Below are 240,151 nucleotides of genomic sequence, written 5' to 3' on the forward strand. Positions count from 1 at the left end.
CATATACACACGGATAACGACTAGTTTGTTCTGAGTTCTAGAGGTCATCCAAATGGGAGGACTCGATGTAAGAGTCAATAGCTTTGGTGACCAGAACTCGTTCTTTTCCACTATTCAGAAAGACAGTAACAAAGAAAAACTAGTCAGAGAGGCAAGGCCCACCACCACCTGTCCAGAGGAACACTGCTGAGCTAGAGAAGAAGCCTTCATTCCGTTTATCCATAAAATATGCTAAGAGAAGCCTTGAAGATAAGCAGATTTATTCCTCCTTTCCCAGACTACATTAAGTAAGATACAGTCCAAAGATTGAATTTCTGTTTGGGGAGTTCTTTTTCTCCTAGTGTGACTGGCAGCATGGACTACTTTCCGATTTCTCTTCCATACACACAGCCTTTCTCCCCCACTCAGCTAAGGCGCTCTACATGGGAACGGGACAAGTGCTGCTCGTGGCTCCCTAGCTCCAGCACCATGCTTGGTAGCTCCGCCCTCTGCTTCCTCAGGGGAAGTGTATATGCACACATGCACACACACATACACACAGATACACACACATGAACACACACATACACACATGCACATGCATACACACACATAAACACAGATATGCATACATGAACACACACATATACACATATACACATACACATGTGTGCACACACACATACACACATGCACCCACACATACATGTGCACACACACACACACACACACACATATATATACACACACATACACACATGCACGCACACATATACACATGCACACACACACGTTACATATGCATGCACACAGTCCTGGCAGTGAAGGTGTGTATGCCCAAAGCCTGGGCCACACTTCTAGACCACTTTTTAGGAGTGAGGTCTGCAGCTGTGTCTCACAAAGGACAACAGTGCTGTGCATTCAGCCCCTGTGTGGAACATACAGCACTCAGCAGAGAGCGGCAGGAGGTTCCTGTGTTCAGGGCCTCAGGTTGGGATCAGAGACCAGACCTAAGCCCCAGTCATGTTCTCCAGGAAAATTTAAAATGGCAGTCCAGGTTGCCCCTTCTTGGGTGCTGCAAAGGTCAAAACACCATGTTTAGTTTGTGGTTTGCCCTGGAAACAGGGGCTCCGTCATATTCAGACACAATGCTGTGTTATAACCCTCTTGTTTCAGAGGGACTGAAATGTGTTTTTCCAGGCAAAGTACAGCCCTCATTTCAAAGGGAAAAAGAGAGAGTTCATCCTGGAGTCAAGTATGAATAACAATGGCCCAGAGGTGTGAACTCATGTTGCTCCAGGAAACACGTTACTCTATGGAAGCGGCTACATGAGATTTTTTTCTAGAATAGACAAAGTTGGAAGCCAAGCTATCAATGACATTAGTGGAGACAATAGGGAGGTGGGTTACAGGTATGCTAATGTCTGCCAAGAACACATCCTAAAAGTTGTGCCTGGGGCCAGGAAAGTGGACTTAAGCAATGCTTTCACCTCAGCCTTCTGATTAGCTAGGATTACAAGTGTCTGTCACTACACCTGGCTTAGAACATGTGATCAATACCCTCAAGAATCAAAGCAAAGAGAAAAATTTGTACATATTTGTCACATCAACCCCAGTAGAATCTGTGTGACAAATTCCACAGACAGAGGCAAAAACTTCAAAAGGAGGAGGCCTCCTGGAACCGGTTGTGGAACTCTTGCCCTGAATAAAACATTGAGCCGTAGTTCTCATGGCAACTTATCTGTTTTTCTTTTATTCCTTTTCTTATTTATGGCATGTTCCTGATAGCCTAGGCCAAGATCGTAAGCAAGAAAAATGGGTAAGAAACCATCCTTTGAGATGGTGTCACTAACATGACCTTGCCTCCAGAGAAACCAACGCCTCACTTTATAAATCATTTACAAAGTTACATAATAGTATCATGATAGATTAAAAACTTTCCCAACGCCGGGCGGTGGTGGCGCACGCCTTTAATCCCAGCACTTGGGAGGCAGAGGCAGGCGGATTTCTGAGTTTGAGGCCAGCCTGGTCTACAGAGTGAGTTCCAGGACAGCCAGGGCTACACAGAGAAACCCTGTCTCAAAAAAACCAAAAAAAAAAAAAAAAAAAAAAAAAAAAAAAAAACCTTTCCCAACAATAAAATTTCTTATGATTACATGTGTGTCATCAGAGATGGGCTTTGGTATATGGTAAAGAAAGCCTTAAATAAAAAGAATTAAAATAGTTTAAATTTATGCGTGGAAGATTTATTAAAAAATCAGGTATTAGATGTTATATAATAGTTGATCATAAAGATTTATTAGGGGCTGGAGAGATGGCTCAGAGATTGAGAGCGTTGACTGCTCTTCCAGAGGTCCTGAGTTCAATTCCCAGCAACCACATGGTGGCTCACAACCATCTGGAATGGGATCTGATGCCCTCTTCTGGTGTGTCTGAAGACAGCTACAGTGTATTCACATAATACATAAATAAATAAATCTTAAAAAAAAAAGATTTATTAGTCTGCTCTTGGAGATCTTGGATGACTACCCCACTGAATAATTCTTTCAGAGTTATAACATTTTTGTTTTTATTTTTGTTGTTGTTGTTTGTTTTTCGAGACAGGGTTTTTCTCTGTACAGCCCTGACTGTCCTGGAACTCACTCTGTAGACCAGGCTGGCCTCGAACTCAGAAATCCGTCTGCCTCTGCCTCCCAAGGGCTGTGATTAAAGGCGTGCACCACCACCGCCCGGCTCCAGTTGTAACATTTAAATGATTTCTATTGTGCCAAATAATAATGATGTTACCTGTTCTATTTGTGATTTATTGAATACATCTCTTCAGAGCTGATATGCTTGGATGATCTTTGTGCTTTACTATGCCAAATGATAATGATTGCTTTCCTAAATACATCTTCTAAGAGTTGTAATCTTTGTTTTTTCTATGTATTTCTCAACTCTTGCTTGAGAGCTACAAAATAAACTCAGATTTAAACTGCCTCTGTGTTTGTTTCTGTTTGTCACTGCCGAATTCTTGCCCACCTAGCCTTCAAGGACCCTCGTCCCAAGGACCCCTACACCCTGGTCATATATTCATGAAAAAAAATAGAACTGGGTGCTGAGAAGAAAGACTATTTAGAAAATATAAAGAACTCATGAAAATTAAGAATATGATTGTGGAGGTTTCAGATATAGCTTAGTTGGCAGAATGGCGGCCTATCAGACATGAAGGCCTAGGTTCAATCCTCAACACTGAATAAGCTGGGGGGAGGGTAGTGTCACATGCCTGCAATCCCATAACTCAGGAAGGGAAGGTGGGACAATCAGGAGTTCAAGATTATCCTTGGCTACATAGTGAGTTCAAGGTCAGCCTGGGCTACATGAGATCCTCTCTCTTTGTCTCATCTCTCTCTCTCTCTCATCTATCTCTATACACATATATATACATATATATATGTGTATATATATACATATATACACATATATATATGTATGTAGAGAGACATACACACACACACATATATATATATATATGTAGAGACATACACACATGATCAAAGAAGTTCAATATATATATGTATGTACACAATATATCTTAAAATGTTTATATATGTAATCCTAGAAAAATACATATGTATATATGCACATGAGCATAGAAAATAGAACTGGAAAATAAGATTGAGAAAATCTTTATTAAATTTATTTATTGAGAGAGAGGGCAAGGACATGCTTGTGGAGGTCAGAGGACCATGGAAGATGCTGCTTACTGGCTCATGGCTTGTTCACCCTGCTTTCTTTAGAACTCAGAACCACCTGCCTAGAGTGTCACTGCCCATAGTAGGTAGGCGGATCTCTGTGAGTTCTGTGAGTTCAAGGCCATCCTGGTCTACAGCGAGAGTTCCAGGACAGAGAAATTCTGTCTTGGGAAAACAAAAACAAACAAACAAACAAAAACAAAAAACAAAAAACAAAAAAAAAAGAAAGAAAGAAAAGAAAAAAGAAAAAAAAGGATGTTCAGATACAAGACGTGCGCTTCATGCTTGTCTACAGGAATCTCAGAATCTTGATTCAGGGACCTTAGAAATGTATAGAGAGAAAGGACCAGGATGAGAACTGTGGCTCCAGCAAAATACAAAGCTCAGAGACACAGGACTCCGCCATAGTACAGGTCCTCAGCAGAAAATGTGTTCCATTCTCAGGAGCCATTTGAGGGTGTGCTTCTCCAAAAAGAGGGGGAAACTGGGAAAGAGGAAGTGGAAACTTCACTGTAGGGATTCCAGGGAAGCAGAGACAGTGTCGGGACACCAGTGGAGGGGGCAGTGGGTGCCGCACTTAGAAGTCTGTTATAATCTGATGGCGTGTCTGATATAGGGGAAGGCCTTTGGGGGAGATCTGAGCATTTGGTGGTGTTTAAGTTATTTATTTCATAAAGGTGAGCAAACGTAAAATAAAAGCATTTAGTAGCTCCAGGAGGACCAAGCCGAGGAGAGGAAACTAGCGGCTTCACGTAGAGGGAGGCTCTGCGTCACCTCGCATTGCTGTCTAAGGCGCGTGCTGACGCTGTGGGTCAGGAAGTAGCAATAAGAGTGTCCTTTAGGAACAAGGAAGTGAAACAAACAAAACATGGGCAGAGTTGAACTTCGGCCTCTGGAGAAGGGGAAGAGGGCAACTCCTGTGGGTTTTTTGAGCCTTGCCAGCTATGGGGCTTCTCAAACTGTGGCTCAGACCATCCTAAAAGTCACTATGTAGCCCAGACTGGCCTCAAACGTTAGGCAATCCTCCTGCTTCAGCATCCCAAGCATTGTGGTTACAGGCATTACACAGTCAGGCCTGGATGAAAGGATGGAACTTGATCTGAACCTGTGCCTCAGGCTCAATTCATCTTTGTAGTCCCCAGAGTTACAGTGCCCACTTCTTAAGATGGTAAATAAGGAAATAGATTTTACTAATTTCAGTCTATGCACACTAGAATGGGGACTTCATGTTGCCTGCCTCTCACCTGGGTACTTACGACCACAGGACAGGACAGGTCCAGCCTCACCTCCAGTGAGCCCCTTCTCGCTCTCCTGCTAGCCTTCCATGCTTGTGTGGAAGCTTTCTTTTGTGATGAGAAAGCCACAGCCTGGGGCAGGGGGTCCTTTGTGGGGTGGGAGGTGGGATGTCTGGGTAGAGCATGAGTCTGGCTACTTGTCACAGCTGCCACTTTTCCAGTCCTACCTCTGTGGGTGGAGGTTAGGAGAAGGCACAGGACCAACAGGGACTTTCTGGGTAAAGCCTGTCTGACCTCCTCTGTGTCTGGGGTCCGTCTGTGGCATAGGAGGGCTCCAGTGTAGCTCTCAAGAAATGGGCACAGTAGGGATCCAGGTACTGAGGGTTCAACACTATGTCCCAAGGTCATGTAGCATCTGGGGTGCGTAAGGTAACCTCTGGGCGTCTTGGGTCTGACCAGCATGGTCTGGGGGTTCTCATGGGTGGGAATAGAGACCAAGGTGTAAGACAGAAGAATATAAGGGAAAGGAAGTGGTCAGGCTGTGCTGGAAACTAGGTGGTGCCCATCTGGACCCAGTGCCAGGCCTGGAGGGGCAGGTGACTGTGGGACTTTGTGGGTGAGCCCCACATTTATTTCCACTAGGCAGACCTACCTTGGCAGGGCCTGGGGCAGGTCTAGGGCAAGGGTAGGAGGCAGTCCTCAAGTCTCCTGGACCAGGCTTATTTATTTCCCCTTTTCCTCCCACCACTGGTTTTGGAGGACATCTTATTGTCACATGAGCCACTTTTCATCCCATGTCTCAGTGTCCAGTGTTGACTGGAGAAAGGCTGGCTTCCCCTCCTGACACAGGCTTCGGTGATTGGTGTGGGCCTTTCGGGAGATAATGGGAAACCACATGCTGTTGAAGGCCACAGCTTCCCTTCCCAAGCCTGTGGTCTTCTCCTTCCAGACCCCCTTATTGTCCTGGAGGTTATGTGGATGAAAGAGGGCAGGAAGAGACAGGAGGTGAGGCGGTGGGGAGGGTGGAGGGCAGAGGGCAGAGCAGCCTGTGTGTACAAACACCGCCTCTATCACACCACCAAGGCCGGAAGTGGGTCCCAGAATAGAACAGGCCGCTTTCAAGTTCCAAATCGGGCTCCGTGGGCTGAAAGCATGTTTGGGTGTAAAAATAGAAGTACATGTGAGGCCAGGGTCTGCCACCCACGGGGCTTGTGTTTTTAAATAGAATTTTCTATTAAGGTTGGTTTGACGTGTTCTTGATTGAAAACTGAGCCAAATAAACTTTTCAGTTGGCAAAGCCAGAGCCAAGCTGGGTTTTATCACCAAAGCCAGGCAGCCATGTGCAGGTCTGTGAAAGGGTCCTGGGATGCTCTGTCTTCCACCTGGCTGTAGCTCTGGCTCCATCCTCCACTGTCCTCCAATACGATGTCTTCTCCAAGAAAGCTCTTCCAGGTCTGGTCCAGCTTGGTCCTGCTATCCTCAGGAAGCCTCCTCTCACTTCATCAGCTCATACCTAGCTGTCCAGGAAGTCTGGCCTGGCCTGGCATGAGCGGTAGCAGAGAAGCTTGGCCAGATGCTCACAGGCTGGACCAGCTGAGCAAGACTGGTGGAGTCCTACCCTACAGGGTGTTGTGAAAGCTGAAAGGGACAACTGGGTGGTGCATGACACAGGAGCCTGGAAAGATCCTATGATCCAAGCTTGCATGGTAAATACCTTTACACATCAGCTGGCTCTGCCAGAGTGCATGTAGGACTGGCACAGTGGAAGAAAGCAAGCCTGTAGGAACCATGGCTTGGTGTATGGCCCAGACCTGTATTGGACCCTGTGCATACCCCATCTACAGCCTGGCATGTAGAAATCCCTTCAGCTTCTCTTTATTCCCTACCCTCTGCTTCTCCCTCTGCCTTGATTCTGACTCATATCAGCAAAGAAGAAAACTTTCTGTCTCCCTTTGAGCAAATCCAGTGTGAGAGAACCACAGAACCTGCCTCACTAGGGGAAGACCTAGAACCCAAGAAGGTAAGCTGTTAGGCCAGTCTCCCAACAGAGGACCCAGCCTTGTTCTCAGCCTGCCAGATGACTACATCTGCCAGATGTTTGAGGCCACCCCCCTCCCCCCCACCTCTTTGCAGTTTGTTTCCAGCCTGAGCTAAATCGTCCACAAGGTTTCCAGGCGTTAACCATCCCTTCCCTGCCCACCCCCAATGCTTTGCTCTATGGATTTCCCTGCTGTCCTCCATATGAGTGGCTGGTTGCCTTCAGCTTTGGTCCAACCCAGAAACAGGCCTGCCAAGGGAAAGCAGGCTTACCATGAGGCCATTCTTGGGAATAGAAACAAGAAGGTGGCTTATTGTTTCCTCACACGGAGGAGCCTGGCTGGGAAGGCGGTTTCTCTCCCTGAAAACACTACCTGTTGACTTTGTATTTTCCTTCGCCAGCCAGGTATTAAGCATCTGCTTTTTTCCAGGAAGTGGATGAGCCCTGAGGCAAACAAGGTCTTGCTCTAGTAAGATGGCATTCTAAAGGGAGTCTGGATGTGTCAAATGTTGGGGTTCAAAGGACAGGGGAAGAGGAAGGACTATGAGGGTGGACACACACGCACACGCACGCGCACACACACAACTTTGTGGAGCTGGTTCTCTCCTTCCACCTTTACACGGGTTCTAGAGATCAAAGTAAAGTTGTCAAGCTTGCATGGTGAATACCTTTACTCATCAAAACATCTCTCAACGTGTGGGTCGAGACCCCTTGGGGTTGTAAAATGACCCTTTCATAGGGATAGCCTAAAACCATTGGAAAACACGCATATGTAAATTATGGTTCTTGATAGAAGCAAAATTACAGTTATGAAATAGCAGGGAAAATAATTTGATGGTTGGGGTCACCACAACATGAGGAACTGTGTTAAAGGGTCACAGCATTAGGAAGGTGGAGAAGCGCTGCTCTACCCCCAAGCAAACAGTGAGGCTGAGAACAAACAGGGGGAAGGAAGTGAAGGGATGGGTCTGTGCAAGTATCTGGAGAAAAAGCGAACTAGGAAGAAATTGCAGAATGAAAGACTCTGAGATGGGGGCATGCCTGGAACATTGGAGGAGCAAGGGGACAGTGTGACCACTCAGAGTGGGAGCAGTGAACAGAGGTCCCAGGAGGGCTGGTGGGGTTGGGCAGGCTTGGGCTCATCTATGGATAAGGTCTTTGCTCTGGGGAGATGACAGGCTATGGGAAATTCTGAGGAGAAATCATAAGAGAGTCCCTAGTGAGGAGCAGGCCAAGGGAAGGAGCAAGCTGATGGTTGCCAAAGGTAGTGGACTGGGCATGGGCCATAGGACCTCCAGATAGACAGAAGTGCAGACAGGATTGGGAAGGGAGACTAGGGAATAAAAATGACCCTTGAGCTTTTGATTTGTTTTGTTTTGGTTTGGTTTTTCGAGACAGGGTTTCTCTATGTAGCCCTGGCTGTCCTGGAACTCATTCTGTAGACCAGGCTGGCCTCGAACTCGGAAATCCACCTGCCTCTGCCTCCCAAGTACTGGGATTAAAGGCGTGCACCACCACTGCCTGGCGCCCTCGAGCTTTTCAAAGGGAGAAAGAGGTTCTGGGATGAGGGGACACAGGGAGAGCTGCTAAGGGGGCCTCAGGTGGCCAGGAAGAAGATGGCCTGGCAACTTTACTTGCACAGGAGGACTGGCTCACTACACATGTGCTTTGCAGAGATCTGCTTTCCCCTCTTTGTGCCTACTTAGGAGGTTTTGCATTCCTTCTGCTTGCCTGAAGCATGGGCTCTGTCCTGCACATCCTTTCTGTCTTTTCAGCTCCAGTTGGGAGCTCTGGGTGCCCAGGACCTCGACCTCACCACAGCTACATTTCAGGGGATGGTAGTCTCTAGTTCCTTCCATCTTCTCTGAATGTGATATGTGGAAGCCAGCCCTGCCTATGCCTTCAGTCAGGTTCCTGCAGGTGGCACCAATGTCTGACTTTGCTCTACTTCCCTCTCGGTCTCTGTCCCTCCCTCAGCTTTGGAGACAAGAGATGCAAAGTGACATGATAGTATCTGTGTTTATTTTCTATTAGCCATAAGGATCAGGATTTGCCTTGAATCATTTCAGGGTCCGCAGGGCCCTTGATGGGGCCATGCATTTGATTAACTGGACTTGACACCAGGGATAAATGTGTCTAACCCTGTCAAACCCTGAGCCAAGTCCCAGGAGTAGGGCAGCTGTGTGAGGTGCTGATGGGGCTGACAGTGGACAGAGGAGGGGCTGAAAGTGTAGGATTCTGGGCCAAACACCCTAGTGCTCTGCACCTGGCACTCTCTACAGGAGAAGATGGAGCAGCCTGGGCAGGCAGAGGGTCACAGACAACTTAGGTACACAGAGGTGATATCTGGGCAGCCAGACATGGGGATATGATGGGTACCTCAGAGGGTAGGCATCTCAGCCAGTCAGCACCTGTCTCCTTAGCCTCTGGGATCCATGAGAGCTAAACTGTGTGCAAGTGGTGTTGCCCTGGGGCTAGAGACAGGAATAACGAGTGTGTCAGCCCTGAGGGCTGAAGGGCTAGGATTCTGAGCGTGCTCCCTGCTCCTCTCTCTGCTGCTTTACCAGTGGAAAACCCAGTGCCCTGTTGGCTGAAGCTTCTCCCACGTATTATACTGCCTCCTTTCCCAAGCCACAGGTTTTCTGGTCTTTTCCTAGTGGGCACCAGTCTCTCTCTATGTGGGCTCAATGCTTGGCCATACTAATTTCCTGGCCTACACCCAGTTAAACTCTCTGCCTGCAGGGGTGCCTCACATCAAAGAGCTAAATCAAATTGCTAAGCATGGGTCCTTTGGCCCTGGGCAGCCCTGGAACAGATGTGAACAGGGACATGAGCAACACTTGTGCGGCTACAGTCTAGATATCCGGAGTCCCTCCAGTAGCTCAGCATGAGTGACTCCTACTCAGCCCCTCCAGCCTCAGCCTGGTCTGGAGCATACATGGGAGCCCCTATCTCTGCAGCAGCTGGGCACCTCCCACCCAGGTAGCTCCCTCTAGAACCTGTGCTTTCTTAGCTCAGTTTCTTAGGTTTAGAACCTGGAAGTCCCCATGGGGATAATTCCCTCTGAAAATTCCACTCTTGTAAAGTTCTACTAGCCTGGTTCTACTCCAGGCTCACATCCCTGCCTGGCCCCAGGGCTCTCTTAGGAAGCCATCTCCTCCTAAGAAGTCACCCCTCCCCAGGTCACTGCCCCTGGCATGTGGTCCCCCAGGCCTACAGATGGGCTTAGCCAAAGGCTTAAATGGCTGTGCACAGGAAGCCTTGAGTTCTTGGCAACCCAGTGCTAGCCATGAATTTTCAGCCCTTGTTTTATAGGCAATAGTTCCTTTAGATGTAGCTGAAAACTCTCCAGAGGTTCCCAGAAAACCCTTCTTGACTGTGAGGGGTTAGTGACCAGGTGACCAGGTGCCCTTACCTGGTGCCTAGATTCTAATCAGCCCCATCTAGCACAGCAGACACGTGCCGGTACCCCAGAGAGAAACCAGACATTTTCTCCATGGAGGCCACTGGATCTAAGGTGTGTGTGTGTGTGTGCCTGTGTGTGTTGTACACGTACACACCAGAGAGAGAGAGAGAGAGCGACAGAGAGCGAGAGAGAGAGCGAGAGAGAGACTCTGTTCACTCAGACACCTGCCTATGTCTAGTGAGCACCTATTGCTTGCTGGTTACAAACCCTACACCTTTAGCCCACCAACCAATCTCTGACCAACTAGAAAAGGTGTGTTAGTTAAGCTGCCAGAGCAGGAAAGAGAACGGTTGGAGAAGAGCCAGGCCAGGGGTGGGGTAGACTGGCAGTGCGAGGGCGGGGCCTGAATATTGGAGGCGGGGCCTGCGCCGGAGTCCCTGGCTGCTGGCCCCGCTGGCTGCAAAGCGGAGCAACGGAGCAGGGATCCGCCTCTCGGACGCAGGGTCCGTGGACTGGGAACCAGCGGGTAAGGCAAAGCTGGGTTTCTGGACGGGTCGTGGACATGCCCAGCACAGTCCTGTCTCAGAGACCTGCCTGGGTCCCTTGAACCTGTGTTCCGCTGTGAGGTGGGAGTGGGGTTCCCAGGGCGGACGGCGGCAGTCCGGGCTCAGGGCTGGGCGTTGAGCATAGGAGATAGGGCTGTGTTTCGAATGTGTCCTGTGTCCCTCCGGTCCCTCCGGCTCCTCTGGCACCCGTTGCTAGGCCCAGGTTACAAGGCTCATCTAGCGGGACCTCCAAACATTTGAGAGGTGAATTGGCTTCCATTCCCTCCAAACTTTTCTTCCTTCAGAGGCTCCATGAAGTTTAAGAGAAAAGCCACCTGTTGGTGCTGATTCACACTGACGCGTGAATGACTGACTGGGTGTGGGGAGTTTGGAGATTTTTTGAGGAGGAGTGAGTCGCTGAGAATTTAGAAGACTGTTCAGAGAGTTGTAGGTTAGCGGACATGTGGGGTTCCACCTCCACCCTTCTGTGGCTCTGTGCTTTGGCTGTTAATAGGTTGAGAACCCTGTTGGAGCCGACTCCCTCTGCCACCTCCCATGACCCTGCACAGCTCCTGCTTTCTCTCTGCCTTTCTGTTTGCTCATTCCTTGACACTGGTAGTTCTGTGCCTCCTAGTCAGGTGACTCTAAATAGAACTCCTGAGAACCGAACACCCAGCCCCCCCCCCCTTGCTGGGCACAGTGTGGGACCTGGGGGCTGGTTTACTACTTGTGACTATTAAGGATGCTAAATCCCACCTGAAGGGGCTCTGGAAGTATCACCTGCTGGATCAACGGTGAGATGCACAGAACTGTCTCACAACAGAACGGGTCCAAGAGTTAGTTGCTGGGCTGGGAGCAAGAACATAGACTCAAGCCAACTCTGTGTGACCTAGGTGAGTGTTGTGTCCACTGGCTTCGGTCCCTCCGGACCACTGTGTTCTCTCCCTGGCCGGGAAGCCCAGCCTAGGGCCCCAGATTTAGCTCTCCACTCCTGGGGCCTGGGAGGGCTCCAAGGAGTTGGAAACCACAGGTCTGCCCACCTCCTCTGCCTCTTTGGGACCTGGCTCTGCCTTCTGGGTGGAGACATAGCCTGGCAGAGGGTGCAAACTAAAAGGATAGACAAAATCTGATGGGTAAATTCATCTGTCAGGAGAGGAGCATGAAGGGAGCCTAGCCTTTCGGGGAAGTCCCACTCAGGAGGCTGGGCTAGGAAAGACAGGAGGAAGGACGACAGACTCCAGGTCTGCCTTGGCCCTTCCTTTTCACACGGATAGAGGAAGTGGGGTGCTAAGTCAGCCCCCAGTGTCCTTTTGTCCCCATATGGATGCATGTGCATATGTAGGCCTACAGAAATCCAAGAGGTCCAGAGAATCAAAATGACCTGCTTTGGTTATAGAAGGGCAGACAGAAGAGCATAAACTCAGGCTGGGGGCTTGGGTTCAAATCCAACTACATGATATTCATAAGGTGTTTCCTCCTGCCAAGCCTCCATTACATCTGTAACATGAGGGTTAGCAAACACTTTCTACCCAAGGGTGGTTATGAGTGCCCACAGTCTGCCAGTGCTGAGTAGCTGATACTCAGATGCTGGGGGTGCTTCCTCTGTGTGTGTCCTGGTCAGACAGGGACAACAGGCCATTTTGTCTTATGGTTGGGGTGGGGCAAGGCCAGGCCTGGAGAGGCCTGGGGCATAGGGCCGGCTTCCAGGTTCCTGCCTGCATGGGTCCTGTGGGCAGACACCTGTGTCCACAAAGACTGATCATTGTGAGTTCTATCCTCAAAGCTCCATTGTGGGGACCAAGGGTCAGACCTTACCCTGCCATCATCCGGCTGGTTCATGTCCTTCCAGGTTCCCTGGGCACAGACATGTCTGGATCTTTTATAACCCTGCTTGGCAGAGGAAGTGGGCAGCCTGGGCAGAGAAGATGGGGAACTTAGAGCCTGGGAAAAGCAAGATTTATGGGAAAGGGACTCTCTGAGCTGGTATGAAACTGTTAGGTAGGGACAGACAGACAGACCAGGGAGGATGGCAAATCATTGATTGAAATACCCTTTGTATGCCAGATGTGGTGAAAGCGTGGAGAAGTCTGGAGAGTGAGAAAGAGGGCTCTTTGAACCTGAGTCCTCCTCAGAGAGTAGAGCGCCCAGTAGGCCTCTGGAGCCCTCCAATAGTGCTATTTGGGCTTTCAAGGGCTGGAGAGGGTCCCACGTGGGGGTGCCTAGGAGCTGTGGGACTTCCACCCACTTGCCACCCCCCCCACTGCCTTCAGCCCAGGGAAAGGCTGCTGCCTCCTGCCATGATTCAGGGTCCTGAGCCTCCCAGGCAAATTATACTTCTTTTTTAAAAATGATTTATTCATTTTATGTACATTGGTGATTTGCCTGGATGTCTGTGTGAGGGTGTCAGCTCCCCTGGAACTGGAGTTGCAGAGTTGTGAGCTCTCACGTGGGTGCCAGGGATTGAACCCGAGTCCTCTGGAAGAGCAGCCGGTGCTCTTAACTGCTGAGCCCCAAATTATACTTCTTGACTCACTTTTTCTGTTCTGTAAAGCAAAATGCAGGTGTAGGGCCACATGGGGGGACTTGTGCTTAGTGTCAGTGCCCCACCCCCACCCATGAACTCCAGGAAAGGTAGGAATAAAACAGAAAGCAGCTGAACTTCGGGATGGGGGCATCACGGGTACCCAGATGCTGTTCCCTCTGCTCTTTTTCTTCTTCCCCAGCGCTGACTGGTTCTAGCACCAAGTCATTGGACTCCCTGTTGCTCCATGAAGTAATTGCTGCCCCAGGATTTAGGGACAACTCCTTGGTCCATGTGAGCTGGCCATAGAGGTTCCAGATATACCAGACTGATTTTTGCTAGCTGACTTCCCGAACAGCATTGGCTTGATCACTTTGCACAGTCACCCAGGGAGGTCAGTAGGCCTCACGGGCAAACAGGCATCCTTATTGCATACACTCTCATGCCCTACAGCCAAACTCTGATTCTGAGAACTGCTGTGTCTTCCCTCTGAATCATGCTTACTGCACACCCGCTGGCCATAGTAGAATGGCCTGCAGCCAAACGCCCTTTGCTTTAGGCAGCTGAGTAAGGTGCAGGGTGTCTGCCTGCTTGAGCCTGCAGAAGGGGGTGTGGTTCTTGGCCTGGGACTGCCAGGTTGGTAATATGCATGCCATGACCAGAGCTGAGCTCTCTCATGGCCCAGGGCTAACCAGCTCAGGCTGGTTTCCGGGGGTTCTGAGAGCGGAGGCTGACCAGAAAAGGCACAGAGCTTGTCACAAGAACCAAGACAAAGCCACAGTCCCGGGCTTTGTCCAATTTGAGGTTTTGGGCTTCAGCACCTTCCCTGTGAAATGGAATCAGATCGGGATTAGCTAATGGGGTTTAAATGATATTTAAGTGACAACTCCCTCAGACTACAAGCACCTGCAGGTGAGAGGCATTCACTTGAGATACCTCTCAAGGCAGTATTCTCAGTTGTATTTTTTTTTTTTTTTGGTGGGTTTTTCGAGACAGGGTTTCTCTGTGTAGCCCTGGCTGTCCTGGAACTCACTCTGTAGACCAGGCTGGCCTCGAACTCAGAAATCCACCTGCCTCTGCCTCCCAAGTGCTGGGATTAAAGGTGTGTGCCACCACCGCCTGGCAAGGCAGTATTCTCAGGCCTGAGCTGGAGATTCCTGCTCTTGTCCCTGAACAGACAATATGTCTATTTGGGGGGTTTTTATGGCCTGGTCCTCAGGGCATTATAATCTGTTCTGTGGTATCAAAAGAACACCTGCCCCCGTACCCTGAGCTTCCCCTATGGCCCTGCCCACCTTGCTAGGGCAGGTAAGGAAATGGCCAAGCACTTTCAGCTGCTTACTCCTAACCAGGATGGGAAGAGGCCAGGGCTGGTCTGGGGCCTAGAATGCTGGGGTGGGTTTTAGCTTTACTTCAGAGATTTGAAAGCCTAGAACAGCACTCACAGTTGACTTGGGAGCTGGATGGGGAGCTAAGGATTGCCACTCCACCGAATGCCATGCATCTATGACACTGGCAGACTCCATTTCAGTAAGATGCTTATCTGGACAAGCGCCCATTCCATGCATGCTGTGTGTACCAGGCCCAAAGCCAAACCTGGACCATAGGAGTGGCCAGGCCCACAGGCACGAGGGTAAGGATTGCTGGCCAATGCTGTAACTCAGTGTCGGTCCCATCCGACAACACTCTCTGAGGAGGAATTTGTTAAAGACATAATGATCTTGCTTAGTGGTCAGGGGGCCCTCCTTAGCTGCCTGTACTCCGCCCTACTCCCGAGCTGTGGGCCTCTTCTTAGCTCAGTATACACAGCGACATATGTGCCCACCCCTCTGCTCAGGCACTCATGCAGCCTTGCAAATGTTGGCCTTCAGTAAGAGCTACAGGGCTCCCTGAGTAGGGAGGTTCCTGCAGACTGGGTGGGTTGGGCACCACTGGCAGTGGTAGTGGAGGACTCTGCCAGGCTTTGAAGTTGGTTTGACACTTTCCTCTCCACTGTGCACCGGAGACAAACATGGCCTGTCATCCTGGAACTGTGCTGCCTGGGTTGGCAGTTTCCATTCAGACAACAGTGGGTTGTCGCGCTGGGGCCTCTCTTGAAGTTCTCTAGGTTTCTGTCACAGCCCCTCCCATCTGCCACCCGGCAGCGGGCACCCAGCCTCTCCTGAGCCCAGTCTCATTGGCTTCAGCAAGCAGGACAGGTAGGGAGACAGGGAATTCTTTTCTGGTAGGAAAAATAGTTGGCATATGTAGCCTGCCCTAAACTGAAATAGTGCTTTTCTCTATGACTGTTCCTCTTGAAAGACAAACATTGATACTTACCTGGCAGGGAGATACCATGGTTACCTCAAAGGTGGTTTTCCCAGGGCGAGGTTTATCTTTCAGATGCACTGTCACCTGCAACTTCCTCAAATGGGAGAAGCTTGACTGCATAATTTATGGTAGTGGGGGACTGTGTTCATGCTCTTCCCTTGAAAGAAAGAGCTGGGCAGTGGTGGTGCACGCCTTTAATCCCAGCACTTGGGAGGCAGAGGCAGGCAGATTTCTGAGTTCGAGGCCAGAACTCATTCTACAGAGTGAATTCCAGTACATCCAGGGCTACACAGAGAAAACAAAAAAACAAAACAAAAACAAACAAAAAAAAATACAAAGAAAAGAAAGAAAAAAGGAAAAGGAAGAAAATCCACACTGAGGACAACATTGGGGTCAACCTTGTCTCCCCTAAGCTGCCTACCAGAAGGTTCTTAGGTGTTGAGCCCCAAGAGCTGGCACCTGTAAGAGATCCCAGCAGAAGGTGAGATTTACAAGCATTAGGGGAGTGGGGTAGGTTGGCATCTGGAAAAGCTAGCCCGGAGTGCAGAGTAGGCAGATTCGAGGAGTATACCTTAGGGACACAGAGCGAGGCACTGAGCGGGGGAGGTACAGCAGAAACAGCACTGACCCTGGATGCTTCTCCTCCTGTTTGAATCCCAGAAGTGGAGCCCCTTCCTGGAAGAGTTAGGTGGCTGACACTTACCTTCCCCCTGACAACCAGGCAAATGGTGTGGAGGCCTGGTCGTGGCAGGCAGATCAGTGGCCAGCTGCATGGGTCTGACCGTGGCAGAGGAAGGAGGGATCAAGTCCCCTGATGCCATTTTGTTCTGTTGTCAGAAGCCTCTAGGTACACAGAAATGGTGGCCTGGGGCTGGGTCGGTGCAGCTGGCTCCTATAGACCATGCCATGTGAACTGGACACTTTATCCACCCTCTCTGTAAAAGGGCAGACATAGAAGGTCTAGCCTCATCACACATACACATACGTGATGGTGAGGGGGAAGCCAGCCCACGGCTAGCATTAGGATATATAGTGGTAACTCAGTGGAAACTGGATCTACGCAGGGCCTGAGGACTTCCATATTTGGAGTCAGGCTCTCTAGAGTTCCCCACTGACCAGAGCTAAGGGCACAAAGAGTTAGGCCTCAGCCTGAAGCTGGAGTTGCCACTATCTCTGACCTGCACCCACTTGTCTCAGCTCTTTGTGTTGTACCTCGGGCTGGACCCCCCTTCCCTGTGAATTCCTGCCCAAACTTCCTCTTGCTTGTCTGTTCAATTCTACCAGTAGGGTTCCAGGAGGGTGAGCACGCTGCCCCCAGGGAACCCATTTCAGCTTCTGAGCCTAGCACATGCCAGGGCTGGGACTTCTGCTCCAGGGAGCTACTGCCCCAGGATGGAACCCTAGGGCAGGAGCCTTCTAGAATAACTGCCTTCTGGACTTCTCTAAACTGAGCCCCAGCCCTTTCAGACCCAAGGCTGTAGTTGCTCAGGAAGGTGGGGCCTGGCCCTGGTTTTGCCAGTTATGGAGTCTGCTGTTGGGTCCACCGCACATGAAGTAGGAGATGAGGTCAACACTGAGTTCCCCAGCTCACTGCTCAGTTTCAGGAAAGTTCGATCTCTGATAACTACCTTCCTATTTTCTCAAAAAAAATATGACAAGGAGGGTGAAGTGCTGTGGTTCATGGTGGCTGTGCCCATTCCGGAGACAGGAAGTTGTCTAGGAAGGAAGAGTGTTGAGAAAAGACATTCCCCTGCCCCCATCTCTGGGCTCTGCCTCAGACACCCCTTCCACAATCAGGGTACTTCCCACTGGGCATCATGGGAGCAACTGTTTTGGGGCTCGGGTCTGGAGAAATAGGAAGAGATTCACAGGCCTTAGCCTACTTAAGATACCCAAGAACGGTAAACAAGGTACCATGTGGAGTGGAGGCAGGAAAAGATTGCTGGTCAAAGGCAGGGAGAAAGGAATGTTCCTGGCCAGTGTGGGTCCTGTGAGGACTGAGGTTGTGTTCTGTGATTTGTGTGTGTGTGTGTGTGTGTATGATTTTGTGTGTGTATGTTTTCGTACAGGGGACTTCATGTGCACATATGTCAGGCAGTGAGTAGTGGTGCATGCCTTTAATCCCAGCACTTGGGAGGTAGAGGCAGGCAGATCTATGAGTTTGAGGTTAGCCTGATCTACCGAGTGAGTTTCAGAACATTCAGGGCTTCTCAGAAAAACCTGGTTTCAAAAAACTAACCTACCAACCAACTAGAACATTTATTTCATGTACATATATATATATATATATATATATATATATATATATATATATATATACACACGTAGAAGACCAAGGTTGATGTTGGGTATCTTCCTCAATTGTTTTTCACTGTATTTTTGAAGTAGGGTTTCTCACTGAACCTGGAACTGGTAAGAATTTGGGTAAATTGGCTAGTTAACAGGGCTCACTAATTCTCCTGTCTCTGTCCACCCTCCAGTACCGGAATTACGGACATACACTGCCTTACCCGGTTTATGTGGTTGATTGGGGATCGGAACTCACGTCCTCCTGCTTGTGTGGTAAGTGCCTTACTGTCCTTTGGTTTCTGTTTTTAAGGATCACTCGGAGCTGGGCATGATGGTACATACCTCTAGTCCTAGCCCTTGGAAGGGAGAAGCAGGCAGATGACCACAAGCCTGAGATCAATCTGGTTTACATAGCAAGTTGTAGGTTAACTGAGGCTACACAGTAAGATCCTGTCTCAGAAGACTGAAAAGGAAAAAAATAAAAGCTCACTTTGGGGTCTGGAGACCATCTTGGTACCCCCACCCTGCAGCAGTATGCCCTGAAGAAGTCAGTGAGGAGAAGGTATTAAAAAACAGACCTATGGAGGCCTATAGAGGGGTTGGGGTGAGGATGTCAAGCAACTAGAGAGGGTTAAAGCTCTACAAAGGAACCCACAGTTAGGGAACGAAGCTAGAAAGATAGGGTCTAACGGTTCTGGCTCAGTGTCGCCCCTTCTCCATACAGCCTAAGTCTCTCTGCTGGGGGTCTCTTTGCCGCTGCTGATGGCTGTATCTCTGGAGGGAGGAGCCAGCCTTGTTATCCTGAGGCTGTGTCTGCTGTGCTGACAGAGCTGTGCTACAGCCCTTGTGGACAGTCTGTAGCCAGAAAGAGAGGCTGACTCTAGAAGCATAGACCTGGGCTCTGCTGACCACCAGAAGAAACATTACCTGTGGGAGTCTCCAAGGGGTAGGTAACTAGGCCAGGCTCTGCCACGCTAGGCATGGGAACAGGGAGTCTGTGCAGACAGGAAAGCACAGGATTTGGGTTAACATAGATCTGAGGCTGTGGTGGTCAAGGCCTCTGAAGGAGGGCTGGACTCGGAGAACCAGACTCAGGGAACAATGGCCATTTGAGGCCTGCCATCTTCAGAAGCCTCCCTGCACCTGCTGCCTGAGGGCCTTAAGGATATTGTCACACAGTGTGACCATGGGGCACCCGACTGGAAGGCTAGGAGTAAGTTTGTGTGTACTAATGGCACCAGGTGGTCAGGGAACAGTGTGAGAACGGCCCAGGATGTCATAGTAGTAGATGAAGGCCTTGAACCCTGAGTCTGAGTCCAATCACTTTTAAAAGCAGCCTTGTACTGTGGCTGAGGTAAGCTGTCTCAAAGCAGGAGGCAAGGTACAAGAGGCCTGGCCTTGGAAAGGAAACAGGGCTAGGCCACTGGATGGGTAGAGAGAAGATTCTCCCCTTCCCCCTGACTGGCCTCTTCTGGCTGTCAAACACTAGACCAAACTTCTGAAAGAAGGCCAGGCCCTGGACCTCTTTCCTCTCCACAAGGGCCCATGGCCAGACCCTTGTCCTCACTGGGCCTCCAAACAATGGGGTAGTGTGAGGGTGCCTGGGAATGTTCAGGTCAGCTGGGCACCCTGTGGGACCATGCTGAAGGGTGAGGACAGGAGCCAGCAATAGGCCGTGAGTCATGATGTCCACCACCAGGACTTTGAGGCCCTGGGTTCCCAGCTGAAGAGGAACAACCAGTTCTCAGTTCCGCAAGCCAGGGTCTGGCCTGCACCTCCTTCCTGATTTTGGTACCTCTCCACAGTTCTTCCTGTGTGTCCCCTAATTCCTTCCCCCTGGTCTGTCTTTTTCTCTCCCTCACTGTCCAGCCTGAGACTTAGACCTGGCCAAAGCAGTTCTCAACAGCCTCTTGCCTACTGAGGCCCCAGCAGAAGGCCCAGACCATCACCTGTGCTACCTTTGATGGCCTGTGGTTGACCCCAAGGAGAGCCCAATGAAAGGGCAAGGTGTTGCATAAAAGGAGACCTAAACATTTATTTTATTTATTTATATTTTTGGGTTTTTTTTTTTTTTTTTTTTTTTTTTTTTGAGACAGGGTTTCTCTGTGTAGCCCTGGCTGTCCTGGAACTCACTCTGTAGACCAGGCTGGCCTTGAACTCAGAAATCCACCTGCCTCTGCCTAACTCAGAAATCTGCCTGCCTCTGCCTAAACATTTATTAAGTATGCTGCAGAGATGCAGACTATTGTCTAAAGTTCACAACCATCTGGGCAACATAGCAAGACCTTGCATCACAAAAGGGGGCTTGGAGGTATACCTGAGTGGTAGAACACTTGCCTGGTGTGTGTGTGCATGTGTGTGTGTCTGTATATGTGTTTGTGTGTGTAACCACACTACTATAGAGAACAGATAACAAAAACGTAAGGAATAAAAGATGACAAAATCCAAAAGACTAAGGGATAAAATAAACCCAGAGAATAAAAATTAAACATCAATTTGGACCAGCATAAAAATAGTAATATTTGGGAGTGGGAAAGGGGAGAGAGTCAATGGATTACCACAGACCTGAGGGTAACATGGCAGGTGGGTAAAGGGTCAGGTCAGCTGACTCAACCTGAGTGGGCCCTACCTTTGGCAGGGTGGACAGGGGTCAGGGCATTCACAGGACACCATGGAGTAAAGAGGGGCTAAGAATGAAGGCCAGGCTTGGTGACTCTGGACCCTGGAGCTCATTGGGGTGAAGTGTTGGAAAGTGCCCAGGCTGAGTAGATCCAGGAAGCTTGATTTTGTGTGGCTCAAGGAAGCCAACATGATGTGAAAAATCCCTAAGTGTTGAGTCATAGAGGATGGAGCAGCCCAGGCCACTAACAGCCACAGGGATCAGGGCTGGTGTCTCTAGAGTGCCCTGGGAGACCCCAGCAGATAGCTATAGTGGAATGTCTGGTATGGTGGCTCTGGGCCAGCACTAGGACACTTTAGGCTCTTACTCAGTGTGCCAAGACTGACCCTTGACCTCTGCCCATGGCTCTGGCATAGAACAATGGGGGTAGATCTCTGTTTTCCTCACTTTATCCCCACCCTCCCCCACCAGCATGAACTTCATGGCCACATACAATATCCCCAATGTGTTCCCTCAGTGTCACTGTGTCCTGGTGCTGGGATCCAAGTTCAGCAGGGTGCCCTCATCCCAAGGATTCTGGCACCAATTCTAAGCCCAGTGCCTGTGACAAAGTCTTTGTGAGTCGTTTAGTTTGGTCCTTAGAGTACCGTTCTCAGGAAGAGAAGTGGCCTGCCTCGGTGCGAGGCAGTGCGAGGGGACAAAGTTGGGACTGGAACATAGATCTGCTTTGTGCCTAGGCCCAGGTGCTTAGACTCTGTCTGCTTCAGCTGAGTACTGTGCCCCATAGCACTTCTGTCTAAAGGTGTGTGTGCCTTCTCCTGTTCTGACTCCAAGGCCTTTGTACAAGCTTTCCTCTATCTGAAGTGCTGTATGTAATCCTCTGGCTTGGCTAGCTCACATGAAACATTGCTTCCCAATGCTGGTTGATGTGTCACCATGTCTGGTGGAATGGATGTCACAAGGATGTGAGTCAGAGGTGGCCACTTCCACAGATTATTAATAGGCAGCCCCAGAAAGAGGATGATGCCAGCTTGGATCCTGGGCTTCAAGTTGTGGGATTTGCCCATAGAGAGCAAAGCTCTGACCTTCTCCCTTCTCAAAGTACCACTGAGTGTGAGGGATGGGGCCTTCAGCTCTTCAGAATCACTTGTCTGCTTCACTGCAGACTGTGGTGAGGCGGGCACCCCTTCCTCTGTCCTGAACCCCAATGGCTCCTTGGACTTCACAGTTTTTGAGGAACAATCTGAGGCCTGGGGGTCTGCTTCTTTGCCAGAGTCTTCTGGTGTGAACATCTGGCCCCTAACCTCCCTCCTAGAGCCCTACAGAGACTGGGACCCAGCACTGTTGTCTTCATAGAGGGTGGACTTTCTGCCTTTGGGGGATACAACTGTCTTTTCACGGATGGGCCCCAAGGCTGCTCTGACTTAATAGGAAATGTCTTCTAGGACCCTGGGGATGTGAGACTACCTCAGTGACTCCATGGAAATGACAGAATATTAGCTTTGGCACAGGTGACTGTGAGGTACCAAGTGCGTAGCCTTGGCACACAGAGAGATTCCTTGGTCCCTCTGGTCCAGCTGGAGGCAGGATCCTCTCTAGATTCCTGACTCCATGTCTTGGCTGCATCCTGTGCCTATGATGTAGGTGTCTCCAGAAAGCGAGTGGATGGGAACTCTATCTTCTCAGCTGCTGGATGTTGGAGAGGTAGTGCAGGCTGGACCTGCGAAAGCTCTGCCCTTGACTACATTCTTTGTACAACCAGGGCTCAACTCTGACCTCAGAGGACACTGTTCCACAGTTATTAGCAGATTTTTGCCCCTGACTATATTCCTACAGACTTCAGAGGGTCCGGAGAAGCTCAGGAGCAAGGTGTGAGTGTCCCAGCAGTTTGCTGCCCTTGCTTTATCAACACAGATACTGTGAGGAAAAGCTCACTCTGGGAAGGCTCAGTGCTGGCTCCAGAGTGCATAGCTTCAAGGACATTCTTCATGTAAACAGAACCCCCTTTTCCTCCTAGGATGTGTCTAGAACAGTGGTTCTCAACCTTCCTACTGCTGTGACCCTTAAATACAGTTCCTCATGTTGTGGTGACCCCCAACCATAAAATTATTTTCATTGCTACTTCATAACTATAATTTTGCTATTGTTATGAATCATAATGTAATTATCTTATATGCAGGATATCTGACAGGTGGCCACTGTAAAAGGGTCACTTGATCCCCCAAAGGGGTTGCAGCTCACAGTTGAGAACCACTGGTCAAGATGGTTTCATTTGGCAAGAGAACACCTTGAATTGAGTGCCATGAGGTACTGGGGTACCAGATACTGAGATATAGATAACGCCTATAAGAAGAATCTGTTGCCTACTGGACACTGCAGGCACATACCAGGACATACAGGGGACAGACTTAGAGAGTCCCTGTACCCAAGAGCTGATGCTGGGGGAGAATCCAGGTAACAGCATTGAAGGGAGGGATACAAAGGGAGCCAGACTCTGTGAGGGGCTGGAAAGTGTCCTTCAGAAGGGACAGTGGTCTGTACATGGGGCCTTGGAAAGCAGGGAGCATAGAATTAATTCTGCTTTGTGGAGCTAGAACACATTCTGGTGTGTTTGGATCAAATGCTGACACTGTGGGAATGCAGTTCAGCCAAAGGTTGTGGGGATGACGGATCGATGGAACATCTTACCAGACCTTTGGAAGTGTAACGGGAAAGTGTTACCTGATGTCAAACAAGAGAATTTCCAAAGCATTCTCTGACACTTCCTCCATTTTCAGTGTGACTGAGAAAGGTTTTGCCAGTGGAAGCCTAGTATCCTGGAATAAGCCAATCGCCCTGCCAGATGGCCCACACGGGAGCTGTGGGATCTACTCTTCAGATGAGAAAACTGAGGCTGAGAGTGCGTTACAAGTCTGGGGATGGGGAAACCAAGGCTGAACCCAATGAATCTGTTGTCTAACCACTGAACTAATATGTTCACAGAGGTCACTCGGGTGGAGAGATGCTCATTAGGTGGGAACTCAGAATGGAGTGCCAATCTTAGGGGGCAGCTCCAAGTGTTTAGTACAAGGTCTGGATCGTTGGAGTGCCTAGGCTACCTGCGTCGGGTGGGGAAGTAGTGGACTCCTCTGAGTCAAGCTGGGCAGGACCATGAAAGATGCAGGCTGCAGTTGTGGGTGAGGTGCCAGGAACTTGGGGGTGGACCTGGTCTAATACGTCAGCACTCTAGACTAAAGATTTTTTTTTCTCAAGCAGTTAAAAGGTGGAAATTTGTCAGTGTTTGTGATGAACTGAAGTGTGAATCCTGAACCGCCTCTGCTGGCTTGTGGTTTGGGGCAGGAGAGCAGCCTGCAGCAGCCAACACACCAGCCAGCATGCATTTCCCGGAGATTTTGCCAGTCTCATTCTCCCCAGCCCCACCCACCCCTTACCATATTGAGGTTGGTTGTCTTCATCATGGAACCCTTCCCCAGGCATCCTCCTTGAAGTCAGTGTGCTGCCCCCTCCTGGCTAGAGCAGACTCTGCACCAAATGTGGGGGTCTCCTGAAGTCCTGGAACTCATCATCCCCAGCTTGTCCTCAGCACAGGAGACATGTCACCACCCAGATCAGGCACACTTATTAGGAACAATGATGATACTAGATCTAGGAAAGGAAGGACCTGGTCAGACATCCCAGGACACAAAGACATTATGAGCTTCCTTTGTGCTGTGTTTTGTGGTAGCAACCTAGCACCCTGGCTCAGTCTTGCAGCTGGTATCACCCAGTCAATATTCTAGAGCATCACTGAGCCTTGTCTACAGCCAAGGACAACATGGACATCAAGTCTATGAAAGACTCTTGTGTTCATCAGTTTGGTTCTGAGTCACACAATCTGGACTCAGGGATGTCCTGGTTATAGCCACACTAGAGATGCAGCCTGTGTATGGCCTGAGCCCACCTTCTAGCTTTCTGTCATCCATCTCTTGAGCCCCTGGGGATTTAGTGGGACGCAGGTCAGTAAAGAGTGCTAGTGTCACATTTGGTGACATTGGTGGGAGGGTTGATCTGCTGATGTGATTCCAGAGAAAGGGCAAGGTTGTAGGTAGTTCTAGCCTCAAAGGAAGTGACTTTCAGTTTCAAAATGTAGGTGTTGGGAATGGCCAGGCCCTGGAGCAGGAAACAGTGGTCTCGCCACATCCCTTCAGCCGAAGAGCTGGTTTAGCCTTTGCTGCGTTGTTGAAACAGCTTGATTGAGCCAAAAAAAGAACAAGCTCAGGGGATGAGATAGACACCAACAATTTTGGTGGATTTGAAGCGGGTATGGCATCCCATGCATAGGATTCATGAGAGGCTTCCACAGGGGCGCGGCATCCACAGGGACGTGGCTTCTACAGGGATGCAGCTTCCAGGGAAGCCAGCTTAGGCGCAGCCCTTTGAGATACAGCATTGCCGAGCTAGCCTCTCCTTGATAGGACATATCAGGGTGTAGGTCAGATCAAAATAGAAGGCAGCTGGGGGATCCCATCAAGAACTTGGGTGAAGCTCCATTTAGGACCACTTCCTGGGGCAACACTAATGGAGTCCAGTATCTTAGAGAGCTGAAGACAACAGAAGCTTACCCCCTCACATTTCAGGCACTCACAGGTCCAAAGCCAAGGGAGAGGCAGGGCTGCATTTCTTCCTTCCTTCCTTTCTTTCTTTCTTTCTTTCTTTCTTTCTTTCTTTCTTTCTTCCTTTCCTTCCTTCCTTCCTTCCTTCCTTCCTGCTTGCTTGCTTGCTTGCTTGCTTGCTTTCTTGCCTGCCTGACTTCCTTCCTTCCTTCCTTCTTCCTTCCCTCCCTCTTTCTTTCTTTCCTTCCTTCCTTCCTTCCTTCCTTCCTTCCTTCCTTCCTCCCTTCTATCTCAAATGCTGTCTCCACTCCCAGTTCCCCCCTCACAGAGGCCCTCCCTCCATCCCCCTCCCCTTCTCTTCTGAGAGAGTGGGGCCCCCCTGGTTATCTCCCAACCTTGGTGCATCAAGTCTCTGCAGGGTTAGGCGCATCCTCTCCCACCACAGCCAGACAAGGCAGCCCTGTGTGCCAGGGGCCTCAAGGCTGGTAGAGGGAGCCTTCCTGGTTTGCTGCGGCTCCTGGTGTTGTGAGGCCTCACTCTAGTCTCTTGTCTTTACATGGGTTCCTGTGCCATCCTTTTTGAAAAGGCAGGTCTCGCTGTGTAACCCTGGCTGCCTCAAACTCACAGAGACTCACCTGTCTCTGCCTCCCAAGTGCTAGACAGAAGGCATGAGCTACCATGCCCAGCTCCAGTGTCATCTTAAGGCAGGTTTGTCATTGGCCAATCCAAGATGGGAACCTTAAATTACATGTAAGACCCTCTTCCAACCTAGGTTATGTTTACAGGTTACAGATGTAACCTGTCATTTAGACCACTGTACCATATGAGTCATACCTTGCCCTCCAGACTACCCACTCCATCGCCCAGGACAGACTTCCTGGGAATCCTGCAACACATCCTCATTGTGCAGTGGCAGAATGGGGCTTGGGAAGGGGAGGAGAGGGCTCCAGACCAGGGAGGGTCAGATGGATGGGCCTTAGACTGACTGACAGGGAAATGGACATAAATCCTTGTAGGAGTGGCTGATAAGAAACATCTTATTGCTGGGCAGTAGTGGTGCATGCCTTTAATCCCAGCACTTGGGAGGCAGAGGCAGGCAGATTTCTGAGTTCGAGGCCAGCCTGGTCTACAGAGTGAGTTCCAGGACAGCCAGGGCTACACAGAGAAACCCTGTCTTGAAAAACCAAAAAAAAAAAAAAAAAAAAAAAAAAAAAAAAAAAAATCTTATTTTGAGAGGTTGAGGTTGCCCATTGGTGGTGCTCGTACCCTTCCCAGGGCTTAGCATCCATCCATTTCAAGCCTTGAATATTCTTCTCCTTGCCTTTGGCACACTCAATGCCTGGGCTGTGCAGACAGGTGGTCAGCAGATACTAGAGTGGGTACAGGGGTCCTGAGTGCTGGAAGTGGGTTCCAATGGAATACCACTGATCCCTGGCTGGGGGTCATGTCTGTGCTGTCCTCCAAATCTCACTAGAGAACTGATGTCAGCAGGGCCAGCCTCTTCTCAGGCTTGAGGTACCAGGACAGGGCCAGCACTGTGTGCCCTTTAGAGAGTGTTAGGTATTTGTCTCACTCCTGAGCAGGCTGAGGCATGACAGGACCTGAGTGAAAGAAAGTTCTTTGTTGTTTTAATTCTTATTAACCCTGGGCCCTGCTTAGCTTTGCTGGCCTTCTCTTACCTTCTCTGGTAAGTGTCTTGAGTCTGGCTTGATTGGGATGAGGGTCCCCAAGTTTGGGAACTTAAAGCACCAGTCCAGGGTAGGAGGATAGAGTGGAAGTCAAGGCAGCCCAGTGCTGGTAAGGATGGGTTCACCCCAGCCACATACGTATGTCCTCCTGCTTGGATTCTGGTGTTACCTCACATTACAGTACAAGGTAAAGGTGGTGGAATGACTGTTTGTTCATTACCTGGGGAGATGAGAAGGTCCATGGAGAAATTGAGGCCTACAGATGTCACAGAGCTCAGGACTCCTAGAGGCTGGGCTTAGGGGAGGGTCCAACACTTGTCTGCCTCTTGCAGAGAATCCTTTGTTGGGGCTCTGACTCCCCTTTAGACTTACAGGTTAGGGCCTGAGGTTGGAGACCTGGGTGGGGTGGTCAGGGCGGGTGTGGCTCACTTCGACTTTTATTGCATTTAGGAGTGTGGGGACAAGTGTGGGGCATGCCTCTGCCTCAGGTTGTATCTAGCCTTTCATTCGTCTGGTAAGGGATAACATATCTTTAGAGGGCTGGCTGGCTCCTTGTCTCCTACTGAGATTCAATAATCTCTGTCCCTAGTCTCCTCAGACCTTGGCTTCTCATTGCTTGAGGAGTCCTCTGAGCTCTCCCATGCTGTTCACCCTGAGCCCTTCCTAGTGTGACTCCTTCAGTCTATTTCTGTTCTAGAAATCAGACCTAGGGCTCTCCTCCAGGAAACCTCCCTGGGCCTCACAGGTCCTCTGGAGCCACAGCTCCTGGATGCTCTGTGCTGTCTGAAAACTGCCTCACTGGTTTGTACTAATTGCTGCATGCTTCAGGGCTCCTTTAACTCAACCCTGCTGGAAAGGAGGACAGTGAGAAGGGCCTGTATTCCCACATCCTAGTCACACCTTGCCCCCAGCTTTCTGCAGCAGGCAGACACTTTCCTCAGAGGGTAGAGCCTAGTGGCTTAGGGAGGCTGGGGGTGGGTGCCCACACTAAGGAGGCCCAGACAGCAAAGCTGAAGCTTTCTGCTCTCTAGGAGATAGCCAGTGCTCTTTAGCTCATTGGCTGCCTTGATGGCCTGGAGATCTTGGCTGCAGAGCTGAGGCTGCAGATGTTGGGAAGACAGGCGCTCCTTTATCAGCAAGCTGCCCTTTTTGAGTGGTTGACACAATTCTATGCCTGCGAATGGTTAGGTACTTGCACAACCAGTCATGGGGTTGGTACTCAGGGTCACTGAGTGAGAGCCATAGACAGAGAGGTGAATCCACGGAGTCAGGGAGGAGGGTGCTCTCATAAAACCTCTTGGGCAAAGTAGAGACTCTACAACTCTCGGGAACCCCGTAGTTTCTGAGCTCAGTCCTGCCTTGAGGTTGGCCCTCAGTCTCAGAAACCCCCCTCTCTATACACCTCCTCCTCTCCTGGGACTGGGGCTCAGACAAGGAGAAGCAGAGGTACACAGTGGCCAGGGTTGGAACTCCTGCTTCCCCACTTACTGGTTTCCAGGATAGAGCAGGTAAAGAAGCTGACTCCTGGGAGCAGAAATGTCTGGGAGGGGCTTACTCTAAGTAAGCCACTGGTCAGGAACCCTGTGACAACAGCAGTGTTCTTGTCTACAAGGGTGTGTGGACAGAAAGACTGCTTTCCAGAAAGCTTGATGTTAGCTGAGCTGAGGTGGAGAAGTGACTCAAAGATTCCTTGTAGGGAGAGACTAATGTCTGGGCCCAAGCTCCTTCCTAGTCTCTCAGTTTCTTGGTGTTAAAGGGCACAGAAATACCCATCTTGAAAGTCACAGGTACTAGGTGCAAGGCACAGCTCTGAGTATGTACCTTGTAGGGAAGAACCTGTTGGTAAGATATCAGCACTGTCTTCCTCAGGCCAGACATCCTAGTCTCTGAGGGGCTTCATGATAGTATAAAGTGGCCTTGAGACTCTGGCCAAGAGTTCTACAGGAAGCTATCTCTGTAGGCACACAGCTGGCCTCAGAACTGAATAAACTCAGGGGCCAAAACCCAGCAGGCTGGTGAAATATTGCCCTGGGCCCCAGGTGGCTTTTAGGACCTTGCTGTGAGGAAGTCAGAAAAAAACAAAAAAAAAAAAAAACAAAAGAAAAAAAAAAAAAAAACAAACAAACGCCTTCTCCTTGGGACTGCCCAGTAACAGGAAGTCCCAAACAGGGAGGAAACCTTGTTGGCCCCAGCTTCCCCCACCCCCTGAAGCCCTCGGAGCTGCTCTGCAGGCTAGATAGTGCTGGGAGCACCAGGGACCTTGAGGATCTCATGCTTGGGGGATGCAAATTGCAATCCCTACCCATAGCAACTGGGCTGAACAGCCTTTCTGGACTCAAGAACACCTGTCCCCAGGAGGTCACAGGAAGTTGTGCCATGTGTTGGGTCAGTGCCATGAGGTAAGTTGAACAGCTGGATTTGGGGTTCTGGAGGTGGCAATGGCCTAGCCACCGCAGGACTTGTGGTGGTGGTGGGGGAAGTGGGAGGGAAGATCATAGGGGATATTTGGATTCAGTCCTGTGAGAAGCAATAAACTCCAAGGAGACTGGCCTCTGTCAACTTAGCCCCTAAATCTGAATGGTCCAAACAGAGCCCAGAGAAGAAACTGGCCATTAAAACACTCTTAAGACTCCATTATATGTCACCTAACAGCAGCTGTGGGCAGGTGGAAGGCAGCTTGCCAGAGTAGAAGGCCAGGCCTATGAACCCTTCCTATTATAAGCCCTGTCTGGGGTGGTCTTGGTGTTAGGTTCTGTGTCTACACATGGTGTGTGTGTGTGTGTGTGTGTGTGTGTGTGTGTGTATGTGTGTTTGAGAGGGCTTGAGAAGTCTTGGCTGCCGTATGAGAGTACTGTGCTCTAGGTCCTGACATAAAGTGGATAATCCCAAGGTCTCAGAAACCTGAAGGTAGGGGGGCTGTCCTTGTGCAGTTGACAGTACTGTAGCCCCTGTGGCTACCCCCAGCCCCCCAAGTTATCTGGTATGGCTGATCATTGAGCTTTTCTAGAAATTTGGTTTTGATTCTCTAACAGAGAAAGATTCTGGGAAGAGGAAGGAAGAAAGAGAAACTGAGAGGGAAGAGCTTGTGAGGCAGTGTGAGCTGGGGCAGCCCCAGGGGCGAGGCAGTGGGCCTGGTGGGGAGAGTGCTCTGACTTATTGGGTGAGTCACTTTGGATGAGTCGTCGGCTTTCTTGACCCCGCATATCTTCATTGGTGAGATGGTCTGCTTTGGATTATTATATAATCTGACAGGTTCGTACTTGTCAAGCAAGGCTATAAGGGATTCATTTTAGGAAATATTCCTGCTATTAATATGCTTTCCCTGTTATTACTTAAACATATGTAACAGTCACTAAGCAATAGCACACCCCTTTGGAGCAGATCTCTGCAGATCCATGAAGATGTACTGTCTAGTAGTGATGCTATATAGACAAATAGATGACTTCTTAAGTCTTAATGATGATCCTACAAGAATCCCTAAAATTATATCAATGATTATAAAGATCTTTTATAGTGGGACTGCTATAAGGTGTTTTTCTGATTGTCAATACTGCAATGAGAACTCTGCCAATCTCCCAAGTGTCACCAGTTAATTGCTCTTAGATAGTGACCAGACTTTCTCCTACTCAGAGCACATTCCAAGAGGTTATAAAACAATTAACCAAAGGTCATAAAAAGGGAACTAAGGATTTATTATAGATGCTAGAAAGAAGATAAAATATTGCCTGGGTTTATCTATACAAAACTTCACTAATAACTTAGTTATGGTTTTAAACCTTCAGTTAACCTGTGGAGCTGAGACGGGTGATGGATGTTTAGCCAGATAATTACTCCTAATAGACATGCATGTAAACTGTCTCTGTTGTAAACTTCTATTTTAATTTATGATTTGATTTTCAGTGTGAACTTGTGATGAACTTTGTAACATGTGATCATGTATTCTGAAAGATATATAAATACTGAAGACAAAGAGATAGAGAAGATTATTTTCCTTTTCCCCTCCTGGAAGAATTTTTCCCTTACTAGAATTTTTTCCCTTTCCCACCTAGACAAGTTTTTCCCTTTCCTCTGCTTAGGATCTTTTCTCGTTTGCTCTTAGATAGCTTTCAGAGGAAACTTTTTACAACTTAGTAATAAATGCTGTAATCATTTTTCTAAGTGTACCGTTTTTATTCCTGTGACTCCAGATTAGCAGGCAGAAAGTTAGGGCCGCACAGTTCCTGCTGAGATAGTACAAAGGCTATTTACTTAACCCTTTGCTGTCTGAGGAAGAGGTGCTAAGTGCCAGAAACTGCAGTTTCTGGCCTCAGAGGATCACAGAAGGCAGGTCAGCTACAGTAGCATAGTAACTTAGATAAGTAAACTTTTATTATACAGCAACCCTAAATATCTTGTAAGACCAAGTCTTATCCCCCTCGGATGCTCTTCCTTCTCTGCTGCCTCAAGAAAGAAGACTCCCCATGCTGGGGCTGGCCCCTGGCATATTATGATGGTGATGTGGGTTGGTCCCTGAAGAGGTAGAGTCTGGCCTATGGGGAGTGCCCAGTGCAAGTCCTGAGCCCTTCTGAACCTCAGTGTCTTAGCCTGTAAATCGCAAAGTCAAGCACTGAGTTCATGCCCCCTGTCAAGGCTAGTGAGCAGTCAGGTAGTGGGCTGGGTTAGGCCAGCTTCTAGGGACCATTCATGAAGGCTCTTAGACTGTAGGTGTGTCTTTGTGTGCATATGTGTGAATATCTAGGTGACTTGCATATATGTATGGTATGAATGTGTCTATTAACATACATGTGTGAGCAAGCACATGTGTAAGTATATGTGAGTGTGAACACATGAGTGTATGTATGCCTTTTAAAAATAAGTCATTTAAAATTGACTGGGGTGAAGGATGTACACAAAAGCAGAGAGACTTGACTTGGAGAGTGTGTGGCAGGCATCCAGCCTTCCAGGTATTCATGCAAGCACATACATAAACAGGTGCAAGTGCATGTCCACGTATGTCTACACAAATGATTGCATACCTTCTACATGGTCTCATGGGCTCTAGCTACAACCACTGACTTACACATATGCAAAGCCATGGTGTGGGGCTGGGAGAGGCCTGCAGCTACAAGCAAAAGGCTCCATGAAGCACAATGAACCTGGCAAGTGAGTCCTGACCCTGTTGCCCCAGCCTCCTACCTAGGGAGAGGATTTGTTGCTAGGTTATCAGAGGACTGGGCTCTTCCATGCTCTCCTCTGCTGATAGAGACTCAGTGGAAGCTGAGGGCCAAGTGGGGTTTGCACTTATGTCTCCATACTCTCCCTCAAAACTCATCCATCGTGGCTCAGTCCACCGAGGCTGCTGTTCCTACAGAGAAGGGGACTGAGCAGCCACATCTCATGAACTGTCAGTTCCCAGGTATGGATGAGTTGTGCTATTGGGTCCCTGGGGCCGGGGTGGTGCTGTGGGTACTAAGGTGGCCGGCCTGGTCAGTGAGTGGCTAAGGGTCTTCATTCTGTCCACAGGCAAGCCAGGAGGTTTTTAATTTCTCTCCAGCTTTCCCAGGCAGGGTGGTGCTGGAGTCTGTAGGCTCTCCAGAAACTCTATCACAGCACGGTAGTCACCCTCAAGTGGCACACCCTTTTTCTGCTCCTAGCCTGGATTGGCATTGGGTTCCTGAGCAGGGTCACCTGGTGTCAGGCAGGGCTTATCTGGAGAGGGGCTATGATTCCAATTCTGTCTCTGAAGTGTGAACGAAAAATCCTGTGAGAGATGAAGTAGAATATTATCACTTGACTCTCATGACACCCTCTCCAACAGGATTGTCCGTTGGCCACCTATGAGCTTTCTTTCTGCCCACAGGAGGGTGGTAGCTAGGCCATCTCCTGATGGCCACTGAGTTGAAACAAGATGGAACTGAAACTGCTTTACTCCTGCACTTGACCCCACCCAAGTAGGACCAGGAGGAGATAGGCAACATCTTTCCTTGCAGCAGCTCCAGACATAGCAGAGCAGGGCTCTGTTTCAGCTTCTTTCTGAAACCCTCAGTCCAACTACCCACCAGGAGCAACGGTCTATTTTACTTGGAGCATCCTGGATCCCCATTCTGTGCTGGGCCTGAAAGCTAAGTTTGGAGAATAATGATAGCCTACTATGGCTGGTGTCAGGTGGAAGGAAGGCTGTGTCACTAGCCCCAGACTTGGGACATAGGACCTTCTGACAGTCATGGGCAACCACTCGGAGGAGGGAATGCTGAATCTCATCTGTTCCCAGACTTGTTGCTAGTACATCCTTCCACCTTGCAAAACATATTTATTATTCCTGATAATTTTTTACTTCCTTAGAATTTATGCTACATAAAGTCATCTAATCATTGATTAGGGTTTTGTTGTTGGTGGTGGTTGTTTTCTTATCTTGACACTTGATTTGTGTCTGTGCAGCAAATGTAAGTAGTGCTTGTGGAGGCCAGAAGAGGGCATCGAATCCCCTGGAACTGGAGCTGCAAACAGATGCGAGCTTCCCTGTGGGTGCTGGATTCTCTGCAAAAGCAGTCAGGCTCCTAACCACGGATCTGCCTGTCCAGCTCAACATTCAATTTCGTTTTATTATATAGTTACATTAACCACACTTTCCATATAGAAAATGTTGAAAATGTTGAAGAGAAGCAATGGGATCAGACATCCTTACTCCGTTCCTGCCTTTCAGGAAACTGAAAGTGTTCAGTCTTTTACCTCCAGCCATAAGAGCTGTAGGTTTTTCTTAGACACCTTTGTTACGTTTAGAACATTCTCTTCTTTTTCTTTAGATTTATTTATCTATTTATTTTATGTATGTGAGTACACTATTGCTGTCTTCAGACACACCAGAAGAGGGCATCGGATCCCATTACAGATGGTTGTGAGCCACCCTGTGGTTGCTGGGAATTGAACTCAGGACCTCTGGAAGAACAGTGCTTTTAACCACTGAGCCATCTCTCCAGCCCTGTTTCTAGTTTTTTTATTATGAAGATTTAGATAACAGCAAGTTCTTTTTTTTTTTTTATCTTTTCAGATGATCCTGTAGTATTATTCTTTATCAATATGGTGTGTTATAATAATTGTATTCAACTATTAAAGCAACCTTGAATTGCTGGGATAAATCCCCCTTGTTCGTGTTGTAGAATATTTTTTCATGTGGTGTTGGATTCAGTTTGGTAGCATCTTGTGGAGAATGTTTATGCCTGTGTGCAGAAGGGGGTTTGGGGCTGCGGATATGGCTCCGTTGCTAGATTCCTGTCTAGTTTCAATCCTCAACACTACCTAAGCCAAGCATGGTCACCTAGCATTTAGGATGTGGAAACTGAGAAATCAGAAGTTCAAGGTCATCCTCAGCTACCTAGCTAGTTTAAGGCCAGCCTGAGCTACATAAGATTCTGTCATAAAAGAGAAACACAAACAAACAAACAAACAAAAAACCTCAGAGACTTATTGTGCTGTAGCTTTCATGCCTTGTGATCTGGGCTTTGGTATTGGGGTGATACTGGTCTCATGGCTTTGCTCTTATATTTTCTGGGCAAGTTTGTATATGGTTAGTGTTCTTGGAATCTAATATTTAAAGGCTAAATTACTTTAGTTGCAACACCAGGCAGTGGAAACAACCTGGACTAAGGTAAATTCTTATGGCCTTGGGTTAGTAGCGTCTATGCACAGACAGAGACCCAGAAGGTAGGGGCAGAGCAAAGCACATAAAAAAGGTTGAAAGTAGGGATAGGACTGACTTAGGAAGTTCTAGAATGTTGCCAGGTGTGATAGTGTAGAGCAGCCATACCAGTACTTGGGAGGCCGAGCCAAGGCTATGGGAGGATCCCAAGGTAGAGGAAGGCCAGGGCTGCAGAGTGACCCTCTTTAACAACCCCCCTCCCCTGCCCCAGGCAGGATTGTGTCCATGGCATTTAGCATAAAGATGTGGTGTGTTGGGCTGGAAGGTGAGGAAGGGAAATTGGTAGAGGCAGTGGAAGTGGGGAGGGTCTATAGTGCAGGGTGGCTGGAAGAAGGCAGCTTAGCGTTCTGGGTAAGATGACAGGTGATCTTTCAGAAACCAATGCACTAGGCAGCAGGACTCTTGGAGTGAGAAAGCTGTAGGAACTTCAAGGCTACACATAGTGGGAAGGGACCTGGAGAGCTTGCCTAATATAGAGGCTTGGACACCAGGGAGAAGAGCCTAGAATGGACAGCTGGGTGGGAATGATGCCTGAGGAACATACCAGAGCTCCTCTGAAGGGCAAGTGTGCTCCCTTCTGTCACAGATAGTCCACCCTGGGGCAGCCTGTATTGTGATGGGAGATGGAGGAGGAAGGATGCCTAGAAGGTCAACAGGGCTTTAGCAGCCTTAGGCAGCCAGGAACACTCTTCTGGGACTGGTACCCAAAGGAGACCAAATAGGTGAGAGCTGCCAAGGGCTGGACCTCTGAGTCCTTGAAGGAATTCTGTCCCGAGGGAGACCTATAGAGTGAACACTGGCAAGGTGACATGATGGGGTACTAGCAGAGGATATAGGGTGCCATAAAAGTTCATATCCAAGGTATAAACTGGGTGGTGAGATCCACAGGCGGGGACGTCGGGATCCTCGGGTGTTGGGAATATGAGCGGGACTTCCTCGTTTGCATCGGTAGCTTCCTTGTTTGTCTAGCTGGCTCTTGATTCTGGACTATATAGGTACAAGTTTCCAAGTTTCCGCTTATTGTAGCCCACCACCCTCAGTGCAGTGGGTGGAGAAACTGACGTGCGGAGGGGCGGGTCCGCTTCCTCACCTGGCCCCTAGCCCTTACTCCGCCACCCGCGAGGGGAGGAGCCAGTGGCCGCTCCGGCCTGGGGCTCTACTAGCTATGGCGGGCTCTGGGTCGCGGCCACGGAGCTGGGGCTGGCGAGAGACAGGCTCCAGGGACGAGGCTGTGTCCAGTGGGCCCAGCTCGGTACCATGTCGCTGCTCACAGGGGAGGCGGGCGCTGGCCGCCCCCCGGAAGCCGGCTGTGCCCGCCGCGTGGACACCGTGAGTACTGATCCTGTAGCTTGGGATCTGGGGCCCCGGACCTGGGTTTGAGCACCCACGCTTGAGACTCCCACTTCTCAGACCTGGTCCTCCAGTCTCTGCACCACGACCGGGGACCTCAGGTCCCTGGAGCCCTAGGCGCTATCAGGCATCTACCCAGAACAAAGGCGAGCATGGGCCAGCCAGAGTTGGCTGACGGGGCTCCAAGCCTGGCGCTCTGTCTGTCCATCCATCTGCTAGCACCCCCCACCCCATGGGCGTGGGAGTGGGCATCCTCCTCGCACCCCACTGCTGTGCTCGGACCCGCATTTCCCCTTGGCGCTGCATGGGGGTGTGGTCGCGCCATTGTTCCAAACCTCCGCCTGTGGATCAGTCTCCCTGACCTTGCTCCTGCTGGCCCGGACCATGGACCAAGTGCATTTGAGATTTGAGTGTTAATGTGTTAATGGATTCTCTCTCTCTCTCTCTCTCTCTCTCTCTCTCTCTCTCTCTCTCTCTCTCTTCTCTGTTTCTGTCTCTTCCCCCCCCCCCCCGTGTGTGTGTGTGTGTGTGTGTGTGTGTGTGTGTGTGTGTGTGTGTGTTTTGGAGTAGCCAACGGAACTTAATTAATTCTCTAACACATATTTGGTGAAGTGCGCCTGGCCGTTGACAAGAGCTTGATTGATTTCCATCTTTTTTCCTTTCATTTTCTGATGCAGTAGATTTCCCCGACTTCTGAATACTGAGCTTTCAGGCTTGGGCCACCTCGGGCCTGGAGGGTTTTCTGTATGTGTTTTTGGAGGCTAGCACTGTAGTAATAGGAATCCCAGCAGCTTGCCCTTCTGGATCTGGCCCTCGCTTTCCCACCTTGTTGAGAACAGGCCACTGACCTTGCCCTCAGCAGCTCCTCAGGGGTCCAAAGAGGGACCTGATGGGGTGAGTGGGGACACCAACAGAATGGTGCCAGTTTAGAGGGCAATTGTGACTGGTACTTGGGGTTCCTCACAGGAAGGAGCCTCTGAACCCTATACCCTGGGCTGATAATGTGGACACTAGCAAACCTGCCAGATGGTCCTCATGGCACTGATGACAAGGGTGTGTGGATTTACCCTGTGCTCCCAATTTATAGCCCTAATAACTGAGGCTGGAGTTCTTCCAGAAAGCCAAACTAGGTAGGAGCCCAAATCATTAAACCTCGGAAGTGGGGGCTCTTGGCTTGCGTTTTCCCTACTACCTGACTTCAGGGCTTCAAAGGGGGGATAGAAGAAGTTACTGAGGAAGGGTGGACATCTCAGGACTTTCCTTACTTTCTCTCCATGGAAGGTCAGACCTGGTGGATAAGGTGCCCATTGCCTGCCTCAGTGCTATTGAACAGCCATTTTCAAGGTGGTGATCCCAGTGCCCCCTCCTCTGGGGAGCCACCCCTGACTTCCTATCTAAGATAAGCACCATGTGAGCTTCCCTGGCATTGGAACCTTGGGTAGCTATGGCGTAAGGCCTTGTGTACCCAGGATAGGGTTTTCTGAGTTCAGTCATTACTGCCCCAGCCTTTCTGGGGCCATGAACTCAGTGAACTCATGATGATAAAAGGACTTGTGCTCAACATTCTGGAGTCAGGTGTGTGGCCAAGAGGACTGGGAACAGACCATGTAGCACTGTCAAACCCCAGAGTCCCACTCAGAAGCCTGGAGACTTAAGAGTCCTCCTCCATTGACCTTCTAGATCTTGGCCATATCTTCCCAGGATCCCCTACCAAGCTGTTCCCTGCTGCCTACCCCAGCTGAGTCCTGTCTCTTTTGCTTCCATTGCAGCTTCATGGCGGCTGAGGAAATGCACTGGCCTGTCCCCATGAAGGCCATTGGTGCCCAGAATTTGTTGACCATGCCTGGTGGTGTGACCAAGGCTGGTTACCTGCATAAGAAGGGTGGCACCCAGCTGCAGCTGCTCAAATGTGAGTCACTGGGTCATGGGAATTTCAAAGGGAGGACATGGTTCTGCTTCTCCACTGCTCTAATGGGTCTCCTGAGATTTCTTTTCCTTTTCTGGCAGCTGGCACACCTGATGAGTAAGTCCACCTTACACAGGACCTTGTCACAGGATCCGACATAGCATAGCTAGGCAAAGCTAGGGTGAACATTTGGTGCACGGCACTGACCAGCTAGTCATGAGTGCTTCAGTCTGCAGCCAAGGCTGGAGCACCTCAGCGAGGCCCGATAGATCTGGTTCCTCAGTGCTGTTCTTGCCTTGTATGTGACTTGTGGGTGAGTTGGTGAGTCACGTGACACAGAATGATCCCGTATGCCAGGTCAGGAGCCAGCTGAGTGAGTGTCAGGATGCTGAAGACAAAGAGTACTAGAGCCTTGCCCAGCTCTCTGATCAGCCATGGATACTCCATGCTTTGGCCCCTGTGATGCCCTCTGTCAGGGACTCCCTGCCCCCGTGTTACCTAGCTGAGATGCTCCAGCGGACTGTTACACGGTGTGCATATCAATGTATAGACAGTCTCCAAGGAAGAACCATAAATAACCTTTCCCCTGGGTTAGGAGGAGCTGTTCTGGGCAGGAACAGTAGAGCCTGAGAAGATCTCCACCTTGGTGGCTCTCGTCAACTGGCTCTGGGTGCCGAAGCTCTGCTCTCCTTACCCTGTCAGGTCCTCACCTCCCCAATAACCCTATTGCTTCAAGCAAGGCTCCCATGGCCTCCTTAGGCCTCTGGTCCAGGCACCCTTTCTTATTGTCCCTTGAGGCCTTAACCTACCCCTTTTCTTTGGGTGGTCAGGCCTTCCCTGGGGTGGTGCCCCAAACTTGGGCAGTGAGCCAAGTGATTTGTTTATATTCGACCCCAAAGAAAGTCCAAGGAAGGGGCAGCATACCAGCTCAGCTTCCTGCTCTACCGTTCTGTAGTCTCAGTGGTCTGGTTCCAAGTTGCCCAGGGCCTCTGGAGACAGCTCCAGAGCAGAGCTGACTGGTGGCTTTGTGGCTCACCTCTGAATTGTCCCCAGGGCCCCTCCGCTTTGTGATCATCCACAGGCGTTGCATTTACTACTTCAAGAGCAGCACATCTGCCTCTCCGCAGGGCGCCTTCTCACTGAGCGGCTACAACAGGTGAGTGTCCATCCTGTGTGCTCACCAACCTCCCACCCTACACCACAGAGCCAATCTCTGGCTGTCTGAAATGGCCTTCATCTGCTTGCTGGCTATTTTTCTACCTACCCTGGCCTTTGCTGAGGGCAGGGGGTGGAGCAATATGTGTGGGGTGAGGCCTTTACTAGGAGCTTCTTGGGGGTTCAGGTACCAAGGGCCTGGGTGGCTTGCTTTGCAGTGTTCCCGTAAATTCTGTGTTTAGCCTCTGATCCTGCTCTTCGTTCACCACACCCCCTTTTCAGGGAGCCCAGAGTCCATCCATCCCAGGCAATCCTAAACTTGGGTTCTTCATGGACTTTCTGGCTCTAGGATCTTCCCAGGCTCCAGTTCAGTTCCCTGCTACATTGGTATAGGCTGGGATCCAGCTAGACAGAATCCATGAACTGCCTCAAGGGCTTCTAGACTAATGGGCAGGTGTAACCTGAGCTAATGCCTACATGTTGGCCTATCTTGAGTCCTTATGGCTTTGGGGGGCTGTAGGATACCCAGGCTCTTTGCCTTGTAGCATTAGACTGAGCCTTTCATCACCCCATAAAGGCTCAACCCATCCTGCTCATTCTAGAGTTGCCCTGGGCCTCTTCTTCCCCCTGACTATAGCCTGGATGAGCCAGTCTTGCCAAAGGCACTAGCTAAGCAAAGCTCTCTCCCTAGTCACTTTCCCCAGACTGGTAGCCCTGCTGCTGTGCCAGCCAACCCATGAACTTAACCCTTGACAGATGTGACTGTACCCTAAGGATTGTCCACCCCATTTGATGGGGTAAGCCTGAGAGGCCCTGGCCAGGACCTGTGATGAGCCAGGCAGATACCCTGGCTCAGGTGCCCAGCCAGCAGGACTCCCCTAGGTAGACTGATGTCCAGGAAAGCCCTGCATCAGGGGCAGGCCACAGAGCAAGAGGCCGTCCAGGGCCGTATGTGCAAAGCCGGGGAGTGGTGTCTCTTTGATGAATGACTCTGATGGGCGAGGAGAGTAATGGGACCTTGTCTCTGAGCCCTGTACTCTGTTCTCATGGGAAGTCCTTACAGACCCAGCACCTTCCTGAGCTCACTCTCTGCTATCTCCCTGAAGCATCTAGGTATTCTACTGAGCGTGTAAGCAGGCAGAGACTGTCTGCATCTGCCTGTATTCCCCAGGGCATGATGCTGAGTGCTAGGATCAATTCATGAGTGGGCTTTGTAGTGAGAATTCTGGAATTTTGGTTTCTTTAAAAAAATACAAGCACAGATCTATTGTAAGACTATGTTTTTGCCTTAATCCCAGGTATGGGGATACGGGGCTGCTTTGCATCACTGATTATGGTTTGCCTTGTGCTCTAGCAGAGGCATGGTTTTGCCAGCTGCAGATAGTTTCTGCAATTGTGTGACGTTTGGAATTCTGGCAATTTCTCAGAGGGTATATAAATGCTAAGTCCCTGAGAGGTGGGGTTCATGGTTGTTGGTCATTCAGGGGGGTTGCTTGCAATTTTAGTAGTTTTGCTCAAAGAAGAAACATGAAGAAAGAAATTAAATTCAGACTTATCCTCCACCCCTTCCCTCTACAGTTCTTTCTTTCCTGTCTAGTGATAGTGGGTAAAAAGGGGGGTGGGGGGAATAAAGGGTGGGAAAAGAAGAACCTACTAAGTAGCAAAAGTCCAGCCACAGGGGTAGATAAACCCATTTCTTGAGAGGACAAGCCGGTGACTTCTGGCAATGTGCCCTCAGAGTGATGCGAGCAGCTGAGGAGACCACGTCCAACAATGTCTTCCCATTCAAGATCATTCACATCAGCAAGAAGCACCGCACGTGGTTCTTCTCAGCCTCCTCTGAGGATGAGCGCAAGGTGACCGGCAGGTAGCAGGGCCCCAGGAGCTGGGCAGGACTTGGCTGAAGTGCCACACTGATCACCAGGTTCTGACTTCCCATGAGCTCTAGACAGGAGGCTGGGATCCCGAAGAGAAAGACTTGGTTGAGATACCTGGGCAGCCAGGTGGATTAGGCCCACGGCTTGGTGCCTGTACACACCATGAGACTCTGCCGGCAGGATATAGCCTGAAGTGGGCTGAGGGGCAGCTGCAGCCCAGGAGGATGATTCCGTGTCTGAGCCACACAATCTATGCTGGACCTAGCCAGCTAGGTTTCTCTCCTTGGACCTACTGTAAAGAGCTAGACAGTGAGGGGAAGAGGCTGGAGTGGGACCCCATTCTGGACAACATCATACTTACTATGGCTGTTCCTGACCCACAGAGCTGGATGGCCTTGCTCCGCAGGGAAATTGGCCATTTCCATGAGAAGAAGGAACTACCTCTAGACACCAGGTAAGCCAAGGGTTGTGATGGGTGGGTGGTAGCCCTGAGGACTTCTTGGCTCTTAGGGCTCCCTTCTAGTCCCTGGGGACTAGGCTTATAATCACTTTCATAAAGGTTTTTCTGGAGGTGCCAGGCAAGCTTCATGTGTGCAGAAGCACACACTGCTTACGTAATCACGTACAAGTGTGCATGCAGCATCTCTGTTCTTGTCTGTCTTCCAGCTCTGTCTCTGTCTCAATCCCTTGTACTTATTTGTAACTCCTATGTGGGGCTCATATGTGCCCATTCCTTCCCCTACTATGGAGGCTCAGCATTTATAGCTCAGAGTTTTGGATTCTTAGTTCCCTGGTGTCGACTTTATCCCTGGGGGAGTGTAGTATTCCTGGTCTCAGCATCCTCACCCATGAGATGGCCCAGCAAACAGCAGTGGCTCTTTAGGGAGCATTAGTCAATCCTATTGTAGTCAGTGAAACTGAGATCCAGAGAGGGCTGGGCACTCTCAAGGACCTGCCCCGAGGTCCTGGACTGGATCCAGAACTCCTGGCCATTGGGTTGGACAAGACATAGACATGTGGACCCAGTTCTAACACATCAAGCCTGTCAGGGTGGCTAAAACCACAGTGGGGACAAGGAGGTGGCACCCATAGGTGGTCCCAAGCCTCCAGTCCCTATGTTTGTCCATGTATATACACATCCAAATGTCTCTCTGTATATGACCTTTGTATCCCTTTGTCTATACGCATGTGAGAGATTATCTTTGTGTCTCTTTATGTTCTTATCTGCGTATGGCTGTGGTGTTGGGAGTGTTCCCCCATGTTCACAAGGGGAACACCTACCAGCCTAGGACTCATTGCTTGTTCCTTGCTCTGTGTTTCAGCGACTCTAGCTCAGACACGGACAGCTTCTATGGTGCAGTTGAGCGACCTATAGATATCAGCTTGTCTTCATATCCCACAGACAATGAAGGTAAGACCACCTCTGTACCTGTCATACTGTCATATGTCCTGCTAATAGTGAGCCTGCGTGGGCTGCCCAGGAGAGAAATGCACGTTTGGCCTTGCTCCCTGCCCTGTCCTCTGGCAGAGTGATGTCGCTTCTCTGCCTCTGACCTCTAGCGGTGTGAGTTCAGGTTTCAGATCCTACCTCCTTGTCCTCAACCCCCTTCCTCCTGGGTGCCCTATTCCCATGAGTGGAGCAAAGTGCCGTGGGCCATGCCACCTGCTCTGCACACAGGGGTCTGGGCTGTGTTGTGTCTCATCTTCCATTTACTACATGTAGATTATGAACATGAAGATGAAGACGACTCGTACTTGGAGCCTGATTCCCCAGGACCCGTGAAGCTTGAGGGTAGGTAGGGTAGCTGGGGTCTCCTTGGTGAGTAGAGACCAGAGACTGAGACTAAGAATAGAGCCTCTCCTAGGCTGGTGGGTCATTATTGTTTGATTGGGTCTCTTTGTAGCAATGGCTATCCTGAATCTTTCCCGACTGGGCCGTCTTCAAACTCAGATCTGCTTGGCTGTCCCTCCTGAGTGTAGAATTAAACATGTACCACCACACCTCGCAGGTTGTGGGTCTTGCTCTGTGTGGACTCAGTTTCCTTGCTATGATCCAAGTATTCAGAGGCTCAGGGCTGGTTGGCTTTAACTTATTTGCTCCTGCTGCCTCCCGAGTTGACCTTGTGTGGATGGAGGGTCAGGATAGAGGGGTGGTCCTGGAGGCTGACAGAAAACGAAGGGACACTGGGAGGTGGGTTGTTTGAGGCAGATCTATTGCCCATGGCAACAAGTTCTCGGTGGATCATAGCTGTAGGCTAGGTTGTCACCTCTGGCTCACTGTTCACTGCGTCCCCTGAGGCACACGGTCTCCAGAGCAGATGATCGAGTGACAGGGAAGGATAGGGCTGGGGAGGAAGGCCATGTCTCTGTCCTTCACCTCCTGACACCTTGTCCTTTCTCTGCTTCCTCCACTTAGAACACTCCAGCTTCGTCTTGTCTGTCATTATGTCTTGGGATGATCACTCATTTCTATTTTCTGTCCCTCGCTGACCTAACCTTCCACCTTTTGTCTGACTAGTTGAAGTGTTAGTGTCCTTGTTCCCTGCCTTCGGGCCAGCTCTGCTGATGCTCCTTCAGTGCCCAGACTGTCGGCTCCTGTCTCCTGCTCTCACACTTAGTCTTCAACTTGATTAGCCAGCTCCAGAGAGTGGAAAAGCGAAGTCTCTGTCCTTGGGCTGTAGGTAGACACATTCAGGGTACCTGAAGCCTTCATTGAATGCTCTCCGCCACTCTTCCTCCTACCCTCTAGACAGACATCCCCCACTCCTCACTGGCCTCATTGCTCCAGGTGCCTGGAGTTCTGGCCCTTCTTGCTCTTCTGTCTGCTGTGTCTCCTCTTGAGAGACATCCCCATCCTCCCTGTGACTGAGGGACCCCCAGGCCTCAAGTCTCATTCCTCTCATGCCATTTCCACTTGTCCTGATGGTCCATATGACATCTGGGCTGGATGTCACCCACCCCATGCCTTTTGCTCGTTATAAACACAGGCCTTTATCTTCATCCTGGTGGTTCTGGCCCATACTGCTCACCTCTGTTGTGCAGAATTCACCCTTCCTCTTGCTCAGGTGAAGGGCCGAGAATCCCAGTTCTGCTTACTTGTACCTGTGGGAGGCTTGAAAGCTCTTCATGGAACATCTGGGCTATAGAAACCTTACATGGACTCTCTTCAGGAGTATGGATGGGAGGGCCTGAGAGCAGTGCTGGCTTGGGTCCAGGGAAAGCTGGATGGTGGCTAGATATTGGGCGTTAGGTAGGGCAAGGGTCAGACATGAAGGATGCATACTGAATGAGCTGCTGCTGGCAGCTGAAGGTATGGCCACGAGAAGTGCATACCTGCTGCCTGTTGCTACTATAGGATGGTGGTGGTCCAGCCTCTATGTGATGTCAACTTGCTTTTGTTTTTTGTTCTGCAGATGCCCTGACCTATCCACCAGCCTACCCACCACCCCCTGTGCCTGTACCTCGGAAGCCAGCCTTCTCTGACTTGCCCCGTGCCCACTCTTTCACCTCCAAAAGCCCAAGCCCCTTACTGCCACCCCCACCTCCTAAGCGTGGCCTTCCAGACACTGGCCCTGCCCCTGAGGATGCTAAGAAGGACCCGTTGGGCCTGAGGAGAGTAGAGCCTGGCCTCAGGGTGCCTGCTACCCCTCGGAGGATGAGTGATCCCCCGATGGGCAATGTGCCCACTGTGCCCAACCTCCGGAAACATCCTTGCTTCCGAGACAGTGTGAGTCCCGGCCCAGAACCCTGGACCCCTGGCCATGGGACAAGCTCTATCTCCAGCTCTACCACCATGGCCATTGCCACCTCTAAGAACTGTGACAAACTCAAGTCATTCCACCTGTCTCCCCGAGGGCCACCCACATCTGAGCCCCCACCTGTGCCTGCCAATAAGCCAAAGTTCCTGAAGATAGCTGAAGAAGCTTCCCCGAGGGAGGCAGCCAAGTCTGGACCTGTGCCGCCTGCGGCCCCCAGGCCTCCCGTGCAAAAGATGCCCATGCCTGAGGCTACCGTCCGGCCTGCAGTGCTGCCTAGACCAGAGAACACACCTCTTCCCCACCTCCAGTGAGTCTGGCTTGGGTAATGCCTCTGCTTGGCAGCAAATAAGTTCCCTCAACCCAGTCTGTTCTCTATTCAGTATCCCTTACATTCTGAGAAGCAGTCGGTACAAGGTGGGAAGTATTTCCTCACCCCTCCAGTCTCCCTGGCTGATTCAGTCTTGTCCATCCTGATGTAGGTTTGTATCTCAGGCCATGTGTGGCTTCCTTTAATTCTCCCTAAAGGCCTGGAGACTAGGCTCAAGAGGACTACCTGCTTCTTGTGCAGTGGGCTGGGCTTTTACCAGAGGTATCCTTTGTTGTCAGATTGCATTGTTCAGCCTCCCCCAGTGTGTTCACCTCCTTGTAGCTTTAAGAGAGCTGTGACTTTGCCAGAGTCTCACAGACAATCAACAGTAGATCTTGGGCCCAGGCAGTGCCCAGTGCATTTGTTCACTATATGATAATACCTGAGTTGAGGTGGCCAGCACCCCTGCTTACCAATATTAATGGCAGCCCTGATTTTGTAGTTGGGCATTCAGGACTAAGATTACTCTCCCGCCTCCACTGGGCAGTGTGCAAGGGTCTCAGAGCTTTGCAGTTATAGCTACAGAGGACAGAGAAAGCTGGAACCAAGGTTCCAATGAGTCATGTATGGAGGGGAGGAAGGGGTAACCTATCTATGTCTGAGAGTGCTAATATTCTTGTCTTCCTCTTTATTGCTCCAGGCGATCCCCCCCTGATGGACAGAGTTTCAGGGGCTTCTCCTTTGAAAAGGCCCGTCAGCCCTCACAGGCTGACACTGGCGAGGAGGACTCAGATGAGGACTATGAGAAGGCAAGACTGAGTGGAGGGCCCGGGTCCAACAGTCAGCAAGTGGGCAGACATGGGAGGGCTGTGGGCCCGGGGACCCTCACTGGCTATCCTGAACACAGAGCTCCATAACTGGGTTTGAGGGGGTGGAACACCATGCAGAGCACCTGATGCAGGTGGCAGCTGGTTAGGGGAACGGTGATGTGTGCAGGAGTCACTCATACTTTGACAGTGACACCGTTGTTCTCTTTCAGGTTCCGCTGCCTAACTCAGTGTTTGTCAACACTACAGAGTCCTGCGAGGTGGAAAGGTTCGTGCTAAGTGCTTCTTGTGCTCGCTGTGACAGTGTGAGGTCTCTTGTCCCCCTTGCTTACTTGGTGTTGGGCAAGCCCTGGGGCCTTTGCACAGCAGGAAATGATAGCAGTGGGCCAGCATTGGCTTTTATTCTCATAAGCCCCTCTAGTTTTATCTCCGCTATTACAACTGAAAACCAAGAGTGGGCAGAGAGCCCAGTAGTGGAGTAGGGCTAGCAGGTATGTCTTCTGAAGGCTGTCTCGGGGGGGGTTTGCCCACCAACATGGCTGTTTTATTTTAGGTTGTTCAAAGCTGCGAACCCCCGTGGAGAGCCTCAGGATGGGCTGTACTGCATTCGGAACTCCTCTACCAAGTCAGGGAAGGTAGGACAGCTGCTGAAGGACAGCTGTGCCACCAGAGCCTTCTGTCCTCTTACTTGGCACCTTCACTGAATTCTTGCTTTGGGGTCCTTGCCCAGCAGCACATTCTCTCTCTGTTCTCAGAACTCAGTGATTGCTGTAAATCGGGAGTGAATATGGCTGCCTTCACTGGAGCCATAGAGTGTGAATTAGGATAGGGTTTGTGTGGAGGGGGAGGGAGGCCATGTTTGCAGTGGAAGTAGCAAGAGGGTGAGTATTCGTTAACACAGTACCTCACCTACCTCACTCATGTGAGAGATGGTTCCCACTACTTAGCTCTCTCAGGGGCTCTCTAAGGGCAGAGAGATGACCTCTAGGGTGGGGGCCTATCTCTGTACAGGCGATTGTAGCTGGAATGTAGCTTATGTTACCCCTGAGAGCTACAGCATCTAGCCTGGAATTGCTGCTACCTTCTTTAGGTTTTGCTGGCTAGTATTACAGCCTCTTCTAAGCCTCCGGTCCCATATTTTCCTTCTTATAGGTCTTGGTCGTGTGGGATGAATCTTCTAACAAAGTGAGGAATTATCGTATCTTTGAGAAGGTGAGAAACTGGGCCCTACTCTGAGGGTTGTATAGGGACACTGGCTTCAAGGCTTACCAAGAGACAAGTGAGTCCCCCTGACAGAATTTGGCAGTGGGAAACTGGATTGGTCCCTCCATAACATCAGCCTTCCCCTGTCTTTTGCCCTCCATCTCTTCTCCATGGCCTCAGCCTTCATCCTCTCCTAACCTTGCTTTGTTCATTAGCTTACTCTAGAAGTACTGGGTAGCTTTCTTTGGCCCTTGGTTTTATTTACAGATTTTGCCCTGAGAGCAGTTCTCACTTTGGACCCTTGAGACTAATGAGAGGGTACTGACAGGAGATCTCAAGAACATAGGCCTGATGTGTGTGGACAGACAGGGAGGGACATGGGCAGCTGGGAGCAAGCCTGACTATCCGTGCCATCATTACTACTGACCTTCCCCTTTGAGAAGCTGGGGGATAGCTGGGCAGTGGTGGCTCACGCCTTTAATCCCAGCACTTGGGAGGCAGAGGCAGGTGGATTTCTGAGTTTGAGGCCAACCTGGTCTACAGAGTGAGTTCCAGGACAGCCAGGGCTACACAGAGAAACCCTGTCTTGGAAAAAAAAAAAAAAAGAAAGAAAAAGAAAAAGCTGGGGGAAGAAGTGAGGGGATCTAGGCTTGAGATGGTGGGGTAGTCAGTCCCTGCTGAGCCTGCTTCCTTTCTTCCTGCAGGATTCTAAGTTCTACCTGGAAGGTGAGATTCTGTTTGGAAGTGTGGGCAGCATGGTGGAGCACTACCACACCCATGTGCTGCCCAGCCATCAGAGCCTGTTGCTACGGCACCCATATGGCTATGCTGGGCCTAGGTGACATCCATTTTACATAGCTGTTGGATGGAAGCAGCCATGGAGCCACAGCCCTGCCACATAGATGGAGACCGGCTTGCATGAGACGAACAGGAGTGGGCTTGACATTAGGCCTCTTCGACATGACACCTAGCCTCAGTGAGAAGGCTGGGTTCCAGGCTGGAGCAGGCCACAACTACTAAAGGACTGGTTGGATGACCTGGCCCATCCAGCCGCTCCATGACCCACCTCTCAAGAACCCAGGTCTGGTGACTAAGTGCTGCCTGGGCTTTGATGGCACAGAGTGGCCCTATAACATACCCACTCTGTAGTGGGCTGGGACCAAGCGAGGCTGGGTTAGTTGAATGGGTCTTAAGCTTTGTCCTAGAACCCATAGGAATGCTAAGACATAGGAATGCTCAAGGAGGGGCCATTGCCTCTCAATAAATCAGAGATGACCTTTGTCTCAATGACCAGGGTTTGATTGGCACAGAGCGGGCTCTACTGAGTACCACCAATGTCCAGGTAGAGAGCTACTGAGAGCAGTTCTAATGGGTGGTCTTTAGTCTTCCAGGGCACAGGCTGCTGAGTGAACCAACTTGGAGACATAGCTAAATAGTAGATCAGAATCCACCTGGACCTGTCAGTCTTGGCTGGAACCTGAACTTGAAGGTCCCAGTTAGCAGTTATTGAGCAGCTATGTGACTAGCCTGGTGCTGCAGCTGGTTGCTGGCTGTGAGCAACTCCTAGTCCAGCTTGACCAAGCTTAGTCTAGAGCAGGTCAATGAGTACAGGTGCGGCTGGAGGTGCTGTGTTCTGGGAAGCTTCCTGAAGGATCCAGGAGCTTGGAATCCAGTCGAGAGAGGGGTCAGGGGGAGGTTCCAGGTTCCAGTAAGACTTCTTACAGAAGGGCTAGCTAGAGTGAAGTGGGATAGGCCAAGGATGGGTGGGGACAGTGGCATCCATGTACCCCCCAAGTAGTTTGGGTGATCCCAATTGGTCCAGGTCACACCCTGGCATAGCCATCTAGACTGGGCTTTTTCTGTGAAAATAAATGCATTTGGAGGTCAGGGCAGCCAGAGACCTTGGCTCCATCTGCCTTCATTGCACTTTATGTTGGAGAAGGAGGTTGTTTTTTCATTTTTATTTTATTATGTGTGTGAGTGTCTTGACTGCATGTATGTCTGTGTATCATGTGTATGTACCTGGTGCCCAGGGGCAACAGAGGAGGGTGCAGATCTCCTGGGACTGGAGTTATGAATGGTTGCAAGCTGCCACGTGGATGCTGGGAATTGTATCAGGGTCCTCTGGAAAGAGCAGCCAGAGCTCTTTAACTGCTGAGCCATCTCTCCAGCCCTAGAGGAGAGGTGTTTACATAGAACCCAAAGCAAGAACTGGACTTGTGCTTAATAGCCAGGGACTGCTGTCTAGTAACAGGAGCTTTTGTTTGGGATGCCCCCCCCCCCAACTCCTGTATTTTAGAAGCTTCAAATTTGTGAATGTGGGAGGTTATGTCCCCCAGGCAACATAGGGTGCAGTGAATGACAGACATTGGACTCCAGTGGCCATCTGCTTCATGGAACTAGTCTCTCTCTGCAGATGTTTCCTTCCAGCCTACCAGGGGAGAGGGATCAGGATGCCATGGTCAAGTTTAGGGTATATGGAACTGGTGGTATTTTGAACAATCCCTCAAGGGGCAATCAATTTTTCCTCCCTTTCTAGACTCAACCAGGGACTGGGGTCATGGAAATGGCCCAGTGTCCATTTCTGTAAAATATATAAAACAGAAGTGTTTGATCCTGTGCCCAGGAGTCTGCTGAGTGTGCACTGTGCTGCAGAACCTGCTTTGGAGACCAGCTTAGTGACTAATGTGTTTCAAGCCCAGGGCTAGAAGATTTAGGGATTATTTAGGTCAGAGTCCTGTGATGGAGCCTTCAGGCTGACTAAACAGTTGACTAAACTGTGGGTGTCCAAGGCCCACCTAGGGGCTTCATACAGCCTTGTCTCGTCTCTTGTACCAGGACCAGCCGGCACAGCTGGCCACTTCTTTGAACTGACTCAAGTCCAGGGCCTTATTTGCAAGATTGTGTACAGGAGTGATGGTAGAGTCCAGCCCTTGATCCTACAGCATGAAAGAGGAATTCATAGTGTGGTGGTTACTATGTATTGAACACTTCAGGCATTTGTGACCCATTTTTAAGTGAGAGACCTGAGAAGCCTGAGTTTGAGTCTCAGCTTTGCTACTTACTGTTATGTGAATCCATCACTGCTTTACTGCTCTGAGTGGAAACTATGACTCCTACCTGGCTCCCACACTCCACTAATCATTGGAGGTGTCTGGTCAGCTCTACTTACCTCCCATAGCTCCCAGCTGCCCTCATTCACTCCAAGAGCCATAGCTCTGGGGGAGCAAATTTGCCTTCTGCATCCCAGTGTGTGAGACAGGGTTTGGGGGTGGGCAACAGGAGCTCCAGGTCCTGCCCTAGAGGTAAACTTAAACCCTTCTTTCTACTATGAGAGAAACTGAAGCCCAGAGAGGGTTCCCTAACTTGTCTGCCATTATGATGTGTTCATAGATGGCTTCTGTTTGGAGTTTGAGGAAAGGAGGTAGCATGGGAACCATCCTTAAGTCAAGGCCCAGGGAGGAACAGTTTTATGTTTCCTCATCTGAAAATGTGGAGAGCCTTGCTGCTCTCTGAGATTGTTTTCCTTTTTTGAGATTTTTATTGGTAAACGGGTAGAATTCATTTATTGTTTACACAGCTAGAGACGGAACCCCAGAGTCTTGCTAACGTTAGGGGTGAGTGCTCAATTGCTGAGCTGTAGCCCCAGTCCAGCAGTTACAGACTTATACAAGTGCCAGTTGCTCCCACTCTGGGTCATGTTTCTGGGTGTGCCCCTTATCAACTGGACCTCCCAGATCCAGCTTCATCCCCAACACAGGCCAACCTAGTAGAGAAGAGGCTTTGATGAGGACCCTGGGAGGATTCTGAGACAATGCCAGGGCCTACAGAGCAGATCTAGGACCTGAACCAAATCCAGTGTCTGGGAGCAGGGAAGGAGAACAACACAGATCTGATCCTCACTGCACCCCTTGGACACATCCTGCAAGGGTCTACCTGCATCTTCTGTTCCCTCCACCTTCTCTAAGAAAAGGAAATCCCCTTTTCTTGGAGAAGGGGCCATAGGGGCAGCGGCCTCTGGAAGTGCCTCAACACCGAACCATGAAAGTATGTGCAGGTGGTGACCCCCTTCAACCCACTTTCCTGTCTCTCCCTGAAGGGAGACTGGAGAGGCAGGGCAGACCTCTGACTCATCTACTCTTCTACACAGGCACTCAGCTTCCTGACAGCTGTCCTTGCTCTGCCTGAAAGCTGTATCCCTCACATATTCTGAGCTGCTCTGAGCTCAGACAACTCTTTTCTTTCTTCATTTCCTGTGAAATAAAACACACAGAAATGTAAATATAAATGTGCAATGTGGCAAACTGCAAAGGGTGTCTGTGATGGCTGAGGGGCAGTACCTAACCCACAGGCACTCCTTGTCACAGCCTCCCCTCCTCAGCCCTGGCTTTGGGGAATCTCATGTTCTTTTAATCATCACCACCCAGTTCTTCACCCGTCCTAGCACTTCCCTGTTTTTGTGTTTTGTAGCAACAGAATCACACAGATGCAATCTTTGGCTCAGTATCAGATTTGCTCGTATTGCCACACATAGCTAACTTTGTTCAAGTTCATTGTTGAAACAGTTCCATTGTATGACTGTATTGCTGCTGACAGAGCCAGTTCACTGTAGATGGAAGTCTGATAAGTTTCCATTTGGGGACAATTACAGATAGTGCTGCTAGCAGCCATCTTACCCACAATGCATCATTTCTCTAGGGCCTTTTGCTGCCTTCCAAGAATGCTGCTTAAGAATGCAGTTTAGAGAACCCCTTGGCTCTGTACCCTTGCAGTGCTTGAGGCTGCCAGAGATTTTATTTTTGCCAGTCTGGGGCTTCTTTTATTTTTTGCTGTGTGAGGGTTTTGCTTGCATGTGGGTCTGCACTGTATGTGTGCCTGGTGCTCACAGAGCTGTACTGGATCCCCTGGAACTACATTTTAAATGGTTGTGAGCCATCATGTAGCTGCTGAAATCAAATGTGGGTCCTCTGGAAGAGCAGTCATAGTCTTACCATTGGGATGCCTCTCTAGCCCCTGGAGATAGGGTGGTGTTAAGTCAGGCTGGCCTCTGACTGACTGTGCAGACAAAGCTGCCCTTGAACTTGTTGGTGTATCTCTTTCCTGTGCCTCACGAGTACTGGGATTACAGGAGTGCACCACTAAACCTGGCTGTTCTTTTTCTATTCTTTTAGACTGAGCAATTTTTCTTTTAAAGATTTATTTATTTTATGTGTATGAGTATACTGTTGCTGTCTTCAGATATACCAGAAGAGGGCATCAGATCCCATTACAGATGGTTGTGAGTCACCATGTGGTTGCTGGGAATTGAACTCAGGACCTCTGGAAGAGCAGTCAGTGCTCTTAATCGCTGAGCCATCTCTCCAGCCCTAGACTGAGCAATTTTTTAAAAAGATTGTATTTATTTTATATATATGAGTGAGTACACTGTAACTGTCTTCAGATACACCAGAAGAGGGCATCAGATCCCATTATAGATAGTTGTGAGGCACCATGTGGTTGTAGGGAATTGAACTCATGACCTCTGAAAGAACAGTCAGTGCTCTTAACCACTGAGACATCTCTCCAGACCAGCAATTTTTAAAGAGTCATTCTATTTCCCCCTTATCCTAGTTAGAATGTATCTCATCTAATTCTAGAGTTAATATGCTTTTCTTCTTCCTAGAGATCACAAAATCCTCACTGGACCTTAATTCATTCATTTGATATCTTTTATGATATATTATTCATTCTCTCTCTCTCTCTCTCTCTCTCTCTCTCTCTCTCTCTCTCTCTCTCTCTCTGAAGTCAGAGGTCAATTTTGGGTGTTGGTCTTTGCCTCCTTTCATGGTCTCAGTCTCTGATTCTGACTCTGTCTCTGTCTTGGTCTTTTTTGATTTGTTTTATGTGTATAGCCTTTTTTGTCTGACCAAAAGAGGCTGTGAGATCCTCTGGGATCGGTGTGCCTGGGAATTGACCCAGACTCTCCTGTAATAGCAACAATTCTTTTTTTATATTGGATATTTTATTTATTTACAATACAGATGTTATCCCCTTTTCCCATTTCCCCTCCCTAGAACCCCCTATCCTATACCCCCTCTTCTTTTATGCTTTTATACCATTTTGATTACATGCATGTAATAAGGTCAGTTCTAGGTTGAGGGTCTAGCAATACAATAGATGCAAATAGTCGAGGAACAAGCAATACAATAAACACAAATAGTCAAAAAGCAAGGCATGAAATCCAGTTATGTGAACACTTCCATGATCACTGTTTAAAGGCTTATCAGGATGACTGAAGTACCTGAGCCTACTTCCCTATCCTAGCCCAAGGTCATTTTCATGTCTGAAGCCTACTTTCTTGTTCTAGTCTAACATTTAGAATGCTGTCTGAAATTACTTCTTTGTTCTGGCCTAATATTTAGATTCCTGCCTGAGATTACTTCTTTGTTGTAGCCTACAATTTAGACTCCTACCTGAAATTACTTCTTTGCTTTAGTCTAATGTCAGATTCTTGCTTGAAGCTTACTACCTTGTCCTTGGTCAATGTCAATTCCTGTCAAGCAGCCCCTTTCCTTGTCCTTGGCCCATGTTAGATTCTTGCCAAGCAGCCTCAAAGGCTCTCCACCTCTCCCCCTTTTTTATTTTGTTAACAAGACTGAGTCTGTCTTAGGATGTTCTGACAAGAATGCCTTCCTTATCCGTCATGGATTATGCATTATCAAAGGCAATGCATTTCTGTCTTAGGTTGGTAAGGCTCTGTGCAGAATCTTACCTGTCCTTGGCTTGCCAGCCTGTTAATTTAATAACTTTGTCTGGGGGTCCATTTTCAGGTTTAAGCCATGTACTTTGACTGCCAACATGTTGATGTTGTTAAAGATAAGCTTTAACATGATGGGCATGGATAAAAGTATACCCAGGACAAGAAGGGCTAGCCTGATCAAGCTATATATGCCGTTCCTGAGGTTCAAAATGGAAATACTGAGCTCAGGCCATGGATAATTTTATCTGGATTATCTGCAGCATCAAAGGTCAACAGAGCAGCATTCTTTAAATTCATAATCTCATTATGCAAAGTTAACACACCCAGAGAGGTGTTAGGATTATGCCAAATATCCTACAGGTGTCTTTATACTTTTCTCTAATTATAATGACAATCATTGTGAATTTCAAAAGTAGCACTACTCCAATAATAGACTGGATCTGGACTTTGTCAGGAACATATTTGGAAGCTAGCTGTAGGGACAGGATTTGAATTTCAAACAAGGGTTAGTGCATGTTTTAAGGCTCTTTTAATTGTCAAACTAAAATTGGTTTTGTCTCTTCTACAGCATTTATTGTAAGTTGCATTGACTATATAATTTCCAACTATGTTAGTGTGTTGAAACCTGGCATGTTTGTTACGGGGGTCTATTATCCAGCTTTTGTCTCACTACCCTGAGTATTAGAATACTTTGATTCTCTGAAAAAAAGCTTGAAAGTGCTGGAAGAAGTGAGTTAGGCTTTAAGTAGAAGCAAGGGGTAGCAGGCTTGATTATTGCTGGTATAACAGCTTTAATTCCATTAATTGCTAGCACCTCTGCTTCTGCAATAGCATTGACACAAGGAGTTAAGACAACTTATTTTTGTTAACCATCTAGCAAAAAATGTTACTAATGTATTGAGTATATAAAAGGATTTATATAGGTATCTGGAACAACAACTGATACTCTATAACCCATTCAAATTATCTGAAGGAGGTTTAGGGTTCAAGAGTTTGGAGCCATCCCAAGTGTCATGACAAATAGCAACAATTCTAAGCCATTTCTCTAGCCTGAGGCAGGGTTTCTTGTTTGCTGCCACATATACTGGACTGTGAGCTTCAGGAGATGTTCCTCACTCTGGTTCTAGTCTTGCTGCAGGAACACTTGGATTACAGTTGCATGCTGCTGTGCCTTCCTTTACATGGATTCTGGAGATTTGAACTCATGTCCTCCTGTAGCCATAAGTAATATCCAATATCTCTTCTCTACCTATTCTATGTTCCTTTTATGGAGTGGCATTTGGTTTCTTCTAATTTTCTTCTAATCAGTTCATTCCTCTGCTTTTCTTTTTTCCCCCTTTCCTTCTCCCTCTCGCTCCAACCCAAAGTTATTTATTTATTTATTTATTTACTTATTATATGTAAGTACCCTGTAGCTGTCTTCAGACACCTCATAAGAGGGCATAAGATCTCATTATGAATGGTTGCGAGCCACCATGTGGTTGCTGGGATTTGAACTCATGACCTCCGGAAAAGCAGTCAGTGCTCTTAACCGCTGAACCATCTCACCAGCTTTTCTTGAGCATGTTGCTCAACTTGCCTGTTTATTGTTAATTCCCATGGGAATAAAAAGCACTGTCTTCCTTCCCCCCAGTTGCCTATAGGTTGAGAATGTAGCAGAGTAGTGGAGGAGCATTTGCTTAGCACGGGGGAAGCCCATGTTTAATTCTTAGTGCTGGGGGTGGGTGGGTTGTGGAGAATGTTCTTATGGCAGATAGTTCTGCTAGTATACATTGTATATGTTACATAGCTGTTAGTCCTATTTACAAAAATGAGGGGCTGGTGAGCTGTCTCAGTAGGTAAAGGCATTTGCTGCCAAGCCTATTGAACAGAATTTGATCCCTGGAACCCACATCGTGGAAGGAGAGAACTGACTTTTGCAAATTGCTCTATGACCACATACACATGCTAGGCCGTGTGTGTGTGTGTGTGTGTGTGTGTGTGTGTAGACACACAATCATTAAATGTACATTAAAAAACAAAAACAGGTGCATCAGGTATATGTGCACAAGCCTTTAATCCCAACACTCAGGAGTTAGAGGTAGGTGGATCTCTGAGTTCAAGGCCATCCTGGTCTACAGAGCAAGTTTCAGAATCACCAGGCTACACAGTTATTCCAGCCAATTTGGTTACTATTTTCAGTGATTACCAATTTACTTACATGGGTTCCAAGTGATTAGGTAGCAGTCGGCTTCAACTTTATTAGGTTCCCTAGTAGACATGACCTCTTTGGTAATCAGGACCTCTAGACCTAAGAAAACTTAATGGAGCAGAATTTCCCAAGTGGGTCACTGGGAATTACAGTTACCGGGAGAGCTTTTAAAAACGTTTTTGGTCCAGAGTGCACAGCTTACTGGAAAAAAGCATTTTGTCTCCAGGTCTGTGCTGCATCTGAATCTTGTGCAGTTATTTTATTACACCAGTGAAATGACTTCTGCAATATGTGACAGAACGGTGTCACGTGCCAACTGTCACAATACCTTTGCATAAAAACCTTTGATACTAGGCAGGTATACCATGGTTCCATTCCAGCAAATCAGACATTTTCCAAGTTATTTCAAAGATTTTAATTTAAGGTTTTTTTTCTTCCTTCCTTTTTTTCTCTTTCTTCCTCTTTCTTTCTTTCTTTCTTTCTTTCTTTCTTTCTTTCTTCCCTCCTTCCTTCCTTCCTTCCTTCCTTCCTTTCTTTTTTGAGATAGGGTCACAGTGTGTAGCTTTGGCTGGCCTGAAACTCTCTATGTAGACAAGGCCAGCTTCAGACTTAGAGAGATCTTGCCTACCTCTGCCTCCAGAGTGCTGGAATTGAAGGCATGTGCCACCACACCCAGCAAGAATTATTTTATTTTTAAAGTATGTACATACATGTGTATCTACATGTGGATCTGTGCACATTTGAGTGCAGGTGTCCATGGAGTGCAGAGGAGTGTGTTGGATCTTCTGTTGCTGGACTTATAGGCAGTTCTAAACTGTCTGACATGGGGTCTAGAAATCAAATTTGGTCTTCTGCAAGGGCACTATGTTCTCTTAACTGCTGATGAATCTCTCTAGCCCCCGTTTTGTAAATTTTTGAATTATAGCACTTGCTTAAGTACTGAAGGAAGAAAAAGCAAACACATACCCAAATATGTAGTAATCCTTGTCAGCTCTGCCTTCCAGGAAGAAGGACTCCAGTATAATCATCTTGTCTCCAAGGGTAGGTTGGTTTGCCAAGGGATTCAGTTATAGTTTTTAATGTTTACAGGTTGGAAATCTGGTAGCATCAATTCATGGGTCAGCCTCTGTTAAAAGGAGTGCTTACAGGGCTGGAGAGAAGGCTCAACAGTTAAGAACACTTGATGGATTTCTATAGGATTGAAGTTCTTTTTCTGGCACCCACGTTGGGTGGCTCATAACTACCTTAACTCCAGCTCTCGATGATCCAACAGTCTTTTCCAACTTCCACTGGCACCAGTATATACATGGTACACAAATGGATACAGACACATGCACATAAGTAAAAATGATACAAAGTAAATCTTTGGGGCTGCAAAACAGCTCAGAGGTTACAAGCACTTGTTGTACTCACAGAGGACCCAGGCCCAGTTCCCAAAACCCACATGGTGGCTCACAACTATGTGTAACTCCAGTTCTAGGGGAACCAGTGCCACCTTCTGACCTCCAAGGGCTCCAGCCATATACATGATGGTCAATGTGTAATACACAGCTCTTCATCTGGTCTGGTTGGGTATGGTGGCACATGCCTTTAATCCCAGGATTTGGGAGGCAAAGGCAGGCAGATCTCTGTGAGTTCAAGGCCAGTGTTGTGTACATAGTGAGTTCCAGGAAAGCCAGGGCTACACAGTGAAACTCTGTCTACAAACAAACCAAACATCTTCATCCTTTTGTTAACTCCCATAAGCTTATCCCCATGCCTCTTCCTCAGACCAGTTCATTTTCTAACTTCTAGAGAGCCACTTTCAGGCTCCTGACTTATTAGCTGAGCCATTTACTACTGCCCCTGAGTCTAACCCACATTCTTTCCCACATAGTGGGAATGGTTAAACTCACTGCTTGAAACTTTGCCTCTGGGATAATATCTCACCATTATGTTCCACTGGAACTGCTGCGGGGGCACACAACAGTGCTAGGCTCCTTTCAGCTCACCAACAAACCAAGACAAATTTCTTTTTCTTCAGCCATCATTGTTGCAACAGGGGCCCAGACCTTAGTAGGCCCCAAGACCTTAACACAACTGACTCCATGATGGAAGTTCTATTCAGGATGTAAAACTCAGGAGTACATGGCACCACCTGTTAAAAACCGAAAACAAAGACTCAATCCATCAAAATCTGTAGGGCTGGGAAAGTCTCTAAATGTACTAACTAACCTTGCCTTTTGGCTTTTCTGGTTTTGCTTCTGGCTAATTGTTTTTGTTAACTGAAGTATGTCAACCCTGCTTAAAATCACCCTAAAAAAGGCTCAGTGCTACTTGAGATCCCCAGCACCCAGTGTAGTTGCCAGCCAGCCATTAGACTTTCTCTTGGCTTAGACCCATGTCCAAGCAGTCTTGTCTGGTGATACCCACAAGATTGTGACATGCAGAACCCTCATATGTAGTACACATACACACGGACTAGGAGACATCGGGTCTAGGTCAGTGCCTCTGGATCGGGTTGAACCCACTTCAGGATTCAGCAGCATTTAGAAGTAACTTAACCGTTTCCCTTTTCCTTTTTGTGAATGTGTCTGAATGTGATATATGTATGTGGAGTATGCACATGTATGTGTACAGATGTGCAGAGGCCAGGCCATCAGGTGTTTATCAGTCTTTGCCTTTATTCCCTTGAGGCAGGGTCTCTCCCTGACCCTAGAGCTAGTGTGGCAGCTCCCAGGCCCCAGTAATCCCCATCTCCACCCTCAATAGTGTTACAGGGGTGCATGGTCATGCCCTGCTTTTTACGAGTGCTGGGGACTGAAACTCAGGCCCTCATGCTTGAGCAACAAGTGCCCTTACATACTGAGCTGTCTCCCCTACTTGAGCTCCTTGAATTTCTGACTTTGACTCATTAAATATTTCTGCCCTCTCACCCCCACCTCCATTTTCTGGGACTCCAATGGCACGTATATCAGGCCTATGGAGTCCTACAGCTCCCTGTATGCTGTTCAGTTTTCCCCAGTTTCTTCACGCTGTGCATTTGCCCCGTGCCTTCAAGCTAAAAAATCTCTTCTTTTGCTGACTAATTGTCTCCTAATCCCATTCAGTGTTTTGTCATCTCAGACATTGTGGATTTCCAACTATACATGTCTGATTTATATTTCATTTTTATATCTGCATGTACAGACAGGTTTCAATCACCTACCCCTCTTTTTTTCCCTTCAGAAAGCCTTCACTGGCATCCCTTACAGGTCAGACTTGTTGCTGGGTGCTGAGGAAACTGAAGTGATGGAAGAGACTTGAGGCTTTGTCAGAAAAGTCATCTGAGAACAGTCAACATGTAGGGCAAATGTTCTGAGGACAGAGGGTACTGACTGGAATCCACAACCTCTCTGACCCTTATGGCGTCAAAGTCAGAGCTTCTGCTGTGAGGAAAGGCTTGGATACCACACTTCTGTCACTTGCCAGGCTCGAGGCTTCAACCTTCAATGGTTTGAAGGAAACAGGGAGCTGGACCCCTTTGTTTCCTTTGGATCTTTTAGGATTCAGATGACAGGGGAGACAGTACTGATTTGGTTCCTTAGGTTAGTTTACCAGGCCACTGCCAGGTGGACTGGTTTTGCCAAGGCCTCACCCAGCCTCATTCCTAGACTCTGAAGAGGCCTTGGTGTTTGTTAATCCACTCTCATCCGGCGGGCCTTTCCTGTCTGTGGAGCTTTATCTGAGCACACAGACGTCGCAGTCCCGACTCCACCCTGATTGACAGCTCAGTCTCCAAACTGCCTAAAGATCTCGCTTGCAGCGCACCTAGACCAGGTCCGTTTGCAGTCAGTTTGCGGGTCTGACAGTCTCAGTGGGAGAACTAGCGTTCCTGTTAGCAGGTGCACCAGCCCGCCGTCCTGTAGGCTGCAGCGACCAAAGCAACCGCTAATCTCACGGTGACGCGGCCTTCAGCCCGAGGCCAGAGTCTACCCTTCTCTCCACCTCCCAGGACCCGCCCTTCTCCGGGCCGGCCCCTTACTTAAGATTGACCAATAATAGAGAGTAATGCTGGACGGCGATAGGGCGTTCAGACCAATGGGGCTGCGCATTGTTGGACCGCAGCGCCGCAGGCCGCACCCAGCTTGGCGGCGGGGGCGAGTAGTGGGGTGAGGGTTGAGGGCGGGAGAGGACGAGGGCTGCAGCAGGCGGCGGGGGTGCGCGGCAGCCAGGGGGCGGAGCCCAGCGCGAGCCGCAGGCGAGTCGGCGGCCGCACTCGGACCCGGGAAGCTGTGCGCTTTCCCCGATTCTTCGCGGAGGTGAGGCCCGGGAGCGCAGCGAGGTCTCCGGGCCCGCAGCGGGTGTAGAGTAGGGGCGTCGGTGCTGGGCGGGTAGGGCAGGGCTGGGCTGGGCTGGGCAGGGCCGGGGGCCTCTGGGGCGCCTCCACTGCGCTGAGGAGGGCGCGGCGAGGTCGCTGCGGCGCGGGGTGCCCGGGGTTTAGGTGCTTGCCTCCGAGTGCGGGGGCGAGGACACTGCATCGTCGCTTCCCAGGATGGCCCGGACTGATGCGTGGTTCTCTGTGGAAGTGGCCGCTCGGTTCTAGCTGGCCAGTGGGCCTCTGGGTCCTCCCGGGTCAGCATTGTGGTAGTGCTGGCTGCATGCGCTGGTCACTGCAGAGATTGTGGAAAGGTGCATCTGGGTTTCATTTGTCGGCTCTTTTAAAAACTGACACCTTCTGCCCCAGGAGAAAAAACCCAGCTCTGTCCACGGATGGTAGTAATGAGGTGGTTGTGGAACTTCCTGGAGATAGGGCTTGCCTTTCCTCTCTGTTTTTTCGTTCAGACCTCTTCCTAAAACACTTCGTTTTTGTAACTCAGTTCCTGGTTCAAGGTATTTGGTAGATGAGCTGTGTTTGTTTTGTGCACACCCATCTTGAAATAAATATTTTGGCTCACCTGAAACTGCTGTTGTTTTGACCATGATTTTAGGCCCAACATTGTTAAACCCCAAAGACCAAGAACAGAGCTAAAAGCTGTCTGTATGCATAACTGCTCAGTAATTCCAGAGAGATTTTGTGTTGGTCAAAAGTGGATTGAAATCTCAATCGAGATAGGAACTAGATCACGGATCTGCTGTGTCTCCTTTGCGAAACGCCTGCAAACAAGCGGAGAGTCCTGGGTGGATTCAACAGGCTCCAGAGAGGAAAGGAAGGACATGTCAGGTCGGGGGTGAGTTTTATGAGGGTGGGATTCTAAAAATTGCAGTCTTTAATTAAAGCCAGTGATGTATAAATCTCATCTTAATTATAAAAATTTGATATACTTGTTTAATTCTGAGGATGGGTAAAGTTGTGTATGATTCACCCTGCAAGACAGTATCTTACTCTACGGCCCAGAATGGTCTGGAACTGAAATTTTCGGCCTCTGCCCCCTTAGTTATAGAATTACCTTGAGGATTGATACCACACCCTGATAGTAAGGTTGTTTTTTGAGGAAGTGTGAATGGTGTTGACATTCAAAACAGCTTTTCAGGGTTTAGATGTGGTTTGCAGAGATGCAGGTGGTGTGGTTAATTTACTAATGTGTGTGTAGGTTAGTGAGAGTCAGCAAATGAAGTGAATCTCAATTCTAATCGTTCGGCAAACTGGGAGAGCATCCTAAGATCTGTTTATGCAGACTATTCGAATTTTTACTTAACTCTTGGTATTATTTGATACTGTTGTTCAATTTTGTTGCTTACACACACACCTCAAAACCATTCATTTCATGTAATTATAAATTGAATCAGGAAATTAAATACTGAAATACTTCAAAAGGTACTGTGCTGGCTGGGTTTATAATGTTAGCTTGAAGTAGTCGAGAGTACTTTGAGAAGGAACCTCAACTGAGAAAATGTCCCTACCAGACTGGCCAGGGGCAAGCCTGTGGTGCACTTTTTTGACTGATGATTGATGGTGGGAGCTCATGGTGTAGGTGGCGCCCTTGCTGGGCAGGTGGTCTGGGTGCTACAGGAGAGCAGGCTGAGCAAGCCAGTAAGCAGCAGTCCAGAGTTCCTGCCTTGAGTTCCTGCCCTTACTTCCTCTGGATAATGGACTGTAAGCTATAAGATGAAATAAACCCTTTCCTCCCCAAGCTGAGTTCGTGTTTTATTACAGTGATAGAAACCCTAACTAGGACAAGTCCCCAGGTATTTTTTACTGCATGAGGCTGTTTGTATTGATTTCTCTCTTTTCCTTCCTCTCTCCTGTGTTGAATAAACTCTTCCATATACGCAATTTGCATTTGAGAGAGTAGCCTTAAACAAGTTATTATTTATGCATTCAATCTCAACTATTGCTAGCTGGATATCTATAAAATGTGTTAATTCTACCTTTAATATACATTATGTACTTCTAGACATCCAGAAAGACTAGAAGTTCCAAAAAAAGGAATTAAGTTTTTACTGTATATGCATTAATGTTGAATAAACTACATACACAAAAATGGTTATATCTGAAACTGCTTTAATCATTGTTAGAACTAAAACTTACTAAGGGCAAAAACCAAGGCAACGGGGCTGGAGTGGCACCTTAGTTAATAGAGTGCTTGCCTTGCATGCATAAGACTCTGGGTTCAATCTTTTGGCGCCAGATAAGCCAGGTGTGGTGGTACAAGTACCTGGGAGGTGAATGCAAGAGGGTCAGGTCATCCTTCACTATATATTGAGTTTGAGGCCAGCCTGGACTGTATGATATTCTTTCCTCAGCAAAAATGAAACAAACAAACAACTACAATAAGAATTGAGTCTTACGCCGGGCAGTGGTGGTGCACTCCCAGCACTAGGGAGGTAGAGGCAGGTGGATTTCTGAGTTCGAGGTCAGCCTGGTCTATAGAGTGAGTTCCAGGACAGCCTGGGCTACACAGAGAAACCCTGTCTTGAAACAAACAAACAAACAAACAAAAACAAAAAACCCTCCCAAAACCCAAACAAACAAAAAAAGAATTGAGTCTTACATAAGGTGTGGTTACTTAACAGATTAAATATTCCAATGTCTTTTTAGTTTGGTCAGAATCCTGTTTCTTCAAGTAGGAATTTAGCATGATTTTAAACTTTAATAGAACTGTTTAATAGTTAATGTTTGTTCAGCCCTTCCACAATTAGGAATCATGTGGAAAGTAAAAGAAAGTGGGTTTAGTTCAGTTTGCTCGATCTTTATTTTTTCAGAAGTACAGTTTAAACCGGTTGATACGAGTAGCCTGGAGTATATTGATAACTCGTTCCTCTCAATTGTAAAGGGGAAAAAAACATGGTCACTGTTACTTGGAGCTTAGAAGTGTTGGGCATATTCAGATTTGGCTTCACAGGAGTCTGTGCTGCTTAGCAGGGAAAAAGTACATCTTGAATATAGGACTGGAGTCTATAGGCCAGCTATCTTGTGTTTTTAAAAAAGACACTGGGGCTGTAGAGTTAGCTCAGTGGTTAAGGAAAGCACTTTCTATTCTTGCAGAGGATCTAGCATCAGGTCCTGTCACTCACATGGTGCCTCAAAACCATCTAACTCCTGTTCCAGAGGATCCAGGGCCCTCTTCTGAACCTCCTCACACACCTGCATACATGTGGTATACATGCATGGAGGCAAAACACTGACATAAAACAAATCTAGGGGAAAAAACTAAGATGGGTTCCTGGGGCTGGAGAGATGGTGACTCAGCAAAGAAGAACACTTGTTCTTTGTTTGGTTTCAAGACAAGAGTGTCTCCATGTATCCCTGGCTGTCCTGAAACTCTGTCTGTAGACCAGTCTGCCTCAAACTCCGAGATCTACCTGCCTCTGCCTCTGTGTGCCAAGATTAAAGATGTGTGCCACTGCTCAGCTCTGGTGCTTGCTCTTACAGAGGAGCTGGGTTGGGTTCCCAGCACCTTCATTGGGTGTCTTAGAGTTTGTAATGCCATGATAAAACACCATGACCATGTACAACTTGGAGAGGGAAGGGCTTATTTTGCTTACAGCTCCACTTCACAGCCTATAGGAAAAAGTCAGGGCAGGAACTCAAGCAAGGCAGGAGCCTAGAGGTAAGCACTGGAGCCAGCAAAGTGCTCCACACCAACCAGCCTTCTACCACGGAAACGCACTGGGCCTGCCCACAGGCTCGGTTGGTGGGGCATTTTCTTAATTGTGCTTTCTTTTTTCCAAATGATTCCAGCCTGTGTCAAGTTGACATAAAATTAATCTGCACAATGGGTGGACCACATTACTCCAGTACCAGGAGTTACTACAATGTTTTTGGCTTCCTTAGGCACTTGTGCACATTTTACACACACACACACACACACACACACACACACACACACACACACACACACACGCGCACACACACACATATATAAATAAATTAAAAAAACACATCTCAGGTTAGATGTGGTGGTCCATGTGTTTTATCTTGGCACTTGGGAGACAGGCATGCAGATCTCTTGGGGCCAGCCTTGTCCACACAATAAATTCAAGGCCAGCCAATGCTACATAGTCGGATTATCTCAAAACCAAAAGTCATCCTTAAAAAATTGTCCTGAGGGGACTGAAGAGATGGCTCCGATGTGCCCTGGCTGCTCCAGGTTCACTTCCCAGCACCTACATGGCAGCTCACTGGAGTTACAGCTGTTTGTAACTTCAATTCTAGGGGATCCAACCCCCTCACACAGACACAGTAGGACATTAAAAAGGGGGGAGGGGCGAGGATCTGAGTGGCAACAGGACTCAGGAGGCAGAGGCAGGCAGATCTTTGAGTTCCAGGCCACCCTGTTCAAGGGAGTTCTGGGACAGCAGGGATACACACAGAAACCCTGTCTCAAAAATGACCCCCCCCCCACAAAAAAACCCCCCAAAACCAAAAAAAAAAAAAAAAAAAAAAAAAAAACAAGGAATAAAACGTTAATGGGAGTGCTGTGTTGTGTTTTGTGTTTAGGCTTGGTCTTGCTGTGTAGCCCTGGTTGTCCTGTAAATTAGAGCTGGTCCTGCTGCTGCCCACTGAGTGCTGGGATTAAAGGCACACTCAGCTGGCACACTCTTTATAACAGTAAAATCCTGGAAATAGTCATCCGTATGGCAGTGAGTGTATCTGTAAGGTGGGTGCCTTGAAGTTGTTAAATAGAAGGGAAATGCTACTGAGCATAAACATTTTCTAGATACAGTAAATGGAAAGAGACAAGGTATCATGCGTAACTGTTTACTTCTTTGTGTGTATGTGTGCACCTGTATTTGTTTGCATACTTTCAGTGATAGTAGTGTTCCTTTATTGTTCCCCCTCCTGCTCTTTTTTTTTTTTTTTTTTTCCTGAGACACAGTTCTCAGGGCACCACGAACTTGGCTGGTTTTTTCTAGTTCCCTGGTTTTTTCTAGTTCCCTGGTTTTGTCTAGTTCCCTGGTTTTGTCTAGTTCACTGGTTTTGGCTTATGTAGCCCGCCAGTGGGCCCATGGTGCTTGCTGTCTTTGCCCCGACTCAGTGCTGTAGTTACAGGTCAGTACCATTGAGCCTGGCTTTTATGTAAGTTCTAGAGACTCAAATCTCACATGTGCCATGCACGTACTTCAGTTACCTTGTATCTCTGTCTTTGACACTTAAGACATAGACTTATTCTGTTTACATGATGACACTATGCTCATTTTGCAGATGAAGAAGTACAGGCCTGCAGAGATGGGGCTAAGGTTATATAACTAGTAGGTTGTGGTCTCAATGAGAATGGCCTTTGTAACTTTTATATTTGAACACTTGGTTCTCAATTGGTGTTTGTCTGGGAAGGAGTAGGAGGTGTGGCCCTGTTGGAGGAGGTGTCTCACTGGGGGCAGACTTGAGGTTTCTAAAACCTCCTCCTAATCCCACTGTGCTGTTTCCTTCTACTTGCTGGAGGTGTGAGCTCTCAGCTGTTAGCTGCCATGCCTTTGTTCTACCATAATGTATTCTAGCCCTCTAAAGTCAGAGCCCAGTTAGAGGCTTTCTTGTATGAATTGCCTTGGTCTGCTGTTTTATCACAGCTATAGAAAAGTAAGTAAAACATTGGGGAACTGGGATCTGAACACAGGTGATCTGACTCCAGGGCCAGACACTAGACATATGTCCAACACATTGGAAAAATTTTAAATTGGGGCTGGAGAGATAGCTCAGCAGTTAAGATCATTGACTGCTCTTTCAGAGGTCCTGAGTTCAATTCCCAGCAACCACATGGTGGCTCACGACCATCTGTAATGGGATCTGATGCCCTCTTTTGGTCTCTGAAGACAGCTACAATGTACTCATATAAATAAATCTTGTAAAAAATTAATTTGACTCTTAAAAACATTTTATTTAATTTTTATACACTGTATTTTGATCATATTCTTTTTCCTCTCCCAACAGAAATGGAATTCTTTTCTGTACCAGTGATGACAGATTTTGGAAATACAAACAAGCCAGGGTGCACTAGAGTTCACTCAAATTTGTTCATTTACAGATAAATGGCTGATCTCTAGTTGACTCACCCCTGTTGTTTTCAAAAACCACACCTTTGAATGTTGCTCATTTAGGGGTTGAGTTGAAATGAAAATCTTAGGGAATCTTGGTGTTCCATGTGCTGATTCAGACAGAATCAGTTTACCTAAAATACAAAAAAGCAGAAATAGCATGAGTATATAGTAGAATGTTATTTCTAAGGGCTGGGCATATAGCTCAGTGGTAGCCACAGTGTGAACATGGGCTCAGTCCTTGGCACTGTCTCTCCACCAACAACAATAGCAGCAACAACTTAAAATATTTTGAAGACACAGTTTCAGATAACCTAGGTTGGTCTCAAATTTGCAGTATAGCCAAGGATGACCTTGAGTGTCTGATCTTCCTGCCTTCACTTCAGTTGTGTACTACCACACCTGGTATTAAGAATGGTGTTTGGTGCTGGGAACTGTACACAAAGGGCTCTCCCACTGAACTAAATCCCTAACCCACAAGTGAAATTTTTAGCATGCTACTTCCTTAGTGGTAGAATAATGAACACATTTGCCAATCATAAGTTATGCAGTGTTTACACCAGACACCGCTAGATATTTTATACTTTTTATTATTCTTCTTGTTATTAATACTACTTTTTTCATTTTAAAGAAGACATTTATTTTAGCTTACAGTTCTGGTTTAGGCTTGAGAAATCACATCTGGTAATGGTCTTTCTACTGGCAGAGCCCCAAGGCAGGGCAGTGCAGGGCAGAGGCAATTTGAAGTGGGAGACACCCTAGAAGTGTGTTTTGAGCAGAGCAGATGGCGTCTGTGTTGGGTTTCTCAGCAGGAAGCTAGCCACCTCTCCAGAGCAGCTAAGTTGCAAGGGAATCCTCCATGACTGTGCTAAAGGACTGTCTTTTTGACAAATGCCTAGGAATGCAGTTGTGTTGAAGGAGAGAAGGCCGATGACTCACCAGTTCTGATCTGCCTGATGATAGCCGTTCTATCTGTGTAGTCCCGAGATAGAGTCAGGCATCACCCGAGGAAAGAGAAGGAAGTCTTTGTGTGGTCTATCTGTCTGTTTTTGGAACACCATTTCAGTTTGGAGCCCAAGCTGTCCTTGAATTCCTAGTCTTCCTTCTTCCTTGGGCTGGCATTGTAGGCACGAGCCACCATGTCAGCTACAGTGCTATTTCTCATAGCCCAGCAGTCTTAGAAGAGGGCTGTTTAAATTGGGCACAAAAGATGATAAGCGTTCCAGGGTTGGACAGCTGTAGAGGTGAAGCAGTTAAGGGCCCACTGCTGGGAGTGCGAGGTCACGTGCTTCATGGACCGATGGAGGGGAGAGAAGAAACCGAGTCACCTCTGTGAGGAGGAGGGATCATTGCCTTTATATAACTGGTGCACATATTCATCAAGTCTGTGGCTTAAAGGGGAAGGTTTAAAATTGGAGGCAATAGAGGAAAGGCAGATAAAATGTGTTATCAGAAATAATGCCTTAAAACGTTGGCAGAGCGTTTTATTTTCTGTGTGCCTAGGATGCAGTGGCGACTTTCTTTTTTGTTTCTTTGTTTTGATGATGTCTCACTGTGCAGTTCACGTTAGCTTGAAATTCACTAGGTTGCCCAGCTAACCTCAGTCTGACCATTCTGCTTCAGCCTCCTAATGATGGGATTACACATGTGAAAAAACCCTGCCTGGTAATATCTTTGTTTTAAAAGCATACTATTCTTTGGAGGTGGGTGTACTTGTGGGGTCAGAGGCTTTGTGGGGTTCGTTCTCTCCTGTCTTTACACGGGTTTGAGGGATCAAACAGGGATCACTAGGGTTTTGTGCCATGTGCTTGACCCATCTGTTGAGTCACCTTGCTGACCTAGTAACTTTTTTTTTGTTTTTTGTTTTTCGAGACAGGGTTTCTCTGTGTAGCCCTGGCTGTCCTGGACCTCACTTTGTAGACCAGGCTGGCCTCGAACTCAGAAATCCACCTGCCTCTGCCTCCCAAGTGCTGGGATTAAAGGCGTACGCTACCACTGCCCGGCGTAACTTTCTTTTAAAAGAAAGATGAAAAAGATGTACAAAAGTTGGGTTTGGTGATGTAGGCTGTAATCTCAGCTTCTCTAGAGGCAGAGGCAGGAGGATCAAAATTTAAAATCTGCCTTGTCTATTGGGGGTGGGGTGGGGATGGGATTTAAAGCTAGCATGGGCAGATTGGTGAGAACCTGTTTCAAAAAGAAAAGTCCAAAAAGGTAAGGCTGAGTGAGTGGGTGTTGCTCACATGTGTGAGGCTCTAGGTTAGTCTCCAGTGTGACAGAGGAAGAGTTTTTTGCCAATGTGAATAAGCAAAATGGCAAACTATTAACTTAATGGAAAAGTGAAATTATAGGTGATACTCAGGGGTAGTGGCTGTATTAGTTGAACCTCCCCCCCAAACCTCCCAAAACCAAACTAAACAGTTTCTCTTGTAGTCCTGGCTGTCCTGGAACTTGCTCTGTAGACCAGGCTGGCCTCGAACTCAGTGCTGCAATTGCCTGCCAAAAGATTGCCAAGATTAAAGGCGTGCACCACCACACCCCAGCTTGTTTTGTTTTCAAAGTTGGTTTCAGAGAGTATCACTATGTAGCTTTGACAGGGCCGAGCATTCAGGCTGGCCTGGAACTCATACAGATGGACCTGCCCTGGCCTCATGCATGCTGAGATTAAAGGCTTGTGCCACCACCCTGGTCCTTTTGATCTTAAAACTTTATTCTTTGACAATTTCATACAAGTAAACAGTACAACTTGATTATATGCACCCCAGTTTCTTCTCCCACACCTTCAAGAAACCACAGCCTCCTTCCTCCCACTCTCCCCAGGCACCTCCAACACGGCCCCTCTCTTCATTTCCCCTCAGGTTTTGTAAATAACCTATGGAGCCCTGCTGGCTGGAATGCTGGCTGATCTTGCTGGCTTGGTCTCATGGAGGTTATCACAGCTGCAGTGAGTTCATGGTGCCTTGCCCGTGCCTCATTCCACTGACAGCATTTCCCAGCACTTCTCCTCAGCCTACTGGCTATTACAGTCTGCAGTGTTCCCTGATGTGAAGTGGAGTTGATAATAGATGTCCTGCTTAGGGCTGAGCACTCATTCAGTAGACACTTACAGTGAGTGCTTACACTTTGTATTAACTGCTGACCACTGCAAAGAAAAGCTTCTGTGGCCAACGTAGAGGACAACTTTAAATGTCTGTGTATAAGCATAAATATTTAGAAGGCAGTTTGACAACATGTTTAACAAACAACAGTAATAGGTTCCTCCCTTGGACCTGTGACTTCTTAATCACTGGGCTTTTGAACAATTTTATAGTACCAGGTATGAGTTTCTTCCTATGGATTAGGCCTCATATCCAATCCAAAAGCCATTGGTTACCCCCATAGCATTTATGCCACAATGTTGTACCAATGGGCTTATCTTATTGGCAGGTTGGTATTGTAGCCGGTAGGGTGGGTTGAAGGGATGCCATTGATGTCTTGTCTTTTCCAATAGCCTGCATATCATCTTTTGATATGATGATAAGGTGAAAGGTTGCCAGGGAGGAAGAAAGTTTCAGGTCCTTTCTAGCTTGATTTCTTTTATATCTTGTATCCAAAGTGTACCTTCAGCAATACCTCCATCTTACTGTATGGTTCTGTTGGGCAGCCAAGAGCAATGACAGTAGGCTGCGTTGTTACAGGGAACTGGGGCCTCCATGACCAAAAACTTATAAGGAGGTATCCTACACTTAGTTCTTTTTCTCTCTATTTCTGTCTTTCTTTGACAAGATCTCACTGTGTGTCTCTGCCTGGTCTGGAACTTGATTTGTAAATCTGGCTGTCCTTGATCTTAAGGAGATCTGCATGCCTCTGCCCCCTTAATACTGGGATTAAAAACACATGCCACCACATCTGGCTTTATTTTCTTTCTTTTTTTTTTCTCTTCCTTCTCCTCCTCTTCCTCCTCCTCCTCCTCCTCCTCCTCCTCCTCCTCCTCCTTCTTCTTCTTCTCTCTCTCTCTCTCTCTCTCTTCTGGGACTGGGAATTGAGCCCAGGGTCTTGAGCTATTTATTTTTAAATTTATAGGAATAAATACATCAAGATCTCAAGAGATAGAAAAAAGTAGAAAAAAATAAATGAAAGATTGAGCCTAGGGCCTTGTAACTTAAAAAAAAATTATAGAGCTACATATGTTTATTTGGTCTTCTCTCCTTAGTTAAACCTCCTCTAAGCCCTCATAGATACACCCAGAGTGTTATAGGTGACTCTAAACCCAGTCAGGCCGACAAGGAATATCAACTGCGGAGCAGGAGAACTTGGCTTGTACTCCCTGCTTCCTTGGCAGCATGTGTGATCCAGAAAGAAAGTGGTTTTATACGTAACCCCAACCTACTTTTTGGTTTGGAACATTCTTGTGTGACAAATGTTTCCTGTATCAGAAGGCTTGCCCTTCTTAATGTGCTGCTGGTGCTTCAGTTTAGGCAGCTCTGGAGCTGCTGGAGAAGGCAAGGCCCCAGAGCTGGGATTTTCAAGAGTGGCCACACTTTGAAAGGTCTTGATGTGCTCTTTTACCCTCTTAGAAAGTGCTTTCCATGTTTATTGACTGGCTAAACTATGTGGAGTTTTCAGGAATGAATCAGATGGAGCTGATTTAGGGATTTCAGGTATCTTTCAATGGAAGTCTAGAGCTTAGTTAATACATAGGACAAGGAAGTCTGACCAAAGGAAGGAGTTTAAGATATCTGTTGTAATTGTTATGTTGGCCAGTGAACAGAATTTATTGTTAGTACAGTAATAGTTTGTTGCAAATTTCATGTTGAGTTTTCAACAGTCTCTTGGTATTTTTGTCATCCTCCCTTTTATTTGGAAAAACTGAGATGCAAATAGTGAGCTTGCCCAAAGAGGTGTGTCTCATATGTATCGGCCAAGAACTTTTGTTTTGTGTTTTGATACAGGGTCTCACTGTATTATCAGGACCTCTTTGGAATTCTTTATGTAGTTCAGTTTGGCCTTAAACTTAATTTGTCCTGTGCCAGCCCTCTTATATACTGGGGCTATGTGTATGTGTCACTGTCCTAAGATTTGAACCTTGGTGATACCTAACTTTACATTCCATTTATGCCTCATCTGTTTCAGCAGGTGGAAGACTTGATAACTGTTCGCTCATATACTATTTATAGAATGTTTGATTACAGGTAGAGAATAGTTGGGACCTACTTGCAATAATCCAGCAGATCCTTGATAGAAGTTACAGAGAGAAGAGGGTGACAGAGTGTTGTGTAGGTTAGTGAATGTCCTGGTTCTTTCTATTTATTTATTTATTTATTTATTTATTTTATTTTTATATTTTTTATATTTTATTTTATTTACATTTCAATGTCCTGGTTCTTGTCACTCTGTGTATCTGCCTGCTCTATGGTGCAATAGTTTGTATGTGTGTATATAAGCATATGAATTCCAGTGTGTGTGTGTGTTTGCACACAGATGTGGAGGCCAGGGTGGACTCCCAGTCTTCCTCGGTTGCTTTCTGCCTTATTTTTTGAGACGGGTTCTCTCAACCTAGAGCTCACCAGTTCGGACAGCAAGTCCCATGGATCCACCTTTCTGCACTCACAGCTGTGGTTATAGATGTGCCCTGCTCCTGGCTTTTACATGGGTGCTGGGCACCAAACTCAGGACCTCATGCTTGTATAACAAGCACTTTACTGACTGAGCTGTCTTACCAGCCCCTGTAGTACAGTTTTGTATATGCTATTTTAGCAGCAAATTACTGGCTACACCCTGTATATGATCATTTAAAGATTTATTTTATTTTTGAGGTAGGATCTTAGTCTGTAACCTAAGCAGGCCTAGAACTGTTTGAATCTTCCTACCTTAGCCTCCCAGGTGTCACCTCATTTGGGTTTAAGATCACTTATTATGTAATATTTTCATAATTATCAAACATCCCTATATAGAGAATCAAATATAATTGACTACTAATTGTACATTATATATAATGGGGCTATGTAGGCATATCCTGTGTTTGAATTGTATGTGGCTCTTGGGACATGTTTGACAGGTTAGACTGAATCCCTAGCCTTCTGTATCCCCCGTCACAAATTCTTACTTTAGGCTAGTGCTGTTGTTCCCCTGATGTGTTTTAAAAGCCTTCAGAATGATTCCCTTTGTCAAATCTGTTTAGACTTCTTTATGGTAATGTGTATAGTCAGCCCCAGCTTTCTGACTTAGCTGGGTCTTCTGCAGTTTTGTGGGCTCACTGTAGTGCCCTGTGTACTTAGTTGTGGTACCTGTTAAGTCTAGAAGCATCCTTTTCTTATTTCCTTTCCTCTGGGAGTTATTATACATGCTCTTGTCTCCAAACCTAGTCAGCTAGAGACAGATAAAGCTGCTTTTGTTGCACATACTGGCTTTGGTGATTGACGTAACTCTTTGAAACATAAAACCCAGTTACAAGGATATACAAAGCCCAGTTTCACACACAGATTTGTCCACTTGCAGTCTGGACTTCCTGTTTACATGGTAAACTGAAATTTGGAACTTGCTTGTTAGTGTATGACCATCTGTCCCCAGTGCCTTTTGAATTATGTGTCAGGTTGTGATTGAAAGACTTGAAACAGTGACTTTTCTCAGTCAGATGCTCCTGGAATCCAAACAGAATTTGACTGACATTGTCAGTCCAGAATGCTAGACCAGGAGGTGTATGTGTCCTTTAATATATACTTATTAAGGCTTTGTTATTGATTGTCCTATGAGTAAGTAAGACAGGGAGGTCAGACACACCAGTTTCTTGCATTCTAGTGAGGGTAATAGTGCATTTTTGACTTGTTACTAATAGTTAACTTCCCCACTTACTGGGGTGGGGGTTGTTACTAGAGGTTGAATTTAGGGTTTTGCTTTACCACTGAGCTTTTAACATCCCCACCCCCCCACCCCTGCCTAAAGAATTTATTTTGGAGACAATAAATGCCTTGTGATGTTGCTAGAGCTGATCTTAAAGTCTTTATCCTTCTGTGTCAGTCTTCCAAATGATGGGATTATGTTGAGGCCTGCGCTGCCTTATGTTGGGCGCCAAAATGTTGCGGCCTGAGCTACCCCATGTTTGGGGGCCAAAATGTCGAGACCGCTCTATCAATGTTGGAACCTGCACTACCAAAAGCCTTGGGGGCTAAATTGTTAGAGCCCGCACTGCCCCAAGCTGCTCCAGTCAGCAAGAGAGAGAGTGAGGACTGACTCGAAGAACTGAGACCAGACAGAGTGTGACTCAATCCCGTTTATTCTTCAGTCTCTCTTCTTCTCTCCAAGTCCCTAGTTCCTAGTCCCAAGTTCTAATTCTCTGTCTGAAGAGAGCAATGGTGTACTCATATACATAAAATAAAGAAATAAATCTAAAAAAAAAAAAAAGAAAAAGAAAAAAAAGTCAGGAAAATAGGGACATATAGAACTGGAGAGACAGCTTATTGGCTAAGAACATGTACTGTTCCCAGTTGGATTCCCAGCATCCATCTGTCACTCTAGCTCATTGGTTCTACCTTCCTAATGCTGTGATTCTTTAATACAGTTCCTCATGCTGTGGTGACCCTAATCATAAAATAATTTTTGTTGCTATTTCATGACTGTAATTTGCTACTGTTATGAACCGTAATGTAAATGTCTATGTTTTCTATTGGTCTTAGGTGACCCCTGTGAAGGGGGACCATTTGGAGTTCTACCCCAAAATGAGGATCCACAGGTTGAGAACCACTATGTCTATAGGTCCAAGAGATCTACTGCCTCTGGCGTCTGTTGGCACCTGCAGTTCTGTGCATACATCCCTGCCACCCATGGATTTGTTGTTGTTTTGAGACAGTGTTTCTCTGTACAGCTCTGACTGTCCTCTAATTAACTCACTCTGTAGACTAGGCTGGCCTGGAACTCAGAGGATCTGCCTGCCTCTGTCTCCTGAGTGCTAGGATTAAAGGTGTATGCCACCACTGCCTGGCTGGAATTTATGAAAATTTAAAGAAAATGGGTCAGGTGTAGTGACAAATACCTGTAATGCCAGTACTCAGGAGTCTGCAGCAGAAGGATGGAGAGTTTGATGCAAGCCTTGGCCGTGGAGTGAGATGATCTCAAACCAATCACAACAGGGTAGAGAAAAGGGAAGCCGGTAGGGCACAGGGGTACACACCTGTTATCCTTGTGAGTACTGGAGAGGCTGAGGTAGGATTTAGCAAGAGTTTGAAGTCAGGCTGGGCAACACATAGAGGCCTTACTAAAAGACATTTTTAAAAAGCTGGCCTTGGTGGCCTAAGTCTTTAATCTCAGTGCTGGGAAGGGAGAGGCAAGCAGGGTTTTGTGAGTTCCAGGCCATCTTGGTCTGGTCTGGTTTCCATAGTGAGTTCCAGCTAGGACTCTATTTGAGACAAATTTCTGCCTTCCTCAGTTGCTTTCTGCCTTACTTTTTGAGACAGGTTCTCTCAACCTAGAGCTCACCTGTCTCAAGTAGAAAAGATACTGCACCATACCATAAGATAAGTGTGATATAATAAACTGTGGGGAGACGAGATTGGAAGACTGCAGAGTTCTGTTTTGAGTTAAGTACGGCGTGAATGGACATCCAAGTGGGTTATTATTATTATTGTTACATATGTGAGTTAGATGTTAAAAGTTTAGTAGTCCATTGGCATACATAGATGGGATTTTATTTTATTTTTTTAAGTTCTGAAACACACTTTAATGGCTTTGTAATACTTAAAAGTGTTGGTAATTAAGCCCTGTTTCCAGATATTTTTATTTCTTGGGTCTGGGCTAATTTCTTTCTTTTCTGTTTTAGAAAGCTCTTTGGTTTTTAACACTCTCCCCATGCCTGCCTCTCTCTCTCTCTCTCTCTCTCTCTCTCTCTCTCTCTCTCTCTGTGTGTGTGTGTGTGTGTGTGTGTGTTCATGTTCAAGAGCTGTGGCCAGAGTTACAGGCTTTTGTTGGCAGACAGCTTATTATGATAGATTGGATCTGAGCATTGGTCAAGCATCCCTAACCACTAAACCATCTTTCTAGCCTGTCTTAGGGGTTTTATTGCTGTGATGAAACACCATGATCAAATCAGTTGTGGAGGAAAGGGTTTATTTGGCTTATGCTTCCATATCACTGGGCAGGAACTGATGCAGAGGCCATGTAGGGTTGCTCTTACGGGCTTGCTTCTCTTTACTTTCTCAGCTTGCTTTCTTATAGAACCCAGGACCACCAACCCAGGGATGGCACCACCCACAGTGGGCTGGGCTCTCCTCCATCCGTAACTAAGAAAATGCCCCACAGGCTTGTCTGGAACCCGGTCTTATGGATGTTACTTGTTTTTTCATTGAGGTTCCTTCCTCTCAGATAACTTTTGCTGGGTCAAGTTGACATAAGATGATTCAGTACACAGCCTATCTCTCTGGTTTTTTTGTTTTGTTTTGTTTTTTAAGATCTATTTTATCTATGTGAGTACACTGGTGCTGTCTTCAGACACACCAGAGGAGAAGAGGGCATCAGATCCCTTTACAGATGGTTGCTGGGAATTGAGCTCAGAACCTCTGGAAGAGCAGTGCTCTTAACCTCTGAGCTATGCCTCCAAGTCCCTCTCTGATTCTTTAAAAACATGATATTTTAGTTTTTTGAAATAATCTCTTGCAGTATAGTCCTTGGAATTAGTATGTATCCCAGTCTCAGACTCTACCCTTTTGTGGTGCAGGAGATTAAGCCCTGAAGGAGATGTGACTTGTAATCACATTGGGGAGCAGCCTCCTCCAGAATTCTCTCTGATCCTTGCTGTGATAGCGTTCCCAGTGCTTGTATCCCCAAGGCAGAGCCCACAGTCAGAGTTTATAGCAGATGAGTAAGAGAAAGCAGAAGGCCACCCTCCAGAGTGGAGGGCAGAAGAGCCCAAGGGCAGTGGCACCCCTACCCCCAAGACCTCTGGGGTTTAGTTTTGAAAGCCTTTCCCATCAATTCTTTGGTCTAGCCTTTCTACCCCTGAGGTGGCCCAGGGTGGTCTCTTTCCTGGAATAAGCAAAGGCTTTCTTAGAAGCCATCCTCATTCATAGTACTGTCTTAAATGTAAGAATATGTTCCAAGGTGGGACGACTGTTCATCAAGTTGAGGTTTACTAGGGCAGAAGGCAGCAGTGCTTTGCCTGTTCTTTAAAGCTAGCCTTATGGGAGACGGCTTGGTTGTTTTTTCAGAGCTGCTTTCTTCCTCTTACATGGTAAGGTTGCCTGCCTCATCCTGTAGCTACAAGTTCTCTTATTTATATCTCCAGCATTTGGGGCACCTTGCTGTTTTAACCCTAACAATCCTACCCTCCAGCATTAATTTTCTATGTAGAACACAACAAGATGCTTAACTCTTTTACCACAATGAAGATGTTTTAATGTAAAGGAAATGTATCATTCTGAAAAGTGATAGTGTACTTGACTAGTACATTGTCTACTGTGGAACAAATTAGTGCTCATGGGACTATTGTTTGTCTGTCTGCCTAGAGGCTGTTCTGAACACAGGCCACCTGGCCATGGTCCCAGTCGCCCAAGTCTGTGAGGCTTTCCCCTCGGTACTGCCAGACCCATACAGAACATTCAGTTTCTAAATCTCTGAGTTACTCCCTGATCATCTACCTGCCTGGCTTCCTTTCTGGAAGATGCACTCCCTATTTTGGAGATTGAACCCTAGGCCTTGTGCATTGTAGTCCCTGTGTTGTCCAACCGCCCCCTCCCTCCCCCTGATCCTTAAGATAAACTCAGTGAAGGCAGAAGTGCTTTGGTTTGTTCAGTCCTGCTGCCCAAACACCCACACAGCTGGTCAGAGCCTAGTTCACAGTGGTGCCATACAGTTCCTTAGCAAGTTTTTTGCAACTGAGAGGATGTGTCTGTGAGAAAGCTGGCTTAGCTTTTGGTTCTACTTAAGTCACATCTAAGAAGTGGCACAGGATCTGTCTCTTCTCTGGGACCTGATTGTAGGACCTTCCAGAGTTGGATCTTGTCTGTTGCAGTGGTACCATTTTGGGTGAGTTTTTTGTTTGTTTGCTTGGTTTGTTTTTTTGAGGCAGGGTTTCTCTCTGTGTGTAGCCCTGATTGTCCTGGAATTTTCTTTGTAGACCAGGCTGGCCTCAAACTCGGAGATTTGTCTGCTTCTGTCTCCTGAGTGCTGGGATTAAAGGTGTGTGCACCACCACCTATTGACCCTATTGTTTGTTTATTTTAGACTGGGTCTCACTTTGAAACCCTAGCTTTCTGGCCTGGAAGTCATTGTGTAGATCAGACTGGCCTCAAACTTGGGCACTCTGTCTCTCAAGTGGTGGGTTTACAGGTATGTGCTACCATGTCAATTCAGGTTTTTTACTTTTAAAGTGAAGAGACAGATTTAATTAGTGTCTTCTGTAACAGAAAACTTACTCTTTTTTCTGTTTCCCATGCTGAGAACCATACCTAGGACAGTTTGCCTGCTAGGTAAACACTCTGTCACTGAGCTACACCCCTGGGTTACATTTACAGTGAACAAAAGTTTACTGACTGATGGTTTGGGAAGAAGGTGTGAGCATCTGGTGAGGACTGTCTTTTAATCATTTCTTGTTGACAGGCTGTTGAAGGGTGGGCATAGAGAAAAGGGAAACGGATTTGTTTTTTATGTTTGAATCCACTCCACTAGTCACAAGTAAGGGGTCCGTACAGTCTAATAACCTACCTTAGGCTGTACCTCCCAGGACTGTTGAAGATTGTCTCCAATAGGTAATTTTGGAAAGATACCCAGCATAGCAGTCTACTGAGGTCTTTGCAGCATTGAGTCTTAGGATACTTATGCCTCCTGACCTGCTGTTTGCTAATGCTTTAGTTTAAGCTTACTGCACGACTTTTATTTAGCACCTCCTACATACTAGACAATGCAAGCTCACTCTTAGGCTTAGGAGTGTGTGAATGCAGCCTATCTGTCCTGATCAGGAAGATGGGCTGTGCTCAGTACCTGTGACCTTCAATGCTAGCCGTGGCAAATGCCCTCACCTTGGCTGAAACCTTGCCTTGTATTCCTTGACACCAGCGTCTTCATTACTTTTTTATTGCTGTGACTAAACACCATTACTGAGACAACTTATAAAAGAAACATTTAATTTGGGAGTTCATGATTCCAGAGGGTTAGAGGGCCTTTCTGGTGGGGAGCATGGCAACAGGCATTCAGGCATGCCCTTCCTCCAGCAACACACCGTGTCCTTTCCCAGACAGTTCCAACAACCTGGGGCCAGGTATTCAAATAAGAACCCGTGGAGGTCATTTCTAGTCAGGCCACCGTAGTCCGAGTGGAGGTGAGTCCTGTGTGTTCTTACATGGAGCAGTCCTTGTAGCTGGAACTCCACTGCTTTTGGCAAGATGGAGATAATCGCTGCTAAGTGGGGCTAATATAGATTCAGAAAATACTCACGTTTTAGGTGGGGCTTTTGTGGCACACCTTTATCTCAGTACTTGGGTAGTGGATGCAGGAGGATCTCCTGTGTGATCAAGGCCAGTTCATCTTTACATGGCAAGACCCAGGACAGCCATGGCTACAGTGTGAGGTTCTCTTAAAACAAACAAACAATAACAAAAAACCAAAACAAACTCAAATAGTTTTTAATCAAGCAGTGTAGATTTAGAGAGAGAATGCATTAATAGTTGTTCAAATACAAGTGGAGACATTTTGAACGGACACCAGGAAGGGCCATATTTTGTTCGGTATATTCTCAATTTAAAAATTCACCTAATGGAGTATATTTAGTTTAGGACAATACACAGTTTTTGTTTATTTTGCTTTTTGTTGTGTTTTGTTTTTTTTTGTTTTTTTGAAACAGGGTCTCACTATGTAGCCATCGCTATCCTGGAACTTGCTCTGTAGACCAGGCAGGCCTCAAAGTTGACGATATCCTGCTTCTGCCTCCCAAGCACTGGGGCTAAAGGCGTACACCACTGCCCATAGTCTCTTACGAGTATATTTTATTATCTGTGAAATCAGGTTAAGGCCACCCTGCTAAAACACCTCAGTCACAGACTATATTTTTAGTGCCTGTATTTTATTGTCTAAGTGGTATTTTATTTTTAGATTATTTTTGTAAATTAACTTTAAGATGTATATCTACTATATATATATAATTGTCCCCCACGCTCAACTCCATACTCCTCTATGGTTTTCAGTTTCTTGTCAATTTTCTCATTTATTTATGCAAATATAAGTGAGCTTTTACTGACCCCTCACAAAAACTGTATACTGTTTTCTGTATCTACTTTTCTCATTTAACAGTATATCCTTATTTTGTGAAGATACCTGTACATTGGCAGTTACTTGGTAGCATAAAGACATAAACCTCTACTAGTCTATGTGGTGGCTTTTTAAAGAGCATACTTTTGACAATTTTACTTAGGCTTGTGTTTGCGATTTTACATGCTTCCTGCCTAGATCAGAAGAGGAACCATAGCTCTGTCCTCAGGCTCCAGAGCCAGCCGAGCCGCACACGCTGCCTTTGCGTGTGCAGAATAGTGATCCATTCTCTCAACATTCAATTTTGTGCTGTTCTCAATCCTTCAAGTCCTGGCTTTTACTTCAGAGCTTTCTTTTGTCTTAGTCTTCACAACCAGTTACTTCACAGCTAGGAACATTCAGACCATTGACTCTGGGGTTGGGCCTTACCTGTAATCTTGCCAGACTTCCCTACTTAGCCCTTCCTTCAAAAAAATAATTAAAAGAACAGACTAGATTATTACTTAGCAACCTTCCGTCATGGGATGCCCTACAGAGAGAGTCTGGGGCTGGGGTGCAGTTCAACAGCAGAGGATTGGCTTGTTACCCTGTGGTGCTTGATTCCCAGCACCAAAAGGGAAGGAAAAAAGGCAGAGCAAATTTTGTTTCAGGAAACAGTAAAATTTGAAAGATTTTTATAATTTTAGCAAAAAGTAAAACTATTACAGTAGTTGAAAAAGCCTGGTGTGGTAGGGTGGGCCTTTTATCCTGCACTTTGGAGAGAGTGACAGACAGATCTCTTGAGTTTGAGGCCAGACTGATTTACACTGAGTTCCAGGCCAGCCAGAGCTACATGATGAAAACCTGTCTTCAAAAAAAAGCCAGGAGTGTCGGCACAAGTCTTTAATCCCAGCGCTAGCACTCAGGTGGAGCTCTGTGAGGTGAAGCCTGGTCCACAGAGAGAGTTCCAGGTCAGCCAGTGCTACGCAGAGAAACCCTGCCTTACTCCCATCCCCAGTTACAGTAGCTGAACAGTAAGTCTAGTGGAGAAGCCAAAATAGAAAAGGCATTTAGCACTGTTGGAGTATAATGTTAAGTTCGGTTTTTTCTTTTTCCTCTAATATTTAAAAAAAAAACAAAAAACAAAAAAAACGTATGTGACTGTGTACCTGATTCCATGCTGGTGCCAGAGGCATGCGATCCTCTAGCTCTGGAGTTAGCAGTAGTGTGAGCCTCCCACATGTGCTGGGAAACGAGGACACTCTGTGCTCCTTCCTGCAGGACTCATCTCCAGTCCATCAACTTGTGGTTTCTTTTTCCTTTTCTGAGGTGTGGGGAGTGTGTTGAACAGTGTCTGGCCTCAGTTCACCATCATCTTGCTTCAACTTCTGAGTGCTGAGGTTACAGGGGTGCATCACCATGCTTGGTGTTTCAGCCTTTGCCTACCTGGAACCCATCATGGTGCTTGGCTCAGAGGATGAGACTGGGTACAGTGGCTGGTGACAAAGCTCATTAGACACTGTGTCTAAACTTCTCCCATATTTTCTTAGAGTATGGACTACTGTCGTCTTTGTAGAATTACCTTTTCTGTTTCTTCCCCTCCTTCCCTTCTTTATTATTTTTATTTTTTAACTAAGTAGTTCAGGTTGGCCTTGAACTCTTGATCCTTTTGGCTCAGTTACTGGAATGTGTGGAATTTCTTAAAAACTTTTGTTTTAGAACAAGGGGGGGGGGGCTCTTCTGGTGTGTCCCAAGATAGCTACAGTATATTCATATAAATAAAATAAATAAATCTTTTTAAAAAAAGGAAAATTGGCTTTGGAGTTTGGGGGGTTTAGGGGTGAGGATTATGTTTCTGTCTTACTTCTATCCTATGCACAGGCTTTTAGCATCATTCAGACCTGTAGGCTAAGAGTCTGTCAGCTACCAGAAGGCAGTGTGGTGAGGGGGGAGGAGTGATAACCTCCATACCAAGCCTGATTGTCACAGTTTTTGGTTTTTTACTTAACTACATTTTCAGTTGCAAGCGAGTAGCTGGAATCTCAGTAACACATTGCAGAATTGGTTGATGTTGAGCAATATAATTATATACAAAAAATAAAATGTAGAAATTTTAAGCTGGGAAGCCATTAATTCATTTATTATAAGGGAGCAACAGGGCCTGCACAAGCACTCAGTTCTTGGAATGTATTGCTTTTATTTTTAATTTGTGTTTTGGGGGTCCTTTTTCTTACTTAAGCTTTCTTGAAATAGGATCGTGAGCAGTGTGAATTGTTGTGAGGAGAGAACGCTGAAGCCAGACCACCTGAGTTTAGACAACCCTATCTGCTTACCAACCTTGTGCAGGGAAGAATGAGTTCATACATGTAAAATTTATCAGTGTGTGGTACATGGTTAGCAGTGTTAACCTTGAAGGATCTTTTGATCAGTTTTCATCAGTAAGAGACTATCTAGGAATAAGGGATAGAAACGATCCAGTCAGATTAATAAAAGGCTTTATTGAACTCAGGTCCCTAGCAGCCTCGGGCTTTTAAGAACCTCTAGTGAGTCTTTCTTTCTTTCTTTCTTTCTTTCTTTCTTTCTTTCTTTCTTTCTTTCTTTCTTGTAATGGAGAATTGCATTGCTAGACAAAGGATAAGAAAGCTTGAGAGATTGTAGCTTATCATTTTATTTGGGGGAAGAGTATATCAATTTGGGCTTGATCACTTCAGTAGATGATAGGGATTCCCTTTTATTGATTGGCAGCATCCCTTTTTAGCAAAACCTCTCCATGTTTTTGTGTTTGTCAGAGTCATAAGTTTGCCCAGGTCTTCTGAGCTGAGCCGTCCGAGGTTCTAGGTGGATTCTCACCATGTTGCACTATTCCAGCCCTTTGCCTGGGTAGTGTCAGTCCCGACTCCTCCAAGTTTGTTCAAAATCTTGACATCCATTCCAGCAGAGGCCCCACCTTCCAGTTGATTATGTCTTAAGATGCAACTGTATTTTGAATGCAGAGGAGCCCTCATAGAACCCTTTTCCAAGAAAAGTTTGCTGTGGGCTAGAGAGATGGTGTCTTGGTTAAGAGCACATAACTCAGGTTCTGTTCCCAGCACCCATATCATGGCTCACAACCATCTGTAACTCCAGTTCTAGAAATGGGGATCTGGAGCCTCTTCTGACCTCCATGGGCATCAGGACACACACATGGCACACACATGGTGCACACGTAGACTTGTAGACAAAAAACCACATATACATAAAGTAATTCAAGGCAGGGTTTCTCTCTGTAGCCTTGGCTGTCTTGGAACTTGCTTTGTAGACCAGGCTGGCCTCAAACTTATATAGAGATCTATCTGCCTATGCCTTCCAAGTGCTGGGATTAAAGGTGTGAACCACTACCTTCTGGCCAAAATAAGTAAATCTTAAAAACAACAACAACAACAAAAACCCAGCGTTGTCTTTTGTATCAGCATTCACTGAAGAACAAAGTCTTGTTTTGTTTTCTTTTTCTCTTTTTGAGACAGAGTTTCTCTGTGTGGCCCTGGCTGTCCTGGAACTTGCTTGGTAGATCAAGCTGGCCTTGAACTCAGAGATCCACCTGCCTTTGCTGGGATTCAAAGTGTGAGCCACCACTGCCTGGCCAAGAACAAAGTCTTAATTGAGGCCTTGGTGTATGTGAAATGCTTTCCTAGGGTTCATTTAAATATGAGCTGGAAATGTATTTTCTGTTCTTCCCTAGGCCATAGACTTGGGCAGCAAGCTTTTTTTACAGAGACTCTGGCCCTATCTGAAAGTTGCTTCGAGGGAAGTAAGAATAACAAGCTTTGGCTACAGGAGGCCTTGAGCCAGGCACACAGTGCAGGGAACATTTGAGTTGATTCTTGGAGTTGACTGAGCCCTGAAATGTTTACAAGGGAGAGAAGAGTCCGTCTGTTTCATGAATATTTCATGGAGGATGTGAGTAGTAGCACATGACTGTAATCTCAGTATTTGGGATATGGTGATGGAAAGATGGTGAGTTTGAGGCCAGCCTGGATTACAGAGCAAAACCCTGCTTCAGAAAACCAAAACAACAAAGTGCATTTAGCACTTGCTGGGTGCTTGACAGCTTGTTTTCAACATAGAATCTGAGCGAACAGCAGTCAGCCACTCTACTCTTCTTCCTCTTCTTCCTCCTCTTCTTCCTCTTTCTCCTCTTCCTCCTCCTCCTGCAGCACTCTCTGCCTGCCAGTCCACAGGATGCCACAATTTCCATCATGATACCAAGAATGTTTTATCTATCTCCTCATTTGCATCTTTTGTTTCCATGTACCGTACTTACAACATGGTATGCAGCAGCAGTGGAAATATTTAAATCTTTGGAGTTAAATAGAAATGGGGAGATTGAGCTGGTGAGATGGTCGGCCAGTAAGGCACGTACTACCAAACTGATGACCTGAGTTTGATTCCCAGGACCCACATGGTAGAAGGAGAAGATGGACTCCCACATGTTCTCCTTTGAACTCTGACCTTGCTGTGGTATAAACACACACACACATTTAAAAAATGAATTTATGGTATTTCCTATATCTTTATGTTCATATTTTAAGAGTTCACATCTGCATTTACATGTGAAGAAAAAACGATGGATGTTTAGTGTTTAAATCAAGAATTACTAAAATAATAAAATGTGAGGGGTTGGTGAGATGATTTGGTGAGTAAGAGTTCTTACTGCCAAACCTGATGACTTCAGTTTGATCTTCAGAACTCATGTGTGGAGAGAGAACTGTGTTAAGTTGGTCTCTGACCTGCGCTCATGCTGCATCCATGACATAACATGTTGAAAGCACATAGTACTGCCAGGGATGCTGGTTCATTCCTGCAATCCCAGCACCTGGAAGATGGTGGCAGAAGGATTGCCACAAGCTCGAGGATAGCTTGAGTTTCAGCGTTGAGATCCTGTAATAAACAGACATAACACAATACAGTATTATCATTTTCTTTTTTCCTATTAATTTAGAAATTGTACCTTTTATTTTTCAATGAATAATGTTATTTGTTTGTTTGGCTTTTGAGAGAGGATCTCACTATATAGTTCTGCCTAGTCTTGAACTTGTCTCAGCCTTTCTATTGCTAGGATTACAGGCATGAGACACCATGATAGGAAATCAGTACGTTTTAAACAAGCGCTTTGATACTGTGTAACTCTGACAGGTATATAATTTTTCTCTCTGTCTCTTGTTCTCTTTCTCCCCCCTCCCTCCCTCCCTCTTTCTCCCTTTTTTCCTCCTACCTTCATCCCTTGTGTGTGTGTGTGTGTGTGTGTGTGTGTGTGTGTGTGTGTATGTGTGTGTGTGTAGTTCATTAGGCAAATTGTGGAAATCCGTGTGCTTCTTTTGCCATGTGGATTTTGGGGATCAAATTCAGGTTGTCAGACTTAGTGGCAAACATTTACCTGCTGAACCATCTTGCTAGCCAAGAGCATTTTTTTCTATGATTGATATTAACCTAAATTTTTTATGCTTATTTATAGATGTTACTTGAACTTTAATCTGCTGGCCCCACCTTACAGGACTCCCAGCTCCCAGAGATTACTTTATTTGATTTGTATGAGTGTTTTCCTGTTTGTATATAGATGCACTATATACAAGTCCGGTGCCCTTGGAAATCAGAAGAGGGCACTGGATCTCCTGCAGCTGAATTTAATGGATGGTTTTGAGCCACAATATCAATGCTAGGAACTGAACTTGGATCCTCTATAAGAGCAGCAAGTGCTCTTAACAACTAAGCCAGCTCTCCAGTCCTAAGACCCTTTACTAAAAATATTTTATTTTTTTATATGTGTGATTACGTACCACATATGTCCAGTGCTTTTGGAGGCCAGAAAAGAGAGTCAGATATCCTATAACTAGAATTACACATGGTTGTGAGTTGCCATATGTGTGTTGGGAACCAAACTTGGGTACTGTGGAGAGCAGCCAGTACTTCAAACTATCTAGTCAGTCATCTTTCCAGCCCACAGCAAGTACTCTAGCACCAAGACTTTAAAAACAATTATTAAGCCTTTGAGAATTTCATCAAATCTATTTTGATTTTATTTACCCCTATTATGTATGCCTCCTCTCACTCCTCCTGTACCCATCCCTTCTGCCTCAGCTTAGGTCTTTGTGGTTTGTTTTTGTTTTTAATAACCTACTGGATCGCCTTTGTCCTGCTCACACGTTCCTGGGTGTGGGCCATCCACTGCATTCCTTCAGGTTGTCCTCTCAATTCTTTATGCTCTGCCCTTCTCCCAATGGATATTTTTTAAAGTTTTACTTTATTTTTTGATTTAAAAAAAAAAAAAAAAGGCAGATAATGCCTCAAGAAGGACATAGGAGGCTGACCTCTGGCCTCCATATGCTTTGCCCACACACGTGTGCCCCTCCTCCATATGCACATACACAAAATTAAGAATAGGAGAAAACCCAACTCTGTGGTTTTTTACCCTGTTTACTGCTGTAGCTGGCAGTGGGCCCTGGGAGGATAGAGCCGATAAATGAGGCAGACTAGTCTCATGAAATATCAAATAGACCTTTATTTAGAGTATTGGACAGTTTATCCACTGAGGGTAAGAGAAGTCATATCAGTAAAGTCTACAATCACAAGGGCAAGTTGCATGAGGCAGAAATGGTTTTTCATAGAAGCATAGAAACAACTGATAGTCATCAATCGTAATGCACAATCTGAAGTAAACTTCTGTCTACTCACTACACCTGGGAGGGGCATGAAAGCACATTCCAAGAACAGTTCCTTGTTTTTGAAGAAACTAAGGTCACCTATTCTTGTCTTGGTTTCTTGGAGATTTCTCACAAATCCTCAGAAATCTCACATGACTCCATTCTTCCCTGTACTAACACTACCCTAACTTTTTTTTTTTTTTTTTTTTTTTAATTTTTTAGACAGGGTGGCCACTGTGGTTGCTGGACATTGTAGAAAAGGCCAGCCATCCTAATGCCCTATGATTGTTTTCCCTGGAGGAGGACAGCAGAGTGCTCTGTCCAGTGCCGATGAAGCCTTGGAGGCCCAAGGATATTTTTTAGGATCTAAAAGCATCTAACAGGAGAATGAGAGATCCTTATGTTTTGATAAAGAACCACAGAACATAATATTTTTTTGCAGACATTTATCTATTGTTTGACTTTAAAATTATATGTACTTTTGCTGGATGGTGGTGTTGTTGCATACCTTTTATCTCAGCACTGGCGAGGCAGAGGCAGTAGGATTGCTGTGAGTTTGAAGTCACCCTGAATTATAGAGTGAGACCTAGTCTTTAACAACACAAAAGTAGGATCCACAAAATGTCTCAGTAGGTGAAGGTGATGGCTGTGAACACAAAGATCTGAAGTACTGGTGATCTGGAGCCCTTAACAGAAGGAGAAAACTGTCTTCAGAAGTTTTCTTCTACCATGTATGCTTCATGTGTGCACACTCATTCATATGATATCATTGCTAAGGTCAGTACCAGACCGATTAAGTCTGCAGTAGTTGAAGGCCAGTCTTCTCATCTGTGACCTTCCCATCTTTCTCTTTTGAAACTCGCTTGTGGTTGTGTGAATGTGCTTGGGCGCCTGGGAAGGTCAGAAGAGGGCGCTGACACTAGTAACTGGTTTTCAGCTGCATAGTGTGGGTGCTGGGAACAAATCTTGGATACATGGGAAGAGTCACGAGTTCTCTCTACCTGCTGAGCTGTCTCAACCCTCAACTTCCTGTCTCTGTGTCTCGTGGGCTTGCTATGGCTGCACTTGTTATCTTTGTCATGTATGGTACAGTTCAGAGAGTTTAGGAACAAAACAAAGCTCTGAGCTACATTGCTTTGGTTTGAATCTGAGTCCTGATGTTTTTCCAGCTGAATAGATTTTTGTTTGTTTTTAGACAGGGTCTCATGTAGTCTAGACTGGCTTGGAACTCATTAGATAGCCTGTGATGACTCTGAATCCTTGATCCTCCTCTTTTACGTTTCAAGCACACTTGGGGGTCAGAGGCAAGTGGATCTGTGTGAGTTTGAGACCAGCCTGGTCTACAGAGTTGAGTTCCAGGACATCTAGGGCTACGTGGAGGAACCCTGTTTCCGGGGGGAAAATAGAGCTGGGATTTTAGACATGAATTATCGTAGCCAGATGTTTTCTTGTCTTTAAAAATGAGGAAATGTGCTGGAGTGGATGTGGTGATGCAGTTTGAATCCCTGTACTCCAGAGGCAAACCTGGTCTACATAGTGAGTTCCAGAACAGCAGGGACATGTAGAAACACTGTTTCAAAAAACAGACACACACAAACAGACCAAAACAAAGCCAAAAAAAAAAAAAAAAAAAACCCCAAAAAACAAACAAAACAAAAACAAGGTTTTGCTTTAACACTTTCAAATGTATGATAAATTATCATATGGTCAAGTTTAGAGTTCTTAATTCATTTTGGATTTGTCAGAGGACATAATAGCATTGTTAGATTGTTCTTCTATGCACTAATAAACAAACAATGGCTAGAACAAAATACAGCATTGATTAGTGGAGGGAGGGGAAGGATTGACTAGTCATGTGCTTCTGAACCATAAAGGAGTCAGCATATCTCCACATAGAAGCATGTATTTCTAAAGTTGATGTCCTCATAATGAAATCCTAATGGGCATTGATTTGAACACAAAAATGTCTTTTATTTTCATTCTGTAGGACTCTAGGAAAATTGTGCAATGAATGGTGACACGCGGGCCGCAGTGGTGACCTCACCACCTCCAACCACAGCCCCTCACAAGGAGAGGTACTTTGACAGAGTCGATGAGAACAATCCAGAATATTTGCGGGAGAGGAACATGGCACCAGACCTTCGTCAGGACTTCAATATGATGGAGCAGAAGAAGAGGGTGTCTATGATTCTACAAAGTCCTGTAAGAAAAGCATTTGTTTAGAACGAATTTGGCCAGTTTCCTTGTGATTCCTGAGCTATGGGCCTGTTGTTTGAATGGCACAGTCAGTTCTCATTACACAGCCTGTCAGTGTTCATGTTTATAGAAATTTGTTGAAAAATTCTGTTTTGTTGTGCTAGCAGACATAAATAGAGGATTTGAGAATTACAGAGGATATTTACTTCTGCTTTGAACTGTCTTCACTATTTGTCCAAAGTGTTTTTATAAGCACTTGTAAATTGTAATTGTACATTGTAACAATGTAAAATCCACTGTTTTCTTTAAAATACAGGTCAAGCATCCCTATTTCAAAAATCCAAGACAACTATTTTAAGTGTCACCATATTCATTAAAACATTTGGATTTGAGATGTTTGTGTGATCAACTGATAATGCCTGTGCACGTACTCCAAAATCTGAAATAATTGTCATTCCCTCCTGAATCTTTTGAATAAGGAACACTCATTGTGGCCTTCACTTGCTCTTAGTCATAGCTAAGTTAGTAAATCGTACTTGGTTTGTTGCAGTCATCACTGTGGGCCATAGTTGTACCTACCAAGTGTCGTCTAGATGACACACAATTAAAGTAGCCCTGTCCTGCAGCTTCTTCCTGTTGATTATGTTACCCTTATTGTGCTGCAATCTTTACCCTTCCTTCCTTCCTTGTAATCTGGTTTTGCTTTGTCCTGTTAGTATTTTTGGAAGGTGTCATTGACTTTTGAAAATGACAGTGTCTTGTATGCTGTGAGGACATACGGATTTGAACGGAAGACTTACAGTAAGCAAGGCTTGTGAGGGAGGTCTCGAGTAGTTTGAATTTGACTATATTGCTATCAAGGTATAACGAGAAAGTGCTCAGCTTTGTAGAGAACTTGCTGAATATAAAGGACACGTGTAGACATTCCAGTTGAAGGCAGTAAATGATTAAACACAGTCATGTGCTGTGCTAAAAGTGGAGTGCTGGAACTGAGTGTGGCTCTGGTCAGAAGAGGTCTCTCTGAGGAGGGTGTGTTAGCCTGACTCCGTAGTATGAGGGACCTGGCCATGTAGGTATGAAGAACAGAAACTTTCCAGCTTGAGAAGCAGGCTTAGGTGAATTCTTGGGGTAGGGGTGTGCTTGGGGAGACTTGAAGAGACAAAAGTTAGTGTGATTGGTGGCACAGAGGGAGGACTGTTCACATGGATTCTGGAAGGCTGTGTGGGTTGAAATAGGAACTTGACTTGTTCTGGAGATTGCTGACAGGGGACAGACAGAATTCAAGTTTAAGGAGGTGATTCTAGCTTCAGTACATAGTAGCCATCTTCCAAATGGAAGAGAGTAAGAACTGTGATTACGTTCAGGGTGGAAAGAGAGAGACTTGTTAGAGAGTCACTTACAAGGTAGAATGATGGAGGGATAGAGGAAGTGAGGAGGAGAAGGAGCTGGGAGAACACAAGAACCTGAGTGACTGACTAGAGGTAGAGGGAGACTGAATTCAGCACACCTAGTGTGTGCAAGACTGTGCCTGGCTCTGAGGGAGACTCTAAATTCAGCAGACCTAGTGTGCGCAGGACTGTGCCTGGCTCTGAGGGTATAAGGGGCAGAGAGTATGATGCTTCCTCACAAGGTATTTAGACCACAGAGAGCACTGGAGTATTGCTAGTCCAGTGTGAGCTCTAGAACAGAACAAGGAAGGACAGTAGAGAAGGCAGTAAAGCCATGTACAACCTAGGTTTCATTAAAAGGGTGCACTCATTGTGTCTCCTTCATCTTGACAATACTTTGGAAATTGTGGGGGTTTGAATGAGAATGTCCCCCCACAGCTTAGGTATTCAAATACTTGACCTCCAGTTGGTGGCTTTGTTTTCAGAGGTTGTAGAGCCTTTCTGGAGGAGGAACATCACTGTGAGCAGGCTGTGAGAGTAGTATTGTACCACTTCCAGTTTGTTCTCTCGGCTTCATGCTCATGGCTAAAGACGTGAGATACCAGCTCCCCGCTCCTGCTGCCATGCCTGCTTGCTGCAGCCTCCCTACCATGATGGACTTTTGGAACCATAGCCAAAAATAAACTCTTCTATAATTCCCTTTTGGTCATGGTGTTTTATCACAGTAACAGAAAATTCACTAATATAGTAACTAATAATATCAGGTGCTAACAATGAGGGAAACTTGTTGCAGCCCGTACTGTCCGGCTTTGTGGGCCAAAATGTTGTGGCCTGCTCTGCCCCACGTTGGGCGCCACAATGTTGTGGCCTTTACTCTTTGGGGTCCACTGTGTTGCGGCCCGTACTCTGCCTCAACGCTTTTGGGGCTAAGTGCTCTGGTCAAGATAGAGAGTGGGGCTCTTGGTGCAGGAGATGCAAAGAATGGAGACAAGACAGGGTGTGATCAGTTCTCTTACCAAGTCTCTTTTATTGAAGGGAATTCTGAGATATTTATACACTTTTGCCACGTGCCTTGTAGGCTCGTGGATACCACGTGCCTTACAGGTGTTGATAGGACATAAGCCTTACAGGCGTATATAACATAGATAGCACGTGCACCACAATGCCTTGCAGGCATAGATAGCACGTGCGACTTATAAACATGTATGGCCTAGATAACACATAGACAGCACGTGAATCACATGCCTTGTAGGCGTGGCTACCACATGCGCCTTACAGCTAGAGACAATAAACAACACAAAATATGTGAGATATCAGAGTGTACTTCAACTGTTGTAGGCCATTAAAAACCAAATCTCATATCAAGATATATGGTTCCAGATGGCTACAAAGATAATCTAGCCGCTTTCTGCTAAAAGTCGGCTCCCAACAGAAACTGAGGGCTCTCTGTTCTGTCTTTTTAACTTTTTTTTTATCCTTTTACATCTGGAACTACCATAGTCTCTAAAGTTTTTTTTTTTTAACATAGGCTTGTGTTATGTGAAAAGTATGTACTGACATCGTGTAGGTCTGTTCCTTTGGAGTATTGGTGGCCAGAGTAGTCCCACAGTGATGGCATAGAGCGGGGTATGCCACAGAACCAATGCAGTGGTAGGAATGTTACTGTATTACTTACTTTTCTTGTTGCCATGACCAAGTACCTGGCAAAAAAATCTTACAAGAGAAAGAGAATTTATTTTGACTTTCAGAGGGTTTGTTCCTAGTTACTTGGCTCCGTATTCTTAGACAGAATATCATTGTGGCAAGGATGTAATAAAGGCAGGTCTTAACTTTTCGATGAATACAAAGCTTAGAAGAAGTAGAGAGTAGGGAGAGGGAAGAGAGGGGAAAGAGGGAGAGGAGAGAAGAGACAACCCCACCCCAGCATGGTTGCTAATGCCTTTAATCCTAGTATTCAGAAACAGAGTCTGACAGATCTCTGTGAGTTCAGGCCAGCCAGGGATGCACAAGAGAAGCCCTGTAGGGTCCTTCCAGCTGTTTGACTGAATAGGTGATTCCTGTATAGCCATTGTGGGTCCATGATGAGCATCCTGGGCCAGAATCCTGGGGGAGCCCAACAGTGAGTAAATGTATGTGAAGGTGTTGGACTTTGACTGTTTCTTGCTCATGCTGTAGACTATGACCAAGAGCAAGGTCCACGGTCCTGTGTGGATTCTATAAAGGCCTTTGGATTTGACGAGGAAGGGAATGGTATTGTCAGGGTGGACATGTTGACATACTGGATGAGCACGTGGCAGAAGTGAAGATGCTGGTGGCAGGCATGAGGGCAGCAGTAGTTGTATCAAGTGTAAACAGCTTGTGTGGTATGTGTTGAATGGGTGGGGATATTCCCATAACCTGAGCCTGTGTCTTGCCCAGTGTGAGAGTCTAGGTGGCAAAAGAAGCTTCCTAGGCTTCTTCCTCTGTGTAGCCCTGGCTGTCCTGGAACTCACTCTGTATACCAGGCTGACCTCAAACTCACAGCAGTCCGTCTGCCTCTGCCCCCTGTGTCCTGGGATTAAAGGTGTGCATCACCCTGCCCAGCACAAGGCTTCGCAGCGTGGCACCTTGCCCATCTGGTCTCTTCTGGATGATGTTTGCTATTAGCTTTCACTAATAAACGGGGGCAGGGAAAATCAAGTTAGTCAGGTTGATGTGAAGGGGAACTTGAGGTCAGAGGCCATGAGCTTGCAGACAGGGTAGCGTGTTGATGTGGGCTGGCTTTCATGCCTTCTTTTACCTTTGTAACACAGTAGCAGAAGGGAAGAAAAGTAGTATTTGAGTCACTAGGGTTTTGCCACTTGAATGGTAGAATTGGAAAAATGATTACTGTGAATCTAAGCTTAATGAAGGACACCAGGGTATAGAGAAGGTGAGGAGGAATGGTGGGGAATGTTAGAATCACAGTGGGGTAGAGGAAAGGGTGATGTGGAAACTAGAAGGGGCCAGTCGGAGAGTCCGTTTGTGGCTTTGAGTAGGTCCAGAGCGTGACTGCAGAAGTGAGAGGCAGGGTGATGGAGAACACAGGAGAAAGGTCTAGCTGAGAGAGGTTGGAGTGGAGATGTTGAACCATCAGGATTTGTTACCACAGTAGCACGTAAGAGCCTTGGGCAGTGACTGCCGGCTGGAAGTAAAACCCAGGTCAGCATGGAAGCATTTCGAGGCCCTCACTCATCACTAGGCTAGCTCTGTGCCTGCCATCCATATTGCACATAAATGTTGCCTGCAATGCTGAAAGTATGAGACCCTCATAACCTGCTCTCTCCTTGCTCACTGAGTCCTTGAGTTCCTTGATGGTATGGATTGTCTTACCTGTGTCAGAGTCTTCAGTGCCTAACACAGGATCTAATGGTAGCACATTTGAGTTGGATTTCCCATAGATATGTATGCATACTTGGAAAACATTGAAATGTATTGTTTGACTTTTCAGACTGAGGATTCATGAGGACAGGAAGCCTTTTAAACTGAATGTCTAAGTTATTATTAAGCATATTATTATGTTCAACTTTTTTTTTTAAAGTAGGCCCTTTATGGAGCCCAGGCTGGGTGTGAGCATGCAGCCATGGCGACCAGTACCCCATGATGCTCAGTGGAAGGCAGCTTACTTAGTCTTTGTGCATGTGTTTTTATGTGTGTCTTCCTGCATTGCATACTGAAAACAGATCCGTAGCTGTCAATTCTTGTTTTCACCTGAGATATCATTTATAATTATTGGAAAAAAGATTTCTTTTAAGCTATTTGATCAGTTATAACAGTTTGAGGGAAGTTAAAAATACTTGAACTAGGTGTGGTGGTATACACCTATAATCTCAGTATTCAAAAGTCAAAGCCAGAGGATAACTGTAAATTCAAGGCCTGGTCTACATAGAGAGTTCAGGCCACTGGTGGCTAGGTAGCTGGTTTCCAAAACACCAAAACCATAACAACATAGAAAGATCTGTCCTATTACAATAATAACTTCATGTTAAAATCGTTATCTACTGCATGCTTTTGCCTAATTTAGGATTATTTTATTAAAGATAGAGGGTTTCTTCTTCTTTTTTTTTTTTTTAATGCTTTAATTGACAGAGTCTCACTATGTAGCTCAAGGTGGCCTTGAACCTGCAATCTTCCTGCTTCAGCCCCCCCAGATGTTAGGACTACAGGAATGTTGTCATGCCCATCCTTTTTCTACCTAAAGAAAATTGTTTTCTGTAGGGTCTCCTGTAGTGGAGGCTGCTTTTGAACTTGTTCTGCAGCTGTGTAGCTTATGATACCCTCGAGCTGATCCCTTTAGAGGATAACAGGTGTGCACGGCCATGGAGTTCTTTACTACTTTAACAGAACGATTTCCTATTCTGAAGAAAATATAAAAAAGTACAAATTAGAATATAAAAGTTATCAGTAGCCTTGTTCCTGAGAATTATAATTATCATTTGATGTACTTTTAATCTTTTTATAGTTTAGATTTTAATTTTTTCTTATAAAAACTGACTATATTACCTTTTTACTCAAAAAAACATATCAAGAAAAATTTTATGCCATTTAATTTTAAGATTTTCCTGTTAGCCGGGTGGTGGTGGCTCACGCCTTTAATCCCAGCACTTGGGAGGCAGAGGCAGGTGCATTTCTGAGTTTGAGGCCAGCCTGGTCTACAGAGTGAGCTCCAGGACAGCCAGGGCTAGACAGAGAAACCCTGTCTCAAAAAACCAAAAAAAAAAAAAAAAAAAAAAAAAGATTTTCCTGTTAAATGCATCTGTAGGATTCCAAGTATGTTGAATCAGTTTTTTAATTTCTGAAATGTAGCCTACTTTTTAATCTGTGATGTTGAGATTAATTACCTTATGAATAAGTTTTAAATGCATTTTTATATTCTCTTAAAATTGATTTCCAGTATTTGAATCCTGTTCTAAGTTTTAAGCTTTTATTTTGTTAAATTACTTATAAAAAGGAATAAATCAGTTCATACTCTCAGAAGTAAAATGTTCAGACCACTGTTTGCTGCTCTGGCACCGGATGACAGCAAACATTTATCTGATAGTTCTACACTCACTCTAATAAAATAATGACACTCCCAATGGAAAGTGTGTGATGTTTTAATATGCATTGTAGGCCTTCTGTGAAGAGCTGGAGTCCATGATACAAGAGCAGTTTAAGAAGGGGAAGAACCCCACAGGCCTGCTGGCATTGCAGCAGATTGCAGACTTCATGACAGCGAGTGTACCTAATGTCTACCCGGCAGCTCCACAAGGAGGGATGGCTGCCCTGAACATGAGTGAGTAGTTCTTGGCTTTGTCTGTGGTCTGTAACTTTCCAGATAAAATTCTGAAGCTTTCTCATGGGAGCCACATGAGTATGTGAGTATGCACTGGACATGTACAGAATTGAGGGTTTTGTTTTTTTTGGGAGGATGACCAGGAGAGGTTGAGACAGAGTTTCTCTGTATAGCCCTGGCTGTCCTGGAACTTTATTTGTAGGGCAGAGATCTGCCTGCTTCTGCAAGTGCTGGGATTAAAGGCGTGCGCCATCACCACCTGGGAAATAAGACTATAGAGTGAATGTTTGGAAGGTACCAAACAGTAATCAAGGAAGAATCATCCGTTCTATGCATTTTCTTTTATTTGATTTCCCAGAAGTCCGTTACCAGTTATGATTCCTGTTGCTTGTGCCTCATTTTTATCCATGTATTCACTATAGTCCACTTCCCTTCCACAAATCCTCGAGCCCACTTTTCATGTACTGATCCGTATGCCACATGTCTGAGGCCTGATCAGAACACTGATATTCTGTGCCATGTTGTGGCACATGTCACACATGTGGCCTACTTCACTGTCCTTGAATACCATGTACCAATTGCTCCTGACCTCCTCAATGAAGTAACTGAACAGTCAGAGAGCTTTCAAGGACCAAACTGCTGGCTCTTTCAGATTCATGTCTCACATGCTGATGAAATACCTGTGAGACAGCTTTTCAAAATATGGCTTCGGTTTTTCTTACAGTTTAGTCTTTAGGCTTTTCCTGACATTCAGCACCCAACAGCCCCCAGCCAGATGCTGTACTTTTTCTTTTAATCTATTCTTTACTGCATCTCACAAATTTCACTATGTTTTTGTTTCCTATTTTTGAACTATATATTAATGCCAGAGAGAACATTGTCTTTCTGTCATTGAAATTTCTGAAATTTTATGGTCTAATATGGAAAATAAATAGGACTGTGGTAATTGATTTACAGTTGACAAATACAAAAAATAAAATACTAATAAAAATTATAAAAAAGTTAGACTTTTTTCTTTATTTTAGGTCTTGGTATGGTTACTCCTGTGAATGACCTTAGAGGATCTGATTCCATTGCATATGACAAAGGGGAGAAGTTACTGCGGTGTAAACTGGCAGCATTTTACAGACTGGCAGATCTCTTTGGGTGGTCTCAGCTTATCTACAATCATATCACAGTGAGTACTCCAGACTCATAACTGAGTGGTGCAACTTAGTCCACGCTGTGACCTGGCCTGCCGGTTAATCAACCAGGTCTGCAAGAGAGAGGGGGGATGGAGGGGCACGAGACGTGAAGAATGGAGCCAAGACAAAGTTTTCTGATCAAGGCTCGTTTATTGAGAGGCAATTGTGGATATATAAACACAAGCAGGAGAATGCAGCTAGAGACACTTTACTACAAGTGCCTTGCAGCTGGGGACACTAAACAACAAGTCCAGGGGATATGTCTGGGAAAAACAAGATGTTTATCAGGGTGTACTCAGCTGTTGTAGGCTGTTTGCAAAAATATCATGCTACAAAAACAAGTCTCTTGTCAAGGTGGAAAAGTATCAACCTGCAAATAGATGGCTCAAGATGGCTACAAAGATGACAGCCACTTTCTGCAAGGAGTTGGCTCCCAATAGTTTGGGGTGAGGGATGTCTTAAGTGTCTAGCGCCATCTTTTCTTACATAGTTTAATAGATCTTACAACACCCTCTCTTTGCATTCCTTGCTGCAGAACACAAGAATTGACACGTGTGGGTTAAGTTTTGAGAGTAGTTTTTAAAAACATCTTTCTAACCTTATTAATGAGTGTTTACCAAATGATAAGCAATTCCTAAAAATTCATTTATGACTTAAAAATCTAAAAACAGTATTTCTTCCTGACTCTGGTCAGAGCCCTCTGCCTGTGTGTGGTTTTTCAGTTTCTCCAGTTTTGTTCCATTCCCAGCATTATCAGGGCCTCTCTGTCTTCCCCTCATTTTTGTAACAGATGTTCCTGGCTGTCTGATTTCTCTGTGCTAACCCATTGTTCCAGCTCAGGCTGTGTGAGGGAACAGCTCGAGCCCTGCCTTGTGCACGGGTCCTCCCTTTTTCTAACCAATCAGTCCATTCTTCACCTTCTCCTTTGTCTAGCTTGCTTTCATGACCCATTATTTCAGTAATGCTCTTTGCTGGGTTTATGCTAGCAGAATTCAGTCCCTGAAACCCACATGGTGGAGAGAGAGCGAGAGCGAGAGCGAGAGCAAGAGAGAGAGAGAGAGAATAAATTTGTGCAGATTGTTCTCTCACCTTCACACAGGTGCTGTGGTACATGCCCACATTTCACCAATGAATGAATGAGTGAATGTAAAAAAATGAAATTCCAAATCGTCCTTGACTGAATGCTGGTGTGAGCTACATGTGACCCTGTCTCAATAAACAAATACATGCATCTGGCCTTTCTTTGAGTAATCACTTTCATCATTTCACAGAAAATTAAGGGCACTCTTGTTGTCTCTGGCCACACTTCTGTTCACCTGTAAATCCATTGCCTTCCTCCTTCTAGGCTCTTAAGGCACTGACAGCTTGCTTTCTCTTTCCTTTTTCTCTGAACTTCTTTTTCTTTGGCTTTCAAGCTTGTTTCAATTTCTTCTTGGTTCCTCCTCCCTACCCCACCTGGATTTTAAGAACTTTACTTTTTGTTTGTCTTTGTTTTCTGAGACAGGGTTTCTCTGTGTGGAGCCTTGGCTGTCCTGGAACTCACTTTGTAGACCAGGCTGGCCTCAAACTCAGAGAGCTGCCTGCCTCTGCCTCCTGAGTGCTGTGATTAAAGGTGGGTGCCACCATGTAAATATAAATATAAATATAAAAGCTTCATTATTTTAGAACGTTTATTTGTGTGTCTGTCTGTCTGTCTTCTGGTGTACGTGCAGATGCTCGAAGAGGCCCAGAGGATTGTGTTGGATCCCTTGAAACCAGAGTGTTAGGGGTGTAAGCCACTCTGTTGTTCTGGTGCTGAACTTGGATCTCCTTGGAAGAGAAAACAGCACTCTTGACCGCTGAGCATCTCTTCAGCCTCCACTTGGACCACTTTTTGAGGCTGATTTTTAACTCAGTATGTGACCCAGACTGACTCCAACTTGACAATACTGAGGTGTAACCCCCCCCCCCCACACACACACACACAGGGTTTCTCTGTGTATCCCTGGCTGTCCTGGAACTACTCTGTAGACCAGGCTGACCTCGAACTCAGAAATCTGCCTGCCTCTGCCTCCCTAGTGCTGGGATTAAAGGCGTGCACCACCACTGCCCAGCGACAATACTGAGTTTTTAAAAGATCATTATAATTCCTGCTTATTATAATAAGTATACCTTCTGTAGGTGTTACAAGGTCTAGAGAAAAATCCATAATCATGCTAGTATTGCTATTTGTTTTGAGGTAGCAAGTGTTAGCAGCTGCTTAAGCCTTTTTTTCACATCCATGTGTGGAGGTTTCCACATGCGAGCTTATAAGGAGTGCTTATTTCAGCTCTCTTCTGGGCTCAGAGGAATGTGAAACCTGAAGTTGTGGTCTATGCTTTCCTGGTTAGCAGTGTGGTGTGATCCTTACTGCAGATGCCAGGTTGCCTTCTTTTTGTCTGCTCATTCTATCACTGTTAAAATGCAGTCTTGTGTAGAGTGTTATCCTGCCCTGTTTCCATGTAGCAGTGACTGATATCCATCTGTGCACAGTCTAATGGCATAGTTGTCACAGGAGTACCAGCTCTATAAGCAGAGCTGCTTTGTGCTCCCTCTTGTGGGCCTGGGACCAGGAACAGTGTCTGGCACTGTGTAGGTATGCCCTAAACTATTAAATGGTGACCAGCCCTGGCTGAACTGAAATTACTTTAGGAAAATTGTGAAAAAGAACTCAGTAGAAACCTTTGGTAGCTGAACGGTAGGTTCAGTTAGTTTAGTTCATTTGCCACTGACCATCTGCTGGCCTTTTCAGCTAACTGGACTGGACAGAAAGCTCAGATGGAGACTTAATGCTAATTGATTCTAGGCAGATGTTACAGCTGTAATAGGAATAGGAGAAGTGGTGCCTGGCTCCAACAGTAGCTTGTTTGTGTGTTTCTGAGATGCTGTGTATAACTCGCTCTGTTGTGAATGCTATTTTAGTGACTTTGACTTAAATTTATAAGCCTCTCTCCTCTCCCTTGTAATTTGTTTGGCATTGACAGAATTAAAATGCCAGTTAAAAGTTTACTGTTCTGCCTATGAGTCATCTGCTTAGTTATTAAAACAGTTAAAAAAAACTCAAGTTACCAAAAAGATTTTATTTTATGAACTGAAGTCAGGGAGTCTTTGGAGAAGAAGCCATCCTCCCCTTTTGTTTTTTTAAATTTTAGAGTATTTTGGTTTTGTTGTAAAGATTTTTGACATTTATTTGTTTTATCATTAGATACCATCATACCATCCAGATATTATTTTATAGATATTTAACAGGAAAGCAATATTAACAGTATTGGTGCAAAAATAAGTGCTAAGAGTCATTTTGTCCTTACTCTGGAAGAGGGTCAGGGATTTTCTGCTAAGGGGATTTTATAGTGCTGACAGGTGTTAGAGGCTTGGAGAGGACAGATCAACTGAGATCTTTAAAGTTGTATCAGATTTAGAGACGCCTCGGAGACGGGAAAGGACAAACCAGGTGGCCCAGCTGGGGTACTGGGCTGAGGATCCTTTCTTGGGGATTCTTAGCTGGTGCGCAGGCCTTCTGTCCTGTGTTAAGTCTTAGCATCTGTACAGTGTCACAGGTAATTGTCTCAGCTCCAGTCTAGACTCCATGGAATGCTAAGCTCTGAGGTGATAGTCTGGCCAGTGCGTTGTGTATGGGGGATGTAGTACCCCTTCCTCCTGAGTGCTGTGTTGTGCTTGGGTTTTAGGAGTGGCTGAGGGTCTGAGGCTGTCCATCCTCATTACAGAGAAGGATGGCAAACAAGGGTACTGACAGAGACCACTCCTGAAGAAATCTGCTCTGAAATGCCCTTCTTTCATTTGATGTCTGAATTCTGTGTGTAATACCTTTTACTTTAGACTAAGAATTGGATATTTTAAGTGTTTTCTATTAAAACATGTAAATAAGCTTACAATTAGAATTGTATATTGTTGTCTTTTGAGAAAGGATTGCACTTTATAGCTCTGGCTGACTTGGAGCTTGCTGTATAGGTCAGGCTGCCCTCAGGAAAAAAAAGAAAAAAGGTGGAAAATCAATATAAAATGAACAAAATACAAGAAAAATAACTTTATAGAAAAATAAACTACTTTATAACATGAAAAATTGTCCAACTATCAGTAACCAGGAAATTAAATCTCCCCATTGTCTCCTCTCCTCCCTTCTTCCTTTCCCTTTCACTTCCTCTACTGTACCCAAGCTTAGCTGATGCTATGGGGTTTGTTAGTGCAGCAAATGCTTATGTCTAATCTGTGAGGACTTTTCTCTTTTTTTTAGACAAGAGTCTTGCCTAGGGGCTCCTGGACTCAGGTTCATACTAGTTTAGCTTCTCAAGTGCTGGGATCACAGCATGCTTCAGCATGTCTACCTTGTAGAGAGCACTTAAGTCTACCCAAAAACCAGTTCTTATGAAAATGAGGTCGGTCTCTCTCTCTCTCTCTCTCTCTCTCTCTCTCTCTCTCCCTCAAACTGGGGAAGATCTCTTCTTTTTACTGGTATATTCCTGCTGTTTTGGTATATGCTGTATATATTTTATCTTTCTTTGCTGAAAGAATTGGAGAGAGAGAGACAGAGACAGAGACACACACACACACCCAGACCAGAGGGTGATGACATTTTTTTTGTATTGGGACTTTCAAAACTACATCAGACATTGAGGAAAGATTGTGTTCATTTGTGAATGTTATTATTTTCCCATTGTCCTCCAGGTTTGTGTATTAACAAAATCTAATTGGAAACTTTTATTTATTATTTATTTTATGTGTATGCGTGTGTGTCTGCTTGTCTGTGTATATACCACATGTGTGAATGTATCCACAGATTCTGAACTGGGGTTGGATCCCCTGGAACTGGAGTTAGAGGTTGTTAGGAACTGCCTGATATGCATTCTGGGAAGCAGACCTAGGTCCTCTGTAAGAGCATCAAGTGCTTTTAATTTTTGATCTGTTTCTCTAGCTCCTTGTAAAATGTAGAGATGCTTGTCTCATTCTTCTGCTTCTGAGGTTTGGCACCATTTTGCCATTAGACCGGTGGCCTCAGAATAGCCTTACAATGACCTGTCAGAGGTTGAATGTGAACTGGATTATTTGGCTTGTTTCCTATAAAGTTGGTTTTCATTGTGACCAGTATATATCTGATAAGTTAAATTGCTGTACAGTAAGTGTTCAGTCATCCTAGCTCTGTGATAGACTGTATGCCTTAGTTCCTACCTAGTTATTTTTTACCTGTGAGTTTGTGTCCTGTAAGTGACACAGGTAATTTTTACCTCTGTAAAACTACTTCTGTGCTGACTCGGGCATTTTCCCGTAGACCAGAGTGAACTCTGAGCAGGAACACTTCCTCATCGTACCTTTTGGACTTCTCTACAGTGAAGTGACTGCATCCAGCTTGGTGAGAATAACCTTTTCTTTGGCATCATGTTTATAACGATTCTATTAGATCTTTAAGTGCCCTCACGTCTGGCTGCAGACCCTAACTGAACATACACAGTATGGTTAGTTTAGGAGGAACTTTTAAAAGAAGTTATAGACACTTTTTTTTTTTTTTTGGCTTTCAGTGTTTTCTAGTCTTCTTGATATTTAAAGGTTTGCTTTTTTATTTGCAGGTTAAGGTCAATTTACAAGGAGATATAGTAGATCGTGGAAGCACGAACCTAGGAGTAAATCAGGCTGGCTTCACATTGCATTCTGCAATTTATGCTGCGCGACCAGATGCCAAGTGTATTGTGCACATTCACACACCAGCAGGGGCTGCGGTGAGTGCACCACTCCAGCGAGCTTTGTAGGTCTGGTTTTGTTTATTTATTTGTTTTTTCAAAACAGGGTCTCACTATGTATCTTTGGCTATCCTGGAACTCACTATGTAGACCAGGCTGGCTTCATATCCAGAGATCTGGCTGCCTCTCCCTCACAAATACTGGGACTAAAGGCATATGCCATGTATGCCCAGCTTTCTTTGTAAGTTTTAAAGCTCTGATTTGCCCTTGCTTGTTGTAGCAAGTTAATAAGTCTAAATTGTTATGTATTTTATATATACATGCGTGTACACACACACACACACACACACACACACACACACACTGTTTAAAGCTGGTGAGATGGTTCAGCAGGTAAGAATGTTTACTTCTCAAGCAAAGAAACTTTAATTCAGGTACCTAGGATCCGAAGAAAAACGTATGTGGTTGCATGCATGCCTGTAACCCCATCTCTGTGACAGGCAGAGACAGGAAGATCACTAGGTCTGGATGGCTACCAGCTCAGCTCTAGGTTTAGTGAAAGACACTGTCTCAAGGGAATGAGGTGGAGAGCAGTAGAACAGGACACTTGATGTTCTCCTTTGGTGCAGTGCTTGTACAGGGACTTACCCCACCTCTACTTTCATAAACATCAGAGACAGTCATGTACAGAAGTAAAAAAAAAAAAAAACAAAAAAACTTCCCAACTGTTTGACTTTTCTATTTTAAAAATCTTTTTTCCTTCCTGTGAGAATATGTTGCTGGGGATAGCACTAAGCCTGCATCATTTTAACCCTGAGCTGCCCTTGGCCTCTAGTTTGACTTACTTTTCCCTCTTCCTAGCCTGCCTGCCTCCCTCCCTTCTTCTGTCTGTCAGTTTGTCTGTCTGTCCATCTGTCCCTCCCTCATCCCCCCTTCCTTTCCTTTTAAAAGATAGACCATTGCTATGTAGCCTGGCTGGCCTGGAACTGTATAGCTACTTGTAGCAATTCTTTTGTCTCAGCCAACTGGGACAAGGTCTCCTAATGTAGTCTAAGCTGTCATTGAACATGTGATGATTTTCCTGCCTCAGCCTCCCAGTGTGAGGAATACAAGTCTGTACCATTGCAGCTGAATATATGTTTCTTTTATTTTTATGTTTTCCTTGTCTTGTTTTTTTTTAAACAGGGTCCCACTGTGTAGCCCTAGCTATCCTTGAACTCTATAGCTCAGGATGAGTTATAGGTAACTCATAGACCAGGATGGCCCTGATCTCACAGAGATTCATTCACGTGCTTTGGCCTCTAGAGTACTAGGACTAAAGCATGTACCACCATCTCAGCTTAAATAAATGTTAAAAATTAGCATATTCTGTAACAAATTAGAGGGAATTTTAGGAAGCATAAAAGCTGGGTAAATGTTGGTTTATTTGTTTATAATACTGAGGATTGAAGCTCAGGCCTTAAGCAGCTTTTTGAACTTGTGATCACTCTGACCTAGTCTGTGAGTAGCTGGGATGACAGACAGGCCTGCCCCACCAGGCCTAGCTATTTAGAATGCATTTTTTTTTTTTTTTTGAGACTTAACTTTACTTTAAAACTTTAAAAAATGTTTTACTTAAAAACATTATTATATTGCTGGGTATAGTGGCACATACCTTTAATCCCAGTACTCAAAGAAATAGCAGCCAGATCTCTGTGAGTTTAAGGCCAGCCTGGTCTACGTAGTGAGCTTCAGGACAGCCAGAACTACATAGTCTTAAAAAAGCCAAAACCAAACCAAAGCAGCAACACTTTACTATATTTATTTAAATAAATATAGAGGAATTATAAGTATGTAATTGTCCATTTGTAATAAATTACTTTGTTCAGATATTTTTCTCTTATCTATAGCCAAAAATAAAACGTAAATAAAACCTTAGCATTTGAAACTTTTTCCTTTGAGACACAGTCTTCAAAGGGCCTGTTGTGTGTTCCTCTTCATGTAACCCATGACTCGCTGCATTAATAGGCACTGGCTGGCACAGCATGTGTAATCTCTGGAAAATCCCAGTCATGCTTTTTCTCCCAGGTTCTCCTAGCTGCTGTCTGGGCCCTGGAATTGATGGTTATATCCAAGTTTACGAGTTCATTTACTTCTAACAAGAAGATGAAGTTAAACATATATCAGTGCCATTTTATTTCTGTGAGGAACGCTTTGCGTGTCTTGAGTTGCTGTTTAACTTTTCTTTGTCGTGGTACAACTTGGTGTCCAGGTCTCTGCAATGAAGTGTGGACTCTTGCCTATTTCCCCGGAGGCACTTTCCCTTGGCGATGTTGCTTATCATGACTATCATGGCATTCTGGTTGATGAAGAGGAAAAAATTTTGATTCAGAAAAATCTGGGCCCTAAAAGCAAGGTCAGTAGCGTCTTGTGGAATTTCAGCTGTGGAGCCTAGAGTGATGAGTCTCAGAGCCTTGGTCCACAGAGCTTCCTTGCTTTCCCTTAGGTTCTCATTCTGCGGAATCATGGGCTCGTGTCAGTCGGAGAGAGCGTGGAGGAGGCCTTCTATTACATTCATAACCTTGTAGTTGCATGTGAGATCCAGGTAGGCCATTCCATTTAGCTAATCCTTTATTTGGGTGTTTCTGGGGTTCACGTGGATTTTCTAATACTTGTCTTGCAAGAGTGAAGTTTATGAGCAATCCTTTAGCTATGGTGAGCTCATGATTTGGAACTTACAAAAGATTGCTGGGATTTTAATTTCTAATTTTTCATACATACATGTACACATCACTTATGGAATATTGGTGTGTGCTATAGCTTTATGTATATTCTACATATATGTTGCTGCATTTGACCTTCACTATCCTTTTGAAAAAGCTAGAGCAGAAACCTAGAGGATTTTTGCCTCTCAGTGTCAATATTTCTCATACTGCTCTACTCGGCCTCCAGTTCCTGCTGCCCCAACCATTCAGTCCTGACATTTGTCAGGTAATAAGGAAACATTCCCATTTTTTACTACTGTCCATATTTTGTCATTGTAAAGAAAATCTCTGAAAATGACTTTATAATTTCTAAAAATGCTCCACGTGTCTTACTGCTTTCTGTAGAGGGTTGTGCTGTTCAGTGTCTTTGTGGTCATCTGCTTCTCTTGATCTCTGTGGAACCAAGCCATATTGTTTGCTTGTTTTTAAAAAGGTTCGAACTCTGGCAAGTGCTGGAGGACCAGACAACTTAGTTCTGCTGGATCCTGGGAAGTACAAAGCGAAATCCCGTTCTCCAGGGACTCCAGCAGGGGAAGGTTCTGGATCACCCCCCAAGTGGCAGATTGGGGAGCAGGAATTTGAAGCTCTTATGCGGATGCTGGATAATCTGGTGAGAACGTTGCTCACTGTTGTTCTAAAGCTCAGATGTTTTTCATAGCAGTCAAAATGGCTGTCTTCATGTGAATCTGAATGCCACCATCCTAAAAAGTCTTGAAGAATTACCAGTTTATAGTTAGGCTAAACCATAATAAAATATGACATAAAGATGCTTTCTAGAAACAAATTTGTCGTATAGCTGTGGATGACAGTGAACTCTTGAACCTACTGTCTGTCTGTAGCTCTCAGGTGCTGGAATTGAAGGGTATATAGCACCATGTCTGGTTTATGCTGGGCTAGGGCTGGAGCTCAGGGCTTACATGTTAGCTGATCATTCTAACTGAGCCACATTCTAAGTTTTATTCTTTTTTTTTCTAAGAATTTATTTTAAAGTGTGTGTGTGTGTGTTTGGGAGTTTGTGTGAGGGCAGTGCCCACAGAGTCCACAAGAGGGTAGACTGAGATCCGCTGTAGCTGGAGTTAGAGGCAGTTGTGACCTTCCCACCTTGGGTACTGGGAACTAAACTTGGGTCCTGCAAGAGCTGTGAGTGCCCTTAACTACTGAGCAATGTCTCTAGCCCTCTGATCCATCTTTAAATACAATTGTGTCTTTGGACCTAGTGGGAACTAAGAATGCAGCGTGGACAACTTATCAATGTGGGAAGTCAGCACAGGATGGTGGGCAGCTCCAGGCATAACAAGAGCAGAACCCATGGAGGAGTGCTGCACTAGCTTGCACCCTCTGGCTTGCTCAGGGATCCTTCTTCTACAACCCAGGCCCAACTACCTAGACATAGCACCTCCCACAACCAGCTGGGCCTGCCTACATCAGTCAACAATTAAAAGATGTCTCCAAGTTGACAGCTGAAGCTAATGACACCACCTCAGCCTTCCAAAGCAGCTCTCTACTGTGCTGCTTGTGGGAATATGTGTAGAGTACCTCTGTCACAGGGTATAGCCTCTGAACGGATGGATATGGCCGGCATAGTCCCATGCGTCTTGTGTGATGAACTGCAGTGAGGGACTCATTCTGAGTTTGAGACCATTAGATAAGTTAGGAAACATTTGTCTGACACATGATGCTACCTTGTGCTTTTTCAAATAACTTTTTTTGAAGAGGGGCAGCCTATATGCTGTGGTGTATATGTGGAAGTCAAAGGACAGCCTGCAGGAGACAGTTTTTTCCTTCTACCACATGGGTTCCGGGGATTGAACTCAGATTATCAGGTTTGTTAGCTAGCATCTTCATGGCTGAGCCATCTTGGTGGCCTTCTATGTTATGTAGCAAAATAGAGTCAGCTTAATGATTTGAAACAGCACTTCATTATTTTCTTGGGTCAGCACTCCAGATACCAATGAAGTCTGATGGATGCAATCAGAGAATTAGCTAGGATAGGCTTCTCATCAGAAAGTTCAGCTGGGGGATGATCCACTTCCAGAGAATATTTCTCTATAGCTGCAGTATTCATGGTAGCTTGCTTTTTCAGAGCTAGCAGTGTGATGGAGACCCATAAAATAGGCACTACTGTTTTTGTGTAATCCATGCTTGTCACCTATAGCAAATGCCAAGGCCTACAAGCAAGTTTGGAAGTTCCACCTATGCCACAAAGGGGTGGGTAGTTAGAAGTGATGGGGACCCAGAGTCTTCTGTGCAATCTGTTTTCCTCAACTTTTGGGTGCTAAGTATTAGATGGGTGAAATAAGGAAGTCACCAACTGTCTCTGAGGAAGTTAGCAAACAGGTTGGTGCAGCAGAAGTGTGGATTATGTGGGGCACGTCTTTCAAAGTATAGCAGATGATCACAAGCTCAAGCTGAAGACTGAATTCAAATGTGTTCAAACACCTGAGAACCAGTTCTTGAAATTCTCTGGGCTCTCTCTCTCTCTCTCTCTCTCTCTCTCTCTCTCTCTCTCTCTCTCTGTGTGTTTGTGGAAACCAACAACTTTAGGTCTCTCTCTCTCTCTGTCTCTCTCTCTCTGTTTCTCTCTCTCTGTCTCTCTCTCTGTCTCTCTCTCTCTCTCTCTGAATGAATAATAGTTTCTTATCATATACCCAAAGTGAATTTGTTTTGAGATCTGGAGTGTGGACTGCTTTTCCCTCTTTGAATCCTAGGGTTATAGAACTGGCTACCCTTATCGATACCCTGCTCTGAGAGAGAGATCTAAAAAGTACAGCGATGTGGAAGTCCCTGCCAGTGTCACAGGCCACTCCTTTGCTAGTGATGGTGATTCGGGCACTTGCTCTCCGCTCAGACACAGTTTTCAGAAGCAACAGCGAGAGAAGACAAGATGGCTGAACTCTGGCCGGGGTGATGACGCTTCTGAGGAGGGGCAGAACGGAAGCAGTCCCAAGTCGAAGACTAAGGTGTGGACGAACATTACACACGATCACGTGAAACCCTTGCTGCAGTCTCTCTCGTCCGGTGTCTGCGTGCCAAGCTGTATTACCAACTGCTTGGTCTGTGCCTACCTTACTGTTCATAGTTAGATGACGTAGAGCGAGTTGGGCAGCTGGGGCTTCGGAGGCTTTGGGGCCTTCCCTTTCCTGACCTCACTAACGAGCATGCCTGTGTGACTTGCTTCTTTTTGAGCCAAAATCTACTTTATGTCTTACTAAATTCCCAGGTAATACTGTCTTCTTGAAACTGCTTAAGATACAAAGTACCTCTTTAGTAATTCCAGCTAACCCAGCTCTACACATAGCAGAAGTACTAAAGAACTTACATGCATTAACCTAAAACAGGGTCTCGCCTTTAACTCAGCATCTGTCTGAGGAACCTTACAGTTCATTTATGAAAAAGTACTCATGGCATAAACCTTATTCTTTAGTGTTGCAAACTCGACAGAGTGCATTTGTCCTGTTACCAAAACCGCTTTGTCTCTGGTATCTTCTTACGCAGTTTTCTTCCTATGGTTTTCTGGCCTGTTCTTTACTGACCTTTGTCCTCGTTCAGCATTGTTGCCTGTCCTCTGTCCCACAGCCTCCGAATGCTTATGCCAACTGCCCTCTGCATGGACTGTTGCATGTGAGTAGACGGCCAAGGTGGCGAGTCTTTTGACTCCTGCTGGGTGTGGCATGACCCAAGTGCAGCGCAGGCCATCTGCAGGCACCAGCGACAAGACTCAGCCAGGGGTGCTGGGTTAAGTACAGTTGCTGCTCAGGGTTCTCATGTGCTCTGAGACATGCTGGATGCCCGGTGCTGAATCATTCCTCTGAGGATGGAGGGGCCATAATTTTGTGTAGGCTAGCTAGGACAGTCTGCCCAGAGACTGAGCTGATATGTAGCAAAATCCTATTGCCATGGTCCCTAGTGAAGGGACACTGCATGACAAGCTCAGGCAGGGACAAGCAGACAGGAGAATGGTCTCCTTGTAAACGTGCTTTCACTTTAAACACTTAAAAGAGAAAAAGGTTTTGTCTTCTCCAGGTGGTTCTGGTATGGTGAGAAGCCTCCATGCTTCTAAGCAGCTGTGCCACGGGGTCAGGAGCCTGAGTGGCTGTGGCTGGCCTCAGGGCTCAGCTGTGGGACTTTCCTTCTCTCTCATCCTACCCTCCGTTTTCTTTATTTAACTTGCTTGTAAAATGGAGTGTACCTTACAAACAAAACCTCTGTTTGCTGATGCTGTGAGCACTCTGCACTGCCTGGAGCCTTTGCACTGTGCACCTGCAGCAGCAGCTGTGAGCGCTGGAGCTTAACTTGAAAAGTCATATATTTAGTCAAAGTGTACCTCAAAGGGCCTGGTCAACATATGTCTATGTTTCTTACTGTTCTGGAGTAACACAAGTTGTGTGCAGGGTGCCCAGGTTGGTATATTTTAATTTACAATAATTGCTCTTTTCAAATGTGTTCAAGCTTCTGAGTGGCTGTTTTAATGTTTTTACTAAAATTATTTTTACTAAAATGCTGGAGTTATTTTGTCTCAGAAGATGAGCACCAGTGAGTACCCGCGGCTCCACGCCCATTCCACACTCCTTTGCAGTGGCTAAGCATTTAATGGTTTTGTTGCTTTCTTTAAACTCTATGATTTATGGCTTTTTTATTGCCTCTCAAAAATATTCTGAAAGGCATAACACTTGCAAGATGGCTTGTTTTACACTTCAGTGTCTGCTCATGCTTAAGTATTAGAATTGGCTAAAAAATCTCATATTTTATTGGAGAGCCAAAAGCAATAATGAATAAAAAGTAGAGCATGTGGGCAGTGTGCACTGACATCTAAAACAGCCTTCGGAGACTCGTGAAGTGCTTTAAGTTCGTTTGGGATATTTTGTAACACTTAAAAGTATTAAGTTATATAAAATATTTGACATCACCAAAATCTTCTACTAGGTAGCAACTGTATTGGTGCTAATACAGTACTTTTCTTGGGTTGGAATAGTCTATACTTGGTACATTCTGATGCTATCATTTATTTGAATGTAAAACTTTGGTGATGCCCACTCTTGCCTCACAGTGCAGACTTTGCCTACCCTAGGGTAGGAGCATCACATTGCTTCTCATGATTGTCATCCCACGCTTCCAGTTGGCTTTGGTGTTGGGTGACTCTCAGGGCGGTGAACCAATGGTCTCTGAGGGGGCCACATCTGGCAGGTCCCTGGGTTATAAGACCCAGCTGAGTAGTCAGCCTTTTTGCTCCAGACCTTGAGTGAGCTCTCTTAATGGCCCTTTTCTGTCAGTCATGATTCTGATTCCTATCACTTGCTGTTTTTTTTTTTTTTTTTTTTTTTTTAAATGGCCACATCACACTCCTATGGCGACTCTACTGGGTGACCCAGGAAATGTGGTCATTGGTTCCGTCCTGTGATGTTCAGTGCATGATCAGACGTGAGGTCATTTGAACAGATTGGATGCTGTGGTATCATTTACTGTTGTCATTATCCTGACTTTTCACATATTCTTGATATTCCAGTGGACTAAAGAGGATGGACATAGAACTTCCACCTCTGCTGTCCCTAACCTGTTTGTTCCATTGAACACTAACCCAAAAGAGGTCCAGGAGATGAGGAACAAGGTGTGTATTGCTGTCTGCACTTGGTGGGGGTGTGGGTATAGAGTTGGGAGGGGTGCTCTGTGCTATGGGGTAGAGTGTGCATGGTCTAGCACAGTTGTCTTTTCATAGTGGTGCTTCTGCTTATAGTTTGGGGTCCCACTGTTTCTTAAACTTCTCAACTAGCAGTTCTGAAGTGTGGAAACTGCAGAGCCTGATCTTAACAGGGACAGACAGCAGCCCTTGCCTTTCAGGGTTCGTTCGTTCATTCATTCATTCATTCATTCATTCATTCTGTGAGCTGTGTTTGATGTGTTAGACCAGGAGATGCATCAGCATTCACAGCATCACTGACAGAGGAGTGCATTGCAAAGATTTCCCACCAACTTACTGAGTTCAGTACCTTGTAAGAGCCATGAACAGTCGAGTAGTCCGGCCCATTATGCGTGTAGTTCATCACCCTCTGTGCAGTTAGGCAGTACCCTAAAGTAGGTGTGTCCTAGCCATCTTCCAACATGGGCCTAGACAGAAGTGTAGTTTGTACATGGCCAGGGTCTTAAGTGTGTAAACAGCAGGACTGGAAGCTGGTCACAGCTTACATTCTCTGTACTGCTCACGTGCCCTTTCTCTCCCTATCCTCAGATTCGAGAGCAGAACTTACAGGACATTAAGACGGCAGGACCTCAGTCCCAGGTTTTATGTGGTGTGATGATGGACAGAAGCCTCGTTCAGGTAAGAGAACATAGTGTCTCTGACATTAGTGGGTGGTGACTAAGACCAAAATGATGTTGTAAGGTGAGTATTCTAGGCCAGTGGGTGTCTTTGTTTAAAATCACGATAATACAGCCGCTTAATACATGAGTTACAGACCACATACAAGCATGCTGAGGGTGTATCCACCCGTCTAGCCGGGCTCCTTAGAGTGCATGCATACTTGAGGGCTCACGTGCCTCTGCTTTGAAACGGGGTTCCCTGGTATCCTCTGGGTACTGCGTAAATGCCAGGAGGCGGGTGGCTATGGACCTTTGTTTTGGTGTATACTCATGTCTGCAACAAAGTGCTGCTTGGGATGCAGAGTGGGTGGGTGTGAGCTTGTAAATGTGGTCTATCCACATTTACACGAGTTTCTGTAAATCAACTTACATAGAGTGGCACACTGACACTAATTGTGTAAGTGGCTATCTCTGAGATCAAGATGCCATCCGATGCTTTCAGTCTCACTGCAGGAGTAGATGATTGTTGCTGCTTTTTTTTTTTTTTTTTTTTTTTAATTGGCCAGTTCTGGTCTTGGTTTCATATCTAATGTCTGCACGTACCACTGTCTTCAGCCTTACCGTTGACAACTGCCCCTGCTGCATGCTTTTAGCTGGCTTTATCCTGTCTTCTTGGTTGATATTTTTAAGGCTGGGCCTGGTGTGCTCTGATGACTCAGTTTACTGTTGCAGGACGCACCCCTCTCTGACTGTACGGAAACTATCGAAGGGCTCGAGCTTACTGAGCAGACCTTTAGTCCCGCTAAATCTGTCTCTTTTAGAAAGGTACTCACTGCCCTGTCCTTACCTACCTATTGGTCCGCAGTGCTCTTTTCCCTTCCCTCCCCCAACTAGCTCCCCTCTACTGCACTGTCTTAGTTAATGAAGCAGCCTGACAAGGGCCTTTGAGTCCTCTTAGATTGTAGAGGTATGCTCTGCCCATTGTCTTTTTTTAAAACAGTTTCCAGCATTCTAAGTTTTTACTTGAAATGGCTCACTGGAGCCGCGTGGCGCATTTCTGCAGTTTGAGTGTGAACTTGGTCAGTGCTTGCCTTTGGCTTTCACAGTTACCTATCATAGGTTGCCAGTTGCAATTGGCATGTCTGGGCTCTGTTGGCAGTGGCAGCTTTTATGGTGACCCGCCCTCACTTGTTCACCTGTGATTGGAAGCCAGTTGGAAGCCAGTTAAAGATTGCCTTTCAGATGTATGAGAAATAACACATGGCTGGCTGTGTTAACCCTTATAAATTAGATGCATTTATTTTTAACGTTAAATAAAACCTGGCTGAGGTATGAGCATGGGGTTCAAGGCCTTCCTGGTTTGTAGAGGGAGATTTGACTCAACAAACAAAGGAGTAAGGTGGAGTGGCACAGCCAGCAATCCAGGGCTCACAGTGAGGCCCTTTCTCAAAAAATAAAATAAGATAAATAAGTAAATAAATTTTAAAAAATGTAAAACAAAAGTGGCTAGTGCATGATTCAGAGCTTGAAGTTGGGTGTTTCCAGGCTCATTTCACTCTACACACTTGCTGTGAAATTCACGCATTGTTTTAAAGCTGTTCTGATTGCCAGAGAATTAGATACTGAGTTCCTAAGTTCCTGTCTGGAGTCATTCTTGGTAACATTATTTTACATATTTATGTATTAAATGAGTCTTGTCTTCCCATTTTTATGTTAATTTCTACCTACCTTTTTAAGGAATTTGTCAGCGAACAGGGGAAGAGATGCTCTTTACCCTCCAGCCTGCCTTTTCTGTTGGTACTTTTGGCCATTCGTCATGTAATCTTCTAACTTAATAACAGTCTTTATCTGCTGTATGTGGAGTTGTATCTGGCCCGCACACCCCATATGTTAGCCTGTGGTCTGATTGTCCTGCTGTGCAGGCTGCCCCAGAGTCACAACTGCTGCCATGTTTTTTGGGTCTTGTGCATTTCATAGGTTCTGACTTGGCAATTTGGAAAGCATCAGGGTAGCCAACTTCAGTAGAGGATACATTTTGGGCTGCTTCTTCATCTGATGGTAGCTTTGTAGCTTTATTTTCTGTTGCTAGACCTATTGAGACGTGGGCAGGTCACCTGGGTACTTCAGGGTATGTCTGCACAGTCTGCACAGGTTCATGTGTGTACCCAGTAGGACACATTGCCAGCCAACCCTAGCTGCCTTATTTGTGCTGGGGAGCATCTTGAGATGTGGGTGTAACACAGGGCCTCTTAGGACAGATAGGCAGACTTCCACTCAGCTACACACCTAGCTTGTATGAAAGTTATTACTCGCCGGGCGGTGGTGGCGCACCCCTTTAATCCCAGCACTTGGGAGGCAGAGGCAGGCGGATTTCTGAGTTTGAGGCCAGCCTGGTCTACAGAGTGAGTTCCAGGACAGCCAAGGCTATATAGAGAAACCCTGTCTGGGGGTAGGGGGGGGGGGAGGGAAGAAAGTTATTACTCCAGCTTCTAAGTTTCCTTATTAGTTACTTGTCTTGTTGCTGCAACAAAATATCTGACAAAAGTAGCTTCAGAAAGGAAGGCTTTGGTTGGCTCAGAGTGTAGAATGGCTGCTGTATCCTAAATACTCCCTCCCAGTGAGGCAGGCACAGGGACACTTGCATCTCTTGAGGTTCTTAGAGTTTTGAGACTTGGGAATTTGTGGGGTTTGGGGGAAGAAATTGCTTAGCCTTGGACTTTCCCTCTTTGCTGGTGGCTGCTTTCCCTTGGTGGAGGAGATACTGGAGCCTTTTCCACGTGAGTTTTGCATAGTCCAATGTTGAGGCTGTAAAAATCTGGGTCACCTTCTGGATTTTAATGCAAGTGTATTAAGGGGTAGAGACAAAGGTATTAACAGTGTATTGACATCTTCCCAGGGAAGGAATCTGCAGTTCAGTCTGTATTGTGAGTTTTTCTGTGTCTTCAGGTACTTCACTCTGGCTTGCTCTTCATGCTGTGTGGCAGAAATACCAAGGGGAGTAAGCCTAGTTCTTGGGGCCTCTGACCTTATGAGTACCTAGTGTGTTCATCACCTAGCACTATGAAAGTCAGAGCTGAGTGTCTGTCATTGTCTGTTTCTCTTTCTCTCTCTAGCTCATCAACAGTTTAATTAAGAGGGTTTTTTTTTTTTAAATATACATTGGCAGCTGCAAGGAGGGGAGAGGGAGAACGCTATGCCTTTAAGTTAAGATGGAACAGAAATAGCTTGTTAGAAAAAGAGAAAGCACTTCTAGGAGTGGAAGTGGGTGAGTGAAGAGCCTAAAAACCTCACCTCAAGTCTTTACAGATGAACACCTGCTGTTCTGAGGTCTGGTTCCTAACCCAGGTGTGCACACAGTTTTTGTTTCAGTCAGAGGCCTTAATCAGGCACAGAAATAGCTACTCGGTCTCTGTATTGCTTCCTGTTGGGCAGCCAGGAGTATGATGATACCAAGCTTTCATGATCTTGCCTTCTTAGTCCTGGCTGCTGTACTCGGTGAGGTCTGACTCGGTCCGAGGCTGCCTGACATGTGTTTACATTTGCTCTTTTCAACACTTTGACTGGTGGAAGGTCTTGCTATGTGCTTCTTAAGGGCCAGTTGATCTAGCATGGGGACTTTGTTTGTTTTTTCCCTAGGATGTCAGAACATGGGGTAGAGGCTTTGTTGTCTCAGTGACAGCAGATTCTTGCTGTCCTTTGATTACATGAACTTCAACATGCTTCTCACGCCTGATCCCACTCTCATTTTGTTGTGAGCAGTGGTGGCCAGCACACTGCTGTGTTTACAGAATGCTGTTGCATGGAGCGTCTTGCTAATTGGATGTTTTTTTGTGGATATTGTTCTGAGTGTGGCCTTTGGACAAGAAAGGACTTGTTTCAACCAGCCTTAGCAAGTGACATTTCAGATTCTTTTCTGTCTTACAGTGGCTGAGCTACTTATAAATGAAAAGCCAGTTAGTCATTCTTAGGCCAGACCTGAGGGAGGGTTCTTCATGAATCTCCAGGCTCTTCAGCAGAGCTGCCTATTCAGCATGCTTGCCCTTCTTTCCTGGAGGGTAGGGGGGGATGGTCTTTGTCACCATTTACACATGGAGTACTCTCAATACTTTGTCTCCTATTCAACCCAGACACACCAGCTTCTCCAGCCAGTGCCTGAAGAGTAGTTACTGGTGTGGGTTGACTTTTCCTAGGAACCAGTACTGCTGACACTGATACCTCTGGTGTTCATCCCTTGCCAGTGTGTGATCTGAGGCTCCAGGCCTACCATCCAGATGCTTTGGGGTTCCTTGTTTCAAAAGCTGTCATTTAATCATGTGCATGTTTGTGTTTTCTGGGTTGTGTTCTCAAGTACTTGAGGCCACTTTCCTCCCTGGCTGTGGGATGGGGCAGGCTGCCCTCTGGTTCCCACTGTGGTCATAGATCTTTCAGTCTGTTGTGTTTGGCAGGAGAGAGCTGCCTTAGTGCTTTGCTTTCTTTTTTTGTGTCATACATTCTCAGTTTCCTGATTTATCAGGCAATCCTGCTGTTGTGGGATCTTTTGTTACTTCTGAATGCTGTGGGTTAAGTTTAGGAACAGGTTGTAATGAAGGACAGAAAACTTGTTGAGCCTCAATAACCTAAACTAATCTTAGGACAGGCACAGTGGTACAAGCCTTTAATCCCAACACTCAGGAGGCAGAGGCAGGTAGATCTCTGTGAGTTTGAGGCTAGCCTGGTCTACAGAGTGAGCTCCAGAACAGCCAGATCTACATAGTGAAACCCAGTCTCCCAAAAAATAAAACACAACAAAAGAATGTAAGCAAATCTCCATACACTCTGTTCTGGTTGTTGTAGAGTAACATTTTCTGAAGTCACATGGGAATGAGTTGCTTAGTGTAGTACCAAGGCATAGTCCTTCGCCATTCCTGTCTACAGAGGGCAGAGGAGGCTGCTCCTCCAGGGTGTATGTGCTCCTGACTCTGTCTGTACCTCAGTCGGTACCTTTGCTTTTGAAATCTGCCTTGGCCATGGGCCCTGGCAGTGTAGTCCTGGAATGTCTGTGCACTCCTGAAAAAGGCCTCTCCACCCTCTGCTGCTGTCAGCTCAGGAAAAGGGAGGCCCCACTGGGCCAAGTGGTACAGTCTTATGTCTGTGTGCTCCTGAAAAGCCCCTTTCTCCCCCCTGCCTGATGTATTCCTGGGAGGAGGGAGGTCCCACCAGGCCTGGCTTGTGCATACCAAATCTCTTTGGTCTACAGGGGGAGCTGGTGACAGCCTCCAAAGCCATCATTGAGAAGGAATACCAGCCCCATGTAATTGTGAGCACCACAGGTCCCAACCCCTTCAACACGCTCACAGACCGGGAACTAGAGGAGTACCGCCGAGAGGTGGAGCGGAAGCAGAAGGGCTCTGAAGGTGAGTGCTCATGAGCTCTAGCTGTAGGGCAGCCTCCCAAAGCAGGAGAAAGTGTCTAGAAGCTTCTCTGTGTGAGGAAAGTCTTGTACATGAAGCACGAGTCTCGATTGGTTAAGACCTGAGCAGTATACCCTCATGGACCTACTCTAGTCTTTGGGCTGCGAGGAAAGAATTTCAAAGTTAAACACACTGGGAGTGGTGCTTGTCCTGATGGGCTTGTGCAGTGCATACCCCACAGCGGTGGGTCCCAGACACATGTGTACACACCATCACAACACAGGGTAGAGGGGTTCCACTGGAGATGGGCCTCTGCTCTTCCAGGAGTTGCAGTGAAGAGCGAGTTAGAGGACTCAGCTCCAAGACTGTCCCTCCACCTTGGCTCTGTGCAGGGCTGGTCGTGTCTGTCCATTTGACATTATCAATTTGGATTAGTTACTAAGAAAGACCTCTTAAATATTATGTTTAAGCAATACTTACTTTTTATTCATGCAGTATTTCTGCCAGCATTTCCCTGAGAAGAGGCCTCCTGATTCATTGATTCATGGTGCAGGGGCAGGCACCATTCAGATGCTGCACATGCAGACATCTGAGCTCATTCTTAAGTTCCTGGGCAATGGGCTGGTTCCCAGTTGCTGGAGAAGAGAGCCTGCAGCCAGGAGGAGTGACTACTATGGAAGCAGGGTGTACATGTCAAAGTCTGGGATTGAGCCAGGGTCTGTGAGTTTTCAGGTCTCAGAATTGAGGGTTTTGGTTGGATCATGGTCTGCGTGCAGATGAAAGTCTTTATTACAATGGTTCTCATAACCTGGGCCTTCTAGGCATAGTCTTTTCCTCCATAACCCTGTCCTGTACCCCTAGGCTGTAGATTAGAAGGTTGGGGATGCCCCATCCAGGGGTGGTCATAGGGTGTGTGTTAGTGGACTGACTGTTCTGGCATGTTCCAGACCATGTCAAGAACAGTGCTGTCTGCTGCCATGGCCCTTTTTCCAACTCTTTTGATAACATTGGTCATGATTCTGTCAAAAGTTACAGAGCAGTTTTATAATAAATGGAAACAGATAATGCTAAGTGTCAGAACTTGACAGAACAAGGACCTCCGACTCTGAAAACCAGACCCTAACCTTTGAGAACTAACAGCAGCAGGCCTATAGGTTGTGGGGCAGCCTTAATGTGGGCCACGTTACCCTGCTCAGCACACACTGGGAACCATTTACTGGTACTAGGAGGAACCTGGAGAGAGAGGCTGTGTTCATGAACATTCATGACAGTGTCCTGAGAGCCACGAGCTGAGCTACACCGAGTCCTTTGTACTGAATACCAAGTGTGTTTCTTAGCTGTCCTTCTAGGCACAGCCTTGCAGACAGTTAGCACAGAGCTATAGGGTACCTGGGCTATAGGGTACCAAATGATGACAGTCTCACTTGATCCATCTTAACCTTATTTGGTCTTGTTTTAGATTAGTACTGTATTGTGTAGTTGCTGAAGAAATGTGAGTTATGTGAAAAGTAGTTCCTCAGTTTTTCAGCTTATGCTGGCAGCAGTGGGAGTGCCATAGGAGCACACACCCACCCACCCAGACCTTGCTTGCACTTCTTGGAAGAGGGGTGGAGCCTGCTGGAGGAGGGTAAAGCTAGGACTGTCTTGAGGAGTTAGCTATTCCCATTGTTTTCTCAGGAGGGCATCAGTAGCTTTTGTCCTGGAAGGCCAGGACAGCTGCTCAGCTGTCAGAGGTGAGTTTGTGTCAGAGACCCTGATGAGCTTAGAAGAGTGGTTAGCGTTCAAAGTAAGCACACATAATTGGTGGGAAATGTTTTATATAAGAAACTAAAATCCTAAATAATTCTAGTGTGACTTCCTGATTGACAGTGTGTAGGTATTGTTTTGTAGCCAGAAGGGCTTCTCACTCACAGACCTGGCCATCGTAGGTAACCTTCTATGAGGGAAGAATTTTATATGAAAGGTGGAGATTTGAAAAAATTGATAATAATTGATATATATTTTCCTTAAATGAGAAGTAAACATGGGGTTTTCTGGATCTGGGCCCCCAGTTTCCTATATTTTTCCTTTGGTCTTCATCAGTCTAGTTTACTTTAGAAAATTAAAGTGATGCTGGAGTTGACAAGTCTGAATTACTTGCAGGTGTCTGGGGTGACCCAGCACTCAGGCTGCACAAACTCGATGAGTTCGGTTCCCCAGAGTCTGTGTGAAAGCCAGATACAGTAGCACAAGCATCTGTAGTCCCAGGAAGTACACAGCAGCACACAGCAAAGATGAGACCTTGCCTCAGAGGCTGTGGAAAGTGAGGACTGATGACTGGGTCATCCTCTGACCTCCACAGATACACTGTATTTACTTGTATGTACACATATAACAGATTATTTGTGGGAAACATTTTATATAAGAAACTAAAACCCTACAGAATGCTAGTGTGATTTCCTGGTCACCCAGAGCAGCTGGTGTTTGTATCCAGAGGACCTTCTCACTCATAGAGGACATGGCCAATAGTCAGTCACATGACAGCCCTGACTGGAAGATTCTCTTTGAATAATTAGAATTGTTTTATTTGTATGTGTATGAATGTAGGTATACACATGCCATGGTGGGTACGTGGAGGTCAGAGAACAACTCGTGGGATATATGTGTTCCCAGGTGTTAATTCAGGTTGTCAGGCTGTGTGTCACTTGCTTTTTACCTGCTAAGCCATCTTTCTGTCCTGAAGCTTGTCTTTATAATAAGGGTAGAAGTTAGCCAGCTGTAGTGGCTCATGCCTCTGCTCTGAGCACTTAAGAGGTTGAAGTACAGTAGCTGCTTATCGAGGCCACAACTGGTAGTATTTTGAAATTCAGTCAGTACCTTAGTTGTGTGGATAAGAGCAGACCCCAGGCTGGGGCCCACCTTGCTTTCTGAGGTGCATCCTGGGTATCTCTGCAGCCTGAAAGGGGCTGGCAGGTGGGTTGCTCTGCTGCTAAGGAGGGGGTAGCTCCTTATGTTCTCAGCCTCCATGCCTTAGACTCACTTGATTTACATCTGTAGAGAACCTGGATGAGACAAGAGAGCAGAAAGAGAAGAGTCCTCCAGACCAGTCAGCTGTTCCCAACACTCCGCCCACTACTCCTGTCAAGCTTGAAGAAGGTGAGTCCTGTGGTGAGGCATACCTGTGGCTACCCTGGTGTGGTGAAGGGTTGCATGGCCTGTGTGCACTGGCAATGGAATGTGGCTATCATTCCATGAACATGGATGAAGAAGTGTGCATTTCCACAAAGCCAGTGCCGCACAAAGGTCTGGAAACCAGCTGTTTCTCCGGTACCTGCTCTGTCCGGGACAGCCTGAGTCAAGATAGTTTGAGCTGTTGTGAGTGGGGGAGGGCACTCTTCGGGGATGTTGCCCACCATCTTGTCATGTCAGTTTTGCCCTTTGCCTGCATACTCCCAGCATTGACCAGAGTCCATTGACACCTCCGTGTCTTCAGTTGTGTGAGGGCTGCAGGATTCTAGGCCTGCTGCACTAATCAACTCTCTGAGAGTGCTGTATGTGTCCCCTCTGCCTCTCAGGCCACCGCATGTATGTGTTGTGTGGTCCGACACGTGACACGTTTGTCCCTTAGTCTCCCATGTGTGTCTGTGTCTCCTGGCTCCCCTCACCCCAGTCTGTGGTCTATAAGACTGGCTTGGCCTTTCTTCTTATGTAACCCAATGGCTGTGATTGAATGCATAGATTCTCTACTTGTGCTTTCTTTCTTGTGGCTGCCTTACAGCAGGAGACGGATGTGCTAAAGAGTACCTGTTACCCTAGTAAGTACCGCCTGCCTCTGCTCTAACCAGGTGCTTGCGCTGTGCCTTGCTTTCCTGCTTCTCTGTTGCTTATGTTTTCTGTATATCCAAATAAAAACACAAGACCTCATTAATATGACCAGTCTTTCAGTGACTTGCTTGGTTACTAGAATGCTGAAGGGTGGCGTCAGCTTCCCAGGATACTCCTGGCCCCTGTCACAGTGCTGCTCAGCATACACTGGGCCTCAGAATACTCAACTTCTGAGCGTATTTCTTGATTGCTTAGTGGGATGCCTTTGCCATAAAGGGTCAGGAGTAGATGCAAACTGGGTTCTGACAGGGTGGATTCTGCTAACTGGTATTTATGGAGGCTTGTTTGAACCTGTGCTTAATTTGGGATTGACATCTTAATGGGCTGGAGTGATAGTTGGTCTGCAGTGAGCTTGGCAGAGGGGGCCCTAGTGCTAGGGTGTACGGAGCCTATGGGCTTGCAGTCTTCTCCTTCCCAGTTATCCTGGGTCAGAGCATAACTATCAGGTGCTCTCTAGGGGCATCTCCAGCCTCCCGAGCTTAAGCACTCAGGCTTGAGGCTTGGAACCTTCAGTGGCCAGGCTGCTCCTAACCCATGCTTAGCTCAGCTGCTCTTGGTCCTAATCTTTGGCTTGATTTTTAAGTACTAAATGGTTTGGTGCTGCCTAACATGCCAATTGCTTATAATTTTTACCTACTAAATATCTACAATACTGGTGTCCCCTGCTCAGTGTAGAAATGTGTTGTGCCCTAGATGGAAACCTGCCTTCACTCTGTTACATTTGCTCTTTATGTTCAGCTGTTCGAATTGTGAGGGCATCCTGTCTTACAGTTCATTTCATAGCTAACCATAGTTTGATATGATTGCATAAGGGACCTCATAGTTGACTCCTGGTTTTCTGCTGGCTGCCATGGGGGAGACCCAATGTTGTAGAACCGGATTTAGACTTAATTTCTGGATACCAGCAAACCTTTTTTCATTGTCCAGTAGAGTAACATGTCCTGATGTGGTCTTTTTGCAGAAGTGGCAGGCTATAGCTCTGGCTCCTGTCTATCTGTTCTTCATAAGAAGGTACTAGAACCTCTCTGAGATTGAGTCTACATTTCATATTGTGCTACATCCAGCTGTAAAGTAGAATAGACCATGTGTCAAGTGTTTAATCTGGGGACTACCTAGAAACTACCAGAGGTTGGCAGCTCTGGCCTGTGCTCTTATTTCCAGCTGTTCTGTCCAAATTTTAACTCATCTCTCTCATGGTCACCCATCAGACCTTCCCCAGGAGCCGAGATCCAGGGATGACAGTGATGCCACCACCTTCAAGCCGACTCCCTCTGACCTCTCCCCTGATGAGCCTTCAGAAGCACTTGCCTTCCCAACAGTGGAGGAGGAAGCCCATGCTTCCCCAGACCCTACTCAGCCCCTTGCTGAGGCTGACCCTGAGCCAGCCTCAGCCTCAGCTCCCGGAGCTGAAGAGGTAGCCTCCCCTGCCACTGAGGAGGGGTCTCCCATGGACCCTGGCAGCGATGGGTCTCCAGGCAAGTCCCCATCCAAAAAGAAGAAGAAGTTTCGCACCCCGTCCTTCCTGAAGAAGAGCAAGAAGAAGAGTGACTCCTGAAGGCCCACTCTGCATACTGTCATGTCTAAAGGCCTGGCTCTGCCAGGATTCCCTCTTTTTGTCTTGTGTTCTGTCCTCTTGTGTAATGGAATGCAAAAAGCCAAGACCTCCATGTAACTAGAGCCCCCTCCCATGTATGGTCGGCCCCTGCACCAGTGCTAACCCAGTGTGTGCTCAGCCCCCCTACCCTGGGCCTTGGGTTCTGTGGGGAGTTGGGCTTAGCCTGCACCTGTGAGTTGTGCCCCCCTGCAGGAGGGGGACACTGAATCCTGGTCCTGGCTGGAAGGCATTGGAGGCTTCTGCCAGCTCTGGTTACAGCGTCACCCTCCTGAGCCTTGCCTCTCACTCTTCTTTCTGTCGTGAATATCGAATTGTCTGCTCAGTTTCCCTCCACCCTGTGGAGTCTCAGGTGGCTGATTTGGACTCGGCTTTTGCTGGCATCCTCTGGTGATGTCAGTTATCCCCATACACAGGTATCCACATACCCCAGCCATGGACTGAGAAAACACTCTTATGTCCATCAGCGGCCTAGGGCACTATGGCTGCCTTAAAGAAATGGGTTAAGCCTGCTGCCCGAGCAGTGAGCAACCCTTTGTATACCCAGCACAATGCTATGCATGGTCTAACTGGTGACCCCATGACCAAAACCACATTCAGGCGCTCATAGTTGGATCTTACTGGGGTCTTGGATTCCCATCTGAGGGAACAGATACCAGGAGGGGGAAGAGTCCTTTCTAAAACTTTCTTTCAGCAGGTTTGTGATTTAGCTTCCATTTAACTGTGAATTTGAAAAGGCCACTTTCTGCGTTAGTTTTTGTAGAGCCTGCAACAGACTGCAGCAGAACACTCTTGACTTGTGTGGGGAGGTTTTGTAGGAACAGGGACCTTAACTGAGTCTGACGATGCCCTGGTTTTGGTAAGCGGTAACTCATGGTAGAAGCCAGCCTTGGAGGTACCATCTAGTGTTGTGCATCATCCATGGAGCCCATGACCTCCTTGATCCACCCTTTATGAATTTTTACTTAACTTTCATCCCTGGAAAAGGGCTTGAAACTGCTTAGTGGGAAACGCTGAGTGTCAGGTAGAATCCTCATGGGGCCTGTTCCAGGAGCTGCCACTGCCAGCCTGACTGGAGTGAGGAAGCCTGCTGGGGCCCTAGATACCCCGGCTGGGGCTGGACCTCTGTAGAGCAGGTGCTCGGGTGTGGACAGAGCCCTTGTCCTCCTCCAAGCTGCACTGCTAGTCTCACTAGTCACCACGGTGGCCTGAGCTCTCACCTGGTCCCAAGTTCCCTCATCTGGACTCTTCCTCGTCCTTCCTTATGGCCCTTCCTTTATCCCACATATGCAATGACTCTTCTCACTTTTGTAGTCTAATTCTTTGTATTACACATGAACTATCGTTGCATATATGGACAGACTTGGAGGACAGGTCCTGTGTGTCCTTTCCTCATTGTAACAGGTTTTACTCACAAATAAAAGTCTTTAAGCAGTTTCCTTGTCTAAGGTTGGGAAACAGTGTTTTATGCCTTTGTTCCCTTAGTTTATTTAGCTGTGCATATGTCTGCACGTGTGTAGGCATGTATGTCTGTATGTTGTGTGCGTGTCTAGGCATGTATGTCTACATGTTGTGTGCATGGGTATCAGAGGAAAACCTGAGCAGTGTGTTCTCTACTGTGCTTTCTGGGGATCAACTTCAGGTCATTAGGCTTGGTGGCAGGTGCCCTCCTCGTCTGCTAGGCCACCTTACTGGCCCTAAAATAGGGCTTCTGAAGTGTCTGATCTGTGTTAGGAACTGAGAGCCTTTTTTAAGTTTTGTTTGTTGAGGCAGGGTTTCACTGTGTAGCCCTGGCTGTCCTGCGTCTGCCTCCTGAGTGCTGTGGTCAAACACATATGCCACCACCACCTGCCTTTTTAAGGTTTATTTTTCATTTATGTTTACTTATTTATATTATGTTTTTTCTGTATGCATGTCTGTATGAGGGTGCCAGATCCTCTGCAACTGGAGTTACAGACATTGTGAGCTGCCATGTAGATTCTGGGAATTGAACCCCGGTTCTCTGGAAAAGCAGCCAGTGCTCTTAACTGCTGAGCCATCTCTCCAGCCCAAGTTTTTAATTCTTGGTCAGATGTCACCAATAGCTATGAGCTACTGGGGTCTCTTGTACCTTATACTTACAGCTGCCTTTTCTGGAGCAGAATGGCCTGTCATGAAATTTGGGTTTGGCAGCATTCTATCACTGATGGGGGAGAAGCCTGGGAACCTCACCCCTCCTATCAGAAGTTAAGGTTGGGGCTAGAGGTGAAGAGCACTGACTTTTCTTCCTGAAGTCCTGAGTTCAATTCCCAGCAACCACATGGTGGCTCACAACCATCTGTAATGGGATCTGATGCCTTCTTCCGGTGTGTCTGAGGAGAGTGACAGTGTACTCACCTTAAAAAAACCAAGTTACGGTTGCTGTTAAAGCTGCTGTGGAGGGGGTCATTCCCTATAGTGATGTGGCCCATGCTCCAGTAAATACCCCACATCATACTCACACTAATCAAATTCCAGTGGGCCACCATATAAAGAGGGGAGGGGGTTGTTAGAAAGTGGTTCAGTGGGGTAGTTATATTATCATAGGACATTTAGGTGGGGCCGTGGTGGCACACGCCTTTAATCCCAGAACTTGGGAGGCAGAGGAAGGCGGATTTCTGAGTTTGAGGCCAGCCTGGTCTACAGAGTGAGTTCCAGGACAGCCAGGGCTACACAGAGAAGCCCTGTCTTAAAAAATAAAAATAAACAAACCCAAAACCCAAAAAATAAAACAAAAAAAAAAAAAAAAAAAAAAAAAAAAAAAAACCCCAAAACATTTAGTATGCAATTGTCAAAGAATAGTAAGACCAAAAAAAAAAAAAAGAGGCACTTGGTACAAAATAGCTGCTTTATTTGGTCATTCAGAAGAATGAGAGATAAAAAAAAATCAGAAGCCTAAAAGGCTTTGGAGTAAGAAAAGGGTATAGCTGCCCAGGCTTCCTACTGGGTTACCATCCTGAGAGGAGGGGCATGGTGAGCCTCCCTGGCCCAAGGAAGGAGTGTGCAAGGAGTGGAGTGGTCTGGGCCCAGGTTCCCCCTTGGCAGCCGGACAGCTGGGGTTGGGTGTGGCAGCTCAGCTACTTCTCCTTGGAAGTCTGTGCTGGATGCCTCAGCCTTTGCAGGAGTAAGAAGGGGAGCAGAAAGAGTGCGGAGCACACAGTGAAGCAGACCTGGGCCCCAGTCAGCCAGTACACTGTGGAGAGAGGTGTAAACACCCAGGCTTACAGTCCTGTTCCTGCCCCGACCAACCGAGCAGAGCAGGCAGTTGGGGAAGGCTGCAGGAAGGACTCAGAAAATGGTCAGTGCTAGGTAGCCTGTAGCACTTACCTGAGGCGGCCACCATGGGCCCCACCGCCCTACCTAGGGCGCCTAGGCTCCGCAGTATGCCCATGATTGTGCCTTTCTGCCCTGGAGAACCTGAAGGGGGAAGACTTGTCAGATGCGTATTGGCTTTCTCATACCCTGAGTAGCCTTTTGGGGAGGGCTCTCACCATAACTGGAGACCATGGTGGACAGACCAGGCACTACAACAGCAGCAGCTGGTGGGAGAGTATTGGGAGGCACCAGTTAGCCCAGATGAGGCATGAGGATGTCTACACCAGCCCTGGCAGAGCCCACTCACCGAAGGAGTAGAGCATCAGTCCCAAGCCCAACATAGGTAGTGAGTGCCCCCAGCCAATTAAGAGGAAGGCTGGTACCAGCAACAGCATTGCCTAGGGAAAACAGAAATCTCAGGACTGCGTTTCCAGCCTGCCAGGGGTCAGAGTACCATCTGTCTTCACCGTGGTGGAAGTAAGTCCCTTACCCGTTTTACAGCTGCAGCTTCCTTGCCAGGGCTGATCCGCCGGGCGTAGGTGCCCTGTATGGTGGCCATGGTGAGGCCGATGAAGAAAAACATCTTGCCCTGCTGCAGGCTAGGAGGTGGAGGGTGAGTACCCAGCCCCTAGGCCACCAACTGCCTGGGGGATGGGCAAGGCCAGCCAGAATGCTGGAAGGGGTACCACAAAGGCTTCCTGGACCTGGGGTCTGAGAACCTTGAAGCAGAGGCTCTCTAAGATGGAGACCTACCTGCTGAATTGGAAGCGCTGGTGTGCAAGGAAGCTCAGTGTGTACTCCAGGCCTGAGAACAGGAAAAGGTAGAGGAAGTAGACGAGGCCCAAACGGCGTAAGTTTCTGAGTCCTGCAAGTCAACACAGACCACAGGTTGATCCTTGTTCACGCTGGGTAGTCAAGACTTGAGAGTTCAGTAAGGGGTAAGGCTCCTTACTGTCCTCTGCAGGTGGATCCTGACTGTGAGCGACAGCTGCAAAACGAAGCAGGGCCAGGGGGCTGAGCAGGTTGGCAGCAGTGTGGAAGCCCAGGGTGACAGAAGATGCCTGTGGGAAGAAGTGAAGGCTGGTCAGGAGGCTGGGAGCACATAGCCTGGCAGCTGAAGGACCAGGACCTGTGAGGCAGTAGGGGCCAAGATCCAGGAAACCCAGGTGGTGCTGTGATGCCAGCAGTTTGAGAGCAGGCCAGTCTCCCCTGACAGTGGTACAAATAAGAAAGGAAACCCCTGCATACCCACAGGAGCCCTCACCCCTTCCTGGACCTGGGCCTACCCGTTTTTCCTGCGGTAGTGTCTCTGGCAAGAAGCAGAAGATGAACAACATGTCGAAGACAGCAAAGAGTAGGCTGATCCAGGGCACCATTTCCACAGACAGGAATGCTCCGAGCATAGGACCCAGAGTAAAGGCCAGGGAGAAGGCTACCCCAATAACTGCCTAGGGAAAAGACAACTTGAGCTAGGCACGGAGTCTGAAGCCCATCAGTCCCTGTCCCCTGGGTCTGTTCACTCACCATGCCTTGGCTGCGGGTTGGAGGTGAGCCTAGGTCAGCGACAATGGCCGTGGAGATGTTAACGTTCCCCTTGCTGATGCCTCCTATCACTCTGGAGGCCAAGAAGGCCGCAAAGCTCCGAGAGGTAGCCCACACCGCATAGGAGATGGCCAAACCTGTCTGCCAATGGGTGGAGGCCAAGTGGCAGAATCGGTCACTTGAGGCCAGGAAGCACCCAGAGTAAGGCAGGTGAACATACAATAACCCTCAGACCCAGGCCACTTGTGTCCCTGTGCCTTCCTTAGGTGTATTTAGCTTGGTGTAACACCAGGGGCCAGAAGGTCCCTCTAGAAGGGATGAGAGCCCACTGTTGGCCGGGGAACCCCACAACTGCATTCTCCTCTCTCTGCCTGTTAACAGCTGGGTCCAGAGGCTTACCAAGGACAACATCATAACTGGGCGCCTCCCCAGGTAATCAGAAGCAGCTCCTGTGAGTGGTGCAGAGAAGAACTGCAGGAGGGAGAAGGCTGAGCCGATGAGACCTGAGAGACAGAGAACAGTCCTAGAGTATACACCGCACTTAGCTCTATACTCACAGGACATCGACTGAAGCTCAGGTGGCCTCAGTTAAAAAACAAAACAAACAACAAACAAAACAGACCTGCCAGTTAAGAGGCAGGACCCAGGGAGGAGAGGATGATTGACCAAGAACCTAGGCGGAACTAGTTCTCCAAGAAAAGGCTGTGGGTCCCTGCATGGCACATAGCGACATACCTCCGAACAGGACGCTGTTGTACCTCTTCTCCGCTGGCATCCCGATGGATGTGGCAAACCAGTCTACCCCACGCTGCCAGGATCCATAGAGAGGGTCCTGATAACAAGGAAAGCAACTGCAGCTGGATGAATCGGTGATAGGCTAGGCAAGGGGTGCGCTCCCGCCTTGGGGGAGGGGCTCACTTTTTCGCGGCCGTGACTCTCAAGCAGCCCAGGCAGCAGAGGCAGCAACAGTGTGAACGCCAGAAGGTCGAGTAGCAGGCCAAGGAAGATCACGATGATCACGCGGCGCTCGGAAGCGGGCTGAGGCCGAATAGGCGGACGAGGCGTACAGCCTGCATCCCCTGCCCATCCCATGGTGGAAGCTCCGATCCTGCTGGGGAAGGAGGGTGTGGTGAAGACACCCCCGTTTACCTTCCACTTGAAAACTGAATTTCCAGAATCTTGCCAGACATAATGTAAGTGCTTCCAATGCAGTCCTGGCACACCCTTCAAGGCCCGACTCCCTTACCCACCTAGGGCAGCAGTAAGATCAGGGCCGCAGCGGTTAGGGCGCCCCCTGTTGTGAAGCGGGTAATGGGGAGAAGATGGTGGGAAAGCCCGGTTGGGGAGTCGCAGGCGCCCAGAGCAATCCTGTTCCTGTACCGCTTTGGCCTCCTCAGGCGATATCCAAACCTTTGCTTCTTACCCACCCACCTGGGACCTGTGCACGTGTGCCGTGGCTCCTGGCGGGGACAAACGGGTAGATGGACAGGGAAGTTCCCTGGATAGCGGCCACACCCCGGAGGCTTCGGAGCAGGCACCTCCTCTTCCGGGAGGCCCGGCTGTGGCGGGAACTGGGCTTGGAGCTCCCAGCAGCCAAGTGTAGAGGAGGCTTGCGGGCCTCCAGATACAATAGAAGCAAGCAGTGAAGTTCTGAAGAGCTAAGTGTATCTAAGAGACTGCCCGTCTGCGCAGTTCAGTCTCCTTGGTACTTATGTATCTTTCTTTTGAGTCAAGGTCTCACGTAGCCACGGTTGACCTTGAATTCCTGATCCTCCTACTTAAGCTTACTTTAAACCATGGACTTGGGCATGGAGATGGACACCTCCAATACCAGCATTCGTTGGTGAAGATAGAAAGAACAGGATTCAAAGTCATCCTCTTCAACTCCGGAGTTTGAGAACAGCCAGAGCGGTGCACGTGAGACACTGTCTCCAAAACCCCAAACAGAAAGACTCGTCTTTTAGATAAAACTCTACAGTCCTTTCCCTTCAATGCTGTTAACCTCTTCAAGCAATACCGAACACATCAGCTCTTTCGCAGAGGACACACTACCCGGATGCACTCTTGGGTGATGAGCTCTTCTAACTGGATTTTTCCCCTTCTAATGACACAAATCTGACGACAAAATGGAGGCTCTCTATATGCTTTTTTTTTTTTTGGCATGTCCTCCTCATAGACTAAACAGTAAGTTCAGTTTATGCCCAGTATCAGATTTGGCCACTCTGCTTCTTGCTCCAGTTAGGCATGTAGGTGGCGGAGCTGGGAGTTAGGCATGTAGAGGGTGGCTAATTTAAACATGGAGGAAGCTGGGACTGGAAGGTAGCCATAGCCAGGCACCAACCAGCCTAGCTGGTGAGTCAGGCCCAGGCCACTCTAGGTTTGGGTTCATGCAGCCTGTCCCTAAAGAATCCTAGGGAGAAGTGATAAGGTGAACACTTTGGTAGATGTAGCCCCTGTAAGCCAAGCCTAATGCCCCTCCAGTGTTGTTGACCAGCTCATTCTGAGCTCCAGGGCACCCACAGCCATTCATTTTGTGCTCCAACAATGGCTTCACTACATCCAAAATCAAATTCCTAATCAGCACCACCAACCCTTGCACAAGATCTCATACCTCAGAAGCCATAGCAGGTGACAAGGACTCAGCTGGACATAAGGATTCAGTCATGTGTGATAAATGATCTGAGAAGTGTGTGGGAAGGTGACTTCATTGTAAAAACGTTATATAGTGTACTTACCCAAACTGTGACAGCTTGTTTTATGGGACAACTGCCTAAAGTGTCCTGTGCTGTGGCTCTCATCCAACAGTGCAGGGCTTAGGACATCCGAGCATGTTTCTGAGCTTGCTTTATCACTGGAGGACATTATTTTTAAACAGATGCTGAGTATGGCAGGGGAGATGGGACCCCACACTCCATAATGCCCCTCCAGGACCCTTCATTACAACACACAACACACCCTTGCTACATTTACAAAACAATTTATTTTTTGAACTTTTTCCTCTTCAGAGCCTTCCATTCACCTTCCTGTGTGGCCAGGCTATTAAAAAGCTGTTTTACCTTGCGCTTTCTTTCTGCATCCCTAAAAAGAAAAAAAAAAAAAGCAAGTGTTAATTTTGCATCAGTTTTCAGGGTATTTTGCCTTTCTTCTGTTTGAACACTGACAATTCAGAACCATAAACGCATGGCTCAACTCTCAGTCCTGCAAAGGCTGCCAAATATCGGTCACCATGCTTTCTGGTGCTGAGAGAAACCAGCAGCATAAGAGCGTCACACCATAGTGGAGACCTAGTCCCACACACAGTTCCTCCTCACCGTTCCATGATCTCTGACAGCTGCATCCTGGCCAGGAACTGATTGTCCTTTCGGATCTCACGGACGGCACCTTTAAATTCCCGCTTGTGTTTGTGGATTAGTCTTTTCCTTTCCTGTTCTTCCTTACTGCTGCCTTGTTTCCGTCCAAACTCAAGCCTAAAGAGAGTCAAAAAGGCTACAGAGGTGAGCTGACTGCCAAGTGCAGTGTCTCCTGTCACAGGGTGCAAGCAGATGCATTGCCCTCCTCCAGCCCACTCAGTCCTGGCCTCCTCAGGGCACCCAGCACTCACACTTTGACTAGCCGGGGGGTGAATTGCTTCAGTGGGACAGGCTTGCTCTTCTCACAGATCAGTGGCCGGCAGAGCTGCTTCTGGCTTTCCATTTCTGACAGTATGCTTCGAGACAGCTCCTGAGCAACACGTAAAGGCATAGATAGTTAAGAGGCCCTACTTGCCGCTGCCTATGCTACAGCCACTGGGCTGTCAGGTACAGTTTGGCTGAGCTGCCATCCTCTATATAGGGAACACACACAATAAGGACTCCTTAAAAACTGAGGTGGGCTAGTGAGATGGCTCAGCAGATAAAACCTCCTGCCACCAACCCTGAGTTCAATCTCTAGAAATTAAATTTCAAAGGCACTGGCCTCTGATCTCCATACATATGTCAATGCATACACACCCCACCCACCCAGTGAGAAAGCTGTAACTGTGAGAGCTTGTCTCCAGAGAGTAGCCTACAGCCTTTCTGCAGGGACACACTGGCAAGGCACCATCAGCCCAATTCTGATTAAAGTACACAGGACTGCCTTCCCAGCCTACTGGACCCGCAGTGTGTGGAGGCAGTTGTCAGAGCAACAGGACGATGTGAGGCAGAACCACACAGCTAGGGTGCATCTCTCTAAGGCCTTGGCTTCCAGATATCCCTGGAGGCGTCTAGGGAAGCTGGTAGAAGCCAGCTCACAGAGGGTGGTCTCATCCTTTTCCCTCACTCAGATGTGTTCAGGAACCCAATGTGCTTGCCTCCCTGCACCCATTGTATAGTCTTGGTCCATCTAAATGTCATTTGAGAACTCAGAAATCACAAACTCCATAACCCTAACTGGCTAGTCTAAATCTGTAGGACCAGAGATCTCTTAAAAAAAAAAAAAAAAAAAAGGGACAAACCCAGTCATGTCCACAATGATGCAGTTTGAGGAGGTGCTAGCAACTCAGTATAGTCAAGGGATGGCTTGCTCTAGACTTGGGGGACTCAGCAATCAGGAAAGCCAGGGTCTGTCTTCAAGTGGCACAGAGACGAGGGTGTAATGTGTACAGGAAGGTCAGCACTATGGGCAGATAGCACCTAAAGCTCTGGGCAGGGGACAGGAAAGAGCAGCTGTGAACATCACCAAAACTGAGGGAAAGCCCATGAGAAGCCCAGAGTGCAGGCCAAGGGAAGGTTACTCTGGCCCACACTGTAGCTGAGCTTCTGTCTTTTATTGTGAATGGAGATACCACTGGGGGTAGGGTACGGAGAAGACAACATGCCTTTTTCTTCAAGGAACCTGAGCTTGTATGTGGATAATTGGTGATGAGGGTGGCGTCGATTGAAGGCAGAGGACAGGAGACCAGTCATGAACAAGGGGCACAAGACAGTGAGGGGGGAGGGGTAAGGACACCTAGATGGGATGGAAGCAGGTGCAGGCATGGAAAGGCTGCTGACCACCACATGCTATAGCACAAAAACCTTGTTAGACACATGGGGGCTCCAAGGACCAAGGGAGGGTGTTCCTCAGGGCATCTTGTCACTTTATAGGATGGATAGATCACCCTCAGAACTGTGGGGTAAGGTGCTTTGGATGGCCTTGAACAAAAGTGGGGCTAGGAAACTTAGTGTAATTTTATTTTCCCTTTGTGCTTATGAGATTGTAGGCGGTTCTGGTAGAGACTTCCCAGTAATACCTTTAAGCTGCAACTCCAATGACAAAAACACTAAGCTGGGGCCAGGTCCTCAATGGTCTCGGACAGGGCAAAGAGCCTAGTTACCAGTAGGCCTCACCTGAAGTTCTTGGGGGAGGCTACAGCCTGCAAGACGCTCTGCCAGGAGGGTTTGGTGGGGGCTGATGATGGCATGGAAAGACGGCAGTCCACTGTACATGAGCACACAGTGCTTTAGCAGGCTCAAACACGAGGCTACACATGACAGCCTACAAGGGCGAAGGACAATGAAACAGACTTAGCTCATCCTATTTCAGTAGTTCTGTATAAACCCATAATGTTGGCAAAATGAAAAATCTCACCCCCCTGCTCGGAAAATCTAAGTGGAATCACATCAGCAGAAAGGCTAAATGGCTCATTATGGCAGTCTAGGAAATACTGGTGCCCAGACCAGGAGGCACAAGAAATGCAACAATACTTTTAAATGGGGACTCAGTCGCAGTTCCCAATCAAATAGGTATCCTTCGAAAATAATGCCGAACATGTTAGGATGTTTATTCTAGATATCCCTGGGGTGTCACACATACCTGGTGTGATTCGCTTCAGTAGCTGTCAGGGTGTTCAGTCTACTTGCCCAGTGCAAGGGGAGGCTTCCTCTCTGCCACGTGGTCACATCTGCTTTGTTAGAGACTACCAGCAATTCCGAGTTCTTCCCAAGTGCTCTAAAAGGGTGCACCAGAGTGGAACCTGAATCCCAAGCATGACAGGGCAGAAAGGACCCGGATGTTACTGGCTTAGAAGGCCTGCTCTGTAGTAGCTCAGCCTTTAAAAGTTGTCTGTGCACCAAGCTGGCGGGTCTTGCTAGATACCCGTGAACTCATTCCAACTACCTGAATAAGTGTACAAAGGATACCTGTACTAGGTAGTGGTGGCTCACACCTTTACTGCCAGCATTCAGGAGGCAAAGGCACGTGGATCTCTGAGTCCGAGGCCAGCCAGGCTTAGAGTGAGTTTCAGGACAGCCAGGGTTACACAGAGAAACTGTACCTTGAAAAACCAAAACCAACCCAACCAACCAATCAACCAAATAAGTAAGTAAGTAAGTAGACAGGCTACCTGTGGGGAAAGGTCCAGCCAGGATGGAAAAAGCAATGTGCCCAACTTAAATTTGAAGCCTGCTAGCAACACACTTCCTATGGCCTTATTCAGGTCACACACATGGTTTAAGCACTTAGGTCATGACCAAGACAGCCTTATCCTTGCAGGGATGTCATGCCAGCACCCTTACAGATACATGAACTAGATAGAGAGAAAGCAAAAACGGATTCCAAAACTAAAATAGAGTGAGGAGCAGCCAGAGTGCTGGAGAGCGGGTGGCAGAGTTCACCAGAGGTCTGAGCAAGCCGAGAGGATGAACAAGAACAAGACGGAAGTACCAGTTAATGATGGAAGACGATGAACATGCTGGGGCAGAGGTCAGGCATGGTTAAATGGTAGTGGCTGGGGACACGAGGGGCAAGTGGATGGTCAGCTTGTTTCAGTCTCCTACTAGGCCCTGGAACCTCTTTCTTGACTGCACTATGGTACCTGCACTTTCTACTGCAGAATTCTTTCCAGGGAACTATACAGTAAAGACAGAATTGGGAGTGGTGGTGCACGCCTGCGGTTTCAGCTATGTAGGAGGCTGAGGCAGGAAATCATTTGAGTCTAGGGATTTGAGACCTGCCTAGGAAAAAGACACTGTATTATTACTGTTGTTGCTATTATGAAATAGGGTTTCTCTGTGTAGCCCTGGCTGCCCTAGAACTCACTCTGTAGACAAGGTTGGCCTTGGACCCAGAGATCCACCTGCCTGTGCCTCCCAAGTGCTGGGACTAAAGGCACACCTGACTGAGACTGGATCTTAATAATAAAGGTGTGGGGGGTCAGGGGCTCAATTCTTATTAACCTTCCTCCCTAAAAGGGTGAAAGAGGAAGGTAAGATTAATTTTCATATGTATTTAGTCCCGAACACTTAAAGTTCCAGTCCTTGAAATCTGCTGCAATACTTTACATGGCTTTGGCATCAGCCCTGGAGAGATGAATACCTAAGGGTGAGGTTGGTATGCAGTGTGTGTGCATGCATACACACCGAGTCAGAGAAACACAGTTGCTTCCTGGATTGCAGACTTTAGAGTCTTTTTCATTGTTTTCTCAACTTTCCAGAATGCGTATGTAAATATTAAAAAGCAAAAGCTCTAATGCATATTTACAAGTCTTGATAATCAACTCACCTTGGCTCTTCGTGTTTGGAGTTGCTGTATAAAGAATCCCAAGAAGAAAATTGAGAAGCTCGGGGATGAATCTCCGAGACAGAGACACATACTCCAGGAATACGCAGCACACAAACAGGCCCTTTATCACATCCTGTAGGGACAGGACTGGGCACTGGGAAGGAACCACAGAAAGTTACTGCTCTGGAACCTTGTTCTAGAATATTAGACTGGGCAGACAACTAGCACCCCACTGAGGATCACAGGAAGCCCTGCATTCTGATAAAGAGGCTTACTGATTATGAAGGATACGTAATCATGGGGCATGGTAAGCAGTGTGTCAATACAGGAGAAGGACAGTCTGAACACACGCCTTTCGCAGACTTGGTAACTACTACTACTTGAAAGCTTGTTTTGGAGTCATGCTCCTCATATAATTTTGCACCGTTGAGTCAAGCCTCCCACTCCAGCTCTCTAGCCTGCTCTATCTGGAATAACAGCTCACACAGAGAGCTCTGGAATGGGATGATGAGGCTGCTGTCTGGCCCTGGAACTCCTGATCCCCACAGGCTCTCATAAGCCCTTTAAGATGACCAATTTTATGCTAAATCTTAATGGTCAGTAACTATGGACTTATTTTTTGTTACTTTGAGACAGGCTTTCTATACAGTTCAAGCTTGAACTGCTGGATTCATGTGATCCTGTATCACTTGTAATTGAGACTACAGATTATGAGATGTGGGTATGACTCCACCCACCTCTGGAAGACAGGACCTACCTTAGTCAGCACCTGGCTCATACAGACCAGGGCAGGGGTCACAACGGGATGCCAGAAATCGGAGGTTGGAAATAACAGCCCAGTGATTTTCAAATAAATGAGCTGGAAAGGAAGGATTACAATACAAATTAAAGGGAAAATGATGTTTAAATAGGTCCCATAGCACAACTGGTCTTAAAAGTCCTGGTGAGATAAAGCAGGCATGGACAAGCCACCATGACTCATGCTTGGTCAGGGCCTCCCTCAATACCTCCCAGGACACAGCAGCATTCCCATGCTTTCCCACACAGAGCCGGGCTCATTTGGAATGTCCAGACGGGTGGGTTTGTTCTGCCTTGTGGAAACGATTTCAACCCTCACCTCTACCCTGAAGAACTGGGGCTTCAGGGTAACAAAGCCAGGGACATGCTTGCCTCAGTGGACACCACGGGATAGCCTGTGTCTGCCTGTCTCAGCAGCCAATACCTGTAGTTCTACCCCAAGCACATGTGAAAGCAGGAAGAGCCAAAGGTAGCAGGGAACGCTCCAGTGCACCCAGGGCTTTGCCAGTTTGACCAAGCACACTTAGAAGCCAGCAGGCACACACTAAGAGAGCTCACTCCCTTCTGGTCAGGCAGGGACTCTATCACTGTAGAATGACTAGATCCCATCTCAATTTGGGGTTGGGGGTAAGGAGAGCCTTGCTAGCTCCACGGCTTGGCAAGCTTCTTGCACACCACAGCTTCATAGCATAGTAGCAGCAGAACCACAGTATGAGCTATACAGCTACTACTGTACTGGCAGCCGTGTCTCAGCACAACAGGCTCATGTAAAGATCAGTGTATCACAAACACTCATATAAGCTTATCTGAGGTATCTGAGCAGCTATAATTATAATTAATACCCTCCAACCAGAGAGATGCTGAGAGAGGATGAAGAACCCACACATGACCATGAAAGGACTTGGAACTTAATTAATGCCCTCCTACCCCAAATGTCTACAACAGCACTCAACAGCCCTGGCTCAAGTAGGCAAGTTTGTAAGAAGTGAGCTGGGGAGGGTCAAGACCCACCTAATTAGTACGCTCGCCATCTTTTAGCATGCATGTAAAAACAGTAACAAAAATGTAAGCACCTGTGAGTCACTGCTGACTCATTTCAACACAAACACGAGAAAATGAAGCAGCCAGCACTTCTGAGAGGTCTTCAAAAGTACTAAATTCAGTCAAAGATAAAGCACGAGAGTCTGACAAAATTGTTAAAATCTTGGAGACTTAAATATTTCTCAACATTTTAAAGAAAAGAATGCAGGCTGGAATCATTCTGCAGAAAGTGGTTTTGTTTGTCTTAAACTCTCTCTACCATTATGATCTGACAAAGCCCTATGTAGACACAAGCCAGAGTTCTCCTATATATCCATCATTAAGAACGGACACTCACAGGCTGGACCTAGGCCTCCCGCACATATGTAGCAGATGTGCAGCTTGGGCTTCATGTGGGTCCCAAACAACTGGAGTGTTGGCTATCCCAAAAGCTGCTGCCTGTATGTGGGGTACGTTCTTCTAGCTGGGCTGCCTTGTCTGGCCTCAGTGGGAGAGGAAGCACCTAGCCTCCCAGAGACATGAAGTGCCAGGGTCAGGGGATACTCAGGGCGGCCCCTATGTGCTCAGAGAAGAGGAGGGGGTTATGGGAGGCAGCAAGCAGTATAAAGTGAGTAAAAACAAACAAACAAACAAATAAATAAGGAGAAAAGAATGAAAACTACATGCTACTCTCATATCATGTTGCAGCTCTTTCAGATCATTTTGGAAGGTCTAGCTTCAAGCTGGTCACCTTTCAACATGACACTGTCATCTACAAATGTATCCAGCCACATTCATGGGAAATATGGGACACATGGGCTCACAGGCTGGACACGTAAGGGACAGCGAACCTCTCAAAGCCATGAGCATGGTATGCAATGCCAACCATTCTGTATAACTAATAAAATAAACTTGGTTTCCAGTGGATGCAAAGAGATGATCTGTGAACCTTGTCTCTGCTTACCACATCCAACCCTGGAAATGCTGCTCGGCCTTTGGTCTCTATCATGTCTTCCATCTCGTGCATGGCATCTCGGAGAACAAATCTTATGGAGTCACTTGCAGATTCAGGAAACATCTGGCAGAGATTATATAAGTGCCTGTTAATAAAAACATAATAGAGATGGCTTTAGATAACACAAGCAAACAACCCAAACAACAAAGCTCCAATCTACATCCCAGGACAGTTGCTGACTCAGCAAGGAAGAACAGGTAGACTGCAGATGGATATCCATCTTTGTTTTGTGGGTACTGAACCCCATCTCATGCATAGTAGGGAGCACTCTACTGTTGAAATGAGGCCAGCCTGAAAAGTCTACTTTTCTTACTGATGGCTGACCTTTCTGGTGGTTCAGGTGACATTTCAAGTAGCACTTTATAATAATATATATGTTTTTGCCATTTTCTAAAGCCCTGGTCATAGTGTTTAAGTGGTGGCAGTATGTGCGGTCCCACGGCTGCTTATAAAATCAATACTGTTGGGAGCATAGTCTACGTGTCAACCACAGAACTTCAAATATGAACTTATTCCTCCTCACAAACACTGTGTAAGAGCATCCATCTTTGTGCACACGCAGGTGACACACAGGCTAGTTATGCAGTACAGAAGTGGCTAGAGAGTGTCCCCTCCAGGTGCAGACTTTCCCTTATCCCACATGCCAGTACACAGCTTCTGACAGAGATCTGTTTCTTCTGATCTTTCAGCCGCCATACAGAGAGCAGGAAACCACCACAGGGGTCACAGGTTACAACTGTGGTAAAGGTCAAACCTTCTATAGCCACCCCTGGGTAAGACAAGGGACATGTTCCCCAGCAGGTGCCCTAAGACTCAAGCAAAGCACCTCCTGTGTGGCTGCAGTGAGGCAAGGAGCAGTACCTCTGAGCCCACCAGAGGGCGGCTTCAGCGTCAAGTGAACAACACAAGCTAATGCACTGACGCTGGAACTGAAGGGCTCACTAGCTTAGTTTTGGAGTCAACTTGTTGGTAATCTAAGACTGTCTCATCCCTGCATGGGCAGCATATGTCAGAGGGGAAAGCTGTGAGCAAGTCATGGCAGTGGGTATGTGCTGTGTGGTCTCTATATAGCTCTGAGGGCAGTCACTTGCCTAAGGTCACACTGCCACTGACTGACACAATGACACCAAATTAGATAGGATGAAACTGTCCAATTCAGCCCGTACTCCTCTTGATACAAGCATTCTTACTTACACAACCAACTTATCGATGGTCTTGAGGTCTGGCGTGCTGTCTGTAGCCAAATCTCCTATGTATTGCAAAAGGAAGCCAAACAATTTCTGCAGGGACACAGATTGGGAGATCACTCAGTGCCAAACACCAAATGGTAAACCACAGCCTACAGCTCCCAGAGCACCTGCACACTGGCCAGAGCCCACGGGGGCGAAGGACGTCAGGAGAATATAAACAAAATACAAGCAAAAACACTGCTAGAAACTGCTGGACATAGATGAGAAAAGACAGCTAAGGACAGGACACATTCTTTATGGAAGTATCAGTACTCACAAGCTGAGACAGACGCAAGTCTGAAGCCCTCTGGGTCACTAAGTATGAGACCACCTCAAAAACAAAACAAAGCTGGGTGTGATGGTGCGTGCCTATAATCCCAGCACTCAGGAAGCACAGGCAGGGAGATCTCTGAGAGTCTGAGGCTAGCCTGGCCTACAGAGTATGTTCCAGGGCATCCAAAGATACAGTGAGACCCTTTCTCACAAACAAAATGAAAGAAACCACAACAATAACAACAACAACAAAAATGAAGAAAGCTGTAGTCCTGTACGGTCTAGATAAGGATATGATAATCCTTAAGGAACGGAGCCAATGGCAACCCATTTATTCAAAGTCTTGGCCACTTGATGGGCTCTGAGTCTCAGTTTCCTGACATGTGAAATGAGGGTAAAAGGGCTGCTCTGAGCCAGAGAGGAGCTTGAGGAGCCTGACGCCATGTGTGGCTTTCTGCTCCTCAGTAAGTGCTTTCTGGTGTCACCACAGTGGTAACAGACACCAAGGCCCTCGGCGCTGTGCCCCTCCAAGCATGTCTAGCATTCACAGAAACAGGACTGTGCTAACACTCCAAGACCAGCACATTCACCCCAGCGTACTTCCAATTTTGCTTTGTTTCCTACTGCAAGACTTGGATGGTTGCACTTCTGAATTCTCTCCACCACCAGAAGCTGTTCTTCCATTGACCTTCCTGATAATAAAAACCTCAGTTCCTCAAAGGATTCAGGAGCTATCAAAAACACAAAACATACTTCACAGTTAACCTTCAACAGGACAACAATCCAGATGGCTACTTACACAGTGTAGGCATGGCTTCTTCACTTTATGAAAAGTTATTTAACTTAAATGTTATATAAGGTGTTTAACCTCACACATATCTACTCTTATCCAGGGAGTCTGACATTAGTTAAATGACTATACTCGAATCATGTACCCGAGGACAGCCCCAAAGGAAAGATAGTAGTAATTTGTCTGAAGACCCACAAAACATGGGGCATCTCTATGGCGGTGCTGGTTTCAGTACAGATGTCAGACAGGATTGGAGCACATGCGTGAAGCAAATCCATTTCCTGAGACTCATACACCACGTCTCCTCCATGGAAGCCAGCTTTGCTCATTAGTTACCTTTTCTGAAACTAACTTTCAGTCACAGAACAAGTCAGGGTTGCTTGCTATAATTGGAGAGTTTTTTTCTATGTTTCAGATCAAAGAACACTACATGTGATAAAAGGTATTTGTTGTGGCCGGAGTAACCAGATGTAAAGCCTTTGTACAGATGGCCCAGGAATCTACACCATGCTGCAGAAAGGTGCCTGCTTCATCTGTGCACAGTCATAGAACTCTCTGTGGCCATGGAACTGATGTGAAAGTCATGCTAATATGCAGACCCACAGATACCAAGAATGATAACTGGCCACACAGCAGAGGTGTCACAAGTGGGAATGTGACCATGCATTCACAATTGCATCTCCAGGGAGGGAGACTCGAAAGTACACATTGTGGCCATTATTTAGAAAACAACAAAACCCAACAAGGCCGGGGACTGAATCCCAGACTGAAAACAGAAAAAACAACTGTGCTTACCTGCAAAGACATAGGGCAGCTCAGGTCCAGCAGCCTTTTGAGCCTTCTGGTCATCCCTGGGCAACATCCCCCCAGGAGTCGGACGTTGCTCTTTCTCTGGGGAATCGTTTTCCTCCTCACTCTCTGTATCAGACTCTAGGTCTGAGTGGCTGTCTGGGTCATCATGCTCTTCTGAGTCCTCATGGCTCTCATTATCTTCACCCTCTTCCTCACTGTCATCTTCTCCCTCTTTCTGGTCATTCTCTTGGCCTTGTGCTTCCTTGCTTTGCTCTTCCTGGACATCCTCAATGTTCATCTTGCCATCCTAGAAAAAGACCATGGTGACCACGGTTAGAACATTCTGCAGCAACACCAGAATACCATGGCAACGTAGTCTCATTCTTTTTCATCTGCTTGGGCAGCCTTGTGCACTCTGTGAGGTGCCCTACGCCACAGGAACTGAAGCTCTCCCTTAGCGCTTTGCTTCCCCGAGAGTTCATGCAATTGAAGCTTGGTCCTCTATGGAGCTGTGAGAGGGAGGGGGCACTGAGAGGTGAGGCCTAGAGGAAGGTCTTTAAGCCAGGAAGGCTCTTTCTCAGGAGGAGTTGGCATGGTTTAGTCCCTCCCTATTCATGGGGATTATTAAGGAACATACAAGCCTGGGCCTTCTCTCTCCCCTGGACTTCCTGCCCGACCCACATGGTCATTTTCTCTTGCATGGATTCCCATCAATAAGGCCTTTGCCAGGGCTCAGCAAAAGGTGACACCAACCCCTTAAACTTCTAGTAGAGGTCACTACAACCTCCCAGAGAACCCTGAGCTGAGATGCTGGAAAAAATTTGGGTTTTGCCACAGAGCTTATGAAAGTGCAATGCTGACGGTATTTAGTGGTTGTGAGGGCTGAGGGCTGGGGAACAGAAGAGACAACAAAGCCTCGGGGCTGGACCTGCTCATGTAAGTGGCTTTTTTGGAATTTTTGTTTTGTTTGATTTCTGTGTATAGCCCTGGTTGTACTGGAACTAGATCTGTAGACCAGACTGGCCTCAAACTCACAGAGATCTACTTGCCTCTGCCTCCCAAGTGCTACGATTGAAGGTATCCTCCACCACCACCTCCACCACCACCTCCACCACCACCTCCACCACCACCACCACCACCACCACCACCACCACCACCACCACCACCACCACCACCACCACCACCACCACCACCCCCCCCACCCCCCCCCAGGGTTTTTGGCCCTTTTAACACACTGTTTTATATATCAGACCCTTCCCAAAACAGTAGGCCTGCCTATTTTCTTTCCCTGAGCTCTGGCTAATACAGTCTAAAATCACTGGTATTTTATAAATGTTCTAGACTAAAATCTACACCAGTACCAAGGATATAACTTAATGGCACAGAGTGCATCCCTAACAAATGAGGCCCTGGTTCAGCCCCCAGCACCACACAACAAACACATGGCACCTGGAAACTAATGATTTCACTGAAAAATATTCATGGTGGCACATCTCTCTAGTCTCAGAACTTAGAAGGCAGAATAGCGAGTTCCAGCCTTGCTTGGGCTACACAGCCAAGAACCTTTCCTCCAGCCCCCCCCCCCAATCAAAACCCAGTAACAATTATTAACCAAGAGTTAGCGCTGTCAATAGTATACCAACTGAAACAGATCATCAGTTTAAAGACTATATTGGGAAAGGCAGATATCAACAATGAGGAGCAGCAAAACAAGTCCGTGTGGTTCTGCTCCTGCTCCTTCTCTAGAGGAAGGACAACATCGTTGTTGCCATCTTTCTGTAAAACCTGACACTTGCCATGCTGCAAATATATAATAAGATGCGACAAAAACTGTTTATAAGGTTTCAATATTCCAGCTATGGTGAACCCCTGAATGAACAGTAGAAAATTCGGTTTTTAAAGGGAGTGGGGGCACCTCACCTTGTAGGAAAGCAAACGCCTATCGTCTTTATCCAGTATAAAGCCATCATTTAAATCATCTGCTGACGTATGTTTTGGTTTCTTTTTATTTTCATGTTCATCTTTTCCATGCATTCTTCGAAGTCTTTCAGCCTAAGGCAGTAAGGAAAGAGAAGTCGCAAGCTGAGTTCATCAAATCTCCACAAACACTGAGGTACCGAAGAGGCCTGTGGCAGCCAGCTAAAGCAGCCAGCTGCACAGTATCTGTTTAAACACAGTAACTAAGACCCTGAATACACAGGCAAGGTTTTAGATGGTGACGCACTCACTCCAGTGCCAGCGGTTGTTTGTGGGAGGCTGTAACAAAGAGGCCTCACATACTGTTTTTACTTTACCTTGTATGATCGTCTTACTAATGAAAAAGACATTTACGTCTGTACCAGTGTAAAATGTAAACACAGCACAACCCAGCCCATCTTCCAAGAGAGCGCAGAAAAGCTTACAAACGAGTCTGCTGCATTCAGGCCTCACGTGAGAGAGCTGAGCCATCCACTCTGTTACAAGTCACTCGTACCTCCAGTTTCCTGAGCCTCTCTTGCTCCTCCTTTGCTAGTTCCTCTTCCGTTTTCATCCTATTAGAGGGCTGTGCCTTCATTTCAAAGCCAAGCTCACGAACCATCATGTCATATGCATCCGGCTAAGGGAAAAATAAGATGTTTTTCAGAATTGTTTACAAAAAAGTAAAAAACATTCCATTAATGACTAGACACTGTATATAAGGAAGGGGACAAAGCATGTCCAACTCTTTTCTTCTACACAGACAACTGTTCCTGGGGCTAGTGAGATGGCTCAATGACTAAGAGTACTTGCATGTGCATAGAATTCCCCCACTCTAATAAATAAAAGCAAGTTGTTTTAGTTGGTTCTAAAAACTGAAAAGCAGGTAGACATGTGGGTGACTGGGCATTTCTGCTCATAAAAAATTATTATTTTATATGTTCATATATTATATACTTTATATAGTATATATAATATATATTTATGTTATTATGTATTGTTTTTGAGCCAGGGTTTCTCTATATAGTCCTGGATATCCTTGAACTCGATCTGTAGAGCAGACTGGCCTCAAATTGTGGTGGCATACGTCTTTAATCCCAGCATTTGGGAGGCAAAAATTATTCTTAAAACCTATCAGCTACTGGGCATAATAGCACACTTGGGATCCCAGCATTTGGGAGGTGGTTGCAGAAGGTCAAGGTCACTCTTGGTGAAACCTATCTCCCCAAAAAAAAAAAAAAGAAAAGGAAACCAAATCGCACCCAACTAACAGATGTACTGCTGTAAGGAAATAAACACCACCCATCCAAGTACTGAGCCTAAAGCACAGGAACTGCGCGAGTCACAGCAATGGAATGGCTGACTCAGAGACACAGAGACGGCCATGCTGCAATATAATCTTGTGAAATCCTATTTCTTTAGTCGAATCTTGCTACTAAACAAATGTACTATTTTCAACAGTTTAGGATAAATTTAAAGAATATCACTGTCAAGAGGAAAAGAAATGAAGCATTAAACATAGTACACATGAATATAAGGAACGTTAACACAAGTCCAGCTTTTCCTGTTCCTACCTAAAGTACTTCTTTCTCATCTGAAAAACACAGTAACTCACTTAAGGTAGAGAAAAAGGAAACTGTTGGTCACTTCCACCCTGTAACAAACACGAGAGAAACTAACTGAAGGTTGGTCACAGCACCACAGTCCTTTATTCCCAGCAAGAGGAAGAAGTAGGCAGACTCCCGTGAAACTGAGGCAAGCCTGGTCTACACAGAGTTCTAGGCCAGCCAAGGCTACATGGAGAGACTCTGTCCAAAATCAAATCCAAAAACAAACAAACAAACAACCCAAACAAACAAACAAACAAAACAAAAAAAGAGGAAGCATTTATAAGGTTAGCAAAATGGCTCAGTGGACCCAAGTCTGCACACATACTAAAACCAGCCTAACAGTTACGAACCAAAGATGTTAAAATGTCTGAGTCAACAGATAGTAAGCTCACTGTTGCTTCTTGTGAAGGGTGCCACCCACCTGGGGTTTTTCCTTTTTCTCTTTGTTTTCTGACTTCTTAGATTTGCGTGACAGGAGAATCTGGATTTCTTTCCAGTCTTGGTCTAGCTTCTCTGTGAGCTCAAGGGCATCTTCTCGTTGAGCCTGTCTTTCTCTCTGGGGAATAAATCCAGCAAATACAAACCACACACCATTATTATTAGACTTTCACTAGTGGCCTGGAATCAAGGCTAAGAACATACACAATGACTTACTTAATATGAAACTCGTCGACATGAAATAAAGGACCAGAAGCAAGTGTAAATTTCTAAGTCAAACAGAAATAACTTCCTGCTACTACATATCCAAACACTGCAAGTTTAATAAGCTATAGTGTTTTACAACTACTAAAGCCAACAAAAACATCAGAGGTATAAGCTTAAAGAAGATCTAGAATATTCCTTCTCAAAATAAATGGTCCTATATTAAGTTCAGATAAAAATTAAATACAGAGTGGTCAACAGCCCACCTTCTCTTGCTTTGACTTTAGAATGAGCTCTTCAATCAGTTCTTTCCGTGTCTTTGGCTTGTCTCCATCCTCACCTTCCTTCTGAGAGGTATTCTTGTGGCCCCCACCACCAAAGTGGGAAGCCGTCAGCTCAGCTGCAAACAGACAGCAGAAGATACTGTGAAGCCCCGGCTCTAACTCTGCAGCCACTTTTTGGGTGGAACTCTGTCAACGTTTCCCCAAGGGCAGTTTTTTAAAAGTGATGTGAGTGTGGGCATTGTGTGTCATGGCAATCAAGGAGAAGTCAGGGGACAACTGTGGAGTGTTAGTTCTCTCACTCTATCTTTATGTAGGTTTTGGGGATCAAACTCAGGTTCTCAGGTGATGGCATAAGCATGCACCCCTCACTCCCCCATCAGTTTCTCTGACTTTATTAGATCATATCTTTATTGCCTCTATGTTAAGACAAAGCTCTGCTTCATCCCACCTTCTCTTCTGTTGGTCTCACAGTAAAGCTTCCAGTGTTGTCTGCTTCATCTTCAGTCTCCCAGTCTTTTAGCATTGCCCTGGCTCCTCTGCGGAGTCTCACTGACCTACAAGCCAGCTCCTAGCCTTCTTCATCCCAGTAGGCTTGATACAGCCCAACTCTCTACTAAAGAAAGTGCTCTACTTGGCTTCCAGCCAACATGCTCGGGGCACCTCCAACAGATTCTCTCTCTGCCTTCCAACCCTTCAGGCTTCAGCTCTTCTCTGTTTTGCTTATGTGTTTGTATGGAGACCCACGGACACTGGGTGTCCTGGTCTACTGTGCTCCTCCTATTGCCTTCGCATAGGCTCCCTCACCAAACCTGAACTCAAGCCAACCACCTACCAGCCCCAGGGATCCTCCTGCCTCTGTTCTCTCAGTGCCATGCCAAGATTTTTCCGTGTGGATGTTTTTAAAATCATATTATTGGTGTGCGTATGACTGAGTGAGGACGGGATTACATGCCACAGCACACCATGAGGAGGTCAAACGAGAGCTGTGGCATTGTTTGATCTCACATCACCAGGCTTGAGGAGCAGGCTCAGCTTCCTCACTGCGCTGGCCTGCTGGCTCCACAGCTAGTCTTTCTTTCTGTGAGTGCTATGGCTGCTCATGCTTGCCCTCTCACTCACTGAGCACCTCCCCAACCCATGCCATTCTTCCTACATGTTCTTGCTCATTTGGTGGCCTCTGGTTCCTATCTCTCCCACCGACCACGGATGTTTCTCTGCAGACTCCTCTAAATCTATACAAAGGTTCTCCCCACTTCAGGGAATGGCAATCCAATCTTCTCAGTGATTAGGCCAACACCTTTATAATCATCCCATTCCCCTTTCTCCCTTATTCATATTCAAATTACTAGTAAATCCTGTTAGGATGTCACACCAGACAATGAAATGTGGTGACATAAACTGTTCACTGGTTCCACTTGCCAAATATAGATAGAGCCCATGTGGCTCTGTTGTGTACCCACCAATGTCTCTTCCCGCTGCCGAGCCACCAGCCTTCCAGCAGTTCCCACTTCAGACCCCCCACATTCACTGTTTCTCCCATGGGAAGCCTCCTGGCTCCTAAGGTGATACGACAGTCTTTGTATCAATGCCTTCTCGGCGAGCCTGGCAATGTCTACCTGATGGCATTCCCAGCCCTCTCCTGGGACATATCACCCACTCCACAGCACTTTCCCCTCTCACAGACAAAACAGTTCAGTGATATACCTGTTTACTATCTGAGTCTGCCATCTGACATGAACTGCTCTTGGTATTTTATTCTCTCACATTTCCCTAGAACGTGCCTGTCACATAAACTATTAATGAATGGACCAATGATTCCTGAATCTCCTTGTAAATTTGGTCTATTTGATACAGTCATATATTAATGTTAAGTAAAGTCAACATTCACTCTACTTCATGTTGTAATCTACAGGCACAGGCTAAATATCAGTTCTTGCACAAAGCTGACATGTAACAGTCCAATACGAACGCCATGGCTACGCCTGCTAGGTCAGAATTCATGAACGTTTAGGGAGCTAGGCAATGCAGAAGAGCTCTTGCTAATCAATGAGGTGGGTTCTTCTGCAGTTCCAACTCTACTTACTTCTTTGTGCTCAGAGGGAACACTGGCTATTGTGATAGTAAACTGAGAGAATGGTATTAACAGTGCTTTCTCAGCCCCTACACGCATCGGTCACACATAACAACCTAACGCTCTGAGACAAACACACAAAACAAAGAACAAAAGCAAACAGCCTGACCTATGCAGGTCATCAAGAGGTTAAAATATCATTTTCAGGAGAAAGTCCAACAAGAAACACACTGCCCCATGCTCCAAGTTACCACACTTCTGTGGTGGCACCCCAACTTACCGGACAATGCTCCCCGGTCTTCAGTATCACTGTCACTATCCACAATGTCATTGTGCTTTTCAATGTCAGCCAAGGACTGGCCATAATGAGTCAATTCTTCATCTTCATTTAGGTTGTAGATGTTCTTTTTCTCATGATACCGCTTGACAAAGAGGGTTAAAGTCAGTTACTTAAAATTATTATGTCTATTTCCTAGAAAATTAGTTATTTTCCACTATAGGTGAAATATGAGAGTACAACATAATCCGTCTGAAAAATTATTCTGGACCATTTGAAAGATGAGTGAAATACACATAGAACTTGTAGAGAAAAGTCTTACATAAGTCAACTACGCTAAGCTAAGCTCCTGCTCAGTCTTCCCCATAGGCAATGGTTCTCCACTCACTTGTTCTCCAGCCAACAAAGCTGAAGGCAGGACCTTAAACAACCCAGTGCCAGTCACTACTTACTATTTGCTCTCGTAAAGGTATTTATCTACTAGTAACTAGCATGTCTGGAAAGCACCTTCCCCTTTGTCTACCCAGATGAGACACACCACCACTTGAGACATATCCCCTGTACATGGCAGGCAAACAACTCAGAGGCACACATGAACAAGGAGAGGCACCCTTTTCCTTGGCTGGCTTTAGACATATACTTTTACGTTTATAGCAAAGACTTCCCTGCCATTTTCCCATACCTGTTGCTCCAGAGCAAATCTCTTCATCATCCTTTCCTCCGGACTCATGCTGCTGTTGTACTCCCCAAAGCGCTTGTCTGTGAACACATTGGACTTGTTCCTTTCCTTGTACTCCTGTAGTAAAGTCTGTGTTCGCTGGAAAACACAGCATACATCAATGATTCTCACACAAAAGCTCTATGATCTTCACTCAGGAGGCCACCGGAAGGGGCTGTGAAGTTGAGAAGAACAGTTTGCTGTTGGGAGCCGACTTTAGTAGAAAGCGGCTAGATCAACTTTGCAGCCATCTGGAACCATATACCCTGATGAAAGACTTGGTTGTCAAAAGCCTACAACAGCTGAAGCACACTTTGATAAATATATTGTTTATCCCACATAGCTTGTTTTGCTGTTTAGTGACCTCAGCTGTATGGTGCACATGGTAAAGTGTTTTCACCTGTGTTCTCCTGCTTGTGTATATAAATACCTCAGAATTCCCTTCAATACGGGAGACTTGAGAAAATAGAAGAGACTGAATCACACCCTGTCTTGTCTCCATTCTTCGAGTCTCTTGCCCCAAGAGCCACACTCTCTCTTGACCAGAGCACTTAGCCCCAAAAGTGTTGAGGCAGAATGTGGGCCTCAACAGTTTGCTACTTTATTTAATGCTCATAACCAGTACAAGTGGCAGAGTACAGTGCATGAAACTCAAGGCTTACCTAGAAATGGCAGATGTAGCTCTTTTAGGTCCCACGTTATTTTATCTCCAAATGTCCCTCCCCTCTGCCATCCTTGGCCTGTAGTGCATACTGGTGAACTATTAGTCATTTGCATTTTCTATAATGCATACATTGGACCACATACAGAACAGTGTCGGCTCCTTGCAGTATGGATATTTTACCCAATTCAAAAGATATTTCCTTCAATTTAAAGATCTCATGTACACTGGATCCTCTGTAACAAAGTACAGATTAGTAGCCGTGAAGGACAAAGGCCAAGTCTTATTTATCTCCTTTGCAAATATTACCAATAAGTCTAACCTATTAATTTTCTCAAAGTAACCATGAATTGCCTTTTGCTTACTCATTTATTTTATTTATTTATTGAGACTCAACTGGAAGTTTTGAGTCTCACTATGTAGCCCTTAAACTCAGAGATCCACCTGTCTCCGCTTCTCCAGAGATTAAAACCATGCAACACAAACTTCTTTTTAAAATCAAATGAACATCAGCAGTTACATATGGAATGCCACTTGTTGAACTGAATTTGAAAGGTACAGTATACTCTTGAGATGGGGCCATAAAAACAAGAAGGAAGGAAGCTATGAGGTTATCCCCAAAAGGTACTATTCCAGTGACTTTCCAAGGGACAAGCTCATGAAATTCAGAGGAAGGACATTTTTCAAACATTCCAAGAGCATGCTCTATGAATCCTATCCATGGGTCAAATGCTGGCATGGTCAAAGCATACAGAGCAGAAGTACAGGACAGCTCAGAGCTCATAAGTGATTAACTCTGCCTTAGGCCCTAAAGGATGCAAGAGGAGTCAAGAAGAATGTATGGAAGATCCCAAGGAGGAAGAGTTTCCAGAGGAGGGATATTCAATATCAAGCAAAGGAAAGGTAGTGTTATGCCTCAGTCCTGATCTTTTTTGCTGGCTAGTTTAAGACAAACTTGACACAAAGTATAGTCATCAGAAAGAAGGGAATTTCAATTGGAAAGGATACCTCTACAAGCTCGGGCGGCAAGCAAGCCTAAAGAGAATTTTCCTAATTAGTGATTGACCGGGAGGGCCCAGATATTGTGGATGGGGCCACCCTTGTGCTGGCGGTCGTAGGTTCTTTAAGAAAGCAGGCTAAGCAAACCACGGAGAGCAAGCCTTAGTAAGCCGCACCTCTCCATGATTTCTGCATCGGCTTCTGCCTCTAGGTTCCTGCCTTGTTTGAGCTTCTGCTTTTAATTCCCTTAATGGTGGGAATATAGAAGTGTAAGCCAAATAAATCTTTCTCCCCCCAAATTGCTTGGCTAGCCATTGGGCATAGTACACAGATCCTGGTAGTGCCTGCCCACTTACCTTCTTGATGGCCCGAGCGCGGGACACCCCGGGCAGGCCCACATCGTGGCGCGTCTTCCTGCCAAGGATCTGGAACTTCTGCCGGTTGACTTTCACTTCAAATGGGTTTGGGTTAGTCTTCGCCTGGCCTCCGAACGCCCCTGCGGGCGCTTTGTGGACCTGCCTCCGCGCTCCAGTCCGCTTCGCTTTCCCCATGACATTCACTCAGACACACTTTAGAAGACAGTGCTTACAGTTCCAGAAACTCGTGCAAAGGATACAGATGCAAAACCACGCCCAGCTTCGTCTCGCGATGAATGCGTCGGCTTCCCGCACTTCGCGAGAAGTACGCAAGTCCTGGATGACACTAAACAGGCTCTCTACTTTACTGGATTAAAGACTACAACTCCCAGGAGGCCACCCTTCGTCGACTTCCTGGCGCTGAGCCTTATGGGATCTGTAGGTGTCCCGAGAGCTGCCACAGTCGCCTCAGACACCGCCCCGAGGGGAGCTCTCGGGTTCCCTCTAGAGGAAAACCGTTAGCCGGGGCCCAGCTGCCTTGTGAGTTAACTGGCGGCGGCGGCGGCGGCGGCTGCTGTGGCAGTCGCCGCCGGAGACGGCTCTCGAGTTAATAAGCTCTTCGGTGGGGGAGGGCGCGGCGAAATTTGAGTGCCACCAAGGACCCGGGGCAGAGGAGAGAGTTACGCGCCCTGGGCCTGGGCGATGATGCTAGGAGGAGCTCGAGCTATCGCGCGCCGGCGCCGATAGCGGAGGCCCCTCGCCAGGACGGCAACAGAGCTGGAGCCCGTGGCGAGCCTTCCCCTGTCCTACCTTCGCGGCGGCGGCGGCGGCGGCGGCGGCGGCGACGACAGCGACGGCGACGACGGCTCTCCTGGTGGCAGTGGTGGCAACGCCAAAGGAGGCGGAGGAAGAAGCGACAGAAGCGGTCGCTGTTGCGGAGGGCCAGCATCCAGAAGGCGCGTTCCCCAAAGGACAAGGCATGCCCGGAGGCTGCTGCTGTGGCTTTAGGATCTCCCCCGCAGTCTCCATTGCCTGGACGCCGAAAAGTTCATCATCCGAAACCGCGGCACAAACGGCGCAAGAGAAGGATCATGGAACTCGAGAATTTCGTGGCCAACAATTTGTTGCTGAAGGCTCGTCAAGGTGGGTGCACCCCAGGCTCCTGGTCTCCCTGAAGGTAGCTCCTCCTCGGAGCTCCAGTCTTTGAGAGAATCCTGATCTCCGTGGGACCTTTACATCGTCGTCTAATAAGGGAGTTTTGATTCTACTGGAACCAATCCTGGGTTGGAGCTGCTGCTTGGCTGGTGTCAGCAAGTGATCCTGGGCTAATTTTTGTTGTGTTTTGAAACAGTAGCACTAGCCTAATTTGCACTAGGGTCTGATTGAGTTCATCCCACTCTCAGCGCTGCTAATCTGAAAGACAGGGTATGGAAAGGTATGCATTGCACACTTTCTAGCATTTTTTAATTACCCAGGCAAAGGTGCCTGGGAAGTAGATACTATTAAGAAGCTTCAGTGTGTTCACCTCACAGAATGTGAAGTATATTCTTTGAGAAAAACTAATGAGTAACAGAGAAATGGTTTTGATCTTTATGTTTGTTTGTTCCTTTAAAAAATTGTTTTAGCTCCATTACAAGTTCATTTATGTCCCAAGTGATTTTCAAGAAGAATCTTGGAATTGAAAAATATAACTGTTTTCAATATTGGAAACCCTAAGAAGAAACATTGTAAGAAATTTTTTAAATTATTGTGAGTGGTGTCCAGAATTAGATACCGAACTAAGGGCTTTGAAACCCTTATGAGCAAAGAACAGTGGAGAGGAGGTTTGAAGCAGGAAGCTCCCGAGTACAGTGGCAATCTAGGCTCCGTAGACTGTGCAAACTATGGAGTAGTGAAGACTAGAGATATAATCAAACAAATGCAAAAAAGACATTACTGTCAATATTTTTTAAATTAATACTATTATTCAAAATAATGCTATTTAGAATAGAAAAACTAAGAATGAGTGGGAAGAGAACCAGGTCTTGGTTTCCTCTTAAGGCAGTTAGGAAAGACTCAGAAGTATGCACTCTTTTCTGTCTCAGTAGAACATTTGACTGTTTATCTCGTCTCTCACTCCAAATTCCAACTGGTCCTTGAAGGAGATTCTTAATGGAAATAAAATTTGATCAAGTTTAGGCTTTTCTTCCCTTTTTTATCTTCATATCTGGGTACAGTGTCTGAGAATAGGGAATATTAGCTAACTGGCGGTGACACAGCGGCTAAGGCGGCTGCCTGCAGAGGGCATGGGCCCTCTGCTCTCTCTGCCTCCTCGTGTTCGAATCCCGCTCTGTCTCCGCCCGAGTCTCTTGCCACACACACAAACACGCACACTGGGAAGTCAAAGAACAAGTTCCAGGGCTTGGCTCTCGACCTTTCTCTGACTGAACCTAGCTTGGGTGGCAGGAATAGAAATTAAAAACAACAAACTAGAAGCTGGGTGTATCAGAGGTAAAACATTTGACTAACCTGTGTAAAGTTCTGATTAAATCCCCAGCACCGTAGAGAAACAGGGATAGGAGAGAGACAAGCAAAGCCTGCCACCTAAACTTGTTCCCTCACTTGTTCAAGAAATAGATCAGGGAATTTTCCAGAGATGTGGGGAAACCATGCCCTAAAAGAGGAGGCAAGGAATCCTGAGCCCTATCCAGGGGGTTGCAATTAGCTAGATGAATAAATTTAAATTCCACAGTAGCAATCTTTCTGGAAGCCAGAGGTCTGACATCTCAGAAAAGGTCACCTGTCTGTGAACACCAAAACAAGCAGTGGACTTACACTCAGTGGTAACTGTGTTCTCCTTGGGCATACCTATGAAGATCAGACCAATGCTATCTATGTTGGACAGTGGATCTAGCTTGTGCAGTGGGGCCTGTTGACATTGACATTAGGGATGTGATTCTGCTGAAGCAGAGCCATGCATAGTCTCTGGTACTGGCAAGTGCTTATTAAATGTTTATTTAATTTTTTATTTTTTAAGGCTGAATTTGTGAGGAAAAGTAATGAGTGTGACACGCTACCTCGCCGATAAGGAGCACGTCACACTCAAGATTCTTCTGACAGCGTCTTTTATTGTTACAGCTCTTTTAGTTAGAAGGATGCAAGATGGAGAACAAAGGAAGGACCCCAAGCCCCAGAATGTACTGACTTATATACTATCAAAGAGACATGATCTGTCCTCATTGGCTTACAGACTGGGGTCTCATTTACATATCCACTGATAGTACTATCAGCGGGAGAATTCGCGCCTACGCGTGTGCACAGCTACAGACACCAAGGCCAAGAAGAACCAGGAACAGGAAGCCAGCGCCATCTTATAATGGCGAGCGTATAGCTACTTCAGCAAACGCAGCATGGCTCCTAACATCTCCCCCTTCTTTATAAATAGCACATAGTGACTAGAGACCTTTTGTGCCTTAGTCTCGTGCAATGGGAACCCGAGCCCTGGGAGGCATCAAAAGGCTGTCCCGTCTACAGCTTGGTGCAATGGGATCCTGTGTCCACAAGCATGTATAAACGGAACAGCGTCTCAGCACTTCAGCATATTCAACCAAGTTTGAGGGGATGCTCCAGTTTCAATGGCCAAAAATGTCTGAGCAATAACTACTTTATCACGTTGTTGTTGAGTTTTCATTTTATAGAACAACCAGAGTAAGATCAATGTCCCTCCAAGTAGCATACAGCCAAACAAACCTACCCCCACCCACTCCTTAAAAAAGGAAAATGTAGAAAAAAGCCAAGAGGTAAAGTCTTTAAAACTGATTATATCAAGGCTTGCATTTTTGAGGTCTAATATCTTCAACTGTAATTCCTCTTGAAGAAACTCCAACTCCTGGGTCCAATTCCCCTTCAGATATTCTGAAATAATAGAACTGTTAACGAGGGAAGAATTATCAAAAAGTAAGGGGGTTATATATAGGGAACGTGTGGAAGCTACACAAGAAAGTTGTATGACATCTCCAAGCGCTTGTAATTGTTGTTGTAATAAGTCAATGTGTTGATTGACCAGTAAGACCCCTGAAGCCAAATGAGCATCAGTTCTCTTTACTGTCTCAAGTGTATCGGATGCCTTTTCAGTAATATGACTAATAACTGAGGCTGTTTGCACTTGATTGGCCATGGCAATACCTGCAGTCACTGAAGCTGCAGCAGAAACAGTAATGGCAGTGATTATAGCTGTTGTAATGCCAAAATCTCTTTTTTGTCTCAATAATTGTACGATAGGAAAATCTTTGGGGTCAGCTTTAACAGGTACTGGTACAAATGTGGGAATATTCACCACAATTGCTGTCCGGTTTTTTCCATTCCAACATTTTGTTAAGTAACATGTAATATTAGGACTATGGCAATTAATTATTGAGCTGTTTTCAAACAACTCTTCATCACATATAAGGAAAAAATATGGTGTTTGAACACACACTAGCGATGGCTCAAGCGTATAATTAGAATATTGTTGATTAATCTTCAAATTAGATAAACTGATCTTTGTTTTATTACTTTGCGTGGTCTCCAATCGTGTACCACTGACATTATTAGATGTATGGAAGCTTCCTTGTAGATTAGCAAAAGCTGATATATTAGTAGATGCCTCGGCATCATTCATAATTATCCATTTGAAAAATGGCCACTCACTCCCAGGGCCAGAGTGAGTGTTATTTGTTTTAAATCTTTTTAACTTTTGATTAAAATAGAAACCCTCCGATAGTTTAAATTTCCATAATTCTGGTGGTTGACATGCTGTAAATGTCGGAGGAAAATCCAATAATGGATAGCACCATGGTATCTGTCTTTTAGCGGTCACATTAAGAGGAGAATTATCAGGTAATGGTATAGTTACATTGCTAGTGAGCATAATGGTAGTGATATTAGAAGATGTATTATTACCACCAGTTCCACTTCCACTAGTTGCTCCAGTACTTATTTGTGACAGGGCATTCATTAATATCCCTGTGGGAATTTTATTAGCAACAAGTGGATCTTCCCAATATCCCAATTTCATTTTTGTAATTTTAATATATGGCCCTTTCCCAGAGCTAATAGTCTCATTTTGGAAAGTAAAACATAATGTCGTATTTAATTTTATTGAGGTGGCATTATATGGTTCTGTTTCAAACTTAGGCGTTTTGATGCATGGTGCTTCCATGGCACAACTTGTGGATAAGAATAAAGGAAGTTTAGTCGAATTAGCATGTACAGGCATTGGAATGGGCCATGTTCTCACTATTGCCCACAGAGGTAGGCTGTTCCTTATGGGAGTCCAAAGAATTAATATCAGAAACATTGATGTCCACAGCCTCTGGATCCGGATTTTCTTTTTCTCCATCCTTCACTATTGTCAATCTTGTTGGTACCCAGATCGGATTTTCTTGCTCCTGTGAGAAAACACAAATAGCTCCCCTGGCCAGTGAGCATATCAAAGCTCCATTGGGGGTGATTTTGTGCCATGTTATCTCTGGCCTGTGTAGCACACAAATCATGATAAAGAGATTTCCATTCTAAATATTTGCCTGTAGGGACAATTGCCTTGATAGTATTATACCAATCCCCAGGCGTCATAGCACTTTCTGTAAGTCTCTCTATTAAGGCTTGGGTAAAAGAGGCATTTATGCCATATGTTTGCACCGATTCTGCCAATGACTTTAATTGTTTTAAGTCTAAACTTCGATGGTATCTCTGTTGATTCTGATCTTCAAAGACCGGAAAGGCTGTTCTAATCCTTCTTCTCTCCTTTTCTGAAATCAAGGAGGTGGTTATTGGAATAACATGTCTCTTAGCCTGTTCCTGTTTTGTCTTCCGCACAAGCAGCTGCGGCGCCGATGGCAAACTGCCAGGTGCATAAGGAGGATCCGGACGATATCTTTCTTTCTCATAACGAGCTGCCTCCTCATCTAATTCTGTTTGTTCGTCTGAATCCAACCCATCCTGGGACAAAGTATCGTCCTCGTTTTCTCCCTCCTCAGAGGACGTCTCCTCTGAGGCAGAGTCATTCAGTGTTAATTTTCTAAACCTAGACAAGGCTGGATATATTTTTTTATATTTCTCTGACTGAGCTATTTTCTCAGCTCCATTCTCTTTTTTCTTTTTTCTTTTCTCCCCCTCCTTCTTCTAACATGGAGGGCTTAAAGGCTGTTTATCATTGCCTTTTCTTCTGCTAGCATTCCCTTCCTTTTCTGTTTCTGATAGGCTATCCTGACACTGAGAAAGGACCCTTTGTCCTTCTCTAATCTTTCCTTGGCATTTCTCATCCGCTATGCATGCCTGAATCATCTTAAAAATAGGTAACGTGCCTGCTCTCAATCTTCCCTCCTCCTAACTTTTCCCATGATCGCGTGGTAAGGGATCCTGTAGGACCATACCACGGAGCAACTCTATCTACCTCTTTAAAAAACTTCAAAAGAACCCCATCTGAAATAGTCAAGCCGCTTTCCTGCAGCGGCGCCTGCACTGCCATGAGAGCCGGCTTAAACTGTTGATTGCCCATAATTCTTTATCTACAGAACTGGGCGAACCTGCACAGTTATCTGCCTGTGATTTACGGTTCACTTTGAAAAGGAGGACATGTACACTCCCGTCCCTTAATATGTCAATTAAGGCAAAAGCAAAACACGAGAACAACCACCGCTCAGACAGGGATAGCGAAAGCAAGGCCAAGCATAGGATCCACCATATCTTACAGAAAAGTGTCTAGACTTACTGCACCGTCAGTTCTGAATCTTGTTTCTGCGAGCTAAGCAGGGTCCTTCAAGGTAGACGATCCTCGGGGGCGTTCGGCTTCTACTCCCGGGTTTCGGCACCAAATGCGACAAGCTACCTCGCCGATAAGGAGCACGTCACACTCAAGATTCTTCTGACAGCGTCTTTTATTGTTACAGCTCTTTTAGTTAGAAGGATGCAAGATGGAGAACAAAGGAAGGACCCCAAGCCCCAGAATGTACTGACTTATATACTATCAAAGAGACATGATCTGTCCTCATTGGCTTACAGACTGGGGTCTCATTTACATATCCACTGATAGTACTATCAGCGGGAGAATTCGCGCCTACGCGTGTGCACAGCTACAGACACCAAGGCCAAGAAGAACCAGGAACAGGAAGCCAGCGCCATCTTATAATGGCGAGCATATAGCTACTTCAACAAACGCAGCATGGCTCCTAACAAATGAGTGTTTTTAACATGTTAACATAAGGTGCTCTGGGCAGTGGGCTGTTGAGTTCAGAGCTTCTAGTCTCAAGATTTACACAAGAGTATGTGAGGAGCACAAGATGACTGAAAGAGCCCTTGGGCCTATACCTGCCTCATCTGTTGGAGCAGAGCTATTTTTGATATATCTCACAGTTTTTCAAACCACTGCATTGCAGACAGAGCTCACCAGAGCCTAAGGAAATATAGACTTCTTCCTCCCAGTTTTCTGAGTCTTAGTTGACAGTTAAAGCTATGTTACACTATTGGATGACAGTAAAGTTTTGTCTCTCAATGTTTGAGATTAAAGATTTAATTTCTTTGATTTAAGGAAAGTTTTAGGTTTTTCAAGACAGGGTTTCTCTGTGTAGTCCTGGCTGTCCTGGAACTCACTTTGTAGACCAGGCTGGCCTCGAACTCAGAAATCCGCCTGTCTCTGCCTCCCAAGTGCTAGGACTAAAGGTGTGTGCCACCACCGCCCAGCAAAGTTTTAGTTTTTAACAGATCCTTTAAAAACATTGCAGGTTAGCTCTTTTCTCTGTTCTGGTTTCATCGTGAGTGCCTTTGTCCTACTTAGGGTTCCTGTTGCTGTGATGAAACACCATGACCAAAGCAACTCGGGGAGAAAAGGGTTTATTTCAGCTTACACTTCCAGGCAGTCCATCACTGAGAGAAGTCAGTGCGGGAACTCAAACAGAGCAGGAACCTGGACGTAAGATCTGATGCGGAGCCGTGGAGGAATGCTGGATAACCGTTCCTTGGGGCTTGCTCAGTCTGCTTTCCTTTTATGGGGGGAGTTGAGTGGGAGTTCGAGGTAGGGTTTTTTTTTTTTTTTTTTTTTTATGTAGCCCTGGCTATTCTGGAATTTGCTCTGTAGACCAAGCTGGCCTCAAACTCAGAGCTTCACCTGCCTCTGCCTCCTGCGTACTGGGATTAAAGGCTTTCGAGACCACTGCCTGAAACAAACAGATCACTGTTAAGCAACCATTTTTCTTTTCTTATTCATCCCCAAGATCACACATTAATAATATCAAATATGAAACATTTTACAAACTAAAAATGTCCTAAAGCCTTTAAAAATTCAAACATTTAAAAAATATTTAGTCTCTTAAAGTTCTAAAGACTTTTAAAATGTCTCTCAGTTGTGGGCTCCTCTAAAATAAAAAGTAAGTTGAGTACTTTCTTACTTCAAAAGGGAAGAACCAGGGCATGTCAGAATAAATCAAAGCAAAACCAAATTTTAACTGTGTAAGTAATTCAATATTTAATTTTTTTTTTTTTTTTTTTTTTTTGGTTTCTTGAGACAGGGTTTCTCTGTGTAGTCCAGGCTGTCCTGGAACTCACTCTGTAGACCAGGCTGGCCTCGAACTCAGAAATCCTCCTGCCTCTGCCTCCCAAGTGCTGGGATTAAAGGTGTGTGCCACCACCATCTGGCTTAATTCAGTATTTAATATGTGGTATCCATTCATGTTTTTCTGGGCTCCTCCAAAGGACTTGGATAAGTTTCTGGCCTTGCCCTCTGCAGCTTGTCTTTGAGGTTCTGGCTGGCTCTACTCTGCTTCTGGTGGTGTTCTTGCTGGCCATCCTATGGCATCTCCAAAACTGCTGGGGGCTCTTGCTGAAAATGGGCTGCACTTTTACCAATATCCTTTCCTGGGCCTTCTTCAAGGACTCCAGCCCTGCCACACTAAGCCTCATCCACACCTTTTTTTTTGTGGCTTTTGCCACACCTGCAAAACCACCATCTGGGTGAGTAGTCATACACTACCAATTCAGCTGCCACTTCTGGAACACGGCTTGTTTGTGCTGACCCTTCTCATAAGACTTCACCTCAGTGATGCTGTTCTCTTAATTATAGCTGATTTTTTAGCCCCAGCTGACCAATATCTATTGTCCCAGCAAAGCAAAGGTTTTACTTTAGTGATTCAGGTCTCCTGTTAATTACAGTGATTCTTCCGGTTCAGCTGACCAGCCACCACAGATTCGTCACACTAATGGTCTGCTAGAGTTTAGAAATTTCCCTCTAAAACTTCATCAGTCAGGTCTTCATTGTCTGTACTCCTCGCAACAGTCTTATTCTCCAAGCTCCTATAGAACAGCTCATGGAGCTCTCAACACTCAGTGGCTATTCTAGCCCACAGTCCCAAAGTTCCTTTCACAATCCTCACCACAACAACATGGTCAGGTCTGTGACAGTGATACCACACTATCCTGGTATCAACTTCTGTTTTAGTTAGGATTACTATAGCTATGATGAAACACCATGACCGGGGTGGCCCCACCTACAATGGGTGGGTCCTCCTCCATCAATTACTAATTAAGAAAATGCCCTACAGGCTTGCCTACAGATTGACCTTATGGAGGCCTTTTTTTAAATTGAAGTTCCTTCCTCTCAGATGACTATAGTTTGTGTCAAAAAACTAACCAGCATAGTCCTCTTCCCCAGTCTTCTAGAGGTTCTTACCCCATCTTCTTCAAGTCTGTCTGCATGTGATCTTCCTTAGAGGGAGGGCTCCTTAAATGCTACCTAGTCACAATAGCATCTTCCACCTTTTCCCTTCAATTTTATTTCAAACTGTTAACCATATTATTATCTAATTACTTATGTTGTGTGGCTTATAGTATTCTCTTTCTTACTTAGGTTATGGGTGTGTGTGTGCTGGAAAGATGGCTCAGCAGTTAAGAACCTTTGTTTCTCTTGCAAGAGAACCTAGATTTGGTTCCTAGCACCCAGTTTCATGGAATTATGGAAGGCTCATAACCTTCTATAATTCCAGTTCCAGAGGATCTGACAACCTCTTCAGACCTCCATGGCTCCCAGGCATGCACATGGTGCACAGACATAAATGCAGGCAAAGCAATGACATATATAAAATAAAATAAATCTAAAACATTTAAAAAAGAATATAGAGCATATATTATACATTATATATGTGAAATTTCTAAAAAATAAAAATATAATACAGTAAAAATACTAAAATAAAGGCTTTTTTCCTCCTTAAAGAATATAGAGGATGGGCTTTATTTTTGTTGTTGGGGGTGGAACACAGGCCTTCACACATGTATGTACTCTTATCACTGAATTCTACTTCTACCCCAGACTGTGCTTTAAGAATTTAAAAAAATATTGTATGTATGTCTCCACTTCCCACTGCCTTGTGTGTGTGTGTGTGTGTGTGTGTGTGTGTGTGTGTAGTGTCTATAGAGGCAAGAAGAAGATATTGGATCTCCTAAAGTTGAAGTTACAGGTGTGAGCTACCAAATGTGGGTGCTGGAAGTAAAGCTCGGGTCCTCTGCAGAAGTGTGCGTCTTTAACTGCTGACCTCTCTCCCTCAACCCTTTGTTTTGTTTTCTTATTTAATTGACCATTGCATTCCCAGTGCTTTGAAAGTGTTTGACACATGGTAGGTGTTTAGTAAATATTTGTTTAAAAATAAATATAAATGTATTTTAATAATTTTAATAATGATGAACCAGTGTTATAAGTAGCAGTGTATAGTGTGTCATGTCGGATCTAGTTTACAAATTTGGAAATGGAGACTGTGGAATTTTATACTTCACTAAGCTGATATCTATTTGAGACCAATTATTATAAAGGTATATTTATCTTATGTACCCAAAGTAGTATTAACAATAGGATAATTTTTATTATGAAATGTAAATATCATATTTATAATATTTTAGTAAACAAACAATTCCCCAACCCCCTTTTTTTGGCGAGGTGTGATGACATAGCTGTATGACCCTAACTTGAAGTTAATGCAGAAGGATCTATAATTCAAGGCCTATCTGAATGTCATAGTGAAATCTTGTCTCAAAAGCAAAACCAAAATACAATTTGAAATCCAAATCCTTATTGTTTCAAAATTTACAGGATTTAGCAAAAAGACTGGTCGTAGTAAGAAATGGAAAGAGCTCCTGAAGTTGCCCCCAGTGAGCATGTGCGCTGAGTTAAGATCCTCCATCGGTGAGTCCGCAGTGCCTCCTTATGTCTGGAGGGTGTCTGACATTGCATCATCACTTAGATGTTACTACTACTTCAGTTCTATATTTGCCTCAGAAGTTTTCTGATAAAATTTTAATATAACTTCATTAGTCTTTTAGTGTGTGATGGAGAATCTAAAGTTATGAAAGATGATTGCTGACTTTTTCATTAATAAAAACTAGTATATATTGAGGCTACAGAATTGGCTTAATAGTTAAGAGCACTGGATGTTCTTGCAGAGGACCCAGGTTTGGTTCCCAACATTGACATGAATGCTCACAACTGTCTGCAGCTCCAGATCCAGACATGTTCTTCTGGCCTCTTCAGGCTATGTGCACATGTGCACAGACAAATGTGCAGGCAAAGTACCCATCCACCTAAATTAAAAACAAGTTAATTAAAAAAAATATGTCTGTGTATGGCTTTTTGCCTGTGAGTGCAGTGCCTGTTGAGGCCAGAAGGTGTTGGATCTCCTGGAGCTGAAGTTACAAGCAGTTGTGAACTATCCACTGGGCTCGAAATTGATTGGACCTAAGTCCAAGTGCCTAAGCTGATGCAAAGTAGCCATCATGACCACAGCCTAGTCCCATTTCTGTATTTCTTTTGGTTTGTCTGCTTCACAGCACTTGAAAGCCAGAGATCTAAGGGTTCCTATTCCCAAAGATTTCCTGGCTTCTGAGACTGCTGTTCAAATAACTTTGGAGGAGAAAGGGACAATCTTTGCACTCACTACCCTGGATAGGGCTCGACCTGTGTTAGTTTACTAAGAGGAAGCATGTGTTGAAGGAAGTGCTGGGGGAACACATGGTGTCCTCCTAGGGGAAGTGTGAACTGTGAAATGGTGAAAGTTCTCTGAACTTGAGAATGCCATCTGCATGAGGTAGTGCCCTCCAGATACTTCAAGAGAATATAGATCAAAGGCAAGCCTTTTCATTGTTGACCCCATTGAGGAGGGAAAGTGAAGACTGAGATTTCTTGTTCACTATACAGCAGAGGGATTCTTTTAAGTGACAGAGAAACAACCACAACAGGAACACTCAGCCAGAACTCAGGCAGAGCTACAGCTGTCAGAAAAATGGTTCTAAAGATGATTTTGGCCTCTTTGTTAAAACCAACCATAGACGGTGTCAGGAAAATAAGGAGAGTGAAGAGGAAGAGGTAGTGTGAGTCTCAGAAATGAACTTCTTGTTTAGGGAGAGCACCTAGAGTTCCGGTGGGCTTGGACATTTCAGGGTCCTTTCAGTTCTCCTCCTGTAGGTAGGGGCAGAGTTCCTCTCTGAACTGGTATTCTAACCTTGAAGAGTTAAATGGTGACTTGTAAAAGTAAATGAATAAATGTGCACAATTCAGTGATTTATTTAGATAATTATTTTTAAGGCATGTGTTTATGTAGGCCAGGCTGGCCTTAAATTTGCAGTGTAGACAAGGATGATTTTGAACTTCTGATCTTGCTTTTACCTCTAAAGTGCTAAATTTATGGGCATGCACTGCCATATATGATGTATATGATGTTAGGGATGGAATCTAAGGGCATTGTGCATGCTATCTATATAAGCATTCCGCCTACTGAAGTTGACCCATAGCTCCTTTGCCTAGATATTTCCGTATTTAAACCCAATTATCTAAAACAGGAATAGCTTAAACTCCTAGAATTACTTGATATTAATAAACTTTACTGGAGAGATTTGTTATGATTGTTCACTTACCTTAATTCTTCAGTTACTTTTGGGAAACTAGCTAAGTCAGGGCAGGAACTCAGGATAGGAACCTGAAGGTAAAAACTGAAGGAAAGGTAATGGAGGAAAACTATTACTGGCTTGCTATGGCTCTCTCAGTTTGCTTTCACATGTACCCCAGAGTCACCTGCCCAGAGGTGGGACCTCCCATAATGAGCTGGGCTCACCCACATCAATCATTAATCAAGAAAATGGCCTACAGATTTATCTATGGACCAATTTTATGATATATTTTTCAATTAAGATTCTCTCTTCCTGGGACTGGAGAAATGGCTCAGTAGTTAAGAGCACTGGTTGCTATTACAGAGACCTTGGATTCAATTCCCAGTGCCCACTCAGTGGCTCATAAACTTTGATCTGTAAGTCCAGTTTCAGGGGAAGTCTTCTGACTTCCAAACATTCATAAACATAAAATAAATCTAAAAGAAAAATTTTCCTGTTCCTAGATATGTCTAGGAAGATTTGTATTCAGTTGACAAAAAGCAACCAGCATAGCTACTGGTAAGAGGGCAGCTAGTCTTCCTGCTTCCTATCTTCCTCCATCTATCCTTCTTCCCTTCCCTCCATTCCATTCCCTTCCTCCCCCCTACTCTAATTTTTTGTTTTTAATTAATGTACAAAGTAATGGGCCAATACAGTAGTATCTGTCTTTATTCCCAGTATTCAGGAGGCAGAGCCAGGTCGATCTGCTAGTTTAAAGCCAGCTTGGGCTACATAGGAAGTTGCAGGTCAGCCAGGACTACATAGTGAGACCTTATTTCATAACAAAACAAACTAAACTAAAACACAGCAATGAGTATCATTGTTATATTTTATTAAACTTTGTTCTTATTTACCTTCCTCTGCTGCGAACATGGCTTTCTTGCTGAAGTTTGATTTGTTCTAGACATAATGCTTTTGTTTTATATTTTTCTTGACACAATGCTGGAACATTAGAGCCTTATTCTCAGAACAATATCACCGAGGTAAGGAGAGGCAAGGGATAAGATATTTTCTATGGATAAGAAAAAACAAGCAAATAACTATAAAAGAGTAAATTAAAAATCATAAATTATAAAAAGAACAAAAAAATCATAATTATTTTAAATTTTGTTTGCAAGAATAAAAAGTATCAAGGATCAAGATAGAGAGAGGCTTTTACAATTCTAACTTAGCACACTGCTGCACACGCAGTGTGCTCTAGACACCTAGGCCAAGTGAAGTGGGTGAAAGTCCCTTGACGCTTCTGCCTTCCTGTGGGTGGTTACCCTAGGGCTTATCTGTCTCCTATATGTTTCATTTTGGAGAAGAATACTCCTATTTTGAGTTAAGTTTTACAAATCCTTACAAGTTCTAGGTGTCTTTGGTTCTGCATGTTGGCTGGTTGATTGTTTGTTTTATTTTGGGAGATGGTCTCATCATGTAACCAAGGCTGGCCTTGAATGTAGAATCCTCCTGCCTCAGCCTCCAGAATGGTGGGACTATAAGCATGTGCCACTGCAATCAGTTCTGCCTGTTTTGTTTGTTTTATGTATGTGTGCATGTATGTATGTGTTTACATTTGTGTATGTATGTATCTATACATGTTTCTATATGTGCATGTTCAAGCTAGACAACAGTATTAGGTATCTTCCTTGATCAATCTCCACTTTAGTTTTTTGAGAGAGTCTCTCACTGAGTTGACAATGCAGATAGACTGTCTGGCCAGTGGACCCCTAGAATCTTTTTGTTTTAACTTCTTCAGCCCTGGGATTACAGGAACACTCCATCATGCCCAGGTTTTTATGTGGGTGCTGGGTATGTAAGATGAGATCCTCATGCTTGCGCAGTAAGCTCTTTACCAACTCAGACGTCTTTCCCAGCCCCTGCTCATGCCTTAAATGTGTGATAACTCAATTTGAAGTAGTAAACAGGACAGTAGTTTAGAAATAATAATACAAATACTGTTTTTTTTAACTTTCATTTTATTAAGTGAAAACAATGTAGATTTAGAATAGCATTTAGTGGGTAATAACTACTATGCTTGTTTCTTCCTTTTACCCAGAAAAGGATTTTAGCAGTCTTTGCGACAAACAGCCAATTGGAAGACTTCTTTTTAGACAGTTCTGTGATACAAAACCAGATCTAAAGAGGTGCATTGAATTCTTGGATGCAGTGGTGAGTGATTCATCTCAGGACTGTTCCATGCAATTTTATGCTTTTGAATAAAAACTGGGCCTGACAGAGTTGGTAGTTGTCTTGATGTTATATTTCCCTCCTTCTCTCCTTCCCTCTATTTTTGAGATAGGGTCTCACTTTGTATTCCATACTAGTCTGGACCTCACGTTGTAGGTCAGGGCTCTTACAGTGTAGCCTGGCCTGGCCTTGAACTTGTAGCAGTCCTTCTGTCACCAGCTCCTGATTGCTGTGGGTATGCACAACCTTTCTGGCTCCTGGTAAGTAATTTTTGTATATGAAAAAGCAGTAAGAGAAGATTACTGCTATTCATCTTGCTTTCACCTTGAAAAACTGTTCTATTTTAAATGTGAATACCTACATGTTTTTGTGGGTATATGCCATATATATGTCTGATGCCCTTGGTGGTCAGAAGATGGTTCCTTTGGAACTGGAGCTACAGGTTATTGTTAGCCACCATGTGGGTTCTGGGAACTGAACCTGGGTCCTCAGAAAGAGCAGTAAATGTGCTTAACTGCTGAACCATCTCTTTAGCCCTGCTTTCTCCTTGTTTTTATGTAGCCTGGGATTCCAGCCTGTGTGGGATGGTATCATCCACATTTAGGGTAGGTCTTTCCTGGTTGGTATATCCTTTCTAGAAACACCTTCATAGAAACATCTAGAGTGATATTTCCATGGTGGGTCTAAATCCAGTCAAATTGACAATGGAGATTAACTCACCTACCATCATTGACATTTTTACCCCAGTATTGTTCTTACATTCTCAGAGAATTATTTAAATTTAATCCATAGAACTGCTCTCTGGTTCTGAGGGCACCATATGAGTTTAGGCCAGATAATTTAAAGCATTATGAAACACTGTTGTGGGTAGCATCACTAACATTTGTCTTTTTCCTAATCTCTCCAATCAGATAGAGTATGAAGTTACCATTGAAGAAGAACAAAGAGAATTTGGACTATCCATCATCAATAGATTCTTCAAAGAGGTATGGTTTCTTTTCCTCCTCCTCCTCTTCTTCCCCTTCCTCCTCCTCCTCTTCTTCCCCTTCCTCTTCCTCCTCTTCTTCCTCCTCCTTCCTCCTCCTCTTCTTCCTCCTCTTCTTCCTCCTCCTTCTTTCTCCTCCTCCTCATCTTCTTCCTCCTCTTCCTCTTCCTCCTCTTCTTCCTTCTCTTCTTCCTTCTCTTCTTCCTCCTCCTCCTCTTTCTCCTGTTCCTCCTCTTACTCCTCCTCCTCCTCTTCTTCTTCTTCTTCTCTACCTCCTCCTCCTCCTCCTCCTCCTCTTCTTCTTCTTCTCTACCTCCTCCTCTTCCTCCTCCTTTTCCTTCTCCTTCTCTTCTTCCCTCTTCCTCTTTCTTCTTTCCCTCTTCCTCCACCTCTCTTCGTCCTCCTCCTTCACTTTTTGGATAAAATATAACATGTATTAAAGCCTTTAATTTTTTATTGGATATTTTATTGATTTACATTTCAGATGTTATCCCCTTTTCCCATCCCCACCCCCATTAACCCCATCCCATCCCCCCTCCTCCTTTTTGCTTTTATATCATTTTAATTACATGTAAGTATTAAGGTCAGTTCTAGGTTGTGGAACTAGCAATACAATAGATGCAAATAGTCAAGGAACAAGCAAGTCAATAAACACAAATAGACAAAGAACAAGCAAGGCAATAAACAAAATTCCATGATCACTCCCATTTCTAAGGGCTATCAGGAAGACCAAAATATATGAGCCTACTTCCCTGTACTATCCCAAAGTCATTTTCATGCTCAAAGCCTACTTCTTTTTTCTAGCCTAAGATTTATATTCCTGCCTGAAATTACTTCTTTGTTCTAGCGTAAGAGTTATATTACTGCCTGAAATTACTTCTTTGTTCTAGCCTAATGTCAGATTCCTGCCTGAAGCCCATTTCCTTGTCTTTGGCCAATGACAGATTCCTGCCAAGCAGCCCATTTCCTTGTCCTTGGCCAATGTCAGATTCCTGCCAAGCAGCCCCAAAAGCTTTCCACATCTCCCCCTTTTTTATTTCATAAGCAAGACTGAGCCTGTCTTAGGTTGTTCTGACAAGAATGCCTTTCTTACCCATCATGGAATGTACATTATCAAAAGCAAGGCACTTCTGTCTTAGGTTGGTAAGGCTCTGTCCTTGGCTTGCCAACCTGTTAAATTAATAACTCTGTTTGGGGGTCCATTATCAGTTTCAAGTCATATACTTTGGCTGCCAACATATTGATGTTGTTAAAGACAAGCACACAATGGGCAGGAATAAAAGTATTCCCAAGACAACAAGGGCTAGCATGATCAAGCAATATATGCCATACTTGACACTTGACCAAAATGGAAATACTGACCTCAAGCCATGGATAATTTTGTCAACATTATCTGCAACATCAAAGCTCAGCAGAACAGTATTCTTTAAATTCATAATCTCACTATACAAGGTTTAAAAATCCAGAGAGGTGTTAGAATTATGCCAAATACCCTGCAAGTGTCTTTAAACGTTTTCCTAATTATAATGACTATCATTGTAAATTTTAGAAGTAACACAACTCCATTGGTATTTGACATGACACTCAAGATGGCCCCTTACTTTTAAACTCTGAACCTCCTTCCAATAATTTGAATAGGATAAAGAACATCAATCCATTCTTCCAAATGCCTATCTAAATCCTTTTGTATACTCATCACATTAGTAACATTTTTTTGCTGGATGATTAACAAAATTAGCTGTTTTAACTTCTTGTGTCAAAGCAATTGCAGAAGCAGTGGTGCTATCAATTAATATAACTAAAGCTGTTATAACAGCAATAATCAAGCCCACTACCCTCTTGCTTCTGCTTAAAGCCTAACTCACTTCTTCGAGTACTTGAAGATTTTTTCAGAAAACCAAGGTTCTGTAATACTCAAGGCAATAAGACAAAAGCTGGTTGATAGACCCCCATAACAGATATGCCAGGTTTCAACACACTAACACAATTAAAAAGTGTACAATCAATGCAACTTGCAATAAATACTGTAGAAGAAACAAAAGTAATTTTAACTCTACAAATAAAAGAGCCCTAACACATGTACTAACACTTGTTTTAAATCCAGATCCTGTCCCAACTTTATCTCTTGCTAACATAACATCATAGAGAACTACAGCTAACTTCCAAATATGTCTCTGAAAATGTCCAGATCCAGCCTTCCAAATGAAGACTGTTATTTCCAATATTAGATTGATTTCTTAACCAGTACATGATTGAGTCCGAATAACTGGTCACTTTTAAGAAAACTACAAGAGTCTTTATAACTTCTCTTTTTGATTCTTTGTCCCACAAGGTCTAAAAACTTGAGGCAAGGCATCTAGTCCCATCTGGGATATAGGAAAGCAAAGGTGGGTCAGGAACATATGTCCAATACAGCTTCCCAGTCACCATTGTCAGGGCACTCAGCAAGCTCACAGGTCAGTATCATTCTTTGTCCCAGCATCAGCATGTCTCACCAATCACTCTGGCAGCCACCATGCTCCTTCAGCAACCTCCAGAAAAAAACACAAACATGCCCTCTGTGATCCTGGGCATGTTAGAGCTCCTGGGAGTCCAGCCTCCTCTGGGTTTGTGAGATTAGGCGCAGAGCTGACGCTCAAGGTCTGCTCAGAGCACTGGTGCAGACTGGAGGGCAAGCCTTTAATTTTTTTACAACTGTTTCCCTTTTTGTGTTTTTGTTTAGATTAAGAAAAAACCTCTTAGAAAATTGATTCAAAGAATTTTATTTCCTGAAGCCAGAACATAAGTTGAGGAATTTTATTTGCCTAATTTGAACTAAAAGTAACATATTTCCTAAAAGTTTCTGTAAGTCTTAGTTTTTATTTCCTCTGAAAAAAATCCATGTATTTATTTATTTATTTCTATTTTATTTTAATTTGAGTTATCCACACCCACATAGACAGGGGTCTTTCTCTATGCAGCACTGGCTGGCCTGGAACTTTCTATGGTTACAGGCTGGCCTCAGACTCACATATATTTATTTACCTGCCTCAAGGATTGTTGAGATTGAGGGCATGTGCCTCTATACCTAGCCAAATTCTTTCTGCTTTGCTGTCTATATTTTAGGAACTCTGCTTTTGTATTTCATATATATAATCACATTACAATGCTGCTCTAGTTTTCTGAGGTGGCATGTTTGTCTATGCACTGCATGTGTGCCTGGTGCCACAGAGGCCAGGAGAGGGCATCAGGTCCCCTGAGACTGAAATTAAGGATAGTTGTGAGGTGTCATCTCTGTGCTGGTAATTGAACCTATGTCCTCTGGAAAGCAGCCAACGAGTGCTCTTAACTGCTGAGCCATTTCTCCAGTCTCTTTTTATTTCTCTTGATTTAGTAATATATCACCATATTAATACAACTAGAGTCCTATGTCAAAGACATGACGGGGGTATGTCCTAACACGTTATAGTGTCCATTTGCCACAAAGAAAGAAATTTTAATGGAGAAAAGACAAGAAAGGGTTTTAATAAAAATAGACATTTGAACAAGACATAAACTAAGCATGTCAGGCCATCTGTATAATTATATAAGCTTTAGATTTAAATAGAAGAAGAACTGGGGCAGGTACCAAGGCGCAAGAGGAATGTATAATGAAGTCATGCTATGGTCTGGCTGGTTGATCATTGTCTCAATTCTGGTATTGTAAAATGGCTTCAGACAAATTCTTACCACTTGAGGAGACATTCTATCTCTAGTAATGACTGATCCTATTTAGGGGTAGGGTGTCATTTTTTATCATAGGGTAATATGTTAGAGAGGTTTTGCTGTTCCTGGAATCCAGGTGACTGTAGGTTTAGCACAATGTTTGGCTCTTTCAGGATCCTTTCTGGGAACTAGACACTGGAAAAGTTGTTGGTAGAGTACTCCTTTTGCTTCCATGTTAAAGGAGGGATGAGGCAAGCTAGGTTTCAGTGATTACCATGCCTGTGTATAGGGTTAAACAAAATGAAGACAAAAATGTCAAGCTTCTATCCACTGTTAGTTATCTTTTGTTTTTGAAGAGTTTTTATAATTTTTAAACATTTTTTCTTTGGTTTTGTTTTTTAATTTTTTGGTACATCTTTGATCCCAGCACTTGGGAGTCAAAGCAAGCAGACCTCTGTGAGTTTGAGGCCAGTTTAATTTTCATAGTAAGTTCCATGCAGGTTAGCCAGGACTGTATCCTGAGACCCTGTCTCTAAAAACAACAAAAAGAAAAAAAAAAGATATACAAGGTTTAAAATTAGAGAAGGGCAAAAAGAGAGTATAGGAATGGGCAAGTCCTTGATCTATTCCAGTGGTTCTCAACCTGTGGATAGCAATCCCTGGAGAGTCTACTGACCTTTTCACAGGGGTCACCTAAGACCCTCAGAAATATCAGATATTATGTTACAGTTCATAACAGTCACAAAATTACAGTTATAAAGTAACTGTATGAAAATAAATTATTGATGATAATAAAATGAAAATAATTTTATTGTTGGGGGTCAGCATTTGTGTAACTGTATTAAAGGGTTGAAAGCATTAGGAGGGTTGCGAAGCACTATTCTAGACAGACGTTAATGCATTCGAGAGGGCTCTGTCCTCATGTACTTAAAGAGCCTAGACCCCAATATTATTAAAATGCCAAATAAATTTCAACATGAGTTTTGGAGAAATGAGATACTCAAACTATAGCATTTGGTAAAAGACATGTGTCAACTTCATTTTTTCCCTTTTTTTTTTCATATGTGTGTATGTGAAGTATGCATGTATGTATTTGCATGAGTGTAAGTGAGTGTTTGCATGTGCATATAGAGGCCTAAGGTTGGTGGTAGGAATCTTCCTTGATTGTTCTTCCACCTTTAAAAAACATTAATTTACTTTTATTTTTTTTTTGAGATTTTATTTTCGTTTTATGTGTATGGTTGCTTTGCCTGTATGTATGCCTGTATACCATGTGCAAGCAGGGCCCATGGAGGCTAAGAAAGGGCATAGAATTTCTTAGAAGTAGAGTTGCAGTTGATTGTAAGTTGCCCTGTGGATGCTAGGAAACAAACCTGTCACTGAGCAATTTCTACAGCCCCTTATTTTATTTTTTATGTATATATGAGTGTCTTGCCTTCATGTATATCTGTACACAACTTGTATGCAGTGCCCCACGGAAGGTAGAAGAGGGTATCAGATCCCTTGGGACTGGAGTTACAGATGGTTGTGAATTGCCATGTGGGTGCTGAAAACTGAACACAGGTCCTCTGGAAAAGTAGCTATTGCTCTCAACCACAGAGCCATCTTTACAGCCCTCTTCTTTGTTTGCTTGTTTGCTTTTATTTTTGAGATAGAGTCTCATTATATAGCCCTGGCTGTCTGGAACTGTGTAGACTAGGTTGTCTTCAAGCATACAGAAATCTCCTTGCCTCTGCTTCCTAAGTGATGGGATTAAAGGTGTATACCACGATAGGGCTGGAGAGATGGCTCATTGGTTAAGAGCCCTGACTGTTCTTCCAGAGGTCCTGAGTTCAATTCCCAGCAACCACACTGTGGCTCACAAACATCTGTAATGAGATCTAATGCCTTCTTCTGGTGTGACTGAAGACAGCTACAGTGTAAGGATATACAAAAGAAAAAAGAAAGAAAAAGTGTCTGCCACCACATCTGGATATTTTCAAGTTATTTATTTATTATTATGTATGTGCATGGTGTGTGTGTGTGTGTGTGTGTGTGTGTGCACACGCGCGTGCAAGATGTGTGTGTGTATGGACCAGGCACACATGCATATTATGAGGGTCATAGGACAGCTCTATGGAGCTGGGTCTTCTACCGTTACATAGGGTCCAGGGATCAAACTCAGGTTGCCAAACTTGTACAGCAAGTATCTTTACCCAGTAAACCCTCTTGCTGGCCTCCACCTTATTTTTTCTGAGGCATTAGCTCTTAAACAAAATGAGAGCTCATTATTCTACTACCAAGGGTTCCCAAATACTAAAATTAAGCCAATTTTCAATTTTATAATTAGGTAGAATAACTAAAAACTAAGTAGGGTTTTTTTCCCCTAGAATTACAAAACTAGCATGCTAATTCAAATTAGTGTAATATACAATATTGGTAGAATAAAGTTGTAAAATAGATATAGAAACAGAATTGGATAATCTACATCCTTTTATAATAAAAGCATTGAACAAACTAGAATGTTTGTTGGTTGGTTGGTTTTTTGAGACATGGTTTCTCTGTGCAGCCCTGGCTGTCATGTAACTCACTCTGCAGACCAGGGTGGCATTGAACTCAAAGAGATCAGCCTGCCTCTGTCTCCCAAGTGCTAGGATTAAAGACATGCACAACTCATAGCCAAACTAGGATTGGAATGGAACTTGTTCAGCTTAATAAAGGGCATCTGCAAATACAGGTCACATCACATTTAAATATGAAAGATTACATGTTCTCTCTAAGATTAGGAACAAGACAAGATAGTTTATTTTTGCTTTATCTATTGAGCTAGAGATTTGACTTGAAATTCCTTGGTGTTGGTTCTAGCCAAGACAGTTAGGTAGGAAAAAGAAGTAGAAATGGGATCTAGGAGGGACAGTTCAGCCTCATAGAAGCATGAGGAGGGGGGATGGGATAGGAGGTTTCTAGGTGGTGGGGGGAAATGGGGTAAGAGGATAAAATCTGAAATGTAAATATAATACCCAATTTAAAAAAAGAAAGAAAGAAAGAAAAAGAAATAAAGAAAAAAATAATTTATGTAAGCCATGAATTCTCAACCCTTGTTTCATAAAAGCTGGGATCCTGACAGGTACTAATAAAGACAGTTTGAAGAAAAAAAAAAAAAAAAAAAAGAGCACTGGTGGCTCTTAGAGCCACCTGGTTTGGATTCCCAGCACCCTCACAGTGGCTTACAACCATCTGTCACTCCAGTTATAGAAGTTATAGAAGAGAATCTGATATCCTCTTTCTGTCCCCTCTTCCAAATTGAATTGCTGAATCTTAGGGGTAAAGAACCTTATGTGCCATTGTGGCTGAGGATTCTATAGACACTTATTCTTTATATTTTGACCAATTGTGATTTTTCTGTATTAACCACCAACCACTGCATAAAGAAAATTCTCTGGGGTGGACTAAGAGCTTTACTGGTCTATGGGTAGAGAGATACAAATTTGAGGTACAGTTTGTTATTATGTCCATTTAACAAAATAATACTATATTTACCCTGGGGCCTATGAACTCCCTGATCATGTATTTTGGGCCAGATTTACAGTAATAGGTATGAGTTTCCTCCCACAGAGTTGGCCTTAAATCCAACCGGAAAGTGATTTGTTATCCCCATGACATTTGTGCCACTGATGAACACACCCCACAATGCTGTCCATATGGTAGCTCACAGTGCTCACAGCTGCTTAAGACTGTTGATGAATGTTCTTCCCTAGAAACTTACATACCACCTTTGGATACTATGAAAGTGAATCAGCCAGATGAAAGCTTCTTGGTCAGTACCAACTTGATTTCTCCATGTGCTGTGACCAGAGTGTGGTATCTATTTCTAATTGTATAGTTTAGTAGTTAAGTATATTTAAACTGTTATGTAAACAACCTCTAGAACATTTTTATCTTGCAAAAAGAAAGCACTAACAGCAGTCTAATCTTTCCCACACATACCAATTACTCTTCTACTTTTTAACATTTTCAGATTTACTGCCCACATATATATCCATAAGTGAAGCTAATTCTTTTGGGACTGGTTTATTTTTATTCAGTATAATGTTTTAAAATGATTGTCCATGTTGTAGAATTAGAATGAGTCAATTTTGTAATTTTGAAAAATTAATTTTGCATTGCTAGGGATTGAACTCAAGGCAAATATTATGCCATTGAGCTATGTCCTTGGCCTAGGAATGTCTTTTTAAAAGCCTTTTCTTGGGCTGGAATGGTGGCTCAGTGGTTAAGAGCACTGGTTTTCTTCTAGAGGACCTGGGTTCAACTCTCAGCACCCACATGATGGCTCAACTGTCTATAACTTCATTGAGGGAGTCTCATGCTTTCTTCTGTTGGCACTACACACATGTAAACAAAACACCCATATAATAACAACAACATAATAATAACAACAATAATAGTCTTTTTCCCTTTTTATATCTATCCAGCCATGCATTCATAGACATAGGGTGTTTTTCATGCTAGGCTTGTTCAGTGCTGAGGACTAAGCCTGTTTATATACTAGACAAACATTCTACTTATCAGCCACACCCCAGACTTGCTATTCTTATCTTTTGGCTAAAACAGGAGATCAAAGAGATCAGAGATCCTGTTCTCTGTTCTGTATGTGTTTTGAGTTCGTAACAAAAGGCTTAGAAAACAGAAAATGGGCTGAATGCTGAAGTGTGGTACTGGGGTGATACTTTGACTTATTATTTCATATAGTTTAAAATTTTTATAGTAGGCATTAGGTTCTTTGTATGATTCACAAACTATGAAAACACTAATTGATATATATTTGGTTTGTGCAATATTCAGAAGTCAGAAGTCCTCTTACCACAGATACCTCCAGCTATTGTGAAAGAGTGTAAATGGAATCTGAAGCAGAATTCTCCCTCTCAAAATGTTTTCAAAGAATGTGCTGGGTAAGTGTTCAGTGCTCAGCCTTGCATGTATTACGGGTGTTTGGGATGTTGAGACAGGTTTGATATAACTTAGGCAGGCTTGAGACTCACTTTGTAAGCTAAAGTTGACCTTGAGTATCTGATCCTTCTGCTCCTACTTCTGAAGTTCTAGGATGGTCAAAGCATGTGTCTTTTTCTACATATGGTTTATGTGTGTATTATCTGTTGGTGACTTCAAGACAAAGGACGACAGGAAGTTTGTTGTGTTTAGTTTATACACGTTAAGTTCTTATCTGAATAGTTTTTCAATTAAAATTATCCCCTTCACTAATTTTGTGTAGAAAGGGTTAAGTGAAAATTAATGATCACATGTACATAAAGGTTGTACTGAAGAGGGTCATGGTGTCAAGCCGATATCATAACATTTCTATCATAACTCTGAGCCATCTGTCTTCTGCTTTCCATATGCTTATGTCTGGCTTGAGAAGAGCCTAAACATTTTTTCCTAAACCTAAGCATTTTCTCAACGTGTTTTCCTCTGGATATGGAAAAAGGAAGTTCTTAAGCAGGACATTTGACTAAGTTCAGTTTCCTTGTGACAGAGGAAGGAAGAAGTGGTTTCCAAGGTAATCTGGTAATAAAGAGGGGGTGTTTGGTGTAGCTGTGTGGACAGTCACTTATCTCACAAAAAGGACACTAAAGCCCAAAGAAATGTGGAAAAGCTTGTCTTGAGCTCAGAGGATATTTAAATGACATTTTCATTGTGGTTTTCAAAGATTTCTCTGGTCAGATGTGGTCCAACATACCTGTGTCTCCTAAGTGCAGGCAGTAGTGGCAGAAGGATCATGGTTTGAGGCAGACTTTGACTACATATCAAGACCCTGTATCTGGGGACTGGAGAGATGGCTCAATGGTTAAGAACAATGACTGTTCTTCCAGAGGACCAGGGTTTAATTCCCAGCACTTACATGGTAATTCACAACTGTTTGTAACTCCAGTTCCTGGGGGCCTGGCATGTTTACACAGACATAAATGCAGGCAACGCACACATAAAAATGAATAAATCTTTAAAAAGACCCTGTCTTCAAAAGAGCAAACAACAACAAAACCCAACAATACAGAACAAAAAGAAAAAAAAGAAAAACAGAAAACAATATAAAACTTGTTCTGGCTACAGTTTAGAGGAGCTTGGAGGGAAGGAAAGTATGTGCAAGAGAGATGAGTATCTGATCCCTAGTCTATAAAGTAGGATGTACACAACAGTGTTCCATTATAGCAACCCCACCACCTCCCAGGGTTTCTCTGTGTAGCCCTGACTGTCTTAGAACTCATTCTGTAGATCATGCTGACTTCAGACTCAGAGATCTTCCTGCCTCTTCCAAGTACTGGAAGTAAAGGCATGTGATACCACTGCCAGGTTACAATCGGTTATCAAATGGAAGTAGTATATATATGTTGGACCCAGGCAGGTCCTGAAGACACAAGCACATTACATGAAGAAGTTGCCCAAATATCTGTGGTTTCTAGTCCCATTATAATGCTGTATACTACCAAACATGCACCTTTAGCCTCATGTGGTGTGTCCTATGATCAGTTGACTGAGAAAGAGAAGACTAAGGCCTGGTTTACTGATGGTTCTGCATGTTATGCAGGCACCACCCCAAAATAGACAGCTGCAGCATTAAACCCCTTTCCTGGACAACCCTGAAGGATACTGGCAAAAGGAAGTGGTATACATGCTCATACATTTTGTTTGAAAGGAGAAATGGCCATATATGTGATTGTTCACTAATTGATGGGTTGTAGCCAGTGGATTGACTAGATGGTCAGGGACTTAGGAATTTTGGGCATGATTGGAAATTGGTAAGAAAGACATTTGGGGAAGAAGTATGTGGCCCTCTCCAAATGAGCAAAGGATGTAAAGATGCTTGTGTCTCATATGTGGTATAGCCAGGATCCATGGGTCCATGAATCATCATTAGAAAAGGAAATAGTTCTACCCACTGTCACCTCTAGTGAGCCATTAGGAAAATTTTTGCTTCCTGTTCCTGTGACTTTAAGTTCTTACTAGCCTAGAAGTTTTGGTACCAGAGTGGGGAGCGCACCTACCAAGAGATACAACAAACATTCCATTGAACTGGAAGCTCAGACTTCCCCCTGGCCACATTGGGCTCCTAATGCCCTTAAACCAACAGTGTTAGGAGGGGCTGATTGAGCCTGTTACCATAGGGAAATTAGATTGCTTCTCCATAATGGAGGTAAGAAAGATTATGTCGGGAATTCAGGAGATCCTTTGGGGTGTCTCTTGGTGATACCAGGTTCTGTTATTACAGTCAGTGGGAAACTACAACCCAGTCCTGGCAGGATGACAAAGGGCACAGACCCTTTAGGAATGAAGGCATAGATCATGACAGGATTGGCCAAAACCAGCCGAGGTGCTTGCTGAGGGTGGAGGAAATACAGAATGGGCAGTAGAAGAAGGTACTTATAAATATCAGCTAAGGCCATGTGATCAGTTTTGAAACAAAGATTATAATTGTCATGAGTATTTCTGTCATGTTTTGTTAAGATGTGTTTGTGCAGATATTTGTATGAGAATGGAGCCTGAAAATGAGGTGGACTAAAGTCTCGTGCAATAGCCAACTCCAATCAGAATACCAGGCAACTTATACCCTGGGGGTTAAGAAGAATCACACTACTAAGGTGTTCAACCACAACAATAAGCTGCACCTGGAAAAAACACTTTCCATAGAGACATAAACAAGTAATAAAAGCCAAATGTAAGGAATAAAAAGCAAACTCACTCCTATCCACTATATCTGGAGGGGCTCAAAAGCACATTCCAAGAACAATGTTTTTGAAAAAACTGAGTTCACAAGACTCTTGGGGTTTTTGGCATTTTTTTCATAAGCATTCAGAATTCCCACACTACTCCAATCTTGGACTGTGTTCCAACAGATAATCATATTTAAGTCTTGAAGTACTAAAAGGATACCCCTCAAATGGACATTGCCACCTATACTAAAATTTATAATGTGTTTGCAGTTGTACATGGGATGGTTATATCATGTTAGGCATAATTATGACCTGGTTATTGCTTCCATGTGGAAATTAATCATGACATGAGATATTATTGTGTGTCATGTTGACAAGGGATAGACTTGTGATGTCTATTCTTGGTTGTCAGCTTGTCTACAACTGGAATTAACCAAAACCCAAGTGACTGGAAACACCTTTAAGGATTTTTTCTTAATTTAAGTTATTTGAAATGGGAAGACCCACACCAAATACAGATCTTTTGAGGTGAGAAAATCCGTCTTAAATCTGGGCAATACCTTCTGGCCTATGTATAAACATGGAAGAAGGAAGCTCTTAATTTTTGCCTGTTTGCTCTTACTCTCTCTAGTAAGTGTATTTTTTCAAATTAGAACCTATTTCTTTGGTATTCCAGTGTATGCTGAAGACCAGCTGAGACATCCAGCCTCCTAGACTGAAGAACTGCTGTATTCTTGATTTTCCATTGGTAGACAGCCACTGTTGAACTAGCTAGACCACAAATTTATAAGCCATTCTAATATATTCCATATATTCATGCCATCAGTTCTGTTTCTCTAGAGAAACCTGACTATACAGTAATGAAGGACAAGAGTAGGCCTTAGAGGTTATTAGGAGGCTGGTAAGCAATGGTAAATTCCACAGACTTTTGGGGTTTTAGGTGTGTCTGAATAATCAAACAAAGCTGAGAAATGAATAGTTTTAATCACCACTGTCACCTGTGTGGCTGAGAGACTGGATTTAGGGCTTAGGAATAATTGATGTAGGTCCTGTGACAAAGAAGAATGTGTTAAATGAAGAAAGACTATGGACATTTCCATCTCTTCATCCCTGACATTCCTTAACTCAATATGGTAGCTCTCTTCTTCCTTTACCATTGGAGACCTTTGTCATCTTCATTAGAACTGTGTTGGTAGAGGGAAGATACAGACACCAAACTGCATGTGTTGGAAAGTACTGTTACTCTAAAGAAGTCATACCCCAGTGCTAGAGACAGGCTTTAAGTTGGGAGCAGAAATAAGAAAAGGGTAGTCAGTTCAGAAGGATGGACTATTTTCAGTAGCTGTGGAAACAAATGTAAGAACTTTTGACTCCTGTTGGTATAGTCATGTGTCATGGAGGCCTTTCTGTTAGTGACAGACTACACATATGATGGTGAGCCCAAAGAGCTTTCTTCTTACATTTTTTAAGCCCAAGAAAGTTTTCAAATCTCCTTATTTTGGTCTATCTTGATGTTGTAAGCAGGATACAAGACCACTAAAGAAAGTTGAATTTCCTCATTTATTTATTCAATCAATAAGCCATGATTTCTCTGTATGAGATCTTTGGATGTATCCCTCACACTGTAGACAGCCGTGTACCACTTGTAAGAGATAGAGAGTGGTTTTGTGGGGTATGCAACTGCACTGTAGTGGGGCCTGATTTGAAAAGTCAAGGTTTTTTGTGGATGGGTGGTGATGGGAACAGCAGGGATCAGGCAGGGGATGGGAGTTGGAGACTTAGGGAAAGAGTACTGGGAAATTGGGGGGCAATTGTGGGAGTGATGTAGAAATATAGTGTAGTGGATACTCCCTGGAATCCATGAGAGTGACTCTAGAGAAGTCTCTTAATAGTGGTGGATCCGGAGTAATGGGGGAACTGGCCATCTTCTATAACTAGGCAAGGCTCTTAGCATTGGAACTCGGACGTAAACTCAGCCATAAAACCTTCGACCTATAATCTGTCCTGTCTGCAAGACATGTTGGGGCAATGGTGGCACAGAACTTGTGGGAATGGCCAGCCACTAGTCCAACTTATAGCCCATGCCACAAGAGGGAGCCCATACCTGACACTCTCTGGATGGCCAGGAACCAGAGGCAACACAGCCCAGAGATCCAGGATAGAGCCAAACATTACTGGCAGAGGTGTAGGGGGCAGTGAAAATGACATTCTGCTATACTTATAGGTTGGTGGTAGTCCAATTGTGATCCGAGAGGCATCATACAGCAACTGATGGGAACACAGTCAACACTGCAGAATAGGCGGAGGAAGGATTGTAGGAGCCAGAGGGTTTAAGGACACCACGAGAACATGAGCCACAGAATCAACTAAGCGGGGATCATAGGGACTCACAGAAACTGAAGTAACAAAAAGACCCTGTATGGTCTGAGCTAGGTCATACCTTATGGTTGTGCAGCTTAGTGTTCTTGTGAGACTTCCAATATGGAATAGGGGCTATCTCTGACTCTTGCTTGCAATTGAAACCCTCTTCCTTCTACTGGGTTTCCATGTCCAACCATGGTGTAAGAGCTTGTGCCCAGTCTTATTGTATCTTGTTAGGCTATGTTTGATAGATATCCCTGAGACACTTGTTTTTTTTTTTTTCTCTTTTTTGGGGGGTAGGGTAGGGGTGAGAGGAAGAGTTGATCTGGGGAAGAGGTAAGTTTTGAAAGGGACTGAGAGGAGTGGAGGGAGGGGAAACTGCAGTATGAATGTATGAGAGAAGAATAAAAGTTTAAAAAAAAAAAAAAAACAAGTCAAGGCTCCCCATCTACCCAGGCTACCTCTTGAGGTATAGACACTCTGCATGCTAAGGAGATAAATGGCTTAGACGTTTATTCCCTTCAGTGGGAAACTCAGCTAGCAATCCTACATCCATACATGAATGAATGGTTGCTGCTGCTGCTTTTCTAGCCAGGCATGACATTAGAATAGATTTTTCTCTGTACAACAATTTTTTTGAGACAGTCTTAATGTGTAATCCTGGCTGGAATGAAACTCACTGTATAGACCAAGTTAGCTGTGAACTCACAGAGATCCATCTGGTTCTGCCTACTGAGTGCTTGGATTAAAGGTGTGTGTCACTATTCCCATCAAGATTTTTAATTTTTTCATCTTTTGCTTGTTCTCACTCAATATTCATATTCCTGGTGTTCTAGTGAATTGAACTTCCTTTAAAAATATTTATGAACAAAGACAACAACAATAGATGTGCTAATGTGGACTTGCCCTCTGTCTGTCCCGTTCTCTTACAAGTAGTGTACCTGCCCTTGTTCTGTTTTTGTGGTATCAGGGATTGAACCCAGAGTGTCACACATTTTGTAAGCACTTTATTACTGAACCATATCTCTAGTCTTCCAAGTAAGAATTTTATTACTCCTATAATAGAATTATAAATAAGATCCAAGGGACAGGGATAGTTTCATACAGTGTCTCCAAGAACTATGTAGTATAGGGAGATTGCTCCGTTGGTAAGACAGTTTGCCCTTAAAGCAACGGGACCTGAATTCAGCTTTCCTATACTCATAGAAAAGCCCAATATGACTACTTGTGCCTATAATCCCAGCATCAAGGATCGGGTGAGGGGGACGAGGGGGGTGAAGATAAGTGTATTTCAGGAGTTTGAGTCAATATACTACATATACATGCACTCATTGTGCACACATATAATACATACAGACACACAGATGTATAACAGCAAATAATGTATTAGGTGTACATTAAAAAAAGATGTTGTAACATACATTATTTCCTACCATAGGACTATAATTATACATTTAAACACTTTAGTTTTGTTGGTAAAGGCCGACTTTTTCATGAAATGCACACTTGTGCACACACCTCGAATGCCTTTTAAACTATTACCTTCTTATATTCTGTGTGTCTGTGTGTGTGTCTGTGTGTGTGTCTGTGTGAGTAGATGTTGGTATTTGTATGTGTGTGTACATGTGGATGCCAAAGATCAAAATTGTTTTCTTCAGTTGTGCTCTATCTAATTTTTTTTTTTTTTTTCTTGATATAGAGTCTCTCCTTGAATATGGACCTGGCTATTTTGGCTAGACTGGCTGGCCAGCACAGCCCTCAGTATCTTTTGTTCTTCACTCCCCTACTCACACTCATAAGCTAAGGCTGTAATATCAAGCTTTTGAGAGAGGCTCTCATGTAGCCTACACTAATCTTGATCACTCTGTGTCAAAGATATTCATGAATTCCTGATCCACTTGTCTCTACCTCCCAAGGGTTGAGATTACAGGTATACACAGTCAAGCTTGGCTTTTTGCCTGGGTTCTGAGGATCCAGACTTAGGTCTTCATGTCTAAAAAGAAGGCACTCTACTGACTGAATAATTTTCCTAGCCTCATTAATGAGTTATTATTTATTTTATGTCCATATACATAAAAACCAACTTTTAGAGAGTAAAGGGATTCCATTTCTTTTTCTTTTTTTTAAAAAAAGATTTATTTATTATGTTTACAGTATAGTTCTGCTTGTATGCCAGAAGAGGGTAACAGACCCCATTACAGATGGTTGTGAGCTACCATGTGGTTTCTGGGAATTGAACTCAGGAGCTCTGGAAGAGCAGACTTAACCACTGAGCCATCTCCCCAGCCCAAGATTCCATTTCTTTAAAAATTTTTTATATGTTCGTGGATAATATTGGAATCTATGAACTTCTATAATAGCAAATTCTGTATACTGAATTGTGTATAAGGGTCAACAGTATCACTGAATGTTTCTTTACTGTGACTTATCTCTCATATTCTTACATGATATATAATTGTGTAAAATCTTTTCTAGAATTGTCTATAAGTATTTGAGTGAAACACCATTTAAAGAATACCAAGAGAGTACCTACTATAATCGATTTTTACAATGGAAATGGCTAGAAAGGTAGGTTTTAATTTAATAGTAACTAAAAGTAGTAACTTCTCACAATGCATACTCTTTGATGTTAACTTTTCTATCTATTACTATACTATTGGAAATCTTGATTGTACATATTATTTTACATAGAAATCTTCAATAGGTAGAATATTATATAATTTCTTCTGATTCAGTAGACTCCATTCTTTTTCTTTAAAATGGTAGTTAATGCTGATGGTACAAGGTTAGAAAATTACACATTTTGGACTTATAGGAATACAATGGAGTGGTTGAAACTTTACAGTCTAAGCCTCTGTTCAAATTCTTGTTAGTTGTGTAGCATTAAGGAAGTGACTTAACCACTATGAGCTATAGATCCGTTTTCAGTACAGAGATACTTACACCCCTGTCTTAGTTAGTGTTTCTATTGCTGCAAAGAGACACCATGACCATGTCAACTCTTATAAAGGAAAACATTTAATTGGGATTGGTTTACAGTTCGTAGATTTATTCCATTATTATCATGGTGGCATACAGGCAGACGTGGTGCTGGAGAGATAGCTGAGAGTTCTACATACATATTGGCAGGCAGCAGGAAGACAGAATGAAGCTGAACCTGCTTCTGAAAACCCAAAGCTCATGCTCAGTGATACATTTTCTCCAGCAAGGCCACTCCTACTCCAGCAAAGCCACACCTCTCAATAATGCCACTCCCCTGTGAGCCTATTGGGGCCATTTTTATTCAAACAACCACAAACTCTGCACTGCTTGACTCTTGCTGGGAGATGCATGTACAATGCTTAGTTCAGGGTTTGGTGCACAAAAAAAGTGCCATAAAAATACTATCAGTACAATTGTGATTACTATTTCTATTTACTATTTCTAAAATGGTTGATTATTATAAATTACCACTAATAATTGACATCTGACTCCTCACCCCCATTTTTGAGATGAGGTTTCATTATATAGTCTGGTTGGTCTCAAACTTGCTGTGTAGACCAGGCTGACCTTAAACAGATCTGCATGCCTTTGCATCCTGAATACTGGGATAAAAAGTGTGTGCTACCCCGCCCCTGTCTGTCTGTCTGTCTGTCTGTCTGTCTGTCTCTCTCTCTCTTCTCTCTCTCTCTTTCACACACATACACACACACGCATTTCTTTTCGAGAGGTTACATTTTGAGGTACTTTACATAAAGAAAAGTGTGCTATGTTCATATAGTTTTCTTCAGTGCCTTTTGACAGGTTGGAAAGTATGCCAAAGATTTTTCCTTGGAAAAAAAAAAAAAAGATTGTTCCATGAACTGTAAACATAGATATTTCCTAGAATGTACTGCTTGCATACTTATCTTAAATTACAGAGGATAATTGAGCTGTTCTGTATTTGTGTCAGTGTCTTTAATAAATTTTAAATATGCTTGTTTCTCTGAATGAAAAAATGAGAGCTATGAGTCCTGAGCATAGACGCCTTCATCTTAGGCACTCTGTTTTAGGTAATATGGGCCAGACAGGGTTAACACCAGCTCTAGGTAGGCTTTTCTATTTTATAATAACAGTGCAATATGACATCTATAACTTTTTTTTTAATTGGTTAGGCGTCCAGTGACAAAGAGCACATTCAGACAATATAGAGTTCTAGGAAAAGGCGGATTTGGAGAGGTGAGTAACCTGTGCCAGTTACGGCAGTAATTCTGTTAGAGAGATAGCTGGCCATCCACACATATGAGTTCAGGTAATGTACCTCCTTTGCCAATACACTTATCTCTTTATTGTGTATCTTGAGAATAGTTTCAGGCAATTTGAAATGAAGGTGGATCTTTGAACAAAATGTACTTTGCTTTAAGCTTTAAAACAACATAAGCCGGGCAGTGGTGGCGCATGCCTTTAATCCCAGCACTTGGGAGGCAGAGACAGGCAGATTTCTGAGTTTGGGTTTACAGAGTAAGTTCTAGTACAGCCATGGCTATACAGAGAAACCCTGTCTCAAGAAAGAAAAAAAAAAAAAAAAAAAAAAAAAAAAAAAAAACCCACCACCACAACATAACAAACTTCTTATCTTTGTGACTTCACCTTACCCTTTCCATTCTGACAGAAACTATTTTTTTCATGGTTGATATTCAAGTCAGGCAGTTTGTCTAGATTGAAAAATTTGTGAAATTTCTGTTATTTAGGACTAGCTCTGAAGTTTATGTTGTATAGAGTTCTACTTATTTTTAAAGGGATAAAGTCTCACTAGCTTTTCCAAGTTAGGTTCTGGGCTCAAGAACTCCTAGTGCCTCAGTAAGCTGGGACCACAAATAAATACATGCCATTGTATTTAACCAGATGACATTGTCAAATATGTTTATTTAACTTGGCTGTGTTTTGACATTGTCTTAGTTTGCTTTCTAGTGCTGCAATAAAACACTGATCAAAAGGACCTCATGGAGGAAAGGGTTTGTCTTATACTTTGAAGTCTCCAACTATCATCAAGGATGGCCACAGCATGAATTCAAGCAGGAATTTGAAGCAGCTCCATGGATGCTTCCTTCCTCTGGGTCATGCTAAACCAGCTTTCTTATACAACCCAGGCACACCTGGCCAGGGTGGTTGGACCCTCCTCTATAATTAACAACCAAGAAGATGGCCTACAGACGTGCCCCAGGGCAATCTGATGGAGACTGTTCTTCAATTGAAATTTCTTATTCTAAGCTCTAGGTTGTGTCAAATTGATGATTAAAAACTAATCAGTATAGACATAGATGTACCTTATACCTGAATTAAAAGGTGTTCAGGGCCTCTTGTGATGATGTATACCTCCTGTAATTGGGAAGCTAAGTTACAAAGATAGCAAGTTCTAGACTAGCCTGGATTACATAGTGAGTACCCTGTCTGAGAAAAAAAGTGTGCTGATCTAGGGATAGAGAACATAGTACAGTCCTTGCCTCATATATGCAAGGCCTTGAGTATGATCCCCAACACCTTTAAAAGAGTATTTTAAAATGTATGAATTCAGAAAAATTCTAGGGAAATGTCACACAGATTTGAGGGGTATGTTTTAAATACAATGATTGTCCTGGATAGAGATCATTTGTAGCAGCTAGATAGAGAATAGCACACAGTTCTGTTGTGATAATTTAAAGAGATGTTAACTGTTTCATTAATTATCTGGAGTGATCATGTTCAATCTCTGGATTTCTGACTCCACATGAGACAGGCATGCATGCCATTAAGAATTAACACTTTTTAAAAACAGAGGCAGGTTACACTGCCCAGATGTGAATGAAATCATACATGCTCTTGAATTCTAATTTAAAATAAAAGCAGAATCTACCAGCACTGTCTCAAAATTAGGAAACCAGCTTCAGAGTTACTGTGCTCAAGTGAGCTCTGTTAGCCATTTACATATTGAAGTGAAGGAAGTGGGCCAGAACTGTCATCACTTCCTGTTGGAGGTGTACCCCTTACACAGCTGGATGCTTGCACAACTTATAGATTTGTATTTGGCTAATTCACCCAACATTGTTTTAAGCCCTTTTATGGGATGGTCTGTGAGAAACCTCTGTGGAATGTCCTAGACCAGAGACTTTCCTCTCTGTAGTTCGTGCTGCTGTTGTTGATCTCCATGTACAAAACTTTAGATTTTGTCAAGGAACAGAGGAAAAGTTTTAGGGAGCTGGAACTTTTGTTTAAAATAAATGAAATTCTAATGATATCACACATATGATTTAAGATATGTTCAGTAGGATCACACGAACAATTTAATCATTGTGAAAGATGATATAGATTATATTTGGATATATTTACTTGGGCTTTCTAACAAAAAGTTCGTTGGATGAATTAGCTGTGGTAGCTCTTTGCAGGCCTTTTGTGGGTATTTTAGGCTCTAAGGCAAGGCTGGAGAACCATGTGTGGTCTGTTTCTACTCTTGAGTGTCTGTTAGAGGGAGCCTGTTGAGGTTTGGTCTTATTGTCTATTGTAATGCTAAGTGTAGGCCCCCAAGAGCTGAAGTCTGTATGTAGACCTGAGACCCTGCCCCTAAGTTATTTCTGATTGGTAAATAAAAATACCAACAGCCAGTAGTTGGGAAGAAGAGACATAGGTGGGGGTTTAGGTTTCCCAGGCTTGGTGTCAGAGGAGAACCATGAGGAGGAGGAAGTGAAAAGGGAAGGAGAAGCTGTCATGGGTTAGGTGAGCCATAAAAATGTGGCCCTGAAGACTGGCCAATTGGAGTTAAGAACAGCCCAGTTGAAACATAATAAGTAACAATAAATAATTTGGGATTACCCATAGGAAAGTAGATTCTAATAGCTTAGAAGATATCAGTCCAGTTCTTGTGCTGATTAAGGTTTATTGTAAATATAAAGGTTGTATGTGTCTTTTATCTGGGAACTAAATGGTCTAAAGTAGAGTAGAAACCCCACGTCTGGATTAAATGATTTATACAACAGGAGCCTTACTGAGTAAGTGCAACCCTGCACTAACTCAGTAAGTTATAGTTCCTTGTCAGCCTCAGTTTCTAGCATTAATACCTACTTGTCCCAGTGAGCTTGGAAGGTAGGTAATTTACTTATTTTGCCAACAGTAATTTAATTTTCTTGCTTGTGCTTTAAGTGCTATCAAGTTAATGTACAGCTTCCTAAGGGAAGCATGGTGGAAAGCATTTGGGTGTATGACTGGTTCCAAAGCTAGCACAATGTTGTGAGAAGTATATGTACTTAACAGCTGTGCAAGCCCAGGGTCAAGTCCTGCTTGCCATTTCCTGTTGTGTGATCTTGGGTTGCCATCTTGACCTCATCTTTGGCAGGAGAGTGATAGGCCCTGCTTTAGCTTCCTAAGTATATGGAGCTGTTATACCTAGCCTTGAACTTTTTAAGAAAACAAAAAACAAACCAAACCAAAACCAAACCCAGAGTTATTCAAATTTTATATTCTAAAATGTTGCTTTTATAAGAATCTAAAGACATATCAGGACATACTTAAATAGACTCAGCATGATCACAAAGAAAAACAAGTTTCCTTTGCATCTTGATAAAGCACGGTTTCATTTACTTCGTTCCCAGCAGCTACTAGTGACAAGAAACTGGGAGTCCAAGGAAGATCCAGTTATCAGTACCCAGATGGCCTTGGCTTATTACATGTAGTATCTAGCCTTTACCAGGGAAGATTATCATAGGGAAAAAAAGTTTTATTCATATGCCCTAAAAATGTCAGTTATATATAAATCTTTTCCCCCTTCAAACTAGGTTTGTGCCTGTCAAGTACGAGCTACAGGAAAAATGTATGCCTGCAAAAAACTAGAAAAAAAAAGAATAAAGAAGAGGAGAGGTGAAACCATGGCTCTGAATGAAAAAAGATTCTTAGAAAAATTGCATAGTAGATTTGTAGTAAGTATTTTAGTCATGGCATGTTACTTTTTTTATTGTTGTGATAAAAAGCATATCTAAAGCAACTTAAGTAGGAAAAGTTTATATTAGCTCACACTTTGAGAAAGAATACAGACTATTATGTCAGACAAGACATGACAACCAATGTAACATGGTAGGTCAGTTTGCATCTGCAGTCAGGAAACAGAGATATGACTGTTGATGTCAGCTTGTTTTCTCCTTTTATTCAATATGAGACCACAGGCCGTGGGGTGGCACCTCTACTGTTCAGCGTAGGTCTTCCTTGCTCAGTTAAAACTTTCTGGAAACACCCTCCCAGACACAGAGGTTTGTCTCCTAGGTGATTCTAAATCCTGACAAGATGAAAAAGCTTAACCACCACAGTCTTTCCCTATATACTGTTTGAGTCATAGCATTTTGGCCAGTAGTTTGTTACAAACTCTGATTCAAGTCATGGACTTAGGGGCTATTTTTCTTCATTGAGTTTTTGTAGAGTTTTGCTGTCCCCTATTGGAAATCATTTCATTTTGTAATGATGTCCTTTTATATTTAGTCTTGGTAGAATACGGCAGTGCTGATCCTGCTACTGATTTGTGACTTGTTAGCAGTTTTATGCTATTTACCATACCATGCTGTCAAGTCTTCTTCACACCTTGATGGTTCCTGATGAGTGCTTTTTCTTCACCTTGTGATAGCCAAGCTCATATCAGCTGGCTTCTGTTGATCGTGGCCCATCAGCAAGATCACTTTATACTTAAAGATTCTTTTTCTAGGCCTTCTAAAGTGGGCTTCTTCTCTTCTCTGGTCTCAATCACTTTTCCATCCTTTGATTTATTTTTTTCTCTCTCTCTCTCTCTCTCTCTCTCTCTCTCTCTCTCTCTCTCTCTCTCTCTCTCTCTCTTTTCTGCTCCTGAGGTGTTTGCCACTGGACCCTCAACTACCATTCTCCACTTATAGGATCTTGTACATTGCAGGTAAGAACTGAAGGTGGAGTGAGCTGCTGTGAATCAGGAGTGGTCACAGGTTGTAGGCTGTGCTATACAGTGTAGCTTTCCCACCCCTACTTAAGTGTTCATTGGAGCATCTTTGAAGTATGAAGACTGGTTAAGACAGAGGATGAATAATGGTTATACAATGACTTTTAGTGTTACAATTTATTTCCTTGAAGTCATTTATTTCTTGGTATCAAGGTTAGCTGCTTTGTAGAGACAGATATTCTAAGCAAGCACCTCTTTATAGCCAGCATCTGTATTTAGTAGCATGAGTCTGTGTGTTTACTATGACAGTTTCATAGGGAATGAAGTGACACTCACCTTAGAGCTGTTTAAACACGTTGTATTACCTTGAAGCATAAAAACCTCAAATTTAGCTCTATGAGAGGGATATAAGTAGTTATGGCTTATGACACAACATAGTTTTGTTTCTTGTATTTTTGGCTTCTTTCAAAAAACCTGGACTTATTTCATTTTATCTATCATTCGGTTTTTTCCTGTTTATAATGAATCATTGGCAGGTTCTGACCTACCCTTAAGTCCTGGTCCTTCCTACTGCTACCGCATCTCTGCAACAGCACCCTCTCTAGAGTTCCTACCTTGCTTTTTTTCTACAAAACAATAATCTATGTAGTTAAGTTGGTCTACACTTTCTTACTTGAGTTTTTCTCTGACCATCTTTTCACTGAGAGAAATCGGAGTCTCTTCCGGCCTTTCAGGCCCTGAGCCACTAGGCTTGTGTGTCCTCCACCATCTTGCTTCCTAAGATGTCTCATTAGGCCCTTTCTCTGGAAAATGGCCACCACTTCTGCTCAGCTTTGAATGTCACTCTCTTACTTTTGCATTAGTCACTCTGTCCATCAGAGTGATATTTACAGAATAGAAACTCAGAACCTGTTGGTGTCTTGTTCCCCACTGGGTCCTGGGGCTTAGATAAAGGCTGGCATGATAGATGGGTTTCAAGACGATTTTAATATGCATTAAATGTATATGGGATTGATACTCATTTACAGGAGGGAAGAGAGTAAGAGTTTTTGTTTCTTAAAGCATGAATAGGAAATGCCATGCAGTTTAACTCTGGTCCAACTTATGTCAACTGATGATGAAAGTAGACAGCAGGGGTATCATGGATGCTTCATCCCACCCTCTTCATTCTCAACCCTCTGCAAAGAAATGCTTTAATTGAAATCTAGGTCCCATTCATGATTACGAGTTCTAAGAAAGCTGGAAAGATAGCTCAGACGTTAAAGGCTAAGCTTACAATCAAAATGTTAGGAGCTCTAAGCAAGCTAGCTTTACTTTCTAGCACATGTAATACATCATATAGAGCAATTGGAACGCTGCCCCATGACTAGTACACACACTCTTACTATCTCTACTTAACATTAGATCAACAATTCTAACCAGTGCAACAAAATCAAGGAAAGGGGTTAGGGTTACATTAGGATTAGGATTAAAGCTAGAGAAAGAAGTAAAGGATCAAAAGACTCTTTTTATTACTGAACAATATAACTGCATGTTGAGACAATCCTAGACTTTCTAGTAACTAACCTGGGGTTTAACTAAATGATCAGAAGTGAGTCAGCCACAAGTAGTTAGGAGGTGTGTGTCTGTCTGTGCTTGTGAGTACACCCCAAGTTCATGCCTATGTGTGTGTTTCCAGTGGTCAGAGGGAGACGTTGCATATCCTGCTTTATTACCCTTCATTTTTCCCGCTGGGCTACCTGGCTAGCAAGCCTGATGAATCCTCATTTCCTCTCCACCCTGAGGCTGGGACCACAGGCATTCATGGCCATGTCCAGCTTTTTTTTTTTTTTTTTTTTTTTAAAAAAACTTAGGATCAAAACTTAGGTCCTCATGCCAATGCAGCAAGCACTGCTTCCAGTGCACCATGTCCCTAGCCTGGAAAGCATATTGATAACATTTATAATAGCATCAAGAGCCGTCACAGTTTAGGCAAAAGTCTTACAAAATGTGTAAGACTTCTATACAGTAAGATGCTATTGTAAGAAATTAAAGAATACCTAACAGAGGGGAACATTTTCCCAGACTGGACGGTTCAGTGTTGTGAAGATACTGGCTCTTCTCAGTTGATTTAGAGATTAAATGAGTTAAGTATAATCATGATCAAATCTAAGCAGGATGGGCTCATGTGTGCATGTGTACAAATAAGACAGTAGAAAGGTGAATAAATCTTATCGGGGTTTGGGAATTTAGCTCTGTGGTAGAGTACCTGCTTGACAGATAAAAAGCACTAAGTTCAACTAATAGGATGAGGAGAAAGAGGTGGAGGAGTAATATTTTTTTGGCCAGATGCACCTGTAATCCTCACTACTTAGAAAACTGAGGCAGAAGGATCACTTGATCCCAGGAGTTCAGGGCCAGCCTGATAAAACCTCCTTTCTTCAAAAGCAAAGCAAAACAAAAAGCATAAAGATATTTCACAAAAAGGCTACAACTGACTAATATATGAAAAAGTATGAGGAACATTCATTGCAAATTAAAACAAGAATTACAGTTCAAGGATAGATTTAGCGATACAGTAAGTTGGAAAACAACTTAGGCTACATATTGAGACCCAGTCTTCCAAAACCAAGGATTGAGGATATGGTTCAGCATCATAAAAGTAAAAGAACAACAACAAAACTCCCCAATCAGAAACCATTATACCTTAACCATCCTGGCTCAAACTGAAGGGATCAATTCCACCAAATGTTGAAGTGTGGAACAGCAAGATCTTGCCAGCACTACTGAATGCAGGTGCTCTAGAAGTTCTTAGGGTCCCACAGTCAGACCATGGTGTAGAGAAATCAATACCCAACTAATCAATTTTCATGCAGAACTGCATGGGATCTTTGCTAAGTAAAGGTCCAGAGGCATATGATATGTGTCGTGTGAAATTTTCTGAAGCACATAGTGTTTCGGTGTTGTAATTATAAAACTAATAGATAATTTGGATTGTTGTTGACAAATAGAGTAAGTCAGCAGTGAACAAGCAGGGTTTTTTTGTTTTGCTTTGTTTTTATGATGCTGTTGTCTTTAGGTTAGTTTAGCCTACACTTATGAAACCAAGGATGCTTTGTGTTTGGTGCTAACCATGATGAATGGAGGGGATTTGAAGTACCACATTTACAACCTGGGCAATCCTGGCTTTGAGGAGCCGAGAGCTGTGTTCTATGCTGCAGAGCTGTGCTGTGGCTTGGAAGATTTACAGAGGGAAAGAATTGTAAACAGGTAAGCATGGTGTGGCCTTTGTTAAAGCCTGTTCACTTAAGTTCTGGGTTCCACTGGGAGTTTCCTCCGGGTCATACTTGCTGTCATGGGATAGAAAAGGGATAACAGGGAGGCCTTGGGTGGCATTCTGAGGGGGATTGTCCCTTTAACTGTAGGACATAGCCAGTAAGAAATATAACTTGGCTTCCTTCTTAGTTTATCTTTACTCTTCTAAGAAATTGACTTTTTGAAGGGGAACTTCCCCCTTAAGCTAATCAAATAGACAGTGTAACTATGAGAAAACCTGTATCCAGAATTCTGAGATATTTGACAGCTCTGATAAAAAATATTCATAATGTTTCAAGAAAATGACCAAATCAAGAGTAATAAAATGTTTTCTTTTCAATTTGGAATTCATTAAGAAAATCAAATTAAGCCAGTGATGTCACATGCCTTTAATCCCAGCACTTGAGCTTCAGAGGCAGGTAGATCTCTGTGAGTTCTAGGATAGCCTGGTCTACAGAGTGAGTTCCAGGACAGTCGGGGTCACACAGAGATACCCTGTCTCGAAAAACTTAAATAAATAAATAATAAAATTAAAATAAATCTTTGTGGTTAGAATTAGCTTAAACAATCAGTATATTTAAAATTTGAAGATAATTCATCTTTCTTAGATATTGGGATTTTTATACAACGAATCTCATTTGGATCAGTCTCCCTGGGTGCTTTTGTTTTCTCTTTCAGATATTCACCTGATAATCAATCTCTAATGAGAATTTTCCTTTAAAAAATTACTTGTTTGTGTGTGAATATGTTTGTATGTGTGTGCATATTACCAGAAGCAGATGCGTGAAGAACCAAGGATTGCTTTGGGTGTCAGTTTCCTCCTTTCAGCTTGTGTGAGATAGGGTCTCTTGTTTGCTGCAATGTACATCAGGATAGCTGGCCTGTGGGCTTCTGGGCATCTCTTGTCTCTGCCTCTCATCTCACCATAGGAACACTGGGATTATAGATGCACACTATGTCACTATGGGTTTGGGTGTTCAATTCAGACCCAGGACATCATACACAGCAAATGTGTTTACTCATGAGCCATCTCCCTAGCCTTCTAAAGAGAATTCCTAACCTTGTGCTTTTAAAAAATAAATTGCAGAGTGTCCTGTGTATCTCTTGCTCTCATCTTCCCCACTCAATTGGTCATCACATCACACTGGGATATTTTCATTAGACTGTTTTCCGTGGTGAGCAGCTTAGTTCGTGTCTTTCTTTTGTTAGCCTACTGACGAAGCTTGAGTTGGTCTCCATGTGCTGCCTGCCACACTGCATTTTCCAGAAGATCCTGGCAAGGCATCTTTGAATGCAGATCTGACCCTACTGTGTCTTCCTCTGGTATAGGACCCTTATTTACCAGGTCAGACCCTTTATGATAACAGCTTCTTATTAACTTCTCCAGCCTTGTTTCCTGATAACCCACATTGATTCCCTCAGCCTTTGTTACATAAGTACATTTGTGGTTTCCAGAACATCTAAGAAGTCTTTATAACTCTAGTCTTAGCAGTGTACTCCTCTGTGGATGCCTTCTTCACTGCACCCCTCTTCCTGTTGATATGAGGACCTCTGCTCCTCTTTCTTGAGTTATTCCAGGAATGCTTGTCTTAGTCACTGTTTTATTGCTGTTGAGAGACATAATGATCAAGGCAACTCATAAAGGAAAGTAGCCTGCTTATGGTTTCAGAGGTTTAGTCCATTATCATCATGTAGGTTGACACTGGATCGATAGCTGAGAGCTACATTCTGATCTGTAGGCAGAGGGGCAGAGAGAGTCTAGGCCTGGCATGGGCTTTTGAAATCCCACAGCCCAATCCCAGTGACACACTTCCTCCAACAAGACCATACCTCCCATTTCTTCTATCAAATAGTTCCACTCCTTGGTGACTAAGCATTCAAATATATGAGCCTATAGGAGCCATTCTTATTCAAACTTCCACATCTTCTTCCTGGCAGCCTGGGTGCTGTCCCTCCAGCATCGTCATAGTTCTCTGAATGGTAACTCTCAATCTAGAGTTGGTCACATCAGACTGTGAGCTTCTCAAGAGTCCCTGCTCTTATTCATTCTATAATGATGGACCTTCATTATTTTCTCTACCTTATATTATAACAGATTGTTTCCCACAGACCAGACAACTAGCGCTGCAGAGGAGCTGATATAGCCTGACCTTCAGTCACTGAGCAAGGGGAAAATTGCTGTCCTAACCATAATTTTCTAGAGGCAGAGGTGCTATATCTGAATTGAGGATGCCTTGTTTACTGTTATTTAGAGGTCACATTGATTTGGGGAACAAATCTGGAGGGCATTGGAGTCTAGTTTATTCCAGGAATAAATTGGGTTTACAGGGGACTTCAGGTGAGACCCACCTGCTTGCCTTCAACCTCAAGGTGAATTCCTAGGTTGCCTGGAAGAATCTCATTTGCTTAATCTTTTACTGATGTTTAGGTAGCACCATAGAGAAGGTATGATTGGGGCATTTCCATGGAAGCTGGTCCATTTCTCCCTCCCTCTGTATCCACAGTGCTTACCTCCAGTGATGCTTCAAGTGTTTTGTGAATGAATGACTTTCAGCTTCAAAAAATGGCCCTCTCTTTTGTTTAAACACTGGTATGCCTCAAGGAAAAGGTGTTTTGTTTTTAATGTCTTCTTTCCTGTGTTTAGAAGTTGCCACCTGACAATGTCATCCTCCCCTACGTATACAGCTGGGGCCATGGGTCCCTCCCTATGTGCTCCCAGGCTGGTGGCTTAGACCCTGGGAGCTCTGGTTGGTTGGTATTGTCAGGCATAGGTGGGTGAGGAAGTCCTTGGTCCAGTGAAGGCTGGACACCCCAGTGTGGGGGAAATTGTGGGTGGGGAGGTAGGAGTGGGAGGGGGGGTGGGGGCATATCCTCATAGAAGCAGGAGGAAGGGGGATGGGATAGGAGGTTCCTGGGTTGGGGGAAATGGAGAAAGGGGATTACATCTGAAATGTAAATAAAATATCCAATAAAAAAATTTAAAAAAGAAGTTGGCACCTGGCAATTTTTATCAAACTGTATGCTAGAAAGATAAGAGTTATTTTGTTTTATTTGAGCTAGGGTCTCACTATGTAGTTTTGGTTGTCCTGGAACTTGCTATGTAGACCAGGCTGGCCTGAAAATCATAGAGATCTTCCTGCCTCTACCTCTGATGGGATTAAAAGTGTGTAGAACCACTAGAGATGAACTTTATTAAAACCATGAGCTAAAGAGAAAATATAGTTTTAAAAGATTGAATTTTCAGGACTGTCAAGATCAGAAGAACAGTGTGAAGAACATGTCAGGGCTTCAATTAATTCAGAATTAATTGAAGTCAGAATTGAGAGTCTAAAGGAGGGGGCATAGTGCCAGGATACCTGGCTTCAAGCAGGTATGTTGGCACAGTTAAGTTTTTGCCAAGTGAGCTTTGTTCTTTCCATACATTTGCATAGGGCCAACTCCTGAGAGTCTTTCAGGAGGACTTCCCGCTTTTTTTTTTTTTTTTTTTTTTTTTTTTTTTTTTTTTGGTTTTTCGAGACAGGGTTTCTCTGTGTAGCCCTGGCTGTCCTGGACCTCACTCTGTAGACCAGGCTGGCCTCAAACTCAGAAATCCACCTGCCTCTGCCTCCCAAGTGCTGGGATTAAAGGCGTGCACCATCGCCCGGCGGACGTCCCACTTTTAATGAGTCTGGGAAGTGGGAGAAGAAAGATAGTCTTACGAGGATGGATGTGCTTCTGTGAGCATGCTGGAGAAAGCCAGCAAAACAGTCCGCTGGAACGCATGTTCTTGGAGGAGATAGGCAGAAGAAATTGAGGGGCTTCTAAGTCTTATGTTGTGTCTCTTGATTTATATCTTATTTAAGGTGAGGACATTAGATCAAGCCATAAATGTCACAAGGGCCTTTTATCTCACATTTTACTGGAGCATTCTGTCTTTTTCTTTTCTCTAGAGCCCTATTGTGTTTGTTCAAACAATAAGTCAACAAAGGTGCCTGACTCAGGCTGGTTCAGGACTGCTGTCAGCCAGTGAGACTGTTGTAATACTTGATAGACACAAACAGTGAGCTGACCAGTCCCACAAGTGCAAAACAGGATTCTGGCAACCAAGGCTTGCTTGTATGATTCTTGGGCTGGCATGGTTGGTTTTATACCTCTGCTTTGTAACAAACACACTGTTTAAAACAGTTGGTAGAAAACAAAAAACAAGTGAATGAAATCAAGTGTATGTATTGAAAAAGTCTTGAGAAGATAAGTACTTTGTACAACCACCCCCTATTCTCTATTTGTTTGTTTGTTTGTTTGTTTTTGTTTTTCAAGACGGGGTTTCTCTGTGTAGTCCTGGCTGTCCTGGAACTCACTCTGTAGACCAGGCTGGCCTCGAACTCAGAGATCCGCCTGCCTCTGCCTCCCAAGTGCTGGGATTAAAGGCGTGCACCACCACTGCCCAGCTTTCTCTGGTTTTTTAAGACAGGGACTCTAACTATGTATAGCCCTGGCTGTCCTGAAATTCACTCTGTAGAACAAGCTGGCCCTTGAATTCAACAGAGATCTACCTGCCCTTGTCTCCCAAGTGCTGAGATTAAACACACACACAGTACCATTGACTGGCTACAAAAACTTTTTTTTTGATTTAAGAAGTCAACTTTCATTTAAAATAAAACACAAAAATAAATCAAATAGATATATTTGTCTAGCTCTCTTCTTCACTCTCACACTCTTACCACACACTCTATTGTCCACTGTTACATTGTATGTCTCTCTACAGGTGTGCTCTTGAAGGGTTAAAGGATATGTCTTGTTCCTGTATTCTTCCTGTCCAGTTCTCTGCTTCCTGTCTACCATGAGGTGAACAGCCTCAGCTGTCATACAGTCGTCCCACCATGATGTTCTTTCTCATCAAAGTTGTAAAAGCAGTGACACCAGGCAGCTTCTATGACTATGAGCCAAAAGAAATCTTTCTTCTTTTAAACTATTTCTCTCAGTATTTGTCACAGTGACAAAAAGCCTAGAATTGGCTTTTTTTTTTTTTTTTTTTTTTTTTTTTGGTGGTGCTAGTGGTACTGGGGATTCATACTTATGGATATGTGCATGCTATATTCTTAGACTTTTGCTGGCCATTTTTATATATTCTTAGGTAAAATTTTATACAAATAGTCTACATATTTTTAATTGAGCTATATGTTGTATTGTTTCAAATTTTTCTTTATTCTAGAATTAAGTTCTTTATATGATTAAAAAATTCCTCCTATTGTTGACACACACACACACACACACACACACACACACACACACACTTGCACTTATTTATGTAGTTGGAAGTCAGAGTATTATGTCAGGTATTGTTTCTCAGCTGCCTCCTCTTTCTGTTTGAGATGGTCTCTCACTGGCCTGGAACTTCATCAAATCGACTAGGCTGACTGGTCAGCAAACTCCAGGGATCTGTTTGTCTCCTATCTTGATATTGGTGGGATTACAAATTGAGGTTCTGATGCTTGCTAGGCAAGTGTTTTACTAATTGAGCCATTTTCCCAATTCCTTTGGTTTGGCTTTTTTTCTTTCTTTTTTTCTTTGCTTTTGTTTAAATTAATTTTTTTTATTGGATATTTTACTTATATTTCAGATGTTATCCCCTTTTCCCATTTCTCCCAACCCAGAAGCCCCCTATTTCATCCCCCTTTCCTCCTGCTTCTGTGAGGATGTGCTCCTACCCACCCACCCACCCACTCCTACCTCCCCACCCTTAAATTCCCCCTACACTGGGGCATCCAGTACCAAGGATCTCCTCTCCCACCTATGCATGACAAGGCCATCTTTCCATACATATACACCTGGAGCCATGGGTCCCTCCCTATGTGCTCCCAGGCTGGTATTGTTGCTCTCCTCATGGGGCCACAAACCCTTTCAGCTCCTTCAGTCTTCTCTCTAACTCCTCCATTGGGAACTCTGTTATCAGTTCAATGATTAGCTGTGAGCATCTGCCTCTGAATATGTCAGGCTCTGGCAGACCTCTAAGGAAACAGCTATATCAGGCTCCTGTCAGCATGCACTTCCTGGCATCCACATCAGCATCTGCCTTTGGTGACTGCACATGGGATGGATACCCGGGTGGAGCAGTCTCCGGAAGGCCCCTCCTTCAGTTTCTGTTCCACACTTTGTCTCCATATTTGCTCCCTTGAGTATTTTGTTACTCCTAAGAAGGACTGAAACATCCATACTTTGGTCTTCTTTCTTCATGAGCTTCATGTGATCACTTTTCCCAATCTGTTGGTTGATGTTTTGTCCTATTGACAGTATCCTTTGCTTTACAGAAGCTTTGCAATTTTTGATGTCCTATTTGTCAATTCTTGATCTTTGAGCATAAGCTATTGGTGCTATGATCAGGAACTTTTCCCCTGTGCCCAAGTATTCGAGGCTCTTGCCCACCTTCTCTTCTATTAGTTTCAGTGTATCTGCTTTTATGTGAAGGTTCTTTATCCATTTGGACTGGAGCTTTGTACAAGGAGATAAGAATGGATTGATTTGCATTCTTCTACATGCTGACCTCTAGTTGAACCAGCACCATTTGTTGAAAATGCTGTCCTTTTTCCACTGGATGGTTTTAGCTCCTTTGTCAAGTGACCATAGGTGTGTGGTTTCATTTCTGGGTCTTCAATTCTATTCCATTGATCTTCCTGCCTGTCTCTGTACCAATACCATGCAGTTTTTATCACTATTGCTTTGTAGTACAGTTTGAGGTCAGGGATGGTGATTCCTCCAGTTCTTTTATTGTTGAGAATAGTTCTCGCTATCCTGGGTTTTTTTGTTATTCCAAATGAATTTGCAAATTGTTCTTTCTATCTCTATGAAGAATTGATTTGGAATTTTGATATAGATTGCATTGAATCTGTAGATTGCTTTTGGCAAGATGGCCAATTTTACTATATTAATATTGCCAATCCATGAGCATGGGAGATCTTTCCATCGTCTGAGATCTTCTTCAATTTCTTTCTTCAGAGGCTTGAAGTTCTTGTCATACAGATCTTTCACTTGCTTGGTTAGATTCACTCCAAGGTATTTTATATTATTTATAACTATTATGAAGGGTGTCGTTTCCCTAATTTCTTTCTCAGCCTGTTTATCCTTTGAATAGAGGAAGGCTACTGATTTGTTTGAGTTGATTTTATATCCAGCCACATTGCTGAAGTTGTTTATCATGTTTAGGAGTTCTCTGGTGGAAGTTTTGGGGTCACTTAAGGATACTATCATATCATCTACAAATAGTGAAATTTTAACTTTTTCCTTTCCTATTTGTATCCTTTGACTCCCTTTTGTTGTCTAATTGCTCTGGCTAGGACTTCCAGTACTATATTGAATAGATAGAGAGTGGGCAGCCTTGTCTAGTCCCTGATTTTAGTGGGATTGCTTCAAGTTTCTCTCCATTTAGTTTGATCTTGGCTACTGGCTTGCTGTATATTGCTTTTACTATGTTTAGGTATGGGCCTTGGATTCATAATCTTTCCAAGACTTTTACCATGAAGGGATGAATGTTGAGTTTTGTCAAATGCTTTCTCAGCCTCTAGTGAGATGATCATGTGGTGTTCTTTGAGTTTGTTTATATAGTGGATTATGTTGATGGATTTCCGTATATTGAACCATCCCTGCATTCCTGAGATAAAGCCTATTTATTTGATCATGATGGATGATTGTTTTGATGTGTTCTTGGATTTGGTTTGCGAGAATTTTATTGAGTATTTTTGCATTAATATTCATCAGGGAGATTAGTCTGAAGTTCTCTTTCTTTGTTGTGTCATTGTGTGGTTTAGGTATGAGTGTAATTGTGGCTTCATAGAACGAATTGGGTAGTGTTCCTTCTGTTTCTATTCTGTGGAATAGTTTGAAGAGAATTGGTATTAGGTCTTCCTTGAAGGTCTGATAGAATTCTGCACTAAAACCGTCTGGGCCCGGACTTTTTTTTGGTGGGGAGACTTTTAATGATTGCTTCTATTTCTTTAGGGGTTTTGGGACTGTTTATATGGTTTATCTGCTCCTGATTTAATTTTGGAATCTATCTAGAAAATTGTCCATTTCATCCAGATTTTCCAATTTTGTTGAGTATAGGCCTTTGTAGTAGGATCTGACAATTTCTTTAATTTCCTCAGTTTCTGTTGTTATGTCTCCCTTTTCAGTTCTGATTTTATTAATTTGGATACTGTCTCTGTGCCCTTTGGTTAGTCTGGCTAAGGGTTTATCTATCTTGTTGATTTTTCTCAGAGAACCAGCTCCTGGTTTTGTTGATACTTTGTATAGTTCTGTTTGTTTGTACTTGGTTGGTTTCAGCCCTGAATTTATTTTCCTGCCATCTACTCCTCTTGGGAGTATTTGCTTCTTTTTGTTCTAGAGCTTTCAGGTGGCTGTCAAGCTGCTAGTGTATGTTCTCTCCAGTATCTTTTGTAGGCACTTAGGGCTGTGAGCTTTTCTCTTAGCCCTGCTTTCATTGTATCCCATGAATTTTGGTATAACCAGCCTTCGTTTTCATTAAATTCTAAAAAGTCTTTAATTTCTTTATTTCTTCCTTGACCAAGTCATCATTAAGTAGAGTGTTGTTCAGTTTCCACGTGTATGTGGGCTTTCCATTGTTTTTGTTAATATTGAAGACCAGCCTTAGTCCGTGGTGATCTGATAGGATGCAAGGGATTATTTCAATCTTTTTGTATCTGTTGGGGCCTGTTTTGTGGCCAATTATATGGTCTATTTTGGAGAAGGTATAATGAGATGCTGAGAAAAAGTTATATTCTTTTGTTTTAAGATGAAATGTTCTATAGATATCTGTTAAATCCATTTGGTTCATAACTTCTATTAGTTTCACTGTGTCTCTGTTTAGTTTCTGTTTCCATGATCTGTCTATTGCTTTGAGTGGGGTGTTGAAATCCCCCACTATTATTGTGTGAGGTTCAATTTGTGCTTTGAGCTTTAGTAAGGTTTTTTTTTTTGTTTTTTTTTTTTGTTTTTTGTTTTTTTTTTTTTTTTTTAATGAATGTGGGTACCCTTGCATTTGGAACATAGATATTCAGAATTGAGAGTTCATTTTGGCAGATTTTTCCTTTGACAAATATGAAGTGTCCTTCCTTATCTTTTTTGATAACTTTTGGTTGAAAGTCGATTTTATTCTATATTAGCATGGCTACTCTAGCTTGTTTCTTGGGACCATTTGCTTGGAAAATTGTTTTCCAGCCTTTTTCTCTGAGGTAGTGTCACTGAGGTGTGTTTCCTGTATGCTGCAAAATTCTGGGTCCTGTTTATGTATCCAGTCTGTTAGTTTACATCTTTTTATTAGGGAATTGAGTCCATTGATGTTAAGAGATATTAAGGAAAAATGATTGTTGCTTTCTATTATTTTTGTTATTAGAGGTGGAATTGCAATTATGTTTGTATAGCTATCTTCTTTTGGGTTTGTTGAAAGATACTTTCTTGCTTTTTCTAGGTTGTAGTTTCCCATCTATTATCCTTTGTAGGGCTGGATTTATGGAAAAATATTATGTAAATTTGGTTTTGTCATCGACTTTCTTGCTTTCCTCCATCTACAGTGATTGAGAGTTTTGCTGGGTATAGTAGTCTGGGCTGGCATTTATGTTCTCTTAGGGTCTATATGATATCAGTCTAGGATCTTCTGGCTTTTTTGTTTGTTTGTTTGTTTGTTTGTTTGTTTTTCGAGACAGGGTTTCTCTGTCCTGGAACTCACTCTGTAGACCAGGCTGGCCTCGAACTCAGAAATCCGCCTCCCTCTGCCTCCCAAGTTCTGGGTTTAAAGGTGTGCACCACCACTGCCCGGCTTATCTTCTGGCTTTTATAGTCTCTGGTGAGAAATCTGGTGTAATTCTTATAGGTCTGCCTTTATAAGTTACTTGACATTTTCCCCTTACTGCTTTTAATATTTTTTCTTTGTTTTGTGCATTTGATGTTTTGATTATTATGTGAGGGGAGGAATTTCTTTTCTGGTCTAGTCTATTTGAAGCTCTGTATGCTTCTTGTATGTTCATGGGCATTTCTTTCTTTAGGTTAGGAAAGTTTTCCTCTATAATTTTGTTGAAGATATTTACTGGCCCTTTAAGTTGGGAACCTTCACTCTCATTTATACCTATTGTCCTTAGGTTTGGCCTTCTCATTGTGTCCTGGATTTCCTGGATGTTTTGGGTTAGGAGCTTTTTGCATTTAGTGTTTTCTTTGACAGTTGTGTCAGTGTTTTCCATGGTATATTCTGCATATGAGATTCTCTCTTCTATCTCTTGTATTCTGTTGTTGATGATGGCATCTATGACTCCTGATTTTTTCCCTAGGTTTTCTATCTCCAGGGTAGTCTCCCTTTGAGGTTTCTTTATTGTTTCTACTTCCATTTTTTAGATCCTGGATGATTTTGTTTAATTCCTTCCACCTGTTTGGTTGTGTTTTCTTGCAATTCTTTAAGGGATTTTTGTGTTTCCTCTTTAAGGGCTTCTACCTGTGTTCTCCTGTATTTCTTTTCTTTCTTTTTTTTTTTTTTAAAGATTTTATTTATTTATTTTACATATATAAGTACACTGTAGTTGTCTTCAGGCAAGCCAGAAGAGGGCATCAGATCTAATTGCAGATGTTTGTAAGCCACCATGTGGTTGCTGGGAATTGAACTCAGGACCTCTGGAAGAGCAATCAGTGCTCTTAACCACTGAGCCATCTCTCCAGCCCCTCCTGTATTTCTTTAAGGGAGTTGTTTATGTCCTTCTTAAAGTCCTCTATCATCATCATTAGAAGTGATTTTAAATCTGAATCCTGCTTTTCGGTATGATGTAGTGTCCAGGACTTGCTATGGTGGGAGAACTGGGTTCTGATGATGCCAGGTAACCTTGGTTTCTGTTGCTTATGTTCTTGTGCTTGCCTTTCCCCATCTGGTTAACCCTAGCGCTACCTGCACTCACTGTCTCTGAAGGGAGCCTGTTGCTCCTGTTATCTTGCTTGTGTCAGAACTCCTCAGAATCCAGCTGTCTCTATGATCCTGTGATCCTGAGCTCCTGGGTGAAAGAGCTCCTGGGACTCAGGCTGCCTCTGGAATCCTGAAATCCTATGATCCTGGGCATGTTAGAGCTCCTGGGGGCCTAGCTTCATCTGGGTGTTATTCCATCAGGTGCAGAGCTATGATCCTGGGCGTGTTAGAACTCCTGGGAGTCCAGCTTTCTCAACTGTTCTGAGTGCAGCGGATTTTCCGCTATTTTGAGTACAGTGGTTCCTCTAGGATGGGTCAGGATATGGTGTTCTTACAGGAGCAGACCAGCTAGGAATGGACCTCAGCAACAGGGGCCAAGCAGAAGGGGCTGAAGGAGAGTGGTATTTGGGAGGGCGGGGTTTGGGTGGGTTCTGAGTGCCCCAGACTCCCAGCTGCAGCTCTGGGGCAGAGGGTTGTGGGGGAAGATTCTTACTGGCTGCTCTGAGTGCAGTGTTTTCTCTAGGATATGTCAGGATATGGTGTCTTCATGGGAACAGACCAGCTAGGAGCATATTTTTATTTTCATAATGCTGTCTTTTGAAGTACAAAAAAAATTGAACAAGTTGAGTTCACAAATTTTTTTTATCTATCATATTTGGTTTCATTACCTTTTCTGTTTTCTTATGTTTTATGTTTTTAATGTTTGCTAATTTTTGGGTAGTGTGGTTGGGGTAAGGATTTGTTAATATGTACTTTAACACCATTTTTAAAAGTACTCTTATTTTCCTATTGACTGACAATTGACTATTTTGTCTAGAACCAGTAGATGGACGGTTTGTTTCTCAAATTTCAAGTCACTTCATTTCATTGGGCTACTTGTCTGACTTGGAGTCAAAATCACACGGAATTAATTATATTGCTTTTTTAAAATGTTTTACAGTCTGGAAATACAACCCTTTAACTCTGTTCTTTTTAGCTGCTTTTGTGCCATCCTGACAGGTCTTCTGTGTTTCCATATAAAATTAGGATCCGCTTATTGGTTTCTAAGAAAGAACGAAGCTGCTTGCTGAATGTTTCCTTATATCAGTGTACATGTGAGGAAGGTGAATTGGTGAGCACACTGATGCTCCTCTGGTCTCTTCTGTCATCCCATCTGTCGTTCACTCAGCAGTATTTTCTAGTTCTTTGCACTTGCACCTCATGCTTTGTTTTACTAAGTTTGTTCCTTAGAGTTTCAATATTTTCATAGTATTTCCAAGTGCTTCTGCTTTCTTAACTTTTATTTTTGGATTGTTTGTTGCTATACTGTAAAAATAGAATTGATTTTATGCAGTGATCTTGTGTTTTTCCTGAGCTGGTTTTTATTAGCTTTAGAAGTTTGTTGTGCATTCCATAGGATTTATGTATTCATACAATCATGTTTTCTATGAAACAGGGTAAGTGGCCACTGTTTATTTATTTATTTTTTTTCTGATCAAGAACCATGTTGCTCCTCATGGTCTTTGAGGGAGAATTTTGTATAGCTGTATCCAAAGCTTTCATCAGCTCATCTTCTCAAATCTAGAAACATTAGAAAATTAGCCTGACAGTGTTCTATGTGTTTATATGCAGCGACTACAGACAGAATACAATTTGAGAATTATGTGGAGGCTAGCTCCATATTACCCATGAGAAGCTGTTTGTGATGACATTATCAGAAGCAGAATCTGGGGTTTGTATAATAGAATGCTAAGCCTTCTTCTGTTTTATCTTTAAGGGTATGGAGACCATGATTTCTCTCTATTCAAATATTAAACAGACTTTAGTTATTTTTACTTTATGTAGGGTTGCTGTTTTCATTTTTTTTTTTTTTTTTTTGCATAGATTGTCTTTCAAGGGCAGTTCTCTGTTTGGGAGTTAAATTTATCTGCTTGATCATTAAGTCAATTATTTGTTTTATCTTGTGCAAAGTAAAGTTTCTAATTCTGGACCTTCGCAAGACATAGTTTAGTATTGTCAACTTAGTGAACTCTTTTGTAAATAAATCTGTATTCTTCTGGGATTGTGGAACCCAGGATAATGATTATTTGTGGTTTGTGTTTTGGGGTCTAGCTGTGGTTTACCATCCTCTACTTTCTTCTCTTCCTCCCTCTCAGAGTTTCCAGATGTAGCTGCACATGGGACTGGAAGGATGCAGGGAGTCCTGAATGGGTGGAGTCCTGTAGGATCCCAGTCAGCTGGGAGTGAGTGCTGGAGGGCAAGAAGGTGGTGAGGAGAAGGCCTTTTTTGAGGGTCTTAGTGCTGCAGTTTTTATAGGCAAAGTTCTTCTCCAGTGATCTTCAATGAAACAGCTCTCTGATACCTTTTTTCTTTCATTTATTTATTCACTCACTTTACATCAAGACTGCAGCTCCTTCTCTCCTCTCCTTTCAGACCCACCCTCAAGAATTACTTCTCCTCTTCTCCTCGGGGAATGGGAAGTCCTACTTGGGTACCACCGGCTCTGGGACATCAAGTCACTGCAGGACTAAGGCCTGATCAGGCAGTCCAGCTAGGGGAGGGGATCCAGTAGCAGGCAAAAGAGTCAGAGACAGTCCCTGCTCCAATTGTTAGGGAATCCACATGAAGGCCAAGCTGCATATCTGCTACAAATATATAGGGAGACCTATGTCCAGATCCTACAAGCTCGTTGGTTGGTGCTTCAATCTTTGTGAACCCCCATGGGCCCAGGTTAGTTGACTTTGTCAGTCTTCTTGTGGTTCCATTGACCTTTCATACTAGTTCAATGCTGCATTTTTCTTTATTCAGGATGGGCTTGTACACATACACTTTATTAAGGTGAAGAAAGGTTTTATATAGTTTTAGGGACCGGGTTAGGAATATTCAGGGTGGGCAGAGGTCATTGTCTGAAGACTAAGGTACTGAAATGCCTCATTAGCATGGGGAGGCATTCCAGGAATCTCAGGTACTTGAATGGTTTTTTTATGAGGGGTTGAGAGGGAAGGGAGTTGGACCTGTAATTTCATCAAGGCAATGTGACATTCTGCAGGTAGAAGGAATAAGTGTTTCAGACTCCCCAGACAAGGTCAGAGGAAGGAGATACCTTACTGGTAAAGGGAGATGCTCATTTTTCACTGAACTTAGAAGGCTGTCCAGATAATGGTAGATATAGATTTTAATTAGCAGGGCTCAACAATTATGGATTTATTAAATGCTAAATTTGCTACTCCTGTCTGAAAATTAGCTTTTAAGTGTTTCCTACTATAATCAGGCCAGGAATTCCTAAAAGTACACAAAATCACAGTGATTGGAGTTGGAGAGGTGGCTCATCTGTTAAGAGCACTAGTTGTTCTTTCAGAGGACCCAAGTTCAGTTCCCAGCATCCACCTGGAAGCTCATACCTGTCTATAGTTCCAGGAGCCAAAAACCTCACACAGGCATACATGCAGGCAAAACACCAATGCACATAAAATGAAAATAAATAAATTTTTAAAAATGAAAAAAAAACATATTAAATTTAAAAAGTGGATGTAGACATACTTTAAACACTGTTCCCCAAAATAAGGGATGCTTTCTGAAGATTCAAGAAACAAATTTTAGTTTTGAGAGGGCAGTATTTCTCAGTGAGGTTGGTTTTTTTGTTTGATTGTTTGATTGATTGTTTTGTGAGTGTGTGTGTGATTCAGAGTGATTTGGCTGGCTTCTAAGAGTTTTAGGTTTTTTTTTTAAAAGCAGCATTATTGAGATTAAAGCTTCTTAGTTCTGGTTCTCCTTTCAGGAGTCAATTTATTGCTTTAGGGCTAGTTGATGGCTCTATATAATATCTTGTGGTCTTGTTTTCTGCATGTCTCTACCATGTTACTGGAAGCCATGTAGGTTTTGGACTTCTTGAGAATTGGATGCACCCACGGTGGCTCACTTCTGTAAGTCAGAGCTGGCTGCCACATCTGTTAATGTTAAGGACCAACGAGGAATTACTCAGTCTGAATTCTAGCCAAAATTTGACTTCACAGAGATGATCCAATGGTATCTACACACTTTTTTTTTCCTAAGTATCACTACAGTTAGGAGGCAGCCTGTTGTAAATCACAAAACTCTGTCAGTTATGAACAAACTATAACAAAAACCATTTACCTGTGAAAGGGTTAAAAATTTTCAAAAACTCCTAATAGACAGAGCAGAACCAAGAGTGCAGGTCAGCTTGGTTGTGAGCCCTGTGTTTCAGGAACTTGGCTGACCACAAGATAGATAGTTGATTACGAATAGGCTCTTAGAAAATAGCCTATACAAAATGTTTCCCATGACTGTTCCTTGGACCCTGTCACAAACTGAATAATGGGCTGGGACTTTCCACAGGTACTCTCCAATAGCCCTCCTTTACTCTCCCTGGGTTGTGGTTTCCCCCCTGAGTTGTGGTTTTTGGCTTTAAATTCTCTCTGTCTTCAAAGCCCTGGGGTCAGACCCCACTGCCCCTGCGTGAGTCATGGGTCTTGACCTCAACATGTTGACTGAAATATATCTCTTGCTGATTGCATCAAGTTTGGTGTCTTGTGAGTTAATGGGTGGCCGAGAATTCCTGAGGCTTGGGTGAGGTCCTCCCTTCATGGGGGCCTTACACCTGCAGAACATGTAACATTTTAGAGCAGTAGAGATGTGTCTTAGTTTCTTTCTTTATTGTTATGATAAAATACTATGGCAAAAGTAACTTAAGGAAGAAAAAGGTTATTTTAGCTCCCAGCTCCATGTTACAGTCCATCATAGCTGAGAAGCTGGAACTTGAGAGATCTAGTCACATTATAAATGAAGTCAGATGAGAGCATTGAATGGATGCTTGTTGCTCAGGTTTTCTCTACTTTATACAGACCAGGGTTGAGCCAGGGGGTGGTGCTAACCACAGTGGACAGGTCTTCCCATTTCAGTTAATGAAATCTGACTGGCAGTGGGTGTGTACACCTTTAAATCTAGCTTGGAAGGCAGAGTAAGGAAGATCTCTGTGGGTTCAAGGCCAGCTTGGTCTACAGAGCTAATCTCAGGGAAACCAAGTCTACACAAAGAAACCATACAGGCACAATCAGAAGCCAACCTCCCAGCATTTTCTAGGTATTTAGTTGACAATGAGAAGCATTAACCATCAAAGCTTGCATTGTCATTTTATCTTCCTGATAGGATGACGAGAGAAATGAGGAAGGAAAGTCTGTGCAAGAGGCTCTAGTGTTCTGATACTTTCTAAAACAGGAGAAAAACTAGTCTTGATTTGTAGTTTCAATGGAGTGTTCTACTTGTTATTAAATATGATGCAGACCATGTGACTTCATCTACTTAGAATGCTGTAATTGTAAGCAATGCAGAGAAAATGCTGTTATAAAGTTACTAAGGAAATGAGTGTTCAGATGTTCATTGGATCTCTTTGTCTTGTGATTGAATTGTGGATTGGAAAGCTAATAACCCTTTCTCCACTGTATGAAGGAAGGAGTTAATCCTGGTGGCATACACCTGTGGGAGGCTGAGGTAGGAGGATGGAGAGTTTGAGAACAGTCTTGTCTTCACTTTAAGACCCTGCCTTCAAAGAGGAAAATGAAAGGAAAAGGAAGCGGGTGGTGGGAATAGTCTGGTGTGGGAAAGAAAAGCAAGAGGAGGGTACAGTTAGACTTTATAAGTTTTCCAGTTGTGAGTTGGTCTAATAGGCCCTTAGGCAGTGTAGATGACTGCTTTCACATGAGATTTATCAGTAGCAGATGTATCCCTGAACTGCATGCTAGGATATACTCTGGGAAATGAGGCAAACACTGTACTGCCCCCAAAGCTCATATGCTGCTAATAGAATGACACTGAAGGAAGACACATGTTAGAATTTATAGTGAGTAGTTTAAACAATAGACTATAGCCTTTTAATGCTTTCTGAAACTTGTAAGGCTAAGGAAAGAATAGCACTTTAAAAAATGTTTATAAGAACTGCTCTGAACCATGTTCTTTTAGGTTAGAATTTCTGCTTCTTACTATGTAATGTTTAATAGGGTTTTTAGTTACCAAATGGACAGATGGAAAATTCAAAAATGTTTATTATTATTGTTCCTAGAGAATGAATGTATATATGCCCATTGGAAAACAACCCCTGCCAGGAGCTCCTGCCAGGCCACATAATTTCCCTACTCACTGTTTACCCTGGCCTTTCAGCAGTGACATCTACTGTGAGCCTCCTAAGCAGATGGTACCTTGACAGGGACCAACTGCCTACTGCTGGCAGTAGACCCTTTGGATCTCTGGGGTTCTCCTGTGTCGGTTCTCTGTCACATCTTGCTGCTGTGGCATTATTTCTAGGGTATTGTCTTGCACTCTGGCTTAGACTGCCCTTTTCATATGCTCTAAGAACGTGTCCACATTTTGGGTGAGGTACTTAGGGAATCTGGAGTGTCCTCAAATGTGAAGTCATAATTAAATATAAATCCTTTGGATGATTTGTAAATATAAATACTTTGAAATGTAATGCATTTTAAAGTACTTAACAATAAAATAGAATGAGTGAAGTTCTTTAAGGAGTAACTGCTTTCCTTACTCTGGGTTTACATACAGAATCACTGAAATATCTTCAGCTTGGCAGGACTATGCAAAGCAGTTCATTTTACATTTAACATATGTATGATGCTTGCTGAGATGAATTCCTTTTTTTTTTTTATAGACATACATCACCATGCGTAGCAAAGTAGAATTTTTGTAGAATTATTGAGCTGCCTGTAGTTACGGCTGAAGGCAGTAAGAGCTTGGGTTGCTCACAGAAGGTGGTTTTACTTTCTGCCCGTCTAGGTACTGCTTTTTAACCATCAAGATATCTCTGGCTGTTTCTTCTCAGTGCTGAGGAACTGATTTCTGAATAACAGCTTTTTATTGTTTCTTTCCTTGTAGAGACCTAAAGCCAGAGAATATCCTCCTTGATGATCACGGTAAGAGAGCCTCTCACATCTCAGTGTGGGCTTGTCAGAGGGACACTTAGATAGCCTCTCACACCTCATTGTGGGCTTGTCAGAGGGACACTTGTACTTCAAAGCTGATGTGGACATGATTAATAATGCAGACTGGAATCAATAACTAAGAGAAACTCTTTGAGATGTGTTCTTTAAACACACACACACACACACACACACACACACAATTGACATTGCTATCACCTGTACTTACATAAAAGCAGAGACACTATATTTGTTAATGATGAATGTTTTAAAGTAGGTGAAAATAAACCCAAAGTGACTATTTGCCCTCCTGTTTTTTGCTATTGACCCATATTTATTTTCCGCTATTCCCTAGCCCTCTAAACCTGGCATGCTGACATCCATGTTGCCCCCTTATTATTTATCACTTGTCTCAGAGTGGGGGTGTAGAATGCTGTTATGGGGATCCTGTGGTGGTAGATGGGGACTGGCCTTGTGGTTAGCTCCTTGTCGGCATCATGGGTGCCTCTGACATTGGTACCTCTGGATCTGAGAATGAGCCCTATTTCTAGGATGCTGGTTGTATTTACTTTAAGTAGGTTAGCAATTTAAAAAGGAGCTTATGATTAGTGATTCTCAGTGGCTGAAAGGACCTTTCTGTGGAGCAGAGAACATGAACCAGAGCCAGAGTGATTCCTAGAAAGAACAAGCTCCTGCGGCTCATTCCTGAAGGCAGAGTGTGTGACTTTCTCAGTACTTAGCTCTCATGTTTACTTCTGCCACTTCTTTCTGCTTGTTACCTAACTTATGTGCTGACCCCATTAAGAAGAGAGGTGCTTGGAATTTCATTTATGTAATAATGAAGAAGTAACTTGACTGCTTCCAACTCTTAAGTCTGTGATTTGTGCTGGGATATGCTGCACTGGTATCTAGAATTGGCATTGAAGGGAAGAGAACAAATTATGTTGTAAGACATTGAGTAGTTTACTACGTGTGTTATTAGGGTAAGTCTAAATCCTATGACAGATGTCCTTAGAAGAACATTTTCTGTAATTGGTTACTTTCCTAGGACTGTAGCCAACATTTATGCCTTCCTATGTATAGTACAGCTCTCTATGTGAAGTATCTTAACTGCTAGTTATGAGGAAATAATAAATATGGTTCCTCTATTTTTATCTGGTGCTTATTTACCGTTAAAGGGCTTCTTTAGGTATAAATATAATTTCTTGCTGTTAGTGAAACTCAGTGTGCTATATGAAATTATGTTACATATGTAAAATTTAAATATAATTTTTAGATATTGCTATTTTGATACATTTTTATGTGTTTTTAGCACTGAGGATAGAATCTCAAGCCTTATATTCATATACAAGGGTTCTATTACTGAGCTATATCCCCAGCCCTCATCAATACTTTTTAGTTGGACTTTGCCTCACAGTTATGAATTGTCACTAAAATGTTACTTCTCCCCATGATCTGTACATTGTGTGTGAACATGCACAGGACACATCCGAATTTCAGATCTTGGTCTAGCTATGGAAGTCCCAGAAGGGCATATGGTTCGAGGAAGAGTTGGTACTGTTGGCTACATGGGTAAGTGAAAGATGACTTTGGTGGACCTCATCCTTTCCTGCTAGGTGTGCCAGTGCTTAGAGGGAAGACTTAGCTTTTAATTTATTTTAATAGTATGAACCTCATTAAGCTGTAACAATAATGCTACATTAAAACATTATTTTTAAAAAATATTTGTGTTACATTTATTTATTATTGTGTACATGTATATGTACATATGAGCACACCAGGGAGTACATGTGCAAGTCAGATGACAATTCAAGTGAGTTAGTTCTCTGCTTTCATAAAACTCAAGTAGTCAGGCTTTAAGGCAAGCACTTTTACCCATTGAGCCATCTTGCCAGCCCCTAAAATAGCACTTAATAAAGCTCATTATTACTGTGATACTTTATATACAAACACAACAATTAACATTCTTCCTGTCTGAAAACTATTAGCTCTAAATTTAATTTAAAAAACAACAATTTGGGGGGGGGTCAGGGGAAGCTGGGTATGGTGATGTATGGGATTAAAGGTGTAATCTACCTTTAATCCATACTACCACACTCATCTCATAGACATCTCTCCCCTGCCTTTGTTGTTGTTTGGAAACAGGGTTTTTCTGTGTAGCTCTGGCTGTCCTAGAACTCACTCTGTAGACCAGGCTGGCCTCAAACTCAGAAATCTGCCTGTCTCTGCCTTCTGAGTGCTGGGATTAAAGGTAGGTGCCACCACCTCTGGCTTCTTTCCCCACTTTTATTAAACAGACTCTTCTCTCATACAGTATAATCTAAATACAGTTGAATACAGTTCCCCTCCCTCTGCTCCTCCTAGTTGCTTCCCACTCCTCTCCCATCCAGATATACTCTCTGTTTGTCTCTCATTAGAAAAGAACAGGCTTCTGGGAAATAACAAAATATAACAAAACAAAATATAGTAAGATAAAATAAAAACTATCATATTGAAGTTGGACAGACCAAGCTAACAGAAACTGAAAGAGCCACAAGAGAAGGCACAAGAATCAGAGACCCACTTGTTTACATATTCATAAGTTCCATAAAAGTACTAAGCTGAAAACTATTTTATTTATATATTTATAAATATAAATATAAATTATATATATATATTCCCCCGGTGCTGGGACTGGGTATCATCCAATTGAGTTGTTAGCTGAAAGAGTCTCATGGAAATCCCCAAACAACCCAGTCTTGTTACTATGTTTCCAAGACAATAGATTGCTCTCTACAAACTGACAACAAGGGCTCATTACATTCATATATACATATGAATACACATACAAGCACACACACACACATGATAGCTTTTAGTTCAGTGTGTGTGTGTATGTGTATAAGACCTGGTGCAGACCCATGTAGGCCCTGTGATTGATGCTTCAATTTCTGTGAGTTCATATGAACTTTGCTCAGTTGTTTTAGAGAACCTTGTTCCCCTGGTGTCCTCTGTCTCTTCTGATTCCCCTACTCTTTCTGCCTCCTCTTCTGAGGGGTTCCCTGAGCTCTCAGGGGAGGGATTTGATGGAGATATCTGGTTTAGCGAACTGTGTGTGTGTGTGTGTATGTATGTGTGTGTGTGTGTGCGCGCGCGCGCGCGTGTGCATGTGTGCATATAATGTGGCTCTCTGCATTTGTCCCTATCTGCTGCAGGAAGAAGCCCCCCCCCCCCCCCCCATGATGGCTGAAAGGCACTGAACTATGAGTATAGCAGAGTATCATTAAAAGTCATTTTACTGTTACTTTTTTTTGACCAGTAGTATTTGGTTATACTCTAGGTTTCTAAGATATCTAGTCTTTGGTTCTTGGTCACCCTTGCAGTGTTGGGTATGGGTATGGGTATGGGTAAATAGGCCTTAAGTCAAATCAGACATTGGCTGGTTACTCCCACAAGGTTTGTGTCACCATTGTAGATTCAAGGATTATAGTTGGATTGCTATTTGCTCTTCTCTTTTGGTACCCTGCAGAATACTTTCCCATGTCATAGACATTACAAAAATGGGAGCAAAGGTTTTATGTAGGCACCAGATTGATCTCTTCATTTTCAGTGAGTTGTGTGGGTATTGTCTTTAGCAATGAGTCCCTGTTGTCAGTTTATGGAGAGCAACCAATTGTCTTGGTAACAGCCTGGGTTGTTTGGGGATTTCCATGGGACCCTTTCAGCTAACGACTCAATTTGTTGATACCCAGTCCCAGCACTGGAAGCTTCATTTAGTGACAAGACATGGCCATTAAGAGTTCTGGCTCTCATTATTTGGAGACTTCATTTGGATTGCCTTCATATAGTTAGTTTTCTCTGCATTAGATTTCCATACTGCCCCCACAAATACTCTTTAATTCTTTTTTATTCTTTTATTTTATGTATTCACCATTGCTCTCTTCAGACACACCAGAAGAGGGCATTGGAGCCCATTGCAGATGGTTGTGAGCCATCATGTGGTTGCTGGGAATTGAACTCAGGACCTCTGGAAGAGCAGTCAGTGCTCTTAACTGCTGAGCCATCTCTCCAGCCCCTACTCTTCAATTCTAAATGTCTTTTCCCTGATGCCTTCCCTCAATCCTATGTTCTCCCATTCCTTTTCCACATGATCCTCCCAATCTACCTCCCAACTTCTTATTCCAGTCCACCCATAAAACCTCTTCTATTTCCCCCTCCCAGGGAGATCTATATGTCTCTCCTTGTTCTGTCCACTATATCTAACCTCTTTGGGCTTATGGATTGTAGCTTAGTTATAATTTATTTAATGGTTAATATCCATATATAACAATCTATATACATATTTATCTTTTTAGGTCTGGATTACCTCACTCAGGATGATTTTTTTTCTAGTATTCCCTTGCCTGAAAACCAACCTACCTACCTTCTTTCTTTCTTTCCTTCCTTCCTTCCTTTGAGCTGAGTAAAACCCCATTCTGCAAATGTACCACATGTTCTTTATCCATTCTCCTGTTAAGGCTGTTCCCAATTTCTGGATATTATGAATAGAGCAGCAATGGGCATTGTTGAGCAAGTATTAGGATGAAATGTTATTTTGGTATATGTCCAATAGTGGAATAGCTGGATCTTGAGGTAGATTATTTCCCATCTTTCTGAGAAATTGCTATACTGATTTCCATAGTGGCTTATAAATTTGCACTCCCACCAGCAATGGAGGAGAGTGTTCCCCTTGCTCCACATCCTTGTTGTTGTGGCCTTTACTCTGCCTCAACACTTTTGGCTAAGTGCTCTGGTCAAGAGAGAGAGTGGGGCTGCAGGGGCAGGAGACGCGAAGAATGGAGACAAGACAGGGTGTGATCAAGTCTCCTCTCTCATACCAAGTCTCTCTTCTATTTTCTCAAGTCTCTCCATTGAAGAGAATTCTGAGGTATTTATATACACAAGCAGGAGAACACAGGTGAAAACACTTTACCACGTGCACCATACAGCTGAGGTCACTAAACAGCAAAACAAGCTATGTGGGATAAACAATATATTTATCAGAGTGTGCTTCAGCTGTTATAGGCTTTTGACAACCAAGTCTTTCATCAGGGTATATGGTTCCAGATGGCTGCAAAGTTGATCTAGCTGCTTTCTACTAAAGTCAGCTCCCAACACCTTGTCAGTAAGAACTGCAACTTGTGTTATTGATTATAGCCATTCTTACAGGCTTAAGATAGAATCTCAGTGGTTTTTATTTGTTTTTTCCTGATGGCTAAGGATTTTGAACATTTAAGTACTTTTTAGCCATTTGAGATTCCTCTATTGAGAATTCTGTTTACATCTGTACCCCAGTTTTAATTGTTTTTTATATCAAGTTTCTTGAGTGTGATATATATTTTGGATAATAGTCCTCTATTAGATGTAAAGTTGGTAAAAAAATCTTTTCCCATTCTGTAGGCTGCTACTTTGTCCTAATGATAGTGGCCTTTGCTATGTGGAAACTTTTCAGTTTCACGAGGTCCCATTTATTAATTATTGATCTTAGTGCCTGCATTGTCTGTGTTCTGTTCAGAAAGCCACCAACTGTGCCAGTGTGCCCAAGGCTATCTTCCACTTTCTCTTCGATCAGCTTTAGTATACCTGGCTTTATGTTAAATTTTTTGATCTATTTAGAGTTGAGTTTTTGTGCAGGGTGCTAGGGATGGGTCTATTTGAATTATACAGTTTGACCAGCACCATTTGTTGAAGATGCTATCTTTTTTTTCCAGCATGTATTTCTGGCTTCTTTATCAAAAATCAAGTGTCTATATGTGTGTAGGTATATGGCTGGGTCTCAAATTCAATTTCATTGATCAGTGTGTCTGCTTTTATGCCAATACCATGTGTGTGGGGTTTTTTTTTTTTTTTATTAGTTTTGGTATAGCTTGAGATCTGGAATGGTGAGACCTTCCATAGTTCTTTTATTGTTCAGGATTATTTTAGCTATTCTGTTTTTTATTCATATGATTTGAATATTGTCCTTTCAAGATCTGTGAAGAATTTTGATGGGGATTGTACTGAATCTGTAGATTGCTTTGCTAGGAGCATGGGAGATCTTTCCATCTTCTGATATCTGCTTCAGTTTCCTTCTTTAAAGACTTGACATTTTTATTTTTATCATATGAGTCTTTCACTTGGTTGGTTGGAGTTACTGTAAGATATTTGAAATGTTTGAGGCTAAAGTGAAAGATGTTTCTCTGATTTCTTTCTCAGTCTGTTTGTCATTTGTATATAGAAGGGCTACTGATTTTTGTGAGTTAACTTGGTATCTAACAGCTCTGCCATAAGTGTTTATCAGCTGTAGGAGTAGCTTGGTGGAATTTTTAGGGTCATTTATGTTTACTACCATATCATCTGCAAATAAAGATACCATGACTTCCTCTTTGTATCCCCTTAATCTCCTTCAGTTCTGTATTGTTTTAACAAAGACTTTATTGTGCTATATTTAATAGGTATGGGGAGAACAGATAATGTCTTGTTTCTGATTTAAGTGGAATTGTTTTGCATTTTTCTCTATTTAATGGGCTTGCTGTAAATTTCCATTTTTACATTTAGTTATGTCCCTGTATCCCTAATCTCTCTAGGATTTTTATTTTTTGGCATGTAATGAGAGGACCATCTGGTTTATTTGTGTTTTTTTTCCTTTTGGTTTGTTTAGATAGTAGCTTATATTTATCGATTTTCATATATTGAACCATCTCTACATCTTTGGGATGGAGCCTACTTGATTACGATGTATTATCTTTTTATGTCTTTTTGGAATCTATTATTTTTGCATCTATGTTCATAAGGAAAATTGGTCTGTTTTTTTTTTTTTTTCTTTGTTGTGTCTTGGTGTAGTTTGAGTATCAGGGTAACTAGTTCATAAAATGAATTGGACAGTGTTCCTTTTGTTTCTATTATATTGTGGAATAATTTCAGGAGTATTTTTATTAAGTGTTTTTGAAAGTCTAATAGAATTCTGTACCAAAACCATTGGGCCCTGGGCTTTTTTGGGGTGGGAAACTTTTTAATGACTGCTTCTATTTCACTATGGGGTTATAGATCTGTTTAAATGGTTTATCTGATCTTAATTTAGCTTTGAAATTATCTATTTTTTTTCAGATTTTCCAATTTTGTAGAGTACATGTTTTTAGAGTATGTTTGTATGATTTTATGGATTTCCTTGGCATCTGTTGTTATGACCCCCTTTCCTTTTCTAATTTTGTTAATTTGGATTCTCATTCTCTCTCTCTCTCTCTCTCTCTCTCTCTCTCTCTCTCTCTCTCTCTCTCTCTTCAGTTAAATTGAATAAAGGTTTGTCAGTTTTATTGATTCAATGAACCAACTGTTTGTTTTATTGATTCTTTATATTGGTTTTTTTTTTTTTTTTTTGCTTCTGTTTTATCAATTTCAGCCACCTACTCCTTTTGGGTGTGTCTTCTTTTTGTTCTAGAGCAGTTGTTCTCAGCCTTCCTAATGTTGCTACCCTTTAATACAGTTCATGTTGTAGGGATCCCAACCCTAAAATTATTTTGTTCCTACTTTATAAACTGCAGTTTTGCTGTTATGACTCATAAATATCTGCTATGCAGGATATTGACACACAGATTGAGAACCACTCTTCTAGAGCTTTTGGGTGTACTATTAAGTTACTAGTAGCAGACCTCTCCAGTTTTTTGTTTGTTTGTTTATTCTAGGTACTTTAGGGCTATGAACTTTCTTCTTAGAACTACTTTTATTGTGTCCTATAAGTTTGGGTATGATGTGTATTCATTTTCATTCAAATCAAGAAAGTCTTTAATTTCGTTATTTCTGTCTTGATCCATTTTTCATCCAGTAAAGAACTGTTCAGTTTCCATGAGTTTGTTAGCTTTCTATTGTTTCTGTTATTGATGTCCAGCTTTAATCTATAATAGTTTGATAGGGAATTATTTCCATTTTCATGTGTTTGCTGTGTCCAAGTATGTAGTCAGTTTTGGAGAAAGTTTCATGAGGTGCAGAGAAGAAGGTATATTCTTTTGTGTTTGGGTAAAATGTTCTGTAAATATGTTATGTCCATTTGGTCTATAGTGTCTTTTAGCTCCAGCATTTCTCTGTTTAGTTTTTGTGTAGATGACCTATCTGTTGGTGAGAGTGTGGTACTAAAATTTTCCACAGTTAGCATGTGAGGGTCAATATGTGATTTACGCTGTAGTAGTGCTTCCTTTACAAAAGTGGGTGCCCTTTGTGTTAAGAATTGAAATGTCTCCGGGCGGTGGTGGCGCACGCCTTTAATCCCAGCCCTTGGGAGGCAGAGGCAGGCAGATTTCTGAGTTCGAGGCCAGTCTGATCTACAGAGTGAGTTCCAGGACAGCCAGGGCTACACAGAGAAACCCTGTCTCAAAAAAAAACCACACACACACACACACACACACACACACACACAAGAATTGAAATGTCATCTTGGATTTTTTTTCTTTGATGAATACAAAGTATCCTTCCCAATCTCTTTTGATTAGTTTTGGTTTAAAGTCTATTTTGTTAGATATTAAAATGGCTACACAAGCTGTTTCTTAGGTCCATTTGCTTGGAATATCCTTTTCCAGTCCTTTACTCTCATACCTGTTTTTGATGTTGAGATGTTTTTCTTGGGTGCAGCAAAGAATGGGTCCTGTTTTCCCATTCCATCTTTTAGTCTGTATCTTTTTATTGGGGGAATTAAGATCCTTGATATTAAGAGATATCAATGACCAGTGATTGTTGGTTCCTATTCTTTAGTTGTTATTGGTGGTAATGGTGGTGGTCTTGACAGTGTGTGTGTGTGTGTGTGTGTGTGTGTGTGCGCGCGTGCATTTCCTTTCCTTGAATTTTAGTGGTCTGGGATTTTTAAGTGCCTCTGTTTTGATGGTTGTGATGGAGTTTTCCTTCTGTCACACTTTGTAGAACTGGATTTATAGATAAATATTGTTAAAATTTGGTTTTACCATGGAATATCTTATCTTCTCAATCCAAGTTGATTGAGAGTTTTGCTGGGTATAGTAGTTTGGTTGGCATCTGTGGTTTCAGAGACTGCAGTACTTCTTTTCTGGCTTTTAGGGTCTCCTTTGAAAAAGCAAATGGAATCCTAATAGATATGCCTTTGTTTGTTACTTGACCGTTTCTTTTGCTCTGTATGTTTAGTATTTTGATTACTATGTGGTCAGAGGACTTTCTTTTCAGACCCAGTCTATTTGGTGGCCTGTATGTTTCTTGTACCTTTATAGGCATTTCTTTCTTTAGGTGAGAATTTTTTTTCTTCTATGATTTTGTTGAAAATACTTTCTGGGCCTTTGAGCAGGGTTTCTTCCCCCTTCTCTATTCTCATTATCCTTAAATTTGTCATTTTTATTGCATCCCAGATTTTATGGATGTTTTGTGTCAGTAGATTTTAGATGTAACATTTCTTTGACCTACGTAGCTATTTCTTTCTAGTACATCTTTAATGCCTAAGATTCTCTCTTCTGTCTCTCATATTCTCTCGATGAAGCTTGCCCTGTAGTTCCTGTTTGAATTCTAACTTTTATTTCTGGAATTCCCCCCGTTTTATTTTCTTTATTCCCATTTTCAGGCCTTGAACACTTTTATGTATTTTCTTTAACTGTTTTTTTCTTGGCTTTCCTTAAGGGATTTATCCATTTACTCTTTGAGGATTGCTATGTTCTTCATAGAGTTGATTTTAAGGTCATTTTGGGGGGAGGCATCAGCTATGTTGCTGTATTCAGTACCTGCTGTAGTAGGGTTGCTGGGCTTCAGTTGAGACATTGTCCTGGCTGTTATTGATTGCATTTTTATACTGAAACCTAGGTATCTGGGATTGAGATGATTATAGGTCTTGAAGATGAATGATGATATCTGTTTTTGTCTCTGCTGGATGAGTGTTTTTCCTTGGTTTCTACTTCCTCCCTGGACTTTAGGAGAGTGTAGTAACTGTGTACTACCTGGTAGGAAATTTCTCTCCATCTGTTTCCCTGGCCTGCTCAGGTGATGTGTTCCCAGTGTATGCCTGCTGGCTTTGGAGGCTGGTATAATGGGATGAAGGGGGAAGTAAGGCTGGAGGAGATCTTTGTCATCTGTTTGGGGTAGGGTCCGAGAAGAAAGGGAAACTGTGCAGGTTTTCTGCTATAGAGCTGGGGATGAGCCTGGGGTGGGGCGGGGATTGGACAGGGAGGGGCAGGAGAGGTGTGCATCCACTGCCAACCTACTTGTTTTCCTGGCAGGAGTGTCCTTGAGGTACCAGGGGTGCCTGCTGGGGCTTGGGGCTGGGACAAAGGAACAAGTAGGGGTAAAGAGGACCTGTGGACCCACATGGGAGGGAACTGCAGAGCTGAGTGTAAGACTGCGGGATTGGGTCTGGGAGGAACAGAGGATTGAGACATCTTTTTAAAGCAGCTGATAATATAGCTACATTTTAACAGAGGAATCTGAACCATAGGTAAAAACTACAATTGGATCTATAAAAATTGTGTAGTCTTTCAGTTCTACAAATTAAGGTACTTTAATTTACAAAATAATTGGGGAAATAGAATAGAAAAATATCCCAACATCTGAGTTGTCTGTGCAACAGCATTTGAGCCCATGAGTGCTCAGACTTGAGTTAGAATGACAACTGATGTGACCTCCCTGAAGAATGGCTGTTCCCTAACATAAATGGCATTGCTTTCAAATGTCATCTCAATGTTAAAATTTAACCTAGCCAATTAGTAAGTGGTCTAATGGATCTAGAGCAGTGGTCCTCAACCTTCCTAATGCTGTCAAGCCTTTAATACAGTTCCTCGTGTTGTGGTGACCCTCAAACATAACATTATTCTTGTTGCTAGTTTATCACTGTAATTTTGCTACTGTTATGAATCACAAAGTAAATATACATGTTTTCTGATTGTCTTAGGTGACTCATGTGAAAGAGTAGTTCAACCTTGCTATGGCCTGAGACCCAAAGGTTGAGAACCAGTGATCTAGAGGGAATGAAGAGTCTCCTAGTCTAGAGCCTCTTCTTTCTTTCCTCTCTCCCTCTTTCCTTCCCCCCTTCCCCTTTCTTCCCTTCCCTCCTTTTTTACTTTATTTTTTTTTTTCTTGTTTTTTGAGACAGGGTTTCTCTGCCTAGCCCTGTCTGTCTTGGAACTCACTCTGTAGATCAGACTGGTCTCAAACTCAGAGATCTTCCTCTGCTTCCCCAGTGCTGGGATTAAAGGCGTGCTCCAACACATCCAGGCTTCTGCAGTTCTCTTTCTATAAATGAGGGGTGGTGCCCATAGAGTGGAGTCTATGTGGTTATGTGATGGCAGTCTGGCAAGGCCACAAGTCTTCTCACATAGCTAGTGTTTATGCATGTAGGCATATAAGCCTTACCCATCTGATCTCTGGGAAATTAATCAAATTCATATTATTCCAAAGATGAAGGGTATGGTGGGTCTTTCAGAACCTGACATCTCTCCCCTTGTAGGTTTCTGATTTGGGAACAAATGACACTGCACTTGAGTCACCCATGGGAACATTTGAATGATGGGAACACCCCAAGAGGCAAGCTTTCTCTCCAGTACCATTTACCATATTACCCACCCTGTAGCAAGCAAGTTTATTTAGATATACAGACACTGCTTCAATTATCCTTTCCACATCAATGAACCCAATTAATCTGAAGTATATAACTCAGTGGATATTAGTGCATTTACAAAGTTGTGTATCCATCATTATATATTACCATTACTCTATCTAATTTCAGAACATTCTTCACTTCAGATCTTAATGACCTGTTAGCAATTACTTCCTATTTATCACTTCTGTTCCCAGGCCTTTCAACCATGAATTTATGTTCAGTCTCTCTGAATTTGCATATTCTGCATATTTTATATAATCATATGATCCACATAAATACATCATATGATCTTTGGCTCTTTATGATTTTCTTTATTTTGGGGGTGGGTGGGTCCACACAGAGTTTCTTTGTGTAGCCTCAGATGTAACTGATCTGACCTCAAACTCAGCAGTGCTGAGATTAGAAGCATGTGTCACCACTGTCTGGCTGTGATTTTTTTTTTTTAAAAAAACTTAGCATGTTTTTAAGGTTCTTAGATCATATTGTAACAAATATTAAATTAATATATTTGGAATTATGAAAATATTTAAAACAAAACTTTAATTTAAATTTTCCTGTATTTGTTATTTAGCTCCAGAAATTATCAATCATGAAAAGTATACATTTAGTCCTGATTGGTGGGGACTTGGATGTCTGATATATGAAATGATTGCTGGACATTCTCCATTCAGAAAATATAAAGAAAAAGTCAGCCGGGAGGAATTAGAAAGAAGAGTGACGAATGAAACTGTTGAGTACTCTGAGAGGTTTTCAGAGGATGCCAAGTCCATCTGCAGCATGGTAGGTCAGGCTCCATGGAAGCAGGGAAGCATTTAACTCACTTGCTCTCTTTTGATGGTTCAGAAGGCAATAGTCAAGTAGGAAGGCAGTCTTTAGAAGCAGGATAGTCACCCCTTCCCAACTTAAAAGTCCTGGTTCAACACCAAGACCAGGCTGAGATGAACTCAGCCAGGCCTCTCAGTAACCTACCTCCTTCCTGGTGCTCTTGTCTGGAATTTCATCTTAGGCAGACAATGAGAGTCCACCGAAGTTTTCAGCCCAAACTTGGAAAAAGACTGGACAACTACAGCAAAGCCTAAGGAAAATTCATGACTCCCCTTCTGTAGAGCTATTATTGAAAGGAAGAATGGTGCCAAATTACTCTGTTTTCAAAAAACAGCTGCTGAGTCTGGTTCATTGACTCATTTTATGTGAAATTAAATATAAAGTGCTTAATTCTATTATATTTTGGAATGGTAAGAGTGCCTCTGCCAAATTCTTTTCCTTTAAATCATCACAGACACTCTTAACTCCAAGGGCAGCATGGGCCAGATTGACACCTACCTTACATATTTGATTATTGTATTAGGACCTTCATCATCCATGAGACATGATGATGCCAGAGAGCAAGTCCTAACATAATCATAGAACAAGCCAGTAGCAATTGGGTGCCATCTGCCCTTAGGGCTGGTTTTTTTTTTTTTTTTTTTCACCCACTGTTGGCTGCCTACACACCAAAATTTCTTTGTCACTTGCTTACCTTAGAATGGTGACTATAAACATTTTTTCTTTTGCTGTCCTTTGATGAATTTTTAAAATTTTTTCGTTCAATAAGGGTTTATTGAATCAGTTAACTCAATTAAGAAACCCTTCACAAGAACACCCTTTTTCTCCTACTGGTTTGCCTCATGCAGCCTTGATAGGAGGGTTTATGCCTAGTCTTATTATAATTTGTTATGCTATGTTTGTCTGATAACCTTGGAAGGCCTGCTCTGGTTTTTTGGGTGGGTGTATAATGTATGAGAGTTAAAAATAATAATAAAAAATTGCCCACAAGTAAACCTAATCTGGACAAGTCTTTTTAAGACTCCCTTTACAAGTGATTCTAGATTGTGTCCATTTAACAGCTACAATCAACCATCATGCTCTATAACTACTGTGAAGAGAAACAACTGGCTCTTTTTTATTGGATATTTTATTTACACTTCAGATGTGACCCCCTTTCCCCATTTCCCCCCACCCACCCACCCAGGAACCCCCTATCCCATCCCCCTCCTCCTGCTTCTATGAGGATGTGCCCCCACCCACCTGCTCACTCCCACCTCCCCAACCATGAATTCTCCCACACTAGGGTATCCAGCCTTCATGGTACCAAGGACCTCCTCTCCCACCTATGCCCAACAAGGCTATTCTCCCCTACATATACAGCTGGAGCCATGGGGCCTTCCCTATGTGCTCCCAGGCTGGTGGTTTAGACCTGGGAGCTCTGGCTGGTTGGGATTTTGCTCTACCCATGGGGCCACAAACCCTTTTAGCTCCTTCAGTCTTCTCTCTAACTCCTCCATTGGGAACCCCATGATCAGTTCAATGGTTAGTTGTGAGAATCTGCCTCTCTATATTTCAGACTCTGGCAGACCTCCAAGGAGACTGCTATATCAGGCTCCTGTCAGCATGCACTTCCTGACATCCACATCAACGTCTACCTTTGGCGAATGCACATGGGATGGAAACCCAGGTGGAACAGTCTCCAGACGACCCCTCCTTCAGTTTCTGTCCCACACTTTGTCTCCATATTTGCTCCCATGAGTGATTTAACAACTGGCTCTTAAACAATGGGTTAAGTTTCCCCACAAATGGATTGTAGGAAAGTATCTTAGGACATACATGGGTAACTTGCCCAAGAGCAGAGAGGGGACAAGAACTTGGGACAACCTTTTTTGATTGATATAGTTCCTTGAAGAAAGGCTTATTTGAATTTGTGACAGTTAAAAATATGTAAAGAATGCTTTTAGTCAGGTAGTGGTGGCACACGGGTTTGATCCCAACCCTTGGGAGGTAAAGGCAGGCAGATCTCTGTGAGTTCAGGGCAGCTAGATCTACATAATGAAACCTTGGCTCACCCTCCCCCCCAAAAAAAGGTTTGAAAAAGATTTTTGTGTGTGTAGTGGTACATGGCTCTAATCTCAGCAGTCTGGAGGTCCAGATATTGCATATGAAGATTTCAAGATCAGCTTAGGCTACAAGACCCTGTCTTGAAAAAACTCAGTGACCCAGGAGATTGTTCAGTAGGTTAAAATACTTGTCACATAAGTCCACTGACCTAAGTTTTATCTCTAGAATCTATGTCAAAAGCCAGATGTGGTGGCACATATCTGTAGTCCCTGTACTATTAGGGTTAGAATAGGTGGCAGATATAGGAAAATGATCTGGAAGTTTATGAGGCTAGCTAGCCTGGAATATACAACACAGCAGCAGTTGGTGCCTCAAAAAGATGGAATGCAAGAATGAACTCCTGATTTAGGAAATTGACCCCTGACCTCCAGACATGTACCCACACTCACACAAATACATAAATAAAACAAAAAGGGGGGGGGCTTTAGAGATGGCTCAGTGGTTAAGAGCACTGACTGCTCTTCCAGAGGTCCTGAGTTCAATTCCCAGCAACTACATGGTGGCTCACAACCATCTATAATGGGATCTGATGCCCTCTTCTGGTGTGTCTGAAGATAGCTACAGTGTACTCACATAAAATAAATAAATAAAATATTTTAAAAAAAATGGGGGAAAGTAGAGATGATGTTAGAGACAGGCAAGAGACAGAGTTAAATATATACAGTTTCTAGAAGGAGGCTTGCTCAATTTTTAATTTGGGTCCTTAATACTCTAGTGATTTCTTTTTATAAATTCAACAGCATTGAAATAATGGTTCTGAACTTACAACTCTATTTCCTTAGTAGTTATCTCTTAATTTTTACAACATTTTTACTTGAGGATTGACTTACTCAAATGGCATAGTTTTCTTGAGACAGATTCCATATAGCTCTGCTGGCCTGGAACTCACTATGTAGATCAGGTTGACTTCAAGAGATCCACCTGCCTTTGCCCAAGTGCTGAGATTAAAGGGGTTCACCAGGAGGTGTAGTTCTTTAAGCTTCCATCTGATGGTCAGCCATGGAAGGGCTTGAGTGTTACTCTCTGAAACCAGAATCTACTTAGTTAAGTCTGAATTTCACAGTTTGCTTGATACTTAGGAACTACAGTGGCTATTAACTTGGATATATGTCCTTTCTGCCACCCCTACTACTTTGGTTGTTAGGGATTTTTGTTTTGTTTTGTTTCTTTTTGTTTGTTTTGGCTTTCCTTTTTTGTTTGTTTGGTTTTTTTTTGTTTGTTTGTTTTTCAGGACAGGGTTTCTCTGTATATTCCTGGCTGTCCTGTAACTCACTCTGTAGACCAGGCTGACCTTGAACTCAGAAATCCAACTGCCTTTGTTGGGATTAAAGTGCTGAGATTAAAGGCAAGAGCCACCACTGCCCACCTTTTTTTTTTTTTTTTTTTTTTTTCTTTTTTTGGCTTTTCAAGATAGTGTTTCTTGTGTAACCCTGACTGTCCTGGAACCCACTCTGAAGACCAGGCTGACTTTGAACTCACAGAGATCTATCTGCCTCTGCCTCCCAAGTGCTGAAATTAAAGGCACAATCACCACCTGGGTTATTAAAGAAGATAGTTTTGATTACATTTTTATCCTAATAGCTTCAGTTGATTGTTTCTCTCTTGTGTAGTTATTCATCAAAGATCCAAGTAAACGGCTGGGCTGCCAGAGTGATGGAGCCTCTGCTGTAAAGCGGCACCCAATATTCAAAAACATTAACTTCAGCAGGCTGGAAGCAAATATGTTAGATCCACCTTTCATTCCTGATGTAAGTATGTCACCCAGAGTAGCTAGGTCTCAAGAACACCGATTCCCATGACAGTCTTTTGTTAAAACACACTCGATACAGGTGGGTTCTGCTCTATAAAATCTAAGATCTGTTATTTTTGCTTCTCTTCTTTCTTTCTTTTTTCTTTCCCTCTTCTCCTCCTCCTTCCTCTTCCCTTCTTCTCCCTTCTTTTCTTCTTCCTTCTTTTCCCTCTCTCTGTTTCCCTCCCTTGCTCCTCCTCCTCCATTCTACCACTTCCATATCCTCAAGCAGACCCATAGTAGCTCTCTGACTTCCAGGCCTGGTGTGTGCAGTCTATCACTGCTAGAGTAGCCAAACTCCCTGTTTTTCTCCCCATTCTCAGTGCCATCTCAGACCTCCTTGGCATGCCCTTTAAGGGCCTCTGTGTGCCAGTGTTCCTGCTATGACCTCAGTGCAGAGTTTACCTCCATCCATGTGCTCACTCCTTATACTGGACTGTGCTTTAGTCTGGCATGTGCAGCCCTTTCTACTTCTCACTGGATATTGAGACTGGAGCTGTCAATATCTCTGCTTCATCATGAATATGCTATTGGGATAAAAATGTCATGCCTCCAAAAGCATAGGGCCTGGCACTTGTCTGTGCTTGGTACATAATATAGGACATAATAAGTAGATTAACAAATATAACATATAGTTAGTGAAGTACTGATGAAAAGATGATTAAGTGAAGATAACCTGGACTCTATCCCTAGTAGTCTGCTATAGACACATTCTAAAAATGAGAAGGTAAGGTAAGTTCAGCATGGCTCTAGGCTGAGGGCAAAGGGGGAGAAGGTAGATAAGTAAGAGAGTGCCTCTGCTTGGAGAGGCACACAGGAAGACAAACTGATTGGCATTCTGGGAAAGTGTTGCTCGCAGTGAGGCATGCATAACGTGGACTTCATATGGCTGTCAGGTCTGGAGATGGGCCTGCTTGGGTGAAATGCAGGGAAAACAGGTCAAGGTGGTTTCGTAGGAGGGAGGGGGAACACACTGGACAGGAGCCATCCTAGACTGTCTATGTCCTTGTCTTAAACAAATCACCCCATTTGGAGGCAGTTTAATAAACTCTGGACACTTTGTTCCTAAGAACAGTGCCAAGGTGGAGGCTGCAAGCCTGGGCCCTAATCCTAGAGGAGAAATTGCTAGCAAGAATGTTGCTTTTAATTTTAATCCAAATGCTAAGGAGGTACTTTGCAGGTAGGATGCTATCTTAGAGTTTCTATTCCTGCACAAGCATCATGACCAAGAAGCAAGTTGGTGAGGAAAGGGTTTATTTGGCTTACACTTCCACACTGCTGTTCATCACCAAAGGAAGTCAGGGCTGGAACTCAAGCAGGTCAGGAAGCAGGAGCTGATGCAGAAGCCATGGAGGGATGTTACCTACTGGCTTGTTTCCCCTGGCTTGCTCAGCTTGCTTTCTTATAGAATCCAAGACTACCAGCCCAGGGATGGCACCATCCACAAGGGGCCCTCCTCCCTTGATCACTATTTGAGAAAATACCTTACAGCTGGATCTCATGGAGGCATTTCTTCAAGGGAGGCTCCTTTCTCTGTGATAACTCCAGCTTGTGTCAAGTTGACACACAAAACCAGCCGGTACAGATGCTCAGTGCCAGATTCAGGGTAAAAACTGTCACTAGGGGATCCCACAGCCAGTGGTCTCCATGCCTGTTCACACCTCTCTGTGTCTCCCACAGACGTAACTGCACCATCCTTCTATAGCTTTAGATCTTTGCAATCTATTTTTTTGCTGCAGAGAAGGAAAGAGATCCTTATGAGGGGTGTATGAGCACTTGTGCATGGATGGCTGGAACAAAGACACAAAAGGATCTGTGACACTACAAGTTCCCCAGGAGGGCTGGAGAAATCAGCAGTTAAGAGCACTGACTGCTCTTCCAGAGGTCCTGGGTTCAATTTTCATCAACCACATGGTGGTTTACAACCACCTGATGCCCTCTTCTGGTGTGAAGAGAGCAACAGTGTACTCACATACATTAAATAAATAAATAAAAATTTTAAAAACAGCTCCTTGAGAAAAGTGGCACAGGATCTGCTGTGTCATAGACTATGCATGGTGTAAATTAGAAAATTACTTTGAAAAGAGAGCCCCTGTAGGTGCCTGCGGCCACAGACAAACTGGGTCCACCTGAAAAGGGGGCTGGAAATGAAAAAAGGATGGAGAGGTGAGAGAAGCATGAAGCCAAGACAAAGTTTTCTGATCAAGGCTCAAAGTTTAATATTCAGCTCTAGTAAAATATAGGGAAAGCCCTACCAAACCCATCCTTTGTTCCAGCTGCAAAGCAGGCTCACTGGGCAGTCTCTTCTTCAAAGTTCTTGCTGGAAGTTTCAAGTGTAAACAAAGCAGCAGGATTCACTTAGGTGTTATGGTCCTGTGTGGCAGACAAGGTCTGTTCAGACTGCTCAAGGCTGGGGAGGGCACAGGCCTTGGCAATGAAGGGGCAGGGAGGAGTATGTGTGGACTTGTTCTTTTAAATTAAGGGAGCTCAGAGTTGCTTTAGCACTGGGGATGTAGTTAAGTGGTAGGGTGCTTGCCCAACATAGGCAGGTTCTATATCTAATCCTCAGCATCTGAAAATTAAAAACAAAATAGCCTTATAAGTAGATATTGTACTGGGGATGGTCAGGGCAGCCAGATTGTGAGTTCAATGACAGCCTAGGCTGCCTATTCCTGTCTCAAAATCCCAGAAGAAAAATGTAACCAAACAACAAAACAAAAAAAGAATTATTCAAGACGTTTCATAGACTGATGCCTCCCTCTTTGTTCTTGGTGCCCAGCCTCAGGCCATTTATTGTAAGGATATCTTGGATATTGGGCAGTTCTCTGTGGTGAAAGGAGTCAGCCTGGACACCAATGATGAGGCCTTCTACACCCAATTTGCGACAGGGTGTGTCACCATCCCCTGGCAGAATGAGGTACTACTCTTTCTAGCAGAGTAGGTTTATGCTAGTTTTAACAATGGTGTGTGTGTGTGTGTGTGTGTGTGTGTGTGTGTGTGTTTGTGTCTGCAAAATAAATTTATGCAAAGAACTTAACCATGAGGACTAGATCATGGGTAAATCAAGACCATGCCAGAAACATGGCAGCTACTCTGGTCCTAGTTAGAGGAGGTGAGCAAAAGGCAATCTTGGGAATTGCCTGTCAACCTGGAGTCCTGCTCCATAAGCAGGGCTAAATAGTAGCTTGGCTCCAGTGGAATTAGCTTTTTGGGAGGTACACTTCAAGAAGGAGGAACAAGAGGCCACTTTATTTAACCCGAGAGTTCAGAAACCAGGAGTCTAGGAACATAGAATCAGAGAAGGTCTGGGAAATATAAGGTGTGCCACATTGAGGTCAGGTACTGGGTGATAGGAGAGCACAGAACCTCTCATGGTGTCTCCAAAGATGCTTTTTCCTGTCTTCTATGCATACAGATGATTGAATCTGGATGCTTCAAGGACATCAATGAAAATGAAGATGCAGATTTGCTATCACCTGAAAAACACAAGATATGTCCCTCCATTCTCAGATCAAGGAGAAACTTCTTCCATAGACTCTTCAGAAGAGCGGTAAAAAATCTTTTGCAAAAGTAAACTATTGTGGCTGGGGCAGTTGCTTAGGGTAGAACATTTGCATAGTAGAAGCAATGGCTTGGGTTCTGAGAATCAGGGATGTGCACATGTGTATTTACACTCACCCTCCCAACATGTATCAAAAGGAAAATATTTTCTAAGAAAAACAGCACTTGTGGGGGGTGGGGGGCGTTCAAGACAGGGTTTCTCTGAGTAGCCCTGGCTGTCCTTGAACTCATAGACCAGGCTGGCCTTGAGTTTAGAGATCTACCTGCCTCTGCCTCCTGAATGCTGGGATTAAAGGTAAAAGAATTTCTCTGAGTTTGAGACCAACTGACTACATATTGAGTTCTTGTCAGAAGAGAAGGAAGAGAAGAAAAAGAAGAAGAAGAAAGAGAAGAAGGAAACAGACCTACAGAGACAGAAGGTTGGACACCACACACACACACACACACACACACACACACACACACACTGACTTGATATAGTTTTAAAGCAGTATGATTCTATTTAAAGCTTACCCAGAGGAGTCTTCACAGTGCTCCTTGCTGTTGGTGGTGATCTGCAAAGCAATGACTCTTAGCACTGAAGCTGCTTCTATTCTGGTGACAAAGCATTTTGACCTTGCATAAAAGTCAGCATCTGATGGAACTCCCACAAACAATGCATGTTTAGTCCTCCATGTTCTGATTCCAACTACTGCTCTCTCATGTCCAAGTACACAGGAAAACCAGGTTCCCTTCTAAAAGTGGAAATTGTTTAAGGAAACTTTCTATAATAACATTACTCTTGTTCTATAGCCAGGGAAGACCCTGTCCTCCTTTCTTCCTACCTCAGCCTCCTGAGTGCCACATACCTGATAAGGTTAGCAAATAACTTCACCAAGCAAAAGGTCCTATGAGTGGATTGTTTTACTTTTTAACCTTTCAGATATTTCTTCCTTTTTCTTTTTTTTCTTGTACGTATCATTTCTTGAGGAATTTACTAAGATTTTTTGATAGCATTCTAATTTGTATTTTTTTCAATACAGAAAAACTCTCTTAACTAAGGGACAGCTAAATGAACTGACCAAAAGAGTCTAATTTCTGCATACAATTAAGTCCTATTGGGTGTTCCTCCTTACTCAGAGCCCATAATAATATCCACGGAAGACCTTGCCACTGATAAAATAGAGTTGTACAGTATGGAGCACCTTCTTACCATGGTACCTGTTGGTGAAGGAGCCAGTGAGTCTCATTTTCAATAGTCTCACTCAACTATTGATTTGATTTAGCATGCAACAGCAACGAAGCAGCAAAACTCATCTCAAGGCAATACCTCTGTATATGAATTAAGCATATACCTTTAAATGTTATTTTTCACAGTACAGGGATTTAAGTTAGGACCATTTATATACCTGAGAAGTACTCTAACAATGAGCTACATGCTCACACTCCCCACCTTTCATTTTTAAAATGTTTTTGAAATGGGTTCATCAAGTTGTCTGTTTTAAATTTGAAATCTTCTTGGCTCAGTTTCCTGAGTAGCTGGGAATTCCATTTCTTGAAGTTAATAAGAAAAACATACTTAAAGTTTTTGTTGGCCTTACAATTAGTATCCTCCTAGTTTTAGAACAGTATGTCATTTGTTCCTAGGTATCTTTGCAGATTGGTTCTAAGAAGCCAAAGTGTAAAAGTGTTCAAGTCTCTTTTATAAATAGGCAGTGTTTACATACAAGCCACAAAACTTCTGGTTACTTTAAATCACCTCTAGATTACATAAATATATAATACAATATATAAATAGTTATTGTAGCATGCTTTTAAACTTACTCAACTTATTGTCATTTGACTTAATTTTTTTGACTATTTTTGATTCGGGGTTGGTTGAATCCATGCTTATAGAACTCATGGCTACTCAAGCAAGCAAAGCCATCTTGGCATTAGAGACATAGCTGAGGCTGGCCATTATGCTGTTTGTTGCAGGGCTGCCTGAACATTGCCCCCAGTGAGGAGAGGGAGCCAACAGAACACTGACCATTCACTGTGCAGACTACAAAGCAAGACCCTGATGTTAAGAAGGAATCTATCACATGCTCAGTGTCTTGTCCTTTCCATAAATTGTAATAAACTGTCTGTAACACTGTTTATAATGTGCTTTCATGTATTTTTTACATTAATATTTGTATTGTCCTTTTACTGAAGCTGGATTAAAGAAGAACCCTGAGAATACCACAGTGTGCCCTGAAACTCCCAAGTGTGGATGTCTTGTGCATTTGAGCGGTTTAAAAAATATCTCTCTCTTTCTCTCTTTCTCTCTCTCTCTCTCTCTCTCTCTCTCTCTCTCTCTCCCTCTCTCTCTCTTTCTCTCCTCTCTCTGTCTGTCTGTCTCTCTCTCCTCTCTCTGTCTGTCTCTCTCTCTTTGTCTGTCTGTCTGTCTATCTATCTATCTATCTATCTATCTATCTATCTATCTATCTATCTATATCTGTCCCAATACTTTCAGAACCCTGTTGAGTTTTCCTTCAACTTTGCTTAGGTTCTTGCTGAACTATGAGTGCTACTTTTATAAATATTCCTTTTTTATCAATCTCTTCTCCCCTACCTGCTTTGGTACTCACATACCCCTGGAGGTCTGGGGTAGATTTTAGGCCCAACATGTAGTTAAATGTTACCTGAAGCCTCACACCATTTTCCTGAGACTATGCTATATCACAGTGAGAAAGTTTTCCCTGTAGTCCATTGATATCTCTTATGCTCTGACTCAAATCCAGTTCCAGCCAGTTCTCTGCTTTCTCATCTACTTGGACTGTTTCTTATCTTACTGAGTTGAATGCAGTTCTTTATGCTCTGAAACATGAAAGAACATTTCTAATCTTGATCTTCTAATACGGAACTAACTGGGCTCAGGAAAGAATATAGCTTGCCTCCTGGGAGGAATGTTATGCTTCATGTAGACTTCATTAATGAATATGGCCACTAGTACTGGCCAGGGGGGAGGGCCACTCCCTGGAACTGTTAATGCTTTTGTGATACTTGTGGTCTAATTACATAAGTGACTATGAAGTATGGTGATGCTGTAGTGTGGAGGGCTTCATTTCTGTATTATCACTTTAGTGGGATGCAGACCAGGGGATTTTAGTCAGGGCTCTCTAGAAGAACTGATAGATAGAATATATTATAAAGGTGATAGATCAGATTGGCTTGCACAATATGGGCTGAGAACCTGATAGCCGTTCAGTCCTTGAGTCTGGAAGCCTTAGCAGTCTCAATTTGGAACTGAAGGCTTGAAGGACTCCTGGAGAGTTGCTGGTTTTCAGTCTATGTTAGAAGGCTGAAGAAGCTGGGTTATAATGTCCACGAAGCATGACAGCAATAAGGGCAAATGTAGCCTTTGAAAAGCAGCCCTGCTTTTCCTTCTGACTTCCTTATATCTAGCCTGCTTCTAGAAGGTACTGCCTACCAAGGGAGGGTCTCTAGTCCTCAGTTAATCCTTTCAGGAAATACTCTCATGGATGTCAGAAGACAACTTACAAGAGTTGATTTTTTTCTTCTACCATATAGGTTCCAGGGATTGAACTCATTTCATTATGTTTGACATCAAGTATCTTAACCTGATAACCATCTTTCTCTAACCTTTAAGTTGCTTTTGTCAGGACTATTTTGGCTCAACAACAATAAAAGAAAAGAAGATATAAAGAACGTCAGCTTCACCTTTACAACTTTATGTGGTAGAAGCCTAGGATCTTTTATAAGGACTTCAAGCTTGCCACACAATGTTTAGTCCTAGTGATACTTAAGACTCTATGACCTCCCTAATCCCATCTCTCTCATTCCTATAACATCTATACCATGTGTATAATACTTCCAGAATTCTGCTGCTAGCTTGAGATGGAGCCTGATCCTCTTGGAGCACAGTTGCATTGGTGCCTTTGGTGATCTTGGGAAACACTTCCCTAAGCACTAGTAGGCAATTCCTTCAGCAGCATTCTCATTTTAGATTCATTCCCTGCTGGTAAATGAGTGTGTATTTCCACAAGATGGAAATGTCAGTGGATTGAGGGTCTTATCTTTAAGATAGCTTTTCTTTTGTTTCATTGCAGAATGCCAGCATTCTTCATCTGTACTCTTCTTGCCAAACTTCACAGTGATCTTTCTGCTCTGGTCTCCCCTCTTCTCCCTCCACCCTCTCCTTCACTCTCCATTTCTGACTGTAGACTTGGGTAAGAACAGTAAGCAGTAACCATGACACAACCTGAATGAAATCCTGCCTTGATATTTCCACCAAAAATTTAATCCATTATATTCAAATTTGGCCTCATTCAAGTTCTTTGGTGTTCCGCGCACCTCCCGCGTCCCCTTTCGCCTGTGGAAGAGAGACACAAGAAACGGAATTCGGGTATCACCACAGCGAGGCTTTAATCTGTATCAGCAGACGTGAAAGACTCGGAAGGGCCAAAGACAGGAAGAGGCACAGCTTAAATACATCCTAGAGTGACGTGTTCACTTCTGATTGGCTGTTCACTCATCACCCCATATTACGCCCTGGGATGGGCAGTGACTTTGGCGCGCTTTCTGCCTTTGCACCTGCGCAGTTAATTGTTTACTAGTGGAGAGGACACGATGTCCGCGCCATCTTGGAATGGCGAATATATCACCGCTGACAGCGCCTTCCTACACTTTGGACATGCACTAAATAGAGTTAGGTCGTTTGCTAGATTATCACATGCTACTAGCTAGTACCTGATCAAGTTCGCATTCCCCTCTGAACCTTCATGAGCCAGGTCACTGACTGTCTACATTTCCCTTAGTATCCTTTGTGTATGTATCTTCCTTGATTGCTCTTCACCTTATCTTTTGAGGTAAGGTCTTTAAACTCACTGAATCTGGTACTCACCAATTGCCTAGACTTGTTGGCTATGAGCTATGGGGGTCCACCTGTCTCTATCCATTCCAGCTTTGGGATTACAGAAGCATGCAACTATACCTGGCTTTTTAAAAAGTTTTTTTAATGTATATTTATGAGTGTTTTGCCTGCATGTATGTATATGCACCACATTTGGGCTTGGTGATAGAGGGCCTTGGTTGTAAAAAAAAGAATTTCTATGAGGCTATAGCTGGCCTTGCTCAGAGGATTCTCAGTGAACTCTAGAAAGGATTGAGTAGACAATACCAGAAAGGAGAGACTAAAGACTTGCATGTAACATTATTCCTCATCCCCATGCCTCTATATAAACTCCAAGTATTCCCTCCTCGAAGACCCTTTTCCTACAGAAATAAAGTCTCCTTTGATGAAGTCAGATTCTGGTCTCTTTCTTCCTCCATCTCTTTATTCTGCACTCTGAAATCTAACATGTGGTCACTCTGTCCTCTCAGAATGAGGAGTCAGAATGAGGAGTTGGATTCCCTGGAACTGGATAATTGTGCACTACAGTGTGGGTGCTGTGAGCCATACCAGGTTCTCTGCAAAAGCAATACAAGCTCATGACTGCTCAACCGTCTCTCTGGATTCCAAAACCCAATTTCTTAAAGTGAGTGCTGGGAATCTGGACCGAGATTCCTGTTCTCATGCTATTTTCTCATACTCCTTATGAATCATTTCCTACTTCCTCTCTCAACAGTCATGTCTTCTAGGCTTCCACCAGAAAGACCCAGTAAACTCTACTTCACTTTTTTCCTCCTAAGTTCCAAACTCTTCCACTTTTCCCCCATAAACAAGTTCCAGAAGCCCAAGAAGCATGCATCCATCTTCATCACTGTAACAACTCCACTCTTAGCACCAGTGATCTGTAGTCCAGTCTTACCTTCCCCTTGCATTAGGAGAGAGTATCTCACAGATCAGGGGCTAAAGAATTCTCAGTTCTTACCTTGTCCTTCATATCATTATGAAAATCTAGGTAGGAACAAGAACATATAACTTCCAGATGTTTATATAGTCAATGACATTACATATTATATAGCAAATTGCTATGTGTATGGCACATCCATGTGTGTATGTTCTTGCAATACTTGCACACAGGCCTTTATTTTCACTCTTGTACTAAACCCTATGGACAGCAGAAAATCATGGGAGGTCTGGCAGTTGCTTGCAGGATTGGAGCTTCTTTAAGCTGTCCCTGAGAAAGTGACATATGATGCTGTGAGTGAAGCTGAAGCTACACCGGAGACCACAGGAATATGCAATGTCTGCCAAAGAAAGCCACTGGCAGCAAGCAGAACCAGTCCAAGGATGTTGCAAGGTAGGCTGTGGTAGGCAAGGTTGCATAGTCACAGGCTCTTTGGAGTTCACCTCATACCAGCATGTGCCCCATATGCTAGACATAGGACCAATCAGAGTAATGGGTGTCTTGCCAAGTTTGGGTCCACTTTCTCCTTGATATTTTCCTATTCTGGAGTAACAATGTGTACTTAGTGGTTAATCTTGGTTGTCAATTTTATTGTATCTGAAATCACCTAAGTGACACCTCTGGATTGGTGAAGTTATATCCTGAATTCACTCTGAGGGGGTAGATCTTCTCTCATTGTAGACCTTACCTTTTGATGGCAGCCAATGTATAAGAGTATCTGAGGGAAAAATTGCTCACTTGCCTGTCTTAGCTCCTTGCTGGTGAGTGCATCTATTCTGTTGGTGCCATTGCTGCTATCCTTCACTGACATCAGCACACAGGGTTTGTTTTTGTTTTGGTCCCTCCAGTTGAACTGAAGAGTGGCAGCTCTCTAGGAATCTTCTTGGTTTTCAGCTCCAGATTGATACTGCTGAAGAATCTAAGCTGGTAGACTGAACAGCTACCAGGATCTTAGCCTCTTCATCATGCAAAAAGGTGTGGTTGGACTGTCCAGACTGTCTGGTATGAGCCAACTTAATCCCCTTTAATATATATATATATATATATATATATATATATATATATATATTATACATATATTTACTATATATATACATATATTATATACATGTATATATTATATACATATATATTATATATATGTGTATATATATATAACAGTTCTGTTCTTCTAGAACCCTAGTACATGGACCCTGGCTTACTACCACTGTATATTGGAAGTATATAACTTTCTTTTTGGTTTACAGGGGCTCACAGCTAAGAATTTGCTTGAATATCAGAAGAGACTTTAAACTTGGACTTTTGAGCAGTGTCCAAACTTTGAAAAAAAATTTGACTTTGAAGACCTCTAGAGATAAACTAAACGCATTTTGTGTTATGAGAGGGACCTAAGATTTTGGGGGCCAGAGACAGAATGTTGTGATTTACATATGAAGTATTCCATTGAAAGGCTCATGTTATGAAGGCTTTGTACCTAATTGGATCATAAGGTTGCCATGCTACCTTAATAGATTAACCCATTGATGAGTTCATAGCTTTGAGAACATGGAGATGGTTGAAGGAAATAGGTCACTGAGCGTATGTCTTTGGAGGTTATACCTTGTCTCAGGTCCCTCTTTCCACCAGGATGTAAGTCATCTGTCCAATCACATTCCTGAATGTGATTTTCTATGTTACCAGACACAGGCTCAAAAGCAGTAGAGCCAAGTGACCATGGACTGAAACTACTGAAATTGAGGAGGATTCTTCTTCTCTGAAGGTGTTTTCTTAGATAATTTATCACAGTTATAAAAAAGTCGATTTGCCCCGCATATTATTAGAGCTCTTACATAGGCAAATAATATTAAAGATTTAAAGTGGAAACTGATCAAAGAACTAAAGGAAGGGAGATTTGATAACATTTTCATTGCAGTAATAGAGACTATTTTATCAGGTGTCCAAAAAACAAAGGAGTAGGCTGACAGCACCCAAGAGGACAAAAGGAGGCTCTAGCCACAACCTGGCTCTATACTCTGTGCCTGCCTCATGATTCATTTAAGTAATCTGTCTGCTCAGTGTTGATATAGTAAATGATCATTTGTCACACATTCCTGGTTGTCCCCTATAGGATCAGTTCTTGGATCTCTGTCTGTTGTTGGGCATTGGGCCTGTTTTTAAGACTTTGGAGACACTAGGCCAATTTCTCCACTGTGTTAAATTCTAAATGATTATTTTTTGAAGTATGCCAAACTTTTCTGTGAGTTTTACAAAACTGTCTTTCTGAAAAGGAATGATCATTGTTTGAAGAAATGGATCTATATTTTGGGTACACATTATCTTACTCTTAAAATGTTACTCTTAAAATATGTTTTCTTATGTATGTTATGTTTAAAATTTATTTATTTTTATTTTTTGTGCATTGGTGTTTTGCCTGCATGTATGTGTAAGATTTTAGAGTATTAGATTCTGGAGTTACAGTTGTGAGCTGCCATGTAGGTGCTGGGATTTGAACTTGGATCCTCTGGAAGAGCAATCAGTGTTCTTAGTGGCTGAGTCCCAGCCATTTAGTGGCTGAGTCCAGTCCCAGTTAAATTTTGAGACATGGTCTTTCTATACAGTCTAGCTGGCCCTGAACTCACAGAGATCTGCCTACCTCTATCTCTCAAGGGGTAGCATTAATATTGTTGACCTTACATCTAGCTTGACAGCCCTTTTTACAAGGCTTTCTCATCAGATACTCTGTCAGGCTTATATGAAGTTCTAGGCAGATGACTTTCTTTCTGGAAATGCTAGATTTATATTGCCATATGGTGGTCTCAGTGACACATAGATTCCCCAGAACTGGTTAAAATTTAGTGTAGAAGCATCTAATAATATAACTAGGTCTTAGACAAATGGAAATGTTTTGCTCTGTCACAAGAGAAAGAAATCCAGAAGTGGGCAGGCAGCTAGAATGATAGCTCCAGCTCCTTCCAGCTCCATCATCCCAGGATGTGAGTTTTACACTGACCTAAAATGACTGTTGTACTGCCAAGCAACATGTTCTCATTATAAGCACTAGGAAGAAGTGGATGCACCCTTTCCTTAGCAGAACACTTCCCAGAAGCAATACTACTTCTGCTTATATCTTACTGGCCAGCAGTTATTTAGGTAATTATAGTTAGTTGTATCTTAGCTAAATGGCAAGTTGCCCGGATTTTAAAACAAAACAAAACAAACAAAAAAACCCCAAAGCCAGGTGGTACTTCTGAATAAGGTCAGGTCAGAGTAACTGCTAGAATGCAATTTGGTATTATGGCTGGAACTGTATCTGTTATCACCTAGAATTTATATACTGAAACACTAACTCCTTAGAATATCAGAATGGTCTATGTTTGGAGAGCAGATGATGGCCTTCTTTCTTTCCCTTTCTGATGGGTCCTCTGTGTAGCCAGTTTGGCTTGGAACTCACTAGGTGGCTAAAGCTGTTCTTGAATTTTAAATCTTCCTGTCTCAGCCTCCCTACTGCTAGGATTACAAGCATGTACCATTAAGTCCTGGAAGTATTGCTCAGAAGTGAGATTGCTAGCTCTTAATTCAGTTATCTATGTTTTCATAAAAATTAGGACACAGACACGGAGGGATAATGATGTGAGGCCTCAAGTGGAAGATGCTCTGCTAACACCTTGATTTTGGAGTTTTAGTTTGAAGGACTTTGAGAATATAAACGACTATTGATAGCTCCCAGGCAGTGGTACCCTGATTTAGCAGTGCAAGCCAAACAATATACCTATTGTTGCCAAACAAATCACCAGAGTATAGTTGCCTAGCAAAACATATTTATAACTATCCAGTTTCTGTGCCCAGAATGCAGAATCTAGGCCCAGCTCATAAAGGCCCTCTGTTACCACTTCTCACAGTGGGAAATTGGGTACCAGTGCCTTATCTGAGAGCTTGGCTTCAAAAGAATGACCTTAGAGTTTTAGTGGTATTTGCAGGGTTTACTTTATATGTGGGCTGATGGACCACCAATGTCTGTCTTGACTGTTGGCCATGGGTTGTTCTTTAAGTTTTGCCAACTGTTTTTCATCAATGTATATAAGCTGAGAAGTTGGTGGTTAACAAGACTGAAGTTACATTTGTAACCTAACAACAGTGTGACATTCCATTATCTTTGCCTTATATTGGTTAGAAGTCAGTAACTGCCCATACTTGGGAACAGGGATGTCTTAACCTAGAGAATGCTAACAGTCAGGGCTCACTGGGCCTTCCTCCAAGTCTGCCTACTAGCAACTACCAGCCCCAGCCAGCTGTTAGAGACTGCCTCATGTGAGCGCTGGCACTGGCTCTGTGCATCCAATAGTGGCATTAGTAACAAGAGGGGCATAGAACCAAAAGACTGTTTCTCTGATGTCCTTCTCAGTTTAACAGGGGTGGGCTTATACCTCTATACAAACAGTGTTGGTTTTTGTATACTTGACCATTTTGAGAAAATGGAGCCCCTTATGGCATTGGAAGAGGGCATTTGAGTTTTATGGGTAGCCTGAAACTTCACTGGGTTTCTCACTGCATGGACCACCTCCAGACAGCTCTCTCTGAAGCCGGGACTTTTTTGTTTGTTCTTTTGAGACAAGGTTTCTGTGTAGTTCTGGCTGTCCTGGAACTTACTTTGTAGAACAGGCTATCCTAGAACTCAATAGAGCCTCCTGACTGCTGATTTAAAAAAAAAAAAAGCTTGGCTTTTTTTTTTTCTTCTTTTGAGACAAGTTCTGATATAGCCCATGCTGACTTGAATTCACTGTGAAACAAAGGAAAACCTAGAACTCCTGATTCTCCTTCCTACCTGCCGAGTGCTGGGATTACAGGCATGATTACCACTCCTGGTTTATAAAGCGCAGGGATTGAACCCAG

At 44.1% G+C, this 240,151-nt stretch overlaps 5 protein-coding genes, 1 long non-coding RNA gene and 1 other non-coding gene across 42 annotated transcripts; 5 read left to right on the forward strand and 2 right to left on the reverse strand.

The window, feature by feature from the left end:
- The first annotated feature begins 10,812 nt into the window (after positions 1-10,812).
- Sh3bp2 (SH3 domain binding protein 2) lies at positions 10,813-48,956 on the forward strand. 8 transcript variants are annotated; one of them, XM_076938327.1, is made up of 15 exons: positions 10,813-10,918; positions 18,249-18,330; positions 18,782-19,003; positions 37,752-37,891; positions 38,942-39,044; positions 40,782-40,899; positions 41,304-41,374; positions 42,243-42,331; positions 42,644-42,712; positions 44,334-44,985; positions 45,686-45,794; positions 46,025-46,080; positions 46,366-46,447; positions 46,965-47,024; positions 47,720-48,956. In XM_076938327.1, the coding sequence occupies exons 4-15, from the start codon at positions 37,756-37,758 to the stop codon at positions 47,855-47,857; spliced, it is 1,683 nt and encodes a 560-aa protein (XP_076794442.1). In that variant the 5' UTR covers positions 10,813-10,918; positions 18,249-18,330; positions 18,782-19,003; positions 37,752-37,755; the 3' UTR covers positions 47,858-48,956. The 8 variants fall into 8 exon arrangements, with proteins under 8 accessions (XP_076794442.1, XP_034364872.1, XP_076794441.1 ...); XM_076938329.1 differs by lacking the exon at positions 10,813-10,918 and adding an exon at positions 11,002-11,018; XM_076938328.1 differs by lacking the exon at positions 10,813-10,918 and adding an exon at positions 11,682-11,830.
- Positions 15,770-15,928, forward strand: LOC117713217 (U1 spliceosomal RNA). Its single transcript, XR_004607396.1, has one exon. It is a non-coding gene; the product is annotated as a U1 spliceosomal RNA (small nuclear RNA).
- Positions 48,957-60,017: 11,061 nt separating the features above from the next.
- Add1 (adducin 1) lies at positions 60,018-123,351 on the forward strand. 19 transcript variants are annotated; one of them, XM_034509464.2, is made up of 17 exons: positions 60,065-60,225; positions 88,229-88,443; positions 94,956-95,118; positions 96,144-96,295; positions 101,605-101,685; positions 101,900-102,049; positions 104,262-104,405; positions 104,496-104,594; positions 105,188-105,364; positions 107,463-107,807; positions 110,258-110,359; positions 110,978-111,067; positions 111,781-111,873; positions 116,285-116,441; positions 119,475-119,573; positions 120,196-120,232; positions 121,511-123,351. In XM_034509464.2, coding segments are annotated over exons 2-17 (2,085 nt in total). In that variant the 5' UTR covers positions 60,065-60,225; positions 88,229-88,248; the 3' UTR covers positions 121,512-123,351. The 19 variants fall into 19 exon arrangements, with proteins under 19 accessions (XP_034365368.1, XP_034365353.1, XP_034365358.1 ...); XM_076938321.1 differs by having other exon boundaries at positions 60,074-60,225; positions 121,264-121,550; XM_076938323.1 differs by having other exon boundaries at positions 60,074-60,225; positions 120,199-120,232; positions 121,264-121,550.
- A 1,415-nt stretch (positions 123,352-124,766) lies between these two features.
- Slc75a1 (solute carrier family 75 member 1) lies at positions 124,767-127,881 on the reverse strand. Its single transcript, XM_034509210.2, has 12 exons — positions 127,708-127,881; positions 127,525-127,621; positions 127,189-127,292; positions 126,772-126,930; positions 126,534-126,695; positions 126,200-126,308; positions 126,001-126,112; positions 125,738-125,846; positions 125,555-125,645; positions 125,424-125,471; positions 125,260-125,349; positions 124,767-125,125 (listed from the first exon to the last, which is right to left on the reverse strand). The coding sequence occupies exons 1-12, from the start codon at positions 127,879-127,881 to the stop codon at positions 125,010-125,012; spliced, it is 1,371 nt and encodes a 456-aa protein (XP_034365101.1). The 3' UTR covers positions 124,767-125,009.
- Positions 127,851-129,480, forward strand: LOC143443081 (uncharacterized). Its single transcript, XR_013111802.1, has 2 exons — positions 127,851-127,982; positions 128,524-129,480. It is a non-coding gene; the product is annotated as an uncharacterized LOC143443081 (long non-coding RNA).
- Positions 129,481-129,750: 270 nt separating this feature from the next.
- Positions 129,751-150,230, reverse strand: Nop14 (NOP14 nucleolar protein). The gene is made up of 18 exons (XM_034509214.2): positions 149,781-150,230; positions 147,729-147,863; positions 147,050-147,191; positions 144,681-144,814; positions 144,194-144,328; positions 142,680-142,802; positions 142,127-142,258; positions 140,210-140,513; positions 139,225-139,355; positions 138,317-138,402; positions 137,072-137,207; positions 135,047-135,148; positions 134,290-134,443; positions 132,604-132,763; positions 132,138-132,285; positions 130,391-130,509; positions 130,101-130,256; positions 129,751-129,867 (listed from the first exon to the last, which is right to left on the reverse strand). The coding sequence occupies exons 1-18, from the start codon at positions 149,973-149,975 to the stop codon at positions 129,768-129,770; spliced, it is 2,592 nt and encodes an 863-aa protein (XP_034365105.1). The 5' UTR covers positions 149,976-150,230; the 3' UTR covers positions 129,751-129,767.
- A 556-nt stretch (positions 150,231-150,786) lies between these two features.
- Positions 150,787-234,736, forward strand: Grk4 (G protein-coupled receptor kinase 4). Of its 11 annotated transcripts, none has more exons than XM_076938330.1 (16): positions 150,787-150,923; positions 160,870-160,962; positions 164,740-164,852; positions 165,782-165,856; positions 174,361-174,467; positions 182,058-182,150; positions 183,716-183,779; positions 187,346-187,486; positions 191,522-191,712; positions 209,549-209,586; positions 211,075-211,164; positions 221,757-221,965; positions 225,727-225,864; positions 228,685-228,822; positions 229,321-229,455; positions 233,540-234,736. In XM_076938330.1, the coding sequence occupies exons 1-16, from the start codon at positions 150,872-150,874 to the stop codon at positions 233,585-233,587; spliced, it is 1,725 nt and encodes a 574-aa protein (XP_076794445.1). In that variant the 5' UTR covers positions 150,787-150,871; the 3' UTR covers positions 233,588-234,736. The 11 variants fall into 11 exon arrangements, with proteins under 11 accessions (XP_076794445.1, XP_034365106.1, XP_076794448.1 ...); XM_034509215.2 differs by lacking the exon at positions 233,540-234,736 and adding an exon at positions 231,423-231,686; XM_076938332.1 differs by lacking the exons at positions 150,787-150,923; positions 233,540-234,736 and adding exons at positions 150,958-151,215; positions 231,423-231,686.
- The last annotated feature ends 5,415 nt before the right edge of the window (positions 234,737-240,151 follow it).

The sequence above is a fragment of the Arvicanthis niloticus genome, chromosome 7 (genome assembly GCF_011762505.2).
Source record: "Arvicanthis niloticus isolate mArvNil1 chromosome 7, mArvNil1.pat.X, whole genome shotgun sequence".
Classification (NCBI taxonomy): domain Eukaryota; kingdom Metazoa; phylum Chordata; class Mammalia; order Rodentia; family Muridae; genus Arvicanthis; species Arvicanthis niloticus.

Excerpts from the sequence above, each read along its gene's own strand:
- Nop14 (XM_034509214.2), bottom strand. The coding sequence starts at position 149,975 with ATGGGGAAAGCGAAGCGGACTGGAGCGCGGAGGCAGGTCCACAAAGCG. Across the intron at positions 132,764-134,289 it reads TCCAAACACGAAGAGCCAAG|GTTCCACTCTGGTGCACCCT; the intron begins GTGAGTTGATTA and ends CTTGGGATTCAG. Across the intron at positions 130,257-130,390 it reads ACCCCCCGGCTAGTCAAAGT|GCTTGAGTTTGGACGGAAAC; the intron begins GTGAGTGCTGGG and ends GACTCTCTTTAG.
- Add1 (XM_034509459.2), top strand. The coding sequence starts at position 88,249 with ATGAATGGTGACACGCGGGCCGCAGTGGTGACCTCACCACCTCCAACC. Across the intron at positions 105,365-107,462 it reads TGCGGATGCTGGATAATCTG|GGTTATAGAACTGGCTACCC; the intron begins GTGAGAACGTTG and ends TTTGAATCCTAG. Across the intron at positions 116,442-119,474 it reads GAAGCAGAAGGGCTCTGAAG|AGAACCTGGATGAGACAAGA; the intron begins GTGAGTGCTCAT and ends TTACATCTGTAG.
- Sh3bp2 (XM_034508979.2), top strand. The coding sequence starts at position 35,798 with ATGGCGGGCTCTGGGTCGCGGCCACGGAGCTGGGGCTGGCGAGAGACA. Across the intron at positions 41,375-42,242 it reads GAACTACCTCTAGACACCAG|CGACTCTAGCTCAGACACGG; the intron begins GTAAGCCAAGGG and ends TCTGTGTTTCAG. Across the intron at positions 46,448-46,964 it reads CCTCTACCAAGTCAGGGAAG|GTCTTGGTCGTGTGGGATGA; the intron begins GTAGGACAGCTG and ends TCCTTCTTATAG.
- Grk4 (XM_034509215.2), top strand. The coding sequence starts at position 150,872 with ATGGAACTCGAGAATTTCGTGGCCAACAATTTGTTGCTGAAGGCTCGT. Across the intron at positions 174,468-182,057 it reads GTTTTCAAAGAATGTGCTGG|AATTGTCTATAAGTATTTGA; the intron begins GTAAGTGTTCAG and ends AATCTTTTCTAG. Across the intron at positions 221,966-225,726 it reads CCAAGTCCATCTGCAGCATG|TTATTCATCAAAGATCCAAG; the intron begins GTAGGTCAGGCT and ends TCTCTTGTGTAG.
- Slc75a1 (XM_034509210.2), bottom strand. The coding sequence starts at position 127,881 with ATGGGATGGGCAGGGGATGCAGGCTGTACGCCTCGTCCGCCTATTCGG. Across the intron at positions 127,293-127,524 it reads CAACAGCGTCCTGTTCGGAG|GTCTCATCGGCTCAGCCTTC; the intron begins GTATGTCGCTAT and ends TCTGTCTCTCAG. Across the intron at positions 126,309-126,533 it reads CACTACCGCAGGAAAAACGG|GCATCTTCTGTCACCCTGGG; the intron begins GTAGGCCCAGGT and ends TTCTTCCCACAG.